The sequence below is a fragment of the Melanerpes formicivorus genome, unplaced genomic scaffold (genome assembly GCF_026170545.1).
Source record: "Melanerpes formicivorus ecotype bairdi unplaced genomic scaffold, bMelFor1.0.p_v2 SCAF_19, whole genome shotgun sequence".
Classification (NCBI taxonomy): domain Eukaryota; kingdom Metazoa; phylum Chordata; class Aves; order Piciformes; family Picidae; genus Melanerpes; species Melanerpes formicivorus.
This window is the reverse complement of record NW_027142371.1, coordinates 5293404-5579695: the sequence shown is the minus strand read 5'-3', so window position 1 is coordinate 5579695 and position 286292 is coordinate 5293404. Positions and strand designations below refer to the sequence as shown.

The 286292-nt window shown below is 46.9% G+C and overlaps 3 protein-coding genes across 4 annotated transcripts; 2 read left to right on the top strand and 1 right to left on the bottom strand.

The window, feature by feature from the left end:
* Positions 1 to 3943: 3943 nt before the first annotated feature.
* Positions 3944 to 36950, bottom strand: SLC9A8 (solute carrier family 9 member A8). The gene is made up of 16 exons (XM_068149894.1): positions 36752 to 36950; positions 35932 to 36110; positions 31880 to 31960; positions 26023 to 26081; positions 22555 to 22638; positions 21502 to 21603; positions 20761 to 20795; positions 19740 to 19883; positions 18877 to 19015; positions 15466 to 15571; positions 13068 to 13184; positions 11335 to 11417; positions 8793 to 8904; positions 8157 to 8377; positions 6746 to 6892; positions 3944 to 5505 (listed from the first exon to the last, which is right to left on the bottom strand). The coding sequence occupies exons 1-16, from the start codon at positions 36757 to 36759 to the stop codon at positions 5398 to 5400; spliced, it is 1725 nt and encodes a 574-aa protein (XP_068005995.1). The 5' UTR covers positions 36760 to 36950; the 3' UTR covers positions 3944 to 5397.
* A 4440-nt stretch (positions 36951 to 41390) lies between these two features.
* Positions 41391 to 95318, top strand: B4GALT5 (beta-1,4-galactosyltransferase 5). 2 transcript variants are annotated; one of them, XM_068149893.1, is made up of 9 exons: positions 41391 to 41408; positions 80977 to 81111; positions 85403 to 85516; positions 86370 to 86494; positions 87105 to 87221; positions 88629 to 88816; positions 89025 to 89147; positions 89644 to 89745; positions 92167 to 95318. In XM_068149893.1, exons 2-9 carry the CDS (start codon positions 80994 to 80996, stop codon positions 92312 to 92314), a joined length of 1035 nt encoding a protein of 344 aa, XP_068005994.1. In that variant the 5' UTR covers positions 41391 to 41408; positions 80977 to 80993; the 3' UTR covers positions 92315 to 95318. The 2 variants fall into 2 exon arrangements, with proteins under 2 accessions (XP_068005994.1, XP_068005993.1); XM_068149892.1 differs by lacking the exon at positions 41391 to 41408 and adding an exon at positions 56231 to 56418.
* Positions 95319 to 124506: 29188 nt separating this feature from the next.
* On the top strand, positions 124507 to 264302 carry KCNB1 (potassium voltage-gated channel subfamily B member 1). Its single transcript, XM_068149891.1, has 3 exons — positions 124507 to 124909; positions 125935 to 126600; positions 253486 to 264302. Exons 2-3 carry the CDS (start codon positions 126034 to 126036, stop codon positions 255505 to 255507), a joined length of 2589 nt encoding a protein of 862 aa, XP_068005992.1. The 5' UTR covers positions 124507 to 124909; positions 125935 to 126033; the 3' UTR covers positions 255508 to 264302.
* Positions 264303 to 286292: the final 21990 nt, after the last annotated feature.

The following is a 286292-nucleotide window of genomic DNA, read 5'->3' as shown; positions in this document are numbered from 1 at the left end:
TGAAACCAATTTCTACTAACTACCTGAGGATGAGAGCCACCTGCTCACTGCAAGGGCAGCTCCTGGGGTGGCTGCTGCTGGGGCAAGTGTGGGGCTGCAGGGAGGATGGCAGCTTAGGTGAGTTCTGTGCTGGGTGCTGTGGTTGGGCAGGGTTTGGGTAGGTCTGGGTGTGAGAGCTGATTTCTTTAGCTTTGGGTGCTGCTGCAGTCTGGTATCCAGCTCTGAGCTGGCTGAGAAGGGGGGTTGGGGGCTGTGTTGGGTGCTTGGTGAGGGCCTGGTCCTGGTGCAGGGAGCAAGCCAGGACTGTCTGGCTGTGGGTTTGGTGCCTGTCTGCTGTGCTGTGGTAGCTACATTTCCCAGTTGGAGGTGGCTGAGTGCCAGCACTTGTGCCTTTTCCCAGTGATTTGGAACTGTGGAGGTTAATATGTAGTTTGAGGGAAGACAAAGCCTTGACTCGACGTTGTGACAAGTGTAGTGGGCGCCTCCTGAAGTTTTAGTGAGGTTGCCCTTTAAATACACCCCCTCCAACACTCCCCAGACTTAATTGCTTCAGTGATTTCATGACTTCTGGCTGTGGTGGTGAATTGAATGTATCAAACCCTTCCAGCCACTGCCTCTTGGCTGTTGTGCTGCTGCCGGCCTCCCCACCAGCCGAACTGGCAGCAGGACCAGCCTCCCCAGCAGCTCTATCTTCTAGCAGGTGCCACACAAGTTCATTCAACGCCAGGACACATTCAAAATGGGAATCACTGATGGAGATCTCAACAGCTCACATCAGAGCTGCACTCAGCCTGCAGCACCATTCCAAGTAATGGCCAGGTACCCTTTGCAGGCAGGCCCCTGGTGCCTCCAACATCAAGGGTTGCACAAAGCTGGTGGTGCTTGTCCCTCTCTGGTGTCTGTGTCTTGGCTGCATTGTCTCCTATAGCCCATTCTTCTCAAAGATCGTGCAGTCTTCAGCTGTAGTCTGTGCCACTGACCTTTAAACACAGCCCCAAGGGTGGAAACCTCCCTCCTGGGGTGGGCGACCTCACCTCCAGACTGCAGTCTCTGGGAAAAGGCAGAGTGTTTAGCAAGCTAAGCTCAGAGCCCTGGTCTTTCATTCCAAAGGTTAAGCTCCTGAATGGCAGGTAATGAGTGTTGCTGTTGATCCTTTTGTGGCAGCCTGTAGATGAGGCTGCAGAAACAGCCTGTAGGTGCTTTAATGTTTAAAATAAATGAGTGTCTCTTGCTGTGGTTGAGTTAAAAATAGCATCTTCAGCATGATGCAACCAAGGCAGGGAAAGCTGGAGGTGTTTGCTTGCATTCAGCTGGTGAATCACATGCAGGCTGGTGCTGGGGTCTGGCTCCTGGGCACCCAGGGCAGAGGTGAGGCTCAGAGGCAGTGCAAGCTGTGTGTAAATCAGGCCCTATGGTAACAATCACTTCATCTGTGACTGTCACACAGCTGTCTCAGGATGCAGGGCACACCCAGACATGGATGGCGTTCTGTGGGGTCCAGGAGTGATGGTGGTGTGCCTGCAAGAAGGACATGCTAGAGCCCTATCACATGCTCCATCATGTTTTATGGGTGAGACCTGGGAGCTTTCCCTGGCTGGTGGCCTGTGGCAGGGTGGGGGTGGCTGGCTTCTGTCCTAAGCCTGCTGGCATGGCCATACTTGGTGCAGCCATCCCAATGGGGGTGCAAGGGAGGGGGGCAGGCAGGGGCATCCCCTCCCTGCCTGCCTGGCACAGGGGTTCTGTCAGACTGGTCAGTCTGGCTGTAGCATTAGCATTGGCCACAAGAATCAAGCAGCTCTGAGGGGCCTTTGCAAGGGGGATTTTGACTAGTGGAGTGACTGAGGAGCAGAGCCAGCGGTGGTGATGAAGTGGAGTGTGTTTGCTGTTCCCTTGAGCAGCAGGATGAAGTCTGGTGAAAGCCCCTGCTGTCCTGGGGAGGAAGCTCTGCAGGGTGTCCTGGCTCCTGGCTCACAGCAGTGGGAGCTTCTGGGTGCCATTGCTGCTCCCACTGTGGATGATGCATTTTGCCATCAGCACTGAAGGCATCTTGTCACAAGCTAATACAGGGCTGTAGGACGGGCTGGAAGAGGGAAAAACAACTTCTGGGAGGCTCTGAGCTGCCAAAAGCTGTGCTCTGGGCTTCCCCTGCCTCTCCTTTGCATGGCTCCTGATGTCATCAGGAGAAACAGCCACTGGGTTTGCCGTCTGGAAGAATTTCGAGGCTATGTAATTAGGAACATCAGAATGGTACTTCCTGGTGGTTCCATGTTTAAGAGAGCAGGAAAAAGGGTAATCAAGTTTACAATTGCACATGTTTGCAGATGACACCACATTAGGATGGGACTGTTAGTGCTTGTGGAAACAGGATCAGAACTTAATACTGGTTTGATAAACCAGGAAATGATTGAAAGCAACTGCAGGGCAAGCCAAAAAGAAGTCAGGTTTTTCTTTGCTAAGACATAACTTTCAGTGAAGAAATCCAAACTAGGAAGTGACTGTCACAGAGAACCCAATACATTGATAAATGAATATGAAAATTGGCCATTGAAATATGGGTAAAAACTTGATCTACTAGTTCCACAAGAAGGAAGTTAGTGCTTATTTGGGGAGAGAACAGAGCTGTCTTCCTTTAAAGTGTTAACAAATGCACTATTTCCCCGAGTTCTAGAATGGTCCCTTTTAAATTAAACCCTCCCCATTCTCCTCACTTTAATTACTGCAAAGTGATTTCATTAGCTCTAGCTGTATCAGTTAATTGCTTCCATTTCATTTGTGAAATGACTGCCAGCAAGGCCCTCAGCAGGCATGGGCGCGCTCTCCCCAGCTGCCAGAAGAGGGCAGGAAACGACCGACGCACCTTGGAAGGAGGCTCTCAAAGGGCTGCTCCGTGTACGAGTAGGTCGCAGGTGCACTGATTGTAGAAATCAGAGGCCATTTTGTATTTGGCACGACCATGAAATAACACTAAGCCCCGCGTAACAGCATCTCTGTACACCTTCCAGTGACAGGAGAAACTCCCACAGCTTCTTCAGGGTTCGGAGCACAAGCCCTATGAGGTGAGGCTGAGGGAGCTGGGGTTGCTTAGCCTGGAGAAGGCTCAGGGGAGACAAGCTGAGAGAGCTGGGGTTGCTTAGCCTGGAGAAGGCTCAGGGGAGACAGACTGAGGGAGCTGGGGTTGCTTAGCCTGGAGAAGGCTCAGGGGAGACAGGCTGAGAGAGCTGGGGTTGCTTAGCCTGGAGAAGGCTCAGGGGAGACAGACTGAGGGAGCTGGGGTTGCTTAGCCTGGAGAAGGCTCAGGGGAGACCTTATTCTCTCTACAACTACCTGAAGGGAGGCTGTAGACAGGTGGGGGCTGGTCTCCACCAGAACAAGAGGACACAGTCCCAAGCTGTGCCAGGAGAGGTTTAGGCTGGATGTTAGGAAGAAGCTCTTCATGGAAAGTGACTGGCCATTGGAATGGGCTGCCCAGGGAGGTGGTGGAGTCACCATCACTGGAGGTGTTTAGGAAGATGGGGTGCTTGGTGCCACGGTTTAGTTGATTAGATGGTGTTGGGTGACAGGTTGAACTTGATGATCTCAAAGGTCTTTTCCAACCTGGTCTCTTCTCTCTCTTCCCTCTTCCCTCCTACCTCCTGGGCTTAAATGTTCAAGTTGGAGAAATCAAGTAAGGCTGATGGGTAATGAAGTTTAAGTAAGTTCACTGTTGTCTAGAAGGGTGAAGAAAGCCTGGTTTTTACACAGATGCTCTCCTCAGGATAAACCAAGCACTAACTGTGTTCCAGTCAACACCAGAAGTTGAGTTTCACACCCCACTCCAACTTCAACCAGTGTGTTTCAGCTCTGGAAGTAGCAGAGAGAAGATCCTTGAACTAGCAGGGAGGGGAACAAGGAATGCTGTAGCAGGATGTGTTGTTTTGGAAAAAAAGACTGCTCAGACAACAGATTGAGGATTCCATATACATTCTTCAACTTTTATTCCTCCCAGCAGGTAAGCAGCTGATCAAAAACCTTAGTAGCTAAACCAGACCAAAACAATGTAAGCCTTACACCTTCAGAAGCAAGCATGTGGGTTTATTGTCAGATTTACGTGCAGAACTAAAAGTCACATTGCCACAGTGAATATGCAACTGACTAGGGAGGAATTTGGGTTGGCAGCCACAGCAAAGTGCTGCCTGAGTAACCACGGCAAAGGTGCAACAAACACTGCAAGTCTGTTTAAGTGAATGCAAACTGAGCTCGTGGACAGGGCCATGTGGAAGTGAAATGAAACTGCTGATTTTTCAACCAGGGTAGGCAGAAGAGAAAAATCACATTAGCAAACAGGACAGCTTAATGAAAGCTGTTTGGCACATCCCAACTGAGACTGCTTCAGCAATGTGCAACGTTAACCTTTCTGCACATGGGTCAGACTGTGTGGGCTCTTCTTCCTCCTGTACACACTGCTTTTGCTTCCACTAGAACTTGAAAATTCTACTAGTGAATTCTGGAGAGTTAAGGGCACTTCATCAATTAGGCAAACCAAAAGCTGCTGTTTTCTAAGATTTGAAGCCAAAGTGTCAGCAAGGAGCAACACAAACCCAGCTGCAACTGGCTTTAGCCGAAGGAAAACCCACGTTAAAAATGACAATTTCAGATGCGGTCCTGTACTGTGTCATACAAGTCCCCCACTCCCCCAACCCATAATATAATCAGTACTGTGGGTGAAATACCTCAGTATAAAAATAAAATAATCCCATAAAATAGAAATCAAGGCTTTTTTCAAATGACAAAACCAGCAGTTCTCAGAGGTGCTTCCTTGTATGTGCAGCATCTGCTTTTTCTCAAGGTAGGCATCTTCTCTGGGCTCGTCACGTGCAACTCCCATAAACCATAGATTGATTCCAGTCAGATTCCCTTACTAGTGCTGAAACAAATTCACAGTATCAACTGTCAAGAGTCTCCATGCTGTGAATCTATCTAGCTACAAAACAATAATCATTAAAAAAAAAAAAGAAAAGAGTAAAGTGCAATTCCTTCTGTTTTGCAGAGTCACAGAGTGGCTCTGTACTCAACATATGTTTACAGCAGATTTCATAATAGGAAGAAGACCTCCCCCCTTTAAATATTGTCATCATTTCATGGCAGATGTTTCTGCTTTTCAACAGGCTGGATGAAGTTTGCTGTGTTGTGAAATCTGCATGGAAGGGTCTGCATTCAGTCCAGTGTCTGACACTCCAGGGTTTCCATCGCTGACCAGTAACACCAAGCACAGCAGATCTGCAGTTTTATACCTAAACATGTAGCAGACTTGTCTGAAATCAAAGTACATTCTTAGCTTTCCAGCTTTTGTGCAGTCTCACTCGTGATACTTAAATCCTCTTTCCACTGACAACTTCATTGCACTCCTGCCCTGGTCTGCTATAGCAGCTCTTGCTCATCATCTTCGGATCCCGAGGGTCCTTGCCGTACCTCCTCGTACCATTTGTTTGTGAGGGTTTTCATCTGTATGCGCCCATTATGCAAGTCCTAGGGCAAAAGCAAACCAGAACAGTTTGTTACTTCTCTGCCTCACCACTTGTGTGTTAAAGACTCATTCAGCATACTCCTTGGGAAATAATCTACTCCTGGCCTCTAAGCACGCAAAGTGATCCTGTTTTCCGCCAGAAAAGGTTCAGCCAGTAATTACTTCCACAGAGAGTGTTTTTGGTGCAGGTATTTTTACCTGTTCTCTAGACAGTCCTGCTCTGTGGCTTTCAGCAATCTCAATGCTGTCTGGAGGGCCTGGCTTTGAATCTCACTCTTCCCTACGCGTTCCCAGGGACAGTGGGGAAACTTGTGGCCCGCTCTGGTGATTCACATGCTTATTTTTCCAGCCTCTGGTTGCAATCTGGATGGCAGCCTGTGCTTTTGGCTACCAACTACAAATCAGATGCTTACTCTGGCTTCTTGGTTCCTTTTTGGGTTTGCAAAAAAAAAAAGAATGCCTTTGGCTCTTGTGGGTAAGTGTTGAAAACATTCTTCTGACAAGAAACAAAACAAAATGAGGAAAAATAGTATGTTTGAGCAGGCCAGGAAGATGGAATGTGCAGGCTTTACACAAAACTATCAATTCCACAGCAGGAATGCTTAGTTCTGTGGCAAACTGGAAAACCAGCAAATTGTGTAGCTAAGGAGTCTCAGGTTTCTGAGGCATGGGAGTGCAAATGGCATAGTATTTACACCTCCCTGAGCCACTCGGTGTTAAGTGACACGTTCAGTCAGGTGTCATTTTGCATTTACAGCTTCAGAGTCCTGGTCTCCCAGTGAAGAAGTTTCAGAAGTGAAGGCTGCAATGCTGGTATTGTGTTGCCAAGGTAAAAACTGCACTCTGCAGAAGAAAGGCAGCTCCTGAATTCACAGGGCCATGTACAGTAGAAAGCAGGAACTTTGTGTGATAGCACTTTGAACAAACTCTGTGTGAGTGGCAGCAGCTTTTCCAGCAACAGCAATCACTCCTGATACTTAAAAGATTAAAGGTCAGTTCAATAAATCTATGCTCTTTTTAAAGTTGTGGCAGCCCTGAGAGATGCTCACTTATTCCAACCTGCGATTTCACAGTGCAGCTTTTCATTGCAGCTGCTCTGCATATGAACGAGTAAACCATTAGCTGGCTCACTGCTCTTAATGTAGAAGCTGCATGGCTACACTAGGAGCCCTGAATGGGACAGAGTGAAGTGGTAATACTCTACAACAGTTTCTTTCCTTCAAGAAAACAAGAAAGTCTTACTTCTTGTGTGAGTCTCCTGGTGAAGAAAGGATTCAAATACTTGGCATCAAACCACATAAAACCTTTGAGGTCTTGGCGTTTTATGTACTGGGCTTCATACTCCTCCTCTGTGAGCTCTGACAAATGTTCAGATTCTATGGTATTTCCCTAGAAAGATCACAAGCAGCAGAGTAACCTGAGAAATGTGGCAGCCACCCCTCCAGCTTGCTTCAGTGCTTCGCTCTGTGCTCTCACTCCTCACAACCAATTCCCATGCTGGAACGACACGGAAATTATCACCACAGCCTACCAGGCTGTATCAATCTGTCCAGCTGTTGACTCCCAGAGCTACACTTAGCTTCCCTCTTCGTGCTGAAAGGTGAAAGACCTCCACATTTTGTACTGTTACTATTGCTGAGATCAGCTTTCTGGTGTGCAGGCTTTCTCTTGTGAGCTGGGTGATGATTTTATCCAGCTAGCAACACCAATGTCAGAACAGTGCCCTGTGTCAAAACACACCCTACCCCTCTGCCCTTCCTGTACACATCTCCCTACCTGGACAGAGTAACATAAATCTCAATCCTGCAAGCTTTTGGAAACCTCACACCAAAAGGAGCTGCTCTTCAGACCCTAGAGAATACCCTGCAGGTGTTCCTTGAGGGGAAGCAGGTAAACGCCTTGTGATCGTTTCTGTACTCCAGCTTTTGCACACAAGGGTTCAGAGTAGCTGTCACATTTTCTTCAGTACTCTTGCTTAGCTTTAAAATAAAACCCAGTCAGAGGGGTGCTGCTGTTACCACCTTCTCATGGCTTTTGCTTTGACTTTTTCAAAATAATTCCCATCTGCCTTTTATGATTAATTCATGACTCACACTGCACTAGCTGCTTTCCCTCTGTATATGACTCAATCCTGTATCATCTGCTTTATGCTTTTGCAGGGGTTACTTCCATTTGTATGGATCAATTTATAATTAGACTGAGTTAAGAGACTGTTTCTCCTCCCTTTGTCCAAACAATTATTTTGTGTAAACATTAACTAAGCTCTGCCTTTGGGATACCTGAAAATTATATGCCTTGGCTCTTCCCTTCCACCTGGCTTTTCCCTTCCACCTTGGCTTTTCCCTTCCACCTTGGCTCTTCCCTTCCACCTTGGCTCTTCCCTCCCACCTTGGCTCTTCCCTCCCACCTTGGCTCTTCCCTCCCACCTTGGCTCTTCCCTCCCACCTTGGCTCTTCCCTCCCACCTTGGCTCTTCCCTCCCACCTTGGCTCTTCCCTCCCACCTTGGCTCTTCCCTCCCACCTTGGCTTTTCCCACAGCTTTCACTTCACTTTTTAGTCAAAAATAATATACTAATCTTGGAAAATGTCAAAAGTACAAAGAAAAAAACCCCAAACCCAACAGTGATCCCCTGAACAAAAACCCCAAACCAACCATCTTCTCTGTCTTGCTGAGATTAATGTCCTTCTTGTTTCTCTTGCGTGCTTTGGAGTCCTCAATATCAATCAGTCTGATGAGGGGCATGGTTCCTCCTCCCAGCAGCAGAATTGTGAACAGCACTATGATGATTGTTGTTGTCCCAATGAGCTGTCGCTTCTCGATTGGTTCCAAGCCCAAGTGGAGGCTGAGGGCGTAGGGAATTGCGCCACGCAAACCTTATCAGGGAGAACAGTAAACCAAAGATTGACTCAGCAGCTACAATGGTCCTCAGCACCCTGATAACTCAGGAGGAATTCCCTATCTTTAAAAAGATTTTTACAATCCCATACTATGTCCCTTTATCTTAAGTGCACCTGAGCTCTCCAGATAACTGTTGTTCAAACTGCAAACTGTTAGACCTGGAAAGAAAAGCAGACCCTGCGGAACAGCTTCAGAGGGCATCACCGCTGCGTAGGCCTCTAGCCAAAGGGGAAAGAGAACAGACCTGTTGCACTTGGGTTTAGAGAACAGTGCAAATGGTCAGCTGAGTTTTGCTCAACAGATGGAAACCAAATTCTTCCCAGAGCAGCTTACACAATGAAAAAGAGAAAACCTTTTCCCAGTTCTTCCCTCCTTTGAGCTTCAACTTACCACTAAACCACATGATAAACATCATCTTGGGGGTGATTTTGTGATCACGGAAGAAGTTGAGTAGGTAGGAGAGTGGGAAAATATTCACTGCTCTACCAAACAGAACAAGTACCTGAAAAACAGAAACAAAAGCAAGAGACCGGTGATGTGTTGGGTTCTCACAGGACCCAGCTGCATCTGCTCTGTACAGGGCAAGGTGAATATGCTCTTTTCACTCCTGAGTTTTGCAAGAAGGCTCTGCTGCTAAACTCACCTGAAGAAATCTCTCTCCAGAGGAAAATGTAAGATGTAACTTTTTAAACATTTTGTCTGCTTAGCTGAAACTACACCAGACTTGTCAATGACAGGGAGCAGACACTACTTATAGTAAATAAATTAAACCCAAGAGGCATTCCAGGGAGACCCAGAATTGCTTTGGGTAAAAGTTCTCCTCAGTTCAGCTCCTTTAATCATTCCCTTGGCACAGCAGCTAAGAGGCAGTAAGATATTTCTATTGTCTCCCCATGGACTAGTTCCTCAGAGAAAAAGGCCAGAAGCCAAATACACAGCATGTAATCCAGTTCCCCACTTCCCTGGGTATGGTTATGAAACACACCACACACTGAAGCAACACTTTGAGAGGAAAATATAAAGGGAAAAAAAAAAAGCACAATTGATTTAATGGCAAACAATGAACAAACACAGGGAAAACTCTGAGAAAAGCAAAGGTTTTCACAATGCCATTGCTTTTAAGCTCTACCATAAACAGACCTTGATAAGGTAAATATCCTAGAATTAGCAGGATCCTTGAAGGGCTGTGCTGTTTTTCTTTATGAATCACCCTCAAATTACACAATTTACATTATGCCTGTGAGGGGAATGCTACCCAGAAGGAAGTGTCACACCTTAGATATATACTAGATAAGGAAGTTGGGTGTAATGCAGTGAGAGCAGTTCCCCATGCTGATAGCACTATCTGTAAATTGCAGGTAATTCTTCCCTTGAACCACAGACTAAACTGTGCTAGGATACCTTTATTTAGAATAAACCAAACCAGGTTGGAAGAGACCTTCAAGATCATCGTGTCCAACCCATCAACCAACCCAACCCACCCAAACAGCTAACCCATGGCACCAAGCACCCCATCAAGTCTCCTCCTGAACACCCCCAATGACGGCGACTCCACCACCTCCCCAGGCAGCCCATTCCAATGGGCAATCACTCTCTCTATATAGAACTTCTTCCTAATATCCAACCTGAACCTCCCCTGGCGCAGCCTGAGACTGTGTCCTCTTGTTCTGGTACTGGCTGCCTGGGAGAAGAGACCATCATCCGCCTGTCTACAACCTCCCTTCAGGTAGTTGTAGAGAGTGATAAAGTCACCCCTGAGTCTTCTCTTCTCCAGGCTGAGCAACCCCAGCTCCCTCAGTCTTTCCTCATAGGGCTTGATATATGACTGTGTGCAACTGGAAACAGGATTCACAGTGCTCTCTCTTGACTCTCATGGCTTGGATAGTTACAACAGCAGCAGATGTAGGTAACCTCCACCTGAAACACACTTCCAAAGGCCACTACACACAGCTACACTGAAATAAAGAACCAAAGAATAGGAAGAACTAAGAGTGGAGTCAATGAACAAATACCCATTGAAGAGGGTCTGAATAAGGACTTTGAAGGTGAGCTCAGAGTGAAAAAGCAATGTATGGGCTCAGTTGTTTCATGTAAACAAACAACAATGACACAGGAGACAGCCTCAAAAGCTGTAATCCTGAAGAGGTGGAGCAGAGTTTGATACTGCTTTGCTCTGAAGCTTCTTGAAGGGAGGTTGTAGCCAGGTGGGGGTTGGTCTCTTCTCCTGGGCGGCCAGCACCAGAACAAGAGGACACAGTCTCAAGCTGCACCAGGGGAGGTTTAGGCTGGAGGTTAGGAAGAAGTTCTTCACAGAAAGAGAGATTGGCCACTGGAATGGGCTGCCCAGGGAGGTGGTGGAGTCACCATCACTGGAGGTGTTTAGGAAGAGACTAGATAGGGCACTTGGTGCCATGGTTTAGTTGATTAGATAGTGTTGGATGACAGGTTGGACTTGATGATCTCAAAGGTCTTTTCCAACCTGGTCAATTCAATTCAATTCAATTCAGTTCAGTTCTATTCTCTGAGCTGCCCATTCTCACATACATAAAAACTCAGGACTGTTTCCTGGTAAAATAACTTCTGGAAGTGGCATGTACAACCTCAACATCTTATGAGATTTATTTTAATAAATCTAACAGGGTAAACACAAGCAAGAATCCTCTCCTTGCTTTTAATAATCTTAGGATGGTTCTAAAGTAACAGCAAGCTGGAATTCCTAAAAGAAGGCTGATGTATTTGTACACCAAAGTGCTGAGAGCAAGATCAGTAATTCCATGCTAACAGAGAGAACCTAACTTTGTGCAATGTAAAAAAGTGTTTTCCCAACCTGTGAAATAGAACTATCCTAAAACATTTGAACTGTAAGGTGATTCCCCTCCTCCCCAGCACCAAACCCACATCCCAACAAGTACAGAAGAAAGCAGATACCTACTATGCACCAGATGACAAAGGACATTTCAAACTTGTGAGGGAAACTAAAAATGGACAGGCCAAGAAATGCAAAAACACAGGTTTCTGAAAAAGAGAAATCACATCTTAGAGATACAGTTCTGTAAAGCCTCTTCTGATCCTATTGTAAGTCACTACACAAGGACATGAAATGGTATTTCCTGACTTCTGAAAGCACAAAATAGGCATAAAAGGCCGGATTCCTACACTCTTGCTGTCAGTGAAGAGCACCTTGGTCTGTGTGTAGGCTTTTTTCAGCTGTAAATTAGTGATGGCTGTGAAAGAAGCTGGCAAATCCTGGTTCTAGATGGAGGAATTTTTTTACTTGAGGAATATAGGACAAGCTGCAGAACACAACCTACAGGAGTGACTGCTAACGATTTCCATAGCTCTGAATCAGGTTCCCCATGAAACTGAAATGTCAGGCACAATCTCACATATTGCAACTTGAATGCTATTATAAAGCATTCAGCTCATTCCATTTTCAGAAATGGCAGCAGTTCATGGCTTGAATTGTAATGAACTACTGCACTGTATGGTCCAACATCCCTTGTGTATTCTAATAACCTCTAGAAGTGATGTTTGCAAAGCTGCAACAGAACCACCACTGCACAATGGCTACAGCAATCCAAACATTCTATTTCCACAGAACAAACCCATTGGCAGCAGAGATCTGCTGAGTCAAGGTGTTGCATCAGGCCACTGCTGTTCTAGCAAGGTAGGTTCCTTATCATAAAGGCAGTTAAAAACAGGCCAGTTTTGGACAGACAGCAGCAATGCTTAAGTTAGTGCAGTGGAAGATGCCATTGGGTCATGCTTTGGCTACTTACATTTGCATGTTCAAAACCTGCTGCAAATGTGTATGAATTTGGGCAGCATCTTAAATAACTTTACAATGACCTGAATGAACACATGGGGGCAGGGGGGGAGGTGGGTAGCATTCGTAATAGATTTAAGGCCAAACCCTGATGAGCTACTGGTGTTTGGGTAATGAGTGGGAGGTGGTGGAGTCACCATCCCTGGAGGTGTTCAAGAAGGGATTGGACATGGCACTTGGTGCCATGGTTTAGTCATGAGGTCTGTGGTGACAGTTTGGACTTGATGATTTTTGAGGTCTCTTCCAACCCTGGTGATTCTGTGATTCTATTTAGTGTGCAGCAAGGCCACTGCACAGCCATGATCCAAATGCATCTTCCTGCAGTACAGAACTTATGCATGCCATCTCCTAAAAACAAGGGATATATTTCTAATACAGAAGCATGTCATTTCTTTGAAAGTTTGGCATGTAAAAGGACATAGGCTACTGGACTACTCCCAAAACCTTCTCTATTTGTGAAGCTCTTGGTTTTTGCAAGTAGCTTTCTAGATACAAAATACTGATAAAAATCTATCTCTTAAAGCTAAAAATAGACCACAGAGGAATGCAGGAGTCAAAAATATCTATTCAGTTATCAGTCTTGTGGCAAATCTTAGTAGAAGCCTGCAGGAGGGGAGAGAGAGATTTGCTGCATGTTTTATCCAGCATGGCAGGAAAGGTGACTTTCAACTGCCTGCCAGCCTCCACTATAAGGAATTCTTCTTTTAGAGACATGTACCACTGACATACAAATAGCTTGAAGAGAATTCACACCTCTGCTGCTCCCATCAGAATCTCCATTTCAGGCAAACACAATTTTGAACTATTAGTATCAGATATTAATAGTAGGTAGCACCTACCACACATAAAAGCAACAGTTCTCAGTGTCTGCTGCATTAGAATCTGTGTGACTGGGGACAAGTTGTGGTGTGTGTAGTGAGACATCACGATGCCAGAGAAGAGGATTGCCATGATACCTGCAGATAAAAATGAGGCAGTCAACAGAAGAACAACAGCTTGAACTCTACAAGTATTTGTTTACAGCCCTAGAAACACCAAAGCTTATGAAGCACTAAGTGTGGTTTCTAGTGCCATTGTTACTCATACTGGTCTAGTTCCACTGGTCCACAAAGGGTCTGCAAAGAATGCTACTGTGCAGAATGCCTCTAGCGTCCAGCAGAAAGGGTCACTCACCAGCTGTTGCTACAGAGACTAATCTCAACTATCAGCTACAGGAAAAGCCACCACATCTTCCACTATAGAGTTTAGTTGCTCTAGCAACATCCACAGCTTAAGCAGAGGTACAGCAATTGCTAACCAAGGCCACTGTATTGCACAAAGATCTGATTTGTGTAAGGTTTTTTTTCCCCCCCATCTACCTTTCTTCTCAGCCCTTGGTCATTTGTGAGAAGAATCAGAATTTCAACCTATTTTGCTGATTGCTCAAGACATATCACAAATACTGTCAATTCACTGTTCCTAAGGAGCTGGGTATCTTAAAGGAAGTTCTAAGCACTTGCATGGATACTGCATAGACCTATACCTGTGCAGGATGTCACTTGAGATGATGGTTAAGACTGTAGAAACATTTAGCAGTCCACTTGAGGAACAACTACAGTACTCCTTGTGAGGAAGCAGCTCACCAAAACTGACAACATATACTGACAACTGACAGAAGAAATCAATTGCAATGCAGAGCTGAAGGACAGGATGACATGTGGGAGTATGCCTGCTTTGCCCCAAACAAGGGAAGTTTAAAAGACTAGAAGTATTTGCAGCGACATGCCCAGGAGTGGCCCTGATGGGCACAACTGGAAGGATTAGTATAGCTGAGGTAAAGTCAATCCTTTGTTTGAAACACAGGTAACCTGACTAAGGTCAGTCAAAGTTTGTATTTCTGGAGAAGTCATTCTTGAAGGCACTTGAGCAAAACAGAGAAGCTGTCTTTACAAATAAACCAACAAAGAATCTCAATCAGCCTGAGAGCAGCTAACCAGGAGTCTTACTGTAAATTCTCTTTCACTGCATAGCAACACACAGATGTGTTGGTTATACAATGCAATGGCACTGGCATTCTGTAATATTTTCTTGTGATTTTATATCAATAACCAATAGAAATTAGAAACAGAGAAGCCCAAGTGCTCAGACCCTCCAGAGCAATCTCATCACGAGGCAAACCTTGGTTTTACAGCAATACAAATATTTTAACATATCAAATTGCTTGCTGAGGTCTCATATAATTTAATTCCCCTACATATGTGTTGGCCTATACAAACACAAGAGTAGTTCTGGATGCAAGTGAGCAGAATGGAATGTTTACATTAGGATTACACATCCTGACTGTGAAACTGCCATGATTAAAGGGCCACATCTTCATACATATAAAAAAATACAACCCCACTGCCATCAGTGAAGCTATACTGATAGGAGCTGCTGCAGATCCATTCCAAAATATTTTCATTAGCTCACAGGTGTATTTTCAGAAAGTCTGATTTCATACCTGTAGCTCATTTACAAGCAATCTACTCCTCACAACCTTGTAATGTTCTTATGCAGTCCCAACTGTAGAGCACATCTATCTTTTAATGCACTTAATAAACAAACCAAACAACAAACAACCCAAGAAAAAAAGTAAAACCAGAACCAAGGACTTTCTCCAGCTATTTGCATTATACTAATTGCTGAATTCCTTCCTGCTTTGAGAAATGAGACAAGAAACTGACAGCCTTTAAAACACCTCACTTAAATTAGCAAAGGTCAGAGACATTGGGCAGCCAACAGGACTGGACCCTGTATTTGTACTTGATTCTGTAGAATGATGGAATAAGTAGACCTATGAGTCTCTTTTTGTGGTCCTCAGCAAAACTTCTGTCAAGTATTCAGATGTACACAAGACTCAGCAGTCTCTCCTGAGCTGCCCAGTGGAACTGAAGGACAGGCAGGGAAATGGCTGCAGGGTAGTAAGCTGAACATTTCAGCCTGCAGCTGAAACTTTAATTCTGTGTTAGCCAGAGGTAACTGGGGAGAATGTAAGTATTTATGTTGGTTAAGGAATGCTTATGAAAAGTGTAATTACCTTTATTGTACTATTAGAACATGAAGTAGAGAATAAGGATTTCTTAGAAGTAAGTCAAAGCTAAAAGTAAAGGCCCAGGTTAAACAAGAAAAAGTGAAAAACCAGGGGCCCTCTTAGACACAAATAATGCCTACTCTGTAAATTTATCAAAGAAACCAGCACATGCTTAGTTTGCTACTCACCTGAGAGTGAGATGCCTTCTGCAAGTCCATAAGGAAGGTAAGCAAAGATAATCATCATCCCAAACTCGAGGGAGGGTGTCTTCCTTAAATCAATGTGCTTCAGCACGTACACATGAAAATGTTAGGGAAAAAAGTAAATTAAAATATGAGAGAAAAATTTACACCTGTGTCTTTGCTTGTGATTACTTATTGCTTGTGATTACTTATCTGCTAAATGAATTCTACATACTGGCCTTTGACTCGAGCGTGGAAAGATCAGTGCTTTCATGCAGAATGGCGTAAGTTGGAAGGGACCTTCATCAGCTTTCATCAAGAGATCATCAACTAGATCAGCTTGGAGATCTCTCAACTACACTCAGCTGCTCAAGACCTCATCCAGCTTGGCCTTAAACACCCCTAGGGAGGAGGCACCCACAACCTCCTTGAGCAACCTCTTCCAGTCTCACCACCCTTGTACTGCAGAACTTTTTCCTAAGATCCAGTCTAAAGCTGCTCTCCCTCAGCTTAAAACCATTTTTCCTTCTCCTATTAGAGTATCACAGTATCACTTAGGTTGGAAAGGACCTCGAGGATCATTGAGTCCAACCTATCAACACAGACCCCATGACTAGACCATGGCACCAAGTGCCACGTCCAATCTCCCCTTGAACGCCTCCAGGGTCGATGACTCAACCACCTCCCTGGGCAACCCGTTCCAATGCCGAATGACTCGCTCGGTGAAGAACTTCCTCCTCACCTCGAGTCTAAACCTCCCCTGGCGCAGCTTGAGACTGTGTCCCCTTGTTCTGGTGCTGGTTGCCTGGGAGAAGAGGCCAATCCCTTCCTGGCTACAACCACCTTTCAGGTAGTTGTAGAGGGCAATGAGGTCACCCCTGAGCCTCCTCTTCTCCAGGCTAAACAATCCCAGCTCAGCTAGATACCCTTATGAAAAGTGCCTTTACATTCTTCCTGTTGGATCCCTTCAGGTATTGGAAAGCAGATCAAAGGTTCCTTATTTTATAAGGAGTGTTTCTTTTAGGAGTCACTACTGGTAGAAGTTTATCAGAAGGGACAGACCTACTGAATGTAAAGATCTGTGGCTGAAGTATCTACACAGTGCTGCTAACAACAGGCCAAACTGATGGTGTGGGTCTAGAAGGACATTCAGTCTTGGAAATCTCTGCTCCAAAGCTACTGCAGAAAATCCACAGAGAATCATTAAATAGTAAAGGCTTTTCTAAAACCAGACAAGAGCTATGAAACAGCACATTAAAAGTAAAATAGCCCTCATTTATGTTTTAACAAAAATAATGTCCTTATAAGATATTTAAAACTTACTTTATATTTGTAGTCATAAATACAGACATTTGTCAAGGACTGCAAGCTCTGCTTTGCATGTCATGCAGGGTTCTGCAGCACAGCTGCCATGTAGAAGCAGATTTTGCCTCAGACACCAGTATTTGCCACTCTAAGTGTGCAAGTAAACTCCTCTGTTCAGTCCTAGGCTTAAAGTTACTTTCAAACAGATATAGCAGATTTTCAGTAACATTAACAGTAAGAATGTCACACATCCTTGCCTTAATACTTAAAACACCCTACCTACCATCTTTGTCAAAATTCAGAGGATTGGATGCCTGTGATGTGGAGATTCACATTCCTCCAGCAACAACCTTCAGCGATATTTTCCTGCTGGCAATTACTAAGAGATGCCCTTTGCTGCACTGAAATGTTGCATGCTTAGTTAGGGTAAATCAAAGACTTTGAGGCACAGATATCTGTACTAGGGAAAATAAACTGCTTTTCTGTGTTTTATTATCATAGAATCACAGAATCATTAAGGTTGGAAGAGACCTTTAAGATCATCAAGTCCAACCATAACCCAACTACCATGACTACTAAACTGTATCATTTAGGTAGCAGTGAGAAATGTTGAACACGTGCCTCCCTCTTTTGTTATGATGTTTGGAATCATTTAAAAGATCATGGAATCAGGTTAATGAATCAAGCAAAGAATTATGTCTCTATTTAATCAAACACTCTGCTCTTGTTATTTACAAACAAAGTGCCTAACAGTATGTCTCAGATGCCATGAATAATTGCTGTGCAAGCCTAGCACAAAAGGTTACCTGCAGTGAAGTCAGTGTTAACGTTAAACAAGCTCTGAAAAGTAGCAAAGGCTTACAACAAACATCCTTCCTTATCTCAGCAGAGAAGATTCTGGGTTGTTTAGCAACCAATTCATGCAAGTGTAAGAGGCAAAATATAACTCAACATAAATCCAAACAGGACAGGATCTGTATTCAGCTGCCTGAATGTGATACAGAGGGACAAATGAGCTGGTCTGACTCAAAAGCCCTCAGGAAAAGCAGCTTTTTCTTTCTCTTTTTAATTAAGTGGTTTATGTATGTGAAAAATGAGCCATGTGCTTTTAAAAATGGATCAGTATTGAAATGGAATGAATCTATTTGGAATTTACAGAACAATTACCATACATTCTACCACTCCAATGCACATAATGTAAGCTACTATACCGCGTTTCAGACCTTCATTATGTTCATCAAAATCTGATGTAACCATTTAAATGAGCACGAACATAAAACCAAAATGAGCCGGAGAAAATCCTCAGCCAACCAAATGATGTCTAATAAGAAATGTTCCCTAAGAAATGCTGGAGAAGATGAGAAAGAAAAATACTATTAGAATGTTGAAGTTCATCAGTTTATACAGGAAGGAGGTTGACTTGCTGGAGCGTGTCCAGAGAAGGGCAAGGAAGTTGGTGAGGAGTTTGGAACACAAGCCCTGTGAGGAGAGGCTGAGGGAGCTGGGGTTGCTTAGCCTGGAAAAGAGGAGACTCAGGGGTGGCCTTATTGCTCTCTACAACTACCTTAAGGGAGGTTGTAGACAGGCAGAGGTTGGTCCCTTCTCCCAGGCAACCAGCACCAGAACAAGAGGACACAGTCTCAGGAGGTTTAGGCTGGAGGTTAGGAAGACACTCTACACAGAGAGAGTGATTGCCCGTTGGAATGGGCTGCCCGAGGAGGTGGTGGAGTCACCACCCCTGGAGGTGTTCAGGAGGAGACTTGACAGGGTGCTTGGTTGCATGGTTTAGTTGATTAGGTGGTGTTGGATGATAGGTTGGACTCAATGATCTTGAAGGTCTATCCCATCCCATCCTATCCTATCCTATCCTATCCTATCCTATCCTATCCTATCCTATCCTATCCTATCCTATCCTATCCTATCCTATCCTATCCTATCCTATGCTATGCTATCCTATCCTATTCTATGCTATGCTATCCTATCCTATCCTATCCTAATTCTATCCTATCCTAAATCTATCCTATCCTAAATCTATCCTATCCTAAATCTATCCTATCCTAATTCTATCCTATCCTAATTCTATTCTAATTCTATGCTATACCAAAAGGATATCACAGCAGAAATAAGACCAGTAAGTGTGCCAAGTGCTGCAGAGCCAAAGAACATCTTCAAAAAGTATCCCAGTGCCTGGAGAAAGGTTTGCCATCCGCTTACATCTGACATATTTTCTCTTGTCAAACCTTCTGCTGTGCTAGATAGAATGAAAAGAAAAAAGAAATGGTTATAAATTCTAAGCCTGGATCCAAAAATACCAACATCTTTTGAGAATGACAACAAAGACGACTTCCATTTCTTTGTTGCTACCGCTCTTAAAAGGCTTTTACTCTGATATATATAACAAGAGGAATGTCAAAAGATGTTAAATCAAGTCCTAGTGGAATCCCCAAAGGGAAACCTAATTCTGCTAAAAATCTGGAAATTCAGCATTGCTCTTCTGAAGAATCCCCAGAATGGCATAAATAGGCTAAGGTAATGCCAAGCACTACAAAACAATTCTCAAACTTTGAAAAGGTTAGAAAAAATACCCCAAAACACCACAAACCCCCCTCATTTTGCAGTGACAAAAACTCAGGGCATGAAAAAGAAAAGAGATGGATCATGTGATCCTCAGGGAACAACAAATGAACAGGAAGAGCTCTCATCAAATATTTAGGTGTGGATGAGAGACAAGAAGGTCACTGAAAAAAGACCCCAAAGGAGCTCTTGGAAGGAAAGGGGAGAAATCTCTGTGAATTTCAGGAATGTATTTCATAGAATTCCATGCCAAGAAGACATGGATTCTAATTAGTGTTCCTTTTGACACCAGAAACACATGATTTGCTCCAAATGGAGATGGAAGAATGATTGCATATCTGAAGAATCCATTAACAGAACATAAGGTGGTTGCTGTTTCCGAGGAGTTCAAATGCACTTACTTGGTCAAGACAATAGAGACTGCATCATTGAGAATGCTTTCTCCAAAAACCAACATGTTTAGTACAGGATCCACATTGAGGGCATTGAAAATGGCAATAGTAGCCACAGGGTCAACTGCAGATATTAAAGAGCCGAAGGCAAAACTGAGAGAACACAAAACAAAAAGGAAAACTGGATGAAAAACAAATGGCCCCCAGCAAACCTGTATCAGCAGCTGGCAAGAAAGACATCATTTGTTACAGCTCCTACCCAGTGAAAAGTAATGTTCTCTTCCCATTCACAAGTGACAAAAGGGATGTTTTTTGTTTTCATTCACTGATACACCACAGAGAAAAGTTGTTGTTCAGCTGGAAGAGATGTTGGGGAAATACCTACCTCCCAGCTCAAACAACTGTGTCAGTGTCTTACTCCAACTAGATACAAAAATTCAGAGGAAAGGGAAACCAGTCATCTTTACAGACACAGCCCAAGCCATCTTTCTTGCTTGCCACCCTATTTATTTCTGGATTTTAACACAAAATGTCTCCATTTGCCATACAATAAACAAACACAAATCCCAAATAAACCAGGAATGAGCTTCATTTAATGCCATGCTGGTGTACTCCTGAAAAACTGAGTGGGTCCTTTGCCAAGTTTGTGAAAAATCAACATTATTGATACTGAAAACCACATTCTTTCTTTTCAGGGGAGATTTAGGCAAGGAAACTATGCCCTTATCATACATATGAATAATAGCAACTAATCAAAGTTCAAATATTTTTAGTGTAAAGCTTGATTAAACTACTCAGTTATCTTTCCTGTCTAGGAAAATTCACTGAGCACATAACACTGTTCAGAAACAAGGGTGTAACAAACAAGAGTTCAGAAGTGTTCAATCTATCTTTTAGTGTCACACACCACACTGAATGTAAACAATCTAACCAATAATCAGAAGAGCTGGCCAACTACAGCGCATTCCTCATACATTTATCCTGCTTAACGCTTCATTTCACACACTACACCACTTCCCCAGGAGCTTACCTGTCTGTCATGTTGAGCTTATAAATTACATCAGCCTGAAAGAATAGGTAAAACATTAAAAAAAAAAAAAAAAGAAATCAAAATCAACTGTGCTTTTTCTGCTGTTTTTCACAAATGAAATGATTCATCAAATCCTAAGTTTGTAATCATGAGACAAATCATGGTAGTGATGCTACCCAGTCTTAACACTGCCCTCCACAAGCGGTCTACCTCTACGATCCTGATTGCTCAAAATCAGGGAAGACCAGGTGCAGACACAATCAAGTAGAGTAACTCTGGCATTCAAAGGAATGGAAATCTGAGAGGCAAGAGAGAATAGTAGGGATTGTTTGGCCTACCAGAATGAAGTCTGAGAGAAAATGTAATTATCTACATCTCTAGCTAATCAATGGGGAAACACTGAAGCGGAGAAGTGGGAAAAAAAATGATGGAAAACCAAATGAATTTAATACTGAAGATTAGAAAGTGGCTCTAGAGAATACTGGGTCTAGAACAGCCTTCTGACAGGAAGATTAAATGAAAAACCATTACAACTCAGCTGAGGTCTTAATTGCTCTTAACATGGAGCATGCTGAATCTAGGGAAGGGGTTATCTAACATCACCTCTGTGATAGCAGATAGCAGAGAACTGGACACTGTGACTCAGGAATTCACTTTCACTACTGTTTGTCTGCTCCTGAAAAATGGACATTCAAAGGGCAAGACAGATAAACTTAAGTGCTCCAAAGCAGTTGTTCTTACCTGGCCCAGGAAATAAATTCCTCCACCTACAATGAAAGCTGATATTGCAGTGCCAAAAACCGAAAACAGAGTGATGGAACCAATGTTCTGAAAAAAATTACCCTGGAACACAGGAACAAAGTTAAGTAAATTACTGAAAATCACCTCAGAGAAAACTCATGTCTAGGTTTGCATCTCAATTAGATTCTGATTCACAACTGACTTTCTGATAATAAACCTTCCTTAGTTTGGTTCCAGGACCCCAGGGCATATACCCACACTGACTGCTTGAAGAGCCTGCTCTTGAGGCCAGCAGCAAGTGCTCCTGACACCCAGGACAGGATGTCAGTCCAGTAGCCTAACAACAAACCACACCTCCAAGAAACAGCTGGAATTCACTAGCACTTTGGGCACATTTTCCCCCTTGAGAGACCTCTGAATTAATCCATCTGTTGTACACCAGGCAGGTGAAAAAGGCTTGGAGGCTTCCCAGTTGCTGCTCCATTTTTAGGTTGTGATTCTGCATGAAAACCTCTTCAGTGTTTGTACCAATTCACAATATTGCTGCTGCCCATCACTCACTCCCTCTCCTGCGGCTCAGTTCAAGTAGAAAGGCAGCACACAGAGAGGTCCAGAATCACTTCAACCAGGACTGGTGCTGTAAGGAACATTCACAGAAATGCAGAGTCCCAGGCAAAAGCTTCCCGATCCCTTGTAAACACCTTCTTCTTCTCTAGCTATGGAACGACTCCACCTTTCCCACTTCTCATCCCACTCCTTCCCCTTTTGCATCCTTCAAATCAGTTCTTGTACAGCTCTGATAAGAAACCTCTCCAACCAAGGAAAACAACCTCTGCACAGGATCTAAAGCCTTGCCAACACTCAGTTAACAGTGTCAAGCTACATTCCCCAAATTCTGGGTTGAAGAGTCTTACATTTTCCATTCTCAATTACCTGATGATTAATATGATGGGATTTAATGTAACTATCCTAAACTTCATGAAAATAACCTAAAGCAGAGTATGTTCCAAACAAAACCTCAACATGTAAAATGAGTGTCTGGCAGGGACTGACCTTGTGCAGTGAATATCCAGATTCAAATATAATAGGTGGAAGCAAAAGCAGAAAAAACATATTTGGACGAAACATTTCTTCTTCCTGCCAAACAGAAATGCAGTGTTAGCTTCAAGGGCATCATAATGATTGAAATAACATCAAATCTTCCAAAAGGGAAAAACCTCAACATGCTGGAGAATGAAAATGGCATTATTCTTTCCCCCTTCTTATCACAAAATAAACGACTGAAGAATAGTCAGCTACTACAGGGCTGCTATTTCTGTAGGGTTTCTCATCCAGTGACAGAGATCTAGGGGTTACTGATTTGAAATTACTGCCTCCAAATAAGCTGTACAGAGAACAGGTTATTTATGGCAGAGGAAAAGTGTGCTTCCACAGAAAGTATTCCGATGTTATCTCACAGTCTCAAAATCTGTAAAGACTGCCAAGGAATGGTGACCTCTTGGCCAATGGTTTGACTATAATCTTGGTTAACTGTGACCAAATACAGTTTCACTACAAGACTCATCAGATGACAAGAAAAACTCAGACCATCATCATCTTAGTACGCTTGCAAGTGAACAGGCTCAAGATATATTCAGGGCTGAGACTTGATTCTTCTTGGCAAATGTAATTTAAGCCTGTAATTTAATGGTACTATTCTGATGGTTCCTTCTTACCATCACAGTCTGCCAATGAAACCTGCCATGAAGCAAGATGTTATTTTGTGGTGACCTTACCCTTTGTCGCCCACCTCGTCACTTGGCTACCACAGCTTTATGGAGTTGCACCCCCAAACTGGCACCCTGATTTTTTTTGTTCTGCTGGCAAATCAATCACAGCTGAATGTGCCTCTCTCTCTCCTGGTCCCCACAGTTCTGAGAACAGCAAAACTTGGCCCTTTTGTAAGCAATGATTACAACGATTACGAATTTGTTTAAATCCAGGGTAAACAGCTGATTTACTGCTCTGCCAAAACACCAGCTTCCAAAAAAGAAGTACTCATCCCTTTAAAGTCTCATTCTGCTCTGTACCAGTGATAATCATCTTAAAGGATTTGGGGGACTTAGAAAACAAAACTCATCCTTTAGACTGCAACGCTCCAGCCTCTTGCTCTGCAGGCGCAACTGCGCGCGCTGATGGCTGACACTACCTAGACGCTGTCAATCCTTTAGCGGTGCTGGAATAAAATCCAGAATCACAGAATGGCAGGGGGTGGAAGGGACCTCTGGAGATCATCTAACACCTCATACCTAGTTAATTACACTGTTTAAAGGCCCCTGAAAGCATAGCTGGACAAGGAGGCAGGAAATAATGAAAAGGAAGGACTGCATTTGTGCTGCAGTGAAGCAGAGCCCAGGGAAGTAAAACCTCAGGACTGTAGTCACCAGCAAGCAGAAAATCCACGGAAGCCTTGGTATGGCACGAGTGTTAGGGCAGGAGTATGACCCAAGATTTCCTTTGTACATGGATAGAGCCTGCAGTTAAACATTCTATTCTTTTTTCCATATCAGATACACACAAATTCTCTGGCAAATTTGAAACTGGTTTAAATCATTTAATAGAGTAAACAAAAATTATTGATTAGAACATTTCACATCTAAACTATGACAGCCTATGCTAAAACCCAAGCTTTAATAGGGTGAAAGTAAATTAGGTAAGTGAATAATAATTATAACAATGTGGTTATCTGTGACTCTTTACTTTAGCTGATAAGAGGAGCAACTAGACACACCACTCCCAGTACCTCTCCATGGTATGACCAGAAATAAGCTAAGTCATTCACTAGCTGTGATCACTGTTTGCTGTGTTTCCAGAATCAATGCTCCAAATCAGAGCATACTTCACATGTGACCTCCTCCCAATTATTTTTAACAAGTAAGAAGCTATTTGAAATTGATGATTTTGTAGCTGTTTAACTGACTTCCAATTTTCAGTTAAACCCAGTTGACACATCTCAGCAATGAAAACACACCAACTAGTGCACCACCCACTGTTTCTAATAAGTAGATATGTAAAAGTGAAATATTACAGCCTGACTCTTGAGCTCTGCAGTTGCTCAAATGAATACACCACAGAATTAGTGTAGTTAGTTGACAAAAAAAAGAAGTCTACTATGTAATTAAAAAGCTGTATCTGATTGAAAATCTGTGCATTGTGATGTATGTCAGCCACAGAGAAACAGAATAATCTTCCTTTAGGGAAATAGCTGCAAGCTAGGATTAAAATCCACTACTCAGACCCAAGCTTTTCAGCTTGCTAATATAAATCCTGTTTAAAACTGGTGATTCAAATCACTGATTTCAATCAGTTCACTGATCTAATCCTAATAAACTGCTTGATCCTATGAAAATAAATCACAATTTAAATACTTCAGAAGGACTAGTGAAGAGTTGATTGCTTTGATGGAACTGTAGGAGGCAAACCCCTTGCTTCACTGTAGATGCCAACTCCTGGAGACATTTCTGCCAGGATTCTCTCACCCTGAGAAAGCCTAGCTCCATATAACCACAGGTAAGGCCTGACAACATCACACACTAACTCAGTTGGAGGGGACCTCTGGAAATATGCCTCCTGCTTAAAGAAGGGACAAGTGAGAGCAACTTCAGCTGCTCAAGGCTTTATCTTGACAAGTTTTGAATATCTTTGTGGATGACCCACAGTCTCTCTGGTCACATATTCTCCTGTTTGGCTGCCATCACCAACACCCATTAGGTTTCTTTCTAATTCTGTAAGGCACTGGACAAGGACAACCTTCTGCACAGAAGCTTTGCCTGCATATACTGCTGGAAATAAAGCTCAGGTGACGTTTCCATTGTCCCAGCCAGCTGCTGCTTCAGGCACACTGTTTTTGACAGTCTTTCCACAAGAAGCAATGGAATACCCAAGAAACACACCATGCTGAATGGATTGCTTTGTGAACTGTCTGCTGTTAGCACCATGGCTTGTTGCAGCTTTAAGCAGAAGGAAGCAAGTAAGTACACCATGACTTTTAGCACTTTTCTGAAGAAGTGCTCCTTTTTTACCTCTGTGAAATCTATGTTAACATCTTCAAGCAAAACATGTGACTTTACAAGCTACCAAATCACATTTGTTTTCTGTGAAAAACACCTACAAAATTAACTCCAAAAGGAGAAAGAAGCCTAAATACAGTCAAAAAGTATGTAAGACAAATAAGTGGATTGCTCCATTTTTTCCTGCAACTGATCCCAAAGATGCCCAATGTATTATTCTGCCATGTATCTAAGAAGAACAGATTTGGTACCACAAAAAAAAGTTTACTTAGGGATAAAAAAAGGTATTTTGTAGAAAATGTTCAGCAGGATCAGAACCTGAAATTGGTTGTGTTAATACTAAAAGAACCCCAAACTTTGGCATCAAGCATAAGGTGCATAAGTTTCTGGAAATTATGTCTTAAAGGAATGAATGTAACAGTCTTATTTTAACTCATGGCCTACAATCAAAACTCAGTTGATTCAAAGATACCTTCCAGTTGGCCAGCTTTTGAGCCTCTATGATTTTTATAAAAGCTCCCATAAGGATACCTAGGAGAGAAGGAGAAAACATTCTGAAATAGCCACAAAACACCTCACTGTTTCCATTAACTGTTTCATTGACATGCAGTCATCAATGTTTTAAAAGCAAAACCAAGGCAAGTTCTTTCATTCCCACATCACAAAAACACAAAGTGGTTTTGGGTCCCATATATGACAGTTTCCAATAGATGACCCAGATGGCCCAGGTGGCCAAGAGGGCCAACGGCATCCTGGCCTGCATTAGCAATAGCATGGCCAGCAGGAGCAGGGAAGTCATTGTGCCCCTGGACTCTGCATTGGTTAGGCCACATCTTGAGTCCTGTGTCCAGTTCTGGGCACCTCAGTTTAAGAAGGACATCAAGACACTTGAATGTGTCCAGAGAAGGGCAACAAGGCTGGGGAGAGGCCTTGAGCACAGCCCTATGAGGAGAGGGTGAGGGAGCTGGGATTGTTTAGCCTGGAGAAGAGGAGGCTCAGGGGTGACCTCATTGCCCTCTACAACTACCCCAGGCAACCAGCACCAGAACAAGGCACCACAGTCTCAGGCTGTGCCAGGGGAAGTTTAGGCTCGAGGGGAGGAGAAAGTTCTTCACGGAGAGAGTCATTCATCATTGGAATGTGCTGCCCAGGGAGGTGGTGGACTCACCGTCCCTGGAGGTATTCAAGAGGGGATTGGACGTGGCACTTGGTGCCATGGTCTAGTCATGAGGTCCGTGGTGACAGGTTGGACTCGATGATCCTCAAGGTCTCTTCCAACCTTAGCGATACTGTGATACCTAACTGCAGAGCTTCCTACACCAATAATGACACTTGAGGCATCCAAATACTGAAGATGCATACTGAGAGTGCTGTGCTCCTTGGTTCCTAAAGGTCACATATTTAACTACACAGAAAATGCTTCTCATCCAAGCTGCATTTAAATAAATTTCTACCTTCCTTGGTAGAGAATTAGGGTGTTAGGAGTTGGATATCTGTGTGATGGTACAATAAACCTTCCTGTCACTCCAGTGCTATTTGTAGTGCTGACACAGCCTAAGTGAAATCAGTCTTCTCCACAGAAGTGAATTTTGTCTCCATGAAATCATAGCTCTTACTGGCAATGAAGTAGGCAACAACATCTCATCAGGGTGGAGACACTGTCAGAGCCATTTCCCAACTGCATTACACATCTTTTAAGTCATGCAGAAATATTAATTTGAGTATAAATGAACTTTATCAAGGGTGCTGCAACCTCAACAGTCAAAGATTATCATGCTCTTTCCTTCTCTACATCTTCAAAGAGATTAAGAGAGAAAATTCCACACTAACAAGATTTCTTCTGAAAGTCATGAAGATAATTAGCAACTGACATTAATTGCTTTCAAAGAATTAGGAGGAAACAGTCTTTAGACTTCAGGTCTGCTTCTGCATAGTTTATTTAACTATTTGCAGAATGGAGACTCAATAGTCACCCATTGGAGAAATGAAATACACTGCATGAAAGGTAAAATGTGGCTGAGAAGCTTAAAGTCTTCCTGTAACTCGTGTGTTTTTATCCTCTCATGCTGCAGCTATCAAAAGAGTCTTAAAAATAGCATCACATGCATTACTCCTGATGGATGTGTCATACACACAAAGCCATGAGGCTTAAGCCTTCTTTATAAAAAAATATGTGAAGGCATTGGTCCCAGAGGGTAGAAATAGTTGTTCCACTAAATGGTTTACATGGAAAGGAAGAACAGAAGACTAATGAAGGAACATCAAAGGTCTGCTGTTCTTTGAAGGAGGACAGAATGCAGATACAGCCATTCGTATGGTGTATAATCACAGTTCTCTGTACTACCAGTCATGCTTTCCAGTCTGGGATGGAGGCAGTGTCAGAAGCCCAGGACTAGAACATTCTAGCTCTCGCACAGCAGCAACACTGTCAGTCCAGGCAGGACTTAGATCACTTAACAGATGTTTATGAGGGGAAAAACCAAAACAGAACAACCAGAGCTATAGATCTGAAGGCACAAACGTCAGTAAGTGCACTTCCTAAACAAAATTCCAGTACTTTATGAACCAGAACTGAGAGCCCTCAGTTCTAATTTAGAGGGGATTTAAAAGAAAAGAGAATCCCTAAACTCATTTCTGAAGTGAAAGGGCTCCAGCATGACTGTGAAACAGAACCCCTGTGAGTGGGCCAGACACGGCCTGTGGGCTACAAGTTGGACACCCCTATCCTATGAGCTCAATCAAGAGGCTTAAGTAAGAGGCCCATCTCTTTTTTTAGAGGAAGAGCTAGTCAAAAACTATCCTTAACAGTGTCATGGAGGGATGAGGTGCTTTCATGGTATCAAAAGTTAAATGAACAATACTACAAATGTAAAGCAACAGCAGAGGTTAAGGGAAAAGGAAGAGTCTGAATCATACAGCTTACAACTTCATACAGCACAAATTACATCTAGCTGCATATTTGCACACTACAGAACCACTAAACCAAGACTATGCTAAGCCAATTACAAAAAACAGTTGCACAAAATAATGCATCCCCCAAGAGGGTTTAACAGCAGCAGAATCAGTTTTGATGCTGGTCTTCAAAATCTGTCCCACACATCTTCACAACTGCTCTTTCTTGGCTACTAGATTAATGAACACAGGTTTTGTTCAGCTGCTTCCATCTATTAAATCAGGTAGGGTCCCTTTTGTCAAGGGGCTCACTGGAAAGGAATTTTCATGTTACAACCAACCTTTACTTTTCCTGAGAACATGTTAATACTCAGTAACAAACCAAAGAGAAAAACTTTTATGGCAACTATTTTTACCAATAAAATGCCGGTAACTTTTAAGGACAAAGGACAAAATCCAGTCTCAGAGAGTGAGAATGCACTCCTGCCCTGCCTGCCAGGAGAGTAACATTCCCTAGAAATTGTAAAACAGAGGCTTCTGAGCCAGCTTAAACAATAGCAGGAAAAACAGCTGTGAAAATTGTGCTTATCTTCTCTGCTGCCATTTTTATTAGCCTTCAGTAACTTCCTGAGGACATCTGCTTAATTTACAAATCAAAATAGGACACACCTCACTTCTGGCACTGCTAGCAAAACTGGATACTTGAAACTCAACACTGTGCTCTTGCAGCTGTGTAGATCATTACCAGTAACAGAGGTTCACTGACCAGCAATTAGGTGACAATTCCATGATTATACAGACGTCACATCCAGTCCACCGAGCTGACAGTTTAAATACGACTGAGTCAATAAACTAAATAAAGAAGGTTTCAGTGACACAGGACATCTGTTACCTGCATTGCTGCTAGGTATAACACCCTCTCAACTTGGTGAAATTGCATTTGCTGGTGTCATCTTATGTTGCTGAGGTGACAGACTACACTGTGCTTCACACCAAAATCTCAACTGTGCAAGTTTGCTGCGTGGCTACAAGAGCTGCGTTGCTCCTCCTTCTTACGCATCTTGAGTACGGTTGACAGCCCCAGCAAGAAAACTTAACAGTTTCATCAACAAGCTTTTGTTGGGACTGACAGTAGCACAGATCATACCAGCACAGCTAAAAACCTTGTCCTGCTGCTGAGATGCCAAGAACAAGAAACAGAAAGAGAAGTATGTCTGTGCCTCTACTGCTCTCTGCAAAGCCCAGCAGAGACACAAGCTTGCTTAACAGCTTAGCATTGCCCAGTAGTTGGCTGGGGCAGAACATAAGGGATGAGAGTAAAGAAAATCCAAGCCTAGGTCAGCAAGAGCACTCAGTATACTGCTGCATTTAAAATTGCAGATTGTGCTTAAGTTTAGACTCACTGTTTAATAACAATGGTTACTAACCTGATTACAAGACAGATTAAGACCTTTCACCTGGATTTTTGTGCACAAAGAGGAAGGATACTAAGGGGATAGCAATGTGCTTTTGGAACCTGTCATGACACTGGATGAGGTACTACACAGGACATCTCACCTGTCCAGAGCAGTAATGCAAGAAGGGAAGGAAAGAGAAGTGTTTCAGTCGTGAATAAAACACTGCATGGTTTCTAAGGAGATGACAGTAAGTCAGGATAATCTGCAGCAGCTTTGGTCTCTCTGTCACACTATAGCAGACTGAAGGATAAACACACAAAGTCTTATGGATGGTGCTGCTATGAAGGTGAGTGGTGCATGCAACACCTGTCCACACCAGCACTATGACAGACTGCTTACAGGTCTGTCTGCTTTTCAGCTGCACAGGAATCTCAAAACTCAAACAGGGCCTTGCATATGAACATCTCCTTAAGATTCACTACCTTCTGCTAGGCTAATGATGTCATGTGGTCTGCAACACACAGAGCTACCTAAAAATTCAGGGAGTCACAGCTGCAGGAAAACATTTTTCTTTCTGCTAAGTAACAGCTCTAACATTTTGTCAATCTAGCAGCCAAGATGAAAGAAGATCCCTGCTTTCCAGAAAACATAAGCACCTTTCTCCTTTGGGAAACAGTGTGAAAATACAGTTCAAAATATGGGAGAAGAATGCACCAGAAAAGCCCAGGAGAAAGACCAAATTCTACCTGCTCAACAAGTAGCACTCCTCCATGCTAAGATCATAGCTAAGTATCTTTCCCTTTTTGTTGTCTTTTTAGAAGAGCTGTCAGTGAAAGCGTCACTAGGAACAGAAGCAAAAGGATCACAGATTCTTGTAAAGAAGTTACAAAGACAGCTGAAACACTGTTGCTGGGATTAGTTAGACTAGGTTCTTCAAATATTGCTACACCCTGTGTAGAGACAATAATGTGTATTAGCCTGATTTCCTCTTCATTTACACATTTACATCAGGAGTAACAGTGTACAAATAAACTACCCTAACATAACACCACAGGCTTAGCAATACTCCCCATTTAATTCAAATTAAGCAAGCACTTGATCTTTATTAATGGTGGCATTCAAGTCACAGGAAGAGCCCTTGTGGCATTACAGGGATGTATCTGGCAGTCCAGACAAGTTTTCAGGATACAATCACAGTCTCCAGCTAGATTAAAATCACATATGCAGGCATAATTCTACCAACGTGCACCACTTCAAAGGGCAGGCCAGAGTCTCACTGCCAAGAAGTGCTGCAGTATCTTGTGCTACAGTGCAGATGCAAAAAAGAGGAAGCTGCCAAAGTACTTAGGGAGTGACATGCCTATAGTGCCTCTACCTGTCACAGACTGGCCCTGTCTCTGCACATACTCTCATTTCTTGACTGCTTTCATGAATTGAATTCTATTAATTGATTGTTTTCATGGGATGGGATGGGATGGGATGGCATGGGATAGAATGGGATGGGATAGAATGGGATGGGCTAGAATAGAATAAACCAGGTTGGAAAAGACCTTCAAGATCATCAAGTCAAGCCTATTATCCAACACTTTCTAATCAACTAAACCATAGCACCAAGCACCCCATCCAGTCTCTTCTTAAACACCTCCAGTGACGGTGACTCCACCACCTCCCTGAGCAGCCAATTCCAATGGCCAATCTCTCTTTCTGTGAAGAATTTCTTCCTAACATCCAGCCTAAACCTCCCCTAGTGCAGCTTGAGACTGTGTCCTCTTGTTATGGTGCTGGGTGCCTGGGAGAAGAGACCAACCCGCACCTGACTACAACCTCCCTTCAGGTCGTTGTAGAGAGCAATAAGGTCTCCCCTGAGCCTCCTCTTCTCCAGGCTAAGCAACCCTAGCTCCCTCAGCCTTCTTCACTGAATCCAGTTTGCTACTTTTTTCTAGTGATGGTTAACACACAACACAGCACCATTTCAAGCAGATGCTACTAAGAGTCTCTGAACTAACACGAATTCAATATCAAAATGTCACGGTTACTCACCTAAAGAAACAACAGCCACACTCTCTGGTAAAAAATGAAGTCTGTATTTTATCAGTAAATGCACCAATATGATGCAGATAGCTGTGAAGAAAAACAAAAAGAAATGGTAGGTTTACAAAAGAATAAAGTAGGCTTCTAAACAGCATTTCTAAAATACATGCAGCAAAACCTCTAATGATTTAGTAGAAATCCACTAATGCAAGCAATCAGATTTTGGTTCAAACATAATTTTCACTGAAGCAAGTAAAGGGATCTACAGAAAATAAATAAGGCAAACATTTGGACTTAAAATAATCTCCTACAATGACCAGTATTACTGCTTTTAGAGCCTGATTCAGGTTACAAGAAAACATTTCCTTAGCAGTACCCCTAAAAAATGTCAGTTATACAGAATTCAGTTTTCAGGAAGGTTTTGGTAAGCATTTTGCATTTTCCACATAGAACATAGATGTACACATGGCCTGAATTGCAGTTGTAACACTACAGGCACACACATCTGAGTCCCTCTGAGCTGATGGACTTTACCCACATGGAAAACCACAGAATCAAAACAATTACACTGGAAGGGATCTCTTGAGGTCATCACCATGTTTTCCCTGCTGCAAGTTGTGACTGGTGCTGCTTGTTCTCTTGTGCACCTCAGAAAAAAAACCCTCAGTTTTGTACTCTAATGTATAATGAACTTCACCCAGTGGGAGAAAGGTTGTGTTTCACCACAAAAATGGAGGTTACAGTAATATGAAAATCCCATCACAGCCTATATGCCAATGGTTAAGGCAAACTAGAAAGGATCTATAGCCTGTCTAGGCACCATCCACAGTTGGAAGATGCCACTTGACTCTCAGAAGTACTGCAGACAGGAAACCTACCTACAAGAATTAAATAATTCTGGATTATTCATGCCTAACAATTTGTTCTAAATACTGCCTACCCTGAAAGTACCAAAATTCTTCTCCCATTTTAATGGTTAAGGGTCAAAGAAACATCATCTGGCCAGCCTGTCAGTACTTCCTGTATTTTGCTCTATTTGCTGAGAAATCTCTCTGCAGTGCTCATTACAGCTCATGTTCTGACAGAAAGCAACTGAAGTTCAGGCACAGTCAGCAGCATTCTATCTACTGGAGTAAAACAGTGGCCTCTTAATTGCAGCAGAGACTGTTTTAAATGGTGTATTTGGCAAACCTTGTCGTAACATCAACGGGAATCCTCATTCTCCTTACTGGTTTTGTGTCTGTCAGCCTATTTCAAGTAGGTAACACAGTGCCAGGCCACACAACAGTACCTATTTTGAACTCAGGAATGAAAGAGTTTCTCAAAACTGCTCTTAGTGCTTTAACAGCTCCTTCTTAGTTAGCTAAAACCTAAACAGTGGTTCAGAAGAGTGCTTTCAATTTACAGCCCCAAAAGGGTGAGAAACAGTTCACAGGAAATTCTAGGCACTGATACGGTTTGCTGGGTTAGACCACATGTGAACTCCTGGGGTCTACAACACAATCTACACTTCCTATAGTGTCACAAGAAATACAAACCTCAATACTACAAACAGCACTTTTCATCATCCTACTCTCTAGAAGGGTGCTAAGGAATGGGTGTCACACTGATGCCTGCGTTCTTCTTGTTCCCTTGTCCATCCAGTCCACACACAACATGGTGAGCACTTCACTGGTGGGCACATGAATAGATGGATGGTCTTAGGAACTGAGCAAGGACTCATGGAAAACAGAAACAGCTGCTCAGTTACTGGTATGTAATTTGTTCAGGGACAAAGCTGTGGGCTCACTGATGAGCAGGCATGGCTCCCACCCACAAAGACTGGCAGAGCTCCCTTCCCCACATATTTACCACACTTTCATCTTTATGACATTGGTCAATCACTTCTCAAAACACCTGAGTTGAAAACACCTGAATGCCAACTCAACCCAGCATTTACTTTAAAATCCTGCAGTTCAGAAGCTGATTAACAAGGAACTCAGACATCTGGCTGTCAACTGGCAAACACCATGGAAGCAACAACTTCATCATGCATCCCAAGCAATCTTTCTTCACCTGTCAATGAGTATTAGTGAGTTCTGTATCAAATTCCTGCCTGTTAAACATGAAAATAGGCATCCAGTAAAGCCATCTAGGATTACTGCATTAGAAGTATTCTATATTGGTCTTTGGGATAGGTCCATAATGGCATCTGGATGTCAGAGATATCCAGCAAACTCCAATGTAAGTCCAAACACACTTTCTATTTAGAGATCTAATCACCAATTCCTTTCTACCTGCTTTTCACTACTTTGCTTTGGCAATAAAATAAAAAGCAACCATAGTGTAAGAAGTGACTCCCACCCCCATGCATTATGGAAGCCTGGTATATTCTTTAGCTGTTGGTCAGCCATTCTTTGTGAGACTGTTTGGTTTGTGTCTGGCAGCATATCAACTGCTCCAGGCACTTGCACATAGCAGGAGTATAACAATCAGGCAAAGAGGCTAGGAAAAGCAGTGCTCTGGACAGGCTAAAGAATATTTGAATGTCCCCTTAAGGAAGATCACAGTAAAAGCATGTAATGTAACAGAAGGGAATTCACAGATCACATGAACATGGCAGAACAGAGGTACGATTTGAAACTGCAGTGGTGCTTGAGCAAGATAACTAAGCCACAGAAAAATGGGGTCAGAGACTAACAGGCTACTACAGGAACCTTAAATTCAGGGCTTGGCTTTGACACCAAACAGCTCAGATCTGCTTCTGCATCCATTCTGGTTTAGAACATTTAGAAGACCATTTTACAGCTCACAACATCCAGACTGAAGAGTATGGTGCACACATTCCTTTCGCCCATCCTACACTTTCAAATCAAAGATGAATGGCAATAACACTAAGCTTTTATACTGGATTTACTTTGTTCAGGGAACTCCTCTGTCCTGAGGGTGATGCTTCTAAGATCCATTAAGTTATCAGACTGGCATAAATAGGCTGGAACACAGCCAAAAAATAAAAGTAAAAACCATAGCTCTGTTCTTAAGACCTAGGAATGCAATTTTACCATGAATGGCCCTTTTAACATCCATGAGACAGGCATTCAGAAGTTTTATTTTAATCCTGGAAGTCTTCTATCTACTGCATTTTGCTTTTGTCTCTGTTCAAATTCTAACACGCTTCTGACCTCTGGGAAAACACTAACCACCTTTGGAGGCAAATAAATACCCTAGAAATCAGTACAAGCCTTCCACATTTTGCTGCACTTGATTATTTGCATAAGTTTCTGCACTGCTGTCAACTTCAGACCTATTCTTCTTTCCATTTGGTACTGCCAGAGAATACTGGGTTCACAGGAAAGTCAGTGTAGCTTACTTTAGAGGAATCAAGCACACAAACACCCAAGGGAAAGCAGACAATCTCTTAACTCACCATGAAAATGTTATTGTTAACAGTTTTGACTGCAGCACTGTTCTAAGCTGATGGTGAGAGCTAACTATATTCTATTAAAGAATGAGAACAGCCCAGACTCACAGAAAAGCTGGAAGTGCATCTGCCACTCAAAACACCCATAAATGTAGTATTATGACAACTTGTAAGTTATTATCATCCTGTAGGAATGAAATAAAGTAAGGAGAGGCAGAAAAAGAGATACTGAACTTCAGTGCTTATGCATAAAAATCTGACAGCTTTCTATTGGCTCATATAACAAATTATCTGAGGGCTGTCCAGAAGTTAGGGAATTAGTCCTCAAAGACAGCTGCAAGCACCATGGGGCATTCTGACAGTGTCTTTTTCATACAGGAGGATGTGCCATGTGCTTGGTAAAGAAGGTGAAGGCAATTGAACATGTTGTTTGCATTTTAAGACCACAGTGAAAGGGTTTGCAACAGTCTTCAGCTTTCCACAGAGTTGGACAGTTCAGACAATTATATATGCAACTTCCTAACTCCCTGTGTCTGTACAAGATTCCACTTCCCACAGAGAGAACTAGAGGAGAAATAAAATGCTGCAGTTCTGAAAGCTGGCCTATCATCCTCAGATACAGAGTGCAGATAACAGAGATTAAAAGACTTTCATCATTCACCTAAAACAAGAAGACTAAAAAATATTGTCATGCCACTAGATTGCTCCTCTTGCTGTGCTTGGACTCCGGTCTGAACTGGAAGGATAGGTTTAGCAGGTGTAGGTACCACCAGTTTGGTAGTAGCAGCCAGCGTAGTATGGAGGGTGACATTGATGACTTCATGGGTGGCATTTGCAAACCTGTCAGGATAATATAACGCACGATTATACTGGGTGGGAAAAGCGTGATAAAGACTCAGTCTGCTAAAGACATGCACACATGAAGCAAGCACCAAATCATATTGAATTTGTACTAGCGACCCACACGTTCAAGTTGCTTTTTGAAAGTGGTTTCTGATCACTGAGAAATACTGGGAGGTAATATTCATGGAGCTGATGATAGCGGCTTTCCTTCGTGAACTGCTGCCACCAAACACGCTGCACTGCAGCTCGGGATGCAGGTGAAAGCCTGACGCAGAGAGCCAACTAGCCCAGTTAGGCTGTCGAGTGTAACAAACCCGCTGTGTCAGACCAACGGCACCCGCAGGGACTGCGGGACTGTCCTTGCCAGTCCCCACCGCCTTCCCTGCCGCGCAGGGCCGATTCAGAGCCGGCCTCCCCGCACTGCCCTCCAGCTCGCAGCTGCCGTACTGAGTGGAGGCGCCAGCATCCAGGAGCCGGGGACACCGCTCCCCACAAAGGCCCTGATGAGGAGAGGGGCACGGGGCACACGGCAGCCAGGGATGTCCCGGAGGCGACGATCTCCCACCAGGAGGGCCCGGGGAAAGCTGACTGACCCTTCCCGCCCTCGCCGCCCGCGGCCCGCCCGCCACCACACTCACTCCGCCATCTTGCCGGCCACCGGCTTAAACCTCCCACCGCGCTCCTGTGGGGCCGCCCCGCACGCAGCCGCTTCCGGGCGCCGCTCTGGGGAGCGCGCCCGCTGTCTCTATGGTAGGAGGGGTGAGGGTCGCGGGGGCGAGAGCGCGCATGCGCTCATGCGGCTGCGTGCACCGGCGTCCGTCCAGCGAGCGCGTGATCGGGCGGGGGTTCTGTCACGTGAGAATGGGGGCGGCTGCGCGGTCTCGTGGCGATGCCGTGACGTCATGGCCTGGTGCCGTGGTGTGATGTCAGGCTGCCTGCGGAGCTCGTTCACAGCGCTTGTCCCTCAGCCATCGCTGCCTGGTGCCATATCCCTTACTGTTGTCTTTGCCTCAGTGGCTCCTTGTCCCTCACCCATCTCTGCCTGGTGCCGTGTCCCTTGGATCTGCCATTGCCCAGTGGCACCTCATCCCTCAGCCACCATTGCTTGGCAACTCTATGTTTGCCACCTGCACTCAGTGGCTTCTTGTTACCTAACAGCTCTTCCTCGACAGCATTGCTTGACTCCTTTTTCCCCTAAGCTGCCATTGCTTAGCAGCTCCTTGTCCCTCAGCTGTCATTGTCTGGTGGCTCCTAGTGCTGAAACAGAGAGTGAGGTCATGGTGATACAAGGTTATTGTTTCAGGGGATGCACTGCATTGCATCAAAATACTCTGTGATGCCTAAAAGCAGGAAATGGATCCTGACTTTCAGATAAGACATGTTCAACCTGCAGCTGCCCTAACCCTGTCCTGCTAGCTGAGCAGACCTGGGGGTAATGACCTATGGTCATCTTTCACTGTTCAGCCACAGAGTGAGAACCTCATTTTATAGGAAAAAACCCAAAGTGTCAAATTTGTGTTTATCCAGTCACCATCAAACTAAGGCAGAAAGCCACTGCTTCAAAATCAGTGTCAAAATGCTCTTGGATTAAAATGTCGTCAAGTTGTCAACCCCTTCTGGTGTGTTTTAAATGCTTTCCTCTGGCACAGGCTGCTGCTGTGACTTGGGTCTCTAAGCTCTCCCACATACACTGGAAAATGGGGCTAACTAGCACCTCCCAGCTTACAAAGCCCATCATGGACATGTATGCATGCAGTCTGTGCAAGGCTGAGATGCTGGGGTGAGTGGCACTGTGGAAACAAATAATGTAACAGCATCACATCCATTTCGGTTCATTTCTGATTTGACTTCCTCAGGAAAACCAAACCAACCAAAAAAAATCCAACCCCCAAAAACAAACCCCAAACCCACAAAACCTCCACAACAAACAGGGTTTGCTCATATAGACATACTGGTGTGCACATTTCAGATAGTTTTGAAGGCCCTTTAGGATATCAGCTATGCAAGTTAAGCAAAGTGAAATCGTAGCTTCATGGCACAGAGACACTGACACTCTCACAATCCTTTACCAGAAAGTGAATGCCATTCAAACAGGGGGGGGGGAAAGTGTGACAATCCTAGGCAATCCCAGGCACAAATACAGGCTGGGCAGTGACTGGCTGGAAAACAGCCCTGAGGAGAGAGACTTGGGGGTGCTGGTGGATGAGAAGCTCAACAGGAGCTCTCAGTGTGCACTTGCAGCCCACAAAGCCAATCAGATCCTGGGCTGCATCAGGAGAAGTGTGGTCAGCAGGTCAAGGGAGGTGAGTCTCCTCCTCTGCTCAGCTCTGGTGAGACCCCACCTGGAGTACTGCCTCCAGTTCTGGAGCCCCTATGACAAGAGGGATATGGAGGTGCTGGAAGGTGTCCAGAGAAGGGCCACGAGGATGAGCAGAGGGCTGGAGCACCTCTCCTATGAGGACAGACTGAAGGAGTTGGGGCTGTTCAGTCTGCAGAAGAGGAGGCTCTGAGGTGACCTAATTATGGCCTTCCGGTATCTGAAGGGGGCCTACAAGAAGGCTGGGGAGGGACTTCTCAGGATTTCAAGTAGTGATAGGACTAAGGGGAATGGAATGAAGCTGGAGGTGGGGAGATTCAGGATGGACGTGAGAGTGGTGAAGCCCTGGAATGGGTTGTCCAGGGAGGTGGTTGGGGTGCCGTCCCTGAAGGTGTTTAAGACCAGGCTGGATGAGGCTCTGGCCAGGCTGATCTAGTGTGGGGTGTCCCTGCCCATGGCAGGGGGGTTGGAACTAGATGATCCCTGTGGTCCCTTCCAACCCTGACTGATTCTATGATACTATGACTTTCAAAAAAAACAGGGAGATTTGCTTAGCAGCTGTTTTCTTTTTGTGTCAGTGGTGGGAAAGCACTGAAGAACCTTGGTTTCCTGTAAGGAGGCTGAACCCACACTTTCATCTTTTTCTTGCATCTTCTGATGTGGTTAGTCTTACTACAGTTAGAAATGAATTTGTTTTTATCAGTATTTTTTGTTTCACATTGGCTAATTTCCAACCATCTGCAGTTCACTCATCTTCATCTGCTTTAACTCATTGTCTCCATTCCATTTGTGGCTGGGACGGCTTAGAGTGAGTGACTTCAGATTAGGCACATGTGATGTGGTACACTGAAAGCTCACTGGTGTCAGAAAAGAATGAAAATAGCACTTTGCAAGGTGGTACAAGTTAGTGGCCGGAGATGATGTGCACATCTTACTCCACTGGGAAACTGGAGGCGGGGGGGGACTATGGGCCTCCAACATTTCAGAAGCTCAGGTACTTCTGCTCTTTGTTCTCAGTTTTCACTGTGCTCTGGAGTGGAGGTGATGAACAGCGCTTCATCCATAAGTAATGAAGCATGATCCAGGGCGTGTTACACTTAAGCTGACCACAGGAAATTTCCTTGTGAATGCTTGCTTTCTTTTTGTGCAAAAAATTAAAATTCTAAGTTTGCCAAGCCTTGGTGGATTTCAGTGTTTGTGAAGGGCTCCAAATGTGCACAGGAAGGAAGGTCACTTCAGTACAAGCAGACTGTTGCAGGTCACTCTAGTTAGCTGGAAGTAACTGGTCTCTAATAGGTAATATCTCTAAAAACACAGTGATCTGCAAATGTGCATGTTTTTAGCTCACAACAACTTTTTGGGGTATTTCTTTGGCTTTTCTGCTACCTCTAATCAAAAACACAAGAAGCTAAACTGAAAAGGATGGAGGAAGAACAGGTGGGAATGTGACAGAGGATGGTGGGGTCATGTGCGTCTGGCCTCTGAGCAGTATGGCTCATGCTGTGGGTCACAAACAGGAAGAAGCTCTCTTGCTGTGCATCACAGTCCTCCCTTCCTTATCCTGTCTACATAGAAATCAAATTTAAAAAGAAGAAAAAAAAAAAAATCATTAAAAGGCTCTTCTGGAGAGCTCCAGTCCAACCTCTTGTCAAAGCAAGGCCAGCTTCCAAGTTAGAGGAAGTTACTGAGGGCTTTGTAGCAAGAAAGGAAATTTCCCTGTAGTGAAATTTTGGAAATCTCTAAGAATGAAGAGCCCCCAGCTACTCTGGGAGACCTGTCCCTGTGCTGCACCACTCTCAGGGTGAACTGTTTCCCTGCTGTGCAGCTTGGAGCCCCCTTGTTGACCTTCATAACTGGTGCCTGTTCTGTTGTGAGCTCTAGCACGAGTCTGCTTCTCTTCCCTGCAAACCTCCTTCCTCCATATCTTGCAGCTGTGCCTGTGCTGCTAAGGAGCAGCTGTATCCATCTGCAAGGGCAAAGTTTTCTTAGAAGCAAATCAGCAGATGACTCAGATGTAGAGCCATTGCAGCAGTGTCAGTCAGGGAAAAAGGCATGGCTAAAGTGATCTTCACCTGTAGCAATGGGCTCTTGCAGTTGTCACCAGTTCAGTTCTGTATCAGGCTGGTGCAGAATAAAGAAAATCTTAAAAGTTCCTTTCCTAATCACTTGAGTTTTGCTTGGCATGAAACTAGGTCATCTGGCCTAGAAACAAAGGCCAGAAATTTTAGCTGTTTCCCTTTTTCTTTGCTTTTGTTTTGGTTTTGGCCTTGATCTTGGTTTTTTTTTTTGGTTGTCTTTAAATCTTTCAGATGGTGTGATCAGGAAACTCCACAGTTGTTTTGTTTCACTGGCCTTGTAACTGTCATGTGCTTTTACTCATGAGAGACTGATGTAGAAAAAGGATGTAACTCTTCAGGATGTGAACTGACCTTCTACTTGCTGTGCCTGCTGGCCCTGGACAAAGGGGAATCCCAGATCAATGTTTGGGGCCATGAGAAGGGTTCAGGATGGGATGTGGAAGGAAGCAGAAGTAACCCAGGAGAAAAAAGTCTGGGAGCCTAGAGAAACACAAAACCAGGACTGAGCATCACACAAAAATCCAGGATCTGAATGGGGGGTAATCCAGGAAACCTCAAAAAAAGTAAAAGGAGGACAAAGATCCCGAGCACCTCTGTAGGAGAGGGGATTATAAAACCAACTGGTGGGAACAAGCGCTGCTGAATCAAGTGACTGTGTGAGAACAGGATACCACAGGTACCAGAAGGCGCAGTTGGTCAGCCAAGTGAATTGTCACATTTCCACCAAAACGAAGTATCTCCCTCAGAGCAGCACACTTTCAGTGAAGTAACCACAGATGATACCAAATTACAGCGTCTGAAATGTTCCGAATGAAGAGACGGTGGTTTTCATGTCTCGTCTCTGACTCACCAGCAGGAAATACCACTGCTTTCTTGACCTGCTGCTGCCACTGAGAAGAGGTAAGTTGGATTTATCACCACAGATATCTCCTGAACCAAACACCAGTCTAGTATCACTGTACAGATGGTTTTCCAAGGACTTGGTTGCAGCACAAAGTAATCATTCTGCCAGGAGCCCTTTCACCCTGCTTTTTGCTTGTGGTTTTCAGAAGCGCAGCTACTGAACACCTGTTGATTAGTGTGTGTGTTGAATGTTGCTTTTAATAGATCCCAGTAATTTCACACTTGTTTAAGCTCATCTAAGATGATGTGGCTGTAGGTAACATAGTGTTTAGTTTTCATTCTTAAATTATACAGAGTAGCCTAAATAGATAGCTATGTGGAACACTGAGGGCAGACACAGATGAGTAAATGACCAGCTGTAACCTTGTGCTGGGAATGTAGGGGAAGGTGCTAATCTGCTGGCACAGGACTTTGTTCTCTCTCTTGCTCTAAACAGCAAGCACATACCAGGTTTACTCCAGAAAGTAGGTTTAGAAATTACGGCAGTCTTTGGCCTTGGAGAGATCTGGGCTGACTGCCTAGATTATCTATAACTGCTGTGACCTCAGGTGGGTTGAACAGCCACTCCTGGCTGAAGTCCATGTGGAATAGGGAGCACTGAACTTGCTCCTGTAGCACTGACTACAGAAAGTGGGAGGAGGCTGCCAGATGTAGGGAAGGTGGATGTGCTTCACCTGGATTTGATGTGGTATATAGATATTTCAACCACCTTCATAGCTTGGCTTTATAGTGAAAATAAAATATTTATCAGAGTGTGGAGAGGGATTCAGCTCTAATTTCACCTAAACCCAGGTTCTGACTTGGGCATGGAATACAACAAGATGAGCCTGGGATTTCAAACACATCAGGCAAAATCAGCAATATCAACAATACCAAAATCAGCAGTGGCCTTAGAGTGGCATCAGAGGCACAACAGGGCATGCACTTCTTAAGAAAGACCTGGTTTTTAGGGGCTTCATCACCTGCCAGGATCAGCTCCTCCACAACCCCTGAAAATGCTGTCAGGCTGGGATCAATGCTGGGGAGCTGCTCTGGTCTGGAAACAACCCCTGTGCAAAAAGATCATCTCCGCCCTACCGCCTTCTCTCTATTTTCCTGCACTCCAGTACAAGACTAAGAGAGAGAGAACTGATTGTACTATAAGCATAAGAATGAATGATCTTTGTATTCAAGCTCAGGACATTTATTTCTTACACAGGCAAAGGTTAAAGGTGATGTTAAGGCAGCTGGGAAAGGGTCAGATGTGTAATTTGCTTGCTTTATTGCTTTTGGGCTGGTGAGAAGGATTCTTTTAGGCTGGCTGATGAAATGCTGAAAATTGATTTAAATCCTTCACTATACAGATTTGGCTTTATGTCTTCTTAATGTGTCTTAATATAGGTAGTGTCTCATTCTCTCCTTCTCTAGGTATGTGCAGTAGGCATATGCCTGTGTGCATACATATCCACACGTTTCTGTCTATAAATATAAACAAATATATGTAGAGGCAAATTCCAGGCACAAGTTCTCAGCAGATAATGCCTCTCCTGTTGCTTTGGTGTTTGTTGTTTGAAGCTGTTGGATGCTTGGTTTGTTTGCTCTTTATTTCAGGTTTTGTCTGGTTTTGACATGCTAAATCTGGAGTTCATCCAGGAGAAGGCAGTGACAGGGGGAAGCCCATTGCACGGCTGTAGTTAGTCACCAAAGGTTGTGATTCATATGCAATGTAACAAACGGAATCAGCCCTTGGAAATGAGGACCCAAGGAACAGTTGAGGGGAATGTTCCTAAGGACAGTGTCATGTCACCTGCTTGCACTGCTAGTCAAGTAGCTGAGTACATGGCTGGGGAGACTGAGCTCCTCCCTTGCCCTGTGCATGGGGATGAGGTGAGAAATGCCTTGTTGAAAAGCAATGGTTGACTTCTCCAACCCTGCTTGCCCTTCAGAGAAATGCAGCCCTCCTAACCCCAACTTCATTTCCAGCACTGGATGTTCATTCATGCTGGTTTGTGCTCTGCCAAGCCCCAACAACTGCTCTGCCAGGTTGGCAGACACAGAGGACTGTTTTCATCCACAGAGCTTGCTGGCCTCCCAACAGACAGGCTTTGCTGGGTAAATGGCTCAACCCCCGCATGGGGCCAGGAGCTGCTGCCCCAGGGACATAGGGGAGTTGTCTTCCCTCAGTTTTGCTGTTAAACAGTTGACTGGTTTGGACTGAAATCTCAGGCATTTCAGGGATTGTAGAGCTGGTGCTCTGCTTGTTCTGCTGTGACTCATCTGAGTGGCTCTGGCAGCAGTGTGTGATGTGCCTTCTGCCTGAAGACGTGACTCTCCCACCATGAATGGGCTATGCTTAGTGACAGGCTTCGGCAGGAGGCAGTTGCTGTTTCACAAATGTCTAAACTGAGGCACAGAGAGGCTGGGGTAACAGCTCTGAAATGGGTGAGTTGGGAAGCCAGGCCCTCTGACTGGTGTTTTGTCTTGAGATCCCCAAAGACAGGGAAAATCTGCTCCTATTTTTTTCACTCTAATCCTCCAGTAAAGAGGTTTCTGTTGGTTTACAGAAACACAGAAGCACAGACTGCACTCTCTAACACCACTTGCTTATCTGGCCTTTCTGGCTGCTGCAGGCAATCAGCCACATGGGTTGACTGCACCACAAACTGGAGCCCAGCATGATGCAGCTCCACAGTTGTGTCTTCTGTCAGGGCCAGGGATGCAGCCACACAGCACTAGGCCAGCAGGTGCTGCAGGCTCTGGGTCTTCCTTCCAGCAGTGGCCCCCAAAGGCTTTTGCACAGTCAGAAAATGAGATGAGAAAAGGCAGCAATGACCAAGTACTGTGCTTTTCCATTTCTTCCTGAATGAAGTCAATCTAGTTTCTTCTTTAAAGGGTTGGGTAATGCTTAATTTCAAAGCAGCATTGCAAGTTCAAGCCTCCTGCACCCTGCAACAGGTGTAATTTCTGGAGTGCATCAATATATTTGGTGTATGTGTATCCATCCCAGACTTTAATGGCACTTTGCATGTGTGCATGCATAGGGGGAATGACAGTGGAAACACCATATGTAAATTAAGAAAAACAAAGTAAGTAACCAAGAATGGGAAAATCAATTATGGTTAGGCTAGAATTAGAATTTTACTAATCAAACCCTCCCCCTTCCCCTACAAAAAGCCAGCAGAGGCTGTGAGCATCTAGAGAGACAAAGAGCAGGACAAGCAGATGCAGTCCTGCTCCTGAGAGCCTCTCCAGCTACTCTTCAGTATATTGAAATCATGGAAACTTAGAGGGTCTTCAGGCTGCTTTGGCAGCCTGTTTGCAGGCTCTGTTTGAATCAATGCATCAATACACCCTGTTTGCATCAATGAGCTGTGAGCAGAACCACCTTCTTTTCTGTTCTGTACCTGTCTGCCACCAGCTTCCATGGATGCAGACCCATGCACTGGTAGGGGACAATGAGTGTTGTGTTGACCTTTGCCCATGGTGGCCAGGCGACCTGGGAGGTGAAACCCGAATAGCAGCTGCAGGAAGCTTGGCCTTGCCTGTCCCCTGCTTTCCTTCCTTCCCAAAGCAGTCCTTCACTGCCTTCCCCTCCCCAGGGAGTTGTTTTTAATGCTGAATACCTTTTTGTTGAGTGCAGTGTTTAGGTATTCTCTGAATTATGTTCGCGTTGGCATATAAATTAAAGGTTCTTGCTACTTCCTTATTACAGACTATCCTGAAAGTCCTCTGTCAGTGGGACTTAAGAAATCTTTGTGACAACTTTGATAGGGTGTTTTGTTAGCTGGATTACGGTTACTGGTACCAGCCCCAAATATCCGTTGTACTGGTGAGAAGCATCTGCTGTGACATGTCTACAAACAAATGGCAATGGGGAAAGAGAACAACTGTACAAACAACTGCATTTCTCATTCACAGAGGTAGCCTGGAGCTGCTGGGCACTCCCAGGGCTTGTCACCTCATGCTTCCATGAGCAGCCTGCTCTTGAGCTGCTTGCTCTCAAGCTGCCTCTGAAACCTGTCAGCCCTTGCAGGAGGTGGTGCAGGGCCCTTCCAAGGATGCCAGTGTTCTTTCTTCTTGGCCAGTAGTGAGCTGGCATGGCAAATGCAGCTGGGACATGGGGAGGCTTCTGGGGTGGGCTCTACAAAGTGTGATTTACTGACAGTTTGCACACAGATTTCCCACCATCTGTGTCTTTCCAGCCTCCAGACTGCTTCTGTTCAGTAGCCCTGATGCAGAGGGAAAGATCAAGATCTCTGCCCAGTGCTGTTTAGCAGATCATTGTGAATCCAAGTGGTAGGACCTAAGTATTTTGGTAGGCTCTGTAACCCTGGACATGGTCCGCCTGCCAGGAGAGAGGAGTGTCACAGCTGAAATGATGCATGCATGCAGTTCAGTATCCAGCAAAGTGATAGCAGAGAGGAAAGTAATAATCTGAATGTGCTGACTGCTGCTGTGACTAGTAGGCCATGATTCCTCTCACGTCTTCTTTCCTTCAGGGGCAGCTGGTGGTGTTTTTTTATGGGCGTTCCTCTGAAGTGTCTTCCTAGAAGTATGTTCTGCTGCTTCTGCTATCTCTGTAATCCCTCATCAGGACAACAATTGCTTTGTTGATAAAACATAGTTCCTGTTCACACCTACTCCACAAATCACTTTTGACACACAACATACTGGTCCCATATCACAGAGAGGGGTGTTCCTTCCCATGGCCATATGGCCTGTCTTTCCCTGACTAGAGCAAGAGTGCTCCTGCAGCCTGGAGCAGAAATAATGGGAGAAATACATATTTAAGAGAGGTAAAGTGAAAAAGCAACAAGGACAAAGATTTAATGCTGGCAAGAATGGAAACTATCTTGTGAGAAAGAAGTGATATATAACAAAAGAAGCACAAAGGGTGAATGGGAGGAAACCTATCTAGCTGTGGTGGGCTGATAAACATCCACTCAGTCACTTGCTCCCTTCCAGTGGGGTGGGGAAGAGAATCAGAAGCAGAAAAGTGAGAGAAAACTAGTGGTTTAAGATAAAGACAGTTTAATAAGTGAAGCAAAGCAAAGATTAAGAATTGTTGTGGATAAGGAATTAATTCATCACTGCCCATCAGCAGGTGGGTATTTGGCTGTTTCAAGGGAAGCACATGGGAGTTATTGTGGAAGACAGATGCCATAACACAAACATCCCCCCTTCCTCCTCCTGTCCATGAGCTTGAATTGCTGAGCATGACATCCTATGGAATCATCTCTTTGGTCACTGAGCTGTCCTGGATGTGTGTTTTCCTGAGCTTCTCACACTGCCACCCCCACCTCCCTCCGCCTCTTCCCCAACTCCTTGCTGTGGGGGCAGAGTGGGAAAAAGAAAAGGCATTGATGCTGTGCCAGTCCTGCTCAGCAGCAGATAGAACACCAGGGTGTTATCAACACTGGTTTAGTCACAAATCCAAAACATTGCACCCAACCAGTGCCTCTGAAGAAACTCCACTCTGCCCCAGCCAGACCCAGTCTGGAGGAGGAGAGTCTGGTGAAAAAGAGCAAGAGCCAAGGGTTAGACCTCCTGCTGATACTTCAGTTCATTCCAAGGGACACTGCCAGAAAAATGGTTGTGTCAGAGTTTTGACTGGGATGTAGAACATCTCATCCCTGCATCCCAGCAAAGCAGAACTGGCTCAAAGTGATCAGTGCTATTCTAAACCTAGAAATCTGCAGCGCCAGTGAAAATGCTAACACAAAGCTGTTTGTTTAGTTTAAAATACCCTTACAAACTAAACAGTTTAAATCCAGGTTGTGTACAATGAACTGCACACTATAAAAAAACAACTTCTTCTTGGTTTCTCTAATAAAAATATGTCCATGGCAAAGCCAAGGCTGGTTTGTTGTTGTAACTAGGCACTGTTCTGAGCAAACTGGCCTGCTAGCCGCAGTCAGCTGTTGTGAATAGTTAATGGAGGTTGCATAAGATGAGAAACTGTGAACCTGGCTGAAACCAGCTGTCGTGCTGGTAGTGCAGGGAGCACCTTTCTTCTCCGTGAATCATGAGGTGGTGATTGTCTGGGGACAAAGAGCAGTTAGAGACAGCAGACCCATTAGGTCATCATGGCTCGCCGCCTCTGTATCACAGGGCACATAGTATCATCTGTAAAGCCCTGTAATGAACCCCACAGCTTGTGTTTCAGGAGGGTAGGATGTACGGCTGAGACATAAATTCCTGAGAATTACACTTCCCTAGCTGGGTGACAGCAAGAATGGGAGCAACCACAACTTCCACTTTTGCTCTTAGAAAATTCAGCCTGACTTTTAATTGGAACATTTCTGGCTGCGGCTATGTCATGTAGTCAGGCAAGTTGTTCATAACAAGCCTTGGTGTCTTCATTAAACTGTCTTCAGTTCAGGTGATTGTATTCTGCTTTGCTACAGTTTCCACCATTTCTGTCCTAGCTGGTGGTGCTTTGCCTTTCCTGCCCTGCCTCGTGTTCTGGCATTCTGCTCTGGCAGCTGCAGAGCCTAGCCATGGGCTTGGATCTTGAGCTCCCCAGAGGAATTGTCAGAGCAGGCTCAGCCTGATGGTGGATCACAGCCCATGGTCCTGTTGTTCAGATGGATACATGGCACACAGAGCAAAACCCAAAGCAACCCCAATTTTTGCAGGCAGCACAAATGGTGCCATGTCATAGTATCCAGTTCAGCACAAACAGCCCTGTCACACCAGAAATATGGTATCCATCAGGAAACTCTCTGCCTCTTTTGAGGTCCACCCTGGCATGCCTGCTGTCCTTCTCTGTGAGCAAACAGGACTGCTGCCTTCCTGTGCATGGGACCAGGGCTGGTGTCCTTCTTTGTGGCTTTCCTGGCCAGATGGTTTGTACATGCTCAGCAAATCCATCGTGCTCAAAAGGTGCTGATCTATCACACACATGTACTCAGCTGCACAGCACCTCCACAACAAATCTGATGCTTCCAGAAGGTGTTGATCTTGCGGCACATTCACTGTGACACGCAGAAAAATGCTGTAGTTCTCCTCCCTGATTTTTGCTGCATGTGGCAGCACTGCTAGGGCTGCTATACTGCACTACCAACCAGCCTGCAAATCCTAGACTGCTGTAAATAAGTCTTCTCTTCTCTCCAGGTACAACATCTGGGATGAAAAAGAGCATGTATTTGGGGAAATGCAGGCAGGCAGCAAGCTCACCTAGGGGCATGGCTGCAGTTCAAAAATAAGTCACTTCCAAGTGCCTTTGCGCCGAGGGCATTAAAGCAAATGCCTATAGGCAGGGTCCTGCTTACGTCAACAGCTGATACTGCAAAGCATTAAGTAATTACAAAAATGAACTGCCCTGTAGAGTGAGATGTGTGGTGGAGTAAGGACCTATTTAGACTAGATTGTTGTGACTGATGCTGTGCAAACCTCTGACACCACTTTGCCCTTGAGTTCTGTGGAGAAAGAAGGACAAGGGATTTGTGCATGGCCATCTCCTGGCCCTGCATGAAGGTCATCAGAGGGATGACTCCGATGAGCATGTCCCAGAATCAGTCCTGTGAAGACAGTGTGTGAGTGGCAGTGTGGGTGCTGCATTGTGCAGGTGTGTGCCCTGCCCTTGGTGGCACCTCAGCTCTTTGACACTGGCCCTAGACTGTTGAAATCACTCGCTCACTGACTTTCTTTTGCTCAGCAAGTCAAGCCAATGCCCTGGGAACAGGCAGTGCCAAGCACTTGCCCTCACTTCACCTTGGACTTCTGCAGTCTGTGTTGTCTGAATGCTGCGGGACTAGGGAGGTCTATGTTTATAGCTTGCACCCCAATATGCAGAGTGCTTCTGGTTTAGCTGTTACAAATAATCCTCCTTTCAAACTATCTCACCCTGTGTTCCACTTTCTGCTCCCTGCTGAGGAATTTTTGGTTGTTAATTTTTCAGAGGCACTCAGCGAAGCTGAGTAATGCAGGGAAGGAGACTCAGACTGCCTGAGCGTGGAGGAAGTTACACAGTTGGCATTCAAGAAACCACATGCAAATAGCTTTTCCAAGGCATTCTCATCCCATCCACATTGAAAGCAATTAAACCTCCCTCAGAGTGACACTTTGAAGCAAAAAACATTATCTAGCATGTCGCCAAACTCCAATACAACCAAATAAATCATTGGAGGCAATGATTCTGGGTGCTGAACTGAGGTTCTCCAGATGAGGTATAAATCAGTTAAAGCAACAAGAGCAGCAGCAGCTGTTTTTAGAGCTGGTAAAGGTCTCTTTAGCTTGACTTTACCTTTTCTGCTCTCAGTTGTGCTTGCTCTGCAAAGACTTCAGAGTCAGATATTTATAGACTGACAGCAGGGTTCCACTGCAAACAGGGACAAAATCAAGCATGAAAGCAAATCATTAGGATTTCCTCAGGATAAAATAAATATAGTAGAGGTGCAAATGCTCCTTCGGGGAAAAATAAAAGCATACAGCACAAATGGTGCCAGTGCCAAAAGCAGGCAGTAATTAAGCCAAGAGGAGAGGGAACCTGAAAGGGAGGCGTTGATGGTTCTAGCAGATCACTCTCACAGGCTGAGCTGCTTCCTAAGCCTTGAATCAGCAAATGCCTAAGCCCTGCTGAAGTCAATGACTTCCATGCAGGTATTTGAGTGCGATGTTGAATTGCAGGTTTCAAGGAGGGAGCAGGGAGCATGGCTGCAATGGGTGCCTTTCTCACCTGGCATCAGCACCAATGTGCAGCCTGACATGCAGTGTGTTGATGTTGCCCAGCTCATGTCAGCACTGTATCACTGCTCTACACAAGAGGAAAACATCCAGAGAATGGTCCTGCCTGGTGGAGCTGTGCAGAGGCCATGACTGAGAGCTCTTCCCATGGTTACATTACAGCTCAGCATAGCAAACACATAGCCAGGCAGCTGCTGCTTGGGGATTGCTGTGGGAGCCAGCAGCATGCTGGCAAGCATGGGGCAGCAGGGCCAGCTTTCCAGCTCTATGGTTTTCATGGGGACATGAGTGACATGGGGAGATGGAAAAGAAATGCTCAAGCTCCTGCTAGTTGCAAAGGACAAAGCAAGCCTCCCCTCATCAGACCAAGATGAGCAGGAATCACTGTGCAGTTTTCACTGTACTGCTTCCGAGTGACAAAGCCCAAAACAGAGCCCAACCTTGCTACAATTTTAAGACAAATGAAAAGCTGCACATGTAAGAAAGTCCTACAAGCCCTTTCCTTGTACATCAAAAGGCAGTGACTACAGAGGCGATGCCTGGATGGTCAAGAGGTTCAGCTCTTTGCCTTTCTAATTAAATATCTATTGTAGTTAGTCAGAATCCAAGCTGGTAAAAAGGTTAAGAGGGCTGGAAACCTTTCTACTTTACTCCAGCAAAATATCCAGATATATTCACAGAATTAATTAGTATTCAGCTTTGTGGTTGGAAGTACAAGGAGGTGTCCAGAATGAAGCCATTTTGTAGTGCCACTTGGGTAGTTTGTCACTGGTCAGTGACCGAGTGGAAGTGATTAAAATCCCCTTGATTGTAGCTGTTGAAGGCAATGGACATTTTTTGCTATGCAGCAGAAGAATTTATATGCTGTGTTTGAAACACCATATTAGATGTAGCTTGTGGAAGGTTCGTGTTCACCACACAACTGTCTTCCCCACTTGGGAATCCAATTAAGCTGTTGGCCTTTGCAAGTTAATTCTGCATTATGTAATTATGAGTTAATAGAAAGCAATTTCCTCTGAAATGTTCCTGTGTTCCTGGTTGTCCTTGTCCCTGGATTTCTGGGAGGCAGTCACATTCCTACCTGGTGTGAAGTCCTGAAGTCTTTTTCACAGGTGGCTTCAATAAAGGCAGAATTCTATCCCATTTTCTTGTCTCTACTGTTAGTTCTGAAATCCAGCTGTGGCTGAGTAGTCCAAGTGTTTCTTTTCCATCCCAGGAGTTGGGCCAGGTTTTCACCTCTGCCTGCACTGCTCTTTCATCTGCTTTTAGCTGATGTCCTTGCAATCCCTTGCAGACCAGGGAAGAGCAAGGCTGGCCCCAATGGAGAATTTTCTGGCATCCCCATCTTGACCTCCTGGTGTGCTGAAAATAGCCTGTTTATTTTCTCTCAGGCAGTTTGTGCTGTTTGACAGCATTTCAGCCCAGCCATCACCACAGCCTTCTGAGAGGGACTTTGTTAAGTGGCATTTTAAAATCTGGATAAATCACAGGGACTTTTACACAAAGATTTTATCTCTTGTGTGCTGAAGTTTCCTTCCTTGGAAAATTTTGGAAAGCACAGCCTGATGTATTTCCCCGACAGGAGATTTAGAGCTCAAAGGCATTTTATGAGTGTTTGCGCAAGTCCATTTGGACTGGGATAGATCATCAGCCTTCAGAGGTGGGCTGACGCAAACAGAGGCAATGAAATCAACTGAATGTCTGCAGAGTGCCATGACAGGCTTAATATTTTGGCTCATTTTTCTGATGACAGCCACCTTTCTAGTGAACGTGGAGCTCTGCAAATCACTCCTGTTGATATTGCCTCCTTTTGGGAGCTATGACACATCTGTTGACTGTGGCAGAATGAGCCATCCCTATGGTTAGGCACACGTACAGGTGCTAGTAAGATCAGAGCCCTAATAGCCTTGTTAGAAAGTGTAGTGGGTGGCATAATCTTGAGAACTGGTCTACAGCAATCCTGCTTGCAGGGAGCACCTTGCAGCATTCGGTGGAGTTTCTCCATCTCAATAAACAAATATCTGCCTTTGGTTTCCTTTCTGGTGCTGCCGACACATCGGTGTGAGATAAAGCAGCAGTGCCTGTGGGTGGTCGAAAATGCCAGGGCCACTTAGGTGTGCTCTCATTGCCAAATTAAGTACACACCCTGTTGTGTCTTTCTGAAAACCTGCTGCATCAATAATTATGCCTATGATCTGGCACACAGTGAATGATATGTGGAGTGAGTTTTTATTGCATATGCTCTCTCTGTGGGTGTGCATGTAGAAAATACTGAAATTCCTGCTATGCATGCACCCTCTGTGTCCTGCTCCTGCTCAAAGCTGGTCATGACACTGTGTTGGCTTTAAATGGAGCTGGAGCAAGCCCCATATTGCAAGGAAACTTTTAGTAAGGAAGAGAGGGAACACATTGCTTTTGCAAATCTGAGAGCTGGTCAACATCCAGTCCGCCCCAAGTGTCTGAGCAACACAGCTCAGGTTCCCATTTTGCTCACAATCTGTCTGTCAGCAGAAACTCCAGAGAAGATCCAAAGCAAACAGCACTGCTGAGCAGCTAGAGGAATGACAAGGTGTGATGCTGACTGTCCTCACCTTTATAAATGGAGGCATTTTCCTAATCACAGGATTGAGTCTGTTCTGGAAAGTCTCTACCATTGGGGCTGAAAGTGCCATAAACTCTAAAGACCATGAAACATTAGTGAGAGCTGTGACATCCTTGCACAAATCCATCCTTCACTGAAGTGGCAGAACAATTATTATCCTCCCAGATTAGACAGTCCAGGTTGAGCCTCTGTGTAAAGTGATGATCAGTGATGTGCAGTCAGAGTGAAGCTGACCATTTCAAACTCCCAAAATGAGGATTATGTTCCCCACAGCAATTCTTTTTACCTGGCTGCCTGCTCCTGTGTGAGGCTCTGCTGCCAACCCCTCTGGGCAGCACTCCCCAACCCTGTCTACTCCCCACTGGCCTCTGGAATATGTGGCACTACCTGTCAGAGATCTGAGACCTTGGGGTGCTTCCTGGGCAGCTGGGTTTGCTCCTTGCAGGGTGTGAGGCAACTTCTCGTCATCCTCTCCCACGGCTCACAGCACTCTGATGGCTGGGTTCAGGGTCCAAAATGCCAGACATTTGCCCAGCCTGACTGTGCCAGCATTCATCAGGAGCAAGCAATGACAGCTGCCAGGTTGGTCTCCCATTCACAGCACTTGAGCAACTGGGTTGTTGCCACTGTCAATATGCAGCGCCAACCTCTCCAGACAGCATGTGGTGCAACAGTATCCATGACCTCCCTCTGAGCACTGCACTCGCACTGGGGCACCCCTAAGCCATCAAAACAGAGCTGTCCCTCCAGTGATGCAGAATGCCTTTTTATGCAGAGACATGCTCTAAGGGTGCAGCTACATCTTCTTGTGAGTGTAGGTGCACTGGCAGGACCTGTCCCACCATTCCTGTTCATGGCCACGCACCAACAGACCTTATCTTCCCCTTCAGGCTGCTGGCAAAGCTGCTCACACAAGCACCACTGGTACACTAAACTCTGCAGAAAGTAGGACTTTGCTTATCTGCCCCATACTGAGAGGGCTGGAATAGGTGGTGCAGGTTGGAGCACAGCAGGTGCCAGGACTCCTTGGGCATGAGCCACCCACATGCTTTCTGCAACAGCCCAGCTTGGAAGTGGTCCCACCCTCAAGTCCTAACCTGGCCCTATGGAATCATCCAAGACTTTTAAATCTTTCTTCCTGATTTTGTTTTTGTTTTTTAATTGGAGGGAGAGTGGGTTTGGCTAGTGTCTCTAATCCCTTACCTGGGTTGCAGCAGAGAGTCAGAGCAGGGAGAAGAGGGGAAGATAGTAAGCATAAAAGAAGGGGGAAAGTGAAGTGGGGTGACTGTGGCTGAGCTGAGCCCTGGGACAGAGAGAGAGAGAGAGAAGAAAGGTGAGTCAGAGACAGGGCAGAGGGACAGGCATGTCCCAGCCTGGCTTCAGGGCTTCCCTGACTTCACTCCTCCATGACAGTCCCCATTGGCATGGCCAGGCCTGGGAGGGAGTTTCTGGGTGGCTCCTCCAGCAATGTCATTGCTAATTAAATATGTTCAAAAGGTTAGATTACTGGTTGCGACAATGCCTCTCACCTTTGACCATGTCTGCATCAAACAAATCACAAACCATGCAAGAGATATTCTTGAGTTTCCTTGCCCAAGGCATCCTTTTAGGAGTTGGATAAAAGTTATTTTGCCAACAGCAAATCCAGCCACCACTTGGCCATGCAATTCTGCTGGAATAATGTGGGCTCCCAGAAGTTAAAAGGGCTCAGGTGGCAGTGGAGTGGCAACCCTGGAAAACAAGAACTAGTACCAGTTTCCTTGTTCCTGAAGCTGATGCAGCACATGAAGTCTCCCCAAGGAAATCCCTGCTTTCCTCCTCAACCTCCTGGCTCTTGAGGATCCCCTGCCATCAAGATCCTTCTGTGCCATGGCACATTAAGAAAATTAGTACCTTACCTTTTAAAGAGAGATTTCCATGTTTCTGCTGATCTCTGCTCTTTTTTCACTTTATCTTCATTTCTAACAAGAGTATGTTTCTTGCCCATTTGTTGAATGTGGGCATTGTTTTCTTTATTAGCTCTTACTGCATCCAGGATGGAAAGGGAGCTAATCTTTCCTGAGATTACGGTGATACAGAGCTGTACCTGGAGAGCCCTTTATCCCATTGTCTGGCCTTGGGCTGATGTGGGACTGGTGCTGGGCACCCCCAGCCAGGCTGGGTCAGAAGTTTGAGTTGAGCAATGACTCTTTCCCTGCCAGGGAGAGGCTCACCCCTGGGATGTGGAGACAGTCAGGGACACAGCGGACACTTCCTGGCAGATGGTCTGTCACCACCTTCCACCCATTGACCGCGGGGATGCCGCTGCCTTTGTTGCCCACTTCAGGTGGAGGCAACTGGCCTCTGCCCCACACCTGGCGCAAAGCCCCACTTCCCACCGTGGTCCTGAGACCTGGACTTGGTTTGTTCAGCTCTATCTGTTGGTGAAACAAGGAATGACCTCTCCTTTTGTCCTCCCTTGAACAAAGTCTGAGTTGCACAGCTTGCAGAATCATAAATGAGGCCAAAAAAAAAAAAAATAAAGCAGCTTTGTGGGCTGGATTCTATGGGCTGCTCTGCAGCTACTTCTTCTGGCTCCACTGATGGGGATGGCTTTTCTCCTCTCCCATTTTTTTCATTTCCAGGCATCTCCATTTCTCCTTCCAACTCCTCCCACACATGACAGAGGGACTGCCCACAAACATGTGCAAAAATACTTAATTACTCTTTAAACGACTGGGCTGCTGGCTGCTGCCAGTGCTGATTATTGTGCCGACCGTGCTGACTTCGCCCCCTCTTCACTTCCACCCATCTGTGCCCATCACCTACTCCCAGGCTGTGCCTCTTCCCGTGCAATGTTTGGGGGGCACCCAGCACTTGTCCAAACAGAACCCTGCTGTCTGGTGGGCTGGGAGCTGGAGTGGGTTCAGCCCTTGTTCTCCTTATGCTGGGTGTCCCAGGTTCATTACCAGGTGTCTAAGGACCATGGCTGGGTGTCCAAGGACCTTTGCCTGATATCCCGAGGCCATCAGTGGTACCCCAGATCCATGGCTGGATGCCCTTATGTATTTGCTGGGTGCTCTAGGACCATGGTCGGGTGTCCTGAGGCCACTGCCAGGTGTGCCGGGGCCATCAGTGTAGTCCAAATCCATGGTTGGTTGCCCCTGGGTCATTGTCCAGTGTCCCACGGATGTCAGTGGTGCCCCACATCAGTGCCTGGGTGCCCTAATGTCATTGCTGGGGTGTTCCAGGACCATTGCTGGCCGTCCCAGAAGCACGACCGAGTGTCCCGAGGTCACAGCCCATCACGGCAGCAGCAGTGCTCAGGCCCATGACCGGTGATCCTGAGTCAGTGCCCGGTGTGCTGGGACCTACAGCGGTGCCCAGGTCAACGGCCGGGCGCACCCGGGCCACCGGGAGCGGGTCAGTCTCTGCTAGGAGTGCCTCAGCAGCGGCAGCACTTTCCAGCCGGTCCCCGCGACGCCCCGCCCCGCGCCTCCCGCCCCGCCCCGCCCATTCATGCGGCGGCACTGGGCGCGGGCGGCGGCTCGGAGCGGCCCCGGCGCGGCGCCTTCCGCCGGGCCTCGGCGCATGTGAGCGGCGGCAGCAGCGGCGGCGGCGGCGGATCGGCCATGCGGTGGCCCCGCGGCCCCCGCGGCGCCTGGCGGCTGCTGCCCCGGCGCTCGCTGCTGGCCGCGCTTTTCCTCTTCTCGCTCTCCTCCTCCTTTCTCTACTTCGTCTATGTGGCGCCGGGCATCGGTAAGCGGCGGGCCGAGGCCCGGGGCGCGGGGCGGGAGCACGCTGTTCTTGCACTAGAAACGCTGAGTAATCTGCTCCCGGCCGCATCGGGGGACCGCGGCATCCCCGGGGGACCGCGGCATCCCCGGCGGCCGCTGACTGGAGAGGGGCAGCCAGGGCCCGGCGCCCCTGGGCTGCGGCTTCGCGGTGCGCCGGGGCTCGGGACTGGGCAGCTCTACCTCGCCTCCCACCGGCACCGGGGAGAGCCCACAGCCGGGGTAGAGAGGCTTCCCCCGCAGGGTGTGTGGTGCCCGCTTGTGCCGCTCGGGGTGGACACACGGCGGGGTGGCGGTCCTCGCTGCGCGGAGGGGCCGCGGGAGGTAGCGGCCGCGCTGCCCGCGGTGCTGCCCCGGGCTGCTGGAGCCCGAGCGGTGCGGAGCCGAGCAGGGGGACAGCGAGCCTGCCGCCGGAGAGTTTGTTTTGAAGCCGTGGAGTGTTGTCCAAATGCTTGTGGTCTAAACTAGCTCTCTGGCGAAAATCCTGCTCTTTTTGTCAAGTGATGAGGAGTGCGTGCTTTAGGAAGAGAGCGGACACGTTCCCATCTCTTCCGAGGTGTGCTTCGCAGGGGGCTTGGAGGAGCCGCGTACCCAAGCGGCTGGCACCTATTGCTGGTGCCAGTGGGACTGTGCGCCCACCTTCTGTGAGATGCAGGCAGACTCGTGCCTCGGAAAGCAGCTGTTGTCTTCACAGGGTGTATCTCATTTCTGCAAGGAGCAGAAATGGTGCCAAAAATGTTCTGTTCGGAGAACCAGCCCAGCCTTTCCGCAAGCCTTGGCTCAGTCTGGCCTTTAGCTGAACTTCGGCAACTGTTTATTTCTGTTAAAAAAGCATTTCCAAAGAAATCTTGTAAATGAGTTTCTCCTTGAAATGTCATTGGTATTGCTCATGCCATTCCTGGTTTGGACATCCCAAGGAGACCTTTCTGTGCTTTTCAAGGTGACTTCTCTGGGTTTTCATTTACAGATGATGTCCAATGGCTGACACTGGTCTTTGGGAGCCTTTTCTGGGGCTAAGTAGGGGTTGACTGGTGTGTGAAGCCCTGCTCATGTCCTGGCCACAGCCCAAGTGAGGCTGCACATCCTAGGCCTCCTGGGCCAGGGTCCTGGTGTTCCAGGGCTTTGTTGTTGTGATGGGCAAGCCACTGAGCTCCTGGGCATGCTGCTGTCTTGCATCTGTTGGAGGCCAGTTTCACACTGGTGCCAATGGGTGGCATAGCCACTGCCTGCTCCCTCCATAAACAAAGCTCCTGACTTGTCTCATTCCTGTACTGCCATGGGGCCGGCAATCATTTGATCTGATGCATCTTGCAGCCCTTTGCAGGGCTGGCATGAAGGAAGCCTTCTCCAAGAGCTGTGGCCTGGCTGTGGACAGGCTTTCTCAGGCCCAGGGGAATGCACAGTATAAGAAAGAAACTCAAGGATGGTTTTGTGCCTTTATTGGAATAGTCTAATTAATTTTATGGTGCTTTTCTATGATCACCAGCCTAGAGGTGCTGGAGATGCTGCTGTAGGGTATAAATTGCTCTTCAAGACCAACACTTTGCCCAGGGGCCTTTTCTTATATGGACCTCTGCTAACACAGTCGTGTCCTACCCAAAGTTCTTGCTATCTGCCAAGATAGCAAGAGAAGGTAGAGAGGTGAAGGTGGTCTCTGTCCCCACCCACCCATGGATGTCAGTGATGTTCTGAGTCATCTCCCCATCAGGTGACAGAAGATTTGCTTCCCCTTCTTCTTCTTTTGGCTTTTTTTTTTAACTCCCTTTTTCAGCCAAAAAACCCAGCCCAGCATTCCCAGGGCAGTTGGTCTCATCCAGCTTGGAGGGAGTGTGTTTTCAGACCAGAGTGGTAAGGAGAAGCTTGGAAGAGAAGTGAGTGAGACAGGAGATGAGCAGAGCTGGGAATTAACAAATCAACCATGTGCTGTGTGGTGAAGAGATGCTGTCAGCCGGGTGTTCTTGGAGCCTTCAGCCTGCCCAGCACCGCCTTGTGTGGTGTGGTTGGGCTGGGCTGGTTTTCTCTAGCTGCTAAAGGGCCTGAAGAAGCCCCTGCCCTAAAACTGTCCCTTGCAGGATGTGTTGAAGAAACAGCTAAAGGAGGACTTGTATCTCATTAGCTAAACCACAGGCAGAAGAGTGATTAATCTATTCCTTGATTGCACCCTAATTTAAAAACATCCAAAGAAAAGATACCTGAAGCTGCAAGCAAGCTTGAGCTAGCAGGAGCCTGGGCCTGGAAGGATTTTCATCTGCTTGGTGCTGCAGGGAAGGGGTTCCTACAGCAAATCTCTGCTTGTGGGGGTCAGCAGCCAGTAGTGCCAGGGCTGGAGCCAGCCTGCCCTGCCTGGGCAGTGTCAGCCCCTCGGGGTTGGGAACAGCCCCACTGTGGGATGTCAGTGAAGATCTGAGCATCTCCATGGCAGTGTACTGTCACTGATGGAGGGCAGAGCTAGGCTGAGCCTGTCTTCAAGACCCTCTTTGGAGGTGGGAGATGGTGAGGGGAAAAATTTCATTGGTGTTGCCAAGGCTTGTTGTATTTGAGCAGTTGTGTGCTAGTATTAGAAGAAAACTGGGACAGTTGCACTTCTGGGTGCTGTCTCAGCACATTGGTGTGGAGCTGGTGTGCTTGCTGGCTAGGAAACTGCTCCTGGTGCCCTTTGGAGACAGAGGAGGAGAGCCCAGCCCAGCCCAGGCTCTGGGTTGCCTGGCCCAGTGCTGGCTGGTTGCGTAGCTGGCTATTGTGTTGGCTCTTTGCAGCTTAGGTCATGCCAGCGTGCCCTTGGTCTGCTGGAGACGGAAATGCAGGAAGAAATTCATGTTTACTGTCAGCAAATTGCCACGCTTGGTACCCACTGAGAGCCCAGAGCCTTTGGGGCTTATGTTTGCGTTCTGCCCTGGTTTATGCGATGCCTGAGGTAGCTCCTCACTTCTGTCCTTCACCAAGGTTTCCTCCAATGAAACTGACATTTTCTTCTGTCCCCAAGTTTGTGCAGAGTGAGCCAATGTAAACAGCCAGTGCCACCTCATTCCCAGCACTCGCATCCAGAACCCATGTGTCCTCCTAACACACCACTCAAACAGTTTATATCCTTGGGCTCCCAAAGCCACCTTGGAAAGTAAATTGCCAGAGACAGAGCTGATGGCACAAATACAGAAAGCTCTCATTTTATTTGCTGTTGTTCCCTGGCGTCTGCTCGCTTTTGTCCCTGCGGTGGCTGGGGTGATGATGTGGGTCTGTCTCATGTAGCCATTGTGTGCTGGATGAGGCAGCCGATTGTTCTGCTTGGCGGTGAGCTGGGGCCGGGGCACGGCGGGGCTGGTGGAGAGGCAGTGGCTGGAAACTCCAGGAGTTGCCCTCGTATCTGCGCGGGTCCCCGCTGCCTGTCAGGGAAGCCCTGCGAGGCAGCAGGTACAGGGGCTATGCTTGCACAGGTCGGGACGTTGCCTTTGCTTGTTGCCTTGCTTGGAGATCTTGCGAGCAGTGGCAGAGTAGAGGATTGTGGGGCAGGCTGTGCTTTCGTTATGTGCAATTGCACTGACCTGGTCTTTGGAATAAGCAGAGTTTGGCAGGGGTTGAACTATTTTGTCCTGATCTGGAATCTTTTCACAAGGCACACTCCTGGCACTGAAGCTTTTGCCATCCCAGGACAACTGCTCTGTGAGCCCCTCACTTCTCCAGAGGGGCTGTGTAGAAAAGGGCTTGTCAGAGTTATCCTGTCAGTACCTGGACCCTGGTGTTGGTGCAAGGGTCCTCCTAGGAGCTAAGCTACAGTCTCTGAAAATGTCTTGTCTTGCTGGTTTTGTGCTCTGTTAACAGAGCCTGGGAAATCAAGGGAATTCCTTTCCTCAGCTGAAAACAGTAATGCTTTCACAAGCTGCTTGCACTGCAAGTTGCTATTTCATCTTGATAATTCTTGCTGCAATAGTAGGAATTTCTTAGACCTTGGACTTGGTCCTTGTGGAGAGGGTGGCTGCTGTGTGGCTGGGAGGAGGGGGACCAAAAGCCTCCCCTAATGCTTGGGTAGCTGCTCTTGGCTTTTTCCTTGGTGTCTCTCCAGATGTTGGAGCCTTGTTATTTTATTGTATTTTTTTAAGCTTAGACTTGCACAGGAGTCTTACTTGGTCAGATCTGATGTAGAAAAATAATGCAGGGAATGTAAATTACTGGGTGAGAGATTGTTACCTTTGTGAGAGCTGCAATTCACTTAGGCTTTACTTCCTCAAAACTTATCAGGAATTGCTCCTGACCGGTTGTACAGGACATGAGGTAGCAGTGTTAGCCCTGAATTAGATTTGTGGCACAAGAACTTGATTTTGATCAGGCAGGAGTGCTTTGAAATGCTGTTCCTTCATGCTGTGAGGATGGCAGAAGGGACGAGATGCCATCCCTGTCAGGATACTGGTGGCTAGCTCGTTTGAGGAGTAGAGTGGTGGGCTGTGTGGCCTTGGCTTGGGCAGGCAGAGTTTGGGTGCAGATGCCCTTTTGGGCTGGCAATTTTCTGAGAGGCTGGGCACTGCCTGAGCAGGGACAGAAGGTGAAGGTGCAGCTTGGAATTACAGAATGACTTTTGTGCTGTTGTGGTTCTGGATTTCATCTTCTAGGTCTTCCCTCTGCAGTGCAAGGGAGTGTGGTATTTTGCTATGAAACACTGTCACTGCTGCCCTCCTTCACTCTTCTCTCCTTGAAAGATCTGCCAAGCAGCATTTCACATCCTAAGGAAGGAAGAGCCCAGTTCCTCAGCATATCCCATTGCAGTTATTGGAACTGACAGTGACTAGGGATAGAAATCCTCAAGTGAGTGTTCCTCCATACAAGAACTTGAGTTCAGGATGTCCTGTGCCATGTGTGGAAGGAGACTGGTGGTGGTTGTGGGAAATAGCTCCTGTGGTAGTACCACTTTCCTCCAGCACTGAATCCCTAAAGGGCATGTGCAAGCAGTAGAATGGCTGAAGCTGTGCCTGCAAGAGTTGCTTCTGTGCAAACAAGGTGCTGGTGATGCCAAGGCCTTGGTTGGAGACCACCTTTTGATCAAGGCTAACGAATCACAAGGTTTCTTTGGGGACAGTTGCATTAGTAAGTTTTCTTCACCTGTAAGCACCCATGTTGTCTGTCAGGCACATCTGGTTTGGGTTATTTTGCTGGTGGCTTGCTGAGTGTTGCAACTGCAGAGAACGTGTGAAGAGTTCAGGTTTCATCTGTCTGTCTCGGAAAGGTCTGGCTTGTGGAAGCTGAGCAGGTCCCCAAAGCTTCGAGGTACCAGTTCATTCCTGCAAATTAAATACTTCAAAACCTCAGTGGTCTGCAATGGACCAAAACTCAAAGCAAAACCGTTGATGATGAGAGCCCCGACCTCTGGGACACCTGATCTTCATGGGCCTGGGAGGCCATGGAAAGCCAGGGCTTCAGGAGGTGCTTGGGCACATCATGTGGCTGCTGTTTCTGGTGGAGATAAGGGCTCTGACATTGCTGCTTTGTTTCTTGGGCTGATCATCTGCCCCTTTTCCAGGTGGACTCATTAATTGCATTAACTCGGGCAGCATCTGCTCTGCAGGGTATGATGAACACCCTAGGGGAATGGAGATGAGCAGTGTGGGGAGCTCTATGTTTACACTTGTTCTTATTTGAATGCTGTTACTCTTGGTGGATTTTAATATGGAAACAGTGCATAGAGTGCTTAGTTTTATTGGGACTTCTGGGGAGCCTCACACAGGTGACACCGGTGGTGCTGGCTGATGCGTTGTTGGCTGGGTAAGGCTCTGCAGAGCCCTCTGATCTCCCTGTGCCAGCACTGAGGGATGCACAGCCTTGAAGAGAAACTGATGGGGAGCTCTACAGAGCCAGAAAATCTTTCCCTGAACAGCTTTATTTTTAAAGCATCATTGTTACAATATAATGTGTGCTTCCTTTGACAAAACCTTTGCTGGGTTATTTTAGTAATGTTTCTTTTCATACTGTCTTTTTCTCTTCCTTCTTTGCATTTGGAGTATTGTTCTGACCATGATTTGTCTGACAGCATTTTGAACACTGGTGCATTAGGATGGTTGGTGTGCATTTGGTTGGCTTTTTTGGCACCTGCTGTAAGTACTGTGGGTATTAGTCCTGTCCTGAGAGAGGGAGCAGAAAATGTCTGGTGGACTGTGCTGTCGACATGCAAAAAAACCCCCAGCCCAACTCAGACATTTTTGAGAGATGTTTGTGGGTGTGGGTTTAGGGTTTTTTTGGAGAGTGTGAAATGGAGAGTGTTAAAAAGGCCAGGGCTCTTAGCCTTAATCCAGAACTGCTATTATTTTGAAAGGCAAGGTGGAAGGAAAAGCTGAGGGGTGATGTCAGTGCCTGGCAGGAAAACCTCTCTTGGCCATCCTCATCTGCTGCTTGGAAGGGTCCCAGGGGTGACAGAGGGACAGCAAGTGTGACCTCCATCCTGGTGAGAAGCATCCTTGTGGATGCAGCAGTGCTGTGGAGCGTGGTGGTGCCCTTTTCCCATTGCAAAAATAGTTTTCTGGGACTTGCTGATCTTGTCCAAAGAAAGTGAAGGAGCTGTGTCTGGGAGGCAGCTTTGGAGGGGTCCCTTGTGCTCTCTGGTCGCTGCAGCTGTTTTGTATGAAGCCACAAGCTTTAGTACATCTTGAGACTTTGTTTTTCTAAGGCATATAATTATTACGTCAGGGAGCAAGAAGCTCAGTTTGAGCTCCTGCCTCATTCCTGGTTACATGGGGCTGATGAGGAGGTTTGTTTGAATGCTTGTGACTACACTGTGTGAGACTTACTTATTTCTAGATTTTTGGTTTTGAGGTACAAAGCCAATGGGCTCATCCCTTTACAAGCCTGTTGTGTGTTGCATCCCCTGGATGACACAAATCCCTCCAAAGTACTCATCCTGGGGCCCCTCTGAAGATGCTGTGGGGGTGCTGCCCAGTGCCCCTTGCATCTGAGAGAACCCTGGCCCCCTGGCACTTGCTGCAGGGATGTGGCTGCCTCCAGGGGATGTGAGTTCAAATAGGACTGTGGTTGTGCCTCAGTTTCTGAGCTCTGTGGTAGCTTGCTGTGTTAGAAAGTTGCTGCTCTTCTGCCTGATGAGCAGGTACCTGTCTGTGTGATGCTTGCCTGAGCTGTGTGCTCCCAGCCCGTGCCTGCAAAGCTGTTCCCTCCCTGTGCCTTTCTGATTTGAAAGGTAAAGCTTGGGAATCTTTCCTCTATGGAGGATGCCACTGCACGTGTAATGGAAGAAAACAAATCCAGGCAAAACACCACCCTGCACAGCTGTGAGTTGGACTATGGCATAAGCAGTCTTCCGCCAGTGTTTGCATATCTAGGGAGTTTTATGGCACAATAATGGATCTGGTTTACTTGAATGCTGTTGCCATACAAACAATCAAAGGAACCTCTCGAATCCTGGCGCTGCATTCACCACCTCCTTTGCTTTGGAGAAGCTGGGGACCAAGCTGTGCTGAAACTTTAAATATGCTGACATGCTGCCAAAAGGCTCCTGCACCAGGATCAGAGGGTTACCCTGTAATGAGGAGGACAAGCTGGCAAAGGTCTGTGTGGTGCTTGCAACAGAGGAGCACACGCTCGTCACTCCTGGTGTCTCCCCTCAGCCAGCAGGCTGGGAGAGGCTGCCTCTTGAACAAGGATTTTGGATGCAAAGTGGTGAAGATGGCTGCACGAATTCTCTCCTATATAAAGTGCCTCTAAACCCCATACCGAATAGGAGAGGAAAGCAAACACTGCAGTGCACCAGGCAGTTTAGTGCTACCTGATATATTTTGATTTTCCTCACCTAGTTGGCAGGAAAAGGAAAGCCATTCAGTGCAGTTCCTGCTTTTTGTGCCCTCTGTCTGCGTCAGCGCTGGCAGGAGGCTGCAGGCTGTGGCACCTTGTGCAATGGCTGCTCTTGCTTAAAACACCCAGCCAGGTGGCTGGGGGCTGTGTGGCATGGGAAGCAAAGTGGGGAAGCTGCTGGGAGCTGGGAATTGATGCATGGACCAGCCAGTAGATAAAGCAGCTGAGATGGCTGTGTTCCACGGCAGGAAAGCCCAGAGCTGTCATAGCTTGAAACAAGTGTGGGCCACGCTCAAGGCGTGCAGTGTTTTCTGCACTAGGGCTGCAGCAACCTGCATTCAGGGAGAAAATGGTGGAGGTTTAAATTCCTGTGGCAAAAGTGGGGTTCCTTGGAGCAGGAGGGCTACAGGGTGGCACCTGTCTGCAGCAGCCCTGCAAGCGCAGCCGAGCCGGCTCCCGCGGGAGCGTGAAACGCTTCCACACATGCAGCTCACTCTTACTCCGCAGTCATATTTTTTTTCCCCCTCAGTGTTTTTCCAACTCATGTCTTGCTGCCAGAGTCCATATTAATAATGCATGACTTTTTTTTTTCTTTCTTTCTTTCTTTTTTTTTTTTTTTTTTAATGGTGTTTCCTTCCCAGCATCCCTTTCAGCTGCTGAGTCAGAGAAGATTGTTATAGCAGCAACCTCTGAAGTGGTGAAATGCCCCTGCAATGCTCAACTGCTGTCATTTATCATCCTGGCTCCTCTGCGGGCAGCCCTTTCCCTTGCCCAGCGCTGGGTGAGGATACTAATGCCAAAAGCCTGATTCCTGCTGCACCGGCTGGTGACTGGCGAGATCTGCTCCACTGAGCCTTCCTGGGTAGTGTTTGACTAAAGCAGATACCGCCTTTGCTGGGTTTTGGGTTTGAAATCCTGTGAAGTTGGTTTTTTTTTTTCCCCCCCCTGAGACTGCTTTGGGATTGTGGCCAAGATTTGTTTTTTCTTCCCTCCCCCCCCCCCCCCATTCTCCTTACTAATTCTTGAATCAATTCCTTTCCTCCTTCCCTGCACTCCTCCCGAGATCTGTGCCTGGGCTTTTTAAGGTAATTGATATGACAGAAGCCACATAACGTGTTAACATGGTTAAATTAACTTAAAATCCTTCCAGTGGCTGTTGAAACGTGCCTGGCTGCTATGGGAAGCCTAGAAGCTGCTTAATGCAGCGTGGAACAGGGATTTGCAGGGCTCCTGCCTTTGGGTTGGGATCAAGCCCTGGAGAGTCACCTCCCTGCAGAGTTGGGTCTGAAACCTGGAGGGAAATAAGGAGCAATAGTGCTTTTCAGGGAATTTGTCTTCTAGTGACTCAAATAATAAATATGCCAGAATCTGAGGGAGCAGATCTCTCTTGTCCTACATATGAGTGTGACTTTTTTTGTTTGGGTGGAAGTGGCTGCAGGGAGAATCACTGGTGGGGAGCAGGGTCACAGAGCCTCAAACTGGTAAGGAGGATCCTTGGGCCTGGGAAACAGCATCCCCATAGTCTTCTGCCACAGTGTATTTTAAAAGACTCTCCTGCAAATTTATAGAGTTGCCCAAGAGCCAAGCAGGAGAGGAGCAGGGCTCACCTGGAGAAGAAAGTTGTTTCCTTTTTTTTCTCAAACTGCCTCATTCCCATGTCCTGCTGTTGGGGTGGCACAGCATGTGTGCACTTGGGCTGGCGTCTCTGCTGGGAAGTGCAGACGATGGAGAGAGGCAGCCTGGGACCTGGGAGGGCAGTGGTGGTGTCCTTCCTTGTCACAGCTGGTTAGAGCTGCTGACCAGATGGTGGTCTCACCCTTGGGAGCGGAGTGTGCATGTGAGGCTGATCCTGGCTGCCCACCTCCATCTTGGCCAAAGCCAGTCTGACCCTGGCTGCCCACCTCCACCTCACCCAATGCCAGGCTGTTGCCTGTCCAGCAGAGGGAATATCTGTCTTTGGCATGGCATGCTTCCCTCTCAGCACACAGGCCTTTCTGCTAAGGCTCTACAAACACTGTGCTACTGATTCATTCCTCCTGAGGAAGGGGAGCCATGGCCAATATGTTATGAAATTCCCCCAAAGCTGCAGTGTATCCTCCTTCCACCCTGCAGCCTGGCTCCTTTGCTCAGGGTCAGTGATTTCTCTCGCTGTGGATTGATTTAGGGCTTTGCTGTTTCTCAGGTGCTCACTGCCCTGGCCACAGGGCCAGCCTGGAAGTACCATCTCTGTGCCCTCTGGGCAAGCTTTCTGTGGATGGCTTTTGCCTGTTACAGGATGAAGCTTTGCAGAAGGATCTCCTGGAGCTCTGTGCCTTGAATCCATACAGGCTTGCCAGAGTGGTGGTGGCAAGAAGTTGCCTTCTTGCTGCAACAGGCAGCTGCCCCAGTGCTTCTGCCTGCACTCAAGGGGCACCTTCACACTGTAGGCACCCTGCTTGCCTGGCAGCAAAACACCACCACCACCCACAACAGCGAGACGAGCGACTTGCTTCTCGGCTAACAAGATTTAGGTGGATTATGCTCTGTATTTAATCAAGGGCTAAGCTCATTGCCTTATTTGAAATGGATCAAAGCCCTTGGAAATGCCAGCCTGGAGACCAGCTACAGAGTGAGAATATTACTCAGCTTATGTGTGGTGAGGCTTGCTTTCGAAGAAGCTTGGTAGTTTAGCAGGCATGCATTTGGACCTGAACAGGGACAAGGTGGAAGTCTGAAGCTGTGAGGAGCTAGAAGCATGCAAATGTTCATTCAGCATCCCAGAGGATTTGGGGGCAAAAAGGCTTCCTTCTCTAGCTTTCTTTGCAACAGTCTTTCCTTGCTGGCAGGTAGGGGAGGTGCTCTGGCCTTTGGCAGTCAGGCTTTCACCTCCTAGAAAAGCAGATGTGTCGTCTTCTCTGTGGGCATAGGTGGCTCTGCAGCAGGGACCAGATTCTCCAGTGCCTTCACAAGGAGCCCCACATACCCTTTCAGTGGCCATCAGCAGTGCTGGAATTCATAAGGATCTCATCTCACTTTTTCCTCTTCCCCACAGCAGTGTTGCACTGGCACCCTGTGGAATTTGGCTGTGACAATAAAGAAGCCCATGCTTGGTTGCAGAGGAATAAAGCAGATGATGAGCTTGCTGCTCTTCTTCCCTAGAGAAGATAGCTCCTTTCTCTGGTGCTTGCTGTGGGTAGGAGCCCAAGTCTTGCAGCAAGAACAGCTCTCCTATTTCACAGGGTAGCAGGTTGTCAGCTGTGGGACTCCAGCTTGACTTGGTAGCAGCAGGCACAGCCTTGCCTGCAGCTCGTCCTGCTGTGGGGCGAGGAGGGGTCTGGCACTCTGCCTGCACCCTGACCTGGCCCCAGAAGCGAAGCATGGGGTGAGAGGGGACCGGGGGTAGATGTGCAGCAGACCACCTGTGTGCCCAGGCAGGTGGAAGGAGCCGTTGCCGTAAGCAGATACTGAGGCAAGTTCAAATGACTTTCCACTTAAGAGCTGAGCATGCACAATGGGTAACTCAGCCCAATGTCCACCTGGGGATGTGCTTTGCCAGGGTCTGCCTGCAGTGATAGGGCAAGGGTGTCCAGGGTGCACAGCTGTCTCCTTCCTTCAAGTTCAGGGGCATTTTGCTGTGAGAGGTGTTGGTGCTTGTGGGTGCCCTGTCCCCATGTCTGCGGTCAGCATGTTGTGAGCATGCTCTGTGCTACTTCACTGCTGTGTGACAAGCTGTCCCAGCTGAGCAGGACAAGCTGTTAAAATACACCAGCTATCCAAACCACCTTTTCTCTTCCTCAAGAAGTGAAGTTTATTCCAGTAACTGCCTTCCATCTCACCACCATTTGACATAAAGAGGGCAGCTGCAGCTGCTCCATGGACATGACTGTTGGCACTGCCTGCAGAACAGAAAATACCCTGACCAAATGGCTTGTCTGGAGGAGTCTGCTGGAGGACAGATAATGGTGACTTCTGCTTTGAGGTGAACCAACCTGTGCAGTTATCAGGCCATGGGTTGCTGCTCCTTCCCCTTCACTTAAAGCAGTGATGCTGGAGCTTTGCAAACATCTCTCCCCTTGGATTCTCAGACCTTCTGGTGGTTTTGCCTCACTGTGTGCTGCTGCAGAGAGAACCTTGGAGTAAATGCAGGGAGATAAATTCAGCTGTGTCCTTCCCACCTGTGCCGCAGGCATGAGTCTCCCTGGCTGCCCCATTTCTCTTGCCTGTGGCATGAGCCTTTGTGTGGTACTGGCCCAGCTTCTTGTGACAGCTGCATGCAAAGTGTCCCCATGTTTAATTTATTGCTTATCAAACCAGCAGATGAGACTTTGCCTTGGTTCTCCTCCAGCCCACGCCCATTATGTGTCCTCCTGCCCTAACTTGCATTTGTAATTACAGACATGGATTGGTCAAGCTTCTTTTTGTGTTCCAGAGGCCTCAGCAGACTTGCTAGCTTGCAATCATCCTTCAGTGCTGGCTTTCTGGTATCTTGGGTCATATCAAATGGTCTTACAGTTCCTAGGCTGCAGCACTGGGATGTCTGCTGGTACTTGGCCCTGCTGAACAGCTCCAGGTTGCTAGTTCTGTGCATTGGGTTGGGAAGGTCCAGAGGGCCGGAGCAGATGGAGAGCTGTGCTGGGGGGATGGGGAGGGTGCACTGTCCTGCTTCAGGGCACTCGAATTTAACCCTGCTGTCACCCAGTTCCAAAAGAGAAAACACCAGTCACCACAGGCATTGTACACAGGAATTGTCAGCTTTGCTGCTGCACTGCAGAAAGCTGGGAGCAAAGCAGGGCTCGTGGTGAGTGCTGACTCCAAACCTTTCCCCCTCCCCGTGCTGCTCCCCCCAGCTGCCTCCCCCTCTGTGTGTGAGGCACTGAATCTCTGTCTGGAAATCCCCCCAGTTGCAGGATGTTGCTGAACAGCAACAGTGTCTTCATAGGGCTGTGTCTGCAGAGCACTGCCAAGGGCTCGACTGCACAGAGGGTGAGGGAGCAGAGGAGGGTGGTGGTTAGCTGTAATACCCTGGAAAAGCAAACACAACCTGGATAAATTGGGTAACTTGAGTGGATAAATCAGTGTCATCTAAAATATTGTTATCTGGTGTGGAGGGAAGGGCTGCTGCCTTGGCCAGGAGGAGGAGGGGGAGGGATGGGCTGTTGCATTGTTGTGGGCTGGTACCATGCTCAGTGGGTTGGAGGGGCTGTTGTGGACAGGGTCCATGGGATGCTTGTTTGGCTCCTTCCCCACAGCCCCTTGGGCTGCTCTGGCCCACAGGGAGTCCTGCCCTTGCCACCTACTTAGTTCCTCCCAGGTGCTCCCAAACCTGGGGGTGTCTGCAATAGCCAGCCCTGCCTGTTTGAAGTGAAAGGATGTTTTCAGAGGGAGAGGAGAAGGTTATTAAGCCTCTGCTGAAGCTGCATTTGCTTCTAGCTGTCCTGTATAGAGCTCTCCTAGTACTTGGCAAGGCAGCACCATGCTGCCCAAACCCACCCTGGCCCCAAACCCACTGGGGAGCTTCTCTGGTGCATCTTCATGAGATGCATGTTGAGACATATGGTGGTTTGGTGTGGTATTTTTAGGATGCAAAGGAGATGAGGCATCCTCAAGACCTAAAAACACTCTTGATGCACTTGTGAGTTTAGCTTCCCACTAGCTACATGGGGGATGGAAGCCAAGGAGACCTTAAATGAGAGCTGGGTGTGAGAGGGGACAGAAATCAGAAGCTGATACCTCTGAACTCTGTGTACAATCCTGGGGAGTTGCTTGGGGAAGGGCAGGGAAGCTCATGCCAGTATCACAAAGACTTCTCTGTTTCTGAAAGCCCAGGACAGGGAGATGCCACAGGGACTGGCACTGCCCTGGTGCAGGAGGTGGCCAATGTTTGCTTCTTGCAGTCATTTTTCTGAGCCATCCCACCCTCCCTGTTTGCAAGCTGAGCATCCCTGTGGTCTGCAGTGTCTCACTCTGCCTCTCCCTGGGGTTTGGTTGTGCAGGAGGGTGCCAGTGTGCTCCCAGCTGTCCCAGAGCTCACCCTTGTGCTGTAGTGGCAAAGCACCAAGCTACTTCCTGGTTCTGGCTCTCGTTCTGCCTTGCTTGTGCCTCCCCAGGTCCTACTTGCAGGCCAGGTCCTACTTGCAGGCTTTGGTAGAGGCTAGAACAGGCTTTGGGTGCTGTACCTGTGCTAGCCACCATCCCCAACCCCCCCCACCTCCTGAAGGATTTCTGGAGCTGCTGTATCTAAACCCTGCTCCTGATCCCAAACCAAGGGATGTGCCTGCCTGTTGGCAAGTGAGGAGGAGAATTATTTCTAAGTGCAGCTGCTCTATCCTAAGAAATTTGTGCAGTGGGCAAGCTGGGCATGGCAGGGGTCCTGCATGGCATCTGCACAGGACTGCAGCGGACTGCTCAAGCTGGCCAGTGCTGGCTTCTCCTTCCCAGCATGTTTATCTTTTCCAAGGTAGCTGAATGTCTGCCTCTTGTTTGCAGAGCTTGTCTGCTGGGCGCAGGCAGGCTGGAATTGATCAGTTTATTTTTTTGCTCCTATCGGTGCTCAAGATCCCTCAGTCAACACACAGCTCCTTAAGAAACTTCATCTGCTGCTGTGTGTGAGAGACTTAAAGGTGTTTCTGTGGGGGAGTGGAATGAAGGGGCTCCCTGATGTGCCTCCCATGTGTGCTTGTCCATCTCCAGGGCTTGTGAGGTGGGGTGATACGGCAGAATTTCAGCTGGGATGTCCCCAGGAGATTGCAGAGCCACCACAAAGACTGGGCTGCTGCCCAGCGGCAGAAGGCAGCAGTGATGGTTGCCTCCTGCCTATGGTGGGACAGGCAGGGCACTGTGTGCTGCTGGGAGGCTGTGGGCAGCCAGGCTCAGCACTCCACCCCCACAGCCTGCCCATGGACAGCCTGCTCTGCTGAACTTGCATTGGGTTTTCCCCGTTTGTATAAACCAAACAAAACCTGGTGAGCAGAGAGTCTCAAGCTGCGCCACAGTCTCAAGCTGCGCTGGGGAAGGTTTAGACTCGAGGTGAGGAGAAAGTTCTTCACCGAGTTGTTCGTCATTGGAATGTGCTGCCCAGGGAGGTGGTGGAGTCACCATCCCTGGAGGTGTTCAAGAGGAGATTGGACGTGGCACCTGGTGCCATGGTCTAGTCATGAGGTCTGTGTTGACAGGTTGGACTCGATGATCCTCGAGGTCTCTTCCAACCTTAGTGATACTGTGATACTGTGAGTCTGGTAGCTGCAGGCTTCCTGTTCCCACTGGTGATGTCCCCATTGCCCTGTGCTGGATCCTGACCTCTGGTTACAGCATGGGGCTGTGGATGCTCTTATCCCTTGCTGAGCTCACTCACTCAACAGCCTTGTTTCTGCTTATCTGGGATTAATGTATAACTTACTGGTGGTGTATTAGAGAAGCAAAGCTCTGCCAGCATGCTGCTTGTGGTGAAGGGCAGTGTGAGTCTGGTTTCTGATACCAGGGCACTTTGTCTCCTTCCTGTGATAAGGTTTAGGGGTTTTGTACAGCCAGTGCCAGGGTGGCAGTGCTGTTAATCAGTGTTTGCCATGGTTGGGCAGGAGGGACAAATCAACAGAGGAAGGAGAGAAGGGTGATCCTGGGGGTGCATGGCAAGCCCCAGGGTCTGGTACCAAAGTCCATGGCAGAGATCTGTGGTGAGGAATGAGGAAGGAAAAGCTTTTCCCTTGCTCCCTATTCAGGGCATCCCAACCAGACTCTCATACCGTTGCTTTTCTGCTGACGCACAGGAAGGCATCCCACAGGCTGTGATGTGATTTGTAGTCTCTTAGTTAAGTGCTAAGTAAGTTCATAGAGGGATGAATTATTCCCAATGAAGTTATTCCCTGCTCTGATAATGGAATTGGTTAACTTGCAGCAGCTGTATTACACTTGTTTGGCAGGTGGGGGAGAGCCATATTTAAAATGTTAGGTATTCCAAAGCTACATAGCTTACAGCAAAGCTAATAAATGTCTGAGGGCATCAGAGTTCTTACAAAACCCTGTAGGTAATGGTCTGTGTGTTGGAACGTTAAAGTTGCAGCCTTTATCTGATAGCTGTTTTTTTGGTGTGTGTTCTAGAAAAACACAGCAACTGCACTGACTGTTTGCAGCTCAGTCTTTAATTATTGCAGACAAAACCAACTGTAATCTTGCTGCAGAGGCCAAGCTGCTGTGGATCTTAATGGCACTGTACGGTGGAAGTACCCTTGGCAGGGAGCTCCAAGCTGCTGCCTTCTGAAGTCTTGGACAACAATAACCCCATGTGATTGAAGAATTTCAGCTTGGAGAATTTTTTTGGAGTTGAAAGGGCTGACGAGAGCTCTCCAGCAGAGGAGCCAAGCTGTTTGGTAGTGTGGAGGTGGGGCTGTGGCAATGCTCCTGCCCTGGCTGCTGAAGCAGCTGGTTTCCCAGGAGCTGGAAATACATGGAAAAGAAACCACGCAATGGGGACAGTCCTGGGGTATTTGCTACAGAGGGGTCTCGCTTTTCAGGTGCAGTCTACATGGTAAAATCAGGCATGCTGCAAAGCAGCCCTGATCCTTTCAGCACTGAAGCAGTTACAGGACACTGTTTTCAGTAGCAGGTCCTGCCTGCACTAGTGCAGTGCATGCTCTGAGCTTCTTAGCCCCAGTGTCTGGCCAGATGACAGCCTGCAGCTTCTAATGATGGACATTGCCCTGCTCATAGTAGTCAAGTAGTCATTGTGGTGCTTGAGTATTAACAGGGTAAACACTCTTGTGTGGGCTGAGAGTTGCAGTCTACAACCTGCCCTGTGGGGGTGATTCATGGATGTCCCCAACAGCACATCCTGCCCTTTTTGAGGTCAGAGGCATGAAGCAGCCAGCAGCTCGGCATGGCCTACCTGCCTTGGGTTTCACCATTCTGAGGCAAGAAGTGAGTCCTGTGGCATGTGTGCCTCACAGGCAAGCTAAGCAGGAAGCAGGACTTCCCTTTGGTAAGTTCTGTTTTTTTTTCTGAGACAAAGAAGATGCAAATAGGAGCTGCACCATGCCTTAGCCATAAATGGCTGTGGAAGATGTGGCATGGGTCATGTTGAATTGAGTGAAGAACAAATGCCATCCTGCATGCTGTAACCAGAAATCCTGTGACCACATTTAAGCATGACAGCTGGAAGAGTGTATTGTTCCACGTGTGTTAACTGGGATGGTCCAGCCTGGTGTAAGAGGCAAACCACTGACCAGAAACATCTCTCACACACACATACACACACACCCCCTGCCTTTGGAACAGGTCAGTTGCAGCGAGCATGAGGCTGTCCATGTGATAACCCTTTTTGTTAAGCCATACTGACCTTGTAAAACATGCTTGAAAAATCAGGTCTTTGGGTGGTGTTGTGTTTGGGGCTTTTTGAGTATCCTAAACAACAGCTCTGTTGTGTTTTCCTCCATTGAACCTGCGTTGTTAAAGCTTCGGACCATGGAGCTTGTTCTCTGTGAACTGAGGCAGTAAATCTGTGACTCTTAAGTCATTTTTATCTTGACTATTTTATACTCCCCAATGGGTATAGTTAATCTCCTAATTTGGAAGACTAACAAACCAGTGATTTCAAAATCTACTTAAACAGTGCACGTTGTGTGCAGAAGTTTAAAATCCAAATGCAGCCTGGCTTCTCTGCTGTGGTGTGGCTGTATTCGACATTGCTTCAACTGGTGCCAGACTGCTCTGATGAAAACTCGCTGTTGAATGCATTTCTTTGGGCAGTACCCACCCCACATCCCCCTTTTCCTGGACATCCTGAGCTCCTTATTTGAGTAGGATGCCCAGGTTGGTGCAGGGGGGTGTCTGCAGCAGAGGATTTCCTTTCTCTCCTGCAGCCCTGCCAATTCCCATGACCCAGGAGATAAGGAGTTGTCCTGAGCAGCTCACATCCTTCTCTGCCCTCTTGCTTCAGGGGCAGCACTGGAAAGTATCTGCCTGCTCTTTCTTTATCTTGCTTGCCCAACTATTCACTTAATTCTTATTTTCATGCGCCTTTTTTTTCTTTCTCCCAACCAAAACTCTCCCCCTGTGTCCTCTTCTCACTCCTACGTGAGCATCAGGATTCTTGCCACTTCAAGACAGTGTCCAGGATGCAGGAATTTCTACCATTTGTCTTTTAAGGAGCAAACACTGAGCTGTAAATGTTTGCTGTTGGTGGCCAGCAGCAGCCTGCCAGTGCTGCCAGCCCGAGAGGTTAGCAACCATTTCACTTTGCCTGCTGAAGAGCCTTTTATTGTGCATTTAACTGTGCAGTGCCCACAAGTGCCCAGCCAGTGCTGTGCTTTTATGCTCTGAATGCAGAGAAATCTGCTGGCAGCTGATGCTCTTTTTTCTCCTTGGAAGCATTTGTGCTGACCCTGGCAAAGGGAGCGCGATGGGGAGGGCAGGCTGGCTGGGGATGGAGAGAGCTGCCCATCGCTGCTAAGGAGGGATGGAAAATAAACAGGAGATGCAGTCATGTGCAATTGCATCTCCTGAACAGCAATTAGAGTAGGAGAGCCCAAATCTTGCTAGGAAGGGTAATATTTAACTTGGGCAAATGCTTGTTATGCTCTATGCTCCAGCCTGCACATGTCGCTACGCCCTTCCCTGCAAGGAGGAATTGCAGCAGAGCCCGGGAGTTGAGCTGCTCTTGGGATTTGCAAAGCCTTGTCTGATCTTCCAGCCATCCTTGCCATTATTGCCCTGCTGCATGGATAAACTCTGTCCCTTGCTTTCCCCACCCCCAGCATCCTGTTGGAGGAGCTGGGTACTGTGTGTGCCAGCCCTGGGCTGCTCTCTGTCCTGGTGGGTGTGTCTGCGCCTGGGTGAACGGGTTTAATCCCACATCAACCCGAACTGCTGTTGGGGTGCAGGCCTCTTTCCAGGTGCTTTGATGCTGCAAACACTCCGTGAGGTCCCTTGGCCTTCTGAGTTTTCCCATGTGTGCAAAGGGTGTTGTACTCCTCTTGCTGGTTATCCTAAAATCTGTTGCAGTGTCCTTCAGTGTGTGTTGCAGAAGCAGCTCGGCTCAGCCAGCTGTGGGATTGCAACTGAAAGTTGCCATCTTAAATGTGTACATTTAAAAATGTAGGGACTATTAGAATAATCTGAATGTCCTTCTCCCTTGCTGAAACTTCCTCTGGGTCATTTTTCTGTAAGAGTTCAGATGCAAACTCCCCATACTCTGGTTTTGGTCTTCCCTTCTTACTTCATGCACGTGCAGGCTGTGAACTTGCCAAGTTTGGGGATGGGTGGTTTGTAATTACCAGCTCAGTGCTGCTGTTGCTGCACTGCTAATTCTTAGACCACTTAACGTATCAAATTATTCTTTCCTGCGCTATTTAGAGGTGAAAGGCTAGAATGATGATATTAATATTAAAATCTCTGAAACTAACAGGAACCTCTTATTTAATTGTTCTCACACTCTGTACATCTGGGGAGTATGGTGCCACTGGAAGGCTAATGGACGCAGAGTTCTCGTGGTGTGTTAGCGATGGGATGCTGCTAAATTTCCTTGTTAGGTTGTTTATGACTATGGTAGCTGTCTGTCTGTTCCTTGGAGTCTTAGTCTACCCTGAGCTTGACTCAACCCCTTTGTATTGCTAATGCTAATAGAGCCAAATTGGTGCTGGGGATCCGCTGGGAGAGCTTAACAAAAGGCTTTAGACAGGCATGACTCTGCTGGTTTTGCTGTCTCTGGGCCCCATGGGAGGTGTTTGCAGCAGTCAGGATCTCCCAGCCCTGGCAGGGTGCTGGCTGTGACCTGAGCACCAATCCCTGCTGCCTGCAGGACTTTCACTCCTTCCAAGCCTCTGTTGCATCTCCCTCATGCAGGTTTCCTGCAAGCTCTGCTGAGTGCTTCATACCTGCTGAAAAAGCCACTTTGCCAGGCATTGCAGCAGCAGTTCCCCTGGCAGGATGTTGGTTTATGGATGTGGTAGTTGAGATGTGTACTCCCGGGGAAGGGGCTTGTAGTGGCTGCCCACCCTTCCTAGGATAGGGCCCAGCTGCTCCAGAGCCCCAGGTGCTGGAAGGAGAAGGCTGCATGTTCCAGTGAGCTCATAATGAAGTCACAAACAGCCTCTCTATGCTTTTGCAGCGCTGATGGACTAATGAACCAAGAAAAATGCTGAATGTGACAGAAAACCCTAAATCTCAAAGAAGAGGAAGAACTGTGCTTTCCTCAGGAAAGCCTGGCCACCATGCTGGGCACTGATACTGCTGCAGACATGCAGGGCTGCTGTAAACCGCCTGACCTCTCTTCCTGCCCCCAGACCCAATGATTGTCTCTCTCAGCATGGGGCTTGGGGTGCTTGCTCTGTCCCCTGTGCTGGGGGATACAGGAGGAAGATCCTTTCCACAGGCAGCGGAAGCGTGTTGGAGTCAGGAGCAAGACGTGTTGTCTGTCCCCTTCCTGTGTTGGTAACTGGCATGGATCAGACCTCTTCTGAATCAACTGTCAGGCTGCAAATTACCCTGCTGCCTCATCTGGTACATATCATCATGGTGAAATTAATTTTCCATGAGAGAGTCAGCTGTTTCTTGATTAGAAGTGCTCCGAAAATACCAACAGAGAAATGATTACAGGAAGGCTTCAGTGCTCGTTTATATAATTGGACACTACCTCCGTGGCTGAAGTTGTTGCATCTGCTCCTGGCTTGGATGAACACTTGCCCTCCCTGTTGCTTGTGAGCATGAAAGCTGGGCTGTGCTGGCCTCGGGGCTCAGCATCCTGCGGGGTGTGCTGGCCCTGGGGTGTAGCCGTGTGCCTCTGCTCCGGCTGTTGGCATGTGCAGGTCTGGTATCATGGTTTCCACGCGTTTGAATCCCAGCGGGGCGGACTTGTTTGGCGTACAAACAAGAATATCTGAAGGCAGCATTTGGGCAAATGGATTCTTAAGTCTTGCTCTTTTTCTGTATGGGCAGTGGGGGTCTGTTGGGAATGTGTAGGAAAAGGGGTATTTTCCCTCCAACCCTGACAGCAGCTGAAGTTCCTCCCTTGTCCTGCTGCTCAGCAGGGGTAGCTGGGCTGTTATCACTGTGTGTGTTCTCAAGTGCTGCGTGCTCAACTGGAACAAAGGCAGAAGGCCAATGTAATTTTCGAGATCATCCTATGTGATTAGATTAGCAATATCTCACAACACGCGGAATTGCTTTCTGGCTGAACCCTGGTTCAGGCCGAGCACGCGTTCCTCCCTGGCAGAGGGCAGTGGCAGGAACGCGCGGCGGGAAGGCACAGCCAGATGCTCATCATCTCCTTCCTCTGCTCGGAATGGCTCTGCTGCTGCGGCTCGGGGAAATGCCACCTCTCAGGTGCAGGGGCCCTGGGCTCTGTGGAGTCTGCCAGGTCAGGCTTCATCAATTTAAAAGGTGGCTAATTTGCTCATCAAAAGGAAAGTAAAACCAGGAGCAAGGTTTGGGTTCATCAATTCCCAAATGTTGGTCCAAACCCAGCTCTGGCCATCGCAGCCCCACGGAGCTAATTGCAGCACCATGCAGGTTTTTAAAGTGGAGCGTTTCAATGGTGTGTTTTAAATCCGATTTTCTGAGCTGAATGTTTTGCGTGTTCTGGATAAGTGTGGGCTTTGTGAAGCTTATCTCGTGGTGATAGGTCATTGTGGGGGCAGAAGCAGGGGCTTTCATCCCTGGGCTGGGGTCAGTACGGTTGTGGGGGGGTTCTTGGTGTGGGTGTGTGGCTTGTTGATGGCACAGCTCGTCCATGGCCAGGTATGTCCTTGATCGTCAGAGTAAAGGGGTTAATATCAGAAAAGGCAACTGCTGCCTTAAACAAAGCTGGTGTTGTTTGTGCTGGCGCTCCCCTGGGATGGTGGCTGCTGTAACAGTCTGTTCAGGATTCCCACTGCAGCTCCGTGCGACTCCGACCCAGCGAGCCGTGTCATGTGGCTGTGGCGAGGCCCTGCTCCGTCTGCCTGCCGAGGCAGTGTGAACAAACAGCGCTTTCACTGCCCCAGCAAACCTCCCTCAGCCTGAAATTAAGCAGGGCTTGGATGCTGATTTGGCTCTCCTGTTCTTTCATGCTTCACCAAACCTGATCTGCTTTATCCAGTCAGTAGAAGGCATACAAAGTAGGAATCTGAATCAGTTGTTCAGCCTCAGTGAATTGTGCCTTGCTGCTGACTCAAACTCCACATGCAAGCTTGCTGCCTCCCCTTCCCTTATCAACAGCCTGGTCCTGCTAAACATCTCAGCTCCAGTGGCCTCAGCTACCTTTTGCTATGTGCAGAGGGGCTCAGAAAAGGATCTGGGCGGTCTCTAACCCTCACTATCTGCTCAGAGCCGAAGTGTACAGTGCTGCTCTCCCTTTTGAGTCCATGCTCGCTGTGCTTGGCTTTGGAGGATGCTGTTCCTGTCACTGGATGTGTTGGTTTGTGCTGCTTCCTGGTAGAGCCTTGCAGTCCTGCTTGCAGCTTGGTGTGGATACAGTCATAGGAGCATGGTGTTAGGTAATAGGAGCTTTATTCCCCAGGCATAGACCCCTAATATGTCACCTTTGCAACTGAGATGAATCTGGGATATGGGCTGGTGAGCTGAAGGGGAAGTTGCCCAACCTCCATATCTTCTTTTGGTCATCTGGGAGGCCTGCCTGCTTCCTGGCCTGCATGGGCAACTTGGGCCAGAGCTGCCCTGTGAATCCTGCCCTAGATCCCAAAGCCAGGCCAGCCTGACTGCACCATTTGCTTATTCACCACTAACCCTCAATAGCCCATCTCCAAGAACATTTTTTTCCCCAGGGACTCCCATTTCCTTAAATTCTGGTTGGCAGCTGCCTGCCCAAGCTGGGGCTGTGACAGGGAGGGAGGATTTCTGGGGCTGGACTGCGAGTGCTGGGAGGTGTTGTGGTTTAGTGCTGAGCTCTGAGCTGGTGATGGGTACACGTGTGGGCGTATGAAGGTTTTGGGCTGAGTGTGAAGCTTTGCATGTTTCAGCCACGTTTGTTCCTGGCCTGTGGTGCCACATCAAATGCCAGGTTTTCCATGAGCCTTACCCCCTGGGGATCTGCTAGAGCAAATTCCCTGCCTTTCAGAGCAGGAGCAGCCCTTGCTGCCTCTTGCTGTCTTTGCATCACAAGTATCTCGCCAGGAAACCGCATCAGAGCACAGGTTTTGTAGCCATCACACTGACCTAGTGCTTGCTCTGGTTTGCAGAGCTGGACCAAAAGAGGTGGGTGAGGCTTGGATGCAGTTTTGGCTGGGGCAGCTCCTGTTTGTTGCTGGTGTAACTGTTGGCTTTAAGGTGCCATTGCTGGTTCTACCACATAGAGTACACACATGGGAAGGGAGAGGCTGGAAATAAGCATTTAAATTTCATTTTAAGCCATTTAGTTGCCAAGAATTAATGCAGCTGACCCTCTTCTTGCTGCAAATCTGGTGATTCCCCATGGCTCAGAGCACAGGCAGCAGCTGGGTGTGGCATGGGGGCTCTGGGCATGGTGTGGGGTCTTCAGCATCCTTCCAAATATTTCCTTAGCTCTGTGAAAACACAACTTAGCTGGGAGTGGGAAGTGCTTCTGTGTGTGGGTGTAAGAGGAGAAGGCAGGGCAGGGAGATTTGGGCCAGCACATCAGTATGAGCAGTGTCTGGGGGGACCCTTGCTCCCTGATAGTGATGCCACCTCTGTGCCATATTTAGTCTGTGTTGCTGATAACTGCAGTGCTGACTGTACCTTCCTGGCACTGGCAGCCACTGGTTTCAGGCTATTACAGCTTGTGCTATGCCTGCTGTAGAAATGCCCTGTCTGTTACGGATGTTTCCTGGTGACATTTTATCAGTTGCTGCCTCCCTCTAGGCAGTCTCTGTTGTTTCCTTGGCCTGGAGCCCTCTCCATTCCTCCTGGAGTGTCTTCTGACCTGTTTATTTAATGACTGTTGCAGAATTTGCCTTCTAGAGCTCCCTTCCTCCCTATTTTCAAATCAAGGTTGTTTATTTTTCCCTTCATTGTTAAGCCTAGAATTTCACTGCAGTAGGGTTGTAGCTGGCACTGCAATGCAGAGGGGTGCTGTGGTGTCCATGGTGGTGGTCCTGCCACCTCCATAAGTGGCCCTCCTGCTGTCCCATGGGTGTTGCTGGTGACACCAGGCTGTGCCTGTCAGTGCTGAGTGTCAGCTGAAACTGAAACCTAAGCAGCCTCAGCACAAATGGTGCCAGGGCACAGGGTCAGTGGGAAAAGAGGAAGGGAAGAAACCTGCCTGGGGCATGCTGGCCCTGGGATCCCAAGGGGCTTTTGATGCAAAGTGTTACCTGCTCAGGAGCACACAGGTTGCTGGTGGCTCTGGGGAGTATTTCGTGGTGCCCCCACTGAGGTACCTCTGCCTTGCCAGTGTCTCAATCCTTATTGCTGCAGTCTAGGAACGAATGCCCTCTCCAGGTGTGCAGCTTAGCTTCCTGTTATAATGATATTTCCTAATTAAAGTCCCCTGCTTAGGCAGCAAAAGATAGTGGTGTTTAAGCTGTGATGCTGTGTCACAGTCTGCACTATCAGGCCTAGCTGGGTGCACTCCCCTTATTAACCAGCTGGGTTTCCAAATGTGCCTTACGCCTCCGCTTCCTGACTCCCTGCCCTTCCCAGCTCCCATCAGGCAACCCAGGCACGTGCGACCTGGGGATGCTCCTGGCAGGAGGGAGCTGAAACCAGGCAGAAGGCTGGGAATGGTTCCAAAAGACTCTTATTTCTTTCCTACAAAAGCTGGTCCTCATGGAAATACCTTTATTTTTTTCTCTCTCTCTTTTTTTTTTCTCCCCTGCAGTGAACACCTACCTCTTCATGATGCAAGCCCAAGGCATCATGATCCGCGAAAACATGCGAACAATAGGAGCTCAGGTGTACGAGCAGGTGGTCCGCAGTGCCTATGCCAAGAGGAACAGCAGCCTGAATGACTCAGGTATTTTCTTGAGTAATTTTAATCGAAGGTTCCATTTCCATTGGAAATCAAGTTGATCTGCACCATTCTCAAAGGAATGAGTTTATGCTGGTAAATGTAGGGCGGGAACTTGGATTTCTTAAGGGCTTTATTTATGCATATGTATATAAATGTATATTATATAAGACATAAAAATGCAGCTGATACAAAGAGTTACTGCCTGTGTTTACATTCTAGGTAAATTATAGTCATTTCTTTATGTTAAAAAAAAATAAATTCAAATGCTTCTGAGTTGTCCAAGAGGTGAAAAAGTCTTGAAAGGTCTCAAATGATGGGGATCTTGAGCTGAAAAAACTCTTTGCTTTCCAGGAATCGAACTGGTTAGCTTCAACCAGTCTGAGGGTAAACACGTTCAAATTGAGGGCAGGGATCAGATTTCATGTTTAAAAAATAACTTCCCAGGAGCATGTGTGCAGTGCCCTGCCCCCGAGCACGTGGAGGAGCCTGTGCTCATATGCTTCACTCTTCCCATGCAAGGATGAGCTGAGATGACTTGGCTGGAGATCTGCCACAAATAATACATTGAACTTTGTGCAGAATGCGGGGAGCAGAGTCGCAGGCTCCCACTCCCAGGCTGCTCATCATCTGTAATGCAAAGCTGATAACAGGGTTACAAGTTTTGGTGTAAGTGTGGTACAGTGGTTGTGTGTAAGCTGGGGTGAGGCAATGCCTTTGGGCTGGTGTTGGCACCAAGTGTGTACCTTCCCTGCTGACATGCCTCATGCTGCTGTGGTTGGCATCAGGCTGCTGTGGTGCTGGGGAGCTCAGCTCGGCTCACAGTGAGGTTTCATCAGCAGGAGCTGATAGTGTTACAAGGCAAGATGACTTCCTTATCAATAAAAAAACCAAGCCATGTCCTGGCTGCCCAGCCTGCTGCAGAGCAGGTGCTGTGGCCACCAGTTTAGCTATACTCTGACCAGGGATGGGTGAGGGAGGGGATTTATCAACTTGTGCAAGAGATTGACACCCTGGGTTGTCTTCTCTGCCTGCTGAAGCTGCCAGCCTGGGCTATTTTTAAGACTGGAAACATCAAGTAAAGCAGATGCAGGGTGAGGAAGTGGCTGATCCCCAAGGGGAGCAGGGTTAGGAGCTCCACTGCTGCTGCTTGCAGTGATGAGAGCCTCTGTCCCACTGCAGTCGTGGTCCTCAGGCTCTAAGCCCTCCAAAAGCTTGCTGTGTGCTCCTGCTGCCTGAAGCAGACAGGATAATGGTTACTGTGTTAGTGTCAGTGATGCCAGTACTGCTGCTACTGAAATAAGGCTTTGCTTGGGCCTCATGTCCATCCCAGCTCCATAGGCATGGGCTGATACTCTCCTGCTCTGAGGACATTTTTGACATACACAAGTGCTGTGCACTGTCCTTGGGCGACCTTTGCTGGCAGGCAGGTCGGAGCAGACATGTGATGGATGGCAGTGACATCTGGAAGGCACATGGCAGTGTCACCACAAGGATTCTATTAACAGGATCAGTATCTTCCCTCCCCAACTCTGTTTTCAGGTGCCTTGGTGGGACCTGGGCGGTGACACTACCTGGTTAGTGCATCCTCCCCACACCATAGTGGAAGTGTGAAATCTGAGAGAGCCAACCCACCTGGTATGACTGCAGGGAAGGACCCAGCAAAGGGACTTGACTGTTCTCATGGTGACTCAGAGTTGCTGGCTGCAGCTCCCAGACTCTCCTGACCCTGTCCTACCCTGCAGGCAGCAGTGGGAGTCACCTGCCCATCCCTGCATCTCTTTCCTTCTTGGGAGAGGTGTGTGGAACAGGGGTAGGCATGCTGCTGCCTGGGGTGAGCTGGCACAGGTCGCAAGCCAGTTTTGGCAGTAGAAGACCCTGTGGTCCCTCTCTGGTTGGCCCTGCTCCAGCCTCACAGGAGTACTGGGAAGCAGGAGGCTGGTGACGTTTTCAGAGCTGCAACCTAACCTCTTCTTTGCACCATGCTTGTCCCAACAAGAGGCTGGACAAGGAGCAGTTCTTAGTGCAGTGCTGCCTTGTGTGTGTGTCCTTCTGGGATCTGGGGCTTGACCTTCCCACCCTTGAATGGAAAGGTGACCAAGGACAGTGTGATCTGCTGCAAGCAGTGTGCTGGTCCCCATCCACCTGCATTTTTTCTTTGCCCTTTGCTTTTTTTGGTCTTATATTAAAATGAGGAAGTAATTTATAACTTCTTCAGCATTTGCTAATAGATGCAACAATAGGTTCCCTGTTCAGTGAGCCAAGAGGGGTCCCTTCTGTGCTTCCACAAGCAAAAAAGGCAACCCTTTGTGCCAAAGAGGGGAGTTGAGCTTCACCATGTGCTCTCAGCTAGACTAAGTATTGAGAGTATGCCTCAAATTGAGGGAGTTTAAGGGGAATCTCATTATTAAGATTTAGAGCACTAACAAGTCTCCAGAATAATATCTGTCATACTTTAAAAGCCCTTAGGTTCTGTTTACAAGTCCATCTTGAGTCTGAAATTGCTTGGGTACTGCTTATTAGAGTGGTTAAACAGCTCTAATGATGTGGTGGTAAGTACTAACACACGAAAGCAAGCCGAAGTATCCAGCCAGTGATGACTTGTCCCAGTTGATTTAAATGAAAGCTTTTGACCTTGTAGGTGAAAGTAACTTTCCCTGCTTTGCTTCAAAAGTTTAAATTGTTACTAGATTCTTTTTCCTTGATATGCCATTAATCTGGTTACTTGATGCAGTGTTTCTGGTATGAAAAATTACACTCTGCTTCTGCAATTATCTAATATGTTCTTAAATATGACTTAGATTCTTAGCTCTGTGCTGATTCACTCACTTCACTACATGGTAATTCTGGGTTTATTATATTTCTCTCAGGGTAAAAGGTGTGAAACCTTTTTGCTGTCAAGGTGGTCTTGAAACTACACGTGTGCTTCATTTGAAAGGTTCAGGCTGCTGGCTGAGAATAATCTGAAGTTCACACTGGATTCAGTAAAATAATTTAAAAATCTGGCTTCCTACTCTAAATGGAGTGTGTGCTGATGGATCACTTGCAACCCTTGTGTCCAGAGCTGCTTAGATAGCTCTTGGAGGGTGCAAGTGGGACAGCAGACTTTCTTTTGTCTTCGGGTGCCTGAACACCAGCTAGTTTGTATTGTGCACATGAGAAACCCAGGGCTGCTCTTGCTTTGAATCAGCATGGTGGATGTCAGCCCTGTGGTGTGCTTCTGCAGCTGGCTGCTTCAGGATTGCCCATTCATGAGAAGGTAACTGGAAAGGATGAGGCTTTCCCATCCTGGCGGGTCCAAGGGCTGCCTGTGATGGGACTATGTGGCTCAGCCTAAAGGATAACTTTTCAGGTCTTCTGTGGGGTGTAAGCTTGGTGCTGGTGTCTTGAGTGCTGTTGAATCTAAAGCCAACCCTCTGCCAAGCATCTGATGCTCACAGATGTGTAGAGGCAGCATCCTCCTGTAGCAGCTGATGCCTTAACTGCAGGCAGGGATCTTTTGCTAGTGTCTAAAATAAAGGTCATGCTTGGCTGAAGATGCCTTATGCAAAGATGGTGACTTAACCGTGAACTTCTGCTTTCTATAGTAATGTGAAAATCTCCTTAAAACATCTGCAGGTGTAACAGGCTGGAGGGGTTTTGCCCGGAAGGTAAAAGGATGCAGGGGAATGGGGGGGGGGGGCTGGAGAAACATCCTGTGATTGGCACTGCTGTGACTGCTGAGGCACAAGGGCTCCTCTGCTCCTGCATGACTTGAACGGGCAGAAAGGCTGCGTGTAATATGATAGTTCTTATTGATCCTTTCAGGAGGATACAAGGCAGGATTTCCCTGTGCAAGCTGCTGTACTGACAGTCCTTGCTGGCTTTGGGACCTGCCTGGGGACTTCCCTCCCTGACCCCATTAGGAAGGGACCTGCTGGAGGAGCATGTCCTGCCTCACTGTGCTGTGGTGCTTCAGGGATAAGGTGCTGAGTAGGTTTTCCTTTCAAGTGCCATGTGCTCCTTTGCTTTCAGCTGTTGTGATACCTAAAGGAGATACTCAAAATTCTTCCTTTGACCAGTGGTTTGTCTAATGCAACCAGGGCTTCTGCAGCCACCTGCCCCAGGATAGGGGTGAACACCCAGCTGGGTTGCACATCTAGAGCTCATGCCATGTGTGGACACTGCTATGCCATTGAGGGCATCTTACAGCCATGGATGGCTTTGGAGTCTTTTCACAGTGCACAGCAAGGTGGCTGGAAATGGCAAAGACCTGCAGCTCATGTCTAAATTCTTCTCTTTTCTTTCCATTCCCTAGATTATCCTTTTGATCTCAACCACAATGACACCTTTCTGCAAGCCACAACGTTTCTTCCTGAAGACTTTACCTACTTCCCCAACCACACCTGTCCTGAAAGGCTCCCTTCTATGAGTGAGTAGCATCCTGATATCCTAATAACTCCCTGCCCCTCTCCTGCTCTCTCTGGCTCTGAAGACATGTGATGGCATTCTCTGGGTTGCTGGTGTTGCACCTTTCCCTTCTGGGCACCTGGGGATGAATGGAAGCACTGTCTGGAGCCGGCTCCCTCCCTGGGAAATCATTGTTTGCCTACTCACAGGAATTAATCCCTGCTATGTCAGAGCCTCACCTCCCTGCTGAAGCAGGAGCACATCACTTGGCTAGTGCAAACAAAAGAGGGATTGTGTACTGGGAGCTGGTGAAAAGGCTCAGCCAACCCTTTTCCGGGGCAGTGGCAGTGGGATGGCTCTCTCGCCCCTTGGCAGCGCTGCTGATCCCAGTCCCGAGCTGTACTGGGTACAGCTGGGCAGGGGCTGGTGAGAGAGACAGGCTGGATTCCCCCCAGAAGAGCCACAGCTGGGAGAAATGCTTCCACAGAAGTGATACTGCAGTGGAAAACGGGGCTTTTGGGGCTAAATGTTTCCTGAAAGGGGGAAAGTGCTCTCTGCTGAGGTATGGGGTTTTGTGTCTTCTGGAAACCTGTATGGAGGAGTCGAATGGTGTCCTGGCTGGTGTGGGTCTCTGATGGAGGGCTGCATCAAACCTGAATGGAGTCCAGCTGCTAAGGAGATGGAGGTGTCACAAGTCATGCTAGCAGTGTTTCCTAATTGTTTTTGTTGGGGCAAAGAAGAGGCTGCCTGTGTGTGTAGTGCTGGGGGTGAAGTGCAGGGATGCAGCAGAGCACTGCCCTGAGTAGGCACCCAGCTGCCTCAGGACAACAGCAGTTCCTGACCCTCTCCTCTGCTTCTGCTTGCTGTCTCCACAGAGGGCCCCATTGATGTAAATATGAGTGAGATCACAATGGAGGATATCCACCAGTTCTTCTCAAAAGACTCTTCCATCAAGCTGGGAGGCCACTGGAAGCCAAGCGACTGCCTGCCTCGCTGGAAGGTAACCAGGAACGTCTTTGATGTGCTGCAGCTCCAGAGGAATGAGTATAATGATCTCTGAAGTGTGGGGCCGCAGTGGCTGGAGGAGAAATGCTGAGCTTGAGGGCTGCTTTAGTGATACACCAATCAGCTCTGAGCTTCTGCATGGATTGCTAAGGCAGAGAGCTTCCCAACTGCTGAGCCTACCAATTCTCCCACTGCCCTCTGTGGGGTAGGATAGAACCTGGAAAGGGAAGGTGACACTGCTGGGGACTCCCATTCCCAGAAGGAAGTGGCTTAGAGCAACATGGTAGCATTTTCCTGGCCCCAGTCCTGCTGATCTGAGCACTGGGCAGAAGCAGTGAAAGGGGAGGGCTGTAGGTCCTTCTCCCACCTGAGATTGCACTGAATTTCCCCACAGCAACAATTCCCCAAAAAGCAAATATGCAATAGGTGATGTGGGGGCTGCAGGGGTTTCAAACTGCTCAGCCCTACAGATAGGAGCTGATACACCACATTTAGTGCTGTTCCCCTTCCCATCCCACTAGTCAGTCCCTCTTCCCATCCTGGGGCAGGTCTGTGGCAGGAGCTGTTGGTGTGGTCCAGTAAGAGCCATGTCCTCTCCCTGCCAGGTAGCGATCCTGATCCCATTCCGCAATCGGTATGAGCATCTTCCTGTCCTCTTCAGACACCTTATTCCCATGCTGCAGCGACAACGTTTACAGTTTGCCTTCTACGTCGTGGAACAAGTGAGTGAGCCCTGAGGGCGGCAATGGTTGGGGCAGAGACCTGCTGTGCTAGGGACGTGTCTGCCAAAGCTGCAAGTGCAGCTCTGCCCTCTGTCCTGAGGACTTCCCCTGCCACGTCACATCATTAACCTTCGGCAGGTTTTGGGTTCATAGATAGATAGAATAAACCAGGTTGGAAGAGACCTTCGAGATTATCGTGTCCAACCTATTATCCAACACCACCTAATCAACTAAAGCAATGCAACCAAGCACCCCATCAAGTCTCCTCCTAAACCCCTCCAGTGATGGTGACTCCACCACCTCTCCGGGCAGCACATTCCAATGGGCAATCACTCTCTCTCTGTAGAATTTCTTCCTAACATCCAGCCTAAACTTCCCCTGGCACAGCTTGAGACTGTGTCTTCTTGTTCTGGTGCTTGTTGCCTGGGAGAAGAGACCAACCCCTGCCTGTCTACAATCTCCCTTCAGGTCGTTGTAGAGAGCAATAACGTCTCCTCTGAGCCTCTTCTTCTCCAGGCTAAGCTACCCCAGCTCCCTCAGTCTCTCCTCATAGGGCTTGTGTTCCAAGCCCCTCACCAACTTTGTTGCCCTTCTCTGGACTCGTTCCAGCAAGTCAACCTCCTTCCTAAACTGAGGGACCCAGAACTAGACACAAAACTCATGTGTGGCCTAACCAGTGCTGTGTACATATTGCAATGTGTAAATTGTCCCATTCTGCCTGAAAGTGACCCAGCTAAGAGGTGTGCCCCAAAACACTTGGTTTTATCTGTGAAAGAAGTAGAGATTCAGGGGGCTTTTTGGGTGCCTTTTGTTTTGTTGGGTGGCTGCTTTTTAATTTAAATCCTGTATTGGAGGAGATACTTTAGACAAAAAAAAGACAAGAAAACTTTGAAGCAGGTATTTGCAGTTTAAATAATGCTGCATTACTTGTGTCTATCTCTGTAGCAGTTCTGGGCAACATCCCCTAGGTAGAGGAGTGGCCTGACCAGTTATGTGTTTCTTGTTCTGGCACTATCTGGACAATTGTCATGAATATAGAACATAAGACTGTGTCGTTTGATGTACCCATGAATCTGTCATTTTAGCTGTCTGACTTCATCCACCTAGCTAATACCACTCTGTATTTAGCTCTGTCTCAAAAGATTGATCAAAATTTGTTGTGGTTTTTTTTTTCCTTTTTTTCCCCTCAAGTGTCTGAGTAATAAGACTTCAGCATTTTTATTTTCACTCCTGCACAGTAAAATGCATATTTAAGTCTTGGATGATGTCACCAGTCTGTCTGTTCAAATACGTCATTTCCCTGTGTGGCACCAATGTGGGAGCTGGTTGCCCTCTGCAGTTCTCTATGCATGTGTGGAGCTCAGATTGCACAGGGCTGCCCTTGAGAAGGTGCTTTCTCTCTCCTAGGCTGGAAACCAACCCTTCAACCGTGCCATGCTCTTCAATGTTGGCTTTCGGGAAGCAATGAAGGACTTGGACTGGGACTGCCTCATCTTTCACGACGTGGACCACATACCAGAAAATGACCGTAACTATTACGGGTGTGGGCAGATGCCGAGGCACTTTGCAGCCAAGCTGGATAAGTACATGTATCTGTAAGCACTGTTCTTCTTCCACACTGCCTTAATAGCTAAGCAGTCAGTGTCAGGTTTTGCTGCTTTTAAAAGGGGGGGGAGATGAATCTTGGTTTGCTTCTCAGGCTTTGTGCAAAGTGAGTGTTAGAGGGGACTTGGCAAAAGCATCCTCACAGCTCAGAACTGCAGTACTGACAGGCTCTGCCCTAACCCCTTCTTTTTCACTTAGGCTTCCTTACAATGAGTTCTTTGGTGGAGTGAGTGGTCTGACTGTTGAGCAGTTTCAGAAGATCAATGGTTTTCCTAACGCCTTCTGGGGCTGGGGTGGTGAAGACGATGACCTCTGGAACAGGTATGGGCTCAGCTGGCCTCCCTGAACTCCGTTCTGATGGTGGTTCTGTAAGCCAAGCTTTGTCCATGCTGTGGAGAGAAGCCGGGGTCACCTCTGCAGCCAGCACTGGGTGTGCTGTGCCCAATTCACCCAGGCTGCCAGCCTGGCAGCGGTGGCTCTGTGGGAACGGAGACCACTCCAGCCTGCCTGCACAGGAAACAAACAAAGAAGTGCTGGTTGGGAAATTGCTGGCTGTGTGCGCAATATCCCATGCTGCTGAGGTCAGACTGATCTTGGCTGGGGTGCAGCCTTGAGGTGCCAAGTGCTGTGTGACTTGCCCAGAGCCCAGGCTGGAGAGGAGAGGTTTGCAGAGCTTATCTGCTGGCTGCAAAGGCAAAGCTGCGGTCACAGCCCCAAGCACACTGCCTGCTGTCCTGGCAAGTGATGAGGGCACAGCAAATGTGATGATTTGGTTTTCACGTGGTTGTTGATTTTGTTTCTCTTCTAACTGACACAGGGTGCAGTATGCAGGCTACTCAGTGACTCGACCAGAAGGAGACACAGGGAAATACAAATCAATTCCTCACCACCATCGGGGAGAAGTGCAGTTCCTGGGAAGGCAAGTTCATTCTGTTTAAGAATCCCATTGCCCTTCTCACGGAGTCTGCCATGTACCAAGGCTCCCTGCAGCTGTTTGAAGGCAGTAGCAGTCTTAACTCTTGAAGGAAACCAGTGCTCTGCCTCTGCTGGTACCCGGATCCCTCCATCCCTACATTCTATAGCTGTCATCTCTGCGGTGAGGTTTGTGGTTGTAGCTGCTTGGATGCTCTTCAAAAGAGAGAGTTGTCAGCATGGCAGGCTGAGGACCTGTCCTGTTTCTCCAGGAGGATGTAGCTAAAGCGGTGGCTAATGACAGCTGTCCGAGAAGTTTCTGTGTTTCTAGATGAGCCTGGTCCAAGTGTTAGAGGAGGCATTGCTCAGCCTGCAGAGAGCAGGGACTCTGATGTTGTGTGGTTGCTAAAGCATCATCTGTCCCCGGGAACACTAACCAAGTCCAGCGACAGCACCCTGGCTTTGCACTACAAAGGCAGATGCTATTGCAGAAGCAATGACCCCTGCAGTGGTACTCTTTGGTAGTGGACAGAGTTCAGGGTTTCTAGTTAAGAGGGTGACACTCACTAGTTTCATCCCATGCTGGTGCATGCTAACAGAGAAAGGGCAGCAACTCTAAGTACACTTTCAGCACAGTGCTGAGACTGAGCAACTCATTCCTCTCCATTCTTCTGTCCCTGCCTCTTGACCCCAAGTGGGTTGGGTATACAGAGCTTTGCTGGTTTTTATGAGACTTCAGGCATCCATCAGGAGCAGTGACTGTCCCCTGTACCTAAGGAGCAAAAGTACTGTGTGAATTGTGTTGTCTTTTTTCTCAAAAAGCTAAATCCTCCCTGGAGGTTTCCAGGAGAGCTGTGACCTTTCTGTCAAGGAGCCAGGGTTGCTCCTGACAGCACAGGGTTTGTTTGAATGACTGCTTTTGCCTAGGGACCTTGGTGGGATTTGAGTCTTCTGAAAACTATGCAATAGAAAACCAGAGAAATGCCTTTTTCATACTGCTGCAGGAATTAGCACTTGTAGCTGACAGCTGCTGGGCAGCCCAAGCTCTGTTCTGGCTGCTGCTGGCAGAAGAGGCAGCCAAGAGGGTTTGTGTTGTAGCTAACATTTGAGCTATCTGCTGATCTCTTGTTACAGCAGACCAGTTTCTGGAGGACTTTCCATTTGAGGTTTTATCATCTTTAGCCCTAGTTTTCATTTCTCTGTTGGTAAGACAGAAAGGCAGTAAGAGGTGCCTCTCTAGTTTCACTCTTGAAAAATGAGAGGTTGGCTTTGGCTTGAGAAGCCATATTTAGTCACACTGAAAATGTGAAAGGCCAGCAGTGCAGTGCTGCTCTTCCTGACTTTTCCCTGGTCTCCTCCTGGGCCTAGCAAGGAGCCCTAGTTCAGGGTCCACAGGGGCTGTGGGTCAGTGATGTGAGAGGAGGGGATCTGTGGTGAGGATGGGCAAGGCAGTTGTCCCTGACTGCCAGCCTAGGTGAGGTTTAGCAGTGACATCCTCTACAGTCTCTGCTTCTCTCTGCTCTGCACCTACCTGCAGGCAAGTACAAGCTGCAGGCATCTGTAAGCCCTGCTGCTTCTCCCACCTGACCAGGGGGACCCTACACTTCTCACTAGACAAGGAAAATATTGATCAATACACTAAGTGTCCTGCCGGTGTCTGATGCTGTACCTGCTTTGAAACCAACTTTGGTTCTTTATTCTCACCTAGCATCTTTCTCTTCCTCCTGACACATCTCTTCCCTGATGCTTTTTCTGTCCCCATGTCTCAGCCTAGCTCTTAACTCCTGGGTGCTGCCAGGCTCCCAAGACTGCAGTGTAGAAAGTCAGTGTCCTGTCATGCTGAGATGTTTCTGCTTATTTTTACTCTCCCCCCCGCCCCTTAGCCCTTATATCTCATCATGCTGGGCCTAAATTCAGTTGAGGCTGGTTTTGTGTACCCACGCCAGTTTCCTTCCCCCATCATTATTCTAGTTTTACTTCCTTGTTGCCCATCCCTCAGAGTCAACCCATTTAGTTCTGCTCTTGTTTGTGGTCCAGTTTCTTAGAAATGGAAAGGACCACATCAACACCCAGCTGCTTTTCTCTTGGATGCTTTGACTGGTGAGGCCATTAGCAGGGACCCCTGAGCTCAGCCTCCTCCTGGGAGTGGGACCTGAAGGCCCTGGGCAGCAGTTTCAGGTTGTTTGAACAGCTGAGTGCTTGCTGGTGGCACAGAGCATTTTGCTCAAGTGCTGGACTGGGATTTCTCTAAAGTTAATGTAGAATACAGGAAGTGCAACAATTGTTGAGGACTCAGAAATGTGTTGGTTTATGGCTGCTGCTGGGACTTGCTGCTTTAAGGGTGTTTTGGTAGCATGGGCTGAGGGGGTGCAGTTCAGGACTCTGGACTACATAGAAGTGACTCTGGCCTCTGGTTCTCCTTGCACAGGTACGCCTTGCTGAGGAAGTCAAAAGAAAGGCAAGCCCTGGATGGCCTCAATAACTTGAACTACTTTCCAAACGTCACGTATGACGCCTTGTATAAGAACATCACTGTTAACCTGACACCGGAGCTGGCTCTGGTGACCGAATATTAAGTGGAGAAAATAACTTTGCTCTGCCCTTCACCAAGAAAGCACCACACTAGACTTTCTTTCCCAAGGGTTATCGAGGACAAGCAACACTTTGTCTAATGAAGGATCACAGTATTTTGGAGAATAAGGCTGAAAGTGCACGCACAAATTGCCCTAGCTGTACCAATCCAGCCCGACGCTCGTGTGGCGAGCTCAGCAGTCTCTTTCTTTTTTTCTGCCACCTGCTTTCTGGGTTTCAGGACGACAGTTCAACCTGCTGCTCTCATCTCCACATTCCTCCTCCAGCAGTCTTCGGCACTGGGACTCGCCTTGGGTGCGCTTTCTCCTCCAGGAAGCAGCTCAGCTGAGGGACTCCGGCTTCTCGGCGGCGATCGTCGGGAGCGATTCAGCCGGCAACTGCCCTGGTGGGAGAGGAGAGGACTTCTGATGCCCTTCTTCTACGTCTGTGCGGTTTTTTAAATGACCTGCTTGAAGTCTATACAACAGAATCGCTTCTTAAAGAAGTGTAAGTGTAAATAGGCTGTGTAAAGCGCCCCTTTTTATTTGTTCTCCTATGGCTCAAATCCAAGCTAGAGGTTTACATATGGTCACTCATTTTAGTCCTGAATTCTGTAAACACTTGTGTGTGCATCACTGTACTTGTGCAAGGTGTTCCCTTTTAAGCCAGTGAGACTGCTTGCATGATATAGCTGTGCATATGCAGAAATGTTTGTGGGACAGGGCCCTAGGCTTTGCAGTGTAGCAGATGAGCAATACAGCCATGTCACTGCTCGTTCCAGAAACCACAGGGGTGACTTTTTCCAGGGGGAGTGAGGAAATGGGAGTTTTTTCGTAAGTACTCCCCTTTCTGTCACTTTTGCAGCATGATGTGCAAATGAATCCAAAAGCCATAGGGAATAAAATCCCTTGCCTGCTGCTGTCTGTCCCGCTGATGGCAAGCATGAGCGTGGCACTTGCTAAAGAGCTTGCACCCATGTTGCTGCTGGGGCCACAGCCCCCAGGATGGCTGCTCCTGCACATGAGCTGCCCTTTGGAAGGGACAGCTGGCCCCATCAAGGCCACCTGGGACCAACCATGCCCTGCTGTCACCCCTGTAACAGGACAATATAGTGTAGGAGGTGATTATTAGTTTGTGTTGAGGGTGTAAATCCAGCAGCTGAAGTGCTGTGGGAACCAGACACTGCACTTGGTTATCTCTGTTGGCACCTGGCAGTGTTTGCATGGGCACAGCTGGTGGGGCAGGGTGTTGTAGGCCAGTGGATGAGGGACATGAAGAACAGGTGAATCAAGCTCATGAAAACGTGAACCAGAGAGCTTGGTCTGACACTCCCTTCAGCCATCCCTCCCTTCTCCCAGCTGCCATCCCCTAGTTCCCACAGCCCCTGTGGGCAGGCTGGGCTCTGGGCTCTCCTCCCATGGACACTCAATCCAGTCCTGACACAGCACTGACACAGGCACTTTTACTGGACCTCTCTGACTTAAAAGTAAATACGCTGGGGTTTCCTCTTTCGTTTGTATTGATACATAACAACTGTGGGTACTTAACCTCCAGAGTACTTTAACTTTCTTTTTATTGCGTTGTTTGCCTTCGGTTTCCTTAACTTCTCATGGTTTACATTGTTCTCTCAGTTCCATGGACGTATGATCCCCATACGCATCTGTTGTGGGTGTGACTGCCCAGGGCATTCCTAACCTGTATCCAGAAAATGTTAGTTTGTAAAACACGAATTCTTGTGGATCTTACCAGCTGGTATGAGAGGACAGCGAGCCTGCCCTGGAAAAGCGCTGGTAACTTTGTCACTTAGGTTTAAAGTCTTTGAACTTACATGTGCTTCAAACTTGCTTCCCAAGGGGATTCAACCTGGTTATTTATAGGCAGAGGTGAGGATTTGCTTTTTATGGCACATATAGCAATAAAGACTTTCGCTTCTGAATCTTGATCTCTAATCCACGTGGACCCTTTCCAGATGCTGAACCCACATTGTCCTGCCCCTTTCTTCTTTCATCTTGAGACCTTGCTAGAAATCTGTCTTTGCTTAATGGTGCTTCAAACAAGGAATGTATTTCTACTAGTCCAAGTTCACTACCCCAGGAGTCATGCATGTGTGTGTGAGTAGGTGTTTAAACTACCTTAGTCGGGATCCTCAGCCTTCGATGTGTACCTGACACCCATCGCACCTTGTGTTGAACAAAAAGCTGTTACCTCTGCTCAGAAATGCACTCAGCGGTTGGCGCAGAAAGGGTCCATCCCCCTCTCAGCAACATCCCTCTTCATAGTTCCTTTGTTCTAATCATGTTGAATTGTTTGGGTTTGGTTTTGCTTTGGGGTTTTTTGGTTTGGTTTTGTTTTGTTTTCCCTTTTTTGAGATGTGGATTACCTGAAAATGTGCACTGTTAATCTTCTCAGCTATGTCAAATACTGTATAGTAAATGTAACTGTTAAAAACATACTGTCAAGCGCATGTGCTGTTATGGTGTAAACTCTCTCGTGTTAAGGAGAACTTGTACATACGTTGGCAGCTGAAGTTCAACCAGGCCACTTGTTTGCCACCTTGCCTGTCAACACTGTCGCTCAGCCCTGCTGGAGGGCAGGTCCTGTTCCATGCTGATCTCTCTCTCTCTCTCTCTCTCTCTTTTTTTTGGTTTTAAATGAACCATGTGGGTTTTATTTGCAGAACTATTTATTGACAGCTGATTACCTGTAAAGCTCTGCTTCTCTAAGGGAGGTACCATCTGAGCAACAGCCACGTGCTCCGGGTCGCTCATCATCAGAAGTGGCTTGAAACTCTGAAGTAGCTTTCCATCATCATGGCTTGTGAGCTTACTGTTATGTTTTTAAGAGGTGCCAGGGGGACGTTTTTGCACTGAAGACTAGTGTTTTAAAACACACACACACTTCTCAGCAAAGCAATCCTTTGTGTCATTACATTTATTTACCCATGTGTTTGTACATTTTTGTATTTGTTAATTTATGAATGATTTTTTCAGTAAAAAATACATATTCAAGAACAAAGATTGCAGTGGTTGCTTTCTTACAGGAGGTTGGGGGCTGCCTTTGTTTCGTGGGGTTTGTTTGCATGTTTGTTTTGTTTAGCAGGAGGTGAGATGTGTAAGCCCAGAGGGGTAAGTGCTTGTGAGAGTTTAAGGGATGAAGGGTGAGCCCAGGATGCTAAAAGCTGTTTAGAAATTTCTCATTAGGGATGGCCACAAGTAGAATAATATAATAGAATAACCAGGTTGGAAGAGACCTTCAAGATCATCGTGTCCAACCTATCATCCAACACCACCCAACCGACTAAACCACGCAACCAAGCACCCTGTCAAGTCTCCTCCTGAACACCTCCAGTGATGGTGACTCCAGCACCTCCCCAGGCAGCCCATTCCAATGGGCAATCACTCTCTCTGTGTAAAACTTCCTCCTAACCTCCAGCCTAAACCTCCCCTGGTGCAGCCTGAGATTGTGTCCTCTTCTGGTACTGGCTGCCTGGGAGAAGAGACCAACCTCTGCCTGTCTACAACCCCCCCTTCAGGTAGTTGTAGACAGAGTATAGGGTTGGGGGATGCTCCTCGAGCTCTTACAGCTGTGTGTGTGCTAAAGTCTTTCTTTTCAAGCATCTGCTTCAGAGTAATACTGATAGAGGGGCTGGCTGCTTTGGGGTGGTGGGTTTGGGAAGATACTTGGCTGAAGGTGGTAGGGGGTTGGAGATGTTGGTGGGGAGGGTTGGTATCACATTAAAAGATAAAGTAATTTGGCAGAAAATAAAGCCCTTTGTGTTCTAGTTTGTCCTCAGTGGAGCTGGGGGGGTTGGCTTAGATTGAGCAACGCCCAGTTCAGAACTGTGAATACATTGAGCTGTAATGATTCTGGGTGTGCTGGTGGCACACTGCACCTGCGGACGAGTCACATCTCAGGAACTTGCACAGCCAGGCTTAAGGAGTTTGGCTACATTCAGTGAGCAACTTTTATCACTCTTCATGCAAATGCAGTTCATTGAAGCGACAGGAGAACAGGTTCTTAGGGGCTGCTGGTGGCAAATACACTGTCTGCAAAGCACCTGCAGGTGTTAAAAATATGAATAACACAGCCTGGCTCCAAATGTGCAAAGTCAAGGAACAACTCCAGAGAGCTCTGAGTTTCCCTGAGGTGGCACTCAGTATAACTTGGAGTCTGAGTCTTACCCAAAGGTCTCCCTATGGAGGAAGAGAGTCTTAGCCCAAAGACCAATTCCAGAATCATAGAATCATAGAATCAACAAGGTTGGAAAAGACCTCAAAGATCATCAAGTCCAACCTGTCACCCAAGACCTCATGACTACTAGACCATGGCATCAAGTGCCACGTCCAATCCCCTCTTGAGCACCTCAAGGGACAGTGACTCCACCACCTCCTTGGGCAGCACATTCCAATGGCTAACAACTCTCTCTCTGAAGAACTTTCTCCTTGCCTCCAGCCAGAAGTTGCAGGTGCTCTGCAATGGTGTCCCTGCTGGTACCATCCCTCGCCTTTCCCTTCTCTTGACTTTTCCATATGATTTTTACCTTTCAGATGACTCTTGCATGACACTACTTACACATGCCTTACATGTCTTTTATTATGATTGGTGTAAAAATTCTCTTGACTTTGCTTTTAAAGGTTTGTGCTAAGAATGACTCACAGTGGAAGCTCAGTGAGGGATGGCCACACCTTGGAAGCAGGTAGCTTTAGGGATGGAGGTGTGTTTTGGGATTAGATTATAACGAGCAAAGTTCACACAGAGTGCAGCATTTTGTCAAAAAAAATAGTAAAAAGACAGTCTCTTGGCCAGGGTAGCAGATATGCAGCTTATAATTTCCAAAGTAACACCAGGTTCCCATCCCTGTGGTGCTATCACAGAGCCTGGCTGCAGTGTCCACTCTGCTCCACCCTCTGTGCTGTTTGCAGGCTATGTTGCTCAGGGAACCACCGTGGAATGGATTCCTCGCATTCCAGCTGCACTCTGCCCTGGAAGCTTCTTCAGGATTATACTGCTCCTTAATGTGAACAATGCTATACCTTTAATACAACTAATTTCCAAGACACCCCCAGTCATTATTCTGCAGTTGGTAATTAGATTTCTGATCAACAGACGCAGGCAGACAGACAAGCTTACTTTGCAGCAGCTTTAGAATAGCTTTCTTTTGCTCGGCAGCGTACAGGCACGCTAGAATAAATAGCTGGCAGCCCTGGGTTGTTCCAGGCCTTGCCTTTATTTAGCTCTTCATCTTCTGGGAAGCTTCCTCCCACCCACAGCGCTTGGCTGGAGCCAACAGGGTGGCAAGCTCCTTCCAGCCACTGCCAGCCGCCTGGGGGTGACGGCCTGGCCACCTCCTCTCCTTGCAGCAGTGAGGGTGGGAGCCTGTCTCGCTCCTGGCTGTGCTGTAGTGGGAGTGCCCAACCTCAGTCTGGGGGGATCCCCAGGACCATGTCTCTCCATGGATACCCTGGCTGTGGGTGTTTCACTGCCTGCATCACTGCTGCAGCAGGTGGGCTGGGCAGGGATTGGAGGCGATGGATGGATGGATGCACATGTGGAAATTTGGGGTTGACCCATACAGGAAAAACTAGAAGGGCAGGAAAGCCTCCAAGCCACATCCCAGGGGTGTGTGTTGGGGGGAACCCCCTTCACCCCAGCCAGCTACAAAAGAAGATCTGGGAGCAAACCCCTTTCTGTTTGGGCTGTGTCAGGAGGGTGCTGAAGAGAGGAGCCTTATGAGGGACTGGCATGGCAGCTCCAGCATGGTGCAAAGCAGCAACCACAGAGTGAGGCTTCCCTCTCCAGCAGCCCACGCCTGCGGGGGAGAGCGTTCCCTGCTCAGGCTGGAATATCACTCAGCCTTCTGCACTGCAAAAGCCTCCAGCTTTTCTGCACTGCATAAAAAAACCTCAACTACCAAAGCAGGGTGGTTTCTCCCACTTCTTTTCCCCCTTCATCTCCATGTGCCACAATGAATCTGTCCAGCATGGCCTGAGCTGGCAGCTGGAGCACGTGTCCTGAGGCACCCTGCCTGCCCAGGACAGCCTGGAGACCCTGGTGGGTGGAAAGGCTGAGCAGGAGCTTGGGGCTGAGGTTTCAGGCCACTTCATGGGTATTTTCATGGCAAGCCCCAGCAGGCTGAAGGCGTGAGCATGGGCTGAGGAGAAGCAGGGTGCTGCTCCCTGCACTGCAATGACCACAAAATGGAAGTGCAAAGCTGATGATGCTCTTCGTCTACTCATTACCCTGTGCAGCACCTGCTCTGCACTCAGGCTTTTTCTGAATATCTGATAAGCACCACAAAAAAAACCAACCCTGTAATAATATTTCCCCCACAAAGATTTGTGCAGTGCAGCCTTTTCCTGCTCTTTATAGGCACCAGACCAGGGGTGGCTGTGCCCATTTACCTAAACAGGACCCGGTAAATGATGTAGCCTCTCTTGTCAAGCAGATGGATGTGAGTTACTCCATCTGTACTGGTGAGTGCTGACAGCATCTGCCCCAGCAGGATGGGGCCAGGCTGTCTGCCCAGTGGCCAGTGGCACAACCTTGCTGCTGGCATGTGGCATTGGTGCATTCTCTGGTATTAGCCAGGCTCCTATGTGAGATAATTGCCCTGGGAAAACTCCAGTATGGTTTTAGAGGCTCCTCCACCCCTAGGAAGCCATTTTTAGTTAAAAGTTTCTAGTTGCAGCAATTTTCTTCCCCTTTTGTATTACTAATTTCCTCCCCTTGTTGCAAGGCAGTGCCACGGTCACCAGCTGAGCCACACCTTAGTGCTGGTGTGCATGGTTCCTGGCTTGATCTCTGTGCACCCACAGAGGCACAAGTCTCTCTAGCCCCCCCAGGCCTGCAGGTTTGCTGCTCCAGATGCCCTTCCCACGGGAAGGGCAGTGTGTCCTGGATGTTTATTCTTCCCTTGGGCAAGCAGTAGGACAATATTGACTGTTACTTAAGCAGGGCTCTTGGTAGTCGGGGGTGAAGGGAGAAGTGAACAGGAGCGGCAGGGTCATGGAGGATTAAATGCAACTCTCAGGCATCTGCCCTTAATAAATCCTCCTGGGGAGGGCTTCCCAAAAAAAAACCTTTCCTTTGACAGACCCTCCCAGGTACACAGCCAAGGCCTGCCAGCAGTCCCCCACCCCCCTCCCACAGTTAGTACCAATAGCTCAGCCCCACAGCAAAGGCTGCTGCCCTGCTGCCTTTCAGTTAGCATCTCCTCTCCCATCACCTTGGGTGCCCTCTTCGTGGACTGGCACTCTGCCCATGCCCACCCAATGCCCTGCTGAGCCCCCAGCAATGCCCACTAGAGCAAGGAACCTCAGTGATGTTCCTCCAGGGATTTTGGGCACCTCCTGTGCTCCTTTGGGAGAGAAGAGAGCACCCAGGCATGGGCACTGCCCTCCTGGGCAGCAGCTTGGCTGCCACCGGGAGTCAAACCAGGGCTCAGTAACACTGATCTGGCCTTGTAGGCTGCACTGTCTGGGGAGTAAGGAGCAGGGCCATGGGCACCAGTTTGTGTCATGGCTCCCAGGCTCTCTGGCACTGCATACCTGCAAAATTGCTTTTGGCTATGAAAACAGAAAAAAAAAAAGGGAAAACAAATAGCTCATTTGATACCACCTGGGTGAAGCAAGAGCAAACAATCCCCTGTGAGTGGTTTGGGCTCAGGCTGGTCCTTTATCCCCATTGACACAGGAGATCCACCACCCCTGGCACTGGCAGGGATGCAAGATGAGTGGGTGAGTAGGTATGCTGTGGTGGCTGTGCCAAACAAGCAGAGCTGGTCATCCAGGGAGAACTGCAGGCTGCTTGAACACCCCATTAAGAAATCAGCTCCTTCTGCACTGTCTGGAGCCTCAGGGACTGCAGGCAGCAGGGCAGTCTCTGGAGGCCATGAGTGCAGTGGCACATTCAGGACTCTCTTGCACAACCTCCTGTGTTGCCAGGACATGCAGTTGAGCGGAGTGCTGGGTTCCCAGCGACAGGAATGCCACCTTGGCCATAAACCCACCAGTCATTGTGCCATAAGTGCCTCGCTGCAGAGCCAGTGGCAGCCCTGCCTGAGCCTTATGACCTGCTCTGGGACCAGGTGATACTCCCTCCCCTGCTTTGCCTTGGGAGGTGTTGTGGAGGTGTTGAGGACAGGTAGTGGCTCCCTGGGGGTGTCTGAGTAAAACCAACAGCCTTCCAACAGTCACATCTTGGCCCTGCAGCAGTTCATATTCACCCAAGGGCCAATGCAGCCAGCCTTGGAGTCACTCCAAGTATCCAGGCTCCTGCCTCCCCACTCTCACTCTAACACTGCTCCCCCTCTGATTGCATTAAAGCAGCTGATGTTGTTATGAGGGCCATGGCCCAGGATACTTGTGTGCCAGGGGCTTTGGTATCAATAACTGTCTCCACCACATGGCTGAGACCTAATCCCTGAGCCTGAGCTGAGACCTTCGTCTGACAAAGAAAATTCATTCATAATTCAGAGCTGCTTCTGGAGCTGGAAACTTTTCACAGGTGACTGAGTGACCTGGAGGTGCCACAGCCTCAGCAGCCAGCTCAGGGCAGGAGAGGGGACAGGATTCACTGTCTTCAACAAAGCTTGTTCCTGATGGGGTTTGGAGCCCATGTAGGGAGGATTGAAATGAGCCAGAGACAGGGTTTACAACAGCTCAGTGGTCAGAAGTTCTGTCTGGCAGTAGGCATGAGTGGAGTTTGGACAGCTTGGACCTCTCTGCTTGGGGGAGCAGAATGGTTATCTGAACACAGGTTAGGGTTTGCCCAAGTGAGTACCTGACAAACTGCTCTCTCTGCTTGGCTCCTCTGCAGAAGAGGAGTGCACCCCAGCTAGGGAGCAAGTACAGGGTGGCTGCAACTCCTACCCTCCTACCCAGACCCCTGTCAGTCAGACCACCTGGTACCCTGGGAGAGGGTAAAAAGAAAAAGCTGCAGGGATGCAGCTTCAGCCCCAAACCAGGCTGTGGGGAAGGTGAGGACAGCAGCCCCCACGTCCTACACCCAGCAGCAGCCCTTACTCCAGCAGGCTGTGAACCCAGCCCTGTGGAGCTGGGGAGAACAATTAGTGGCTGCACCGTGATGAGCAGCTGTGCCCACAGGTCCCATCCCGCCCAGAGGGGAAGTAGATGATGAGGCAGGCCTCCACCAGAGTCTGACCTTGTTCCCTTGCCCTGCATCACCTGCTCTGGTGGGATGCTGATTGGGCTCTGGACGTCGAGGTAGGCAGGACTTGGGGCAGAGGGGCCGAGCTTCCCCGGGAAGCCCAGAGGCTCTCAGAGAAGGGATCAGGATACGCTCTGCCAAGAGCTGAGCCCATGGAGCTGGGGAGCCCAGCGTGGTGTAGGCCGTGCCTCTGTGAAGGACAGGGGGATGCTCCCGCCGGGCGAGGGGGGCTGGGTCCCCGGTGCAGGTCCCGTCGGTGGCGGTGCGCGGTCCCAAAGCCCCACCTTGCGGCGGGCGGCGGCAGGGAGCCAGCCCGGTCCCGAGGCTGGGGACACCCCAAGCCCACGCGTTTCCCCACCGACACGAAGGGCAAAAGTCCGCTGTCCTCCCTGTGCTTGGGTTGCAGGGTCCCTTTCCATGCAGCCCCAGGAGCAAGGACGGCTTCAGGACCACCTGGTTCATTCGCAGCAGCATTGCCCAGCCGTGCCCGGAGCCAGCCCCGTGGGGCGTGCTCGTACCGAGGCATTGCCGGTCCCGGTGACACCGGGCTGGAGTTGCATTGTGCGAAACAATGAGCTTGAAAGGAAGAAAGCTGAGAGAGCCCGTGGAGAAAGGACTTCAGAGGTGTGAGGGGATGAGGCTGGGGGCCGCCCGAGGAAGGGGAAAGGGTGGGAAAGGCAGGCGTTGTGGGAGCAAACATTTTCAGCCCGACATTTGCTTCTCAGGGCAATGATGCCAGGTGGACAAAATGAAAAATAGCTTGGGGAAAAACTGGCTCCAGTTCGTGCAGGAGGGGGAGAGATCCCAGGTTTGCAGGGATATTTGATAACGCAGAAGGAAAACCAAGAGCAAGTCTCAAAGCACCAGAGGGAGCTGCCAGTTGGTGAGCAGCTGTTGACTCTGGCTTCCCTGGTGTGAGATAAGAGTCTATCCTTGAAGGTGCTCCTGGACATCCTTGTGACACTTTCCCAATTTCTCTGGCCGAGTTCTTCCTGCTCTTGCAGCTGCCACTACCAAGAATAAACAATTTTATCTGGTTTTCAGTTGCTTAATTGCTCTCTTATACATAACGCCCAGCCACAGGCATCACCAGTGCAGACCTCCCTTTCCATTGCCCCTCTGCTGAGCAGGACTGGTGGACTTTCTTGTCCCATAACCAAAACCAGGGAAAGTCCTCAGATGAGGAGAAACCTTTGTCCTCAAACTCAGATATGATGTTTCATGTTCATGCTATTTCCAATTTCTGTTTAATCCTTGTCTCTATTGGAATTTACCAATGTAACATTTCCTCCTTTTCAAACAATAGCAAAGTTTTCCTTTGAAGAAAAAAAACGGAGTAGAACGTGGATTTTTTTAAAGTTTGGATGGGTTTCAGCTCCCCCTTTCCTCCTTCCCTGCCTCTTTCAGCTCAAAGTACAACCTGATTTTGAAACATATTATTGTCTGAAAACATCAGCTTAAATGTGTCCGACTGGGATGCTGTCAGCCTCCTGAAATGGAAAGTTGCAAGGTCCTCCTTCTGTCAGGAAATGGGCACAGGGAGGTGAAGCTGCTTCTCCTTCTCAGGGATGAGCTTAGAAACCCAAGTGCTCTCTCAGCTGCTTTTGCAGTAAAGCACCTCTCCTGGCATCCTGATTCTGTTGCTGGGCTTCATCAAGGCTAGGTCATCCTGCCCTGCTCATCACACCAGCCTTGCACAGCTGTGTGTCACTTTCTTTGCCACCAGCACAGGAGTGCTCCTTCCGCTGAGTTTTGGGGGAGTGCAGCATTCTCCCACATGCCTTCAGGAACTGCCCTGGCACTCTTGGGCTTCAGACCCACAGCAGGTATCTGGCCAAGCCTAGAAGGGAGCCAAAGATCCCCATGCTCTGACTTTCTTTGGATAAATGGTTTGGCTTTTGGAGAGAGAACGTGGGGAGCTGGGTCCTCCATGTCTGTAGGGTCTCTGCTGATGGTGTGAGCAGATTTGTGGCAGTCTGACTGTCACAGGAGAAGCTTGGGCTGTAAGCAGGGACAATTTGGGAGGGCATTTGGAAAGGGAGGCAGATGCTTTCTGCACATCCCAAGAGTCTGTCTTGAGAGGTGTTTTTTCCCCTGGGGAAAGTTTTCAGGGAACAAAATGTCTCTTGGAAAAGTAAGATGTCTCAAAGGCTTAACTCACACACTCCTGCTCCCAAGCCTTGTGCAAGCCAATGACAGCAGCCACTTCCCTGGAGACATCTCCTGCCCCAGCTCCAGGAGCACTGGGTCCTGCTAGGTGCTGTTAGGGATGTGGTGAATTTTTAAACCAAAGGCTGGAGTCCTTTCAAGTCCTGTCTCCCCCTGAGCTGCTGCAGCTGATGTTTTTCTTAAGTATACAGGAATATTGCAAAGTCTGACAGTGGTTTACGTTGGCAGACTCCTGCTGCCCTCATGTATCTATCTTGTGTAAGTTAGATGATGTGAATCAGTTCTTTGGGTTTTTCATGTTCTTATTTGGTAAACTTAGGTTAATGTTTTGGGAAACTTACCCCAGCACTCTAGCACAGTCTGTGGGTATAAATTTACTTGGAATTAATGATTGCTGCCAACGTTTTTCAAACCAGATATTGAATGAGAGAAGGTTTTAGTTAATATAAACCAGAGTCAGTTTATGCTGACAAAATGTTTCTAGATGTGTCAGGGAAAAGACAATCTGCTGAAATGTTTGACTAAAGTCAAGTTACAAACTGGAATGTTGTCCTTTGTTTGAGCCCAGCTCCAGCAGCAGGGTGGGGAGGTCACTCATTGCCAGCTGCCTCTGCCAGCTCCTGGTTATGTTTCGGGATGTGTTCTAACAGCCTTTGGCAGTGAGTGACAGGTAAGCCCCTTCTGAAACTCAGCTGGTCTGTTTCAATTGTATTTTTTCTGGTTTTCTTTCCCCCCCCTTCTTTAAGATACCTTGAGTGCACAACATGGTTATGGATATTTTGCTTGGGAATCTAGAAGTGCAGAGCCCTAAGCATGGTGCTGCACTTCGGTTAGCACCTTCACACTGAGTGCTGCAACTCGGATGAGCTATGACAACTGATTAAAAGTGATTTTCTTGGGCTCTTTCCAATGACCCAAGAACAACTGTTTCTCCTGTTGGGACTTGATGGAGTTGGATTTGATGATCCTTATGGGCCCCTTTCAAAGTAAGATATTTTATGACTGCAGCACCCAGGCGAGAACATCTTCATGGTCTGCAGTACTCATCAGCAAATGACTTAGCTGCTGAATATTCTCTTCCCTGATACATGGTGGTTGAACTCACCAAGGCATTTTGCAGCCTGAAGGTCTGATGTCCCAGCTGTGGCTCAGAAACACCTGGGTCCAGGCCTCTACTCCACAGTGACTGTTCATATCCCATCACTGTGTGGCTCAGCCACTGACACTGGGAAGGCAGCTTGTGCTCTACAAAAGTGTCTCCTAATAGTGACACCCTGTTCACATAGGGGTATTTGATTTAATAAGTTTTCAGCTCCAAATAACTTTAGCTAGAATGGGAACACAGGGAAATGGACAGCAAAGGGGTCCTGTGGTCCTTGCTCTCCTCACCCTTGCTCAAGGAGTTACTCTGTGAGAGCTGTGACAGCCTTGTTAGCCAACAGCATATGGTGTCTTCCTCTCTCCTTCCCTAGAGCCTGGTTTTCCTCCACTCTCTGCCTGAGGCAGTCATGAGTCTATGTGCATGGAGCAGGGAGAGTTTTATTTGTCTGGGTAGGATATAACAAGAAATCAGCATTACCAATGGTCTTCCTTTATTGCCAAATCAGCATACAGCTAAAACCCTGATTCTGGCACCGGTGTGCCAGGCCTCGCACCCTGGCTTTGCACCTTTCCAGGTGGGAGATGTGTACAAGCAAGGGCAGAGCCAAGCTGTGGCCCAAGGAGGGTGAAGAAACCGCTGATCCCAAGCTCTGATGAGGAACACAGCTTTCAGGTATCCCTGTTTGTGGGATTAGTGTGGTCTGACATGCAGGTATTGTAAACATTATCATTTTTGTTCCAAGGTGGAGCTGACATTTCTCCCCTCTGATGGAAATTTACCTTTTCTCTCTTTTCCCTTTCTAGAGCTGGCCCTCTGCAAAGGAGCAGAGTGGCAATAGATGGCACTGCTGGGACAGGCTGGAGCCTCTGCCCACTGTACCATGGCCTGAAGGCCACTGCTTTGCTGGGGTTCAGCAGGGCTGGGTCTCAGGGACGGCTCCTGGCATGCATGGCCGCATTAGTTCAGACTTGATGTTTGAGCTGCAGATACATAAATTGGGCACATCTGGTGTAAAGGGTCTGCAGCAAGACTCTGCATTTCTAGTCGAATTTCTGCTGCACCAAGACTTTATGCTAGCACCTGTCTTTCTTCTTCTGTTTCCATGCAGTGCAGAAGGCAGCAGTCAGCATCAAACAGCATCTCTGGAAACTTCTGTATGTGAAAAGCCAGAGCAGAAAAGCAGCCAGGAGCTGCCTGGAGAAACTGGGAGCAGGATGGGAGCTGTGGGGCAGAGCTGCAACTCTGGTCCATGCAAGTAGATATGATCAGCTGGGCAGAGGTCCTCCCCTGCTGCTTGGTTCAACCAGGTTCAGCTGCAGCCTCTCCCCAGGCAGCTCTCAGTCGTCAGTGCAGAATCTCAGCTGCAGACCCCTCCTTTGCTTTCACCTCCCAATGGGCTGCAGATTCCCAGCAGAGCAGTTTATGGGCAGATGGCTGTTTTCACCTCAATATTCCTTTCTTAATTTTTACTGAAATACTATAATTTATGTGCTCTGAGGCAGGCTTAAATCACTTGGGGTATACAAAACCCATGGAATTGATCCTTTGCTGCTGCAAGCCATTGGAGCAGGTTGGGGCAGAGCAGCCCAGGATCCATGCACAGACAGACCCATGTCTCACAACACACTGTGCAGGGAAGTGCTGGCTTCATGGTACCAGGCTCTCAAGACTCATCAGTTTACAATAAAGATCCAAGGGTTTCAAAATGAGTGTCAAATGGTTTTTATTTCCTTCCTGAGCAGTAGAGCTTTGTTTGGGGCTGTAATGTGTTTTGTGGAAATTACTGCTCAGGGCAGGGCTGAGATTCCCACAGTGCTGCCCTTCTCTAAGGCCAGATGCAGACCCTACAAACGAGCTGAGAAGCTTCTGTGGAGACAGAGATCCGGGGAAGAGCGCTGTTGCCTGCAGTGTCATTAGGAAGAGAGCAATTAAATCCTTTGAAATCAGCTGCACTCTGGTTATTTGCCTTTGTAATATCCCTAATTGCTGGGGAGAACCCACTTTAAGACAGGCATGGAGGCAGATTGATTCTGCACGGCGTTGGCTCTCCAGCACTTTGTTCTTTTTTTCTGTTTGGCCTCAGCAAGTGCAGCTTCCCAGTCGACTTTGTGCTGTGCAGGGGACCAAACTGCACTCTCATCACAAGGCAAGCTGCCTCAGCCCAGCCCAGCCCCAGCAGTTTGTTGGGTGTGAGCTACAGAAAGATGAAAGCCGCTGTATGCTTTCTAATGCATGACCAAGTCAGCTGGCTTCAAACATGAATGATTCAAGGCCCACGTGCACTTCTAAATGCCTGCTTTTTAATTAAAAAGCACTCCCCTCCCTGAAAATTTAGGCAGCTAAAGTGGCATTGTTCTTACCACAACAGAATGAATTATTTACATGCTATGCTCTGCTCTTTAAATTGCTTGGGTTTAATGTGCTGCATAGGCACTCATATTGATAGCAGTGCTGGTTTGCTTCCACTTAATCATCACCATTTCATTCATTTATTTATTTATTAACAAGAACTAAAACACCCAACACTGGCCCATCTGATCCTTCACTGTGCCACTGATGGGCTGTGTTCCCTCCCAGGCTTATGTCATAATAATTGTGGTTTTGCTGTAAAGAGGCTGTTTCATAGCCTGCTGTGGAACTGGGTGAGCAGGGAGGTCATAGTGCCCCTGTACTCTGCTTTGGTTAGGCCGCACCTTGAGTACTGTGTCCAGTTCTGGGCCCCTCAGTTTAAGAAGGACATCGAAACACTTGAATGTGTCCAGAGAAGGGCAACAAGGCTGGGGAGAGGCCTTGAACACAAGCCCTATGAGGAGAGGCTGAGGGAGCTGGGATTGTTTAGCCTGGAGAAGAGGAGGCTCAGGGGTGACCTCATTGCCCTCTACAACTACCTGAAGGGTGGTTGTAGCCAGGAAGGGGTTGGCCTCTTCTCCCAGGCAACCAGCACCAGAACAAGAGGACGCAGTCTCAAGCTGCGCCAGGGGAGGTTTAGACTCGAGGTGAGGAGGAAGTTCTTCACCGAGCGAGTCATTCGTCATTGGAACGGGTTGCCCAGGGAGGTGGTTGAGTCATCGACCCTGGAGGAGTTCAAGGGGAGATTGGACGTGGCACTTGGTGCCATGGTCTAGTCATGGGGTCTGTGTTGATAGGTTGGACTCGATGATCCTCGAGGTCCTTTCCAACCTAAGTGACACTGTGATACTGTGATACTGTGACATTTGTGAACCAGGAAAGTGGTGTGTGTCACCACAGTGGCATTTGCCACCACGATCTTGCTGACACTGACACTGATTCATGTCTATGCTTTAGGGGGCTCTGCTGGTTCCAGTTCATCTACTCACTGTTTTAATAACATTTAGAATTATAAAATAAGAAGAATGAAATTGTTAGGGTAACATGGTTTTCTGACTTCTCCTATTTCTCCTAAAGCATCCTGCAGCTGTGGCACCAGTTCAAGGTGACTTGGAAGAAGTAGCTATAAGCAGAGGACAAGTTGCAAAGCTTATGTGTGGATGTATCCAGGAGATGCTGGGTGACATGGCTCTTCTGGGCTGGTGCATGTTTCAGTTGCTGATAACTCTGAGCTTTACTTGCCTAGAATAGAATTTACCAGAAAGAGAACTTTTGGACAACTCATGAGACTGCTGAAGGGAACTAGGTGCTGTCCTGTGCCCGAGGTTTGCAGCCACTGCACAGTTTGCACAGCAGTGTCACTGCACACGGAACTGCTGCGGGGTACCAGGTGTAGAGGTTTGCACAACAGTTCTCATGGGATGAAGTCAGAGCTCAGAGACAGCTGTGGGAGCATCAGCTCCATTTTCCCTGCAGCAGCTGTGGAGATCTGTCAGGTGCAACTTGCCCCTTTCCTGGCTGATCTAACCCATAAATTGTCCTTTCCAGTACAGAGCCCTCCTGCACTCGCTGCACACTCTCCTGGCATCACTGCACAGATTTAATGAACAGTGTTTGCTGGAGGCTTGCCTGGAGGAGGGGCAGCACTGGGGATGTTGAGCTGCTATCTCCCCATCTGGGTCACAGACCAAGAAGCCATGGCTGCATGTTAAGGGCTATTTGGATCTGATTTTGATACAGAGCAGAAGGTTTTTGATGGAGCTGGGCAGAAGCAAACTTTAGGGCTTTGATATAATTTAATCTTCCTTTAATTCCATTTGGAAGTAATCTGCAAAGTTACCAGAGTTCTTCCAGACAAGGTCACGAACAACTTTCTTGTGATAATTTAAAAATATTTCGTTTCCATCTCCATTCTCCCCTTCATCTTCTCTCTGTTTCCACTATCAGTTGGATTTTTTTTGCATTTGCAATTCAAATCAGTTGGGATTGAAGCTGCCCTCTTCCTCAAGCAGCAGCCCCATTGGGATTGCTGTGTGGGTGTTAATGTGGTACCACACCCCACCAGGAATCACACAGGGATGCTGAGTGCAATCTCCTGACTGCTTTTTCCGTGCTCACTTAGAAAGCAAAGAAGTTCTGACTCTTGGTAAGGTGCAATGAGCTCCTGCTAATTCTGGAGCAGGCAAGACTGTTCAGCAGAAGCAGCTTAGAAAACCAGGAATTGATGGGCTGCAGGAAAGGTGCTAACACACTGCAGCCGTTTCTCAGGGCCGTGTTTGATAGATTAGTAACAGGCTTTTGCTGGTAAAATGACACTGGGGAGAGGAAACAGAGCAGAGAGACCTTCAAATGCTGGGGACACTGAGCTTCTGGGATGGAGTGGCCATGAAAAGACAAGCTGAATATTGCTGAGTGGTTTTAGAGGCGACACTGAAAGCTTTAGCTGCCTTCTGATACACCAGACCTAATTCCAGTCACCACAACCAAGACGACTCTGGTAGCTGTAGAAGGCTGCTGAAGGGTGTGTAAGATCAGTGTGGAATTGCAATGTACAGGTGAGTCTCTCATAGCAAATCACTGCTGTGTGTGGCAAGAGGGGACATGAAGATGCTCACTAATCCATCCTCCTGTACCAAACCAAGATCAATATGTCTAGACCGTCCCTGGGAGATGTTTATGCACCTTTTTCCTTTTTCTTTTTCAACTCTTAAAGGTATCTCCCCCCTCCAGTCTCCTTGAGCAGTCTGCCAGGGCTTTGCTGCACTTCAGCTTTGAAAGTTTTTCCCAACAGCCATCTTGATTCTCCCATTCTATTATTTTTTTGTGTGTCTGACTCTCAGCAGATATGGAAAGCAGGTCATTGCTCTCTTCAACAGAAACACTTTATGAAAACTGTTATCCCACTTCTGCTCTGCCTTCCATTTTCATGCATTCGTTGACCCATGCCCCTCCTTTTCTCCTTAGGGCTGTTTTCCACATCTCTGGTCACTCCCATTGCTGTCCTCTGGCCTCTTGCCAGCTGGGGCCTGTCTTTCTTGATGAGTAGTGCCCAAACTTGGAGCAGGACTCCAACTGAGTCTTTAGTAATGGGGAGGGGAAGGTTTACTTCATGTGTCTCTCATAAGCTTTTCTGTTGATGAATTCCAGCATGATAGCTGAAGGGGAAGAAAAAGGCAAACAACATCCTCGTGGCCCTTGAGATTTGGGCATGGTGGAGATGAGGACCATATAAGTACACAGATAGATGCATGGATTAAATGCAGGCTTTAACCAGACAGTCAAAAGGAACTGAGCTTGGGAAAGTGGCCTCCCCAAGGGCAGACTGCTGCTAGCATATGTGCAAGCTTCAGGTCTGCCCTGGTGAGGACCAGAGATGAGTGTGAAAGAAGGGCTTCATTCTCATCCCAATGGTGGGCATCCCATAAGAAACTCATCCACATCAGGAGCTGTGTGGTTGTCCCTCCTGGACATGTACCAGGTAGATTTTGTCATGCTGATGGGTCCCAGCCCCTCTAGGCTCCATGAGAGGGTCTGAGCCTTTCTGCTGCCAGACTTGGCTTTCAGTGCTGGTGTCTGTAGGCACATTTATTTAAGCTGCTCTTCCCATTTGCTTTCCACTTCTGGAGGAAAAAGCTTTCTGAGAAAAGATGAATTGCACATTTTTTGCCTCCCCTTCAGCCCAAGTGTTAGGCAGGAGGCTGGTGAGTGATGCAAAGTTGGGCTCTGCAGAGGATGGTGGGGAGGCGTTCGGAGGAGTCCACAGTGGTGGCTGGAATTCCTGTTGCTATAACAACCTGATCAGGCAGAACTGGTTTTACCCCATAGCCCCCCTCTGTCCTTTCTTCTGTAACACAGGAGCTTCCTTCTTGCTGCAACCTGTTAGAGTCAGAGATATCAGAAATGAGGCCGACCCTGTGACAGTGCAAACCCTGGTAAGTGCAGTGTGTAAGACCAAGAGACCCACTGAGAACAAGTTTGACAGTTCTGCTCCATTCAGACATTTGGGGGGGGGGGGGTGGTCCAAGAACTGGTGTAGCTCAGTGAAAATCCTTGGACAGGCTGGAATGAAGGAAAAAAATTCCTGTAACAAGAGTGAAAAATGAACTGCTGGAGCAGCTTCTTCCCTGCTGCAGCTTTGGTCATGGTGGGTGTGAGTGGACCAGTGCTGCTTTGGGGCTGGGCGAGGATAGGGACAAACCACACCAGAGCATCACATCAAGCTTGCCCTGTCAGGGGCTTCACTGAAGGAGCTGCCCTGGTTATGTGAGCTACCTTGGTATTTTTATCTTAGCAAATGCTGTCCAGAGAACTGTCACCTGCATGTCTTCCTCCCTGTGACCCCAGCTGCTATCCCATTCCCATGACCATCAGGGGACCGCAAAGTTTCAGTGGGCATGCACCACATGTCAAGCATGAACTGGTTGCATTAGGAACAGATCCAGCAGCTCAGATGTGGCATTATTATCTCTGAGGAACTGACATCCATCCAGCAGATTCCCCAATGCAGACAACACCAAGAAAGATTTCTGAGGGAAGGCTCAGTGCTGCAGTGTGCTGTGGGGAGCAGCAGTGAGCAGGGGTGTTGGATAGCCACAGGCAGTGAGTAGCATCAAGCAGTGACCTTGCAGTGAGTATGCAGAACACAGCTCTCCTCCGCAGCACGCTCTGGGTGATGGTGATGATAGCAAATCCATCTGAAATTCCTTAGCTTGGGACAAAGATCATCACATAGAACATTCCCTGGATGCCTTTGGTATCTCCAGAGCATGATTACACAGCAAAACCATCTGTTAAATTAGGGGTTGTTCCTCAGCAAACTGTAGAGTTGCTTTTAGAACTCCATAGTTATCTTTTTAATTAAATATTGGACTTTATAGGATAGATCAGGAAGAGTCCCAAACTGTGGGAATTACTTACTGGTGCAATACAGTGGGAGAGCTCCCAGGATTCTGACTCCACTATAGTGCTGATGTCATTCTGTTAATGCAATTTCATTCTCTTAATTTGTTAGAAGGCTACTTGGATTGCAAATTCAAATAGCTGATTAATGTGAAATCCTAAAGTTAAGGTTTTCCCCCTAAACCCCAATTCCTCTCCCATGTTGAGCTACAGAGAGTTGCAACCTGCAAATATCAGAGGAATCTTTCCCCCCTCCCCCCCTTCTCATAGCAATCTCATCCCTGTTAATGCAGTGTAATTTCCCCTTATCTGGTTGTTGAGAACAGCTAATTTTCCTGAAATGCCCTTTGATTCCTACTAGAGACCACCAAATGGTGTGGAAATTTCCATCCTGAGCAGTTTTAGTGTTGGCAAAGTTACAAGTAACTGAATACAGAATAATTCTGGTGGGTCAAGCAGGTATCTTCCAAATGCAGCAGTAGGAGGCAGCTCTTCTCAATCGACTGGTTTAGCATTTTAGATGTATTTTCCTCCTGTTAGCCTCTTCTACAATGGAGTTGAACAACATCAGGTCACAAGTCCCAGGGTTTAAAATAAAAGGTGCTGCTTTGGGGTGTCACAGCCAGAAAAAGACATCAGGGCTCAATATAAATGGACAAATAAAAAGAGTAAAGCAGCAAGGGCTTGCCTTCCATCCATCAGGTGGTCATCTTCTTCCACTTCTCTGTAAGTCTGTTGAGAATTGTAACTGTGCTGCTTATTAGCACAGCTAGTGTTAATAAGTTAACACTTCACTAGTCCATTGGGTTAAAGAACTTGTAGGGAATAAAAGAATGCACTGGCAAAATACCACTGCTGCACATTGGCTTTGTGGCTGTGAGACTGCAGCTTTGATGCTGAGTGTCTGAGGGTGCTTGAGGGGTTCCAGTATGCTGTACAGTCGCTTTGAGTAACTCAAAGACTTACTGAGATACACTCAGAGAGAACTGCATCCTCAAGGCACATTTCAAGGAAAACCTAACTGTCAGAATCTATAGGATGTAACTTGCAATTAAGTTTGCACATTCATCCATTTTCTTGCAAATCCTTGGGTAGATGGGAACTAAATATAGCTAATGGACTCATGAGCTCAAGTACACACAACGCTGTGCTTTTATTTCTACAGCCAGCCGCAGGGTCCAGGTAGAGGGTTGATGTTCCTTGACAGCAACATAACAAGTAAGAACCGGAGGGATGATGCTCTGGAGTGACTCAGCACCATGCCTGTATGTATAAAGTGCAATATTTAACAGCTGGGGAAAAAAGCCCTGCTTGAGTTTATGTTCTCAGCCCAAGCAAGGGTGGCTCAGAAGACCTTCACACAGCAGGACTGTACAGAAGATGCTCAGATGGGAGTTTGGAAGTTTTAGCTGTGTTGGTGTTCCCCAAGGGCTGGAGCTGCTCAGCACAACCTGCCTGGCTCAGAGCTGCTGTAGTGTTTTCTCACAACACCAGGGAGCTGCTGCCCCATGCACCTTTCCCCCAGACACCAGTTATGTTTGAAGCAAGGAATATGAGGTGACAGCTGATTTTATGACCCTTTATCCCAAACCTGGGGTGATCTACTTCTCTCTGAGGGCCAAGCAGGACCTTCCAGTGCCTTTGGTAAACCTGGTGGTAGCTAGCAGAAAAGCACTGAAGGACTAGGGCTTACTTTGCCTGTGATTATTGTGTATACGTGCCTTCCTGCCAGGCATTGCTGTACATTTCCCAGGCTGCAGCTTTCCAGCTGCTCAGTGCTGAGACAGTCTCCTGCTGTCTTTTGGAGGTGCCCCTTCAGTGTCTGGAAAGACTGCAATTAAACCTGCAAACTGTGAGCAGGCCAAAGGATTTGTTTCCATTTACAAAGTCACCTCCCCCTAAAATGTGCTTCAGTCCATATTAGGGCTGGAGCATCATATTTCTCCTGATCAAGCAAACTGTTGGGAGATCAGGTCTCAGATTGCACTGCAAAGAATTGTAAAGCAAACCACTGAAGTTCCTGAGATGGTTCCCCAGACATTGCTGCTTGTTTGTGCTTGTTCCTATACTAATCAACTTTTTTTTCCACAGGGGAAACTTGGTTTAGTCAATTTCTTGCAAAATTGAGCTGGTCTTTCTTGGTTTAGTCAATTAAAATCAATGAAGATGGATGCTTAACTTAAAGGCCCCACTGGTGGGTGGCCAATGTCATCTCAGCAGCCATAGAAGCGAGGTGGAGAAGAGCTGCTAGCACCCAGTGCTGGGGAAATAGAAGAGCTGAGCTATCCTCAAGCTTCAAGCAAATCTAGTTTTTAGTAGAGAATAAAATCCTTACATTTCTTACACAGAAGGAACGATGCAACTCAAAAATTGTGCTTGTTGCAATGCCTCTTTATTGAATTCCCTTGTTTGTGGCATTCCTGGGGGCTATTAGTTGCTTTAACTGGAAAAGCAGCTGCTGGGCCCCTGAGCATTTGCTCTCAGAGGCAGCATGTTCCCCTGCAGCCTCCAGCCCTTGGGATTCACTCAGCTCCTATCAGTCTCCAAACTGCTGTCAGCCATCTTCCATCCTACTTTCATTTGAAAATGGGGTGCAGAAGAGCAAAGACCAGAGCAGGAAGGGTTTGTGCAGCCACATGTGGCACCCTAAAAGTTGGTTCACATCTTACCAGGACTGTTTTCTGCAGAAAAAAAACATTCAGGTAGGACAAAGAGCTTTGGGCAAGGAATAAATTGTAGCTTCTTTGTGGAGTTTAAGATCTACTGAAATACTTTTGTTGCCCTTGGTAAGCAGAAGAGCTGAACTGCTGCTTGGCTTGACCAAATCCTTCCTGCACAACACTTCCCATATCAAAGGGATTGGTCAGGGCAAGGCAGGCAAAGATCACCTGCACTCACAATGAGCTTGAGGAGGAGGCTTTGATGTGCTGCTGAGCAGAGGTATTTAATTAACCTCCTCTATTGATTTTGATGGAGAACCACCTTCACTTTTTATGTGCAAGGACAAAAAAGACTGTCTAAAGAGCAGCCATCTGTAAGACAGCCAAGCGAGTGATGGGATAGGCTTGGTTCATTCACCTCTGATTTTCCAGTGGTGAGATTGTGGTTGACCTTTATGAGCATGCCAGAAAACAGAGAATGGGTGAGGAAGCCGAAGAAAACTAGAGAAGGTCCTCAAATTCCCTATGTTTCCCTGGCACTCAGGGTGATACAGGAGGTGTATGAGGGGTGCAGAAACACCCTGCTCCATCCAGCAAGTGAGCAATGTCCTCTGAGCAGATGGAGATTGGACAGAAAGGTTGAGGTCCCCTCACATCAGCTGCCAGGGCAGAGGATGTCAGTGCTTCCTCCTGTGGTGATCCTCAATGTGGAGGTATGAGGGGGTCAACCTTCAGCACTGCCCCAAGGGCCAGTAGATGCCTGTGAGGTCTACCTTGCTCCACAACCCATCAGGAGTGAGGAAGTAGGTTGAAAACACAGGTCAAATGGCTAAGCTTGAGCTTGAAAGGTCATCAAAGGATTTTGGAGAACAATTGTGAAACACTGAAACATCTGCTTGCTCTTCAAACATAATGGTGGGTGAGAAGTTCAGGAGTTTGCTGGGATTTCCTGATTACTGGAGTGTAACTGCTTGAATTGAGAGCCTTTTAAATTTTGCATTACATTGGCTGGGGTTTTAATATTTAATGTATGGAAAAAGACAAAGGCAGGTAACTGACAACTCTCTCAAAATAAAAGTCTCTAGTATGATAATCCTGAGGAATCTCTGCCATTGTTATTGCTTTGGGTACTGGAACATCAGAATCTAAATGCTGGGAGCAGGGAGGGAAGTCCCTTGTGAATGTTTGGGGTAAGGTTAGAAGCAGCCTGAATGACAGGCAGGATGTGGCTATGGGAGTTTGTTGCCAGGTAGTGAAGGCTGTGGCTGGGTCAAATCTTCATGTATCATCACTGTTCTTAAACCAGTTCTCCATGATGTGACTCTGGGCTGAAGACTCACATTCCTGGGCTGGATGCCCCTGCCCCATGGGTCCAACATCCTCTGCAGGGCACCTGTGACCGCTGTGCCACTGCATGGAGCAAGGCTTTCCACGGTTGGGGTAATGCTGCTGCTTTTGCCCTGGGGCTTTTTCTTCCCTTTGCATCCTTGCCTTTCCCAGCCATCAGAGATATGAGGAGCACGTGGGTGGGACCACTCAAGGAGTGCTGCTCTCTGGAGGCACTTACCACATGCACAGCTGCATGAGTTTATCCAGACCATCTCTTTTCATCTGCTTCAAACCAGGTGACAATGATTTCTGTCTTCCACAGTGGATCTGAGTTTTGCTGAACACCTCTGGACAGAGCACAGACAGGGATGTCAAAAGCCTTCTTGCCAAATCATCTGTCCTTTGTGCAAAAGCACCCTGATGTGCCTTGCAGAAAGGCTGCATTGCAACTGCTTTTTGCAGGAAAGAAGTATTCACTGGAAGTCTTAATTCTGTGTTATCAGGAGGAGTTTGGACAGCAAAAGGGGTTTGAGAGCACTCCTGTGCTAGGAGTTCAGAGATGATAGAGATTTCTAAGCTGGTGACCTTTTTAGATGTTTAGTCATGCTGGAAAAGAATCTCAACAGGGCAAGGATGGTTGGGTCAGATGTTGGGGTAAAGGTTTTGCTGCAAGGCTGGTTGGAGTTTTGGCACTTCAAGCTAAAGCACTTAGGGCAGTTTGAGCCTCGTTGTGCTGAAGGATTTGAGCTCTGCTCTCTGGACAAGTGCTCATTGCCAGGGCATTTCTAAGAAATTGAAAATCTGCTTTGCTTCCACTTTTCCCAGCTGCATCTTTGAAAAATAAAGTGATCAGTAAGCAGCATGCTGAAAGATGCAGCAGACAAAACTCCTTCAGTCTCAGGCTGAACATCCTATAGGGAAGGAGAAATGTTCCTGGCACCTTCAGAGAGGCGCCACACAAGTATCAAAAACTGTGATCTTAAGATGGCTCCATACTCTGGTTTTCCTCCTGCTCAGCTCCAGATAACTCCTGGCTCCATTACTGACTCTTTCCAATCCTGGTTTGCCACTCTCCCCCATGGGCAGTGTGCATTAGCCTGGTCTCCAAATCCAGACCCACAGCACCCTCAGAGCTGGGCACTGCAGCAATGCCCACTCTGTTCTCAGCATCCTATGCTCCTACTGAGATTCAGGAGCAGAGCTGCACTTTCAGTAGGTTGCTGCAGTGTTTTCAGTTTGTACAATTACATCCAATTTGTTCTTTTTGGTTAGCTGGTGCTGGGTATTATTCCCCTGCAGAAATCGTGTGTACAGGAGAAAGGGCATGTTTAGAAGAGGTCATTAAAATTCATGGGGAGTAATGCTGTCCCATGTGAAGAAGTTTAATCTGAGGCAGCCTTCAAGAATGGCTTATTGCAGCCTTCTGCATCACCCACAAGTGCTTTGGGGAAAAACAGGGAAGGAGAACAGAGTGTTAGATAAGCTGCCTTAAAACGATCTTCATAATCCTGCAAATTAAAATGTATTTGATTAAAGACAAGACACAGAAGCAAAATAACCCAAGAAAGGCTGGAAGAGACCCTTCCCAGAGAGAATTTATGCTGTTGCTGTAGCTGTGAATGGATGTCACTGAAATCAAAGCTCTGCCCCCGGCAAGAAGCCAGTCCCTTCAGTGGCACAAGATGCCCAGTCTTTTCTTCAGGGCTCATCCTCAGGGAAGCTAGGCTCCTTAGTATTAGAAATAAGAGGAGGCTCAGGGGAGACCTTATTGCTGTCTACAGCTGCCTGAAAGGTGGTTGTAGAAAGGTGGTTGTAGCCAGGAGGGGGTTGGTCTCTTCTCCCAGGCAACCAGCACCAGAACAAGAGGACACAGTCTCAAGCTGCACCAGGGGAAGTTTAGGCTTGAGGCGAGGAGAAAGTTCTTCACAGAAAGAGTTGTTAGCCATTGGAATGTGCTGCCCAGGGAGGTGGTGGAGTCACCATCCCTGGAGGTGTTCAAGAGGGGACTGGATGTGGCACTTGGTGCCATGATTTAATAGTTATGAGGTGTTGGGTGACAGGTTGGACTTGATGATCTTTGAGGTCTTTTCCAACCTTACTGATTCTATGATTCTATGAATAACATGAAGTAGTTGCTTGAAATTAGATTTGACCACCCCCATGTCACTTCACAGCTATTGGCATGAAGCTTCCTGACTCCAAAGCATCTTCACTTTTGACTGTTGAATGGCATAAAGGAGGGGGAGGAGGAAGAGTTGCAGTTAAAGTCTGGGGCAAATGAGAACAGGGAATGGCCAAGAAGGGTTGGGCTCATGTAAGTTTTTCCAAACCTGCCTATTTTCTGCCAGTTCCTCATAAAAGATGAGCAATAAAAACCCTAAACTGTTGAGTGTCCCCATCAGCCTTGTTCTCATGGAGACACGCAACTCTTGTAGAAATTTCTGCCCTCAATGGAGAAACCTCTGACAGATGTGCTCCCTGTTAGCTGCAATAACAGGGACAAGGCAAAGAGTCTTGGGAGGAATCACTAAAGGATATCTCCTAAGTACATTTAGCTGCTCACTCACCCCCCACCCCATGTGGCTTTTGGCAGGTCACTTCCTTTTCTGTCTTAATTTCCCTCAGTCTGAAAGAGGATATTATGGTACTTTCCTGGCAGGAACTTTCTGAAATTGCTCTGTGACTGCGGAGTCCTTTTAGGATCTGCATATGCAAGAACGGAACAGCTCTTGCTCTCATTAGCCTGAGAACTCACCATGCTTCAGGACATTCAAGTGATGGCGTTTTTCCAGCATTAGGCCCTGAAGAGGATTTCATCTGTTGGCTGAGTTACATGTTTGCTTTGCCTCTAAGGCTGAACCCTCAGCCTGTGTTTGTTAAAGAGAAGCTGCGGGAGAGAAACCAGGTTGGGAACTGGTCAGCGGTGGGGCAGGAGTGAATCCTAGCAGGAACATGTTCAAGTCATGACTACCTGGTGCCACCTCCCCAGGTGTTTCTCAGGAAATTGTGTCTCCAGGCTTAGGTGGAAGCTGTTTGGGGAAGAGGCCTGATTTCTTCTCCTCTGCTGCAAGGACATTTTGAGCCTGGATTGCCCTTCCTGGAGTCCCCTTCAGAGCCTCAGTTGCTTTGAGGTGTCATTTGTGTTTGCTCCAATTGCATGGGAAAGCTGGTGCCAGGAAAGGGGACTTCTTTAGCAAACCTGACTGCTAGCTCTACTCCTTGGAGTCCTATTGCCAAAAGCCTTGTTGTCAAGCCAGCATATTCCTTATGAGGGGAAGGTGGACTTGTCATTCCCCTGCTGCTCTTTCTCAGCACTCCTGCTCTTTGTAGCAGGAGAGGGCTCCCCACCGCCTGTTGTGCCATGCTTTGAGCAGCCTGGTTCTCCAAATGCTGGTTAAAGCAGTCAGGCTTCCTCCAACCCAGGGAGAGAAACAGTACCCACTGCCTCTGAATCAGAGATTTTTGTTTCTATCACACAGGGTTGGTTACAAACACGCCAGGGTCAATTTTATTGATCTAGTTCCTGTTACATCCCTATTTATGTCTTCTGTTCAGCGTTGGAGCTTCACCTTCCTACCTTCATCAGCAGCTGTCCTATGGCATCTGCAGCTCCTTGCCAGGATGTGCAAGGGAGTTTCCCCACATGCCAGCTTCCCCCATGGCTGGGATCCCGGCTAGGCTGCCTCCCCCAGCTTCCACAGGGCTTTCAACCATTGGGGGAGCTTAGGGAGTGCAGACACCACCTGCTGCCCGTGAATTCCTGGCAATGATAAACTTTATTAGAATAAACTTTATTAGAATAAACTTTATTAGAATAAACCAAACCAGGTTGGAAGAGACCTTCAAGATCATCGTGTCCAACCCATCAACCAATCCAACCCACCCAAACAGCTAACCCATGGCACCAAGCACCCCATCAAGTCTCTTTCCCTGACTCTCCAAAAGACTGCCCAGTTTGCAGGCAGTCAGCATGGAGCTGGTGTGCCACAGTCCCTGAAGAGTGTGAACAGCTGCAGGGCCATTTGCAGTCCTCAGCAGCTGGGCAGAAAGTGTCCTGGATAGACTGGCACTTGGTCACCCCTGCAAGAGAGAGGTTACATCTCTGTCTGACCCTTCTAGCTCAGCTGCCCTCTCTCCTGACTGGTGCCAAGGTGACTAATGTTAGATTCCAGCTCTTCACAGGAGCTCATAAACTCACAGTTGCTAAATAACAACAAGTTGAGCTGCTTTGCAGGGCTCAGTGCTTAGAGAGGAGTGCTAGATAACTAGGTGCTAGAGAGAAATGCTACTATTATGGGCTGCTGGCTTTGCCTTTCCTGCTCAACCCTGCCTGAGCAGCACAGACCAGGAGAATGAAACATCTTCTTGGGGTGCAGGGGCTGGTGAAATCCTGATCTTACCAGTCCTTCCTGTGCAGGATGAGGACCTGGGGCCCCAAGGATTCGGCCTACAGTATTGAGAGGTAGGACAAAATAAATTTCTCAGCTCATTTTGTAAATTCCTCAGCAGATGGGTAACAGGGACAAAGTACTCCACTGGGGGCTTTTCATACCTCAGCCAGCAGAAATGTTTGTGCATTTTTCCTCCCTGAATCTGTATTTAGTTTCAGACCTGATTTGAACAAGACAGATGCATCCCATGGATGATGTTTTACACACCCAGCCACCTTAGGGAACAGGTTGGTGCTTCATTAGCTTTCGGTCAGTCTCCCAGACTCATCCTTATCAAGAGGAGAGGCAAGGTGGGTCTGATGGAGCCATTCTTGGGAAGAGGGTGTGTGCTTGTGGTCAGTGAGAGCAGAGAGGAGACTTAATAGATATGGGAAAGGAAATGCACATCCTGGAAAGGGTAGAAAGCTGGAGCCAAGGGGAATGGCTCTGAGCGCTTTTTGTGGGAACCTGAACCAGAAGCTTCTCTGATAACCGGTTGGCACTGGTGTATTTCCTGCCCTCTTCCCAAAGGCTAAAGGAGCCCAAGGCTGACTAAGTACCAGGAGCCATTTGCAGTTCCAGGAAAGTGGTGATGCAGCTCTGGCCTGACCCTCCTTGAGGTGGCGGAAAGGAGAGAAGCTTCCTGTAATGGAGAGAACTTGGGGCACTCTGGAGACTTCAATATGCATCTGAAAACTTTAGGTAAGCTGAAAATGTCAACTCTTTACAGGACAGGGTCATCATGAGGCTGCTGTCCTCCCAAACATGAGAAAGGGCTGCCCTCACCTGTCTTCTCTCTTCCATAGCTGAAACAGTCTGCAGAGACTTTGCCCTCTACCAAGGGGCATTTACTCTCTTGCTCTCGGATGAGACCTCTCTGCTCTTCCTCTCTTCATCTCCTGCTTTTACAGATTTCTAGTCCAGTGGCTTAGCCCTCCTAGATACTTTGGTGCACCCAGAGAGTGTGGCAGAGGTCAGGTTCTGCTTTCTGGACTAGCAAGCTGGTTTTGACTTAAAAGTAAAGATAAACAGTTTTGGAAAGGCCTTCTTTTACCATGGTGATAGGAGGTGCTGGCACAGGGCTGGAATGAGTGGTAGAGCCTGCTGGGGTGACAGGCCAGGGGCCAGGAAAGCTGTGGCTACCAAGGCTTCCCCCTCGTCCACAGAGCTGCTACCCTGTGGCGGCACAGGTTGGCAGTTACAGCTGCCCTCCAAAGGGGCTTTCAGCAAGGGAGAGCATGATGATGAAGCCCAGCTGCTGCTGACATCACCATCCAAGCTCTGCCTGGGTTTTTCAAGGAGAGCCTCACCTCTTTGTGTTTCATTTTTGTATTGTATTTTGCTCTCTGCCTCCAGTATTTTCTCCTGTCATTCCAGTATTTCCATGCTCCTGGGCTCTCAGTAGCACAAGGCACTCCACTCCATATGTCTCAGCCCTTTGTGACTTCTGAATGAGTGTTACAGATCTCTGCTAAGAAACCTGATACTTCTTCTCCCCATTTAAGGAAAAGGATTTTTGACTCTAAAAGAAAATTTCCATTGTACCTAAAGTGTTTCTGGTCTGGAAAGAAAATCCCTGGAAACTAAGGGAATCCTTAAAGGGAGATAATAGGAAACACGCTGTAATAGACAGCCTATTGTGTGTGACTGCCTTTCCCACTCATGAGGACAAGTACAAGGCCCTTGGGCTGCAAGAACAATGCAGGTTATTGTTACATCTTATAGCTCATTTTAGAATATGAAACCCAGCATCCCCTCAGCATCAAGAACCAGCCAAAACTCGTGGGCCACCAAAGCTGCTGTGCCCATCTCTGCTGGAAACCTATTGTTACACATTCCACACAGCATTGCTGTTTGAGGATGGGCTCTGGTTTAAGGGTGAGGAGCCTTCCCTTTCTCGCAGCCCTTTGTTTTCCCATGACCAGTAAAATGATGCAAATCAGCTTCCTCTCTTGCTTCACAGGATGGACAGGAAGATGCCAGACTGTTGTATAGGCGTGGGTGTTCGTGAAGACGTGACACTTTTCCCTGTGCAGGCAGAGGAGTCCCTGCAGAGCAGAAGAGGGATATTTCCACATTTTGGCTCAGCCTATTTCCTTGTCATGCTCAGTGAACACTGTCTTACAGTTCTTTCCTGCATGGCAAGTAAGATGCAGATACGTGCATACCACTGACTGCCAGCTCAGGAAAACATGTATTTGCCATACTCTGCACGTTTCCTCGGAAGCACTTGAGGTTTAAGGTGTTTCCTTGTCAATAACTGCTGCAACACCTGGAAAGGAACACAGTTTGCCACAGACTGCATTCAAATATTTGCCTGGTTCCATAGGCTGTGGAAATAACAAACCATAAACTAAGTTTGCAGAAGCTCAGGGCACAGAAATATCCACTGGAAGGAATATCCAAACCAAGAGTGGGTCAGGTAACCTTGGGGGAGAGTGTGCAGGCTGCACATTTCTGCATCCTCAGGCCTGCACTGCCCCTTGCTGACAAACTTTCTTTCATGGGACAAGAAATGCTGCAGGGAGCATTATGTGCAGGGTGCAGAGATGTTCTCTGCTCTTCCCAGAGTCCTGCACCTCCCCATGCACAGCCAGCTGGAGGGTCTGCCCTGGGCAGAGCTCCCTCTCACAGCTTCCACCTGAGACTCCGGTGTGATTTTTCAGTGCTGGACAGAAGGTGTGTGTGGAAGGGTGAGCATGCAGCAGCAGAGGAGTCTGTGCTTCCATGCTGCTCCTTCATGTGCCCTCCTCTAAGGCTGGTTCTCTACTAGGTGAATGACATTGGCAGAGTAGCAAGAGTGATGAAGAAAGATACAAGTGACCTGCTAATAAAGCCAAGCTGCTTCTCTCCCATTGTTTGAACTGTGTTGAATCTCCCTGCATTAAGCTCCTTATTCTCCTGTCAGCTGGAAGTTTCAAAGCACTTTGCAATCATTAACAGTTTTGACTACCTAGGCCTGAGCAGGGGGTTTCATCTCTGCTGTAAGAGGAGTAAAGTAGGGCCTGCAGGTGAAATGATGAGATAGCACAAGGAGAACTGAAGTGCTCTGGATACTGCCTGTAGGTTTTCATTGGGTAGGGAGAGCTACTTCAGTGAAGGAGAACTAGAATAGGATCTAGGTGGTCAACAGGTTTTATTCTCATTTCTTCCTTCCACCTCCCTTCAAGGTGATCTTGCTCTCCTCTTTTAATTTCCTCTTTGCAAAAGAAAGGTAGTGACCCACTTTTTGTCAGAAATCATGAAATGTACAGCAGATACACCATTGTGAGAGGTACTGGAAAGAAACAAACACTGCTTGGGATTTCAGAAAGCTATCTCTAAGAAAGGTGCAGACATTCAAGCACCAAACATAATAGCATTACAGGATAATAGGGGTTGGAAGGGACCTTTGGAGGTCATCTAGTCCAAACTCCCTGCCAAAGCAGGTTTACCTTGAACAGGTTGGCCATAGCACTGACATTACGTGCACTGGGCAATGGGAGCCAGGTGGGAGCTAGGGAAGGAAATGTAGAAAGTGCAGGAAAGCAGCACTGAGCCTCTTTTTCCCTAGACAGTCACATAAAGTCAGAGACAAACAAAAAATGGAAAAATCTCTTGCTATTCCTTCTATCTGAATCTGCAAGCATATGCAACTATCCTGAGAAAGGGCCCTTTCCTTTGATGTGGGCTGATGACGAGGGCCAGCTTCACTCCTCACACGGAGTGTTGAGCAGCCTTATTGAGCTCAGCTGCTCCTGGCTCAGCAAGTCAGGCCTGGGAGGCAGCAGGGGCCCTGCTGAGCTTATTCTCATTCTCTGCTCATCATTTCTTTTCTGGCACAAATCTCTGCTCCTCTTTTCACGGGTGGTACCAGCAGAAGCTGAAGAATGGTGGGAATAGCCCCATTCCTCCTAAGGAGGGATGCTGCCGCTCTCCCCCAGGTGTTAGGTCTGTTCCAGGCGCCTCCCCCACTGTAAATCAGCCCTGGGAAGACGGGGCCCGGCTAGGAAAGCGTTAACCTGCCCTGCAATGCTGCATCCCAGCTCACGGTGGAGCTGCCTTCCTCTCTTCCACCCCCAACTTCCAATTCACTCCAAACAACTCCGGGACAGAATTGCAGGGAAAAGCTGGAAGCTCAGACTAGACTTGTTGATCTCCGTTCCGAGGCAGCAGAAGGAAGTACCGGAGCTTTCCTTTGTGTCTGCCCGGAGAGAGGGCTGGGGGGGCGGGGGCAGCTGCGGCTTCGGCGTTGACTGTAGGCAGGAGCAAGGAGCTGCCGCTGAGCGAAGGCCTTGGAAAGCTTCCTGCCGAGGGATCCGATTTACCTCGTTTCCCTTCCCCTCCCCCTGAGCTCCGTGGACAGCCGGGAGCGCCGCCGCCATCCCTCCGCCTTGAGGCTGTCCGCGAGGGGATGCGAGCGGGGCCGCCCCTGCTGCCCGCCCCGCCGCAGGATGTAGCCGCCCTCGGCCCCGCACAGCCCCGCACCGCCTCGCTGGGATCCCGCAGGAGGAGGTAGGTGCGGGCCGGGTTTGGGCCGAGGGAGGGGAGCCTTTCCCCGTGTGCGGCGGCGGCCCGGAGGCAGTGTGGGTGTTTCAGTTTGGGGGCTGGGGGGAACCTGAATTGGCAGGGAGAGGGGCCGAGCTCCCGGAGCTGTGCCGGTTGGGCATGGAGAAGCCGTTCCTTTCCGTGCCGGGGTTTCTCTTCGTGCCATCTTGTGTAAGCAACAGTGCTCAGGGCTGTCACAAGCCACCCGGCTCTGCAAGAAAGGCTCTGGGCTTTGCCTAATTTCGATTTTCGATGATTTCCCCGTTCATGCAGTGGTCGGCGTGGGGTGTGTGGAGAGGCGTCCCTGGGCAGCCAGGAAGAGCGTATCGTAGGAGTGACTGGAAATGCCCCCTCTTCCCTTCCCCACCTCTTTCCTCGGGGAAATTTGCAGTACAGGAGTTAGAGAAAGCCTCCGCCTCCCCCTGCAGCCTCCACGGCTGGGCAGGGCGAGAGGCACCGCCGGCTCCGAGGAGCAGAGGTTGCCCCATCTGGGTCGTAGGGATACTCCGGGGTCAGCGGTCCGGCAGGGTTCCTCATTGCGGCCGGACGCCCAGGGGACGGCGGTGGCGGGGCCAGTGCGCCCCGGGGTTGGAGACAACGTGCTCTCCCGCCACTGCCTAGCAGCCCGGGTGTGAGCGGCGGTCGGGGTATCTCTGTATTCTCCTCTGTCAATCAGCACTTCCTAGCCCTTTGCTAGCAGAGGCCTCAGCCTCCCAGCTCCCCGGGCCGGGGCGTGCAAGGGATCCTGCCGGGGCAGAGCAGGGGGACACCCGGCCGCCGCCCGGGGGAGCTCGGCGGCAGCGCGGGGCCGGCACGTGGGAGCGGGAGGCCTTCAGCACCGCGGACAGCGAGCGCCGAGGCGCCGTTCAGCACCGCCAGGCGGACGGCGCCGCCGCCCCCTGAGCCGATTAGTGGGGCCGGGAGCGGATCAGGCCGTGGGGCGCGGGGCGCCGGCCGGGTGCAGCGGGACCCATGGTTGGCCTCTTTTACAGCTCTGGGGCATGGAGGGCAAGGAGAGGTGAGCAGAGCCGGCCCCCCAGTGCCCTGCCCCACGCCGTACCTTGGAGCGTCCAGACGGAGGGGGACCAGCGATGCCTCTGGGGATGAATAAGCATGGATCTCGCTCTACTACCTCTTTGCCTCCGGACCCCACAGAGATTGTCAGGAGCAAGGCCTGCTCCCGAAGGGTCAAGCTCAACGTGGGGGGGCTGGCCCACGAGGTTCTCTGGCGGACCTTGGACAGGTTGCCACGGACCAGGCTGGGTAAGCTCAGAGACTGCAACACACACGACTCCCTTATGGAGATCTGTGATGACTACAACCTGGAGGAGAACGAGTACTTCTTTGATAGGCATCCCGGGGCATTCACCTCAATCTTGAACTTCTACCGTACTGGCAAGCTGCACATGATGGAGGAGATGTGCGCCTTGTCCTTCAGCCAGGAGCTAGACTACTGGGGGGTGGACGAGATCTACCTGGAGTCCTGCTGCCAGGCCCGCTACCATCAGAAGAAGGAGCAGATGAATGAGGAGCTGAAGAGAGAAGCTGAGACACTGAGGGAAAGGGAAGGGGAGGAATTTGATAACACTTGCTGTGCTGAAAAAAGGAAAAAGCTCTGGGACCTCCTGGAGAAACCCAACTCCTCCGTAGCGGCCAAGGTAAGATCCCTACATTTCTTCTCAAGTCTTGTCTATGTCAGCTTGTGACTGGTGACATTTATAGGAGGTGTTGCCCTGCTGTACTTGATTTAGTGTTTAGGCACTTGTGGCTGGCTGGATGCTGTGAATGAAGTGTAGAAAACCTGGGATGCAAGCAAGTTTTAGTGTATCTTTTGTCAGTAGTTTGATAGGGATCTGGTTTGAGCTTCCCTGTGGCAGCCAAGGATGCTCAGTGTGGGTCAGCACACACTGATTCGCGTGGCTGGAGGTTGTAAACTTGTTATCCAGTGGTATGTCTTGGTGCATTTTGTAACACTTTTTTTTTTGCTTTACAATGTGTGTCTCCTATTGCTTAGCCACACTGGCTTTTAAGAAGTGGAAATCTACTCGAACTCTTAGACCTAGGATCAGTCAGCAAAAAATGCCTTCCCTTCCAGGGCTTAATTTAAAATTTTATGCCATCTCCTAGTTGTTTGTATTGTGCAGTCCTAGGCTGTGGGTTTGCTGAAGCTGGTGTTGGAGTTTAATCCTTTACCTGATTCCAGCCTATATTGAGTCTTCCCATGCATTACTACTGCAGCTCTGTCAATAGTTGAAGTGCTGCTTACTCTTAAGTTGGTGCCAGTGCAACAGTTCTATTTGGAGACATTTGGAAGATAAGATCCATGTTAGGAGAAACCAGTGTCAGAGTTGGCTCTGATAATTTAGCTGTCTCATGTTAGTCACATTCTTTAGTGAGGAAAATCTCGATGAACACAGTGATTCAGTAACCATGGGGACAAAAGTGAAGGGGAAGAGGTTGAAACTGTGGGATGAATAACTGAAAAGCATTAGAGACTGAGCAGGAGGAACCAAAACTTGCATTTTCTATGCACTGGTGTTCTCATTGTATGGCAAAGAAGTAGAACAAGACCCCAGCTATTTCAAATATCACATCCCTGTTGTACACACATTTGCCTTATCTCCATCCCATTGGAAGTCTGGCTTCGGTGGGCTACTTGTGAAAGCAGGCTACTTCTTTCCCACTCTTTTCTCTTGCAAAAATGTTGCACTTCATGAACCAAAAGCATGCCTGAAAGTTTGGGGAAGAGATTTTTATGAAGTGTGGAGCTAAATGGCTCATTTTGGCAGGGGAAGGGAGAGGCATGGTCAGCTGCTGAACCGATTATCAGTTCTTTAATGACAAATGGAGCCCCAGAATGTCTTTTTCTCTCCAATGGCACAGATGACAGTGTGCTGTACGCATTAATCATTTATAAGGCTCCTTTGGCACGGTCTTGGAATCCTGAAACACAGGCCCTGGGCTTTGCTGTCTGTGGCACTGACTCAAAATCCATTAGAGACTGTTGATGTTCATGATTTATTGTATATGAGCAGGGGTCATTCTTGCCAAATAAGTGTCTTTTGTGATTTATAAATGAAACATGCTCCAGCTTCATTTTCTGGGAAAATTCTCAGAGTAAGTGCATTCAGCATTGTGGGCTCTGGATTAATTGAAAGTAAAAGGTAATGTGTTGTTATCCTTCCCATTTAAAGCTACCATTCTGTGACTTTGTTACGGTAATGAAAATGGGACTGTGTGTTTTCAGACCTCAAATATTCCAGCAGTTCCCAAACACAGATTGCTACTCATTGCAAGTGTAGCAAGGAAAAGGGGCATGATGAACAATTAGCTTACCAGGCAGGGACAGAAGAGCTGCTAAGCCTATTTTTTATCCCATTTTCTCCCTGCTGGTGGATAGCTTTTCTCTCATGCTGGAGTATGCCCTTTGCTCTGATCACCTTCACGAGAATTTATTGCATATATTGGATAGGCTGGACACAGTCTTCAACTTTTGATGGAAGGACATGGGAGAAGGACTTGGCAGCCTGACCTGTTATCTGACCTACCCAGCTGTGCCCAGACTTTGTTTCAGGCTGCATTTTCTAAATCTGAGTCTCTGCCCGATAGCTCCTGGCCAGCTTTCCTCAGCTGTCTGCTCAGCAGAGCACTTTCACTGAGGCCATGAGCCTCCAGGAACTACTGTCACCTTTCCTAAAGCCAGACTCTATCTGCCTTGCCAGGTCTGGGAGCTCAAACTGTTCCTCTAGAAAGGGAACAAAGTAAACTATTCTGAGGTTTAATGACTGTCTCTGAAGGACCTGAAATCACTGCTGGGAAAATCTGTACTACTTTTGTTTATTCTTTTTCTTCAGGCTCGTGCCACTCAGTGTAAAGCTTTTTTCCATTCAAATGTAACAAACACATTCTCCTTTCATGTTTTCTTTAAGAAGTCTGGGAAATGGCCACAAGTGCAGGTTCTCACCCAAACTCATCACAGTCCCTCTGTAAACCATGCCCTGTCATCTAACTTCTGCTCCAGTGTGGTGTCCTTCCTGCTATTCCTGTTTGTAATTCAACATCTTTGCACAACACCTGACCTGACCCTTCCATAACAGCTTACTGTAGAACTTCTCACGGCTATACTGGGACCAGTTGAATCCTGAGAGCAATTTGTTTTCTCTTTGTGGTTGGTATTTGAAAGAAAACAAAAATAACTAAAGAAATTGTATGTGATGCACCTCAGCGTGGAGAGCAACATTCAAACGAGAGACAAACAATCTCTTAGACCTTAATTTTTGTTGTTCTTTTTATCTTTTGGCAATTTACCCATATCTCTTGACTGATTTGTCTGAGTTTTAAACTAACCACCTCATGGCAAGTAGTGTCTCCTTTATGTGTGGTGCCTCGCCCTGTGTGTGACTGGAAAGAACACAGATTTTCTCATACCCACTCTCTGAGAGCTTCCAGATTTCTGCAGTGAGAAACAAGAGGACACAGTCTCAGGCTGCACCAGGGGAAGTTTAGGCTCAAGGTGAAGAGAAGGTTCTTCACTGAGAGAGTCAGCAGCCATTGGAATGGGCTGCCCAGGGAGGTGGTAGAGTCACCATGCCTGGAGGTGTTCAAGAGGGGATTGGATGTGGCACTTGGTGCCATGGTTTAGTCATGAGGTCTGTGGTGACAGGTAGGACTTGAGGATCTTTGAGGTCTCTTGCAGCCTTGGCGATTCAGTGATTCTGTGTGATTAGACAACTCTTGATGCCCCTGCTTGCTGCCTTGTTGGTCCCCAGCACCAGAGAGGGGTGTGTGTTCCTTTCCTATGATGCTGCAGTCCATTGCAGCCATAACCAGAGCTGCACCATCCTTGTGCAAAGTGCCATGAAGGTGTGGGGCAGCATCCCAGCCCTTCCCCATGGCCAGACTGTGCAACAGGCACCCAAACAATTTTGCCTACTAGTCCATTGAAGTCAGAGTCACTTGCTTGTGTCATACTCCTCTGTGTTCATGTTGCCCAATGGGAAAACCCCTATGCACAGAACTGAGGACTGAGAGACTGACTCTCACAAATGGGAAAAGAAAGCCAAAAACCCTAACAGGCAATTATTTCATAAAGCTCTTCATTCCTCTCTCTCCAGCCTCACAAGAGACTTTAAAGGCTCAGTTTCTCCTGCTTCCTGTGACTTTATATGCCTGAATATCCCTGAGAAATACTCACTGCAGTCTTTGTGGATGCTTCCTCCTCTTCCTTCAGTCACTGCTTTTGCATATTCCTGCTTATTTTTATCATTCTCCCAGTCTCCCTTAGCAGTTTGGTGGTTGGGTTTTGTGTGGTGGTTTTTTTAAATAGCTTTCCTCCTGTACTTTGGTGTACTCACAACATCCATTTTTAACCATAGATGACTCTGGTGCTCGCTTCTGTCTGGGTTTACCTTGGACGAAGACGAGGTGCAGGTATTTTCTGGAGCAGCTATTACATTTTATTGGGTGGTAGTTTTCCTCATAAGAGTAAAGCAGCTCTCCAGAAGCCAAGAGGAACTGCTGTTTTTCTTTTGGGACTTAGTGTCCATGTCAGGGCAGTAGTGACTAGCAGTTCTCCAGCACTTGAGTTTGGGCTTTTAATCTTAATTACTCTTTCCTTGGCCAGTGCTAAGTCTGGGCAGCTGGGTTCTGTCACCCACAGCCCAGCTAGCAGCCCTGGGTTTACAAAGCCCATGGTTTGCTTGTATCTGCGACTCATTTTTCTGATGCAGCTACTTGGCTTTTCTGCTCTGTGTAAGGGTCTTTGCCCTTCATCCAAAGAAACCCTTTGGAGAGTCTCAAAAGCAGAGCCTGTAGTGGGTTTTTTCTAGAGCCATGTGGATCTACCTGCCTGATGAGATGTTCCTACCCCTTGGGAGAGCCAGCCTAGCAGGAAATCCAACTAGGCTTCGTGGCATCCTGAAAAATCACAGACTGCAGTTGTTCCGTGCTGTCCAGAATAAACAAATAATTAGACCAACTCAACATCTTAATTAACTTCTATGGTCTTGGAAATCTTCTGATCACCTGGGCCTTTACAGCAACTCTGCAAGGCCATTGCCCTTTTTGCCTCTTAGGAGGAAAAGAAATCCTTTCCTTTTTTAGCCCTTACAAATTATTTCCCTGATCAATATTTGAGCAATTAGTGTTGCATGGGGGGAGGGGGGAAGTCTGCTTGTCTTACAGACTCCTCTGCATGTGCTGGTTTCATCTATTTTTCTCTTGCTGTCCTGAAGGCTGAGAAAAACACGATGACATCACCCACTTTGCAAAAAGCTTCTCTGCATATCTGCATGTCAAATAGGATGTGCACTTCCTCTCCTCCTCTCTGCCTCCACTTCCCACTTGTCCCTGTCCTGTTGGGAGCTCAGCTGCAGCAGTCCCTCTGTTCTGGCAGGCTATTTCTCATCCTTTCCCCTGTTCCTACTATGTCTTTGCCAGTGCAATAATATCTCTTTTATCCTTGAAAACATGCATCTCCAATTCGGTAATCTTATTATGCATGCCTCTACATTTGTTGAACAGCTTTTCCCGAGCTGCCCACTGCTCTCTGCTGCTAATCTCTGGATGCATTGCTCAGGGATTGGGGAGGTTGCTCTGTAAGCTTTTTTCCTTATTATTGTTGATAGTAGTGACAAAATAAGAATGATAAAGCCTCTTGGAGATGCATTCGCTACATCTAGAGCGTTCTTCCCCCACATGGGCTTTCTATTCCTGGCCCTCCCTTATGGCATGCAGTTTTCATTCATCTCTAAACCTGCCTGAATTTAGCATTCAGCAGAGGAAACCTCGCTCCCTAACTGAAGGGCTCACATCTTAGCCATGTCTTGTCTGTCTCTGAGACCTCTATCACAGGACAAATGTTGACTTTGTCTGTAAAGTCAGATTGCCCATATTTTACTTGCATTTGTGAGTCTCCTTTTTCTGATGCAGCTCCTGCTTTGGCTTTTCTGCTGTATATAGGTAGGAGTCTCTTTCACTTCATCCAAAGTAAAAGCTTGCCTTTGGAGAGTCTCAAAAGTAGAGCCTCATTCCAAAGTCTTTCCCCTGGGTTCAGGGATTTGCCACTTTGATCTATAGCTTATTGCTGGGTTTCTATCACGGCACTGTCTTGTGGACCCATAAACAATTGTGGTTCTGTATCAGTCTTTTTGCAGCTCCTTTCTGGGTGTTAGTCCTTCCAGTAGATTTCTTAAATATTTTGTTTGGGAAGCCCTAATTCCTATGCTTACTTCCCTGCAATGTGTCCTCTGCCTCCCACTGATGACCTTTCCACAATGTATTCCTGTGCTGCCAGTTCCCAAAACTCCTCTGCATTACAGCCTCTCTCAGTTTAAGAGGGAGAGGGAAAATACTCCTAGTAATATTGCCAGGCTGGTAATTAGGTCTGGTGATTCTTTCCTGGATTCTAAAGAATGTTACTGGGAGTCCCTGCAACACAGGAGACATCCTGGCCATGACTTTGGCTTGTTAATCTCTTAGTGCAACATTGCATGTTATTTCTTGGGTGGGAAGCATCTGCCAAGAAGAAGCTTGTGCTAACCTCACCAGATTAAATCCTCACCCTTCAAAGGTGATTCTTTCTCCAGACCTGTTACTGCAGCCCTGAGCAGCTCTTGGATCCAGGCAGGCAGCTGCCTGCCGTTTCCTACCTGAAAATGGTTTGGGTTCTACAGTTTGCAGTCCAAGCCTGCAGGTCTGCAGTCTCTAAATGATTTTATAAAAAAGGAAAGTTAAAGTTGCTATCTTAAGTAGTTATTCTGATGTACTCACCATACAGTCCATGAAGTATAATGAGCATGAACACTTACATGTAGGCACAACTCTGGATTTTTCACTTTCCTGTTACTTTCTGCTAGGAGAGCCTGAAGCAGGTTTGTGGCCCTCCCTGAGCCTAAACATCTATATCTATGTGAGACTACCTGCCTGCCTCAGGAGGGGAGTGACAAGCTTACATGCTCAGCCTGAATTCCTTAGAGGATCTGTGCTATAGAAGTATAGTTGATGCTATTTTTAAAGCCCCAGCTCTCATTTGTACCTTTGAAAAAAAATCTCTCAGACAAATTAATTCCCCTTGCTGCTCAGTGCTCTCCCATCCTGCTCAGCATGGTTTAAGGTGCCAACATCTCCAGTCAGAAAGGCAGGAACTCTCACAAGAATGGAAAGTCTGTGTTTTGCTCAGCTGTGAATACAGAGGTTTAGCAATAATGAGATTTATAAGCAGTGTGCTGGGCCTGTTCCTCCCAGGAAACGCCAGCATGGTGTAACGCTCACAAAGTGTGGGTGCAGCTTTGGCTGGTACCTGTGCAAAGCACTCACTCGCTTCCGAGCCAAGCTCGTTGTGCCCAACGGGTGAGCTCTGGCTGCAGTGGTGCTCAGAGCTGGCTGTGCAGAGCCACTCCTAAGCTGGGTGGAAAAAAATCAATTCACTCAATCTATTTTTTTTTTTTTTAGATGTTTTCTTCTTCTAACTCTTCTTACAGAGTGGGATAAATAGCTTCACCATCACATTCCTGCTTCTGCCTGCTCCTCTTGATCCTGAAGATCACAATTTTCTCCTGATTTCCCTTGACGTAAATGCCCTCACGGAGAGGAACAATCCAGTGTTACTTTTACAACATGAATGCTGCTATTTATCATTGCTAATGGCAAAATATTTATGTCAAAGAAAGTTCACAGCTGATCACTTAGTTCTTATAATAAACACACTCAATATGATTTACTCCATGGCAATGTCTGGCAACAACAGACGAGGCACAATGTGGCCAATGAATGTGAGCAAGTCATTAATAGTAGCCTTCTCTGAAGCAGCTATACATGGAAGATATATGTTGTCACTGCTTCTACTACATTAGGGCAGATGAGGATCAGACCCTTACTGTTATGTTGGTTTCCCAGTTTCTTTTCAAGATATAGAGGCTCAGTACCATCACAGGCTGGGTTGGCTTCCCAGGCGTTGTGATAAGACTGGGAGCACCAGAGTTCACGTTCGGAGGTCGCTGTCCTTGTGGGGCAAAACTGCTTCAAGGGCTGAGTGAGTAAATCGGCTCTGCATTGCTCTGTGCCATGGACCAATGAGCTGGCAACAGCTCAGGTAGCCCTGCCCCACACCTCATCACTTAACTGTCATGCCTGAGCTGCTTTAACGTTGCCACTCTTTATCCTTAAGATGACCTTGCCCTAAGTTTAGTGCCTGGGGCAGTAGCTACATATTCACCTCCTGGTGTTCCCAATACAGCAAAAGTAAACCTTGTAGGAAGATTCCCCTGTGCGTTTGCCTGCTCTTTGTTGTTTCTCTGCTGTCCTAGCTTTTCTTGGCCTCCCCTTTCTGCTTTACAGCCTGACACTAGCTGAATATGTTCACCAGTAGCACTCAGGGAGATCTCTTTCTCATTTTTAATGAAAAAATTCTACTCCTTGTTCCAGAGCAAGTCTGGAAAAGTGTTGAGCGTCCCTAGGCAAGCACCATGCCTTTGTACCTGCTATAACCCCTCCCAAAACATTATCATTTAAATGTCTCAAGTACCTTTATTTTCTGGGTCCCCCAGTAACAGCAGCAGCCCCATCCTGTTTCTGTTGAGGATAAAAATCCCGTTGAGGGTAAGGGGAACAGGTGAGTATTACAATGTCAGTGCTCATCAAGCAAAGCTCTCAAAGTGCTTTGAAAAGATGGATTAGATAAGGCCAGAACAAACCTCTGATATATGTATTATCTGCATCTTAAAGTGGTGATGATTGCCCAAGGTCAGTGAGGAAGGATAGGGCTGGCCTATGGGGAGATCCTAGCTTCCCCCTGTCCCATGTTGCCAGTACACTTTAATGGTCTAGATGAGCTTCCAGCAACCCTTGCCAGCTGCCTACAGTGAGGTATTTCACAGGGAAAGGTGCTGGCAACGCTCTGACAGATTTTTCTAAGAAGAAAGAGTGAGAAATGGAGCTTCTCCTTGTTACAGCACGGGCATTCCTATATAAGTGAGGGTAACTTGCATGGGAGTGTCCCAGAAAACTTCGTCATGTTTGAGGAATGAGTGGGTACAGGAAAACTGCAAGGTTTCTTCTGGTAAGTGTAAAAGTAGAAGGTCTGTGCTGGGGCATTTTCAGTGCTCTCTGGTGCAGTTCTGGCTTTAGAGAGGGGGCATCTTGAAATGTTTTGAATAGCACAAGTACAGATGTTAGACTGTGTGCAAAAATCTGTACTGTCAAATGTTAAATCCCAATACATAGCCCATGTAGTCTGTATTGATGTGCATGCACATACACTGCATTAAACTTGCCCCTCCATGTGGGAATTCCTTTGCACCAAAATGAACCTCTGCAAGGAAGATATTTATTCTCAGTTAAGAACTAATCTTAGCAATCAGCTCCTCTTTGGGCACAGCAAACATAATGAACAACTTGAACATTACTCAACAGGAGAAGTACCTCCTCAAAGCAATTGCCATCTTTGATGATAACATTATCTGTGTGAATGCCAGGATCAGAGTAGGAGCTTCTTGGTAGTTTGGAGGTTCCCTTCAGCCTGCCCTTGAAGATGTATTGAGAGTTTCAGGAACATTGCCCTTTGCCCATTCATAATTCTCTCACAGAACTGTTGTAATTCCTGTGAGTGCTTTTGGTGAAGTTTGCAGCTATTCTGGTCCTGTGATGTGGACTGTTGGTCCAAGGGCTGTGAATGCTTAGTGAATCATACCCTGAGATGCTGGCACTGCAGTGTGGGGAAGGTGGCCTTAACTCCCCACTCTGCTTCTTGCTCATGTGTCTGAAACCTGGGTTTGGATAAGAGAAATTGATAGCCAAGCAAAACCTGAAGACCTTATTGCTCTCTACAACTACCTGAGGGGAGGTTGTAGACAGGTGGATGTTGGCCTCTACTCCCAGGCAGCCAGCACCAGAACAAGAGGACACAGTCTCAGGCTGTGACAGGGGAGGTTTAGTTTGGATGTTAGGAAGAAGTTCTATACAGAGAGAGTGATTGCCCATTGGAATGGGCTGCCCGGAGAGGTGGTGGAGTCACCATCATTGGAGGTGTTCAGGAGGAGACTTGATGGGGTGCTTGGTGCCATGGGTTAGTTGTTTAGGTGGGTTGGATTGGTTGATGGGTTGGACACGGTGATCTTGAAAGTCTCTTCCAACCTGGTTTATTATTCTATTCTATTCTATTCTATTCTATTCTATTCTATTCTATTCTATTCTATTCTATTCTATTCTATTCTATTCTATTCTATTCTATTCTATTCTATTCTATTCTATTCTATTCTATTCTATTCCTTGTGGTACCTGCATCTCACCTTGACAGCCTCTATCAGGCATCCATCTCATGCTAAGAAAAACCTGCTATCAGTATCACGAGCTGGGTGAACAGTCAAAACAAATGGGAAGAGCAATTAATTTTAAAGTTCAGGTTTTCTGCAGTACATAATCAGTGGCAGTTATTATGAGCTGACCTTATCCAGTGCTGTTTGGACTAGGATTCATGCAGTCCCCAGCCAAAAGCACAGATTAGTTTTGTTTTATTTAAGTCCATTTGCTCTTGCTCATTTTTGAACAAATTGGAGCTGTAAATCTCATTGAAGTGCATAAACAGCATAAATACCAGAAATGCTCTCTCATTGGTACTGATGGACAAGGCATTTCTAAAACATGATTACACTTAAATTCTGTTTTATACCTAAGATTCCTTGTGAGTATCTTTTTAAAAGGCTCAAAAAGAATAAATTGAAGACGTAAGCAAAGAGGTCTGTCTCAGTCTCACTACTTAAAATCTTTTGTAGGGTGAGGAAGTGTGGTAGGCACCTTTCCCATGATAAAAGAAATCTCTTCCATGTGCCAGGCATGCTTTGCTTGGCTGATATCAATGGTATCTGATAGTAATGTAACCTGGGAAGGGAAAAATCATAGAATCAATAAGGTTGGAAGTGACCTCAAAGATCATCAAGTCCAACATGTCACCACAGACCTCATGACTACTAAACCATGGCACCAAGTGCCATGTCCAATCCCCTCTTGAGCACCTTGAGGGATGGTGACTCCACCACCTCCCTGGGCAGCACATTCCAATGGCTAACAACTCTCTCTGGGAAGAACTCTCTCCTCACCTTGAGCCTAAACTTCCCCTGGCACAGCTTGAGACTGTGTCCTCTTGTTCTGGTGCTGGTTGCCTGGGAGAGAGACCAACCCCCTCTGGCTACAACCACCTTTCAGGTAGTTGTAGAGAGCCATAGGGTCTCCCCTGAGCCTCCTCTTCTCCAGGCTAAGCAACCCCTGCTCCCTCAGCCTCCTCTCATAGGGAGGCTCAAGGCCTCTCCCCAGCCTCGTTGCCCTTCTCTGGACACATTCAAGTGTCTCAACGCCCTTCTTAAATTGAGGGGTCCAGACCTGGACGCAGAAATGATGTGGCACAAAGCACCTAGCACAACTCCTAGGTTCAAATGACCCTTTATATGACTGTGTCCAGTCTTAACCTTTCCTGCAGCAATTGAGCATCTGGTTGTCCCTGGCTTTCTCTAGCCTGGCATTGAGTGCATTGTAACATATTTGTCCTCCCAGCTGTCTTGAGAAGGACAACAGTGCAACTATGCCGATGTACTTGGAGAAGTTACAATGGGATTAACTGGAGAGGTTACAATGGGACTAACTGGCTTCTCAGAGTCTGTGACGGAGCAAGGAATAGAGTTATAATCCACCCCTAATCCCTGGGCCACTTTTTCTCTGGCGCAGCTGGGTTCTAGCCAGAAGTATTCAAGAGGCAGCTGTAACGCACGAGAGTTTCATGCTTCTGTGAAACTGCCTAGGAATCCATCTCACATTGGGTTTCCTCATCTTTCTGGGAAGCTTGTTTGCATCTGGCACATTCTTAGCTCTGAACAAAACTTCACACAGGTTGCTGTACTCGTGCTGCTTTTCAACATGTCCATTTCTTGCTCTGCACAGCTTACTTTGTGTTGCAGGCTTTTATAACCCATCGTGATCACACATTAAACACAACTGCTGTGTTTAACCACTTCCACTATTAGTAACTACAGGCTGGGGTCAGAGTGGCTGGAGGATGGCCAGGTAGAAAGGGACTTGGGGGTACTGAACATGGGCCAGCAGTGTGCCAGCAGGCCAATGGCATCCTGGCCTGTATCAGGAACAGTGTGGCCAGCAGGAGCAGGGAGGTCATTCTGCCCCTGTACACCACACTGGTTAGGCCACACCTTGAGTACTGTGTCCAGTTCTGGGCCCCTCAGTTTAAGAAGGAGGTCGAGTTGCTGGAATGTGTCCAGAGAAGGGCAACAAAGCTGGGGAGGGGTTTGGAGCACAAGCCCTATGAGGAGAGGCTGAGGGAGCTGGGGGTGCTTAGCCTGGAGAGGAAGAAGCTCAGGGGTGACCTTATTGCTCTCTACAACTACCTGAAGGGAGGTTGTAGACAGGCAGGGGCTGGTCTCTTCTCCCAGGCAACCAGCACCAGAACAAGAGGACACAGTCTCAAGCTGTGCCAGGGGAAGTTTAGGCTGGATGTTAGGAAGAAATTCTTCCTCGGGAGAGTGATTGCCTATTGGAATGTGCTGCCCGGGGAGGTGGTGGAGTCACCATCCCTGGAGGTGTTTAGGAGGAGACTGGATGGGGTGCTTGGTGCCATGGGTTAGTTGATTGGATGGTGTTGAAAGATGGTTTGGATGTGATGATCTCGAAAGTCTCTTCCAACCTGGTTTATGCTGTTCTAAATTCTGTTCTGTTCTGTTCTAACTGCTGTAACATCCCTGGGCTTCTCCACACCTGGCCATTTCAAAAAGCTAGAGTTCCTCAGGTGTCTGCAGAGACAAGGAACATAACTCACTTTCTGAGGCAATGTTTGCTGTCTGCTATCAGAAGAGCCCAGCCTCAGTGGTGGAACAGGAAGCTTTCACTCCTTGTTTACTTATTTGTGTATTTTTGGTAAATCTGTCTTTCACAACACAAAAGTTAAGTCTTTGCAGAGTATAAAAGGGGAAAAAAAGAGAGAAAAGTGGCGTCTCCTCTCCTGTCAATATGCCAGAAGTTTATTAATAATACATAATAATTATACATTGCATTTCTTAGCTCCTTTCATCTGAAGATCTTCAAGTGCTTCACAAACATTAATTAAGTAATCCTTGTGACTGCCTCGTGCAGTAACTATTATTATCGATCCACACCGAAATGTGGCAGTGCAGAAGAAATAGTAAATAAGAAAATCCTCCAGATACAGGCAAGAGCAAACCTGGTCTAGGAAGCTCTGCTAAGCTGGAGCAGATGTCAGCATCTTGTAGCTGTCTTTTGTAAGTGAATCCACCCGCCTGCCTGTCATTGTACCTGTGCTGTTGCATCTGAAGCTGACTGGTGCTGGACACAGGCTGAAGACAGCAGTTAGGAGACTTTTTCAGACCAACACCATATCACCTCTGCTGGCAAGGGGAGAGTTGCAATTGGCAGCAGAACTAGTGTCCCTGGTTGAAAACAGGGCAGCTGGTGGCAGAGGGCTCTCTGTAAAGCAGCCTCAGCAGTGGGGTTTATGAATCCTTGCTACAGGAGAGCTTTTGTTTGTTATCCTTTGTAGGAGGGGCCCCTTAGAAGCAGCCCATCAAGTGTGTGTATGTAGTGTCCTATTGGTGACACTATGAAGGGTTTCTTTAACCCTCAGCAGACCCAGCTAACCACCAAGTCTGTCATAGCAATGAGGTCTCTTCCAGTGCCTGTAGTTTGCATCCATCTGGTGTCAGCACAGCCAGTTCTGCCAAGGGGTCACCATGTAGGATGTGGTGATCTGCACACTTTTGATCTGACTATTCTCCTGCCTTCTCCCATTCCACAGGGGGCCACTGCAGAGATGCTCCCAGTCTGTGTGTTTTGGCAAGGGAAGGAGCTAATGTAGCTCTCACCTTTCCATGCATAAAGCTTCAGGAAGTCCTGCACAGGGTGGACTGCAGAGCTCACCTTAGGTCTTTTACCTCAGCCCTTGGACTAAGTTTCAGGAGCATCTATTACCTTGACTGGTGTCACTTAGGATTGGGTTTGGTCTCAGCATAGCTTTTGCTAGGGTAGGACAGAGATCAAAACCAAATAAATAGCAATGTTCTGGCAGCAGATGCCCACTCGCTTTACAGCTTATTGCCAGTGAGCTGAATTAAAGTTTAGTTGACACGTGGTTATTCTTAGCCTCTAATCTTCCCCAGGTAACAATGTGATTGATCTCAGCAGGTTTTGCAGCATTTAGCTGAGAAAAGCCATGCCCCTTAAATGCATAACCTGTTACTACAGGGAAGGCAGGCTCATGCAGCAGCAGTTTTGGGTTACAGTGTTCAAAACCTGCCAGCTTTTGTGCTGTATTGAACAGGTTCTGTCACTGTTGGCAGGGAGGGACTATAAGAAGGTGGTTTAGCCCCAGTTTCCCAGGAGTGTTGAAGACCCTCTGGTACCATAAGAGCTCTCATATGTCAACCTCTAGTTTTGCCTTCTGGAGGAGATGCAGAATGTCCTGACTGATGTTTGCTTGTGCCTTATTTTGACAAAGTGTTGGGCTTATAGCTGACTCTAGGTGTACTGGGTTCTGCTTAGTGTTATTTTGAACCCTCAAGGTAAATTTGAAGCAGATGAGATGTGGTGTGCATGAAATTTGATTGATCTGGAGTCTACTAGCTCTGTCTTGACAGAAGCAGATCTTATCAGAGGGAGCTTTTCAGGAGCAAGAACCTCACATCCTTTACAGCATCCAAGGTAGTGACACAGCCAACAGTCACTGTATGTGTTTTATCTCCTTCCTGACCCCAAGTTCCTGTATGCAGCTCAGCAGGATAGGACAGGACAGTTTTGGGCTGTCCTAGTAAAGAGATATTTCCACCAAACACAAGATGTGCTGCATTGTAGATCATGTCAGATATCAGACTTCGCTTTGTTAATTGATGTGTTTGTGCTCTCTGTCTGTGTTTACACACAGTGTTATTCTATAGGAGTAACTTTAGACTTCCAGCAATCCCAGGAAAGGTCTCATCTAACACCTGCAACCCTGGCCAAGGCCAGTATTCACATATGCCACCTACCTACTGAAACATGAGACTTTCATCATGGTGGGAAAGCACATCAGGCCCCACTAGGGTGAGATCTGGTCTCTCTTTCCTCCCTGAACACTGTGGCAGGTGCAATCTCATTATTTTTTCATGTCCATTAAGCTAAAGGAATTTGATAAAGTTTATGGCTATGAATGAGTGGCCATGAATAAAACCCACTTGTCTTAATAGTTATTTTAAAGATGCTCTTAAGAGCTCCTTGTAAAGTGACTGTGAAATAGTTCAGTTTGCCCTGCCTCCTGGAAAACTTGCTGCATGGTCCAGGGAACTTGGGCATGGGGATGCCACTTCCAGGACTTATAGATGTTCTTTATTTAATTCATAAACTCTTTGTAGGAAGTTCCACCTCTTGGTTTGGTGTTTATCTAGCACTAAGTGTGACACTATCCTGACTCACAGCTTATGTATGCTACCTCAAAACAAGCAATAAAGACGTTCTACAGAGAAAACAAAAACTGCTGTAGAAAGGTATGGGGTTAGTTTCTGTCGTTATTAAGCCCACAACCAAACTGTCCTGCTCCCTGAAGAGGAGTGGCAGAAGGATGGCAAGCTCCTCAACAGTACAGCTCCCCTCACCGCCGCTTGTTCACTTAAACTGAGATCCCACTTTTCAGCAGGACTCTGAGCTGTGCAAAGCAGTGTGAGATTAAAGGATCTGTTTGGTCATCCTCCTCTCGCACAGGAACAGTGATCCCCAAAACACTGAGTGGGGCAGCTGTAGAGAGAAAGCTATTGCTTGGGCTGTCCCTGCTGAATTCACCCACACTGGCTGCATCACAGATTTTTGTTGCTATAAACTAACCTTAAAGCAGCTGGGAAGCCTTCCCTCAGGAACTCCATGCCAGTTGCAGTGCATCAGTGCCTTGCTGATGCTTTCCACCCAGATGTAATCTGTGGTCTTGAGTGGAGCAGACCTTGGCAGGCACGTGAGTGCTAAGGCAGGCCGAAGAGCTAGACGGTACAGGCAGTTGCTGTGATTTCGCATGCAAATCAGGTAGCTGGGATACGCAAATGTGTCTTGCAGTTTATGGAAGCAATTACTTAATCTGTGTGTGGAAAAACAGGGTAATTGTGTGCAACTTAGACGTATCACTGCATACTGTGCAGTTCTGTCAGCAAATGGTCAGCAAATCAGGTCCTTTTCATCAGTAATTAATGACTCTCTATCCAAAGGGAAACTAAACACCAAGTCTCTGCCTAATTTTATTCTTTCTTCTTTATCCTTTTCTACCAGGTCCTCAATCAGTTCAAACCTCTGCTATCAGAATAGAATAGAATAGAACAGAACAGAATAGAATATAGAATATAGAATATAGAATAGAATTAACCAGATTGGAAAAGACCTTTGAGATCATCAAGTCCAACCCACCACCCAACACCATCTAATCAACTAAACCACAGCACCAAGCGCCCCATCCAGTCTTCTCTTAAACACTTCCAGTGATGGTGACTCCCTTGTTTGATACTTGATCTCCATCTTGCTGGAATATTTCTTTTCCTTGGCATTTTTTTTTGGGGGGGGAATTAACCATAAAGCTGGTAAAAGGCTCCCTCTTCCTGCCCATGACCTTCTACATTGCAACCCCCTCTTTTAAAGCCTGTTTCTTTCAGTAAAAGTCCTTTACCTCTGACCTCTTAACTGCAGTCCTTCTCAAAGTGTTTCTGGTGTGTCCAGTGAGTCAGATGCCTGATGCCCTTGAATGGAATGTATGATCCCATGGTGTCATACTATCCTACTTTGTTTTCCCTCCATGCAGGTGAGATTAAACTCCAAACTGAGATGATGGTCTCTTGGGCAGTGGCATGGCTGATACTGGCAGATCAGGGGTCATGATGACTTGGCTGGGAGTTTTCTGCACAGACTCCAAAAGGGGATTTTTCTCTCTTGTGCCTCTGACCAATGTCTGCAAAAGATGCAAAACCTCTCTTTGCTTTTCCCAGTCTTATCTTGGTAGGACATAAATCCTTTGGACATCACTTCTTTGCCTTGTACTTGTACATTCAAGGGGCAAAATAAACACAGTCTGTCTTTTCACTGCCCTGCTGGTACAGCATCCTTTCTGCTTGTGTTCTTCAGAAGGAACAGAGATAAAGCTGAGTTTGGCCAGCTGTCACCTTTTTGATTTAGTATCTGAGGTGGTCAACAGCTAATGATTAATCTTAAATGTCACCTCTTTTCCCTTCAGACTGACTCTTTAAACTATTGGGCTGTTTCAGTACATTTTAAGTAAAGCAACGATGCCCTGTGCCAACGAACAGAGAGCAAGTATGGCAGCTCTCCAGCCTCTGCACCTGTTCTGGTTTGCTTTTTGTGTGAAGTGCTGTCTAATTGTCATCTTCATTAGCAGCCCACTGAATTCTAGTGTGTGAGGGATTAAAAACTCTAATGAATATGGATTATTTCAAATATTTCCCTTTGGGACTCAGTACATAATGGAGATTTTTGGAGCTATATGTTCACATAATAACAAGGAATGGAGAATGTCTTCCCCTGCCCTTGTTTTAAGGTCTCTCCTAAGAGTGAGCATCAGAACAGATTCTCTCACGCTGCGTAGGGCATAGGTGATGCTCAAATCCAGATGACCCTCTGATTGGATCTGGGCAGAAGTGAAATGAAAACCTTGCTAAGAGTGAGAAAACAGCACATACATAACTTTCAGCATGTGAGTAGTCTCCTTGAAGTCAACATGTCTTAAGCATCTGCTCAGTGTTAAGCACATAGCAGAGAGGGAGCAAGTTGTGGTGCAATTAAAGGACCATTTTGTTGAGGAGGGCAGCAGTGTGTGCTGGCTAAGTTTTTATGATAATAAGGACATTTTCCTCCTCCAATTAAAATCCTTCAGTGCTTGAGGTTAATGTGGCATCTGCAATATCCACGAGGCCTGGAGAGATTGTTTCTGTGGAACAGATGTTCAACAATCTGCATTTTGCATTTTTTTTTACCTCTTGTCATTTTGGATGCTTTCTTGCTTCTGCTTGCAGAAATTGGATCCTTCCTATCTCCAGGGGATGCTGTTCTCTGCCCTGGTCAGTTTCTGTGGTGCTTGCCCTGAGGAGATCCCAGAGCACTCTGCAGGAGTCTGCCTAAGCCCACTTCGCAGGCAGGGAAACTGAGGCATGCTGAGACACTGGTAGTTTTCCTAACTCCCAGGTCAGGTTTGAGCCACAGGCAAGTGTTTCCCACACCAAAGCTCCCATGCAGGCAGTGCCAAAGCACCCAGCCAGGCTGGTGTCCATCTGATGTGTGCTGTCCACTTGCTCAGGGCTCAGAGCAGGTGAAAGGTGGCTACCTCCCTCACCTGGCATCCTAACCTGGTAAGCCACAGTGCATCACCTCGTGAGCCTGAGCCCTAGCATCCTCTGTGACCATTAAAGTCTCATTTGCTTTTTGTGGCTCTAATTGAGACAGTGCTGGGCCCAGGAGCTGTGAGCTGTGGCTGTAGCGGGCAAGGGAATCTGTATTTTCTCTGATTCAGCCATCTGTCTTCATTCCACACTCAGATCAAGTCCTTTCCTCTCCCTTGTGAACACAGCACTTGGATTCTCTCTCCTGGCAGCACTGCAGAACCAGTCTTGCAGGAAAGGAGTGGGATGGAGCAGGGAGAACCTCTTTTTGGAAATATCCTCCCCAGCTGTATAGCAAAAGCCCTCTCAAAGCAGAAATCCATGTAACAGCAGCTCTGCAATGGGCCAGGCTTCTTACCAGGGTGAAGGAGTAGGATGCCCTTGCAGGAGCTCAGTTAGATCAATAGGCTGCTAGAGGTAGGGCAGCTTAAACTCTTCTGTTATTCTGTAGCTTTTAATTTTTTTCCCCAGAAAAAGAAAGGGATCCAAATTTTACAGGAACTTTCAAGCAGCTCCTGAGCAGGATCCTGCTGTTGGGGCAGCAGCTGAGCAGTGCCCCCAGGGAAAGCCCCCAGCCCCAGGAGCACTGCAGCCAGCACACACAGATGCTCTCCAGCCTGTGGAGAACATTGAGGTCTCTTTCTCTGGCTAATAAATCTCAATCCTTAACTGGCTGTACAGGGATACTATTCCTCTCCAGGTGAAGAATCACATGCCCATAAAATTTTGTAATATAAACAAGGCAGATGCAGTCAGAATCCTATTTGGACAGATTTATAGCTTGACTGTGGAGCAGCAACCTTGCCTGGGCTCCATGCCACCAGGAATTAATATGTATCCTAGGGTCTGTTTTCCTTCTGGACAGTGTCCTCTTGTGTGCTTGTGTTTTAGACCGTAAGCATGAAAGTCTGCTGTCTTCTGAGAAAGAGGCTTTCCTGAGGAGGCTGTGCTGGACAGCTATTGCCCTGCAGATTGCATGGAAGTGAAAGACAGTGAATGGCCAAATTTGGGAGAGCATCACCTCCCCAGCACGCCTAAAGCCTCTCTAGGTAGCTGGCACCGAGTCTTTGTGCAGTGATTATCATAAAGGGAGTCAATGTTTGCCATGGTTTCAGCCTACACTGAGATGAAGAGGTTGCTGGAGAAACCACACTGTCTGTTGACATTGGACAGTGGACTCCTACTCTCTGCCCATCTGTGAGAGATTTATGGGAAACAACAGTAGTGTCTAGGTGCAAATACCCACACCAGATCTTTGTATACAATTTCTCTGCTGCTAATTTATTCCAGTCCGATTCAGCGAAGCATGTACATGTAGGATTCACTCTCAGTGTGTGCTTTCATAACATGTGTACATCCCACCAAAGCTGACTAAAAGTGTGCTCATGCTCTCTCTGAAGCAGAGCAGTGCCACAGAAGAGCTGGATGTCTAGATTGAGGCAATCTAGAGCACTGTGGTAACACAGAAAGGCAAGAACGTCAAGGAGAGATTTATCACCAGCAAACTCTCCTAGCAACAGAAATGGCAGCAAGGCCTGGTTTGGCTTATGAAAAGGCAGGAGAGTAGATGAAGATAAATTCTATTGCCCCATTATGTATCTCCTGTCCTCAAATGCTGAGTGAAGCCACCATTTTATTCTCTCTTCTTGATGTCTTTTCTTGGACTGACATCGGTATCCTCTGTTGTCCTCCTCTTCCAGATGTTCATATCCAGAGGTGGCTGCAGGAGTTACCACCCCTCCAAGCTGCCCAAATTTGCCATTTCTCATCACTCACCCTCTGGTCATCTCTTAGGCATTCCTTTGCAACTCTGCACTTCAAAAACCTTTGAAATATAATGAAGGAATTAAAGAAAAGGGCAGGAAAGGGAGAGAAAATGGTCTCATGTTATTCCGGGGGCCATCATTCCAGCACTGGGTTTGGGCATAGATTTTCCACTTGGGCAGTCCTACACGTACAAAACCCCTGCTCAGCATCATTCAGCTCTATAGCCAGAAACCACTCACAATAAAGCAATTTGCCTTCTTCTCACACAACAGCTGTTCCCTCCTCAGTATCCTTCCCGTTTTCTGTAGGCATTCAGTGTGAGCGCTCATGTACAGAGGAGTTTTGGCACTGCAAGCTGTCTCCCCCCCTTTGCTGGGAGAGGTACAGGAGAACAGATGCATCTAGTGGCCAGTGACCCATTGCCACTCAAAACTGTTCATCACCAGGCAGGAGGCTAGGTGTTGACTTTGGAACAAACACTGTTGCATTGCTGGGCCATTTGTTTAATCATTAATGAGATCTTTCTGCATTTCTGCCTCTGTACAGTTTGGAAAACACATCTTGGTAGACCAGCATTCCTAGAAACATGGGCCTTAACAACAAAATCAATATGGTTTCATTAGACTTAATGCCTGGTGTGCAATTATGTTATTTTCTCAACAGCAAGTGGCAGGGAGAAGGGCTTAGCTGGGAGCTTGCTGAGGCTTGCCTGGGTGTGGAAATTGGGCTGCAGGAAGCCAGGGCTTGGGTTTACCATACAGCAGCTCTGCACTAACTCCCCAGTGCGCTGTGTTTGTGTGCACTCTGTGGAAGACAGTTTACTCAACTGTGCATTTGACGCCATGGAGACTGGGGACAGCAAAGGCTACCTTGTGTTTGTGATTGAAAGCTTAATAGAAGCACTCTGCAGCGAATGATTCCATCACAGGTGCTCTTGGGACCTTGCTGCACATTAACTCAAAATAACATGGCCACGTGGCACTTCTGCAGCAGATATATGGGCCAGATGACTTCTTTGTAAAGAAGTAAGTTAGGTAAAGGGATCTGGTTTTCTGATGAATGACTTAAGCTGTATTGATCGACACAACTGCTCTGCAAGGCTGATTGCCACTTACTCAAAGTGAAGCTCGACAGGGCTCGGGGCAACCTGATCTAGTTGAGGATGCCCCTGCTTACTGTGGAGGGGGTTGGACTAGATGACCAGTCCTCGCATGATCTCTCCAATAAAAGAAAGGTTTTTTGGGTTCAGAAATCAATGCCATACCAGAATTAACACTAAGACATGTGGTTTGGTCTTGTTTGTATTTCTCCTGCCATTTACAGAGATCTCTGGTGGTTTATGGCATCTCATGTGACAATATAAGAAGCAAGCATGTGCTGGGCTGGTCCAGAGCTCTGGGCTGATAAACAGCATTTCACATGCTGGCAAAGGCCTGAGGAAACTCTACATTGATGGCTATCTTCATCTCTTCATCCCCACAGAGCCTCTTCCCAGCACTGCTAGCAGTTTTGGCAGCATTTGAGCAAAGCCTTTAATTTGAGGTTTGTATTACAGGAAAAACAACCAAAGCAAGCTCTCTCCTTTACCCCTGGCAGAAGGTATGAGCTTCTGCCCAGGCTGAGCCCACAATTGGTGTCCACACCAGGCTCTTCAAAGCAGCAGAGGTTCATTGCGTGGTACAGCACAGGCAGCCAGCCTGCATGCGTACTTGGAAGCTGTTGGAAAGGTGCACACAGTGTGGGTGGAGCGGCAGGTTATTTGTTACTCGAGGTGAATAACACACCAAAATGACCTAACTGCTCTAATTATAGCACTGACAGCTGGGTGATAATTGAGACTTCCAAGTGAATGCTTCCCCCACAGCTGGGGGAAGGGAACAGAAGTGCAGATACTACCAAATCTGCTCCTTTTACATTTGTTCAATGATACAAGATGATGTCTATGGAGTAAGGTGTTTGCATCAGCAGAACTAAGAAGGGTGAAGGTCAAAGGTAACCTGGAGACATTAATTAATGTTGACTGGCAAACTTATAAATCTCTTCCCACTGTCCTCATGTCCCCTTCCAGTAATTAATATTCAGGGAAGTTCCAGGAAAAGGAGTATCCTTAAAACTTCATGCTCTTATATAGGTGCAAATAATTTCCTGGGGTTTGCACTATTAAAAAGATATTTGCAGCCATCAAGGTGATGGATGATAAAGGCTCCTGAGCTTTTCTGAGGAGAGCTACTCATTGACTGCAGAATGAGAGGGTATGCAGGAGGATTAGCGCTGAAGAAATCCATCACAGGAGTAGCAAGATATTATCACTTGGGTTTGGAATATCCCAAAATAGCTTCACACCCTGGCAATTTTGAATCCTTTATAATACTTCCAGCTGGGTAAGATGGCTTTCTAGAAATGAATTGGATAAACAGAGCTTTTTTTAAAAGGGGGAGGGGGGGCTGTCTTTATTATTGTATTATTGATGTATTTGTTAGCTTTGCATTCCAGGAGAAATAACAATTTTCCCCAGAGGCACTGCTCAGTCGCATGTTCAAAACAGCCCCAAATGCACTGTCAGTCATAATCAATGTTGTCTTAATTAACAACCTCAGAGAGCCCCACATCAGGCAGGTAAATACTATCACCACTGTAAAACATTTAGAACCAGATGCATCTATTTACTAAAAGCTTCCAGAAAGCCAGCAGAGCTGTTTGGTTTCCCAGCACATCCTGCACTTGCTTCTCTTTCTCTTGATGGAGTGATCTGTGAGATGGTGAAAATATACAGCTTGACCAACAGAGCTGCAAACCAGTGCTGAGCAGCAACCCCAGGAAATCTTCCTAGCTTACAGCTGTGTCTTGTGCGAGGCAGGAAAGGTTCTAGAACAAGATTTTATTTGAGGGGAATGTGCTGGGCAGTGTTGCACAGAAGGTTGGATGCATCTCAGCAGAGAGGGCATCAGCCTCGTGTGGAGCCAGGTGGGAGCTACAGAGGTAGCTCCTATTGGAAACTCACTGCTGTGGGATGGGAGTAGTGAGAGCTGTCCTTTGAGATGAACTGAGCTTTCACAGAAACCAGTGAGGAAATGCAGTTCATATTTTCCCTTCTGCAGTAATATGCAGAGCAGGAAGCTGGAAATAGAGCAAGAGGTGGTCAAGCCCAGGAACAGTTCTTTACGTTGGTTTCACAAGGTGTTGGTCACCAATGTCCACAAGAGGCAGGCAGAGGAAACCACTCAGCTGAAAGCAGGTGACTGGCAGGGAGGATCAGATTGAATTGTGTGGAGGACAGGCTGCAGAGAGGTTGTGAGGCATAAACCACATTGACTGTGGATCTGGGGAGCCATCTGGGCTGGATGGAGGTTTCACAGACTGTAACCTGCAGATTTTTAGATTCAGTGACATAGTCTGTTATGAATAAAACTGCAACTGGCTTTGAAGAGGTGGCATTCACCGGTTCAGACCCAGAGACTGTGGGGGGAAAAAAGAACAGGCATGTCAAAATGCAGAGTTTAGTTGCTGACCTTTCCAAAACCCCATGAAAATCCTTTTACCCAAGTGCCTACTGCCTCATGCTTGGCTCTGGAGGCCTGGGAAGCATGTGGGACCCAGCACAGCTGCTGCTGGTGCTACTGGGAGCTGGGCATGAGAACTGGGCCCTAGAGCATGAGCTTGTGCATAATTCATTGGCATGCTTTCCAAAGAGGCATCTGCTCTGTCTTGTGTCAGCTGCGTGCTTCTGAGTCCACTGAACCGCTGCTTCTTCCCCTTGAGCTCTGCCTTTCTTCAGAGCAAGGATTTCTAGTAGTTTATTTTTGATTACTAACAGCCTGGTAGAAAGTTACAGAGGAAGATGTTCTCTTTCTGGTGATGCAGAATTCCACGGCGGTGGGGGGGTTTCGGGCTGTCCATCAGACAGATGAAACAGGCTTCTTTTTCCTCCACTGTCAGATTTTTCAAGGCTCTTTCAAAGCAGGTGCATAAATTATAATAAAAGTGAAGTCAGAGGAAAACTCTTAAGTCGACACCCTGCTGAGAAAGGATTATGGGGAGTGGAAAGTATGAGTCATGACGCGGCTACTTCTTTTAGACAGAGTTAATACGGCTCCAGGCAGAGCAAGGGGAGAGTCCTCCAGAGGGGCAGCCTGTCCTCACCTCTTTAAAACACAACTCCACTCCTGCAGTTCTTAGCAGGGTTGCAGGAAAACCCCCCAAACCGACAAGCAAACAAGTCAGTGAGATGCCCTTATCCTTTGATCTGTCCCTAAAGTCTAGTTTCTTGGCTTGGTTTCCAAGTATTTCAGTACTAAGAACGTGGCAGTGTTTAACTCTGGTTTGGCAGTTCAGTCACTGTGCCCTGGGATTTGTTCTGGCTGCTCTCTGTCTCTGCAGACACACTTGCGTGCAGGGCCTGAATTAAATCATAGAATTAACAAGGTTGGAAAAGACCTCAGAGATCATCAAGTCCAACCTGTCACCCAACACCTCATGACTAAATAAACCATGTCTTCAAATGCCACATCCAAGCCTTTTTTGAACACCTCTAGGGATGGTGACTCCACCACCTCCCTGGGCAGCACATTCCAATGGCCAACAACTCTTTATGTGAAGAACTTTCTCCTCACCTCCAGCCTAAACTTCCCCTGGCACAGCTTGAGACTGTGTCCTCTTGTTGTGGTGCTGGTTGCCTGGGAGAAGAGACCAATCCCCACCTGGCAACAACCTCCCTTCAGGGAGTTGGAGAGAGCAAAAAGGTCTCCCCTGAGCCTCCTCTTTTCCAGGCTAAACAACCCCAGCTCACTTAGCCTCTCCTCGTAGGGCTTGTGCTTGAGGCCTCTCCCCAGCCTCGTTGCCCTTCTCTGGACATGTTCGAGTGTCTCAATGTCCTTCTTAAATTGAGGAGCCCAGAACTGGATACAAGACTCAAGGTGTGGCCTAACTAATGCCTAACACTTTGCCTCTGATTCTCTCATTTTCTGTGTAGTATCAAGTGCCCCACTGCAGCTGGGAAGGTGGCCAATGCCTAGCCTTGAGTAAGATCTGCTCTTCTGGACCACCCTCCTCTGGACTTTCTGCTAAATATTCCTCCTCTCTCACAGCACTGCACAAGAATTGAGCTTTATAAATATTAGCTGAGAGGCTGGAGGAGCCATGAGGCTGGAAGTCAGCTCCCATAAAGCCCCCATAATACCGAACTGCTGAGTTCAGGTTCGCATTTGCCTCCCTCAGCCAAGGAAGTGCAAGGGAGTTCTGACACTTCATGCACAGGCACACACACCTCACAAAGGGTTTGGCTGCAACCATGAATCTGGAAACATTTGCTGTGAAATTGTCCTCTTTCTGTTTTTCTGCCCTGCAGTTCTGTTCTTCAGTCTTTGTCAGTCAATGGGCTGTTTTCCCCCTGGCAACCTGTGGGATCCTGACATCACAGCCTTGGATTTCATAGCTTCTTGTTAGCAGGAAAGGGAGAGGGTGACAATATCCATTCAAAACCACAGGCAAAGGAGTTTGCTTCTCTACCAGCTCAGGCTGACTTTAAACCTGGTTCCTCACAGAGGTTTGATTGCCTGTGTGCACTGACCAGTAGAGCCTAGGGAACCCAGAATCAGTTTGTTAGAAAACAGCTGAAACATTTTGGCAAAAGCATTCACTTTGGGCTACATAATTTTTGGATGTTTTAGTTGGAAATGAGCACAGTTATGAATAGGACAGCCTTGTTCAGCAAGCATGTGAGTTCTGGTTTCAGAAGGGCTGTCTATAGATTTGGTTTTACCACATCTTAGTCTTCTTCCTATGCATCTTGGACTTCATTTGGCTTTTTCTTTAAGGCATAAATGGTGCTTTCAGCAGACACAGATACATGTAGCATCAGATAGATGTCAGCACAATCACTGTGTCCCAGAGTCCTCTCAAAGTTGGAGGGAGGAACTTAACTCTCCAGTCCTCAGAAACAGCATCAGAGTTGGGGTCAACCTTGTATTATCCTTGTTAAAAAAATCAGGATCTGCAAACCAAGTGCATTGGTCACTGCATGGTAAGGGAACTTCAGATGAGGGGGCACTTGTGGCACTACCAGCTTGCTGGCATCAGTTTGGGCCTTTCATCCCTCCCAAGAGATCTCTTTGAAGAGGCAGAGAAGAAAACAAGTGTGGACAGTCTGTCCTTCTGAAAATGTCTGAGGGACCAAGGTTATCAAGGGCTGCCTTAGTCACAACTCTCATAAAAGCAGGTTACATGGTAATGAGAAAATAAAGCTTGTGGGGTTTGTATTTCTACCCCAGGCAAGCACAGGAGATAAATTAAACTGAGGAATGCCTCGCTCTTCAGTTTATTACAGTATCACAGTGTCACCAAGGTTGGAAGAGGCCTCAAAGATCATCGAGTCCAACCTGTCACCACAGACCTCATGACTAGACCATTATTCTCAACATATATATCCAGAGGGATACAGTTTTTCTGTTAAGTTTACTACACTGTCTGTGTCATATTCATTTCTGGTGTTTCAGTTGTCACAATAAGAACCTCTCAGCTGAGAAACAAATCACCATGGCTCCTCTGCTGCTCTTTGCCCTGCTGCTTGCTAGATTGCCTGGCACTGAGATGCCCAGCAGAAGTGTTTGTGATGACACTGCAACATGCAGTGTAACCTGGGCAATGGTGCTGATGTGTGTGGGGAGTGGATGTCCCTGCCACCTGTGACCCCCAGGAATCCACTTAAAGCATGCTTGGAGTCCAGCTCTGTGGTGAGGAGCAAGCTTGATGCTGTTGTCCACCCCCTCCATCATGCTGGTGGCAGCGAGGGGGGATTGCCTTTACAGGAGAGACTCTCTGTGCACCAAAAGTACTTTTGGCTTAAAGAACTAAAGATGTAGATTTAAAGAAATATAAATATTGTCATACCAGAGTCCAAGGGATATTCTGATGCTGGCTAGGAGCAGATGTTTTGAGGAAAGCTGCCCTGCAAACATTGACTGCTTCCCAAATCCTCACTGTCTAAGCATGGCAGCAGGAGGGAGTGATGGCAGGATCTGTCAGGGAACTTCAGATTTATGCTAATGGCCCTTGCTGATAAATCCACAATCACTGGCACGATGCACTTATCATTAATATTCCCATGGCCTTAAGGACAGCCTTACAGAGGGGGGGTTGGGGCAGTGCTCCAGTGCTCTGTGGGCTTGCATCTGTATGAGCAGAGACTGGCCCTGCATCCCAAATAACCCTGGTACTTCCACCATGGTCAGGGAGAAGAGCTCTCTCAGTGCTTCTGATGCCCAGTTTGCTGCCTGTATTCCTACTCCATGGCTTGTAGGTTTTGAGCTGCTGGCACCACTCTGTTCAGACTCTTCCTGGAGAGACCTCTGGTGTCATCCCAATCCATTATAAACCATTCTAACTCCTCTTGAGCCACCACTAACTGATTACCTAGGGATTACAGTGTTTATGGGGTAATATTATAGTTGCTAACAGCAATATGTAACATGTTATCCATAATTTTAACCCAAAACTGTAGGCTACTGTGAAAGAAAAAGACTACCTTGGCACTTATTATTGTTTAATCCTTTCTCCCCCCCCCCATTTTACTCTTTACCTGTTGTGCAGCTTCTCAGCTGGTGGGAGTGGTTCCAGTCCTGTGGTGCATGGTGGGTTTATGCTGGTTGGTGCCAGCTCAGGATGTGGCACGGCATGCTGACACTCAGGTAGCTGGCAAGAAAAATGTTCTTTGGTATCATTTTTTCAATGGGAAGGCCAAATGGTTTGAGATTATGATGAGAACAGTTTTCTGCCAACACTTAAATCAGCTCTGCTGAATTCACACCTCGGAGCAATTGTGATGATTTCCTTCACGCTGACTAATACGATCACCCAGACCACGGCTGGTTCCACCTCTTTGGGGCTTTACTCACCATCTTTGTTCAGAGGATCAGTTGCCAAGGTCAGTGTTAGGCTGTGTGGAAAATTTATTTGTATAAGGGCAGGTTTTAAGGTAGTCCTGGGCTAGGAGCCCACTTCATGAGGTGCTGCTCAGGCACCCTGGCCCAAGGCTTTACTGTTGCTTTTAGGAGAAAAGAGAAGGAAAGGCAGGGGTCACCTCCATGAAGACTGGGTAACACTGTCTTCTTGCCAAGTCTTTGCAGGAGGTGCTGGGAATGAGAGAAGGATTTTACTTTCCTAAATAGGGGAGAGGAGTGCACCACTGTGCTGCAGAGAAAATGTTTTCTCTCTCAACTGGTGCTAAAACCAGTCACTAGAATAGGATGAGCACAGGGATTTGGTTTTTACTGGACTAGAGTGAAGTTTTCACAGCAAAACTTCTATTGTGAAGAAAAGATAAATGCCCCCAGCACTCAGAAATTAGTGCCTTGTCCCCTAGATTAGTTAGTGTAAAGTGAAATAGCCATGCACTGCATAAGAGAACCTTCTTTCTGGGGACCTGGGGGTACTGGTTGACAGCCAGCTGAACATGAGCCAGCAGTGTGCCCAGATGGCCAAGAAGGCCAATGGCATCCTGGCCTGGATCAGGAATAGTATGGCCAGCAGGAGCAGGGAATTCATTCTGCCCTGTGCTCAGCACTGGTTAGGCCACACCTTGAGTCCTGTGTCCAGTTCTGGGCTCCTCAATTTAAGAAGGACATTGAGACACTTGAACATGTCCAGAGAAGGGCAATGAGGCTGGGGAAGGGTCTGGAGCACAGCCCTATGAGGAGAGGCTGAGGGAGTTGGGATTGTTTAGCCTGGAAAAGAGGAGGCTCAGGGGAGACCTTTTTGCTCTCTACAACTACCCGAAGGCAGGTTGTAGCCAGGTGGGGGTTGGTCTCTTCTCTCAGGCAAGCAGCACCAGAACAAGGGGACACAGTCTCAAGATGTGCCAGGGGAAGTTTAGGCTGCAGGTGAGGAGAAAGTTCTTCCCAGAAAGAGTAATTAGCTATTGGAATGTGCTGCCCAGGGAGGTGGTGGAGTCACCATCCCTGGAGGTGTTCAAGAAAGGCTTGGATGTGGCACTTGAAGCCATGGTTTAGTTGTCATGAGGTGTTGAGTGACAGGTTGGACTTGATGATCTCTGAGGTCTTTTCTAACCTTATTGATTCTATGATTCTATGATTCTATGATTCTATGATTCTATTCAAAGCCTCACTAGAAATCCTTGGTGGATACTGAGCTCAGAGGCCTGACTGGACACAGTGGGAAGGACAAAGCCATGCAGGGGGGTGTGTGTGTAAATAACCACGTTTTCCTCCGTGCTAATTTGGAGCTGAAGAGAAAGGGAACCCAGCAGCTTCCTCACATGGAGAGCAGCTCCGCTGCGGGACAGATCCACACCCGCAGTGTGGGAAGAGCCTGCTCGCGCAGGGAATCACCACGCTTTGCTCCCACTGCTGACACTCTTTTTTACACATGTCATTTCAGTGGCATCTCCGTAGAATTCTCTGTGCTTGCAGGCAGCTCCTTGTTTTTCCCTTAGTAGCAGTGAGAGCTTACTTTCTAACCAGTCAACTGACCCAACCACCACTGACCTGGCAGCTGCGTACCACCAACACGCTCCAAGGCTGCCCAGCAGCGCAGTGCTGAGTGATCAACCTCTTCACATGAAAAACTGTGTGGAAAAGTCAAAACTTGTCACATGAGCAAGACCACCGAGTTCAACAGTGTCACAGCAGGGATGAGTTTGGCTCTGGGCAGTTTTGTCTGCAGCTCTCCCAGCTCTCTGCAAAAAAACATCAGTTGGATAACTGACAGGTTTGGGTGTCTGCTGCTGCCTTGTTTGCTTTTGCCTTCCATGCCTGATTGTGGCTTTGAAATGCTAATTGCAAACTTTATGTGGTCTGTCAAAGGGTGTTTGAGGCATTTTGATGTATTTTTGATGTGCTCTGGAGCTTCACAATGAAACTTTGAGGTTTACTTCGGAAGGTAAGAACCACTTCCTGTCAAAGATGACAGCTGGGGGCAGAGGAGGAAAAGGGGCTGAGAGAATTTGCACTAAGGGCTAAAAGCTGAAGAGTCTGCACGTGGAGCTTCAGGGCTCACCGGGAGGCTTTAGCAGGGGGGTTGGACTAGATCTCCAGAGGTCCCTTCCAACCCCTGCTGCTCTGTGAGGTTCAGGCATTAGCATGTGGAGGCTGGGGAGGTGTCACACTGGCAACCCTCTGCTCTGCTGGTTTTTGTATGGGGTGCCTGGAGTCAGGATCCCAAGATTGCATAGGAGGGAGCTGACTTTTACTCCTTCCTTCACTGGTGCTCCACTAGAGCATCATTGCCCCTTTTGCCTTCACATCCCCCTGCATGCTGATCTATTTAAATCTCAGACTGCTGTGGGCAGAGCTGGCCGTGTGTCTGGTGGGGAGCACAGAGCCAGCCCTGGGGCTCTGGGGAGTATTTTAGGCACTGGTGTAAGACAAATGCAAAGTGCCGTTCCGTCAGTGGGATACAGAAACTGGGTTGTATTGAAAAGAAATGTTATATAAGGGACTAAAATTAGCAGGACGGAAAAAGAAGTCTGCTAAATACTCCCGTCTCTCTGTTGACACAAGCAGACTTCCACCAGAAGGGGAGGGCTCCTTAATTATACTTTTCTGACGTATTCCGGAAGCCAGGGATTGAGAGAGTCTGTGTGCTCGAGTTGCCCACCTCAAGAGGGTCCTTGTGCAGGGTGATGGGATGGCCCTGGCCCGCGGTCCCCTCGCCTCACAGGGTCTGACTCGGCATGTCACAGCACAGCGGAGAGGGAACAGAACCTGCCCCGTCCTCTGTGGGAAGGAGGCTCTGCCACTGGTATGGTCAGGCACATGGAGCCAGTGTCAGTGGAGGTGGATTTTTGGAGGTAGCAGGATGGGAGCCATTAGTGTCCAGACAGGTTAATCACAGATGAACAGCCCTGAGAGGAACCTGCCACCCATTTCCCTCACCTAGGCACCCAAACAAACGGATTTTTTCATTTTTTTAGGACCCTCTTGTTGAATTTGAGGCTGCTGTGAGGTACAGCTAAGGTTCTTTCTCCCTGCTCTGGGCTCTGCCCAGCCTGCCAGCAGACTGGCTTATTTGCTTTTTGTGGTTTATCCCCTAAGCCTTAACCTTAGAGACTTTTCTTGCCTTGTAAATACCAGTTGTGGTTTGCTCTTTATCCAGAGCAATGGTGCAGGGCTGTGTGATGTGGGGCCAGGTGGGTGCTGAGGAGACATTGCTATTTGCACTGTGCTCCCTAGGGCCAGGCAGCTGCGGGCTGCTACACAAGCTCCTGCCCTGCCAAGCCCCTGCCCTGCCCCTGCCCCGACCCTGCCCTGCCTCTGCCAACAAGACCAGAGGGGCACGGCATGAATTGGGTCATTTCATTAAGCTGAGAACGCAACTTCAGCGTTTCGGGGGGAAGCAGGGGGACAGAGCAGCGGCAGGCCAGGGGAAAGCAAATCCTTTCCCAAGGGATCTCCCGGCGGCACAGCAGCAGGAGCAGCTCCACCGTCGCGGCGCTGCCACGCTGCGGGAAGCAGACGCTCACCCCGGTACTGTCATCCCTGACAGAAAACATCCATTTCACTGACACCCACACGCTCGGCATCACAGGAAACCGGAGGCTTTATATAGAGGTGGGAACCACACTCCCCAGCCACCCCAGCGCAGAGGGGTTGCCTCGCACATGGGCTCCCAGAACCTTCCGAGGAGGAGGAGGGACGCCGGGTTCCTCGCTCAGGCTCACAGAGAGCCCTGTCAAATGAACCCTGAGCCTAAAGGAGAGCAGGACCCGCAGCTGGGAGCTTCTCCACACGGCACAGAGGGCTTTTACCTATGGTTCCCTCCGGCTGGCAGCAGAGCAGCTCATCAGCTATTCCGGTGCCGTCCTTTCCCAGGGCCCCTGGAAGCATCACCGGCTCCCTAGCTACAGCTGCAAAGCCATTTTCCAACTAAAAACTGCATTTCAGTAAAAAGCAGAATGCTTTGGTGGGTGTGGGTTGCTTTGTTGTTTAGTTGCATTTTGGTTTGGGGTTTTTTGGTTGGTTTGGGAGGTTTGAAATTATTTGGAAATGCTTGTGCAGGGGTTCACAGGAGCTGTAGCTCAGTGCTTTGTATCCTTATTCTTGCTGCTGCTCTGAGCTGCTAGGACAGGATATAGTTTCTGTGATGCACCTCATAGATTTATGAACAGAGGAAACCATATAGTAAGTTAAGTTTGTTCAGAAGCTGTGGTCCAGAAAAGAAGGTCCAGTTAGGAGGCGTGTGCACCAAACTCAGCAGTAGCTGGAGTTAGACACCCTGTGCTGCAAGTTAGTACAGCCTGAACAAAAAATTGTTCATGTTTCTGGAGGGAGTCTGTGGCAGTCTTGGTGTCTGGGAGGTCCACAGCATTCACAGTGCCACATCAGAGCAGAGTTGGACATAATGTCAAGGTGTCTAAATGTTCACAAGTGTGTTTGCCAGTAACCACTGGCTTTGATTCCTCTTTCAACCATTGCTTTGCTGGGATGCTGCTAAGAGCAAAACTAGAAGTTTGCTGGGGAGAATGGGCTGAGCTATTTTTAGCAGAGGCTAATAAATCACCTAATATCTAAAGTTTTTGTTTTGAATGTTAAATTCACACAATGGAAAATAGGGCTCCCAGATCAAATAAACATTCTCTTTCTATTGATGGAAAAATAAACACGAGCTGCTTAAATATCTGCAGAGCATAATTTATTAATCACATGAGGATGAAAAGCACAAGCCCACTGTGATCCCAAGGAAAGTATGAGTCTCAGGAGTGTATGAAGGGCTGGGAGAGGTCAAAGCTGTTAGAGCTGGAAAATGAAGCAGTTGTTGTTTCCAGGCTAGAATGTGCCATGAACACATTTTTGATATCTCCAGACAGCACTGGATATGATAGAACAGAGATGCAAACCACACTCGTGTCATCTGCAAGGTTTTCTAATTCCCCCTCATGCACCAAAATGGAAGACTGTGGCTGAGGCTGTGCTGGCAGCCTTGGGGGCAGCCCTGGTCTGCAGCTGTCTGGAGGTGGCAGGGCAGGATCTTGGCACCCTATGACTGGCACCAGCAACGGTCCGGGGCCCCAGCCTCCTCCACAAAGGCACAGTCAGGGATGAGCTGTGCTCCTGGGCCTGTGGGTAGCATGCAGTGTTGTGCCAAGTGTGTGTCAGGATGAGTAAGATGCTCTGGCTGGGAGTGGGTGGTCCTTCAATGACCATGGTGATGTGTGTCCTCTTGACATACCTGACAACAAAGGTCCCTCCCCATTAGACCCTGCCACCCTGAGGCTTCAGAGTACAAAGCATCATCAACTCAGAAGAAAATGTTTGTGCATTCCCTTTTGTGCAATTCTACCATCCTTAAGTTTCAAGTCATTTGAATTTGGGTTCTCTTGGTCATCTTCTAAGCATTTTAGAAAGGGAAATGTTTTGTGGTGGTGCCTAATGTCATAACCACATAGTGCATATATGGGTTTGAGTGTATGGTTTTGGTGTCACATACTTGCTGACCAGTTCCTAGCATATGGGCTCTCTTCATAAACTAGATCTGCCTAGTAACTATAGACTGTTCCTACTGTGCCTGCATAGAGCTGTTTGGAGCTGTAAGCACAGATTTATATGGATATGGGTATTTGACCAGTCATAGCCAAAAGCCAGCTCCAAAATCACAAATGCTTTTTGGCAAGAGAATACAGCACTATTTCTAGTCTGGAGTCATTCAACAAACATATGCAACACCTCTGAGAGACTGCATTGCTCCATAATTTTTAATTATCACTCTCAATTATCATCCAACAACTGGGGACCTGTCACAGAATGGTTCTTTTCTGCCTTTGACTGACATGCTTGAAGTAGCAGCCCTGTGCTGGGAGGACTGGTCATGTCCTTCCCAATGAAAATCAACACAGGTTGTACAATCAGATCTGCACACTCGAAAAAAGCAGAGCCAAGCACAGCCAGTGTGTGTGTTCCCAGAGGCATATCCTTGGGCTCAGCAGGCTGCTGTGGGATTGGGAGGCACCATGGGCAGCCTGTGCATGGAGGTGCCCAAGGGGAGTTAGGGATCTCATCTGCTCACTGCATCAGGCTGCTTGAGAAGGCTCCGAGGTGACCTAATTGTGGCCTTCCAGTATCTGAAGGGGGCCTACAGGAAGGCTGGGGAAGGACTTCTCAGGATATCAGGTAGTGATAGGACTAGGGGGAATGGAATGAAGCTGGAGGTGGGGAGATTCAGGCTAGATGTGAGGAGGAGGTTCTTCACCATAAGAGTGGTGAAGCCCTGGAATGGGTTGTCCAGGGAGGTGGTCGAGGCCCCGTCCCTGGAGGTGTTTAAGACCAGGCTGGATGAGGCTCTGGCCAGCCTGATCTAGTGTGGGGTGTCCCTGCCCATGGCAGGGGGGCTGGAACTAGATGATCCTTGTGGTCCCTTCCAACCCTGAATGATACTATGATACTATGATACTATGGTTTGTGCCAGTTTTTTCAAGAGTTGCTTTCTGCATCATGGAAAGGCTGTATTGAAAAGGTATTTAATCTGCAAAGAAGGCTCTGAGAAATTACTAAGTCATGGGTCTGTTGAGCACATGACCAGAAGCATGCAAATGCATGAAGGAAAGAACAATGGAAGAGTATAAGTTAACCTCTACAAGCCTGGTTCTTCTATTTCCCATGGCATTGGTTTCAGTCAATTTCTGTTGTACCAGACTAGGCAAAAAAAAAAATACTAGTCACATAATCCCTGAGAAAACAAAAGCAAAATTGCATTCCAAGTCCTGTGCTTTTCTTCTTCAGCAAAGTCTCTGCAGGGAGAGCTTTCTTTTGACTTTGGAGATAATCAATTTAGAAAATAGTTGGGAGGTGGTTTCCAGTAGCCATAAATCCAAAGAGCTTTGACAGATTTGCCTTTTCAATTACAACACGAGAATTCACTCTGCTTGTGCTAACAATCAACTTCTGAATTTCAAAGCTCTCTCCAAGCACCTTCTCATTCCAATGCTTCAGGCAGAGTCTCTTCCAATAAAAAGGCTCAGACTTTCTTTTTGCCTCATGACTTCTTCAACGTTTCTCCCTCCTGCCACGGAGGTGCCAGCTTTGTAGATGTGGGACTTTTACAGACCTTCAAAAGCCTCTCTTGTCAAACTAGATGTGGGACCCAGTTGGAGCTGTCAGCACAAACGGCTTGGCAGAGCTGTGTTCAGTGCCAGGGCAGGTAGGGGTGGGAGGAACACTCTGCATCTTCCAAAAGAGCATCAAATAGTGGAGATCAGTGGAGCAGCTTGTGCAAAGAATCTACCTGAGTATTCATGTCCTAAATGCAAATGGGCAAAACATGAGCTCACAAGAACAATGTGTTCCTGGCTGCTCAGAAATTCTTCTGAGGACTGTAGTGCATTCCTTCCTCACCCTGGCCATGTCCAGCCCTGGCAGCAAAGGCAGTGCCCAGCCACCTGCCACTGTGAGGATCGTGGGACATACACTGTTGGGAGTGAGGAAAACCCAGCCTTTAAATCCTCCTTACTCAAAAGGTAGAGATAGAATTTTCCCCCAAACTAGAAGAGACTGTGAAATCCTCTGGCTGCCTCTGAGGTTTGCTCTTGCTGGGAGGGAGGGCTGACCTTTCTGTGCTACCCGAATCTGTGCTCTTTCACAGAAAGCTTCTGCTTTTCTTCAGACCCCAGCCCTCCTTGGCCCTCCCACTATCAGCAGGAGCCACGTGCACATACCATCCTGCTTCATTTTTTGAGCAACTTCAGATGCAAAATCCTGAAGGGGAAGAAAAATATTAGTCCTCTCAAGCTGGACATCTCTGTGACCTTGAATTACTTTGAATAAACAATTGTCTTTTAAGGTCTTATCAACAGTGGAAACTTGTCTTTCCTTCAGACAGTGCCATTCTTATTACTGATGGTTTCAGTTCCAAAACCTGACAAGCAGAAAAACAAGCTCTCTCCTCCTCTCCTGTTTCCCCCTCACAAAGCTCAGAAAGTTATAGGATGGCTGATAGCCACCCCCTGCCATTTCCAAAGTAAAGGGAGCAGAGACAACCTGGGATGTTGGTTGGAGATCCTGGCTTTAGAGAAAGATCTCAAGATCTTGACAGTAGATGGGAATGGTCCACATGTGGCCCAGACGAGCTCCAGCACAGCCAACTGTACATGCTAAGCAGGTTCTTCCTTTACAAAGGCTGTGATTTCCATCCAAACTGGAGCAAAATGAGGCTTTGCCATGCCGTTGTTTTGGAGATGGCAGAAATATGATTCAAAGGGAAGAAGTGACTCACCCCAGACTAGTGGGATCTGCAGGGTCAGTAGGATCTGACCTCTTGATTTTCTGCCTCTAAAATCTGCTCCTCATCTTCTTGCTTCATCTGGTAGTGCTTGAGGAAAGGACCTCCAGGCAGCTGTTTGATGATTTTTTATCAGTCTGGGCAAGAAGAGAATAAAGGCTGGAGAAACAGAGTCAGGAAGGGGAAGAAAACTGGAGAGGCATCCTGGGGTTGCTTACCCCAGAAAAGTTTAAAAGGAGCAGTTAGCAGGATTAAATCTTGGCTGACATGTGCCTGGAGTTAAAAGAAAGGGAACTTCACTCCTGTTTCTTTTCAGGGAGCCAGGGCTGTTGATTCTGCATAAACAAGTAGGAATTTCATCAGAGAAATGCCCAAACCCTTTGAAAAGTTTTCCTATTAATTGTGTGATCTAGTGGGGCCCCAACCTCCAATCCAAATCAAATGGGGATAGAAGTGGCTATCAGAAGCAGGAGCCAGTTTCAAAGGAAGAAGCTGTGAGCTGGTATCACTGCTGAATCTGAAGGAGCAAATAACCAAACCATGCACAGAACCCAGGACTGTAGGGCAGGAGACTTAAAGTGAAGGCTTAGAGCAAGAGTTGGAGATCTTGCAAAAGGAATTAAAGTCGGCACAAAGCAGCTAGAGACTTTGCAAAAGGAATTAAAATAAGATTAGAGCAAATTCTAATAAAAAGACAAAGTACTAAAAGGAAAAACAAAAAGAAAAAGAGTTAAAGGAGCATCTGGAGGATTCACAGAGAGGCTGAAAGATGTCTTGCAGGCAGAGATGAAGTTTGTGCTGGGGAGAGGAGTACAAAGCTTCCTGGCGGTGCCTAAGCAGAGGCAGTTGTGGCAGACTTCCCTCCAGAACTGGAGAGTCAAGAGACCTTTGGCCATTTAGAGCTTGCTAATCAAGAGGAGCTACAGTGTGAAGTGAAGGAACTAAAAAGGCACCTACAAAAGAGAAAGAAAATAGACAGAAATCAGTCCCTGGCTGAAATTGAGTCTGGAAGAAGTCTAACTTCAGGCAATGAATTTGTTGCAATTTTCTTTACTGCCAACACATAGAGGCCTTAAGGAGAGAGGTCAAACTCTGTCCATTCAAGCAATCCTTGTGAGGAAAAAGGATAAATTCCTGAGGGGCCTTATTTACTCAGTTCAAGATCAGTGAGCACATTGCTGGCTGGAAGGTGAATGTTGAAGCCATTTACAGCCATGGGTGAAGGTGACCCAGGTCTGCTGGTCATGCAGTGCTGGGATCACAACTGATTAAACACAAAGATTTGAAGGTTAGGAAAAGGCAGAAAAGCAAGCCCACCCAAATTCCTGGTATTTCTAGGTGCCCACAAGGGCTTCCCAAATGGCTTCTCACTTGACACGCCCTGAAGATGATTGGTAGGTTTGGCTTGCAAGTTGAGAGGACAAAGTAAGCCAGGAGCATGTGGGATCTGATCAGAGCAGGGGTGCCCCTCTCCTGACAGCAAGAGGAGCTAAGCCCCGAGGCAGCCTTCAGCTCTTCAGCAGCCATGGAGACAGAGAGGGAGGGTACTGCAGCCTACTGCATGGAAAAATCTGCAGGGGAAAGGATAGAAACCTAAGAAAACATATGAATGGGCTCTGCTCTGAGAGACAGAGAGCTTTTGGGTGGAGTGTTGGCTGTGGGAGGTGGGATGGGAGATGCTGCTAATTGCTTTTCTCAGGTACAGAAAGGGAAACGATTCCTTGTAGCTGAGCAGATTTCCAGGACATGCAAACTTGGGCCATGCTGTGATGATTAGGCAAAATGCCAGGGAGCACTAGGGCAAACCTGGGCACTAAGACTTGGTTATTCTGTGTGTCAGTGATATCAGTCAGACATGTTGTACTGTGTTTTGATAAAGATAGTAGCAGCTTCTTGATTTTTCCTGGTAATTAGATGCCAATCTTATTCCAGGTTTCTCTTTCTGTATAGCAAAATTTCATGTTGTTATCTTGCAACAAGGAACCATCCCTGACTGACAGCACAAGACTTTTGCAGCAACAAAACCTGGTAGGATCTTGGCAATTAAAGCATATAAATGGCATCTCCCTTGGATGCTGGACAATTTCAGTGATTAAAGACAGATTAACCAAGCACAACAAGTGAACAAAGCAGTGGATGACAAGGTGTACCCCAAGCTGATGAGTTAATGCTGCAGGATTCCTTCTTCCTCCAGTATCTGAAGGGGGCCTACAAGAAGGCTGGGGAGGGACTGCTCAGGATCTCAGGTAGTGATAGGACTAGGGAGAATGGAATGAAGCTGGAGGTGGGGAGATTCAGGCTGGATGTGAGGAGGAAGTTCTTCACCATGAGAGTGGTGAAGCCCTGGAATGTGTTGTCCAGGGAGGTGGTTGAGGCCCCATCCCTGGAGGTGTTTAAGACCAGACTGGATGAAGCTCTGGCCAGCCTGATCTAGAGTGAGGTGTCCCTGCCCATGGCAGAGGGGTTGGAACTGGATGATCCTTGTGGTCCCTTCCAACCCTGACTGATTCTATGATTCTGATGGTCAGGGTTGAACTTCTGTTTGAGCACAGATGTGAGCTCCCTTGGTGTGGTGAGATGAAGGTAAATGGAGAACACTTATGTGGCCCTGTAGCTAAATGCTAAAATCCAAATTGGTCACCTATCCTCAAAACATGAAATCTGGTCCTCTCCTTTCCAGCCCTCTCATCTTTGCCTGCAATGTGCTCTGGCAACACTCATGCGTTGTTTAGTCAAAATAATTTCTAGCTGGCTTGCGCAATCCTCCCTCCTCTCATCAAGGAAGCAGGCAAGTCAAATGACCTGAATATCAAGTAGAAGAAACCTCAAGCTAAGCCATGCAGTGAATGACTCGCAGGGTATTTTTGTAGCCATTGCTCCTTTCCCACCTATGCCCTGGGTTTTGCTGTCTGGGCACGCCTTGGACATGGCACACTGTCTTCTGGGAGAGTTCTACAGCTCTGGAGGCCTTGTTCCCAGAGGCTGGTACTGTTTATTAATCTTTAAGCTGTCTGATAACTCTTGTGGCAAGAATTGCATTTAGTTGCTATCAGTCTGTCAAAATTTTCCTTGATGGCTGTTTCAGTTAACTTGCACAGACCTTATCTGCTCTTCTTCCTTCATGCCCCTGCAAAACTTGTTAAACCCACAAAGAAGCTGTGACATTCAGTCAGGGTGGCTAGTGTGAGAGCGTGGTTCTGGCAGCAAAGATTCCATCAGGAGGTTCTTCCAGGCTTGAAGGGAAGGTTTGGGTGTTTGCATTTCGGACTCCCTTTCCCACACCTTGAGGGAACTTTTTTGTATGCCTAGAGCAGGAGATGGGAAGCCAGGATGGCACCTCTGTTGTTGGCAAGCTGAGGCCCTAGCCCTGGGACAGATTCTGAAAAGCTTCTGGGTACCAAAAGGTATGCACTTGGTGACTTTCCCTAGGACCTCAAGCAGATTAAGCATTTACTGATTTTTCTGAAGTGATGTTCATGGGCCAGTAGATGTCAAGCTGCATCATTAACGCGAGCATTTTCAGCAAGACTAGGTAGCATGTTGGGTTTCTCTTGCCCTTGTGTTTCAGGGTGCTCCCCAAACTCTTTCAAGCCCATGCTGTCACCAGCAGCAAGGAAGCTTTAGGCTTTGAGAGCTCCTGCCTCCCACTGCTTTGCTCTGCACTTTCTGAGCACAATCTCATGCCTCCCTTTGCCCATTGGCCTCATTCGGCTGAGCAACTGGTGACTTACTGACAGTGCTTTGTGATGCCCTAATGAGAGGTGTGGGTGGGAGATTATTTGAGCCGTGGTCTAACTGCAAAGAGATGGAAACGTTGCTTTTGTCCTTGCAAGACTCATAGCGCCAGGAAATACCTTTGTGGCAGCAGATGTCATTGAAGGAAATTCGTTAGCCCAGGACAACGCTGAAACACAGTGGCATATCTCTGGATTTCATTGAATTTCTGGCTTATGATCCTTCTGTGCCCAGCCTCATTTGCAGTGAATTTGCTCACAACAGGTTTCCAAACTATTTATCTTTCCATTGCAGGAGCACAGAGGATCCCACAAGGGAGAGCAGGGGTAATTTCAGAGTTGTGTGTCTTGGGGAGGGAAGGCTCTTCAGCTGTGTGTTAGGCAGCACTGGTAGAAAAGGGCATTTGCAAGGTTTCCATGGCAGCTGATTCCCTCTGCTGGAGCTGCAAGCTGTGACTGGGGACACTTTAAAAGCACAAGAAGGAAAATCCAGACACCTCGCTCATTTAGAGCCTACAAAACCTGCAGGGCAGTTAGTGGACCCTATTTTGTTTGTGGCTATCCGCCAGCTTCAGTTTTCAGAGCTATCAGCAGGCAGGGGCTGGGATGGGCTGGGGACACAGCTGTCACACTGAGCTATGTGAGGCCATCGCTCCCTTTGGAGAGGAGTTGGGCTGGACCCCATGGCTGGGAAAGCCCCAGTCTGCGTGGTGGTGGAAGGGGCTGTGAGCATCCCTCCCCTCCAGCAGCTCTGAATGATCCCCTCTATTGCAGAGGCAGCCCACACATCACGTGTGCTTTGCACGGAAGGCAAAGCAGTGTGACAGTGCCACTGGCACCCAGCGCCGGCAGAGATTACCATGAAAAGAGGAAGCGCTGAGCATGGAACAGATTTACTGGGGTTGCTGCAGCCCTTTTATCCCCTCATTATTCATTAAACCGGGCCCTCCAGTAAATATTTTTCCACCCACAGTGAGTAAACTTGAGATTTTTGCCTGAGGGCTGGTACAGGGGAAAGCTCAGCCCCTCCTCAGGCAGAGGAGACCTGCAGCTCTTCAAAAATTGCCAGCTGGGAGGCAGAAAAACCCTCTTGAGTCCTTTTGCAGAGAACGGGCCACACTGTTTATTACTGGAGCAACATTGCAGGGACTCCCTTCTGTCAATACACACAGTGCTGTTGGACCAAACAAAAGGGATCCTGCTTCTCCAGCACATCCCTGCTCCCTCATGGAGAGCGTTTGTGCAAGCCCCGTGGTGTGCAGGGCTGTATTTACAAGCTGGTGTGAGTAGCAGCAAGGGAATGTATTTAGTGGCATTGCATAAGCATGGTATTTGCAGACGCAGGCGAGTTCTTGTGCTGATGTCAAAGAGCAAAGCTCAGCTGGAGTCAATGCAAATCTCCACCTACTAAGGATCAGCCTGTGGTGCCAAAACTCTGGAGTGTTTTGTTTTCAGGGCACCAGGAGAATATTTCAGCTTTTTGTTTTGCTTTGTTTTTCTTGCAGTTGGAGAGCTGCAGTAAATACTGGCATAAAGCAGCTGTCTCAGTGCTAAGGGCTCTGCTGGACAGGCTTTTAGTCAACTAATGAAATCCTGAGGCATTTCAAGAGGGCAGGCTATTTCTCACTATGAGACATGGTCACAGGCCAGTTTTAAAGACTCAGGTTAAGACCTTTCTGATGCAAGACCAGGATCCTGTAAGCTCTTTACTGGTGGCACAGCCCTGCTGGACTGTGGAACCCTGGCAGGGGGCAGAGGACCTCCTGCCAAAGCTGCCCTCTAACCAAGGCTGCTAGGTGTCCCTGTCCTCCTGGCCCAGGAGGCAGAGTGCCCTGCATGTTGTAAACACTTCCTTGAACCCTGTTCAAGGGTAGTTTTGCCCAGCCTGCAGCATTCCTCAGTTTTAATGGATTGCTCAGTGCATGGATTTGCTTTGCAGTCATGAAGAAGTAGATATGGGGAATGAAGCTACCCTGACTCACTACAGGGATCTGTTTAATTGGGAAGGGAATTGGAATGGGCTTTGATGTTTTCCATCCTTTTCCTCTACCATAAGAGGTGCTTGTTTGGTGTGGATGGCTGGTCACAGTCTGGACATGGAGCAGTTGTCAGTGGATTTGACACGGGGTAGGGAGAAAGTGCACAGGGCTGTCAGGTCTGGTGAGATGACTCTGTCTACAGGAGTCTAGAGAAGTGAGTAAACAAGCAGACAGGGAGGATCTGATCGTATATAAGCATTGTCCTTAACACAGCAAAGACCAGCACTGGACTATTTTCTTTTCTGGTGACAGATCTTCACATCACCTCCTGTCTCCTATTGGTGCCCTGATTCACCAAGGGGGGCTGTGTCCACTGATCATGAGAACAGGCATCCTGACCTGAAAACGTGTCTCCTGCTTGCCTTCCCCCCCTGTTTTTGTGATTCCTCTGTTCAGTCTGGATGTGACAGATCCTGGGTTAAGAATTAGTGTCACGTCAGACACTGTTGCCTTCCATCTATGCAAGCAGCTGCTCTCATACCAAGCCAGTCTGGCTGGCAAGAGCAAAGATGTTACCAGGGATTTTGATACCAGACACACAATGGGAACTTTTCAGAGCATTGTTTTAGGGTTCCTGCTGTTGGACAAGAGCCTGTAGGTCCTGGTCAGAGTAAAATCAACCCAACTGGGACATGCTGAAGGAAGGCAGAGTCAGATGTGTTGCAATTATCTGTCATTCTAACACTGTTATGAGTTATGAAATGCAGTGCCAGCACCTCATTATCATCCTGTCCTGGTGCTGTGTGGCTGAGTCAGGATGCTCTGGAGTGAGAGCCCTGGGAGAGGGGATCTGTTTTGTGTGTTGGCATTTTCTGATGGGCATGGAGAGTTGTAAGGGGCCAAGGAGGACCAAGCTCATAGGGTTTAGAGCTGTTTAGGGAAGAGCATCAGCAGTCTTGGAAAGGGGGAATGTGTCTTGCAGAAGCTCAGAGCCTGAGAGTGCTTTTAAATGCCACTCTGAGAGTCAGCCATGTCATTACGTGTATGAGGAATGGTTATTTCCCTAAGTGAGTCTCTGCCTGTAATCTTCAGCCTCTTGGCAGGCAGCAGCAGTGGAGAAGCCAAGGACCAAGTGGATGGCAGCATCCAGGTGCATAATACATGTTGGATTGGGGCAAGAGGAATTCACTCTCTTTGGGCACTTTTCCAGCACACCACCCCTCTGGGCAGCCTGGACAGAGTACAGGAGACAGCTGGGTAGCAGCTCCTGTCCTGTCTTGGTGGTGCTGCTCTGCACAGGACCTTCCAGTCCACACTTTCACCTGGTTTTCTGTAAGAAGTGAACAGGTCAGGCAGTGCATTTCACACAGACTGTTGGCTTTCAGGAAAAGGTTGAGCAGGAGCAGGGCCCTTGCTGTCCAGCACCCATTGCAGAGAACAGGTGTACCACCAGCAGCTCATGGGGAGACCTGGCAGGGCCAAGCTCCTCCTTAGCAGCCATCCTGAGACAGTCACCAGGTATTCCAGGGTCCAGAACTCTCCATTAAAAACTACAGTGAGATCCTGCCTCATTAGTATTAAAAACATGTCCTGTCTCAGGGCTGCCACCAGATCTCTGCTTTCCTCTGCTTTGTCCTTGAAAGGGTGGGTAGTTGACAGCTTAGGAGAACCCCTCTGCTTTTGGGGGTGAGGGCAGCAGGGTGCCCTTGTGCCCTGCAGCCTGGGGGTGCCCATCAGCCCCTGCCTGCCCATGCCCCAGCCAGCCAAGCACGGTGCTGCTGGCAGCAGCCAGCGCTCTGTCCTCTTGACCAAATTCAAAAAAGGAATTATTTATGTCTCCTGCATATTTCTGGCCTTGACTGCCAAAAATGGCAAGCAGCACTGGGGCACACTGGTAGTGCAGTGGCTAGAGGAGCAGCCCTGAGGTGTGGGGACAGGCAAATAGACACCCACTAGCTGTCCCCCCCCTTCTCCCTGCTAATGGTGGTAGGGGGCAGGCAAGGGGAAGGAGCTAGGGGGTGTTGAGCATTTGTGGGGGATGAACTGCTCAGGAATTACTGAGGGTTTCAGTGCAGAGTTTTGTTTTCCCTGAAGTACTTCTTAAGAAAAAAAAATAATAAAATCTTTTTTTAGCCCTGTGTAATGGATAAAAATAGCTAATATGTTATAAGAGAGACTGAGGCGTGTCTGCCCAAAGAATCACTGTCCTGCTTTGTGTCCTGTGATGTTTGCAGCAGCTCTGTCAGATCTCTGCTGAGGGGAAGAAGAGGTGGCATTTAAAAGGAGGGTTTCAAAACACCAAAGTCATTAGTGATGCTGGTCCCTGGAGAAGAGAGTGAAAAAAAAACAGAAAGATTCTTGAGACAACTTGGATGATGTTTGCTTTAAAATGGTGGTTTGCTACATGCTTTCAAGTCAGCAGGAGGCTGCAGGGCAGCAAAGCAGGAGCAGGAACTGTGCTCCGCTGGCTGGGAACAGCCCCGGGCTTCAGAGCTGTTCGGATCTTGTCCAGGGTTTTGTTAGCGTGGGGCTGTGCCCCTGGAGAGATGGTTTTACTGTTGAAGCCGTGTAACTTTGGCTGTAAACTTTGGGCTTGTTCAGAAATCTGCTAGCAGAGCCACAACATTTCAGTCATGTTGAAATTAAGATGCTTTGTGGGCCATGTTAATTTTGTCTGAATTCCCCCCTGGAATAGCCCAAATGAACTGATGGTCTTGTTTGGTTTAATGTTAAATACAGATGTTATATTTAACTATAATTTCCTTATTAGAGTTAATATTCATATCATATGGATCAATCTTGTTTAAGCACAGTGTTTCAGTGAGTCAGCTTTCTCTTGAACTTCATTCCATAGGAACTCTCAAGAAGCCAGGCTTTTTTTTTTCCCTTTTCTTGCAAGGCAGAAGGATTTTATTATCTAAACCTATAATAATCAGGATTTCCTGCAGCTGGCAATTCTGGTTCCTGCCCACATGGCTCTGTCAGTCCCCAGCTGCACTCATGCCCCTGTTGCTTTTCAGGGGCTGTTTGGGCAGCTGCAGTGTTGTGCTGGTGCTGCTGGCACTGCCAACTGGGACAGAGTGGGGTGGGCAGGACTGAGTCCTGCTGAGCTCAGGGGACATACTCCACCACGGAGACACATGCACTTCTCTGCAGTCAGAGGTGTTGCTGCTGGGGCTCAGTGCCTTCACATCACTCAAGTTGCACCAGAGGAAGTTTAGGTTGGAAATTAGAAGAAACCACTGAAAGGGTTCTCAACTACTGGAAGAGACTCCACAGGGAGGGAGGAAGTTGAAGCCCCATCCCTGGAGGTGTTTAGAAGACACAGAGATGTGGTGCTGAGGGACATGGTTTAGCACCAGACTTGGTAGTTCAATAATGGTTGAACTCTGGTCTTGAAGGTCTTTTCCAGCCAAGGCAATTCTGTGATTCAGGAAGGAAAACCCTGGTGTGCTGCATGCCAGTGCTGTGTAGCAGCAGTCACTGACAGCTAGAGGTATGTGTGTGTGATTCCACCCCTCACCTCTATACATCCACCCCCAAAACCAGAGGCATACCTGTTGATGAAGTCATGCCATCGTGAAACCTTGATTCAAGCACCACATGAGAAACGCAGACATGAACCCTCCCCTGCCCTGACCACAGGTTGCATTTGTGCTCTTTATCTTGTGATCCTTATCTTTCCCCTTTTCCTATAAACAAGAGTAGAAAATGCCATCCCCTGAAATACTGCTGAGTGTCAGGATGCAGCAGGCAGTACAGCCCTGCGAGTGGAATTACTAATAACCTCCTAATGAGGGAAAATGACATTAGACAGTCTTTGGCTGGTGCTTCCTTTGGATAATACAATCCAAGCATGCAGGCTGTCAGCCTGCAGCCTAACCCCACTGCCACAAACAGAGAGATTCATTGGATATATTGGCATTTATCTCATAATAAAATTTGTTGGCATCTAGAGTTTCTAAGGGCTTGTGCTGCAGGAGCCTCAGTGCTGAAACCTGCTGAAGCAGAAGCATTCATCCACAGCAGGGTGCAAGGCACAGCTCCAATCCTGCACCCAGGCAGGGAGCAGTCCCAACAGAGACACTTGCTGCCTTTGCTCTGCTTCCATTCAGAGATTAAAAATCCCATAAATTTCCACAGAAGGTGCCATCTTTGCTTGGTTGACAGTAATAACAATGAGGAAGTTCTCCAAGTAGGTTAAAAAGCAAACACAACCAGAGCAACCTTCAGCAGCTGAGGAAGGCAGGGCGGGGTGGCTCCTGATCCCTGTCCATGAGTGTGGTTACTGCCAGGTGTCTGTGATGGAACCTCTTTATCTGCAGAAATGCCACAATCCCACCTCAGGGTGGGGACTGGGCACCCAGTGACTGCTTTGCCAAGGCCACCTGAGGAGTCTGGCAGTGCACAGAAGGGCCAGGGGTACCCCAACACTGGGTCCTCCTCAGGGATGGTAAAGCAGTCATTTTCAAATGCAGAATACTCTTCCATCTGACAGCTTTGTGAGATTTTAGTGAGACATCATTTAAACTGATGTGTTTTGAACTTGTCTTTCTTCTCCACATAAGGATGAGTCCTTTCTGCTGTGTTTTCAGAGGCGAGGGGTGTGAACGTGCAGCGTGTGCATTCCCTTGGCTGCTCCAAGAGAGTGACACAAACTGCTTTGGCATTGCTCTAGCAAAACCTTTCTGCATTTTTGGTTTGTGGCAAACTTCAAAAATTTAATTTCCTCCTTTCTGTTTGGATCAGAAGTTCTGTTCTCCCTAATCTGCCTCTTTGCTCTGATGACTGAGTACACATCCAATTCCAGGGAGCCCATCAGTGTGGTGTCTTGGCTGAGAGATAGAGACCTCTCTTAGCAGCATACCACTGTAATTATTCTCCTTGCCTGGCACAGTTGGACAAAGGTACTTTCAGATTTTGGACCCAAGGGGCCCAGCAGGGCTCTGCTGGGGCTGAGCCTTACAGACCAGCCACCTGAGTTCCCTGGGCTTTTAGATGCGGAACAGGGATTTTCAGCTCAAGAAGCAAAGGGAGCACCCTATGAGCAGCCACATGGCATGGCAAAAATGTGGTCTACTCTGAGCAGAGGAAAGACAAGGGATCCCTGTTGTATCGCCTGCATCCTCTCTGCAGAAAGCAGGGCTTGTCCTGGCAGAGGGCAGCGCTGTCCATCCTCCTGGGGACATGGCATGACACCTTCTGTTCAGTCCAACACTGGGCCTGAGGCTCCCTTAGAGACTGTCCTGCTGGAGGTTTGTGTGAGCATCCCTGCACACCCCTGAGGGTATGGTTACTTCAAGGAAAGCAGAAGATCTCTAATCCATCAATACATGTACATACAATCAATCATGGTTTGAGCTGGAAGGCACCTTAAAAATCATCTAGTTTCAATGCCCCTTCTATGGACAGGGACACCTCTGACTAGACCAGGTTGCTCAAATCCTCACCCAGCCTGGTCATGAATACTTCCAGGGACGAGGTGTCCACAGCTTCTCTGGGCAACCTGCTCCAACTGTGCTTGTGAAGATGTGAACATGTCTGCACACAGGGTTTCCTACCCACGTGAGTGCACATATTCATGCCTACATACACAACCCTACGTGATCTTTGAGGTCTCTTCCAACCTTAGTGATATTGAATACTGAACATACAAACCAAACCCTTCACTAAGTAACTCTTCTGTTAGTTTTGCAAGGCAGTTTCTCTGGTTTTTTTAAGTCCTGTTTTGATAGTAGCAATTTGTCTGATGATCAATTTTAGCTTGCAGTCTGTTGCTTTGTATTGTGGATTTCTGCCACTTCTATTTACTGGGAAGATGTCTCCTGTTAACATGTTATTGTGAACCATCTTTCACTGTCAGGATTCAGTCCTGTTGCTGTTACCTTCAGAACAAAATCCTGCAGATTTGTCCTTCCTCACTCAAGTGGCTGAGAGCAGCCCCTTCTCTGTAAGTGACATGGGAGTGGTAGAATTGATTTGGAAAGTGCATTTGTTTGTTTAATTCTAGGGAGCCCGTATTTAACCATTACTTGAACTGTTCAATCTGGCACCTCTCCATCTGTGGCTTCTATTGCTCTGTTCCCAGAGACACATGCAATTGCACGGCCAGCATTCAGTGGAATGTGGCTGGGTTCTTCCCTTCTCCCATAAGCTGTTCAGAAGCATTTTGCTTGAAAATGAGATTCAAATATACCAGGATTTGCTGCTCCTTGATGAGGAGGGAGATGCAGAATGGGATCCTGCTCCTACAGCCAGGTCAGAATCAATTGCCAAATGCTCCAGCTGGGACCTTTTGCTCTTTGCTGAGGAATTCTACTCAGAACTGAGGCTGAGCAAAAGAACAGAGAGGTCTTGTCTGCCAGTGCAAGGGAAAGCATGGCCATTAGTCACTGCATGTCCCCAGCATAAACTGGGCATGACCAGCTGGAGCTGTTCACCAGCTTTTTGTGGATGGGACTGACTGAGCTGGCTTTTAGGCTGTTTCAACATCAGCTGCAGCACACAGATACTATCAAACCAGCCTTATGGGTAGGAGGCAAGAGATAATTCAGTAGTTTATGGTCTTGTGGTCTGAAAGCCAAGACATACCTCCATGTCAGAAAGACATTTCCTTAGTCACTCCTTGCTGAGACCAGCTTGGTTAGATGCACCTTTGAGAGCTGGCTGCTTCTGTGGTGCCCAGGTGTTCACAGGTACCTGGGTAAAATAAGCCAAGGGATTTAGTATCCTTCTAGGAGATTCCTAAACCTGATTGTGTCCTGGAGCACTTAGTTTCCATGCAATTCTTTTGGCTTGGCCAATCCCTGCCTATTCTCCACCAGGCTAGTTAAGACCAACATAGGGAAATGCTGAGCACAACCACATGCTTGATGCTGATAAAGGACCACTGAGAACTTGGTCCTGGATCTCTACTTAGATGGTTCAAAGTGTGCCTTATAGTGCTGCCACCTGAGGAGGCTCCAGCCAGCAGCTCCTGGAGTCCTGAGGCCTTCCCAAGACTCAGGCTTGGGAACTCAGCAAACAGGACGTAGATGTAAATAGGAAAGGCAGACAGAAACCCCATCAAAACATAACCATGACAGACAAGCTAGGAGCAGCAATGAGCCTTTATTTACATGCTAATCAAATCAGTCCTGCTTTGTCAGCCACGTTATCTGGATTGAAAGAGGCTATAAATACACAGGAGCAGAAAGACGCTCCAGAGAAGAACACATCTAATTCTGGTGCAGTTTTGCCTTAGCAGAAGGATATGCATTCTGCACAAGACCTGATGAAGAGCTTTTGCCTCTACAATGCACGAACAGCTATGCCTCCAAACCTCGGTCTGGACAGCTGTAAAGTGTCTCTTGTTATTTCTCTTCTCTGGCTGTTTGATATAGCATTCTTGTGACAACCTGTGTCATCTTCTGTCATCTTCTGTCAGATACTACAGCTTGTGTTCTGCTGCTTCTCGTTGTGTGAGTTAATCCCTTGCTGTAACATGGCCACAGCCTTGGTGCACGGGAGCACGTGGCTATGTGGGAATGGAGGGAATGGAAATGCATTTGCCCACTCTCCTGCCTTCCCCCTTTATACATGTCTGTCATCAATCAGAAAAAAAAACCCAAACCCTCAAAACTGCAGTGCTTCCATGGGAAAAGGGTTCTCTAGAAAACTTTGCTCACAACAAAAACTCAAATGGAATTGGGGGCATGTCAGGTAAGCAGCTCCAACCATGAAACAGGAGGTTTTTGCAAGGGACAAGGTTTGGATAGAATTTTTACTTCTTGGAGGATTTCAGTATTTGAAAAGGATATTTTCCACTGGGATGTATTTCTTGGAGCAAAATATTTCCCCTCCTCTCCTATTGCATCTGTTTCTATCACATTGGCAGAATGAGTCCAAAGGATGCAAGGCCTGTCTTTGAAGTGGGAATTTTTACCTTGACTTTAATGGGATTGCAACTTTGAGTTTGAGGAAAGCCAAGTTAGAAGGCAGCAGTGGATGCTGGTGCATAACACAGCAATTTTAAGGTACTTGACAAAAGTTCATTCAGATTCTATATTAGTTCAAGTAGCAGGGAAAAAAGGCACAAAATTTCTGCTTTCTTTGAGAACATACTGTGATTCACTCTGTAGATGTCCTTTAGAGACAGAACAGCCTGCGGTCGTTTAGGATCATAAAACTTATAAACTTGCATGGATGTCCCTGGCAGATAACTCCAGAACCTGTTTCAGCTTGCTTCTCTCTGCATAATTTCAGCAGCAAGTAGGTAGGTACTTTACAGCCAAGGAATAATCTATTGAACTGTGCCAAACAAACACTTTACACTAGAGTGGCTGTGTACAGATGGACCAAGTACTTCAGGGCAATCTGTCTGGTCCCTTGGTCATGCTCTCTTTACAGCCTCCCATGCGAAAGCTGGGAGTACATAGTGGTTTCAGCTTCATTTACAAGAAGAAAAGAGTCTTAGGTCCTGCATTCAGAAAAAAAAAAAATAGTCTAAAGTTGCAAAATCTGAAGGTTAAAAAAGCAGAAAGCAGATAAAGATCCTGAGAAAACTGTATTTGTAGCAGTCTCATGATCTGAGTGTTTAGTGGGTCCCTTGGGTTCTGATTCACCTAGATGGTGGCATGAAGGCAGCAGTCTCTAACACCCAGTGCACCTGCTGTCTTGTCATCCACTGACCTTCGTGTCATGTATGGAGGGTGCTGGCTGCAGGCAGATCTGCTCACTACCCCCCAGGAAAGCATCTCCTCACTGCCCTGAGTCCTCTCCTCACTGCGTGTAAGCCATCCCTGGGGAGTCTGGACATGTCATAGTAGCCTGTGCTTCACCAACAGCTTCCTGCCTTGCTCATCCAATGATTTTCATTGCATTTCCAGCCAAGGGTCCAGGCCCTCTCAGAAGCTTTTTGTGCCTGCTTTATGGGACTTGCAGACCCATGACATTGCCCTTTGCTTTATGGGCCCATGGGCTGGAGAGTTGGAAGCCACCCACTGAAATTTCAACAAATCAAAGCTGTGCACAGGACAACCTAATTCTTCCATGCAAACTCTACTCAGGTTCTTTTCATGCCATTGTTTGTGAAATTATATCTTCAGATCCTCCTTCTCTTTCTTCTGAAGTGAAGACTGTCTCCATCCCTGAGACACAGGCTAACCATCCTCCTCCTTTATCTCTTCTTCAATGGGCTCAGCTTCCTGTAGCTGTATTAGACATCCTCTGAGCCCCTCCTCCAGCTCATTTGCAGATAATTTTCCTCTGCTTGCTCTAAATAAAAATAGGTCAGTTGTAAGTAATTTATTATGCAATGATTTTACTATAGTTTGCCAGAAAGAAAAATCTTACAGTTGTAGCAATTTCTCGTTTTGGACAAGTAATGGTTTCACTCCAGCTGTTACAGCTCTTTGTGTAAGCTGCTCTTGAACATTTTTCAGAGCCCTCAAATATTGTTCTTCCTGCAATGAATGAGCAAGTCAGTGAAGTGTCTGGTTTGCTTTATAAGAACTGAAAACACTGAGAATAACAAAAGTATTAAGTGGCAGTAGAGATTAACATCCTCAAACTGTCTTCCAACTGAAAAACAATCTAACTTCCAATTTCCATTTGAGTCGGGTGAAGGTTAGGCTACTTTTAATGCCAGATTTTAAGTGCAGCAGATTTGAGATATGCCTTAAATACAGGGCTACAACTGGACACTGGCTCTGGCCAGCCTGATCTAGCATGGGGTGTCCCTGCCCATGGCAGGGGGGTTGGAACTAGATGATCCTTGTGGTCCCTTCCAACCCTGAATGATACTATGATACTATGACACTGAATTGGTGACTGACTGTGGCCTGCATTTGGGCTCTCCATCCTCACTCTCCCAAGGGTGGCGTTTGTCCTGCCTTGAGAAGCTCTGCTGTCATGCTGATGATCAGATACCACAGGAGGTAAAGCCTTCTTCTCATCCCTGTGCCTGTAGACATCACAAGCTCTGGCTCTCCAGGACCCAGTGTCTTGAGCCAGAATGAGGAACTGTGGTTACCCAGACCACAAGAGTCTGACTAAGCCTAGTTTTGGAGTGTGTAGGGAACCTAAGCAGTGCTCTTCTCTACCTTTTCCACATTTATAAATACAAGAATTTATATCAATTATTTTCCTACCCATTTCTCTCTGCTAGCCTCTAGACTGAAAAACATAGTCAATGCAGCTCGGAAAATCACATAGGCTCCATTAGAAATAAGAATCTGGCACAAGTGCCTGCTCTTTTATCTGATGGTGTCACATAGTAGGACACTTGAGGTAGTGTTTCCACTGTATTCTTTTGCATGGGTCTGAAGCACTGTCACTCACAGGCTCCATCCTCTGTTCTGAGTACAAGTTGTGCACTCTGTGAATAGGATCAGAGTTTCCTTTCTGGACCGATTAATGAGCATAGGCAGATGAGAGAGAGAGAGAGAGAGAGAGACTCCAATCCAGCCCTGGGAACCAAAATGTGTCCATCTTTTCTCTCCCTATCTCTTGCTTCACTTGCATGAACCACCTCCGCACCCAGAAACATATTTGCAAAATCTATTTTCAGCCTCCCCAGGCACCATGATACAGATCAGCTCACATTTGTCAACTGAAAAGATGTTGATTGGTTAGAAATTACAGACCTAACCTTCCTGGAAGTAAACTGTGAGAGCTCTGCAGCCATTCATTTGTACCAGCCACAGAGCTGATACTATTTTTACCACTAAATATTAAGATGTTCTTTAATGCATAGACTATGCTAATGTTCCTATGCAATTACTGGCAATGCACAGGCAAAGGCTATTCTGTTCTGCAACTGCAGCAAGAAAAGGTGGATGAATTAGGCACATTTTGTTGAAAGAGTGTTTGGAAAGCAAGTTCTTCACCTCTTTGTTAGTAAAAGCTCAGATGGCTTCTCAGGGCTGGACAAATCCAATTTTATGTGGGGCCTTAGGGGGCAAAGAAAGGTTGACTTGGGTTCTGCAGAATTCTGTTATCTTTCTCTGCCACCAAAGTTATCATTTGGAAACATGGTGAGAATCCCCTTACAGATGTTCTCCTGTCACCCTGTGGTTGTTACATACACAAGAGATTGATTTCCACCTTGCTTCACTGTCCTTGGAGGTGCTCAAGAGGGGATTGGATGTGGCATTTGGTGCCATGGTCTAGTCATGAGGTCAGTGGTGACAGGTTGGACTTGATGATCTTTGAGGTCTCTTCCAACCTTGGTGATACTGTGTGATAGTGTGATACAAGACTTGTGAGAAACAGTGTGGAGCCTGAGCTCTGTGTATGGTCAAAGGATGTCTTGGCTGGGAAGAGGGAGGAGAAAGAGAAGGGAAGGGAAGTAGCACTCCTGGCCTGCCAGGGGCTTTCTCAGGGTAGCAAGTGTGACTGTTTGCAGGTCTGCCATCCTACATGGCAGCCAGCAGCAGTGCAGAGCTAATGCTTTGTAGAGAATGCATCCTTTTTTACATGGAAAGTGAGATTTCTGTCCCCTCAGACAGGACACATTCAAGCAGCAGGTTGTCAGGTTGTTACATCAGACTGAAACAGCTCATTTATGTTGCCCAGTAAAGGTCCCTGGCAAGAGCGGCCATCGTCTGTGTTGGTCCAGCAGCAATTCTTTATTCTGTGTTAAATATTTTTGCTGCCTGAGCCTCTCTCTGGAGGACTTGGGTGCCTTCTGGATATCTGTTTGCTCACTGGAAAACAAAATTGCTCTTTTCATACAGAGGCAATAATGCTTCAGGGTATAAATTACAGTCAATAAAAAGATGGCTGTAAAATATGCATCATGCTCAGCCCGAGCCTGCAGAGCGCTGGTGTGTGCTTTAACCTCATGGACGAGATTGCTAAAATTACAGCTGCCTTTTTATCTCTTGCTCTTAGGCCTGTAGCATGCAGTCTTGTAATATAATCTGATTTTAATGTAACATTTTATGGTCAGTTGTTGTAGACAGTCCCACTGAGTTAAAATCTCTGGAGCACCAAAGATCAGCTGTGTTTTATTTCGCTGCGAATATTATTTCTTGCTTGGTTTTAATGTAACAAACAGAGTCCTGGGGACAATACAGCAAATACATCTCTGGTCATTGAGTAAGTCAAGCAGTATAAAGCAAGAGTCCATCTGCTCACTTTGCACAAGACAGGCTGGCCAGCTGTGTGGGGACATGGGCTGCAGAGAGATGTGTCAGACACCATTTGGGTTTAATGGGAGGGTAATGGAGCAGGAGAAATTAAGGCAGCTGTATCAGAGCCTTTACTTCAATGTGCTTCATGTCTGTGGTTTTGTGTGTGGTGATCGAGTCTATCCCATCCAACACTGAGAGCTGTGAAGTCAGAGGACAGTTGTGCCTCCCTGGGGACCCTGCTGCTTTTGGCTCTCTGCAGCTCTCAGTTCCCTTGTGCTCTTCTGGCCGTTGGCAGCAGTGGAAATATTTTCTGTCTGCCCTGGCCATTGGATTACCTGTTTGAATACACAGGGGCTTCTGGATGCATCTCTCTTGGTGGCTCAAATTTGAGTAAGCAAGGATAGTGGAGAGGCTACGTGAGGACAGGAAAAGCCAGGGAAGAAGATGTTGTCAGCCAAGGCATTGATCTAAGAGATTAAAGATCAGCTTCAACAAACTTCTTGTCATTCTGCACTAAACTGACTATATTGTTTTAAAAAGTAATCATTCTGGTCATCAGTTCCCACATTGCAGAACTCAGATACTGGCATGGTTAATGCCTAACCTGAAAGAGTGCCACTCAACAAGAGATTGAACGCTATCATGGCAAAAAGGTGAGAAGAGAACTGGCCTCTGTGTCTGCCTTGCATCCCTCCCAGAACAGCCTGAGGTATTTAAAGAAAAATGACCTTAGACTGTGCATGTTTTAGGAGGAAAAACAGAGCAGTGAAGCTGTTCAGACAGAGCAAAGTGTGCTCTGTGCACACTGTATTTTGGGAAGGACAACTGAGCTGTGCCGAGGAAGGTTCTGAGCTAGGAGTCAAGTTCTGGAAACTTTGCTGCTGTGAAGCATTTTAGTCCCACTTCCCACTTAAAATCCTGGTAGGTGCAAAGAGGCTCTCCTTCCCCAATGTATAGGGCTGAAAAGCACCACCACAGCTTCCCAACGTGCCCTGGCAAGAGCCTGTGGGCTTGTGCCTCCTCAGAAGGGAAGCTGCCCACAGAAATGCCTATTTTTGTTTTCTCAAGGCAACACAGGCAAACAAGAAGGGGTGCTTTTTTGGAGAAGCTCTCGGGCAGCAGACACTGTGAGAGGACTCCAAAGAAGAGACGCTTCTAGAGGAACACAAAAGTGGCGTTCACCTCCAAGAGCTTTGGGGCTGCTAATCAGATTTTCCCCTGCCAGTCTCTGAATCATTATGATAATAACATAGTAATAATAGTAATAGACTGTGATCATCTGCAGGGGAACATTAACCACTTATTCACTATCTTTATTAGTTCTTCTACAGATTCATCATCATGGCAAGAAAAGTCAAAAATATTCTCAGGTCATTAATTTCATGCTGAGATCATCATTCACCACTGTATTTGCTTTGAGGCCAGAGATTTTAGCCTCTAGTCATCTTGTGTGTGTGTGTGTGTGTGTTTTCCCATGAATTTTCAAAGTTGTTAGTGCCCAAGGGATAAGGCAGTGATGTGGAAAATAGCCAGCCGCCACGTGATTTGTTCTTGTGATGATGCCACAGGCTTTCTGCTTCATTAAGGAGAAAACAAAAACTTAAGTCCAGTTTCCAAAGGCTCTGAGGTTCCTAATTCAGATGCAAATGCCTAACAGCCCATATCTATTAGTCTAACTAGAAATTAAGTGTCTGGATATTTTGTTGCTTCTTGGCATGCGTGTTTGATCATGGTTCCCTGTGGAGTAGAGCAGAGATGGGCACCTTAATTCTGGGCAGAGACAGGAGCTCATGCATAACCTTTTCTTTCTATGGAAAACTTCCTAATCCTCTGAAAGACTAAAACATACTAGGCAGGATTGAGCTTTCTGACCTCCAGTTATTTCAGCTGCTGCCTCTGAGGATTAACCCCTGTATTTCACGTTGTGCTGAAGCTGCTGTGAAGAGCTGGAGCCTGGCTGAAGTCAGGAGCTGTTTGGAAAGAAGGTAGGGCTGCTGAGAGAGGGCATCCTCAGGCATTGGTTTACATCTCCTCTCCTCTGCCTTTTTTCTTCTGCCAGAGAAGAATGAGGTCAGAAGGACCCTAATGTTTTCATTTTCCAGCTGGCTAAGAGGTCATTGGCCTTTCCATGCAAAGAAGGCTATGGGAGTTGCTGGCACTGAGTTATTTTGTAAAGCTTTTGACTGAAAATAGAAAACTCAGACAGACCTGTTCTGACCCTGATCTTAGCATGCACACAAACCCACTCAGGTTTCCATTTGTGGCCCAGAAGGAGATGATGATGGTCTTTTTCTTTTCTTTGTCAAAATGCCCCTAGCTCAGACTTCCACTAGAACCTGTGCAAAACAAAATCACTGTTCTGAAGTCAAGAAATTTCTGTTTGAGTTTGGCTGGAGGACAGATCCAGGAACTGTGTTTTTAATTCTGAGCAGGCATTTCTGAGCTCAAGAGAGAAGCTCTAACTCCTAGGAATTAACTGCTATTTTTTTCTTTTAAGTGCCCTGTCATGGTCTTAATTTCAGTGTCATTGCTTAAAGAACTTGCAGTGGCTCAGAGAAGCCATTTGTGTTGCTGGGAAGACTTTGGAGGGGAAATTTTAGGTCTTAAATCCCAATCCTGTTGTTCATTGTGCATCATTATGGTGGCTGCTCCAGGGCTCCATGTGACACTATGGTTACATCACTTAGTGGCCATGATGCAGCTGTGGGTGGAGGGATGCAGCTCTCTCCAGTGCAGTCTGGAGATCCTGAATCTTCCGGAACAGATGGAAAGAAAAAAGAGTTTGTTTAATGCAAGACAGAAAAGGAAACTTCCAGCAGATAATTGCTGCTCCATTTGTATTGTTTGCTTTAGACAGTTAAAGCTTGTGAAACTCCCAGGGGAGGAATGTGATCAGTGACTTTGCCATCTTGTAACATTTAGGGTCCCCAAAGACACAAAAGAACAGAACTGCAAGCTAACAATGAGATCCCACCGCGTTCCCAAGCCATTCAATGTCCTTGTCTGCTGCCTTGGCAGAGAGCACACTGGGCTCTGCTGTTTTGGTGCTGCCTGGCTGCTCTGTGCTCCTCTTTCAGTTCTTCTGCCCATGACCTGGGTCTGAGTTCAGAAGCTTCCCTGTCCTGTAACTGCCAGGGCTCATAACCATGTATGGTGTAGATCTACTCTAACTGCATATTTCTGTGGCAGCTTGTGTATACAGTTTGTGGCATCTCGTGAGCACAACTGATTGTAGCTAGTCCCAAAAGTGACAGAGGGAAGAAGGAGCTGATGTCAGGGCAACCTTTGTGTTGAGAGAGAAAAAATATGGGACAATGGAGAAGGAAAATCTACTGCTTTCACTTTTAGAAGGGCATGCTAGAGGGACCATTTAGTTCCTTGGCTCACAAATATGGTAGATAGGAAGAGACCTCAGGGAATCAGGGGTTCCAGACACAGACACTGCCATGCCTGGAGAGGAAGCTCTCCATTTTTAAATGGACAGAACTGGCAAAAAGCTTCCAGTTCCATCTCTACTGGTGTTGAGCCCTATGATTTTTAGTTCCCATACTAGAGGACCTCCTGCAGAGCAGACAGCAAGTGGCAAATGTTTCCCAGCAGCACTGAGGCCACAGCACACTTGCTGGTCCTGCCTGTTGCTGAAGGTGGAGGCTTCCCATGAGAGAAAGCATTTGTCTGGGGAGTTTAGAACTGCCTTCCCACACAGCTGTGCTGGAGAGTAAGGACCCATGCAGGGAGCAACGAGACTGTGTGGTGGCATGTGTGGCTCCCTGGAAGTGGCTGTCACCTCCTGGCTGCAGCACCTTTCTCTTCAGTGAGTGATGGATCCTAGAGGACAGTGGCTGCTTTTCTCTGTTCCCATGGAAGAGAGTCCAACACCACAATTCCTAAAGAAGAGAAAGTAAAGGCTCCCACTGCTCAACATGAGCTCAGGGCTAGGTCACCACAGAGGGAAAGTGCTCATGGGGATGGCAGTCTCCTTTTCCTTTAAGAAAAATTGAGTTCATGGCCAAGAAAGACTTTGGGATTGATAACCCCTAAGTCTCCTATTTTAAGATCTGGGAACAATCTGATGCTGTAGAAATGCTGTTTGTGAACTTCCTGGCAAAATATTTACGTTAGAAGCTGACAGCAAAAGCTGCATACAGGAAAGTGTCAGTTTTCAGGGCTTTCTTCTTTGAAGCAAGTTTAAAACAGGAGTTTAAGAGAAGAACTCTGTGTGTGCAGGCCATTTGCACTAGGATTTTTGTTTGCTTTGTACTGGGAGCATTAGTAACTGCTAGAGCAAAGGATGCAAGTAGAACTACCTTGTTTGTCTGCATGTCTTATGGGTGAACTTCAGAGATGCTAAAAGACTGTCAAGGTCAAAGGCAGAACATTTTCTCCTTCTGAATACATTGCAGCAAGTCTGAAGGTGTCCTTAGGGAAATGATTCACCCCTGCTTGCAAGTACTTTGTCATCCCAAATACCAGCCTTGGAAGTGCCACCACTGGCCTTCAAGGACCAACACCAAGGAGACAATGTCTCTAAACAATCTCATTATGGCATAAGGTGGTACAAAAAGAGTAGGAGCTTGATGCAGACTTGAGGAGGTTTCCTGTTTTCCATCCCTTGTGGGAAAAGCAAGTAAAATCCCGTGACAGCCCCAGGCTACACCATCCTGGGGATGTGTCTTGCTGTAGGTTCATCTGCTCCCGGGGCTCAGGACCTTTGGAAGAGAGAGGGTGTTCATATACCTTGATTAATAATCAACCAAAGCTCTTTGGACCTGTTTCCATGGGGACCGCAGCATGGCTTAGGCTTCTCTTCAATGTAGTTAATGTGGATAATAAAGGCAATGAAGATACTGCAGAGCAGACTTCCAACCTGTGCCTCCGTGGGTGGGTGCACTGTGTTGGGGCTGTTTCCCTGCCTGCTGCTGCTGCTTATGCAAAGGGCAAGTCTGGAGAGGGATCCCTGGCAGCTTTCAGGTTGCATTTCAAAACCCAGGAAAACCAGCACAGTGGCAAACACTGCAAGGGTTATCATTCACATGATGCAACAAATAGGCAGCAATGCCAAAAGGTCACCTGGGAGACAAGTTTTTCATCTGCTGATGCTGTGCTGTGATTGCTTTCACAGATATGAACCAAGAGCCTCCAGGCTCTGTCTAAGCACTCTAGATGTTCTGAGCTCTACCAGCCTAGGTGTGTCAGGTTAGCCAGCGGACACAGGCTCAAGCTGTGCCAGGGGAGGTTTAGGCTGGCTGTTAGGAAGAAGTTCTTCATAGAAAGAGGGATTGGCTATTGGAATGTGCTGCCCAGGGAGGTGGTGGAGTCACCATCACTGGAGGTGTTTAAGAGGCTGGATGAGGCACTTCATGCCATGGTTTAGTTTATTAGATGGTATTGGGTGATGAGTTGGACTCAATGATCTCAAAGGTCTTTTCCAACCTGGTTAATTCTAGTCTAGTCTAGTCTATGTAAAATTTATGAAAACAGCAATATATTCAGGAGGTCTCATTTAAAACCTGTGCTAAAATCCTACTTAATGACTGGAATTGTGTTCTCACACGAAGAGCTCTGGTATGGCTGGAAAGCCATCAAATAAGCAAAAGTACTTCTTAATGGAGGTGAGAATGAATGAGCCCAGTAAAGAGCCATTGCTACAGACACCTTTGGTTGTGGTGTTAGATGGGTGTATTCCAGGTGTGCTTTGGTGAGCTGGATGAATACCATCTATGTGTTACCTTCCATCATTTCTAGGAACAATATAGGGTGTTAGACCTGGTTTATGACCTTATAGTAGCTCTTCTAATCAGAACACAGGAGAACTGATGCTGTCAAGCATTAATCCCCTTGTTTCTACCTCTGTCTGAAGTGAGGAGCTGATGCTACAGAAAAAAACCTCCTTGCTTGTCTAACTGATCTTGCCCTGTATCTATTAAATGTCCAGTTGACACAGCATGTGAACAGTGCTGTGTATGTGCCTGGGGGACTACCTCCAGGCATTCTGAAGTGAGATAAATAGTTGAGAAAGCAATAATTCTTGCGTTTCAGGCACATAAAAGGCAATCAGTATGATAAACACATGTGGAAAATGCATTAAGCAGCAGGTGTGAGAAGCTGCTCATGTTCTGCAAGAGAGCATCACTGCAGTAGAGAGAGGCAGGCAGACTGAAAGGATGCCAGCACTTCCTCTCCCTCTGTTGATAAATTTAATATCTCATCACTCAGTGCAAAAGCTGCAGGAGCTCTGGGAGCCTCCCAAACCAAATGTGTTCTGAATGTAACAGAGGGACAGTGCTGCATGCTGACCTGTCATATGGTCTGGTGGGTGGGTTTGGCACACCTGGATTGGGTTTGCTCAGACACCACACTCACCTTCCATCCCCAGTTCTGCAGAGCTTCTCATGCCACTTCAGCAGATTCACTCTTCCCAACAGTCACAAGTGATGGATCACATTGCCTGTGTGGCATGAACAGATACCATTGGCACTCTCAGAGTGACCCACAGCACAGTGTTCCTTTCAGTGGCAACCAGCTTGACCATGCCCTGTCACCCAGCAGCATGTTCAGTGAGGTTTCCAGGTAAGACATGAAATGCCAACCAATAGGGGCCATCCACTAGGTCTTCCAAGCCTGCAAGAAATAAAGCCCCATCTCCTGTCTCCTCAGGGTGCAGGCCCTCCAGGACTTCCCCTGCATTTCTCCAGAAGTTGTCTCTTCCTCCTACTCCAGCCAGTCTTCTTCTGAGCTCAGAGACTGTTTTCATGCAGCAAGGCTGAAGCTTAGCTCATCTCACAGCTTCCAGTTTCTAATCCTGTTATCCAGGACCCTGTTGTTTTGTGAACAGTTGTCATGCGTGAAGAGCAGGCAAAGCTTAGCAGATGAAAAAAAAACCCCACCCAACTTTGTGGAAAGGAACTTGCAGTGTGCTCTCCACTCCCCACATATTACATCCACCTCTCTCCTGCAAGGTGCAGGAAATATCGAGCTGTTGAATACAGCAGATATTGCACTGCAGATTTTTGGATAAGACACAAATCTTCTTTTAAAGAGGTAAAGCTCATCTCCTCACCTTCTGTCTGAGGGCGAGTTGATCATGCCAGCAGCTAACAAGATAATAAAAAGCATCCTATTTCAGACAGCCTGGCTCTTCATCATCTTTTCCAAGACCAACTCATTCCTCAAGGTCTGAGTAGCATCGTGCAATGTATTCATGCCCCCGGCTTCACAGGAGCTCCCACATAAGCAGAATAAACCAAAGAGAAAACAAAACAGGCTAGTCTTGAGTCAGGATGCTGCGAGGATTACACGTTGTACAGCTCTCAGCGCAAGTGGAGCACATATTTGGTTGAGGGGCTGGGGGAGTTATGGAAACAGATACAACATGACAGCAATAAATTTCCTCTTACATGCCCCAAGCTTACATCTCTACTGCTCCACTAGCTTCAGAAGAGCTATTCCTGCTTTCACCAGTGTATGAGAGGGGACCTAAAACTGGGAGAAACAATGTGTTTCCTTTGTGAGGGGATGCTAAGCAGCAAAAGCAGCTGGTTTTGGCAGTCAAGATAATAATAAGTTTGAGTGGTAGATTATTTACAGCATTTTGGCTCTAAAACAGTGAGGAATAGAATATGAACACTTGGGCTAGGCTCTGCTGAAGGACTGGCATGACTGCTGCTTGTTAGGAGAGGAGCATACAATGTGCAACATGTAAACAAGGAAAATCTCTATACTGCACAGGATAAAATGTTCTCATCCTACTCCAGGGATCCAAGCAAAATAAGTCTCTTTTTTTCTGCTCAGCATTAATGGCATTGTTTGGGCTAATTATTCTGGATATTTCCCTGTTCTTTTTTGTTTTAGCTTTCTCAAAGAAAGGAAAAGAATCTTTATCTTTGTGACATGTTTTCATTTGAATATTGGCTTTTTCAGATATTCATTTGCTACTCCCACACCCCCATACTTCATGTATCGTTAAATGAAGTACCAAAGCCAGCATGGCTTGTTACCTAACAATGATTTTTAGGGGCTGACTCTGACCTCAACCTCATACCCATTTGCTCTACCCTTTATCTGGTGACTGCAGTACAGTTGGCCCCATTTGGTCTCATGGAAATAAGAGAATCACTTCAGTCCTTATCCCAAGCTCTGTAGTGAATATGCTTTCAACTACCTTAAGTGGTCTGGAGCCAGGCTCTTAGCTCCAGCATTTAGCAGTTCTTTTTAGAAAGATGCCCAATGGATCATCACCTTTTTTTCCCTCTCTTTTAAACCTGTCTAAAATGGTCTCTTCAAATAGGGAATATCATTTTTTTCCCCCCACAAGGTTTCCAGTGTTCCCACTTTTCAATCACAGTACTGAAAAGCTTTGAGAACAACATGTGTAAGTATAGTGACTCAGTTCAGATCAGCCAGTTCTGCAGGACAAAGAGATTTGAAAAATAATGGTTGTAGGCATTGTCCCACTCCCTCCCCCTTGAACTTTTTCCAAACATCAGCACACTTTTGATTTAGTTAGAAGGGATTGGTTTATTGCCAAATTACTTGATCCATGGACAAGTAATATGAGACAGTGCCAAAGTCCCTAGGAATCAAGTTGTGAAAGTTGAGGTTTTTCCCTGTGTCCTAATTGCTGTGCAACTCCTGTGCTACAGGAGAGAATTCTCTTCCTGTCAAATTGAACTTCCCCTAGTCCCCTCTGCAGTATTTTGGGATTAGAAATGAGAAGTGCTACAGAAGTCATTAATCATAAGTAGGAGCACCACGGCAGCTTGTGGTTCTAATTCTGATTAATATGTTTGAGGGAGGGGGCTGAGGATCCTGAAGTGTTGCATCAGTCAGTGAGGGTTAGTCCTGCACATGCAGCCTTCAGGGAATCCCATCAGGCTTTCAGACAGGGCAGCTATCATCATTTTCTACAGATAGGAAAACTATGGGTATGAGGAGTTATGCTGGACCTCTGAAGACATTAAAAACCTGAGGCATGCTCTCTGAGAAAGGAAGAATCAGAAAAATCCCAATATAGTCAACTTGCTTAGCAGGAGAGTGGGTCTGATGGAAGAAGTCAATGTGTTGTGAAGGCCCTGGGCACACCAAACCCTGATAGTCTCTCAGACACCCACTGCAAAGTCAAGTCACAAATGTGATGCTTCCTTGAGCTGTTCAGCTGCAGGCATCCAAGGAAGGGCAGGTCTGACCCTGACCCCTCCCCCACCCCACACCCTGCTTCTCAGGGACAACTGGAGTAAGGAGACCCACAAGAGGGGATGAAGAAGGGCTTGAGCCTTTTCAGGTCCTTCCAAGGGCTGTTTTAGAGCCCAGAATAATGCTCTAAAGAAGGGATTAGATCCAGACGTGTTTAATATTTGCAGGCTCTTCCTCTCACTGTGTTTCTAGTTGTATAATCCAAGTCTGCCATGAGTTTATCCTGCAAAATGTTTGAAGTAAAAACTCAGATGAATCTGTCAGGCACAAAATGCTCTGCTTTCCTCAAAGCAGTAAATCTAGATAAATCCGAGTTGCAATGCATTGAGGCACCTGCAAACCCAGACAAACCTGAGGATCTCGGTGACTAAGCTGCACCTCTTGTTACAAGAGCTGGGAAGAAACTGCTAAGGTATAGATTAGGTCCTGGTGGCAGTAAAGAGGAATAAATAGCTATTTGCCCCCAGCAAACACTTGGCAGTGAGGAAACAATCAGAACAAACATGATAAAAATAAGTACACAGGAGGTACTAAGCTGAAGGTTGGTCATTTGGGTCTGAATGCTGAATAGATCCATGTCATAAATATTCCAGACTCTTGGGTCAGGTCTCCTTCCCACAGTCTATCAAATGGTGTTATATGGTGACTGTTGATGTGGTTTTGTCTCCCACTCAGCACTTTTAGTGAATTCAGATGATGCTACTCTGCAGAGAAGAGTCTGTCTCCTTCTACCCTTCAAACTTTGCTCTTGCTGCATCCAACATGAGGATGGTGGACAAGTTGTCTCTTCAGAAGGCTGATGGTAAAGCTTAGGAAATTCAGCATGGGTGGTTTGCCCTGTACCCCTCCAGCAGCTGAGCTTTTCCATGCACTAACCGTGCTTTCATTGGGAAACCATGGTCCTATTGTTCAAAAGTTTCCTTGTTTTCATAGAGGGCTTCTATTTTATTTTGAGGCATTGTTTTGTCACATGGTTTTATAGCTTCAGGTTAGCTTCTATTACAAGCTAATGTTAGCTCCTGAGATCACATTGTCTCATGTGTATCCTCAAACAAACAGTGTTGTAATATTGATGTGTCATTACCATGTCAAAGCAGTAGTCTGAAAGCTCTCTTTTCAAGTGAACAGTGAGACAGGTCCTTATTTAACCTTATCATGGCTGCTACTGACATGTCCAAGGTTTCATTAGACCTAGAAACTGCTGGAACAAGAGAAACCTGCTCCTGGCCCCTTCTCCACATCTGCCCTATGAAGCCCATGACACCTGAGCACAGGTCAGAACTATTTTGCCTGTTCACATCAGGAACTCGTCTTTGTGGAGGACTTTTCAGAGTTGACTCCTGTCTGGGTACAAAGCCCCACCTCAGCACAAACTTGCAGCTCTGCTTCGGGCAGAGGGAGGTTCCTCCAGCTATCTGAAGTGAGGTACCAGCATCTCTGGCCTCTCTGCAACAGACATAACCACCTCCATTGAGCAAGCACTCAGACCTTCCCTTCTCACACCATCACTGCTTCACTTCCTGTGCTGCTAGAGCTGCTGTCCTCTGCTCCTGACCCAGACAATGTCACCAGGCTCTCTGGTCTATTAGTTAAGGCTCTGTGGGCTTAGCCTGTTTAATTGCTATAAGGGCAGAGGGAATGAGAGCTTTGATAAACCAGGAACCTGCCAGATGAGTTTGCAAAGGCTGCATGCTCAAGTGGGTGACATTTTTGGGTCTCTCTGCTTCTATGTATGGAATGAGATGCAATTTTAATGCTGTATCCTGTCCAGGAGAAGAGGGAGATGGGGAGCTCCTGGTGTCTGTGAGGAGGAGAGCTGTGGCCTCCATTGCTTGGACTTGCTGTGCAGCAAGCAGCTGGCAGGAACAGAAAACAGACCTTGAACCCTGCTGTGTCCCACTGGGATGCAGAGGTTGTCACCGGCTGGCATTGTGATGTCCTCTGTCACTGCTGGTGTCCTCCAACACCTGAGCATGGCCAAGCTGGACCCTGGGGTGGCTCCAGACAGACACTGCAGGCTGTGTGAAAGGATTGTGATTAAACAGATTTTCCTCTCCTGTGGGTGAACTGGCTGGAAGGGACACAGCAAATTACTTTTGGCTGGGCTGTTTCTTTAGCAGCCAGATAGAGAAAAAGCCCCAGAGCAAGAGGGAGATTGTGTCAGGTTGCAAAGGTAGAGCAACAGTTTAATTGAGTCACAGATGATGTCTCTGTTTTGATATTTAAATAATTGGTTGGCTCAGACACTGCTCTGTAAACAGGTTGGTAAACACATATTCCCTGAAGTCCAACCACAAAACCCATGGTTTAAGATTTCTCCTCCTTAGAATACTTTTAGTATTTTCCACTTTGGACTTTATTCTCATGTTTTGTGATTTTTTTATTAAGGCAAGTCTCAAGTACTGAATGAATCAGATGGAATATGCATTTCTTGTGTCTTTTCTTAAGTCTCTCATAAGAAACCCTTGTAGGATTTTACAAAGGATAATGTTCTTTCTTAAACCAGGGTATGTGATGATATAGATGAAGGGTAATTCTGAGTTGAATCATATAAGTCACTGCATAAAGGTCTCTGTAAGCTTTCTATTAATGCCTGCAAGCTCTCCAGATGATGCCTGTAGCAATGGAAGTGATTATTCCCCACTTCATCCCTACAGGTATCTAAGAGACTCCTGTAGAGGGGTAGATGGGGCAGAGCATGAAAAGAAATGGGAAAGTGCCAAAAGACTGAAGGAGTTGGGGCTGTTCAGTCTGCAGAAGAGAAGGCTCCGAGGTGACCTAATTGTGGCCTTCCAGTATCTGAAGGGGGCTACAGGAAGGCTGGGGAGGGACTTCTCAGGATCTCAGGTAGTGATAGGACTAGGGGGAATGGAATGAAGCTGGAGGTGGGGAGATTCAGGCTAGATGTGAGGAGGAGGTTCTTCACCATGAGAGTGGTGGGGCCCTGGAATGGGTTGTCCAGGGAGGTGGTCGAGGCCCTGTCCCTGGAGGTGTTTAACACCAGGCTGGATGAGGCTCTGTCCAGCCTGATCTAGTGTGGGGTGTCCCTGCCCATGGCAGGGGGGTTGGAACTAGATGATCCTTGTGGTCCCTTCCAACCCTGAATGATACTATGATACTATGACACTTGAGTGCCTGTTTGTGCCAATAGAGAGAGCATAGATGTCCACAGAGACATCCTGCTCCTCAGTGGAGCTTGGACCAGCGTCATGCAAACCCCAACCTTCCAAACCCATGTGCTGCCTTCCCGATGGTAGTTCAGGTCTGTGGAATTCCTTGAGCTGCACTGGCCACATACCCTCCTCCTCTGCAAGGTCTTTGGGAGCTAAAGCACCCCTGAAGGAACGACAGACAGCCCTACATGACCTCCAGAATCAGTCCTGGCTGGCAAACCTGAGCCACTTTGCAGCATCGTAATGGTTTGCCAGCAAGCAGCTGCACCCAGGAGGGGAGCAGGAGGCAGCAGCTGGTACTGAAGAAATGGGGAAGTTGAAGCTGGGGTGGTGAGGGACTTCCCCAGGCCCTCCTCCTCCAATTAGAAATGTTTTGCAGGAGCACCTCAGTACTGACTAAGTGTTTCATGGGAAATGTCAAATCATTTTGACTTTCTTGTTTAGTTTCAATAACATCAAAGGTGTTTCTTTTTGCTAAGGCAAAAGTGTTTCCCTTTGATTTGATGATTTCAATTTGTGCCATTTTGGCTTCTGAGTTAGATGAAAATGCAAGCTACAAAAAGTGAGTGTAGAAGAGTATAAGGTACATCTGCTGTTGAGTCTTTAACAGTGGATTGCAGCTTTAGAACAAAGCATCAAACTGAAACAATTCAACATTATCAAGGCACATTATCTCACAGTCCCTTTTCTGTTGCTCCAAAGAAAACATAAACCCAGCAGCTCTCCAGACTCTCACAAGTTTCCATAAACCCGATTTGTTCTTATTGGCTTTGCTAAGGTAAAGACAAATGCAGCATCCTGCCTGTTGGGTTTGGAGACCTGAATGCTCTCTGTTGTGTATAAAAGTAGGGAGTATCCCAGTGGGAAGTGTGCAGATTTTCTCTGTTGTTGTTTGTCCCTCTTACCCCCATCAGAAGAGCCTTTGGGAGAAGCACTGGCAGGGCTTATCGGCACATACCTAGGTTGTGTTTCCTTTACTGTGCACAGAAACACTGAAGAATCTTGGAAATGGATTTTCAATGCTGCCACTGGCTGGCTCTTGGTTCAAGCTGAACTGCTATGTGCTATTATTTCCACTTCACATGCCCCACAAATCTCTGCTAATCACTTTTCCCAGCTGCTGTCTGCTCTGTACAGCTCCATTGCTTTGTGGAGGTTTCCAGTCCCCATCTGGATTGCTGTGGGACAGCCCAGCTCATGGGGTGCAGAGGCACTCCTGCAGTGACAGCTCCATCTGACTTTGTGTCCGCAGTCAGGAGAGAGGATAACAGCTCCTGCACTGTTTTCAAGCAGTTCATATAACACATTAAAGGGCTGAGTGTACAGCAACCTTATAACTGGCTTGGCTGTTCAAGGGAGATACAAGGCAGAGAGTGCTGCAGCTGGGGAGGAAAAGGGAGCGTTCACTTCCATGTTGGGTTTATTGCAGCTGAGTCTAGCCATGCCAGGCTGACTTTGCTCTCATGGCTTTCTCCACCACCCCACCAGACTCAGTTGCATGTATTCTGGGCAGGGAACAGGGATTTCACATCAAGAAAGTACCCTGTTGGAAGATGGCAGCTGCTCCTGGGGAGTCCTGCTGCTTTATGTCTGCAGGAGCTTTCAAACAAAAGTCTCCATAAATAATAAACCAAATTTTTGTCTTGTGCTGCCAGAGTGGGGCTGGGACTGCAGTGAGTTTCCCCTCAGTTTGTGCCCCACTGGGAGAAACAGGAGAGCTCCAAAGCTTTTCACACAAAGATGGGGTTTCCTGAAGGCTCCTGGCACATACAAACTTGAAGATGGACCTAGGGAGAACTTTCAGGACTGAGTGTAAATGATGCTGAGGGACTGTAGATCTCCATCTCTCAAACACTGTTAAGGAAGGCAGAGTAAATGTACTTGTTCATATGATGAACAATTAATAATTAAATACCCCTCCCAGCTGCAGCTGTGATGTAATCACGATGTGTGTTTACCATTTGATTTCGGCTCACTGAGAACTATGATTCTCAGGTTAATTCTCCCGTGTGCCAACCTTATCTCCTCTCTGAAGTAAATTATTAATAAATCCTCATCTATCTTGGGGAAGCCATGCCAGATTTGCATTTTTCCAGACTGTATGTTTTCTTTCATTCTCCCCTCAAGGCCCTTCAGCCCTTATCTAAACAAAACATCCCTGTTGTCGTACCAACCATGTAAATTTATGTTCACATTTCTTTCTGGTTTTCTGCTTTACCTTGTTTGTAACTCAACTCCTATCGCTTCCAAACATAAATCCCAACAAAACAGGACAATATTATCCTGCCACCTATCACAATCGTTCACTTCCTAAATTGGTTTTCAAGGAAATGGATAATTCTGTAGCTGCCAGACCTCTAGCAGAATGAGGATTTAGAAAAGTTGTGAGAGTTTTGGCTTTAGATGACGATGACAACGAGGGAGAGGATCCCCAGGTTGTATTCCTTCAGAGCATCCTCAGGCTCCGGTCAGCTGTTCCCAACTGGTCCATAGCAGAAACTAAGACTGATTGCAAAAGCCATCTTAAAAACTACACAAGAACATGCTGCTGCATACACAGTCCAGGAAAGAAATAAGGGGGGTTGTAGACAGGCAGAGGTTGGTCTCTTCTCCCAGGCAGCCAGTACCAGAACAAGAGGACACAGTCTCAGGCTGTGCCAGGGGAGGTTTAGGTTGGATGTTAGGAAGAAGTTCTATTCAGAGAGAGTGATTGCCCATTGGAATGAGCTGCCTGGGGAGGTGGTGTGGTCACCATCATTGGTGTTCAGGAGGAGACTTGATAGGGTGCTTGGTTGCATGGTTTAGTTGATTAGGTGGTGTTGGATGATAGGTTGGACACGATGATCTTGAAGGTCTCTTCCAGCCTGGTCTGGTCTGGTCTGGTCTATTCTATTCTATTCTATTCTATTCTAAATTCAGAGGGATTTTAAAGAAAAGTGAGCATTTGAGATTTATCCATGACTGTCTTTGGCAGCCATCAGTGCAGACCACTAAGGCAACACAGTAAGAGGATATTGTTGAGCTTTTCTGTTAGCTTGTGTCACATCTACTCTAATAGGAGGCTGAGGGCTTGACCAGGTGGCCAAGAATTGAGAGCATGAGGAGTCTGTTCTCAGCCAAGGTAAAAGTACAGATTTCATGGTATCTAGAAGAAAGCAGGCAATCAAGAGTAATGGATTATTTATTAATAGGATATTAATAAAGTAATTCAACTGCTGGAAGATAAAATGTCATGGATATAACTGGGGCAATGGTCAATTTTTCTTTGCCACAGATGCCACTTGGTGCTGCAAAATGCAAGCAATGAAAAGTAAGACCTGGACAATGGGTAGCAGCTTCCACAGGAAGAATCCCCTCTTGAAAAATCCTGCTATCAGAATTTCTCCAAAGAGGATGAAATTCAGTTTCCACTGTTTAGGGCTGTGTATTCAGAAAAAGTATTTTTAACCTCCCCTCTGTGGCTTGCCTGCTTGCATGCTACATATTCACTGATGGCATGGATAGGAGAAGAACGCACCACTGCAAATAGCATCTCAGGTCTCAATATTGCACTGTGATGTGCTTTGCTGAGTCTGCTTAAAATCAGTCAAATCTTATTTTATTGCTGATATCAGCTGTACTAGCCAGCCTAATGACAGGCTGGGGCCTCAGAAAGTACACATTTGTCTTGGCCTCTGAAAGAAGTCTCTGTTCATTCTACTGTGCATGGTAGAGATCCATTGATCTTACCCCTGTTAAGCACATGTGCATTGCAGTGTGAGGCATTTCCTGCCTCTTCAGGAAAGGGCTGCTGCTCTAGGGGAGGATGGGGAAGTTTTATTGCTCCATATGAGCTTAGGTGTCTGGGCCTGCATTATACATCAAGATTTATTTTTAATTCAAAGAAGTCTGAAATAGTTCTTGGCAGATGTAGGTAAGGAAAATAGGTCCTTTTGGACATGACGGACATTGTGCGTTCGCAGGATGCTAACTAGAGGCAGTGCTTTGCAGAGCCTGTTAATTAAGAGTGATTTCAGTGGATCTAGATGGTGGGCATTAGTATAACCAATCCCAGCTGGCAGACAAAGGCCAGCTCAGGCTGCAGTGGGCTTGCATGGAGATAATGTGGACAAAAACCAGGTAGAAATGAAACTAAGAACAGTGAGACACTTCTTTACGAGCCAAGCTTCTAGACACATCTGCCAAAGGGAGCAGCAAAGTTTTTATCAATAAAACATGGGCAACAGCAGAGAGATGCTGATACTCAGGTGTTACTGGGAGGGGGAACAGATGGGAACTGGCAGGCTGAAACATTTGGGAGGAAGAGGAGCACACAGCCTCACCCAGCATGAGGCAGGCAGCGGGTATGAAGGAACTTCTCCACAGCCTACCTAGAGGCTGCAGTTTCCTTGGCCAACATTCAGTTACAGGAGAGTGCAGAGATGTCATCTGTGTCCTATATGGAGTCACCATTCCTGGAGGTGTTCCAAAAACATGTAGACATGGAACTCTCTCCAACCACCTGAAAGGACATTGTGGAGAGGTTGGTGCTGGTCTCTTCTCACAGGTAATTAGTGAGAGAACAAGAAGGAGGAGCCTCCAGCTGCAATTGGGTAGGTTTAGACTGGACATTAGGAAAGGTTTTTTTCACATAATGAGTGGTCAGGCACTGGAATGAGCTGCCCAGGGAGGTGGTTGAGTCACCAGCCTTGGATGTGTTTAAAGGTCATTTAGATGTGGTGCTTGGGTATGTAGTTTAGGGGTGAACTTTGTAGAGTAAGGTTATAAGTTGGACTTGATAATCCCAAGGGTGTTTTCCAGCCTGAATGTTTCTGTGGTTCTGTGATTGGGTACATAGTTTAGTGTGAGTGGTGATGTTGGTTTGACTGTTGGACTCGATGATCTTAGACTTCTTTTCCAGCCTTAATGGTTCTATGACTCTATTATATGCTTCTGTGAAACAAGCATCACCCAGGTTAGTCTGAATACTTACAACCTCTCCCTTCTCTAGACAAACACTGCTAGTCCAGGCACTGCTGACAACTAACCAGTTCAGTAGGTGAGCTACCAGGGGCAGGCAGGTAGTTGAGGGGATAGATGGATCTGTGCTTCCCAATAAATCTCAGTGTCATTTCACATATTTCAGTTACAACCAACCTCTCTGTGGTACTGCAGGGTAATTAATCATCTCTGTACTCGAGTTGCAGCAGGAGTGTCAGTGACTGCCCATAGAAAGTGTTTCACACCTTTGAGTACCTGGACCCATTCAGCCCTCCTGACTCAGCAGGCTCCCATCACCATCAGCACTGTGACTTGTACATAACTGCATCCTAGTCAGTGTCTAAGCTCCCTACAAAACAATACAAAAATCAACTATTGATTTGCAATTAAGGTTGATCCAGCAGAAAATTAGATTTTGCTCACATTTGTTCTCTGAGGCTGTACTGTCTCATCCTGGCCAAGAGCAAGGTAGCGCTGCTGATGAGGTGAATGGGCTCACGAGCTCTGAGCCAAGACAAAATTCTTTGGGCTGGAAGTTAGTAAGAGGATTAATATGATAATGGATACATCCTTAAATTTACTTCCCTGAGCTGGGTTGGGTGTTTTTTGGGATATATCCCAGCATCATGGGAATTCTCCACATGGCAGAAAGACATTCTCCTGAGCAGTGCTTGTAGTTGAGTGGCTTGTGTCTGCTGAGTAGGCAGAGGTGGCCTCCAGGAGAGGGGCCAAGCATGGCAACTGGGCTGATCTAGGGACGTGCAGGATGGTGGAGTTCTGGAGAGATGAAACATGGAGAAAGGGATAAACATTTGCTTCTAATTCATTAGAAGACTGGAAAGTCTTAGGTGGCAGAAGCCAAATTCTTCCCCTTCCTACCCTTCCCTTACCCAATTTTCTCCCTTTCTTTTGTTTTGTCTCTGCCATTTTTCATCCTGTCATCCTTTCCCCCTTTGTTTTCTCCTTGTTTTTTATAGAGAAATTTCAGTGGAATTAGAAAACATATGAGGAACTGCATGTGCTCTATAGCCGTTATCATAAAGCACTATGGCTGCAGAGAGTGCTGGGGAGAAGGGAACGAGTGCCATTTCAGCATCTTCCTTAGCATGAGTCAGAGAGATTGATAGCTATCCTCTTGCAATTAGAATTTTTATTAGCACTGCTGGTGGCCTTTGGTGTGCAGTGAATGGATGCCATTTGCTTGGAGTGTTTAGTGTTTCATAATACTTTAGAGGAAAATAACGACAGGCTGGAGTCACTCACCATATAATAATACCGAGGGGGAAATCGGGTTTTGTGCTGCCTCAGGCTGGGTTTTCAGGCCTCAAACACCAGGCACAAAACCCACTAGGTATCCAGACTGAGCAAATCTCAGCAGAGTTCACATGTCCCCAGGGCTCCGGAACACCAGGAAGGGGCTGAGGCTTGGAAGGTGGGCTGAGTGTTCCAGGGAGGTGGTCTAGCCCTGCTGCTCTCCCCATTCCTGAGCAGTCCTGGTCTGAATTCAAAGAGAGGCACTTCCAACACAGTCCACTAACACCCAGAGATCTGCACCAGAGGGAGCTGGGGTTGCTTAGCCTGGTGAAGAGGAGGCTCAGAGGAGACCTTATTGCTGTCTACAACTCCCTGGAGGGTGATTGTAGCTAGGTGGGGGTCGATCTCTTCTCCCAGGCAACCAGCACCAGAACAAGAGGACACAGTCTCAAACTGCACCAGGGGAGGTTTAGGCTGGATGTTAGGAAGAAATTCTTCACAGAAAGAGAGATTGGCCATTGGAATGGGCTTCCCAGGGAGGTGGTGGAGTCACCATCACTGGAAGTGTTTAAGAAGAGACTGGATGGGGCACTTGGTGAGTGTGGAAAAGGCCTTGGCACCCCTTTGCAGGAAGCTATTTTTCACCAACTTCATTAAAATCCTGCTATCATATGGACCAGTTACACTTTTCCCCTTTCTGTGGGATTCATACTGAACCAGGAACAGCCTAACACCTGTGCTACACCCATAGAGCAAACTGGGATATATTTTTCCTTTGAGACTTCCCCAGCACTTTATGGTCTTCAAAATTCAACTGCTGAGCAATGCAAGAGGCTGCTTGTTATAACTTCACACTTGCATGGGGCATTTCTGTCTTGCCCTGATGCTTCTGGCAGGCAGGGACAGTGTTTTTTCATGAGCCACCCTCTTGGAGCTCACAGCAGTCTGGGGAACATGACAGGGCATTTGCTGAGCCTGCTGTGAAAAAGCATCCTGGGGATCAAATCCCCATGGTGATACAGGTGCTTCCTGCTCTCTTCCCAAATGCCTGAGGTTCCAGAGCACCCACTGGAAACAAGGCTCTGAATACATCTCATGCATTTCAGATGCTTTCAAATCACTAAGAGGCAGAAATGCTGCACCTGCGGTGGGATCTGCATTGCCTTCATCAATGCCCGCAGGGTGGGTTTAGTATCTGTTTGCCTGCTTGGCTGCCTGTAGCCTTATGAGTGTGTGCCCTGCGGTGCCTGTGCCTCTGCTGAGAGGAGGAGGCAGGCTGCTAAATCAGGAGCTGATTTCTGAGCATCACGCCTGGCTCACACGCCTGTGCCTGTCCCCGTGTGCCTGTGGCTGCTGCAGGCCCTGGGTCCAGCCCTTGGCCATTCAGCCATGCGTGTGAGGAGTTAGGGCTGCCAAGGAAGGAGCCCTGGCAGGGAAGGATGCTGCAGGGAGACGCTAAGTTAGCTCCTGGGGTAGCGGCACCCGCTGAAGGTCTCGCGACATGCCAACCAACCAAGCCTAAGCTGAGCATACAGACGAGCCACTTGTGATGCAAAGCAGGCCTGATTTTTCCTTTAAAAACTCATCAAATGCAGGTTTATTTTCTGCAACTCTTCCAGGCCGGTTACCCCAACTGTTGGCAAACTGCAAGGATGGGGTTGCTATGGATACGCTCCGCACTGATTCACATGAAATACATCATTGCATTATCCCCAGAGTGGTGAAAGCCTTTCACAGCTGATAATTTTTAAGAGAGTGATTCATCGTTAAATATATCATGGCAGCTCTGCATTGTTTGCTCTTCCTTGGAAGCATAATCTGGAAATAGGCAGCTCTTGGGATACTCCTGGAGTCGAGAGCAAGATCGTGAGCAAGATGCCTGCCGCAGAGCGCAGCGGCACTTGGGCTCTGCTCAGCCTGCTCCGAGAGCAGGACGGGGTCTTGGGGCATGGCTGCCCGCTTGCTCGGGGCTAGGTTTTGGGAAAGAAGCACCCCACTCTGAGTCACCTCTCCCCAAAACCCTCAGGAATTGCCCAGATGCTGCCTGGGATGGAGGGAGGGATCAGAATGCAGCCACATGACTACAAGGGCCCTGGGCTATAACTATTATTATGATTTTTAGTGTTCCCCTCTTAAGAGACTGCACTGTAGAGTTAGGGGAAAAGCAAAATCCACACTAGAGCCCAGTGCCTGAGAGGGGAGCATATCTCTCCCTCAGTGCTGTGCTGCATGTAGTTCCTCCTTGCCACATGTTAAAGGCTAGGAAACTGGAATGTCATCCATCAGAAACAGAGCTGGGATGAATCCATGGCTGTGCATGCCCAGCACCCCTCCCAGCTCTGTATTCCCCATCCTCATCACGCCACATTGCTCCACAGCCCTCCCAGTGCCACATTCAGCCCAACTGCCTGCCCTGCCAGGCACTGCAGGCAGCGGAAAAGACCTCATCTCCGGCCACATTCCCCAAATTATCCATGAACACAGTCAGCCAGACTGTGGGTTTGAGACACCAGCTGTGCTTTGGGCTCCCTGCAAGAGGAGGGAGGTTTAGAAGAGGCCAAAATTTTTCCTCCAGAAAAAGCTGGCATGAACCAAAAGGTCACCAAATGCCCTTTTTGTCACCTAGAGCAATGAGGAGGGAAGCCCAGAGCTGGCACACACACAGACTGACCTGAGTGATCTGGGGCAGACAGAAGTGCTGAGCCCTGTGCTGTGTCTTAGCCCTGCAAGAAGGGATAATGCCAGCTCTCTGAGGGAGAGACACATCTCAGAACTGCCATGGCATGTCAGGCACTGGCCTTCACAGGCACAGGGGTGAGCACAGATTTGGATTAGTGAGCAGTGTGTGGGAGAGATGAGTGCCACAGAGGAAAGAGTAAAGGGAGTATGAGGGGAGAGCAGACACATCCATCTCAGCTGGGTTTTGTGAGGACGACCAAAGGGAGAGGTAAAGCAGCCAGCATGGAGCTGGGAGAGCAGGAATGGGGATTAAGTTGGAATCTGAATCCATGTGTTTAGTGACTTTTTCCCCCATAATTTCCATATAACTAAGGGCAGAGGAAGAGCTTCGTGTCTCTGTGCTGGGTGGTGGGTATCTCTGAGGCAGCATCTCAGAGGCAGGTCTGATGCCCACTGGTTGGATGTGCAGAGTGAGGAGGGAAGTCAGCAGCATCTGAAATCAAGCTGTGAGTGCAGGAAACTGCTGTGTCCCCAGACAGACACCCTGCTCAGCTCAGCTCAAACAACAGCTCTGCAAATATATGCAAGTACTGGGGCAGGCTGTCAGTCAGGGCTTGCAGGTCAGTGCCGAGGGCACCCACACCAGCAGAAACTGAGAAGCAACATTTTCTAAGGTACTTATGTGATTTGCAACCTTTTCCCAAGCTCCTTAGCCAACTGTTTAAAAGCTACTTAGGTGTCTAGGAGTGTTGAAGGATTCACAGCTGGGATTTCAGGTGTAGAGGGGAGGAGTACAGCTAAGAAAGGGACTATGTGTTCACCTGAGACCTGCGAGGGGCAGCCCTGGGGCTGGGGAAACAGGCATTCCAGGGCTTGCTTTGGAAATGGTGCATTGAGAGGATTTGCCAGAACACAATAACTTTCTTTTCTGCAGGAAATGGGCCATCGTCGAACAGCTGCCTGCACTTAGAAAGTAACCCAAAACCAACCGAAATGAACAAAAACTGAGCTGTGTGTTCTTGACTCCAGGCCAAAATAATTCTCAGTTATTCCCAAGACAAAACTGTTTCCTCTGTCCCTAAAAGCCAAAGACGTACATTTCATGCATAATTAAAGTGAGATTTTAGTATACATCAGAGCCTAGGGTTGTGTGAGGCACAAATGGGACTTTCCAAACAAGGCTTTTGATTACCAGTCATTTTAAGTGCAGGGAATAATGGCACTTCTGAGTTCTCCAAGCCCTCAGAGAGGAATTTCTGCCATGACTGATGGTTCCTGGTGTATTGGGGCTCCAGTCAGTATAGCAGCTTCCCTGGGATGGATGGAAACACCAGGGAAACTGGAATCGCTGTTAGACCCTGAGCCCAGGGGATGGGATCCACTCCATGCTCCACCATTGCCCTACACTGACCACTCTCACCTAGCCTGCAGCAAACCAACATGCACCAGGAGTACTTTTGTAGCCCTAATGCCTGGTGAGTTTTCAATCCTTCAATCCCTGTTTCTGTGCTTCATTGAGAGCAGCCATTTATGAGTGAGGGGTGAGGATAACAGTTCCCATCTGTGCCCCACTAACAGTGCTGTAAACCTCTCTCTCTTTCTTGTGTTGGACTTTTCCCAGGAGCCTTTGAAAGAGCTACCTCTGTTTTGGCTGAGGTCTGTCACAACTACCAGTATTGCAGAGGTGGTAGACAAAATTCTGACCCTCTTGTGCTGGACAAAAACTTCATCCTAGTGCCTTCTCCTGACACCCCTGGTATAGTGTATCCAAGGCTCAGGGATAGGTTTGGTCCAGAATGGCTGGCACCCTGTGGAGTAACCTGTAAATTTCCCCTATCCCCACTCCCATCCACAGTGTTTGTAAGGAAAACACTTTGTCAATAGAGATGCCTTCCTGTCTTCCAGCACTCCTGCATTTCATGGGCTCTCCTGCAGAGTAGAGCATGCTATAATGTCCTCTGGCTTTGCTCTCTTTAGAGAATGGAGGGAGGCCATCTTTCTACCTAAAAAAGACTGAATTTTTACCTTTTCCCCAAAAACCTTAGAGCCAAGGGAACTCAAATATAAGACGACTAACAGTGGTGGGATGAAGTCTGTGGTGATGGCTTGGACTTGATGACCTTTGAGGTCTCTTCCAACCTTGGTGATTCTGTGAACTGAGGGTCCTGGCCAGGAGGGAAGGAAAGTGTCAGATGAGTGCTTCTACATCATGTTCTTGTCTTTGGGGTTTGAGTTCACTTGAATCCCTGACCCTGCTTGACCAAAGCAATATTTGTCATTATCAGCCAAGTAAATTACCCAGCCTTTTCTACAAGGTTAAGAGAGGGCAGCTAGCACTGTCTGCCCAGGCAGACACCAGCTGGCAGAGGCAGCCTGGCATGGCAGCAAGCACATGTGCCTGCTTTCTGGAACAGAGGATGATGGCCCATGTCAGCACTGCCTGGGGAGAGCTGAGCCCCCATCTCCAGCAGCCCACCACCTGCCACCAGCTTTTCACTGTATTGCAGGTAACCCTCCCTTCTATCCAGGCTCATCCCAATCCTTATTAAGGGTTTGTTTTAGATAAGAGCATTGAGAAAACATGATCTCCTTTCCCCTTTCTTGCTCCCTTTCAATGACAACCACCCCTTCCCATGAAGAATGAGCTGCCATGGGCTTTCCCTCCCCAAACCCAGGCATGGTGCTGACTATGGATGTCCAACGATCAACAGAAACAGGTCAGAAGAATTTGAGGCAGATGATGGTCTTTTAAGAGACACATGTGCAGAAAGGAGGAGTACAGTTGGGGAGAGCTGTGGCCCCTTCACCTCCCCCCCCATCTCTTCTGATTGAGAGTTGAAGCTATGTGATTTTAGGTGGATCTCCACTGGACATATATCCATACCACTAATGCTCCTACCTCTCTGTGATTCCCATCTCAACTCAGTGAGGCTGCAAATAGACAAAGTGTGTTAGGCCTGATCAGCATTAATAATTGATTTATGGCAGGAGATGTTGATATACACAACACTTAGAATAAAAGTCATCCTTGGGGCAAGGGAAGGGAAGAAGAAGAAAAGTGTTTCCTTCTCCTTCATGGAGCCTCTTAGCATCCTGGATTTCAAAGGCCTTGCAAAAACTTCCGTGAGTTGGTAACAAAAAAGTAGGTCACAATGAAGCTCTTGGCTTCAAAAGGAATCTGTTTGGAATGATACATGATGTGTGTACTGATACTGGGGACTGACTGAGCTGCAGAGATGTTCACTGTGAGAGACACCAAAGGTGTCCTGTGCCTTGCAAAGGCTGCATTGGCAGCTTGCATCCTGCTTCCAGATCCTGCTGACGGGAGCCGTGGGGATAAGCAGGGAGTTCAGACTGTCTGATCTGCTCAGTCCTTGTTGTTTGGCAACACCTACTCCCTGCAAAAGTGGCAGGCTAATGGGAAACAGTCAGAGCAAGTGGTATAAGGGCTTGTGTGAAATGGGTTGCAAAGAATCAGATGGAGACCTCACCTTCAACTCATAGAAAAAACCCATACCATTTCTTTCCTGTGGGCCATGGCCACTTTGGAAGATCACCTAGCCCATGTCCCTGAGGCAGAATCTGCTGATGGACCCAGCCGAGGAGGGCTTTTCTCTGTGGGAAGCTCAGCCAGCAAAGTCAATGGGACATCAGTATCTTAATGGCCAAATAAGATCTGGGCTTGACCTGCAGTTCTCTCTCAGGAACACAGGAAAGTTCATGTCTCAAGGGATTTTTGTCTTGTCAGGAAAAAGAAGCATCTTTGGAAGGGCAGAACTGTATCAGACTGTGCTTCTGGGAGTTAAGGGAGAACTATTCTGTCCTTCTGCTAATAAATAGCAGAAGAAATCTCAATATTCCACCAGGTTGCCACAAAACATTTTCCCCTGCCTGGCACTCTGCAGCTTGAACTCTCTGTAACTTGGCTGGCCCAGGGGACAGAGGGATTTCCAGGGCTCCACAGGACTGCATGAGTTCTTCCTAGGAACAGGTCAGCACCTTTGCCAGGGACAGCAGGTTAGCATGGGCTGGAGGGGAAGCTTCTTACACTGATAGTGCTGAGGTGGTCTTCTCTGGCACCATGTCTCTTAATATGTTTCTGCATTTCTTTCTCTGCATTGTCATCTCCTCCTTTGGATGTAGCAATGCATGTCTGGTAGTTCATTCACTGGCAAGTGAGGAGCACAAACATAGGGCCCTGAAATACTCCATCATGCTCCACTCTCTAAAGGAGAGATTTCCAGGCAGGAGAGATTTTGGGTTTCTGACCAGTGGAAACGTTATGTGTTGGCAGATCATGGCTCTGGTCTCACCAGCACACTCTCAGGCAGTACAAGGAAGGGCTCTATTGGAGGCATCTCTGTTGGGCTCCTACAGATGCTCACCAAGCTAGACTCTTCATAACCAAAATCTGCTGGGGATCAAGTGTTCAGTACTCCTGGTTCAGCCTTCATGCACACAGCAAGTGAGAAGTAGAGAAGGAAACTCTCCTTCTGTGCTTCTGGAGATGCAGCTTTTCCCATCAGTATCTGTTTGTGTATGATCTAGGGTACATTTTTAACTGGTTACATATTGAATAGGTGTTGCCTGGCTCGTAAACTGGGCTGTTCATTAAGTACCTGTATTGCTCTTTACACCGGCACTTGGCTGGATGTGGGGGTGCAGTGGATTTCAAGGGTCAGAACAGGTGTGTAGAGAGGAGCTCAATAGCTGCAGCCATTATAACCAAAACCACTTCTGTGGCTCTTCTACCTCAGTTAAAGGATGTGAGGGAATCCCTCAATTAGGACAATATTACCCCAGACTCTCCTTTTGAAACCCAAACCTTGACATTTCCAAGTGTCCAATCAGACCACAGGGGAGTTAGCCTTGCTTCAGCCCCAAGCTGCGTTATTGAATTCCTTAATATTGTGGTGGTTTTTTTTCCCCCCTGGGGAACGCAGTAAATGGCTTTATGACCTGTTTCTGATGCCTCTTGACTGCAGACTGGAAACCTCACCAGGTGGTAAAAGCACAGCTCTGAAGTACTCTCAAACCTGCAGCATTAACACCACACTCAAGCAGGGGAAATGCGGTAGTTAGTGGCTACTCTTTTTGGGGTGAACTCTGGAGAGCATGGAGGAGGGCATACTCCCTGCCCAGACCTTCTACTCCAGTGAACAGCTGAACATCAGCCTCTGCCCACCCTGTGGAGGCAAGTGAGAGGCCTCGAGTACAAGCCCTATGAGGAGAAGCTGAGGGAGCTGGGATTGTTTAGCCTGGAGAAGAGGAGGCTCAGGGGAGATCTTATTGCTGTCTACAACTACCTGAAGGGAGATTGTAGCCAGGAGGGGGTTGGTCTCTTCTCCCAGGCACCCAGCACCAGAACAAGAGGACAGTCTCAAGCTGCACCAGGGGAAGTCTAGGCTCGAGGTGAGGAGAAAGTTGTTCCCAGAGAGAGCTGTTACCATTGGAATGTGCTGCCCAGGGAGGTGGTGGAGTCACCATCCCTGGAGGTGTTCAAGAGGGGATTGGATGTGGCACTTGGTGCCATGATTTAGTAGTCATGAGGTCTTGGGTGACAGGTTGGACTTGATCTTTGAGGTCTCTTCCAACCTTATTGATTCTATGATTCTATGTGAAGAGCAAGGTTTGCACTGGTTTTGTGAAGTCTTGTGTTTCCATGCTTGGGGCATAGTTTGGGCTGATATAGCTCACAAAGAAGCAGGTCTCAGGTCTGTGCTAAGTCTGAGTCCATGGGGCTTTGCACCCACAACCTCTCAGTGCTGGGGTTGCCATATCTCACACCCAGAACAGCAGCCCCACAGAAGTCCATGAAGTGGGATTACAGGGGCACAAGGTGGGTTTAGTCACACTGGCAGCTACACACCAGGGAATCAGCAGTTCTTGCCACCTAAACTCTCCAAGCTGCCCAGGTCATTTCCACTGAAGCTTGTCATTTGCTAAAATTCTTGATAACTCTGGCATTTTGGGTCTGCAGTCACAGTCTGCTGACAGGGTGCTAGCCTAAACTGAGTTTGGCCAGCTCTGCTGGGAAGCAGAGGCTTGCTTGAGAGCCAGCCCATAGTGGGGGTCTGCTCCCTGCCTGAGCACTGAGTTACCTAGACAATGAGATGTTTAACCTGTCTGTTCTAGAGAGAGGATATCAGCAGAGATGTGTGTTGTAGCAGAAAACAATAAGAGAGGTACTGCATTTGGTGAAGTCGAGAGGATACAACTTTGAGTTTGGGAATTAATTTTCTTTCCAAGATCCATCTCATTTTCTGTCATGCAGGTAACGCAGTTGGTTTTAAGGCCATGAGTGGAACCAAAGTTTTCAGTTTCCCCACAATGTTTTTATTGATCTGGAAACTGTTACATTCTCAGAAAAATTAGAATAGAATAGAATAGAATAGAATAGAATAGAATAGAATAGAATAGAATAGGCCAGGCCAGGTTGGAAGAGACCTTCAAGGTCACAGTATCACAGTATAAACTAGGGTTGGAAGCAGACCTCGAGGATCATTGAGTCCAACCTATCACCACAGACCTCATGACTAGTGTCACATCCAATCCCCTCTTGAACACCTCCAGGGACAGTGACTCCACTACCTCCCTGGGCAGCACATTCCAATGACGAATGACTCGCTCAGTGAAGAACTTTCTCCTCACCTGGAGTCTAAACCTCCCCTGGCGCAGCTTGAGACTGTGTCCCCTTGTTCTGGTGCTGGTTGCCTGGGAGAAGAAACCACCCCCCACCTGGCTACAACCTGCTTTCAGGTACTTGTAGAGAGCAATAAGGTCTCCCCTGAGCCTCCTCTTCTCCAGGCTAAACAATCCCAGCTCCCTCAGCCTCTCCTCATAGGGCTTGAGCTCAAGGCCTCTCCCCAGCCTTGTTGCCCTTCTCTAGACAAGTTCAAGTGTCTCAATGTCCTTCTTAAACTGAGGGGCCCACAACTGGACACAGTAAAGATCATCATGTCCAACCCATCATCCAACACCATCTGTGCAGCCAGTGTCAGAATGTCCATAGTTCCTATGGGAAACAAAATTTATACCTCTTAGCATCTCTAGTCTTAGTGTGGAGCTGCTCAGTTAATGGCAAAGACTTGAAGCTGCTTACTGGAAACCTTTATCTCACTTCATTGCACACCAGAAAATTGTATAGAATTACATAGAGCTACTGTATGGAGTGACCCTTAGTCATATTGTTTAAGCTGCTTATCTCAGCAGAAATAAGATGTATATAGTAATCTTCTTATACTTACTGAGAAACCTAAACAAGGCCAGTACTGCAGTGGGTCACTTATCTCTGGCTATAATAAGGTTACTATATAAGGAGATATTGATGTTGGAAAAAACACTCTGGAGATTTCATGATTAAGTCAGTGCAATTATTTCTGTCTCAAATAGGTGAACATAGAAAGTTTCCTTAGTAGTTTATGAGTGAGGATCCACCCTCCAGAAAGGAAAAGGAATGAGCAGAACATCTCCATGGGATGGATAAGTCAGAGTGCCTTGTTCAGGCAGAGTGATACACTCTGTCTTCTCTAGGAAGATTTGCAGAGCCCATCATTCACTGTAGCATTAAAAAATCATTCTGTCTGACAGAGAGTTGTGGGGGGTTATGTCTTGGGGGTTATGTCTTGGGGGTATGTCTCAGTGTTGTTGGAGTAATGGTAAGAGAGGATTGTCAGTAAAATTAAATGTAAAGATACAAGCCGGGAATCACAGATGGACAACACATCCAGATCCTCTTTCCTTTCATCAGAGGCCTCAGCACACTCCTGTTCCTTCACCAGGCTCTTTACAGGGGCTCCCTCTTTCACATCTCCCCAGACTTCATCCAGCACTGAACCTGTGGGTCGGGCAGGACCCTGGGTATGGTAAGGGGTGGCCGGGAGACACATCCACATCCTGGCTGTTGAGGCACACTGTGACTCTGAATCAGTGATTCTGAATCCAGAAGGTTTTAGGCCAAGGGGTAACTTTCTTTCAGAATGTGGGTTTTAAAGAGAGAGTTGAAAAAATAAAGAGAGCCAAGGAAGAGTTAATGGCTTAAAAGAAAGATTTTCACTTTGTGTTTGAAACTTCAGCAGCAAAGCAGTTTTATGTAAGGAGAAAAAAATGTTTTAGCAAAAAAGCCTCTGTTTTTTCCCTGGGGATATATCCTAGTTACACTAGGAACTCCCAAAGTGGGATCTACAGAGGGTCTGTGGAACATTTTTGGAGTTGTTCCTTGGAGGGCAGAAGCAGGCAGTGAGGGAACTTTTCTTTCACAGTACTCTAAATGGAAAAATTGGAGTCATCAGTTCACATCAGAGGGGTCACTTTCAGGGCTCAGCTTACACGGAGGCTCCCCTCCCACAAAGGATTTTTTGAGACACAGTGAAGTGAGCACAGGAAGGGGCTGGGGTAGATCTGGGACAGGAATGACCTATTCACCTCTCTCCTCTATCTGGCACCAGCAGAGATTTGCATTGGCACCAGTGACCATGCAGAGCTAAATGCTTTTTAAAAGTAAATTTGGAAGCAGGCACTGGCCCAGTTCACCAGTACTGGACATGATGGGCATAGAAAGAGTCACAAGAACAGGGAGCAGGGGCACAGGGAAGGCATGTCACAAAGATCTCCTTAATAGAGAAATAATTTTCCAGAAGCACAAACCTGAGGTTGAGCAATACATTGCTGGGATAAAACCAAAGCCATTAATCTCAGTTGTACTGAGTACTTGCATCTCCTCCTCGAAAAATACTTCAGAGAAAAAGTCCCTGAAACAATACTTAAAAGATGAAGGGGAGCCTCTGCTGTGCTCTGTCCTTGCTTTTTTACTTATTATTTATGAGAAAAGAGGTCTCCCAGGTTTTGGTTGATACCAGACCTATTGCTGCCAACGTGGAATAGGGGATCAGGTTTCTTGAAGCATTCACCTGGGACATTAAGCTTATTAGGCATGTGTCTGAAGACAGGGGCTGTGTATGGAAGACAAAGGAAACCTGACCCCAGAGTAGTTTGGGTGCTGAATTGTCACCTGAGCTGACAGAGGACCTCCACTTGCTGGAAGTGCCTAATCCAAAATCGTTGCTGATTAGACTTTAAAAACACAGGCTCACCTGTGCAAAGCAAGCACCTCAGGACTCAGCAAGGCTGTGCACCAGGCAGAGACGCATTTCTGAGTGCTCTTGGTTCTTGAAGGTTTAGGATTTGATAAAGCACACAGACATACACACAAAACCTAGCTCCAACTCCCACCTTGCAATTCTCTTAAAGATGAATATTCTGCAAAAAGCCAGTTCTTCCACCCCTGTTTTCTCACAGCACTTCCCTTTTTCTCCTTCCACGGGATCTTGAAAAGCAAGAGGCAGCTAACTGCAAACAAAAGGAAGAAATTTAAAGGCCTCATCTGTTTCTGATTTTTCTAAAAGAGGATCATGATTTAGACCACTGGGATGATCCATTGTGTAACCCATCTCTGTTGGTATGGGCCAAACTTGACCCCCCTCTCCCCAGGTCTGTGCTTACAGCTTGGCTCTCAGTGTGTGGGTGAGTCACCATTCACTGTTCATTCATGAAAGTCAAAAATGGCACTTGGGAAATGTGCCAAATCTTTCAGGAATATTAGCTCCTCGATTGCTGACCAGCTCTACAGCAGCCACGGAGACAGGACACGACAGGCACTGCAGTGAGCTGCAGACAGTCAAAGCACTGTGATGGATGGCACCGTGCTGCATCTGCTCTGTCACTGCTGCGTGCACCCTGCCTGCTCCACAGCCGAGCCTGCGCCTCCGAGGCTGGTTTCTTTCCAAAGGCAGAGTGATGAAACATGTATTGTGCTCAGAAATCTCTTTTAAAAAGAAAACACATCTGTCCAGCCCCTTGCCCTTTGGCAGATGACTTGAGCTCTTCTTCACCTGGTTAACCCAGAACATTTATTTTGTGAGCGGCATGTTAGCTCTCATTTACCTACAAGCTCCCAATACTCTCAATGCTTGCAGATACTGGTGCTGCCATGGCAACAAGGTTATTTATGCATAATAGATACCTACTTTGCTTGCTGGCTTTTTTTTTTTTTATTCCCTCCTGATGTTGCTAAGTGGAGATAGGGTCAGAGAGGCCATAAAATGAAGTGGAAAACTCCCAGCCCCACACACATGTTAATAAGTCCTCCAGACCTCCTTCCTCTTCTCTGGCACCCAGCTCACCTGGTTCAAATTGCTGTCACTGCCCTAGTCCAGCCTTTCATCTGGCAGGAACAAGTGACAGCAGAAGGGCTGGTGGGGATGTAACCAGAAGACACTGACACCCCTTTAAGCACAGGCTGAGACGCATTGATTTCCACACAGAGCGGATACTGTCATGGATCAAAGTGCCATTTGCCAGGCTGCCTTCTTTCACCTGACCCATCGCTAAAGTTGATTTGTAACCTATGCTTTATCAATACCACTGTTCAACTATTTAATAGCCAGGCCACCAAAGAACCAAGCTGATGAACAAGGTTCTATGGCTACAATTTCTAGTTAGTTAAGTTCTCCTTTAAATTCTTTCTCGGTTTCATCTGCCCATTTTCCATGGCAACCAACAAGGACCAGAGGTCAGAGAGAGAAAAAGAGGGAGTCATTTCATTTAAATTAGATGAAGCTCTCTTAGCCACCAGAGCTCTATGAAAAGGGTCCCTTGCTCAAGGAGAGACAGTATGTGTCCTGACAAACCTTCCCCTGCAGAGCTTTGTTCTGTTCCTTTGCTGAGGAACTTCTCAGGACCTAAATCAATTCTGTTTACATATAACATTGAGCCTAAAGAGTGGAAAAACCCTCCACAGAAAAGAGTAAGTAGCTGCCCAGAATTCGTTGTCAGATAATGATCCAATCTTCTGACAAGTACAAAGCTTCTCTTCACTGCTCACATATGCACCTCCCTTGGCCTCACAGCTGCTTGCAGCTGCTTGCTCCAGTAAAGCCTTTGCTGGGGTTCAAGCATCCCAGATATTGCAACACTGGGCAGTCATGATGCACTGTCACCTGCCCACACATACTCTGATACTGGGCTCTTCTCTGGGGTATCCTTAAGCCCCCACCAGGTGCTGGGTGCCTTTGCTGGTGCAGCCTCTGGTGCTGCTTGCAACCCCTCCACACCACCAGATTCTTAGCGCATATCTGAGCACCTCAGCCCTTGGCTGTCTTTCTTCCCAGGGGATGAACAGCCCCTGTACCTGCCCGAGGCTGGGAATCACAGAACTCCACAAGCTCAGTTCACTGCCGTTTAAAACCAGTGCTCAGAGCAGCTCAGCATCTGTTGTGTCAACTTGTCAGAGCAGGGAAGCATGGGGAATTTCCCTGTCCTGGGTATCCAGGTGAGAGGGTGCAAAGGCAGAGGGTAGGGGGAGAGAAGCACTTTGAACTCAAGTGAATCCTCCTTCCCCATCAGCATCTGGGACTGTTCCTGCAGCACAGATCCCTCCCTGTGCCCGGGAGCAGCAGAAGTTAAAATAGCTGCCTACGCCTGCAGTCGCTGAGCAGGCGGGAGCCAGGAGCACTGTCCCAGGAAAAGGAGGGCACGTGAAGGAATAACAATACTTCCCTCTTATGTAACCCTTGCCTAAAATACTTCAAAGTGGGCTCCTAGATAAATAATTGAAGATAATGCAGAATTAGCTGTCATTTTCTATGTCAGAAAGTAAAATTCTCCATTGCTCCTGTGCTGGTTAGGTACAAAAATCACCCCATTTACAGGCTGAAAGTAACCACATCTCTCCAGAAGCTGGGCCAAGAGAGCACAAAGTGTGCTCACACACGTTGCAGCTACTCAGTGTTTAGGGCAAAAACTATTTACTGAGGAAAATTTGCAAGTAATTCTGAATAATGAATAACTGAGAAATTTCTGATTGACTCACAGGCAGGTTGCAAGGATGGAGTGAAGGGAGAGGGTGTCCAGAGAAGGGCAACAAAGTTGGTGAGGGGTTTGGAACACAAGCCCTGTGAGGAGAGACTGAGGGAGCTGGGGTTGCTTAGTCTGGAGAAGAAGAGGCTCAGGGGAGACCTTATTGCTCTCTACAACTACCTGAAGGGAGGTTGTAGACAGGGGAGGTTGGTGTCTTCTCCCAGGCAACCAGCACCAGAACAAGAGGACACAGTTTCATGTTGCACCAGGGCAGGTTCTGGCTGGAGGTTAGGAAGAAATTCTATACAGAGAGAGTGATTGCCCATTGGAATGTGCTGCCCAGGGAGGTGGTGGAGTCACCATCATTGGAGGTGTTCAGGAGGAGACTTGATAGGGTGCTTGGTTGCATGGTTTAGTTGATTAGATGGTGTTGGATGCAATGATCTTGAAGGTCTCTTCCAACCTGGTCTGGTCTGGTCTGGTCTATTCTATTCTATTCTAGTCAGGTAAATTATTTGTGAATTCATCAGTCTGATGTTCTCTGAAGCCCATAGGGCACTTGCATAAATATGACTATTCACAGAGAAGACTAAGTCTTTAGTGATACTCTGAGCATGGTAAATTCCTTAGCTAAAGCACTGATTATGAATCAAAGGAATAGGGAGGGGAGAAAATCAAGTCATAATTAGTCACTTAAATTGCATCAAGTAGCAAGAAACTGATTTTAAACAAGTCCAAACAAAGGGGAAATTATTCGTTCTGATTAGGTCTGTCTCTCTTGCCCTTTTAAAGATTTATGAAGTAATGTCAATAAATGATGGCTCTTGGGACTCAACCTATAAAAACTGCTTAGAAACACATTAGAATACAAGAGAAAAGTGGGTTAGACACAATGGAATGAAAATTAAATACATATTTATTAAGGAGGTATCTAATGAGTCTCAAGTCACCCAAATATTGACCAGCTGTCTCTCGCCTAAACTCTCTTCTTCACTCCTGTTGTTGCCACTTCTCTCTGTGGCTGCTCATCCAATGCTGAAGTCAGACCTTATTTGATTGCTGTTCAGCTTAATTACCCTGTTGAAGGAGTTCTTGTGAAACTAAGTGATCCAGGTTAATTATGGTGCTGGTGAATTGTATAGCATACACACAAAACCACATTTGGAGCTTCCCCTCTGTCCCACTGAGCACAGGATCTGGATTTCCTACAACACAGTTTTCAGCTGCTGTCAAAACGATGCTGCAGGGACAGGGCAGCTCTGTGGTTCAGGGGTCTCTTTCTACAAGGCAAGGTGTGGAAGTGAGAGTAGAGAAGAAGCCAAAATGAGGCATTTGCTGCAAAACCATTTGCTGTAAATCCAGACACGCAGGTTCTGGTGCCAGGGTGGTAGTGGTGGGTGCCACTGTTGCTATTGTTATTATCTTTATTGCTATTAAGGAAGCATCACTAATGAACTCAGTGCTCTCTCTAATGGACATTTTTATTCAAGTTATATCATGGAGGGTTCCTAAATGAGACAGAAATAAGACACAGTGGTAGACTCAGGGAAGGACAAACTATATTTAAACCAGAAAGTACTGAACCTCTTCTGGGTTTGATCCAGAGCTAGCAGAGCTAATATTGCCTCACAGTAAGACCAACTCTTATCCAGGATTTCCCAGCACTTTGCATTAAGGAAGAAATGTTCTCATATGTGTCTGGGTACGGGGAGTGGCTCAGCTCAATTCAGCAAAGCACTTGGAACAGATGCTTCAGCTTGGGTCCACAGAAGTCCCACTGAAATCTGTGAGACTTAAACACACGCTCTAGCTATTTGTCAGAGACTGATGGGACTGCTAACGTGCAGCATGTGTGCAGGGGTTTCCTTCAGCTGGCAACCCCACTGCTGGAAACTGAGCATTAAAACTGGGGAAGGTTTGCAAGCAGCCAGCAGCACCCTGGTGCTAGCAAACGGGGAGCAGCCCTTCTGCAGAGACCTGGCTGCCAGGTCAGTCAGGCTTGTGATTGTGTTTGTGAGGACACAACACATGCTGAGAGCCAGCTAGACTTTCCTCCACCCATCAGACAGCACTGGAGAGGACTGGCAGGCTGGACTGGCACCTGCCTTCCGGACAGAGAAGGCTCTGCTTCACTGAACTTCTCCAGCCACCCAGTCCTGCCTTGCTCTATTTTTGGTACCAATAAATCTCCTGTAGACATCCCCTTTGTCACAGCCTGTTCCCAAGCCCCTAACTCTGTAGGCTCTTCTCTGTTCCAAATGTAATTGCTCTTCAGCCTTTTTTTCTTTCTTTTTTTCCTCTTTTTCCTCCTGTCTGGAGCCATAGCTCATCATTCTACACTTCTCATTATCTTAATTAAACCAGGGCAAATCAAGGGCCAGCTTTATAACCTGATATTACCCTATACAATTTTTTAGCTCAAAATTTTTTAGCTGAGATATCTCCTTGGAGGAATTTGGCACCTTGGTTCCCTTGGCTTTCAGTTTTGTGGTTATCTGAAGAGGGTTGAGGAACAAACTGAGCTGAGTGCTCTGTCCAGAGAAGGGCAAGGAGGCTGGTGAGAGGTCTCAAGCATAAGCCCTATGAGGAGAGGCTGAGGGAGCTGGGGTTGTTTAGCCTGGAGAAGAGGAGGCTCAGGGGAGACCTTATTGCTCTCTACAAGTACCTGAAAGCAGGTTGCAGACAGGTGGGGGTTGGTCTCTTCTCCCAGGCAACCGGCAACAGACCACGAGGACACAGTCTCAAGTTTAGGCTTGAGGTGAGGAGAAAGTTCTTCACATAAAGAGTTGTTGGCCATTGGAATGTGCTGCCCAGGGAGGTGGTGGAGTCACTGTCCCTGGAGGTGTTCAAAAAAGGATTGGACATGACACTTGAAGCCATGGTTTAGTGAGTCATGAAGTGTTAGGCATTAGATAATAGGTTGGAGTTGATGATCTCTGAAGTCTTTTCCAACCTTATTGATTCTATGATTCTGTGATCACACCAGGTAAAATGGTCTTTTCCATACAGCCCAGTCCTTTTCCACTGTCTCTGGTCCTCCTGTAGAGCAGTTTTGGGTAATTGTCTTACAAACCACTCGATCTACCTCTAGTCTAGTCTAGCCTAGTCTAAATTGATTCACTGCTCATGGTACTGGCTGACGGTCGTTTTGTTTGGTTTAGCTGCATTTCTACTTCCCAAAGCAACTGCAGCACCCAGGAGTTTGGTGAGAGAGCTGAGAGCAACACCAGCAAGAGGTGGTAGATGGGATGGTTTGTGGTGGCTTTTACTCCAGCCTTTGCAAGAACATTATCTGTGCGTCATGCTCCAGGCACAGCTCATGCTCCACTCCAAGCCATGGGCAAAGCAAGGTCCAAGCTGCTGAAGTGCATCACAGGGAGACTAATTGGTCCCACTTGCAGGTCCTAAGCAATGTCCCTTGAACTGATTAATCCTCCTCCCTATTCCCCTCTGAGCAAAATACTCTTTTATGTGATGTGGCATCTGAGGGCCATTATGGAGAAGAGGACTGGCATGCTCCTGGTCCACACAGGCTCATGTTTTCAGTACTGATTTGCTGCTGACCTGGTAATGTTATTATCTGGATAAAAGTGGTTTAGCTTTTCTGTACTGGAGCTAGATATTTCCTCACACTAGTTCTTTCCAGAGTCTTGGTTCTGAGAGGATCAGAAGGAAAAAAGGAGAGAAAATAATTCAAGCCAACGTTTTTTTCCAGGTTGTTTGGGGGCCATGGCTCTCCTGTTCCTTCATACCACTTCGAGTAGGAGCATTTGCATCTCCTTACTCAGGTGTCTCATCTTGTCATGCAGGAAGTCCTTGGGTAATGCTCCCAATTCCAGAAGGGGGAACATTAAATGAAGGGGATGTAAGGGTGCAGGTGGCCAGGAGAGGGTGCTGGGAGCCAGGTGCCATCCCCACCATCCCTAGGGTTGGGCACCAGTAGGGGCACACACAACCTGGTGCAAAGGCGGGCCAGTCATCCCATCCTCATTCTGCGTGTGTAAATGTTGATGAGAATGGTGCTGTTCAGCCCTTTCAGGAGAATTATCTGCTGTTTAATTAAGCAATGTTTGTACAATATCTAGGAAAGGCTCTGTGGTAAACATATGGTGTGCAGCTCGGCGTGCATCGGTGGGGAAGCTGCTGTTTACTTCTACAGCAGTAACTGATTTGAGGCCATGCTTTGCCTGCAAGCATCTTGAGATGGGCTGTGCAAGGGAGGTAGTACCCTTAGCACATCTGTTTGTCAGAAGAGCCCCTGAAGGTCACCCCAAGAAGGTGGTTTGTATCTCTTGCAACCTCAACCATTAAGTCAATTCTCTGATTAATGGATAGTGATGTTTTATGATATTGGAATGTGCCTTGAGATAACAGAGACTCCAGAACAGATTACTCAAGGAGTTTACAGCTTTCCTTTCCTCATCTTGATGTTTTTTATCTCCGGTTTCAGGTCTTATTTAGGAGCTCTCTGGCTGACCTACTAGCACAAGTCTTGCTCTGGGCAGTATGAGGTCTGTAGACCAAAAGGGTCTGCCTGGGAGAGGCATTGGGAATTGTACCTGAGGGTTTGGAGAAACATTAACACAGTATTAGACATGAGTCACCAAACACCTTTCCCTAATGAGCTTCGAAAGTGGAGCACCATCTGGCCTCACCTTCAGCACCTCAATTATACCAACATCCTGCAACCTGGAGTCCAGGCGCAGCAGGCAGGCTGCCTTGTATAAGAGGCTTAGACCTCCCCCGGGGTGGGGACTTCACCTTCCTTGGGTCTGCCCCTTTGGTAAGAGCAACCAAGAGAGCAGGCGCATCGATGCCTGCTGGGAGAGCCCCGGTAGATGAGTGGCGAGGAAGAAGGTGCTCACAGGCTGCAGTCAAAGTGCTTGTACCTGTGTCACAGCAGAGCCGGTGGGAAGCAGGAGGGGAACAAGGGCTGAGTAAGGAGGCTTTCTTGCAATTAAATGACACCCTCAACATCTCCTATCAAGGAGATGTTAGTTCCAAGGACAAACAACTGACTGCTCCGATTTTATAGGGAAACAGGAGATTTGGATGGTATCAAACATTCTTTCAAAACACTGCCAGAAGATTTTCTGGTTTTATCCTGAAGTGAAAATACATTTTTAAGACGTGTCTTCCCCCCTGCTGTCTGCCCACTGCAAGACATTCAGCAATATTAGCAAAGCTGAGGGCTGCTAAATGGCCTTCTTTCGAACAGTAATGAGCTGCATTTAATAATGAATTAAACATCATTAACTGGGGAAGTTTTTGGTGAATGCTTCTTTAATATCATTGTGCAGCAATTATCACTGGCGCGAATAGCTCAGCCGTGTCCAGCTGCACCATTCGTCATTATTTGGAGGAGCAGTAAAACCACTCTGGTCCAGGAGGACTAATAACATTAAGTGACACCGAGTAAAGTTTAACAAGTGTTTGTGTTCATCATGCAGACCAGAATAACACAGATCCTCGATCCTGCTCCACCTTTCTTCTGTAGCTGAATGACCCAGCTGGCCTGGCTGTGTTTCTGCAATCAGTGAAAGTCCCTCTCAGTGTGGCCTAATTCATAACCACATGAAGTTTCTTTATTAAAAATTGATACACACAATTAAACAATGATAGAAGATGATAATGAGAGTAATGAAGCTCTCTGGTATTTGCAGCCTTTATTATACAGAGCCATTCCGTAGTAATGAGACCTTCCAGACTTGCTGCTTGTGTCTAGTTGCAGGGTCACATTCAGGGAAACATGTTTGGTACTTTTCCAAAATTTCCTCTTGAAATAATGGACTCTGAAAGGAAAACAAACAAGCAAACAAATGAACCCAAACAAACCAAACAACAACAGGGACTCTTGAACATGTCCAGAGAAGGGCAACGGGGCTGGGGAGAGACCTTGAGCATAAGCCCTACGAGAAGAGGCTGAGGGAGCTGGGGCTGTTTAGCCTGGAGAAGAGGAGGCTCAGGGGAGATCTTATTGCTGTCTACAATTACCTGAGGGAGATTGTAGCCAGGAAGGGGTTGGTCTCTTCTCCCAGGCAACCAGCACCAGAACAAGAGGACACAGTCTCAAGCTGCACCAGGGGAAGTTTAGACTAGAGGTGAGGAGAAAGTTCTTCACTGAAAGAGTTGTTAGCCATAGGAATGTGCTACCCAGGGAGGTGGTGGAGTCACCATCTCTAGAGGTGTTCAAAAAAGGCTTGCATGTGGCACTTGGTGCCATGGTTTATTTAGTCATGAGGTGTTGGGTGACAGGTTGGACTTGATGATCTCTGAGGTCTTTCCCAACCTTATTAATTCTATGATTCTATGAAAAACCCCCACACTCTTTACCAGTATTTCATTGGTGTTTCCTTGCTGCTGTGGCTGAGCAAAGTATTTTGTAGCAAGTAATGTAGTTGCCAAAATATTCCTTCTCAGGAGGTGAGGGGACATTGCACAACTTGCAGCCATGGGGAACAGTTCAGGCTGCATCAAGGAGGAGTGTGATTCAGGGATGGGTAAATGTTTTATTTGGGCTGTTCTGAGAGGAACTCATTTGTTGTAACATACTCTAAATTAAATGGTTCCCCTCTTTTTGCTGCAATAGTGACAGGATAACTTTTCTAAGTACAAGTCTTTTAAAGAGTCTTAATTTTGGTAACCCAGAGCAAACCACATTTTTTTTTTATTTTGAGCAGAGAAAAAAAAAAATAGAAGAAGAAGAAAAGAGATTTTGGGTCAAGACAAAATTGTGGTTTTCAGACTTCCAGCTCATTCACAGCTGAACGATCCATTATTGGCTCATTGCATCCACACCTCCCTACTGGAACAAGGGCTTCTCTGCCCTACCTAAGGTTTGCTGGAGTTGGACAAGACAGGCAGCAGACAAAAGACACAGCCCTTGCTCTGACCTGAAAAAGCAGAAATAACTGGTTTGGGGGTTTTGTTAAATTAAGGAGCACTGGAAAAGCAGAGGCTGCAGTACAGTAGCACCCCTGGGCTGCGTAAGTGCCTGAGATTCACGTCTCCTCACTGCAGGAAAGCTTTCCATCCCTCTCTGCCCAGCTCCTCAGGAAAGGAGAAGCACATCAGCAGTGGATAGGCTGGCCCCAGGCCTGTGCTGCTAATAACCAGAGTTGGTGCAGCTGAGGGGAGGTTGCAGCCATAATAGCAGCCTTCCAGTACCTGAGGGGGGCCTACAAGAAGGCTGGTAAGGGATTGTTTGTACAAAGACCTGTAGTGACAGGATGAGGGGCAATGGTTTTAAATTACAGAAGAGGAGATTTAGGCTGGACACTAGGAGGAAGGGTAGTGGAACACTGGAACAGGTTGTCCAGGGAAGTGGTTGAAGCCCCATCCTTGGAGATATTCAAGGCAAGGTTCAACAGGGCTCTGATCTAATAGAAGATATCCCTGCTTACTGCACAGGGGTTGGACTAGATGACCTTTGGAGGTCATTTTCAACCCAATACATTCTATGATTCTATGTGTCTTCCTAAACCTTGTGGTGGACAAAGCAGGAGCAGAGCAAGCCCCTCACTGCATTACAGCAGAAGGAGCTGTAGGGTAGTCCTCACTTCATCAGGGCCCAGCTTAGCTTCCCAAGACATTGTTTTACTTTGAAAGGGTGAAATACAAAGACAAACTTCTAATGTGAATGTCTTTCACCAGGGTCTGTCTTCTCTCAAACTCTGCAGTGTCATTTCTGTGGGACAAGGATAAGCACAAAATGACAACACGTGTTTTAAACAACAGCAGCTTCTTGGGTTTGTATCTTTTGTGTACCCTTTAGCAGAGATCACACTGCAACAAGCAGATCCAATTGTAAAGTAGCTGTAGCAACACTACTGCACAGTAAACAGATGTGGACATAAATGGAATGCATAGGATTTAACTGAGTTCTAGACATTCCAGACAACTGCCATTCCAGGCTGGACAGAACCATGTGTGTAAAACATCATGAGACAGTCAAATCATTGTATGAATCACTTGCCAGACTTTGGCTGGTCTCCAGGAGGAGAGGTGATGTGTTGCTGGTCCCATTCAAGGGACTTGTTGGAAACTGGATGCTGTGGTGGGCCACGTGGTCTTCCCCAGGGCACTAGGAGTCCTCAGTTCCCAGGTTGTGCTCAGTGTTCCATTTAGTGCAGTCATTTGCAGGACTGACTGAACTGTTGCAGCACAGTTAAAGCCCAGGAGGAATGTCTCCATCTCTCCCCCATGTGCCCATCAGCAATAGCACAGCCTCGCAGCACAGGGCACCAGCCTGGACAGAGGGTCACAGGCTCGTTACTCACTGTTGGCTCCACCAGCCTGAGGATGCTCCTGCCAAGGCTGCGATTGCTGAGCCACTTGGGGCTCTGTGAAAACAGCCATTAACTCCCCGCTGGTGCTGGGTGTGAGCACAGGCTGATCAGCTCCTTCTTCTTCCTGTTCAATGATCAAAATATTTACAGCACAGTGAGTGGGGCTGGCAGCAACCCCAAAACTTTGCTCTTGATAGTAAATGTCACATTTAATATTGATGATGTGGGCTACTCAAGTCACACTTGGATGAGTTATTAACCATTGGGAATGACATCTATAAGAGGAAAATTCCTAACATGTGAGCTGCTTTGTAACAGCACATAGCTTCTTTTTTATAAAAGATATAGAAATCTAAGCAATTCACTAAAAAGATATGGATGCTGTTCATTGTTATGTGGCCAGGAGAACCCATCTGTTCTCCAGGCTGGTTTATTAGTCACCTTAGCAGTGCATAAAACTATGGCCTCCAGGGACACAGAGCGGTTATTTCATCACACTCAGCAAACAGAGCACAGAGAACACTGCACTGTGTCACTGGAGACAGATCCCCTGCTGCTGTCAGACCCTACCAGAACAGCTCCCTTGCAGCTGGGTCCCACTTCTCTGTATAGTGAGAGCAAGGGTGCCAGAGGCTGATGACTCTGTGCCACAACAGCATTAGGGCTCGTGGACTTTTATTGAGCACTGAAATGAAAGTAAGCAACTGCACAGAGATTCAGGTCAGCACTAGCACACTGTGAATGAGTTGGGCTCTGCATTTTCACACTACCAAGAAATAGCAGGGGAAGTAGTGCAGTGAATTTGTTGTTAGTGTTCTGCTGGGACTTACTATGAAAAGGACTCTGTACATTGCCGGTGTTCCGGGAGACAAGAGGTGAATACAAAGTTGCACAGGATGTCAGCAGTTATAGCTTGTCATAAAAGAGTTTCTTATTATTGGAAGATAAATTCTCATCTCTGGCATGCTGGTGAAAATGCTGAGTGTTCATAGAAATACAGTAATGTGTTCAATTCATTCCTCAACTGCAAGTCACTGGATTGTGTATCAGTATTCCACATGCCACTGCATGACTTCTGTGTTACTGAGATGAGCAGTTTCTCTGGGCTGGGGTACAGTAAAAATGGGCTCATGGATCTCACAAATCCATTTCAGGTACTGGTTTTCCAAGACAGGAAGGCTCTCTAGGGAGCTGTGGTGCTCAGACTAGAAAGGAGAGTTGTACGTTGGGAATGACAGCTTCAGGAGAAAAAGGGATTGAAATGTGATCAGCCCCAAACTGCTGCATTTGGTGGGTGCCTGCATTGCCCTCAGCCATGTAGCAAGATTCCAAGGCAAGTTTCTACGATGCATTCTAGGCAGGTTGGGAAAAACCTGAAAGAATTACAATATTGTGCCTCCTGCTTGGCTTCCAACATAGCAGTATGGATTTCAAGATGAGGGATGGAAGTGCAGGTAGCCAGGGGAAGCTGCAGCTTCTCACCCACAGTGCAAGATGCAGCTGTTCCTCAACCTGTGCTCCTAAAGCTGTCAGAACTCATTGTGCTCCACCTCACATTGCTCCTCTGTGAAACAAAACTCCAGACCCACAGCAGGGCTAACTGGTCTACACTCACACCCTGTGTGACCCAGAGACATACCCCTGGCAGCTCCTGCTGCTCCCAGTGTGGGCAGCTCCCCCAGTCAGCTTTGCACCATTGAAGGAGCTGTGGTTAACAGCAAGCTCAGGTAAAAGCAATAGTCATTGTCTGCACTTTTTACCTGGGTGGTGTCTCTTAGCACATCACAGGCTTGCTGTGAGTCGAAGACTGCCCTGACTCATACCTTCTCTCAAGCCAAGAAAAGCCAACCTTTTTGAGCAAAAGCTATTAACCTTCTTTTACAGATGGGGAAACTGTGCACAAAGAGAATAAATTATTTACCCAAGGTCACAGAACAAATCCAAAGTGCCATAATTAGGAAGAGGGCCCAGACTGCCTGATTCCCCTTCTTGTGCTTTACCAGCAAGTGTCATTTTTCCCTCCTGGCTGTGATTTGATCCCCCTTGGGCACGCCACCATCGACGCCCCCCTTTCCCTGATCCCTCTCCCATTTGGTACCTATCCTACATCTTCAGTTCTGACTCAGCAGTATCTGGTACACGCTGAACTAGTCAGTCTGGATGTAGCACCATGTCTGGCCAAGTAAGAGTTGCATCTGACTCTTTTGCAGTCTAAGTGCAAATTAAACAGTTGTGTCAAGGCACCAATTCATACTAATTTGTGCCCTATTTTCTTTGATAAGAGCCACTTGAGAGACTACAGCTTAAAAAAAAATTATTGAAAAACCTTTAATAATTACAGGGTTTAAAAATCTTGTTCTGTAAAGTAGTGGAACTGATGATTTCATCAACCTAAATTGTGGCTGAGATAAGTTCCGTCTATTGACACACTAAAGACTTTTGGTTTCCAGTCTCTCAATCAATGTAATGAAAACTCTGATTATCCTGGTGCCTTGCAAAGGGCCCTTTTGCCTGTCATCAAGTTTGAAAGTGTCAAGAGCAGGTACTCCTTCAACAGGATCAGCAGCAGTATCTGAGTTCATTTCAACTCCTTGGCGTTTCTTAACAGGGTTTGCAAGTGAACATATCACATTCACTGGAGGTGCTCAGGAGGAGACTTGATGGGGCACTTGGTGCCATGGTTTAGTTGATTAGATGGTGTTGGATGATGGGTTGGATGCAATGATCTTGAAGGTCTCTTCCAACCCGGCTTATTCTATTCTATTCTATTCTATTCTATTCTATTCTATTCTATTCTATTCTATTCTATTCTATTCTATTCTATTCCATTCCATTCCATTCCATTCCATTCCATTCCATGCCATTCCATTCCATTCCATTCCCTTGAATAGTGTGCCCAGGCAGCCAAGAGAGCCAATGGCATCCTGGCCTGCATCAAGAACAGTGTGGCCAGCAGGAGCAGGGAGGTCATTCTGCCCCTGTACACTGCACTGGTTAGGCCACACCTCGAGTACTGTGTCCAGTTCTGGGCTCCTCAGTTTAGGAAGGAGGTTGACTTGCTGGAACGAGTCCAGAGAAGGGCAGCAAAGCTGGGGAGGGGTTTGGAACACAAGCCCCATGAGGAGAGGCTGAGGGAGCTGGGGCTGCTTAGCCTGGAGAGGAGGAGACTCAGGGGTGACCTGATTGCTCTCTACAACTACCTGAAGGGAGGCTGTAGACAGGCGGGGGTTGGTCTCTTCTCCCAGGCAGCCAGTACCAGAATAGGAGGACACAGTCTCAGGCTGTGCCAGGGGAGGTTTGGGTTGGGTGTTAGGAAGAAGTTCCATACAGAGAGAGTGATTGCCCATTGGAATGTGCTGCCTGGGGAGGTGGTGGAGTCACCATCATTGGAGGTGTTCAGGAGGAGGCTTGATGGGGTGCTTGGTGCCATGGGTTAGTTGTTTGGGTGGGTTGGATTGGTTGATGGGTTGGACACAATGATCTTGAAGGTCTCTTCCAACCTGCTCGCATCTATTCTATTCTATTCTATTCTATTCTATTCTATTCTATTCTATTCTATTCTATTCTATTCTATTCTATTCTTGAAGCATCATCAATCAAGAAAAAACAAATACATTAACAAACCACAAAAAGCTCTCCAGCAATTGTTTTTTTGCAGAAGCAAATCAGAAGTTAATTTAGTGTGCAGGAAAGGGAACACCTAGACTACAACCTGCATATCTTGAGAACCACAATGGTCCATCCCATATCAGATAAAAGGAGTGAGTGACCAAGAAGCTTAGCAGCTAATTTCCTGCAGAGGAAAGCAAAATTGAATAAAAGTATCAGAAAGAGAAACTGTAAAAGGCAATCATCTTGACCTAGGTATGCTATGAGTGAGGTCTTCTGTCCAGGATCAGCCCAAGGACAGGGAGCTGTATTTCCAGCATCACAGTTAACAGCTTTGTCTCACCAATTCAAAAGCTTCTAGTGAGAAGCTTTAACATGATAAAAATAATAGTATTTTTTAAATGATCTTTCACCTTATCTGTGTATCTTGCATTCAATGAGAGGAGCTTCCTCACCTGCAGACTCCTCACACTCCTAGGCACAGCAAAGTGAGGGGATTTTCCTTTAGCAAACACAACAGAGTGCTCAAGGCAACATGAACCCTCCCGGGAGGCTGCCCAAGTGCCTGGCTGCCATTCCTTGGGCTTCCGAGAGCCATCTCAAGATATCTTGGGAATGACAATGACACCCTAAGAGCTGCCAAAAAGAAACACAAGGAACAGCTGGCAAAAATGCTCCAACCTCCCAGTGCCCTTAATATACCATAAACAAATCTGCCTCATTTAAACCACACGCAAGGTGGTTCAGAGCCTCGCTCCGAGATTTATGGGCTTTAATCGTTGCTATTGCCATTCCCAAACATAAGAAATAGGAAGCACTTTAGGAACAAAAACCCCTGAGAAGGACATATTTAAAGTCTTCTCAGGCTGTTGCTAATGTTTCAAAAAGAACCAAGAGCTTTTCTAGAGTGCCATGAAGAAAGATGTGCCACAAAATGGCTTTTGTTCCTGCTTCTGGCCAGTCAGGGCAGCAGGACTACATGTGGTCAGCGTGTTGTCACACCCTGGAGCTGCTGCTCTAGCAGAGGAATGAAATATTCACACCTTTTGGCTGGAGTTTTTATTAAGGTTTCAGGTGCCTACCTTCTGCCATCCACTCCATTTAAGTAATGATGACCGAAGCAGAGCTCATTTTTCAAAACTTAACAGCTTGCTGGGAATATTTAATTGTCTGGAAGCAGAACTGAAAGATCCTGCAGCAAGTCCCTCACTTGCAGGAAGCCCCTGAGGCCAGGACTGATGCTGTCATTTATAGGATTAAAAACCCAGTGTGTCCCAGTGCAGAGGTGGCTAAATTCCAGTGGGAAAAAGGTGGTTCAAAGCCAAGGACACATGGCCTTGACAGCAGGATGGAAACTGTCTGGCTTAAAGTTGCTATGAAATCATCATGAGTTATTATTATGGGATCCTGACAGCTCTTAGTGAAGCAGCACTAAATTATTTTGCACTTCTGGGTTTTTTAAGTTCATAAGCACCTATTGAGAGTGTTCCAGGGACACAGGGGTCTTGGAGAAAGTCGAGCCCTTGGCTGGTGGCTTTGCATTGGTGTTGCAGCTCAGTGTGCAAGTGTGTGTGCCGATGTGGTAGGGGAGCACTTAACTGCAAATAAGGTAACATTGGCTTCTGTACATGTGAAAGACCACACTCAAGTCCCTCTGCATTATCTTCATGCAAATTTGTCCTGTGTTCAGGGCACTAAGGTTAGCAGCAGGAACCTCTTGCATCTGCATCCTTGTCCCTCTCGCTCTCACATATGGATTCTCTAGTGCCTTAAGTGGTCACTTAAAAAAAATCACTGGCACATGTTTTTTTCTGAAGAGCCACTCTGCTCCTGGAAGCTTCCTGTGCCCCAAGGCTAAAGCTCAGCAGCACCATCAGAGTGTTTCCCTCCTGCAAGGCTTGCTCCAGCCCAGCAGAATATAGGTTTTAGCTTGAACTAGCTCCTCTGTCCCACAGCAGTATCTCCTCTTTCTTACGTTTTTCCTACGGGAAACGACTGCCCTGCTGTAGGTGTCCATCTCCTGAAAGTTCCCATTTGCCTTTTACGGTGTTGTGTAGCTCTGCCCCAGCCCAGGGTAGCTTTTGCTCTTTTAGGCTGACCTCTAGTCAGGTCTGTGATCCTATTTCTCAGGCATTTAACTCCTTGCTTATAGAATGCAGGATATGTACAGGCCAGCGCTGAGGTTTCTGCGAGCCCAGCCACAATGCTGAGCTCAGGGTCCCTTGGGGGATTAAGCCACATCTGGGAGCCGTGGACTTCACCAAGAGGTAGGTGCCAAGGCAGAAGTCCGAGCACAACTACCTTTGCAGAGCTGGCCCTCTGCCACTTTGCTGCACCTCTTTAATTCGAGTGGTGACTCACAACCTGGAACTATTAGGTGGATGGCACAAGCAGTTAATGAGTGGTGTTTCTCCCTGCTCATTTTACTTATTATATTATATTTTGATTTATAATTATATATACCATGCATTCCTCTCCTGGGCTCCAGGCATCCCTGCCAAAATTAAAAAGTACAGTTAGCAAAAAGAAAGCCAGCAGATGCTCAGAGCTCTTGGTCAAAAATAACCAGCTAGAGTGACTGTTTTTCCACCAGTTCTTCATATATTTTCTCTTCTCCCTGCACTTCCCTTCCCATGGATCTCAGGACAAGAAGAGCAGCCTGTGAACCATTGCAGCCCATAGCTGCAACGCAGAGAACAACAAACCAGCTCCAACTCATTCCTCAAATCAGAAGTATTTGCTGTTATTCCCATCTTGCAAATTCATTTACTTTGTATTCTTGGGAGATTTTAATGCTGGGATAAGTGTCTGTGTAATCATGAGGGCTTGTGAGAGGGGATTCAGTGAAGCAACAACTTCTCAGTCTCTGGGAGCCTTTCTTGTTCATGGAAATTCAGTCTGGTGTGGAGAGGACTGAGGGCCCTGGGGTGGGATATCTGGGAAGATGAGGAGCAGGTTGTTTACAGGGTGTCTTACACTGATGTATTTCTACAAACAACACAAGTCATACTAACTCCAGAATCACTGGGCTTTCCTCTTCCAAGCAATATCTGGGGTCAGTGCTACCATAAGAGATAAAGGTGGTAACTCAAAAGCTGTCTTTATAACCATCTGTACAAGAGTCAGCTCACAGGGCTTTGCTGGCAAGGGCTGTGCAGCCCACACCAACAAATCATCCCCTAAAAATTCCTTTGTGAGATTTGTAGACAAGGTGAGTTAATATTTATGGATCTGCCTGTGCAAAGTGTAACTGACAGCTGGCAGGATGGCATCTAAAGGGCCAGTCAGAGAGTTGTTAAACCTGCCAGCAAAAAAAAACCACAACCAATTTAATAATTATTTTTTGATTCCCTTGGAGATCAAAGAGCAAAGCTAATACAGACCTGGAAGGGAATTGTCTAGATTTAGTGTGAGGCAAGAAGAGGCTAATGCTGCGATTACTGCTGGAAATAACTGGTGGGGGAACACCTATGGAGCCAGAAGCTGATTAAGAGAAAAAAGCCTTGTCTTTTCCTATTACTGAAGGAAAAATGAGACACCATCTGGCCAGGACAGTGGGCTTCCATGAAAATGCTACAGCAGGGATGAGGATGGAGCTCTAGCAAAAACCCAGCAGGTCTGTCACAGTGTGGTGTCACACATCTGGGTATAAGGCTGCAGAGTTTGAAGGGGGAGATGCTAATTTGTGTGAAACTTAGAAGTTTCACTGAAATTCTTTCCTGTCCCTGAAGGCTGCTTGTAAATATGTGACTTTTCATCAGCAAATGCAGTAAGAAAAGCTGATATGTGCTGGGTGTCATCCCAGAAGCTGCATCTCTAGATACATTAATGATTGTGTCTTGTCCCTTTAGAAAGGATATCAAACCACCCAGCAGAGGAGTTCCAAGTAGGGAATGAGCCAGACCTCCTTAAGGCACAGGTAGTAGAGTGGGGAGGTGCAGGAAATAGTTTTCTTATCTGAAATAGTTCTTAATACTTTGAAATTTTTCTTGCCCCAACTCCTACATTTTGTGCCTGAGTATTCATGATACTTTATCTCAGTAATTTCAGACCAGGATAGTTCAAAATCGCCCCTATTTTGTTTAAAATTAATTAACCAGCCTAGGGAAAGGAGGCATTTTGAGCTCAAAAGAGAGCATTTCATCAACTGTTGTTGAAAGGGAACACTCTGCACATGCAAAAATATGCAGGTACTTTTTAAGACAGCCCATAGGAACCCAGCTCTTGTTCCCAGAGTGTTTCTGTTTTGATAAATGATCACATTGTCACAAATGTGGATGTAATATTTCTGACCTGGTCAGGTTCAGAGCAATCACACTGATTGAAAGCATCTGGGTTTTGTGTGGCAGGGAAGGATGGTGGGAATCAGTCTTAAAAATTAGACAGGAGCTAAAGGCTGAGCTGAAAATACAAAGCATTGTGCAGCTCTGGGTGAAAAATCACAGAGGTTTCAGGGTATGATGTATTCTCAAAGTTAATCACTCTTGATTGTGTGCAAATAGCTATTCCCTTCTACCATGTGTCTCGGTGCTCAGAGCCTCTAGGGATAAATTCCTGCCACTGGATATGCACATTGGACTCTTCTGGATGGTGAAAGTCTGAGCAGGGATGAGATGGTGGAGCAGACACCCTTTGGTTGGGTCTGGGTGCTTTCCTCAGTGAAATGCAGAGTGCACAGTGCCATCCGTGTGTGGACGGGCAGGCACTGCTACTCAGAACAACACCACGCTGGGGCAAGTGGTGGCACTAAGATCAGACTGCTCCTGCCTCTTTTCTGCTCATCATCAACATATTAGACCAGTATAACCCAAAGGACTAGCAACATCCCAACATGTTCAACACACTCAGAGAAAGCTGCTGTCTTTCACTGGGGTTTGTACTCTGGGAATGTTTACACTGAAGCTGGCTGCTGGAGGTCAGTGCACGGGCCAGACAACAACCAGCAATGCTCAGGATTGTGCTTCAGCCACACTTTCTCTTCTCACCAGCATACTGGTGGTTACTGGGAAGTCAGACCTGCCATGGGTTCGGGGTAGCATTCCTGTGCTTGATCCTAGGGAGAGTTTTACTTTCTCTGGGCCAGATTTCAACTCTTGTTTATCAAGCACAACTGTAGCTGAAGTTCTGGTGTGTTGAAGAAGCTTCCAGATGGCTGCTTATGTTTCCTGAAGGCAAAGAGAAACTCAGCAGCTGGTAGTATCAAAATCCAACAGAGAACAATACCTCTGGCTCCAGGACCACCTGGTTCCTGGAGCTCTGCTTTTACTAGCTCACTTTTTTAAAAAATAGATGTTGCCTTCATTGTGATACCATGGCTTAAGAATTTATCCATGTAGCAACTGAGAGAGGAATGTAAGGGGATTAAGACAATTTCTTTGGGCCTGTGTGGGAGGAAGTCATCTCTGCTTTGGTTAGCTCACTGTTAACTGGGCTCTTCAGCAGGCAGCAGTTGCATTCCTGGTGCAGGTGGCTGGGACAAGCAGTGATCTGTATGATCTGTGTGGTACATTGATAAGCCATGACAGCTAAGGGAATTCAGGGAGACATTTGCTGCAATGTTGCACTGCCCTGGTAGTTCCCAAGCTCTTTCCATCCCTTCCCTGATGCTGACAGGGCTGGCCTGAAGCAGGCATCTTTGGAAAACCAGGGTCCTTCCATCCTCTCTTTTTCCAACAGCACTTAACTCTGGTTCTGGGTAATATGGCAAACAGGTGGACACTGTTAGGCTGGGTTGGTGGCCAAGATTTTTACTGGTCTGTGTGACTCAGGAGGAGCTGCCCCCCTTTCCCCACACTGTGCAGACCACTCACCGGGCATTTGCCCACCTTGGCCATGTGCTTGCCACAGGCTCTGCCTGGCCTCATGGTCCTGAGGAGTCAGCCTTCCTTCATCTAGCTATTTTACTGCTAGTGTCAACATGAATAAACCATATTCCTTTTAAGCTACCTACAACTTTTGACAGCTACAGTGCTGTAAATAAAGCAGCTAACGCAGATGCTAATATTAATTCACATGACCCAGTTGTGCTTCACTAATAGTATCTGGGTTACCAGCTGGGCAAGACAAGAACACAAAATATTTAGCCTATCTCAGTCTGTTGCACCAAAAAAGCAAGCATGTGAAGATATTAATTTCTAGAGCTAAACCTCAGAGGTGCCCTCCCCACTAGGTAAAGGCATGAGGAAGGTCTGAGAAGGTCACAGGAATATGTGTTTAGTGGCCACACCAGCCATGCTCTGGGTGATACCAGCACTTGTGAGGTGCTGTGATGTGCTGTGACATCCTCGGGTCAGGCCTTGTCCTGTCTAAGGCTGGGCAGGCATTGCACAGACAGAATGCTCTGGCGGTCAGAGACATGCTGTGTTCTGGGTTGTGAGTGGTGTTGTGGCTTTTTAAAGCAATATTTAAGATACTATTTAGCAATATTAAGATTTCAGGATTACCACTCATACAGCCCTTTTCCAGCTGCAGCTCTTGCTCATCTTTGGTTTCTGCCCAGGAGCTTCATTGGCATTCAGCTTTTCCTGAAGCAATTCAAAGACTGTCAAGTGTGAACAGAGTGAAAAAGTGTTAGGGGAGAAACATGAATGTTGTCATCCAACCTCATACAGCTGAAACACAAAGGCTAGGCCATCCAAACCTGCCTTAACACCCATGGCACAGCCTGTTCAGCTGTCCAGTCCGTGTGGGTGCTCTGAAGGCTCATGATGATGATCAGCAAAAATGGTCCACTGGGGCTGCTGCAACCCTTTTCTCTAGCTGTAGGTGTAATATTGCTTCATTAGAGACCTGCAAAGTCCCTCTAGAAAGGCCAGGCTCAGGGCCTGGCTTATCAGGACCATTTTTGTTTATCCTCACAGCTGTGCAATGAAAACACAGAAGTGTATGAGCAAGCAGCCTTCAGCCTCAGCACAGCTATTTGCAGGAGCAGAGTTATCGCCGTATGTACATGGTCATGGATTTGGGCTCTCAGTGATAAAGAGTTAGTAGGACAACTCTTCCTACAAAGAACTTGCCTTGAATTTACTGAGAACAAGCTGAATGGAGATGGGAAGGTGCCTTTGGGGGGTGTGTGTGTGGTACAGGTGTAGTGTTTGTGTTTTCTGTGATAACAGGGCCATGTGGCTGCAGAGTGGCAGAGCTGTGCTGCTCGCAGCAGGCTTGGAGGCTTAATTAAGCTTCCAGTGTTCTGTAAAGTTCATTTCACTGCTCGGTGGAGGACAGTTTAGGATAAGCATAATAGGATTGCTGCTGCTATATACAGCCATGTAAGCCAGGAAGTCCTCGTAATGGGCCTTTACCCGGCAGGAAAATCTTTTCAGAGGATGCTTTTTATAACCTGCCAGTTCCACACGCGAGGAAGGTTTGGGGAAAGGTCTCCTTCTTCGCGCGGCTTTGCTGGGACCAGCCCAGGAAAACACTTTGCAGCAGCACGTGTTTCGCTGTGCCAGGAGCACTGTGCTTTGCCACTAATGGAGTGATCATGCATTTGCAACCCTTGCTTCCCTTCTTAGTGCTCATCCTGATGCTAATCCTGGGACTAAAGCCCAGGTGCCTTCAGCCAGGTATGCCCTGCTGAGCCTCGCCTGCTCACGTGGCACCGTGGAGCGCGGCTGCCCGGCGGTGCTGGGATGGCTGCTGTCCTGTGGGATGTCCAGCAAGTCACACACGGAGAGCAGGGCTGTGCTCTTGTGTGAATGGCTAATTCCTCAGCAGGTCTTGTCAGGAGCAGAGACAAGACTCCTGGGCTACTGCCTAAGAGAGCCAGAGCCCCACTGGTCCTTCAGGAGTGATGCCACGCTGAGTCTGACTCTCTGTCACTGATCAGGAACAGAACAAACCCTGGTGGTTATCTATGGCACATGGAGGAGCAGTCTGCACTGAGACAAGATGGATTTTAAGAGCTCCCAGTCCTGACCTCTCACTCAGGCTGTTCAAATTACTCTTAAAAGATCTGTCAGTCAGGAAACCCATCTGCCTGGTCGTGCAGATGGCAGCCCCAGCAGCTGGATGAGCCACAGCATGTGGGCAAGCTGGGCTCTGGTGGCCAAGAGCCTCCCCTGGCTCTGCAGCCCTCATCCTTCTTTGGAGTTGCTGTGCCCATGGAGCTGAAGACATAGAGAGGGCTATCCCCCTGCACTCAAACACCCCAGCAGCACCAACCTGAAGCAGACATGCCAACAGCACCCCTAGCTCCCACTGTAAGCAAACAGCTTCTTCCCTCAGGCTCTGTCACTGCAGCAGTTTAGCTCAGTGTTTTTTAAAGGCATTAGTGTAATGTGGAGGTGACCAGTGCTTCAGCGAGGGCTTAGAGGAGGAGGCAGGCAGCAGAAATGTTTGGGACACTTTGATCGCCAGGAGACATCAGCTGGCTGGGTGACACGGGGTGTGACAGGACAGGAAACAAGGCTCCTGGATAGCAGTGTGTCTGCAGGGTTGATGCAAGGAGCTGGGAGCACTGGGGGAACACAGCCTAGCCCCGGCCACAGCCCAGGCACATCCCAAGAGCAATGACCTGAGAGGCACAGTGCTGAGCATGGAGAGAAATGCCAGCTAGTGTAAGGCAACATGTATTCCTCTGGCTTCCCTGGCTCTGGAGAGCAGCAACCCTCTGTGATACTGTCACATCACCCTGAGAAGCAGAGGCAGAAGTCAGCTGCAAATAATCCCACTATTGCTGTTCCCACAAGGCCAATTCAGGCTGGTTTCCTTATCTTTGCCTTTTCTGCACAGCAGCAGGTAATTCACAGATAGAACAATCAGTGCTTATACATACACACAGACACTTAGGAGCTATTCCTAAGCTTTTCAAATCCCTTAATATACCTTATGTATACAGTTTGAAACTTGTAGATTTGGCATGATAGATTGATTTGACACACTATCTCAATGGAAAATGACATTAATAACTAAATTCTCGGTAGGGGTAGCCCTGCTATGCTACTACAGAGCACTGAGCTGTGGTAAATCTGTCCAGGGCATGGCAGCAATGCAATCAGACCAAGTTCTTTGACTGTGTCTGGGGTTACTGCCTGGATTATATAAAGCCCAACTTGGGGTACAGGCACAGAAGAATTTGGCCAAATAACTGCAGTTTGAGTATATGTTATAACCACACAGCCACAATGATTGTATTTATTTTTCACAACTCCCCCAAAATGGAGAAAATTGATGAGAATTGAGTGGGTCCCACAGATTGACAGGGGAAGCTGCTATGACAGTTTGAAACAGATGACTCAGTCTTTTTGCTTCATGAATTTCTGCATGTACCACCAGGAATTTCCAAGAGGTTTCTCCAGTAAGAGCAGGCAGACGAAAATGCAGACTTTCCTCATTAGCCATTCCAGAGTGAAACTAGGCACACATGCTCATGTCCCTGAGCTGCCCTCTCATCCCCAGCACTGGTGCTCTCACCTGGAGCAGCTAGTGTTTTGAAGAAGCACATGGAGTGCTCACGTTTGGAACACACCATATGTTTAGCAGCCCCAGGAGCTGTGTCACTTGACTCTCACCAAGTGGTACCCAGCCTGGCTCAGGAAGCAGATGTCTCATCCCAGTCTTGGGACAGGTGTGGTGCCTGGAAGCATCACCCATCACCCACTTCTTCATACAACCCTAACTCCACCATGGTGTGAGTTGGGAGCTTTTCTGCACACAGGTATGTCCCACGTGCCAGCCAGAGCTGTGAATTAGGGGCACCCTCTGCTTTGCACAGATAGCTCAAGTGGGGCTTCAATTTGCAGAGGAACTTGAATTTGCTTTCAGAGCTACCTTGCAAGAAGTGGCCAGCACGAACAACGCAGACTGGCTCCTGTGCACCCAGCCTGCTGCTTCAGTGCCAGCAGCCACGCTGAGATGTCTAAGAAATTGTCTGCCCTCACTTTCCCTTGTGTGGACAGCGATTCTGGCTTATCTCACAGAGCCCTGGGAAACTTGTTGTGTAAGTGCTCACGAGACAGCCTGACACAACAGCTGCAGGGGCCAGGCGTGCTGGGGTACAGGCGTTCTGCATCCTCAGTCACGATGCTGACTGTACTACCAAGCGCAGAGCCTTCTATGCTTTTTGCCTTTGCCTTGAGAGGAAAAAAGTTTCCACTGCGTAATTGAAGCTATGGCCAGCCCAGGCTATTGTTTTGTCTATGTTTTTATGTCCCTTTCAATACACATGTCAGCTCTGCCACGTCCTGCCTGTTAGCAAATGCCTGAGTTTACTCATTAGCTCATTACTCTTACTGTCTATCCAGCATTTTTTCCATCCTACAGTCTCCTCACTCCTTTTACATCACTGTGATTAAATCATTTGTTTAGGCCATTAGTAGCAAGGCTTAGTGGTTTTGTACTCCTGGCTCTGTAGGAGATGATGTGGGAGAGGGATGAGGGGGGGATATGTTGACTTTTATGTCGCAAGCCGCAGATGTCAGAAGAGAGCAGCACAAAGAACGTATATTTTACGGTGCCGCTGTCGCAAAGCAACAGAGCAGAGTGGTGGCTTTGTGTCAGGAAACACTGTGCAGAGCAGTTTCTATGTTTATTTTTTGAAGCAGCCTGAACTAGGAAGAGAAAAAGCCCAGAAGCCTCCCTCAGCAAGCACAGGCACTTGGCTATTCTGAAGCCGTTTCCCTTGAAAACGTGGTTCAGGGCTTGCAGCCTGCACCAGCAGAACAGCTCTGAAGCAGGACAGTCACAAGGCAGGCAGGATTAAGCAGGGGGCTTAAAGCACGGGTTTTCCCAGTCTTGATTGTAGTGCTGCCATATTGCCCACTTGGGCTGCCATAATTAAGGTTCTGTCAGCTTCTAGCAGCCGCCTTTGCATGCTGGGATTTTCCTAGGGGTATAATTTAACCCCAAGCTCTTGCCTGGCAGCAAGTTATTTTACAGGGTTACTTAAAAATATGTTTAAACTGTTTCAAATTATAGATTGCCCCCCCAAAAAAAAAGCTTTCTCAACCGAGGGTCACCCTTTTAAATATAGGCATCAAAACTTGGCTGGTAAATTATCTGGGTACCTGTTGAGTGTAGGGTTTTCAAGGGGCAATTACAGAGCTCTGGGAAGCGAAGCGTGGAACAGCACCAGTCCTCGCTGTGCCAGCAGGTAACTAATCAATGCTTCAAAGAAAGTGATCAGGAGGGAGGGGATCTACCTGGCTCCTTGTCAGGATATTACCAGGTGATCCCAAGAACAGCTTGTTGAAGCTAGGTTGGTTCACAGCCTGTGCTTGGGATAGTCACATCTGCTGCTGAGGTCTCTTTACACCAAGCACATCTGTTCACCCAGAGCAGCAGTGCATGTGGAGGCTGGGGAAAGTCTCACCAACCCTGGGCACATGCACACAGTGACCTGTAGGGAGAGTTTTAACCTTGGCAATATAATAAAAGGTGTATTTTTTTAATGACATCCAAATCTCATGCCACAGACACTCTTGAAGGTAGGGGTGGGGTAAACCAGGGCCAGCTGGGATGTGCATTTAGGTGCCTTTACATGTGCACCCCTTTTCCTTGGCCCCAGCACCGCATCCAGGCTGCACAAATCATTTAGCAGGATTTGACCACAGGCCTGGAGATCAGCACCAGTGCTTAATGCATGGATGCACCCTGAGAGCCCATCAAACTCCTGTTCTGTGGGAGGGAAATCCCTGTGACATTGAACCTGGCTAGGGGAAGGAAGGGACTCATGCATTGAGCCACTGTGCCACCTGGAGTCCATCCACTCAGTGCTCATGCAGCCATTTCCCTGCCAAAAAAACCAAACACTAATAGACATTTTATTCAGAATAATAAAACAGAGGAATATCAACAAAGCCAAGAACATTAAGATGGTGATAGCAAGAATCTGGTTTAAACTCCCCAAAATAACATCAGCTAGATCCTGGTTTCAAAGCAGCAGACATCGTGCTGCAAACACAAAGTTAGTGATTGTTGTTTTTTCCTTCTATAGAACTTTCTTCAATGGGAGTGCTTGGTATTTTTCTTTGAGTAACTGTATAGTTCCCTCCACATTTCTTATTTCTTCCGTGTTTTCCACCACCTTCACATAGAGGGAGCCTGGCTGCAACTGCTTCTTGCAAACAGCAACTTTGGAGAAGGATATAGAGTCCAACCTGGACTCCTTTGAGCATCCAAATCTGGAGGGAAAAGTCTTGGAAGGAGCACTTGAGCCCTGGAACAGACACTGTAGACCCCTCCTTCCAGGCAGACCCCTCCTTCTTGGCTGCCTTTCATAGGGACTGAGCGTGGTCCCACACCAGAGTCGAGCTTGTTTCTTTGGGAATTATGTTTCGGTGCAGAGAGGAGGGCTTGCAAAAGACTGAACTAAGTGATAGAGGTCCATGACATCACGTTACCATCTCTGAAAATCCTCTGTTTAAGTGACTTTTTCTGAGGCTGTGATAGTAGCACACTCAGTGTATGAGCAAGGCTGATGATTTTCTGTTCATAGGAGTAGGATGGTGGGGAGAAAGAGAAGGGGTTGGGGGGAGTGTCCCACACTCTGCACTCAGGTCTGCTCAGAGTAAAACCCTTCAGCACAGCTGTCAGAGGCTGCTGCTGGCAGTGTGTGGAGATTCAGCCACTGCTGTCACTATGATGCAGTGACCCTGCTGCTATGTTGTGTTTGTGCTAATAATATTTTAGCAATTTTCAAGAGCTGTTTTGTTTGAGAGATTTGAAAGGTAAACTGTTGGCATTGCAGAGCTCCCCCATGGAGCTCTGACACAATCCAGGAGCATGGCCTTGCCAGCTAATTTTCTTCCTTTTGTATCTTCATTACCTCTCTCTTTGGTAACTGGGATCCTTGTTAGCTGAGTGGCTTGACTGGATTTTGGGACAAAAGTGAGAGGTGTAGAAGGTGCTGGGCTTGATTAGAACATTTTTAAATGGGAGCCATCTGCCTCCTGCCCTGCTGACAAAGTATTCATGGGGGTTTTATTTAGCTTTCAATAGTGCCACCTCTTAGTGCAGCTTTAATACACACTTCCAGGAGCAAGATTTCAGCCAGAATGCCCAATTTTTGTCTGTTTTGGTATCCAACTTGCCCAAAGCCAGAATTTAAATGAGAAGCTTTCAAGCCTCCCTTCACAGGGCTGGCAAGAAGAGCACAGCAGCAAGGCGGGCAGGCAGCAGCTGCCTCACCAGTGGGCAAATGCAGGATCCAGTGTTTGCATCCCTCTTAGTAGGAAGATGACTTCATATTGTATTTTGGCAAATAGCATGGAAGGTGTAGCAGTGTCCTACTGAAACAAGGGATTTCTGCCACTGACCGCAGCAGCAGGATCTTGTAACTGCCTTTCTCCTCCAGACATGTCTCTGTGCATGGAGATGAATAGGTGATGTGTGGGGGCTCACTACACAAACACTGTAAAGCACACAGAAGCTGCTCGAGGTCTCTTCCAACCTTAGTGATGCTGTGATATAGAAGGGTGGGAAACAAAGCTACTTTTTCATTCTTTTCTTCTTTCCACTGCATTCTCATTTTAAATGTTAATTATTTCTACCAAGACTTTGCCTTTCAATCTCTTTAACCCTGAACTTTTTTATTTCTTTATTTTATATCTTAAACTTACCTTAAAATACCTTTTAAAAAGGAGGAAGTTTCAAATTCTTCACTGAAAAAGTTCATCAATGAGACTGACTGAAGAAGTCAGCTCTTCCTCAGAACACCATCTCATACAGCTGTCCCTGCCTGTGTCCCACAAGAGAACAGCCTCTCTCTGTGCTTTCTAGTTTCTGCTCAGTGTTTTTCCTGAGTTGGCCTCTGTAATTGCTGGTCCTAAACGAGGGAGGCTGACGCTTAAGTCCAGCTCTCCACAGAGTGCGTCTCTCACCTATGTCTTCCATGGGGCTGCAGACACAGTCAACACAGCCTGGTTTGTCTGGGGCTCCCATTAAGAGCTTCTGGCTGGGAGCCTGTGCTGGCACATTTACAGCAGCACAGGATGAGACCATCCAGAACTGAGCATTATTTATTTCTTCTGCAAAGGTACAAAGCCTTAGAGGAAATGAGCTAACCCACTCACAGACCCAAGTCACACATCTTCAGTCAAGCTTAGCCACAGCAGTAGCAGCTCCAAGTTTGACTTATTCACCCCAGAAACAAGGAGAACCTCTGTCCAGCTTCCTGCCTGCCCATGGCAAGTGGCTGCTCCTTACCTTGCTGATCTTATACTCTAAGTATCCATTTCCAAAACAAGCCCACCAACTATTTAATAGCCTCACAAAGATGTTACTGCCCAGAAGACACTAAAAATCTCACAGCAAATATTTTAATCTCATGAGACTTTGTTAGCAAACCTCTGCAGAGAACAAGCTTATTCTCTGGAATATTGCAGGAAGGCAAATCCAAGGGGTGAAATGAAGAAAATTATTGTTTTCTGTAAAGCATTTTTGCCACTGCACTTTCCTCCCCATGGCTACCCAGCTGGGCAGGGCAAAGTTGAACAGCATGGTACAGAAGCTCAGGATTCACCACTTTTTCCCCTTGTGCTTTCAGTGGCCACTCACTGAAAGTTACCATTTGGGTAATTTCCAGTCCAGGTCTTTGGGAACAGCCTGTAGTTTTCATGCAAATTATACAACTGCCTCTTGAAACCCATGAATTCATCCATAGCTGTGACCAGTGCACAATAGCTGCTCCTTTGCAGAACTGAAGCAAGTTTTTGGTGTGTGTTGGGATGCCAGGATGCTGCCAGAGCCCCCCAGCTCAGCAGTGAGCAGGACACTGCCGAGTCACTGTGGTTCTTTAAACCTGGCTGCAAATGGTTTAGTTCCAGTTTATTTCTACCTACCACTGAAATAATCATCTCTTGCCATTGGATTCTATCTTTTTTTAAAGTTGTGTCTGAGTGATCAAAGGGTCTTTTCCTGTGATGGGGTGAGCAAAGGAAGCTCTCAAGGTCAAACCCAAAATGGCCTAATGACTGTGGGACTCAGATCTGGCCTCCAGAAGCAGAAAGAAGCCAGAAGATGAACAGTTCAGGAATGAGCAAATGAAGCTTTTGAAGCCAATAATAACCTCTGGCTGTGAGCAATCAATTGACAGAGAAATGAGAGAGAAAAGGGGAAAAAAAAGGACAGGCCGTTCAGGCAGGCTGCAGGAAGGGCAGCACCATAAAACAGGACTGTCTCATCAATAGAGCAGCACCTTTATTCCTTCCTCTTTCCCAGAGGAGAGTGGCCATGGGAACAGACACGCTTTGTGCCCTCAGAAGGAGATACAGGACAGAGCAGATTGACCCCTAACTGCAGCAGGTTAATTGGGACACACAGCTCCAGTATTGCTACCCTCAGGATGCCTTCTCCTCTCTAAGAAATGAAGGAAAACAATAACCCAATCTGAGCTCCTCTGATGAGCCTGGCCACTAGGAACTGCCTTGGGAATTGCCAGCTCATTCCACAGAGTGCACATAGAGCCCTCAGCTGCCAGAGACTCTCATTCACATCTGTGCTACATTTCAACCACTGAAAGGTTATTCCTAGAGCCCTTGGTAATTCCTATAAACTTATGGCCCTGGCATGCTGAGAGGTTTTTACCTTAGTATTTTGCCTTTTTAAGTGACTCCCGGCTTAGGGTGGACTTTTTTTTGCCCACTCTGCATTGGCCTTCTCCTTGTGCTGGATTTCCCCTGTGTCTCCTTCCCAACTGTGTTGAGCAATTTCTTACCAAATCAGGTCCAGCAGCTTGCAACAGACAGAAGATGGTTGCCACAAGTGTTGTCACTGAGAGATGCTGGATATTGCACGCATTGAAAAGTCGTGTTTTGGTATCTAGGAAGGGCCTGGGATCTTCTGCAAATCTTAACTCTCTTGGGGATTTTTGGCATTTTGTGCTACACTCATGATAAGGCCAAAAGGCAGCACAGGAAGAGGTGCCCATTTCTGCAGACATGCAGAGCTCCAGCAACCATAGGAAAAGGTTAAATCCCCCAGCTCGGCGATCAGCATTTTGCAGTACCGCGATCAATGTGTATGCGGTGTTCAGGTCCCAGTTAACATCTGTGCTTCCCCACAGGGAAGCGAGTAAATGAGGAAAGGGTTAAGCCCTGCCCTCAGGAAGGTGGGTCTTACCAGTTTGTCTTGATGGAAGAGCAGAGAGCTGAAGCGGCTGCCAGAGTTCGTTAGGGATAATGCAGCCTGATGGGAGACAGCGGCTAAAGGAACCCACGGGGTGGCTTCCGTCTGACCTTGCACTGCATTGCACGGACTGTTCGCGGGGCACGGCCTCTGCAGACCCGCTCTCTCGTTCCAAAGAAAGTCCTTGCAGATGGAAGGGAGGAATGTCTCTGCTGCAGGGACCGTCAGACGTGTCACAGCCAGGATGTCTTTAGAGGGACAGGTTCTGCTGGCCAAGCAGAGCCTTAACTGACGCGTCCAAACCAGAGCTGTTTCCTCGCTGCACCTCGGGAACTACAGCAGGGTGAGTGGAGCCGAGCCACGCTCTGCGAGCAAACCAGCGAGCCCAGATGAGATCTGCTGAACTGCAATGACATTTCAGAGCAGAGACACACAAAAACAAAGCGGCTTGGCTGCGGTCCGCTGGCGGTGTGTGTTTTGCAAACCCCAAAGCTGCTCTCACAGCCTGCTCCACGTGCGAGATAGCAGCCCCACGTGCCTCGCAGAAAACCCCGAGTTCCCCAGCACATCACATTCTATCTTTGGCAAACAAAACTCAGGCTCTTTAATATCCTTCTCCCCCAACGCACCACGTTAACGTGTGTTTCTTTAGCAAACAGTTACTAGGAGGCCTCGGTAGGATTAAAAAAAAAAGAAGAAAAAGAAAGGGAAAAAAAAAAAGGATGCAGGGTATTATTATTCATGGATGGAGGTGGGGAGGAGAAAGAAAAACAGTTAATGCAGCCAACAAGTTCAAGTAAGGTTCAACTTTGCTATTCCAAAATCTGCTGGTATGATAATGAGGCAGTCAAATCAGCTCAAATTAAGAGCTCAGGAAGGCTCAGCCTCTCAAAGAACTACATCGTGATGAGATTAATTTCTGCCAGCCAGTATATAGCATAGTATCATCCTACATTAATGCAGAAACCCCAAATCAGAAGAAAAGGTAACTCAGAAATGAGCTAAAGCCCGTCGTTTCCCCTAATTTTCAGTGCTGGTCATTGCTGTTCTTCGTATGGATTAATGCATGATGTACCACTTGGCACCATTCAGCTGCCATTTACAGGGACGCTTGCTTCCTCCCCTCTTCTCTCCTCAATAAACATTCACTAAAAGGCAGCACGCCTGCATTTTCCAATCAGTTTCAGCTGACTTTCATTAGGGTAAAAGGCAAAAGCAATCAGGCAAACAATAAAACTAACCTAGCAGTCAAAACTCATCAAGAAACAGTACAAAACACAGATCTGCTCCCTGTTGAAATGGCTCGAGTGGCTTTATTTGTATTCCCCCCTTTTCTTTTCAGTTGGTGATTTTTTTGGTGTGTTTTATGTTGGTGGTGGTGGGTTTGGTTTTGTTTTTCACTTTATGCTTTTTTTGCTGCAAGTGTGCTTCTCAGGTACTACAACATAAATGAGTCGCTGCTGCTTGTGACCACCCAAGGAGGAGTGACAGTAGTGGGGTGATCTCAGAGGTCTGTGCTGAGGAGAGGATGAGAGAAGGAAGCAGCTTCAGTGTGTGATGTGTATCTCATTGGTGTCCTGCCTGGGCAGTGTCTGCCGGGAGCATGCTGGGGTGCAGTGACATAGGAAAGGCTATCAGAAGGAATTTCAAAGCTGTCAGAAAGCCAAGGGCTATCTGGAACAGGCATTTGTTTCTTGTGGTTTGGAAAGGTTTATGGCTGTGTCAACGTCCAGAAGTCAGTGAGCATGGGAGTGAGTGTTCCCAGATTGCAAGCCCACACTTCAAAGAGCTTGAGCTTTTTCTGAGCTCAATAGAGTTTAAAAATAAACAAAACCAAAACACAACCAGGGAAAAAAAAAAGACCCAAACCCTAACAAAGAAGCGAACACACATCTCCACACTTGAGTTTCATCCTCTGTATTTATAGTCAAAATTGTCTTACTGAGCTGAGATCAAACTGTCTTGTTGAAATGCTGATGTACAGCTGCCTTTTCTTTTGTGTTCAAACAGATTCACCCTCCGCTGTCTCTGCTTAGTGCTTACTGTGGCCTCATATGAATGATTAATTGCCAAGGATTAGCTTTTAGCTGCTTTTGTACACAGTTTGTATACAGTTGTTGCTATTTATTAAATATGTGATATCTAATCCAGTGTTTAGTGCTTACAAAGGGAAGAACCATCTGTGCTTGAGATTAAAACACTTCATTCACTTTGTGCCAAAGCCCTCAGCAAGGGCTCTGTGCCCTGCTGTAGTTAGAGAAAAGCCTTGGGAACCCAGGCATCAGAAGGGTGGACCCACGTGTGGACATGTCCCTGCATCAAAGCCCTTCTGTCTGATACCAGGTCTGCCTGCCCTAGCACAAAGGCAAGTGTGGGTGTGATGAAAAGCAGAGAAGCTGATCAGAAAAGTAAGAAGTTCTAGCAAGAATAAAGGACTAAAAACTGGGAAGGTGCTGAGAGCTTGAAGGGATCTTGCAGAGATTTTTTCCTGCAGGCTTCATGTGTCACTTGTAATAAGAAGGGTGCTGGTATTAAATTTCTTTGCAGGCTACTTGCAAGGAATAAAAAATTAACAGCTGTAATCCCTTGTGTGAGCCCAGGGCTTTCTCAGCAGTGCAACACATGACAGCAAAGCTCCTCTTACAGGCAGTAAGGGTATGGGCAAACTCTGGGGCTGTGCAGCCCAGACAAAGGCTGCACTCATGGAACAGGAGGATTTGTCTCCCTAACGGAGTACATCACCCCCAGCTTGTGAGGCAGCAGAAATGCGTCAGCACAAAATCTGTGCCGTTGTTCCAAGTTCCAAGCATGAATGGAACAAAAATCCCTCTGAAACACATTAGAGTAACCTCCTGTAACCTGCAGAAGGACGCAGGTGCAACAGTCACAGTAAGTTAGAGTCAGCCCAAAGAAACAGCCTCTTGAAATGCCTAGACACTCAGGTAAGGACCATGCTAGCAGCAAACACGTTAGCAGGTAGAGGATACTGCCACTGCCTCTCTATCTACAGGGATTTACTGTTCCTGTAGGCTTCCCTGTCCCTTCATAATGCCATTAGTGTGGCTGATGCTGGTAACTGGACTTGCCACTTCTCCCACTTCTCTTTCTGGAAGAAATGTCAAGCAGGTCACCAGTTTTGCAGACAACAACATCACTTGAGCTCTCTTCTGCTTTCCTCACTATGTGGCAGCCTGGTATGGTATCAATGACTAGGTAAATCTCCCTGCAGCAAAATTGAGCTTACCTTCTGGTGAGAAAGCAGCAGTGGAACTGGTTTAGTCTTCCAAAAAATTCCACACTATAATATGCAGGACTAATGTGCCTCAGATTTGAAAAGAATTAATATCAATTATTTTGTGCATATTCATGAGAGAAAGGCTGGTTTAGCAATCAAGCTAATAGTTTCTGCTTAATTACATTTAGTTGATTTCATGCTATCTTGGCACATTCCTGATTGAATTTAACCATTACAGAAAACCCCTCCCACAACTACTTCAGCAGACAGCAACACTTTAAGCTCAGCATCCCCTGTAAATAGTGTCTGAGGCAGAGCAGACTGCTTGAGGCACTGGGAATTGATCACAAGCGTTTCCTTCCCTGGTAGAGTGTAAAATCACAAAAGCATCTTGCAGAGCAGTTCCCAGGTGTTCCCCAGTGCTGAGGGTGAAGAGGCATTCCCCCACCCCCCTTTTGTTTTTCTTTTCCTTTCTGAATCCAAACCATTGTTTACTCAAAAGCAAAGCAGATAGCAGGAATGGGACAGGTACCTGAAAGGGGAGCAGCGAGCTGATGGGAAGGTTTTGTCAGTGTAGGTGGTCTGGAGCCTGACTTGGTAACAGCTAATGACTTGCTGTAGTGCAGAGGGTTGAGGAGCAAGTGGGATGTTCTGTGTGTTGTGTGGGAGGTACACCATTGGCATCTAACTCTTTAGTTGTCAGCCAGGGAAAGACCAGGCTGTTGAGTGCAGCACTGCCATTCCAGCTTCTGTGCTCCACGACCAGCATTTGCACCACACTAAAGGTAGGAATGTGCAAGCAAGATGAAGATGTTGTGGGTCAGGAAACACGGGAAGGATGATGGGAGGAGTGCTCACAAGGAAGACCAGAATAGCAGGGAGCTGGGGAGAGCAGGTGCTAGGATGGCTGGAGCCTTGCTTGGGAGCACAGATCACCTTCTGACATGTGAAGCCTGAGCGGAGCATGCTGCCACAGCGTGAGGACAGCAGTATGGTTTCTCTGCACAGCCAAACAGGGAGGACAAGCAAACAGTTTGTGTCTGTCTGGTGCTGACAGGGCTGAATAGCTCACAGTAGTGCTGCTTGCTGGGGCAGCAGCCTCCCTGGGCAGAAGGCCAGGGCAGGGGGAAAATGGGAATCTTGAGCTTCCATGTGCCATGTGTTTGTTTTCTTTTTTGATTTCCCCCATGCTAGCAGCAGCAGAAATAGGACAGATGCTCCCCTCTTGTCTTCTCTTGAGCACTCTCACTGTGCTGACGTCTGAAGGCAGTGTGTGCCTTTGAAGTTTGCCTTTTCAGTATTTTCATTCATTTAGAATTTTCTTTTCCAGCACACCATTTGCATCTGGGCTTTGCTCAGAAGGAAGACTGACACCCTTTATCATTTAATGCAGACTGATAGCTCTCTGACAACCAAACATCTTCTGAACAGCATTAAGGAATTCACAGGCAGCCATGCCTGAAGGCTACTTTTCTGCCCACTTCAGCTTAGTCAGCAGCAGTTGTAGCTGCAGCTATCTGGGTGCCTGTAGGCAAACTAAGCACTGACAGATAATCAGCAGAAGTATTGTATCCCCTTTTAAGCCAAATAGACTTATTCTCTCAACAGATACAATTATTGCAGCTATAACTGAAATCAAATAATTAACCATCACTCCATCTGGGCTTTTCCAGGATATGTCAAAATTATGATCTCACGTATTTCCAAAGCAAAACATAAATGTTTTCATCTTTATTTTGGTTTTGTGGATTTTATACCATGCAGTGCTCTTACAAAGAGCACAGGAGTTTACATTCTCACAGGCTATGGACACAGTCACTGGGGACATCACAGGGGTGTGAGCGAGCTGGTCTGTGCAGGGTTCTACCCCTCCAGAGCACAGATCTCCTGGTGCAAACAAGTCTGGAGCACCCCCTTGGACAGGATGCAGAAGTGCCAGACCATGAAGAACTCTTGAGCATAGTTCTGTAATTCATAGGAATCAGTGGGACTTAGGAGGTTCAAGGTCTTACATTTTATCTTAGCATCCTTCCACATAAAAAAAGTAGATTAAAGGTTCTCTGTATTTTCCTTGCAACCCTATCCCCACGATTGTCCTTAGTATTTTGTTACCTTTCATTATAGCCTCAACATTTTCTACAAGAAGCAGCCTGCAAGCCAAAAGGTCAGAACCATGTGAGAAGTGACCACGTTCTGCAAGCCCTTTCAGAGGATGAATAAATAGACATTTTCTAGTGAAGTTTCCTAAAACAGGTCCCTGTCAATAAATACCACAGACATGTATAGCTGCCATAAGCAGGAGATGTTATTCCCGTGCAGAATGAAATGGGGAGGAGATTAAGGAACTCTCCATCTGTTTCTGCACCATGCAGCACGTGGGATACAGCTCAAAATACACTGGGCTCTCTGCTTCTCAGAGCCTGGGGAGACAGAGGCTGGCATAGGCATGGCAGGGTGGAGCTGGACAGTCTGACTCAAAGTATATTGTTTGCTGGGGGAAGTAGGGGGGGCTGCAGGAAAAATCCCTTAGTAAATGGAGCATATGAATGAAACCTAGTCCTGATGCCAAGTTTATTTTGCAGGCCTTGATGGAGCTAAAAAAGCACATTAGACAAAACCATTATTGAACTTCTTGATTACATAACAATTTCCTCATCGTATTTCCAAGAATATTGAATCTATATTCAAACACCCTCCTACTCTCTCCCACACACCACCCCTTCTCCTTGCTATATCAGCTTCATTACTGAGCATGAAGACAGAAAAAGTATAGGGCATGTTGCCATGAGCAGATAGATCTCAGATGCTTACCCTGAGACTTTAGAGCCATCTATGGGATTTGGACAGCCAGTCCTCATTACTTTTAGCAGCCTCTGGCCTTATGCCTTGACCTTAGTCAGGGTCTTTAGCAGTGCAAGGAACAGATAATCAAGCAATAAATATCACCAAACTTAAATCACAGAATCACAAAATGTTAGGGATTGGAAGGGACCTCCCAGAGATCATTGAGTCCAACCCTCCCGCCGGAGCAGGATCACCTAGGGCAGGCTGCACAGGAACACATCCAGGCGGGTTTTGAAAGTCTCCAGAGAAAGAGACTCCACAACCTCCCTGGGCAGCCTGTTCCAGAGCTCCATCACCCTCACTTTAAAGAGATGTCTCCTGTGTTGAGGTGGAACCTCCTGTATCCTAGCTTGTACTTGTTGTTCCTTGTCCTATCACTGGGCACAACCGAAAAGAGCCTGGCAGCTTTCATCCTGACACCCACCCCTCAGATATTTATAGCCATTGATAAGATCTCCTCTCAGCCGCCTTCTCTCCAGACTAAACAGCCCCAGTTCGCTCAGTCTTTCTTCAAAGGAAAGATGTTCAAGTCCCACAGACATCCCTGTGGCTCTCCATTGGACTTTCTCCAGCAGATCCCTGTCTCTCTTGAAGAGCCCCAAACTGGTCACAGTACTTCAGGTGTGGTCTCACCAGGGCAGAGTAGAGGAGAAGGAGAACCTCCCCAGACCTGCTGGACACACTTTTCTTAATGTGTCCCAGGATGCTGTTGGCCCTCTTCGTCAAAAGGGCACATTGCTGTCCCATGGAGACCTTGCTGTCTTCTAGGACTCCAAGGTCTTTCTCTGTGGGGCTGCTTTTCAGCAAGATGACCCCCAGTCTGTACTGGAGCCTGGTTTTGTTCCTTCCCAGATGCAGGACTCTTCACTTGTCCTTATAGTCCCTGCTGTCTAAAACTTCATGGTGTCTAGAGGGTGGCATGCACATTTTTGAGGTCACAAACTGCTGCTACCACAAGCTCAGGAGAGAGACAGGAGAATTCCAAACAGACCAACCCCTTTTAGAGCCCTCTTCCTCACAAGGATGAATACAGACTTTGTTAAGACAAAGGATGAACCCCTGGGGCCACTCTCACCCAGTGAGCAGATTCAGGCCAAGTGCAGGTGGATATCTCCTGAAAAGTAGAGGTGGACTGCCTACTTTTTGGTGTAGGAAGTGGGGATTAATGGCTTGCAAGCGTGGTACATTCATCCTGCCTCAGAAAGCAGCAGTTGCACACAAACTGGCTACACTTACTCACATAATCAGGTTGCTTGTCTCATTTGCATGTATAATAACCAGCACATAAGTACAATCATGCTAATCACTGCTTTAAATTCATTCAAACCTTGCCCTGCCTGTCCTTGGGTTATGTAGCTTCCACAAATGAAGCAGAGCAGCAATCCAGAGATTCACTCAATAAAAATCTTTGTGAAACAGTCCATTTAGTGGAGGAGAAGTATTTTCTGGAATCCTGCCCATACATACTGAGACTTGCACTACAAGCCAGTGCTGCCATTAGGAGCCCATCCAATACCCTCTGCAAGACACCTGGGCTCGTGGGCAATGTCACAATTTATGGTGTGTTTCTACAGGTGAAATGTAAGTGTAAATACAAAAGCAAAAAGGAAGAGAACTATAGGGCATCTCACATGCAAGCTCTTGGTAGAAGTGGTCTGAATGTTGTGCCAGGAAAACCTACTCTTAGACCGTGTCAGCTTCATGACTAGTTTAAGAAGGGTCTGTGATGCTCTGTTGTGAAAACCTGCCCAATAAGACCTAACCTTCTGGGGGTCCTGTTATTAGTTCTGATGGACCACACGTAAGGACAGTGGAGACCAGCTGTCATGGATGTGGCACCAGAAGGACATAGGTTCCTTCACCTATCTCTGTCACCAATGAGGTCTGTCCTCAGGCCAGGTGTGGTGCGTTAACGCCTTTTTCTGAAAACAAAAGAAGCAAGCAGGGTGGAGGGCTTGAGGGTACTTTACCCTCCCTGAAGGGTGTTTCCCCCTGGGAAAGCTGAGTCTGTTCCATTCCCCCCTCCCTGCCCAGCTAGGGTATAAAAAGCAGGACATCATAGCTGTTTGATCTCCTTTTTGGCTCCTGCCTCTGCTGGATGAGAGCTACTGCAGCTGCCTTCCTGCTCCTCAGCCACGTGGCCGGACCTGATCCTTTTCCCTGCTGCCTCTGCACCTCCTCAGAGAAAGACTGGTTTTGTATTATTCTTTTCTGTCCCACTTCCATCCATTTTTGCTCCTTACCCCTTTTTGTTTCCCTCTCCCTGTTTGGAGCGAGGCGGGGGTGGGGGGGGATTGGAGTGGGGAAGAGATTCTCAGCCTTTTCCCCATTTGAGCTTTTAACTCTCAGTTAAGGCTCAAACCACTACACCAGGCATTTCATCTTTTCGCTCCACCAAATCTTTTCCTGTGCCTCCAAAATTTAGGCAACAAGTTTGTCCATTGTTTTAGCTGTCTGTTTATAGGACCTACTGCAGCTGGAACCTCATTCTCTGCAAAGGGAGTTCTTGCTCAAGTCTGAACTTGTCCCATTGGCTTTTCTTGTTAAAGAGAGGTGAGCCTTCAAGAAGAAAGGAAGATGAAATGGGCAAAAATCAAATGAAAAGACTGCCTGCCACACAGAACATCTTTAGAGGCTTTCTTTCCTTCATCTTTCTGTCTCTTATTAATGACAGTGGAAAATATGAAAGCTGCCAAGCTTAGATGTTCCATAAGGCCAAGACAGGAAACCTCAGTAGACAGACAGAGAGTGATTTCTATAATCTGAGATCCCAGACTGTAAATACTTTGGGACAGAGTCTTGTGCTACTGGATGCAGTGCTAATGCCTGACAGCAGCAGCTGGATCCAGGTTTCTGTGGACAACCATTCCTTGATTGTTTCCTGATAGATGGTGGATGCTACCAGGACAAGGTACACTTTAGAGATATTTCAGCTCCCAGTTATTTGTACTTTCCTACTGAAAAGTGCTTTGAATACCTGAGGACAGTCAACTCACATTCAGACATTTTTCTTAGCCTGACAAGATTGCCAAAGATGTATGATTGCAGCAGGTCAATAAAGGGAAAAATCTGTATCTCAGGAGCACAGGTGACGTCTTGCTGCAACTTGCAGGAGAAATGATAAATGTCTCTCTCTGTTTATTGCTTAGCTCCATGGCTAAAATCTCCCAAACCAAAACCAAATTCTACCCTCAGATCTCCTAGTTTTAAAATTTATGCTCATCTGGCATTGCCTTGATCTTCAAAGCAGGAAGGTATATCAAAGGAAACAGAAGGTTTGACACCAATTACTGCTGCTGGATGCCATCCACTGAATAAAGATGGAGTGTTAATATTTACACTGAAAGTGAAGGAGATAAAACACACGAGGTACATCTAAGCCCTTCTGTGTATAGTGGGCAGAGATAAAACTAAGAAGAAAAAAAGAATAATTGAAATTACCATTGAAAGCATCCTAAACACCTTCAGAAATGTTGGGTTGTAAACAAAGAAATTATAGCAAAACCACCAAAATAGCTTTCTAGGAAAGGAAATCAGGCTCCATGCTTCTCATGGGTATTACGTGGTCTTCAGAGATGGTCTTTTGAAACAATCAAGCAGGCAGAAGCAGTTAACTTCAGAATTTCTCCCCACTTCACAGTGAGACATTTGACTTCTGTTTTATTCTTTTAAGTTTGAAGCCACCAGTTCAAGCACTTTTTGTTGCAACCCTCTCTGCTTCTCTTCATCCCATGGTTCTTCCTACACTTTGGCACCCCCCAAGTCCTTCCCACAGCTTCTTTGGCTCATTGACCTGAGAAGTCTCTCAATGAGTCGAATTCCCCATTGCACAAGTTGTTGCGGGGTTGTTCATATTTCAGCAGCAAATTTATGGAAGAGGAAGGTAATAAGGAGGAGGTGAAAAGTTCTCTAGTGCTCTAAGGGTGTACAGCACAACACAGAAAACAACAATCTCCTTTTTTTTCAGGCAACCTGTTTGAAAAGGAAAAGGAATCTTCCCAACAATTTTCCTAGAAAGAATTTAGTAACTGGAAGTGAGGCTATTCCAAAATTGCTGGCACTAGAGCACTGCCCTGGATGCTATTTACACCTTGCACTTCTTCCATTTAATCCAATTTAGAAGATGAAACCAGAATGTTCAATGGAGATATCTTTTGTTACCAGTCAAATCTCAGTCTTCAGATTAATTTGCTAGGTCTGCAGTGCCACGTACAAATCAAAGGTACATAGTATCTTTTGGTGAGTTAAAGGGTAAATGATTTTTATTCCACTGATTTGGGATTTCCTTAACAGCAAGTGGATTTTAAAACACTTGTTGCAATCAAAATTTCAAGATTGAAACTTTTGCCTTACATTCAGGTTGTTTTGAAGGTGTATGGGCTTTTCTCCCCAAGCCATAGCTGAAGCTTGCTGTGCAGATTTACTTTCAAGTGATGCTTCTAGCCTTTGTAGACTATTTCTGCCTTTTAGCTTTTGAGAAGAGGTGAGGCTGTTTTTGAGAAGAGGTGAGGCTGTTCTTGAGATGACCACAGTGTTTCTGAACCATATTGGATCTGCATGTTTCTTCTACAGCAGCAAGGCTTGTTCCACAGTGACTGTCTGTGTAGGGATAAATGTCCAGAAGTCTGATATTTCTTGACCGGTAGGATATCTGTGCTGGGCTTGGCTGAAGAGAAATCCTGCAGGAATTTATTTCTCCAGGAGCCCACACAATAACTGTGGATATTCTGGTACTGTGAGGCTGGCTGAGAAAGGTCACTGTGAGGAAATCTAAAATCTAGTTGTAGGGGCAAGGAGGGAGCATGTCAGATTTGCAGTTCATGATGCCGAACTCTTGTCATACGTTTGATAATTCAATGTTTGATATTGTGTATCTACTCATCATGCACATACATTGCAATTGATTTCATGCTGCTTTTCTATCAAGCAGGAAAAAAGCAAGCAGAAGGGACCAGCTCACACTGAAATGAATACATAAAATATTAGTCACATGTACGCCTGTTTTGAAATCAGTGCTGTGTTTTGGCAGTAGCCTAAGAGACTAGATATAATCCCACCCAATTAATACACTAGGGAAAGAATTCACTAGCAGGAAAAAACCCAACCACTCCTCTAATTGTCTGTCAGCTCTAAAAAACCCCTAACGTGACTTTAAAGGAGGATGTAATTAGGGAAAGCTGGAAAGAGTAGCACGAATGTCTATATAAAACAGGTATGGAAGGACAGCCTGCCTACGCCATCTGAAAGCTGCAAACACACTGATCGGGACTGTCACGCTTTCTAGCTCTGCATGAAGTCGGTGGCCCAGGGTCTGATGAGATTTATGTGAGTTTTCAGAGAGGCTGCTCACTGCAGACATGTCTGCTGTCATTGCACTCTTTAGCCCAAGCGCTGGTTTCGGGTGATGGATGAGGTCTCCAGTGGTTGGACGTGCCTGCTGTGACTGTCTTAGTGTTGTGCAGTCTGATTTGTCTGGATGAGTTTGCTCTTTCCCTGTGAGGAGGAGCTAGGATGGTCAGTTGGTCATATACAGATTAGCTCAGAGCTCAAAACATTTTAGAAGATTTGGTAAAGTTCTCATGTGCTTCACAGCTGCCAAGTTTCAAATTAGAGATGAGTCATTAAAAAAGAGCATATTACTTGTAGGCTTACATGTAGTAGAATTACACACACGTCTCTGTAATTAGCCATAGACACCCAAAATTACAAATGTAACTGTGCATTAAATGGAGGACATCACTCTGATCGAATCTTGCATTCACAATTGCATTCCCTCCTGCTTAGATTTCAGAGCCTGCTGTCCAGATGGGCTTTGCCGGGCACCTAATTAGTAGTTAATCAAAAGCTCCCGCTGTGAACTGCTTCACAGCCTTCCTGCCATCCTAGCTGCTTGGTACACGTTCCTTGACTACACAGAGATGAAGGCACAGGAGTTGAAGTAGATGCTTCATCTCTGCATCTGTCATAAATAAAGCAGCTTCCAAAATAAAATCACCTCAGGATGCACTGTTTATCTGGCTCCTGTGTGCTAGGAGCAGAATTTGTTGTGAAGCGTGGAAGTGGAAGCACAGCCATGCGTGAATGGCGATGATAGATGGTGGAATATATGCTGAGACAAACTCACTGTTTTCTCTTTCCTTTCCAGATTTTGGCAATCATTTCCATCATGTTTATTGTACTATCTACAATTGCCTTGTCCCTTAACACACTTCCTGAACTACAAGGCGTGGATGAATTCGGGCAGACCACAGATAACCCCCAACTTGCCCACGTGGAAGCGGTGTGCATTGCATGGTTTACAATGGAATACCTCTTGCGGTTCCTATCCTCTCCTAAGAAATGGAAGTTTTTCAAAGGCCCGCTGAATGCTATTGATTTGCTCGCTATCTTACCATACTATGTCACTATCTTCCTCACAGAATCCAATAAAAGTGTACTTCAGTTCCAAAATGTACGACGAGTGGTCCAAATCTTTCGGATTATGAGGATACTCCGGATTCTAAAGCTTGCCCGGCACTCAACGGGTTTACAGTCCTTGGGGTTTACACTGAGGAGGAGTTACAATGAGCTTGGATTACTCATCCTGTTTTTGGCCATGGGCATTATGATCTTTTCCAGTTTAGTGTTTTTTGCAGAAAAGGATGAGGACGATACAAAATTCAAGAGCATCCCAGCCTCTTTCTGGTGGGCAACGATCACCATGACAACTGTAGGCTATGGAGACATCTACCCCAAAACACTTTTAGGTAAAATAGTAGGAGGACTGTGCTGCATTGCTGGAGTGCTGGTGATTGCTCTTCCCATCCCAATTATTGTCAATAACTTCTCTGAGTTCTACAAGGAGCAGAAAAGGCAAGAGAAAGCCATTAAGCGCAGGGAAGCTCTGGAAAGAGCAAAACGAAATGGCAGCATTGTTTCCATGAACATGAAGGACGCGTTTGCCCGTAGTATAGAGCTCATGGACATTGTGGTTGAGAAGAATGGAGAAAGCATAGCCAAAAAGGATAAAGTTCAGGACAATCATTTATCTCCCAGCAAATGGAAATGGACCAAGAGAACGCTTTCTGAAACTAGCTCTAGTAAATCTTTTGAAACTAAGGAGCAAGGATCTCCAGAAAAAGCTAGGTCATCCTCAAGTCCCCAGCACCTGAATGTCCAACAGCTAGAGGACATGTATAACAAAATGGCAAAGACTCAGTCGCAGCCAAACCTTAATACTAAAGAATCAAGTCAATCTGGAAAGCAAAAGGAAGAGCTAGAAATGGAAACTCTTCCTGGCCCTATGGTGCCCTTGCTGACAACTCACACGGATGGGATCATAGACATGAGGAGCATGTCCAGCATTGACAGCTTCATAAGCTGTGCAGCAGAGTTCCCTGACTCTGGGAGGTTTTCCCACAGCCCGCTCTCTACCCTTCCCTGCAAAAGTGGCATTAATGTGATTCAAGAGCAGAGCAGGCCAGAGGGAAGCGGTGCCAGGTTTGTGGAAATGAACCCAAGCTCCGAAGGCAGCCACCGCTCTGCTTTTTTCATAGATAGTCCCAAAAGCTCCATAAAGGCCAGTAACCCTTTAAAACTAAGATCTCTGAAAGTCAACTTCATGGAAGAGGACACCAGCACGTTAGGACCAGCCTCAAATGTACTGAGACTATATTCAGACCCTCTCAAGAGCAGAGGAGCTGCTGCTGCTGCCACAGATACTTCCTTACTCTCTGACAGATCTCTCATGAGCCCAGAAACCTCCATCTACACAACTGCGAGTGCGAGAACGCCCCCAAAGTCACCAGAGACGCAGACAGCCATAGCTTTCAACTTCCATGATGCTGGTATACACAAATACATAGATGCTGACACTGACGATGAAGGTCAGCTGGTTTATGATTCAAGTCCGCCTGGAAATTTGAGTCCCAAGTACAATGTTACAAGCAGTGGCTATCTAAAGCAAAAGGACAATGTTTATAGAACAGAGAAGAACCATCTAGAAGCTGCTGCTTTACCCACCTCCCCTAAGCTGATAGGACAAAACTGCATTTACTCTATGGAAGGTATCACTGGAAGAACCCAGGGCAATCAGGAGACTGTCAGACTAGAAAATCACATTTCCCCAGAAGTCCATGTATTACCAGGCAGTGGAGGACATGCTAACACACATGATCAAAGCATCTGAGATGGGCTCCAAAAGAACTTAATGAAAGTTTAAAGGAATGTCTTTACAGTCAACACAAATGAAAAAACATGAAAAAAAAAACAAAACACAAAAAAGAGCTTCTGCATGGCATGAACTTGGCTGAAATAAGCCACCTGTTTCTAAAAGTCTGGGGGAGGTCCAGTGTGGGTTTGTGAAAATGTCCTTCTCTGAAACAACTCTTAAGACATTGCCCACATCAGTCAAAAATTAAGGATTGCAAATCATGATCACACATTGATCTCCTTTCATGTTGTCCAGTGAAGCCAATGTGACCAAATATCCATCCATTCCCCTTGAACGCTAGAGCTCCTTTTGGAAATATTAACATCTGATTTGCATTAGTTCCATAAAGGATGCCAAGGCAGCCAGATTTGAACTCTGGAATAAATTGCTGGGGTTGGTGTAAAGCTATCTAAAACACAATGCTTACTGCTTCAGGGCAGCTGTTCCCCATCTACAGCTCTCTCTGATGGATATTATGGCTAAAGGTAACAGGGAACACTTGCTTTATTGGAAAACCCAAGCAAAAACCATTTAAAACAGTCTAGGGAAACCAATTAGGAAAATGCTCTGTGTGTGTTTAACAATGCGATATCCCGTAGGACCTGACGTTTTCTTTTGAAATAGCAGGGTGAGTTGCACCACTTGTATCTAAATCCTGACATCCCCTAGGACATAGTGAAACTTGCACTTACCCTCTGCTAAGAATCGATACCTGCCCCAGGGCCAGTGCGTGGACCCTCAGGGGATCCACAGCCCATGCTGGGAAGGTGTGAAGGAGCCATGCAGAAGCAGGACCCTCCGGAAGCATCGCAGCCAGACCCCCTTGCCAGTACCAGGGAGCGCAGGGCTGGAAGGAGAGCTTGGCTCTCGCCCTACCCTTCTGCAGAAGGGCAATGCTCACTGCCCTGCCCTATGGGGACAGCCCAACGTGGCAGTGCTGCGGCTGGCCCCTGAGGCGTGCGCCAGCAGTACGGGGATGGCTCCCAGGGCCTCCCCTTCCTGCCTGCACACCGGTTCCTGGTGTCGGCCAAAGTCTTACCCTTGGTGTAGGAGAGGAACCGGGTGGTCTGAAGCTTTTTGTGCCCGCGTGGGGCGGTGAAAGATATGCAAGTGTTACATAAATATGCAAAAAGAGGGAATCGTTAGTGACCCGGCCCCGGCCTGGCCTTGCTCTCTGCGCCAGGAGGTCGGGCAGGAGTGGCTCCTGCAGAGTGCTGCGAGAGGCAGGAGAAGCAGGCCTGATGTTTTAGTAACATCCATTCATTTTTAAAGGAAACAAGAAAAGTAAAAAAAAAAAAAAAAAAGGAAAAAAAAAGGAAAAAAAAATAAAATTTAAAAAAAAAAAAAAGAGAAAGAAAAAGAAAAATAAATAAAAAGAAAAAAAGAGATCTGACCATTTTAAATGACCAGAACTAGCAGCCACCAGCCTAGGTTTTTAAAATATTCTTGTTTCAATAAAGTTATGTCAAATTGTGTAGGAAATGATTTGTCTTTGGTTTTTAATCTCGGAGCGGGGGAAAAGCACTTTACGTTGACGTTTTGTTGTTGTTGTTGTTGCGATGCTGGAGTAGGATAGCAGAGTGTAACAATCAAGCACTTTAACCAAGCACTATTTTAAGTTGTGCCTCCTGTCGTGACCGTGATTTGCTACACGCCTGTAGCAAGTCACAACCTGTCCTGTGCTACCTGTGCTGATGATCCTTTATGTCAGTCTCTGTTTCTACTGTAAAACTCCATTGTAAATAACTCTGTCAACGAGCATTTCCTGGCCGATTTCTGAGCACCTGCTGGGGCATGTAACGATGTGCAGGCAGCGGGTCTGGGGATGTGTTGAGACACGGGACGCGGGAGTGGAGGAGCACAGGTGGGAGGAGGACCCCAAGCCGCTCGAGTCCGCTGCGTTTTGTTCCTTCCTGTGGTAAAAAACCAAGCCGGTGGTTAGTCCTGAATGTAAATGTCTGTCCGTCCGAGCTGTGCAGTACTTCTGTCTGTAATCCCTAATAGTGAATGCAGCAGCATGTACGGACAAAAGCAATAAGCACATATATGTTTTAGGAACTATTATGGGTTACAATGATAGCTTTGTTAGGTCTGTCCTTGGCACAAAACTGTACACGCGTTGGAGTTTGCTCTGCTCAGCCGACCCTATCCCCGTCGGTGGGACATAGCCCCAGGTACCCGCTCAGAAGTGGTCCTTGCACCCCAGCAAGGCCAGACCCTGGGAAAGGTGTGAGTAAGACCTGAGCCACCACCTCATGAATTAGCCCACCGGCAAAGAAAGAGACCTCGTGCCATGCAAAGAGTGACGTGGGAGGGACTCAAAACAAGTCCAAGGCACCTCTGCATGCAGATGATACCCTCCGGAGTATTTACGTAGGGCCAATTCCTGAGGTTCGTTAGCTTTGACTCTGCCTTCACTCAGCTAAAACCACCCTTCCTCTGAGTGGGATCTCTGCCTGGTGAAGGACTTTAGGATTTGGCCATAGTAAATACAAGTGTACTTACAGGAACCGATGTGTTGCTGAGATACTAGTTAAGATTGAATCATCACAGAAAAAAAGTGAAGTGGCTTTCCATCAGACAAGCTTTAAATACTGACTCCGCCTGTGGCTTTCTGATGCCATAAAGCAGCAACGAGAAATCTCAAAGAAAAGAGTCTTACCATAATCTCTGTGTTTCAGTGATCATTCATGTTTGCCATCAGCACAAGTGTAAAAAGAAGAAAAGAAAAAAAAAAAAAAAAAGAGGAAAAAATCAGGGAAAATTTTTTTTGATAAAGTAAAGTAATAGTGATTTCCAAGTTAAATATTTTTAGAGCTGATGCTATCACGTGGAAAAAAAAGTCATATTTTACATAGCGCGAAAGTGAACGCATTTAAATATAGCCATATAGTGTAGTACTTAACACAGTCTCATCCAAATTGATGTATTTGGTTTATAGATGGCACTGACAAAAATGTATAGCTCAACAACTCTTCTTTTTTTTTGTTAACTGATAATCAACTGGTGCAACTCTCCTTGTAACCAAAGGCCCTCTGTCTGCCTTGTGTGATCACTCATGACACATGCTTTATACCATCGATTTAGTCCTACCTTCCAAGTAGCATTTTATTGAGTCACTTTTGAAAGCCAAATTCAAAAGTATCATTAAAAAAAAAACAAACAAAAGAATCTACCTTCCGAGTCTGAATAGCCAAAGTCCTATAGATTTCTTATAGAAAGCAAATAACTTAAAGCTAAGCATATAATATGCTTGAAGAGCATTTCTTTCTTATTTGTGTATGAAGATGTAGCTCTCATTTCGTGCCCAGTTACAAAGGAAGTATGTTTAATTTATTTTACTGAAATAAAGTCTCACTATGAAGTATGTACCTATATATGTGTGTGTGTGCATAATACACATATATATAATGTAAGCACTGGGAAATCTACTCTAACCTAACACTATGGTAGACTAAATCTGTACTCATTACAAAAGGAAAGGCAGTGCTTTGAAAACATAATGCTCACCAAATCCTACAGACACTAGAAGGGCAATTTCATTTTCTAGTTTGTTTGATACATGTTTCCCAAAGTTCATAACAGCTGGGGAAAATATGCAATATCTCTCGCATCAACTTCCAGCCTGCAGCTTCATCACCGTTACTTGGCATTCAGAGCTGCGCATTTACTGTGCATCATGCATCAAGCAAGCTGCCAGCTTCACCTGCTGCTGCAGAAGACATCATCCCTCAAAGGACATGTGATGTCTGTGCTTGCTTGTACCTTATGTCATCAACATCATTTTTAATACATATATATAGATAGATAAATAAATATCTAGAGAGAACATAGATATATGCGGAAGGAATGGGTGCAGTATTCTTAAGCAGGAGGCAAAAGATCACCCTTGAACAGAGGAAAGCAGCAGTCACATTGCAGTAGATTTCTCAGTGCCTTTTCTTAGAAACTTCACCTAAGCACACTTACAGAAAAACAAACAAAACCAAACAAAATGAAACAAAACAGTCTCCTGTGAAATCCGTATTTTTTTGAAAGATTTGAAAGTCAATAAAGGTAGAAGAAGGAGGGGAGGGGGTGGGGGGGAAATAAAAGAGGGAAAGAAAACCCATGGAACGCACATTCACTTCCTGAACATGCTGTGTGTCAATGCCAGGGAATATCTGTCTGTACAATTCATGCAGAAACACATCCGAGGTGGTTGGTTTCTTTGGCAACTATGGCTGTGATAAACTGTAGCCTTTTCTTCCCTTGCAGCTAATAAGATACACATTTCTGAGGAAAAACATATTCTCTTCTGTAAAATTGTAATGTATTGTTAATATTTGTACCTATTGTATATTCATGTCTTGACTGAATTATGACTGGTACAGTTTATAGCAAATAATGAGGGTATTTAAAACTCATCACCAAGTTTCTAAAGCCAAGTTCTCTCTCTGTTGGTAAGCTCCACATAACGTGATCTCCAATATTTGTTGACACCTCATTTTAAAGCAAATAGCAGAATCAAGTAGCGAAGTGATGGAGACCGGGCGGCACCAATGCCCTCCTGTGCGGCTGAGCGGGGAGCAAGATGGGAGGTGGGCTGCCCCAGCGACTCCAAATTAACTCCAGCTTCTTCAGATTTGGTCAGTCACTTCTGCTTACAGGGATGGGACTGAACAAGCGTTATCTTAGGTTGCTTTAGGATCACCTACTTGGGGAGAATATGGCTTTAAACAGTTCTTGAATAACGTACAGATGTTCTAATTACCTCTGTACCTCCTGTTTGCCATTGTGTTGGCTTTATAAGTATCTGATGTATGGAAAAGTCATGTGACTTTCATGCATTCCAGAGTAGTCTATTTTTCTGTTGAGATTAAAAATAAAAATAACAATTAAAAAAAAAAAAAAAGTTATAAATATATATATATATAAAAATATAAATATATATCTGTATTTTTAGCAAATTTATAATAGGGCAATCAAGTCAGATTTCTTCTTTTTGTATTACAGAATAATATATTAGATGCTTTCTGGCGTTCATTTACACAGCCAATCCCCTGACCTTTCTGTTGTCTGTATTTTGTTCCGAAACAAAAAGAAACGTCCCTGCAACATCCCTCCTGAAAGCGTGTCTGCAAATGGTCACTCGGTTTGTCTGTTGTTGTCATGTTGTCATATTTGCCTCTGTGTGGGACTTGGAAATAATCAAGGACTGGCTATGGGAACTAAGAGGCCAGTCTCTGTCCTCAGAGCCTGGTGAATGCCTCTGGCTTCGGTGTTAGCCACAGCCTGGACTTCAGTGTTTTTTTTCCAGACTTACATCAATTAAGCTGACAGCATAAACAAGAGATGGGATTTGAGTCTGACTGTCCTAATCATTATGATGGAGTTGGGTCAAGCACCAAAATTCAGGCCCTTATTTTAGGGCAGTGACCTGGCAGTGCTCAGGCAAAACTCCCGACTATGGGGGAGTTTTTCCTGGGTTAAAACAGAAAGGTCAAGACTTTTGTTTCCCACCAGGTTTTGGAATCTCTCTTCAGTTTCAGGCAAAATCAGGAAATGATTCAAAATTACAGGGAATGAAAAAACTGAATGTACATGGTCAGAAAAGGACCATATTTGGATTTGGTTATGGTAAAGTATATCCATGTACCTGCTTGCTTAATGATCTTCCTTGTTCTTTTATAGCTGTATCATCACATAAATTGAATAAAAAGTCCATGAGATAAATGTGCATCCTGAAGCTATCTCATGGCCTGTTGAAATTAAGCACGACAAAGAGCTTCGGACCAGCTCCGTAGCTCTGCACAAACATTTCCTTCTGAATCTGCCCAGCTGCCTGGTCAGTGGCCATGTTTCTTTCCAAAGATGGAGTTTTGGTCCCATTTCCTTTTGTTTGCTTGTGTGATTTTCTTATATGCCCACCACACTAACCAACAAACCAGGAACAGAATTGATTTGGGAAAACATGTGTTTTAGAAAGTCCAGCTACCACCCAAATGAACAACCAACCAACACAGCTCTGTGTGTGATCATGTATCAGCAAGAATTTACACATGAAGGTATTAAAGCTGGCTGGGATATTTTTTTTTGGGGGGGGGAGCAGTTCATGCGCTAGCCTGCCATAGCTGTCCTCAAAAGACACCTTCTGTGTTAGTAAATTTGAGCATAGTCAACAAAACCACAGACAGCTTCTAGTCAGAGTAGTATTAAATTTGCACCTGCAGGTAAATTCACCTCCCACACCACAAGAGAAATGACCCAAATACCAACTAGCCCTTCAAAAAAAGAGAGGTTTGTTTTCCAGCATGGGTTTCCCACCCCGTGCTGACCAGATTTAGGCTCTTGCACTGAAACTTTGTCTAAGCTGGACAAAGGAAACCGTAGGAAAACCAGAAGTCTGCATTCAGGGTGTGTATTCCCTTTGTTGCTGGTGTTACCTCAGCCACAAATAAGTGTCCTTTGACACCAATGGTAGAGTGCCACAAGTGTTTGTATCTGTAAATACTACTCAGAATTTTGCTTTGCTCGATTGTGGCTTCATCGCACAAGAAGTTTTCAGTCTAGAGGCTTAGAAGAGAAAGCTTCATTTTTCTTTTTAACTAGAAATAATACTATTGATACTCTGTAGGACTGAACAAGGATTAACCTTTGACATTTTAAAGGGGTTTCTTCAAGACTGTAGTGACACCAACTCCGAAATATAATGATCAGGCTGGGCTTAGTACAAAGACCCACCCAAACTAGAGCTGGGGTGCCAAATTTGCATGAAAAGCCCAAGTCTTTGCTGCTGCAATTAAAAGCCCATTGAGGTCAATGGAGCTGGTCCCATTTAGCCCAATAAAGTATTTGGACCTATATCTCTAAATGCTGATGGAAAACTAAAGGCTCTGTATGACCTCAGGGATGGAGGTGTCTGTCCACAGCACCTAAAGGAAAACAGTGGGGTGAGGGGATGGGAACTGGACAGGCCACTGAAAGCCTGTGAAAGGAGAGAATCCTTCCAGGCCAGAGGATGATAACCACATCATTTCAATCTTGACCAAGCACCCCTCTGCAGCCCCCTTCTTGGGCTTGATGCTGCAAACAGTGTCCCAGATTTAGATGACTGTCCCTATGGTAGGACTACAAGCTCAGCCACACAGTTCAACACCCTCAGCCCTCGGTACAGGTACTTACTGATGCTGGGAGGACACCACCAGCAGATGGGCCATTGATGGTGTCACAACCTCTGGTCTTGTCAGTAATCCACATCTAAGACCCTTTTAGGCTTCATCAGTTCCTCTTTCTGTATTTCATTCAGGAGCTCTTCCCTTTATGCCTCTCCTTCCTGCTGTGTTTCACATCCTCCAAGTACCATTAGCGACATGTTGGCTCATGCAACCACTGAAATTCATTTTGGTCTTATCAGTTTTGTTGGCTTGTGGCAAAGACAAAGAACATTAATTTTTTTCCCCCATTCTTTCTGTCTTTTTGGTGGTGGGTGAGAAAATTGCATTTGCATTGAAACATTCCCCACAGATGTGTTTGGGTTGGGGGTGGGGGGAGGAAGGCAGAGAGAAGCATCTCCATAGTACTTTGAAGCCATGATTCTGCAATCAGAAAGGCCAGTCACAGCTACCAACTAAGCTCACACTCCAACTAGAATAGCATTAATAAAACACACCCCAACTTCCTGCAGCAGGATCCTGCTTTTTCATCAAGCCAGGGAAGCAGTTCCTGAATGGGGACAAAATGCTTACTGAGGCACTGTCACAAGCGCTGTGCAATGATGACTCCATGCCCGTGGAAGGATGCTGGGGTGGTCTGTCTCTGTGCTGCACATCATGGTTGCTCAGTGTTTCACAGGGCCGGGGAACAGCCTTAGGTCTTCCTTCTGCAAAAGCACAGAACAGCTGCTGGACTGGCAGAGCTCTGCCAGCTGCTGGCCCTGCAGAGCAGCCCATGAGCCCCAGGCAAGGGCTTCCCAGTGACATCACCAAAGAGCAGCAGTGAGCATCCATAGTCACTGAAGTATAAGTAAGCTATGGGGTTCCCTTTAAAAGAAAAATATGATATTTAACAACAACCAAAAAAAAAGTGGGAAAATGTATATTTCCTGTGGCTATGCTAGGGCATGCAGATCAAATTCCTTTTCTATCTGGAAACTGAAACCAACTGTGACACAGCTTGAGAAAGGGCAGAATGTGGCTGGTCTCTCCATTGCCTTGCACTTCAGTTATTTTTTTAATCTGTGGAGTGGGGAAGGAGTGGGGAAGCAATGGGGAAGCAGTGGGGCATCCAGGCCAGCATGCCTATAATGAAAGGCAGTGCTTCACATCTCTGCCCAAGAGCCCAGCAGACCCTGCACGTCTTGCACAATCTTCATTGGGTTGTATTGGAGCGACCCGAGGAGCAATGCCTCAGCAGATGTTTTCTCCCCTTCTAAGCAATGTTTCAATGCCCTGGCACTTTGGGGGTGATTACAGCAACATTAGCCATATACTAGTGTACTTAGAGTCTTAACACTTTTTTTTTTGTAACTTTGATTTAGTCATCCTTTGTTGAAGTTTATTGACCTCTCCAGTTGTTTCCGTGAACAGACTATTAAAAACAAACAAAATAATATCAGTGTCTTTATATGCATGTAGTAGTATGAAACTGTGATCAATGTGTGACATTCAGAAGCTGTACTGTCTTGTAAAATATGTCCAAATGTCTAAGGGTTTTAAAGCAATGGTCCCTTACTACAGACTACAGAAATAAATAAAAAGGTATGGATAAACCCCGCAGCCTTTATTTGCTCTGTTTCATGGTCATAGATGCTGGCCAAAAATATAACCACCATCAGCTGGCACAGAGTTTCAGCTTGCAGTTGACAGCAGGTTTAGACATATGTTATTTGCTCACGGATGAGAACGTGATTCAGGAAAGAAGTGCCAAGCTTGACACCTCCTGCTTTAGGTCTGACAGATCCAGTGCATAAACCTGTGGGCTTCAGTCCTCACCCTGCATGGACAAAATCTTCTCCCCTAGCCACAGCTGGGCCTGGGGACTGGGGCATCTCTCAGCTTCACTGTGCCTGGATGTGGGGCACATGGGGACATCCCTGTCACACGCGGTGCCTGGAAATCTGCATCTTGATCGTGTGGTTGTGCAGATGCAGAACCAGACACAGATGGAAGAAGAGCCAAGGTTTGGAAATGAAGAGCTTTGGCTGTGAAAACTAGACAAAGAGGCTGCTTGTGCTGCTGCTTGTGGCTGAAACTTGGCCTTTCTGCTAGAGCCACTGTGGTTTTCTTCTCCATTAGATGAAGCAGTGTGTTGGGTAAATTATGGGAGTCACCAGAGCAAAGTCAAGCTCAGGACTTTGAGTTGATTAAATCAATTTTTTTTTTCCTTTTTTTTTTTTTAATACTGGCATGCAGTTTCTCTAAGAGCCTTCAGAGCTCTAATCTGAGCCTCCTGATTTATGGGGATGTTAATTTATGGCCATTTAAAAACGCAAAAAGAACAAATGAGCCCACGTTGCTGTCCAGACCGCTGGCTTGTTTGTGCAGCCCTGCACCCCCTCACGTGTTCCTGCACGTGCAAATCCAGTGAGAAAGGCTAAGTGCACAGCTCTGCAGCCTATTCTACACAGCCACCATGCTTGCACATGGAAACCACAAAGTTAAATGCACCAGGGGGCAAAGCTCACAGAAGCCCATGCATAGCATTTTGGTGGCATGTTTCTGCATTTCCTTCTGCTCCTTTTCAGTTCAGCACTGTCCTTTTAAGAAAAATCTAAACCATCAATTGAGTGCTTCATAACAAGCAGTGACAATGACATCTAATAAGATTAAGGCACTGAAGTTGAAGGGAAGTTTACAAATGAGGAACTAGAAAGTGGAGACATTCCTATAACATATGTCTTCCTCTTCCACTTTCTGCTAATGATGTTTCTTGTTATTTGCCTGCCAGCCTGAGCATGCACACTCCTGAGTTATAATCTACTATCTGTAATTAGACTGTCCAAGGAGGTTTTCTCTATGAATTGATTTACTTTCTCAAGTCAATTAAAATAATGCCTATCTCCTGAGGCCCTGTGGTTCATTATCATCTGCCAAACCTAGAGACAGGAAATATTTTTGCCCTAGTTAACATAAACTATAGAAGCTTTCTTCTTATAGACCCTCCACTCCACATCCTCTCAGCCCTGTGCCTGTGTTTCATGCCAAGCCAATGCAATAACTAGCAGGTTAAAGTTTACCACAAGGCTGAAGGACCAGGATCTGTCCCAGCCCAAGTCACCGGTGGCAACTCACTGGCCATAGAGCCACTGACTTCTCAGCCTCAGCATTACTTCAGGCACTAGCTGCCAAACATTACCAGGGCCAACAGTGGTAGATTTATCTGCCTACCAACAGCATAAAGCATTCTCCAGGCTTTGTACAGATTAATGAAGTGCAGGAGCCTTTTTCACTTTTCTAGTCTCCTTCATCTCCTCCAGCCCACATTCTCAAACAATCTCTCCTCTCTGAGCAATAGCCTCAGTATCTCTTCTTCCTACCTGCCTGAATTTTCCCATGGTTGTTCTCATTTGGGCTGAACAAGGCACCTTTGTGTTTCTTTCTTTGTTACACAGCGTCCTCTAAACCACCTACAACCCCCCCATATCTGTTTTCCAAACACCCAGAGCAAGCCAAGCCAGGCGACAGCCAATAATCCCAAATGTTAATCAAATAAAACCATCTGGCGAGGGGGTGTGCACCCTGAGTCAGGGCACAAGAGCCCCAGCCACCCCCCTGAGCACTGGTGGGGCTCGTCCAGCTCTTCCTCACCACTCCATAGGGAGGAAGGACCAAAGAAGCTCACCATGGCTATGGGGACACACTTCAGAGAAGCACAGGCAACCTTTGCTGGTGCCTGGATGCTCCTTGCTGGGTCTGCACCAGCTGCCTCCATGGGCTGATGTCACAGCCCTGAGCACTGCTGTGCAGCAGACAGTTAAACACCAGAGTTAAACATGTACTAGGGAGTGACCTGGCAAGTGCATGCCATGCTTTGCTTGGCCATGGGCATGTGATTTCTTACTTTTAGTTCTCTCTTTAATAAGGCCAGCAGACTTATTCCAGTGTTTAACTTGGCAGGCAGTGCTGGAAGTTGGGCTGTTGGATGGTGCAGCACGGCCCTCACTCCTGCCTTCCCCAGAGACATTTCTGCTCCTATGTAACATTATATTGTGGCACCAAAACCAAGGAGGATCTTTAGGCATTTCAGCACAGGTGAACACAGGGAAAGGTTCAGCTTTTCAATAGATTTTGATCATTCAGGAGAGTTACTAACAATTTAAATAATTCACCTTTGGGGGGTGGGGGTTGGAAACATCTCTGTTTATAAAATATGGATTAGAACCTTCCTTACTGTCTCTTTCTACTTACATACCTTCTTTCCTACTTTCTGCAAGGAAACGGAACTACTAAGAGATGTGACATCATTGTCATTCAGCAAGCAAGAGCATTTAGAGGTAACTTTGCCCCAGAGTATCATCTGCAACCATCCAGGCAGAAGCTGAGACTAATGTGTCACAGCAATGAAAGTTTGTGGTTTCTGGTTGGAAACACAAGCACTGAGCATTAACCTGAGCTTCGGAGAAATGAGAGCAAATTTGCACGACCTCGCATCGTGCAATGTAATCAATGTATAATTAAACAATGAACCCACACCTCTAATCTAAAGGCAGGTTTATGTTTTGCTGTACCCAGTGCCATCTTTAAAATGTTGGCAGACAAGTGCTTTACATTAATTGGAAGCAAAATGAATTAGTCTGTGTGCTGAACAGGGTGGGGGGAAAAAAAGAATGCATAATGTAAAATGCTGTTTTCCTGCCTTGATGATGATTAGACTTAAAATTAACTGCACAGAGAGGCAGCTTCTAGCACTCTCCTGATCAGTGGAGAGGCAAATATTAGGGGACAGTGAGATGAAGAATGACCCAGGCATTAAAAAAGTGTAAATTCTAATTATTTAACAAAAATGACTTGCCATAGATGTTTGTGGCCTAGCTTTACTTTCCTTTACAGGTGGATTTAATCAGCCAGTGAGACAATAAATTGGAGACATCATTTTCTCAGTCGTGAAAGTTTGGCAAAGCCAAAAAAGCCTTAAAAATGGAGTCCCCAAAGTGCAGGAATCTGAGACAGAGCTTGTCAAACACTGACAATGCCAGATGAGGGTGTGCCTCCTTTCCAAGCTCCTGGTAACGCTTAGTGCACTTCTGTGCAGAGAGCAACACCTTTACTTCTGTGATCCTGCCACAGTGTGGATGAGAATATAATAGAATAGAATAGAATAGAATAGAATAGAATAGAATAGAATAGAATAGAATAGAATAGAATAGAATAGAATAGAATAGAATAGAATAGAATAGAATAGAATAGGAACAGGAACAGGAACAGGCATAGGCATAGGAATAGGCATAGGAATAGAATAAACCAGGTTGGAAGAGACCTTCAAGATCATCACATCCAACCCATCATCCAACACCACCTAATCAACTAAACCATGGCACCAAGCACCCTATCAAGTCTTCTCCTAAACACCTCCAATGATGGTGACTCCACCACCTCCCTGGGCAGCACATTCCAATGGGCAATCACTCTCTCTGTGAAGAATTTCTTCCTAACATCCAGTCTGAACCTCCCCTGCTGCAGCTTGAGACTGTGTCCTCTTGTTCTGGCGCTGGTTGCCTGGGAGAAGAGACCAACCTCTGCCTGTCTACAACCTCCCTTCAGGTAGTTGTAGAGAGCAATAAGGTCTCTCCTGTGTCTCCTTTTCTCCAGGCTAAGCAACCCCAGCTCCCTCAGCCTCTCCTCATAGGGTTTGTGTTCCAAACCCCTCACCAACTTTGTTGTCCTTCTCTGGACACATTCCAGCAGGTCAACATCCTTCCTAAACTGAGCGGCCCAGGTGTGTAGCTGAGCCATAGAGGAAGGTAACCTCCTAGTCACAACAGATAGGATCAGAGGAAATGGCTTCAAGTTGTTCTGGAAGAAACTTCTTCACTGGAAGGGAACAGACTTTTCAGGGAGGTGGTTGAATCTCCACCCCAGGAGGCATTTAAAAATCATGGAGATGTGGTGCTGAAGAATAGGGTTCAGCACCAGACTTGGTAGAGCTAGGACCTGAGGACCTTAAAGGTCTTTTCCAACCAAAACAATTCTATGATTCCATGTAACTGAAGCCATGGCAAGGGGGAGAGCAGATCACAGGGGTTACCACTCCACCCAGGAACCTGCCCCCTCCCAGCACCATGCCTCAGGCAGCATTATGCTGGAAACAAATCCCAGAAATCTCTCTCTCACAAGGTTTAGTTAAAGCATGGGAAGCTGACCTCTCCTCTCAGCTTCCTGGCTAATGTCCAATCTTGTACAATACTAATGAGGGGCTGGAAAAGACACACAGCTCCTGCTGTGGCCAGGTCACTCATTTGCATCGTTATGCAAATATGCAATCTGCTAGTTGTTAGGACCCAAGCACCACCCTGGGCCATCTACTTGGCTCCATTCTACCTTCAAGATACAATGGCCTCTCCAATCTCAGACCAGCTGGGCTGCAGCCTACCCACTAATGAAAGTCTGCATCTCCCAAGAGCTCCAAGTACCTAAAAAGCCCTAAATGACAACTAACTGGAAAAAAACCCACACTCCAAGCCAACCAAGCAAGCAGAAGGTATATAAACCCAGTGGCTAATGGTACAAAGCAAAAGTGATTCATTTTCTTCTCAGTTCAGGGGTTGTCCTCTGAAGCTTTTCTTGCAGATCTTCTGCAAGCAGTCAGCACTGACCAGCTGGGCTGTGTAAGGGGAAGAATCAGTCTGATAGTTCTAGAACCACATCCAAACTCTCCAATGCAAGCTAGGTGACCACAGTCTACCTGTGGTTTGTTCTGTTTGGAGGGGGTTTTATGCTTAGTCATTAAAAGCCACGAGGCTGTTGGAAGACAGCTAGTAAGTACTATTTAATAGCATACACGAAATGTGACCACTTTATGAAGGTCTAATTGACCAGAACAGCCTGTGGTTTTCTCTATTTATTTGTTTTTCACATCAGCAATATTGGTTTCCACTAACATTTTCTAGCAAGCAAATATTTTTGAGGCACTTCAGAATGGAATAGGATGGCTGCACAGGAAAAGCAGACCACCAGCTGCTCCACTGGGAATCCAGCAAAAAGGAACAGTTGATTTCCTATTAACACAAATGGGCTTGTTAGCCGGGCTGACTTCAGACTGAGTTCAGCAGTTCAGAGCCTCTATTCCAGGAAATATAGCATTTATGTGACAAAAATCAAGAGAAAGTGAAGGAAGGATTTTGCAAGCACTTGTTTCCCAACTAAATGCTTTTGGTATTCTGGTGTCAGGGTGGATGAATGGAAGCTGAGAAGGGAGACTCTGCTACCCAGACCATGCCCAGTGCTGTAAGAAGATTTTCTAGACATACTGGGGTACTTAGAGAGGATTTTCAGGACACCATACTGTGTTGCAGTTTTCTGCCTACATCAGGAAGAGTTTGTGCAAAACGATATCCTCGTAGAGTTCCAGAATAAACTCACCAAACAGCATTTCTTGGGCCTCTTGTTGCTGTTTAAAGCAAAAAGCTTCAAGGATGGGCAGTCGTTTCCACTGCTGTTGCTGTTAAGAGCTTCTAGGATGACTTGATGGCTTCAGCATAATGGTGAGGCTTGAGAATGCCTGAGCTCTGGTCCTATATTTATCTTTGACCCTTTGTTCCTGAGCACCCTTCAGTGGGGAGAAAGCACATATTTCACAAAGGTCATTTATTAGCATTGGTTAGTGATCTGAGAACTATAGGAAGTATTCAGTAAGGCAGTTAAGAGTGCAGTACGAGGCAGGAATAGAGTTTCATGGGGAAAAAAACCAAACAATGCTCAAAGTGAGAAGGAATAAACAGAAATGCATTCATTCTGCCATAACTCATGCTATTCCAGAACTATTGTTATGGTTTTATTCCCCAGCCCTTTTGTTAGGGAATAAAATCAGAACTCTCTTGCTCTTTCTTGCTCAATCACCCTGCCTCATCCTGCTCCCAGAACATCTACCTCGCTCCTTCAGCAGAGACCTTGCCCTCCTATAAATAGCACACTCCAGTACACACTGTGCAGCTCACCTGCAAAGCAACACCACTGCCGCCCGCAGAGCTGTGTGGGGAGGCTCTGACAGCAAACCAAGCCTGAGCAAGCCGGAAAGCAGCGGCACAGCAGCGGTGCCTTCGTCTGTTCTTCAGGGGGCTGGGGCAGGCTGGGGCAGGAGCACAGAGATGGCAACGCAAGAACTGCAGAGGAAGATACAGCTCAGGTATTTCATGAAATGCAAGGGTTGTGCTTTGCATGTTAAATAACACCCAGATGCACAAATGGGTAGGGATGGGATGGGTGTTTTCCCCTTTCTGGACACACAAAGCTGCCCATGCAGAACAATTTCCTTTCCACTGTCACTGTCCCAGCTGGTTTCGAGACCAGCATCCCCTAAGTGCTTGCTGAGAGCAGGAACTGTGCTTTCTTTAGCCTTTTTGTGGTCTCTGGACTCTGACAGACTGTACATTTGCTTTGCCACCTTGCAAGGAGGAGCATTACCCCATGTGCTAGCAACACCCCAAGGTCTTCCCACATCAGGCATTCTTGGCACCTCATGCTTGGCTCTCCTTACCCCAGCCCATAGCAGAGGCCATGAAACACTATAACAACCTGCTGGCATGCCCACTGTTCCCAGCTGGTGCCCTGTAAACGGTGCAAAGATACAGACTCTGTTTCACAGATGAGGAATTTGACAGCAACTGAAGCTGAGGGGAGCTGGCTGCCCAACTTCAGCTCATGCTAATGTTCACTGCTTGTGAAAACTAACCTCTAAATGGTCAGGATTGTGAGTGACCCCAAAGACACTGGGTGCCTATGCCAGGAGGGACTGGGGATATTCTCAGGAGTTTGATTACAGACCTCTGACTCCCAGACTGCTGTCTTAAATATTAAGCATTCTTCCAGGATGGAGGAACCTTAAAAAAACCACTTGCACAGGAATAATGAACCTGCATTCTGCACACATAAAGCCCATTTCCCATTTTCTTCCTTACTTGCTCTCCCTTCAGAGAAGAATGTCTCAAAAGCTTTGCAGAAGCTTTTTCAATATCATTCTCTGCCTGAAACAAGAATTTTCTCCACCATGGGTGAAAAAGCTGGATGCTTCTCTTTTCCTGGCTGTTACTCAAGGTATAAGATCCATATCCCTACCACAAACCATGCTGGGACTTCTAATTGGGTTTTCCTCCCACTGTAACTCCCTCTACCATCTGTTTCTCTTTTTCTCTCGGATGACACATCCCTCAGTCACTGAGCAGTGCCACTGGGATGCCAACCCAAGCCTGGAGACTCAGCCAGAGCAGCGCCTTCCCTCCTCCCCATGCCCTGATGGCCACCAGCCTCAGCTACAGGTGGGACTTCAGATCACCACCTTCCCATCTGGGGACAAGGAGGAGATCAGTGGATTGCTGTGCTCCTGTCCACAGCCCTGGCTGGGGTTTTTCTTCAGCTTGGCCATAGGATTTCTTTTAAAAAGAGACAGACTCCCCCAATGTCTCTGAAGTGCAGAGCAAAACTTGCACTGCTCTCAGCAGGGCTGAGGTCCCATCCTGCATTTTTAAATAGCAGCAGAGCCGTTTAACCTATGGCAGAACTGTTTATCACTGCTCAGCTTGAAACCAGCACTGTGCTTGCAGCAGCCAGAAACTCTCCATGTCCCCAGTGCTAACCAAGGGCTCTGGAGCCTCTCTGTGGAGATAATCAGTTGACCCAGGTTTCAATGGGATTCAGCCAGTGCTTTCCACTGCTGCATCTAAGGAGATTACTAAACTGTTGGAAACATGGCTCCTTCCAGCCTCTTCCCAGACCCCCAGTCATGTTAGAGTTGAGCTACTGCAAATGAAAATAGATCAGAATTTTAAATCAGTGCATAAGTGGTGCTTGCTCATTGGGAAACTTGAAGTTAATGTTGCCTGCAGCTATTACTAGTGTTTTCAGAATAATTCATTAGCTGCAAACATCTTTCATGTCTCAGGAGAGGAAGCAAACAAACAAAAAAATAGCTATTTTACTTTTCTTGTTAATTCCTTTGTTCAGTCTCCTTCAGCCCCTCCCCTTCCCAAGCTGCTAAGTTGATACATGAAGTCTTAAAGACAGAGACCATGGAGGCACATTTCAGACAAGCCCTAGGCCAGGTATCATAAGATGCCTTTCACTGGTTCCCCTAATAATGCTTTGCTCATATATAGGCTATTCTGAGCAGGGTTTATGAATTGTCAGTCCCCAGCTGTGTCCAGTTCTGGGCCCCTCAGTTTAGGAAGGAGGTTGACTTGCTGGAACGAGTCCAGAGAAGAGCAACAAAGTTGGTGAGGGGTTTGGAACACAAGCCCCATGAGGAGAGGCTGAGGGAGCTGGGGCTGCTTAGCCTGGAGAAGAGGAGACTCAGGGGTGACCTTATCACTCTCTACAACTACCTGAAGGGAGGTTGTAGACAGGCTGATGATGGTCTCTTCTCCCAGGCAGCCAGTACCAGAACAAGAGGACACAGTCTCAGGCTGCGCCAGGGGAGGTTCAGGTTGGATGTTAGGAAGAAGTTCTATACAGAAAGAGTGATTGCCCATTGGAATGGGCTGCCCGGGGAGGTGGTGGAGTCGCCATCATTGAAGGTGTTCAGGAGGAGACTTGATGGGGTGCTTGGTGCCATGGGTTAGCTGTTTGGGTGGGTTGGATTGGTTGATGGGTTGGACACGATGATCTTGAAGGTCTCTTCCAACCTGGTTTGGTTTATTCTAATAAAGGTTTATTCAGCTAACATGGGAACAGGTGACAGTTTTCAGAGGTGGCCTCTGCCTGTCAGAGCCATGCTCACCACACCTCAGCAGCTGATTACAAAAGGGCTGGTTGGATCAGCCAATCTATTCTGCTAGAGCCGAAGCAGAGTGACCCTGACACATAGCCTAGCGCTAAGGCACCAGGACTGAGGGAGAGGGACTTCTGGTACCTGCAGTACTTCTGGTAACTCCATCTTTTACTGGGTGAAGGAGACCCAAGAAGATTATTTTCTCTCTTTGCTTCAGCTCCTCTGCTTTTGACCTCAGAAAAAAAGCAGGACACATAAATGGATGATAGAGAGAGAGTGCTTTGTAGGTTATTATTTCTTTCCCAAAGAAAATACACCAATGGCTGAAGCCCAGCTAATCACCTATTGCTTACTCCACCACAAATGTTTTGTTTAACTTCATCATGCCTGAGGACTGTGAAACTAAATTTCTGGCAGTTCCAGTGCTGTGAAGAATTAAAGGTCTTTCTGAAAGTCCTGAGAAGCACCAAATTGCTCTGTGCTGGGCAAACTTTGCACCTGCCCAGCAAGCCTGGATGATCCTCCCTCTTTCTGCATGGAAGGGACACAGCTGTCTGAAGTCATCCCTGGTCAAGCAAGAAAGGGAAACAGCCACACTGAGTCTAACACAGGGTGCCTGTTTCGACCCAGCTGTCTCTCTCCCATAAGCATCTTAGCTTTGCTGACAAATTCAAGGAACATCCTTTTTCCCAGGACATGGAGTTGCTTTAACATCTAAGCAAAGCAAGACAAAGCTGTGGTTTGCCTATTGTCCTGAGGAACACTTGGCTGAACTTCTCATCTCCAGCAAACATAATACACTCGATGCCATCTGCAGACTGCATTGTGTGCTGCTTTGTGTACCCATCACACCTCCATCTCAGGGCAGGGCAGCACTGGGGGGAACTGCTCTGGCAAAGACAAACACCCTCTGCTCTTCTTTAGGGGGTGCCCAACAACATGCTCAAGCACTGCTGCATTCAGGCTGCCTGTCCCACCCAGTCCCATCTGAGCTCTCTGCTGTGCTTCATATTCCTGTTTCTCCCTCCAGACACACCATCTCTATCAGGTGGCATCTGGAAGGGAACTCATTTTTCTCCTTAGTGATTTGACACCAAAATTAGATTGGGTTCAATTGCTGGGACATTACCACCTGTGCTAATAGCCAGAATTGCTTTCAAAGATAGACCACAGTGTTCTGAATTTGGAGAAAGACTGCTGTCCCTTTTAATTACATTTTCTGTCCATAATGAGACAATTATAAGCCTTTCAATAGCTCCAAGTCATCAGCCTTCCACTGTACGAGTGCAGGAGAAAAAGGCAGCCCCACCTCCCTCTTCTTTCCCCTCCCACCCACTAATTTCTTTGAGCAATTCACAAGTGTGTCATGTATATTCATCTCAGCTCTGGCAGAGATCCTAGCAGCACTTAGATTGCCCAAACCATGCCCATGTAGCCATTACACTACTCCAGCTGTTGCACTTGAGGATGAAACTCCCCATTCAGGGACCTTTGGAAGGCAGCACATGAGGAAAAACAGCCACACCCCACCTACCCCCTCCTCTTTTTCACTTAAAGGATATGTACTTACCAATCAGGAGTGCTGAAATCAGAGATTTCATTTTTATGTGCACAGAGAGAGAGAAGTAAAACAGCACAGCAATACAGGAGCTGGCACGCCAGACCAATGCTGGGCCATCAGCTCCAGTGGTCTTCAACCAAAGGTCAACAGTTTCAGTGCCAGGAATGTTATTAGAAAGTAAACTGTTAGCTGAGGTCTGTGCCATATGGTATCTGAGCTCTGGAGGGATGATTGCTTCTACTAGAAATCCTTTCAGCTCTTGAAACCTGAAACTTCTTTTCATCTGGAGCAGCATCCAATGTTATGATTGTGAGATTGCAAAGGCAAATAAATCCTGCCTTTACCATACCAGGGTACTGGAGAACAAAGCTCTGCTCAAGAATGAAAGGTTAGTTCAGGCAATATAAAAATGTTACCATTAACTCAGGGCTCCTGTACCCTACAAGCCAGAGTGCTGGAGAGCAGCCATTGTAAGCAGGAATCATTTAAAGGCCTCCCCACACACAGACTGCCATGGTATCTCTTTGGAGAGTGACAGGCCATCTTAAATGAAGAATGAAGGCATTTCTACTTCCCATGGCTCTTCCTCAAGGATCCTAGATAATCAGGCCCCTCTGAACTCTTGGTGGGTGCATGTGTTTTCCATATATATTCACAAAGCCTTTGCAGAAACTCAATGGAGGAGGAGAGTTTCAAGTGCAGATCTGTAACAAGAAGCATTATTTCTGCAAAGAGACATCAGAACCTTAAGGAGCAAGAGCTGACCAGGATGCTCCCTGTGTAAGCCCAAAGGCTGAGCCCCTCTCCTCAGCCCCAAGGTTTACACAGACCAAACAAGACCCTGAGACATCTTAAGATAACCCTGACACATCCCCAGCCGTCCCAGGACCTTATCACATCTTCCTAATGGAGGGGCCAGCAGCCCAAGTGTACAAAGGAACAATAAGCATCGGCTGGCTGGATGCTACCAGCTGGTTGGGAGCTGGAATAGATCGAAATATCAAGGACTGCAGCTGCCTGGTTACAGCAGATTGAATGGCCCTGTGTTGGTTGCATGGAGGAGGAAGAAATGCTCTTAGGAAAGCAGCTACATGGAGCAATGGGACATTCAAAGAAATGCAAGACTTGTTTACATGTGGCATACATCAATACATTTATGTGTGTACCATGGTATGTGCAGCCACAAGGCCTGATGTTAGAGGAGCACAGAGTTGGGAAAGCAGGAGAAAGTGAGACCTAGACTCATCATTAAGCTTGGCAGTGGGAGCAAAAAGCAAGTCAGACTACCTGGGATGCTTGCACAGCCCCATGGCACTCTGCCCTTGGTATCTTCTTGCCCTTGGTACCTTCTTGCCCTGCACACCACAGGGGAGAAGCACAGTTCATGCACCTGCAGACATTATCTGCACTTGGGGTTTCTCTACTGAGGTACCCTTGGGACCAGCATGCCTGGCTTTGTGATGCCAAGAGACTGAAGAGACTCCTAGAAACATTGAATTGAGCTGAAGGGCTCAACTGATTATCCAACCAAAATCACCTCCCTTACATTTCTTTTTCATTTCTTTCTTTAGTTCTTTGGTTTGGTTTGAGGTTTTTTGGGGGGACACCTTTTTGTTTGATTTTTTGTGTGTGGTTTTTGTTTCTTTGGGGGTTTTGCTGTGTTTGCTTGGAGTTTGGTTTGGGGTTTTTGTTTGTTTAGTTGCTGGGGGGGGGCTTTGTTTTGGTTCTTTGGTACAGCTTCTAGAAAACAAGTCTGAAAAGATTAGCTAGGGCTCAGAGCTCCCCAGCTACAGCCCTGACATGATGACAGAAGCTCCATATTAAATGGTTTCCCTCAAAAATCCCAAGGGGGGGGGCTCAGACAGTTGTGCAAACCTCTTAACAGCACCCTGTCCTTGGGGAAACCTCACTGTGAGCCAGCTAGTTCTAGACTTACCATTCTACCCAGCTAAACATGAATCACTGTTGTCTGATGAAAGATGATCTTCCCAGTACTTTTCAGTCTCAACCATGCTGTTTTGACATCCTAGTTCAAGAGCTGTCACCTTAATTATGAGAGCGAGTGGTGATGCAGAAAACCAGCAGTAGTAGCAACAAAACCAAAAGAATTACCAATCTCCAACTCATAAACCCAGAGTTTTAATGAGACTAGGTGAGAGGGCTGGAGGAGGGTGCACACTGTACAGACAGGCAGAAGAAATGAGCACGCCGCTTGCACCCAGAGGATCTTTCTAAGGGACTTGGAGCCCTTTACAAAAGTGTGCAGGTTTACAGCACCAGAACAAGAGGACACAGTCTCAAGCTGCACCAGGGGAGGTTTAGGCTGGAGGTTAGGAAGAAGTTCTACACAGAGAGAGTGATTGCCCATTGGAATGTGCTGCCCGGGGAGGTGGTGGAGTCACCATCGCTGGAGGTGTTTAGGAGGAGACTTGATAGGGTGGTTAGTTGCATGGTTTAGTTGATTAGGTGGTGTTGGATGATAGGTTGGACACAATGATCTTGAAGGTCTCTTCCAACCTTGTTTATTCTATTCTATTCTATTCTATTCTATTCTATTCTATTCTATTCTATTCTATTCTATTCTATTCTATTCGTCCCCTAAGTGAAGGGAGCAGGGGGGGTAAAACAACAGAGGTCCTCCCAGCAGGGATTTTGTGATGCCAGGGCTCAGTGACAGGGGTTTGAAACCCTCTGCAACTTTGGGATGACTTCCAAGGCTATTTATAATCCAGAGCTCATATTCTCCCAATCCTATTTACTAAAGCAATAAGAAATTGCGCTTCCCATGGCACCCTGGGCATATTATTATGCTATGTAATTTCCTTCTGCAAAAAGCCAATTAACTGTACATGTCTGTACCCATTCTGCCAACTATATCATTTTATAATTTCAGAACAGCAGCACAAACTGCCTGGGAGTTATCAGAGAGAACTGTTCTGCAATAATTAATAGATGCAAAGATTAAAAAAAAAGGCAGCAAAATAGGCCCACAAATTAACATGGTCAATTACAAGGCAGCTATCTGCAGGCCCAGGATCTTGGGTAAAATGAATTTCCTTATTAAGCTCTACAATCTCCCCCTCTATGCCAGAGGTCAAAGAAGAGAAGCACCATGAGCTGATTTGAGGGCTGGGTTTGGTTTTCCTCTGTTTGTGCTCCATTACAGAGGTGTGAGAGCAAGCAGGTGTGGTGGTAGTTTGGGGTCTTAAATCATCCCTGACCCCTCTTTGATCAATAGGTGATGGAGCCATGCTGACAAAAACCTTTCATTCTTATCCTAGGCACCCCAAGCCTTTTGTGGGTCTGGCCATTTTATACCCTTCCAGACCTCTCGTGAGGCCAGGGTAGACCCTACTGACACCAGAGGGAAGTCTTCTGTGGCCCCCTTGGATACCACTGGCTTGCATTAGACTCCTGCCTGCCCAATTTTGGCTTCTCAAATCATGTCAACTGCAGTCAAATATTCAGCTTTACTTCACCTGCCTTAGAGCCTTGGGAAAATCCTTTCCCACTCCACCTTGTGCAAAGCCTCTGGTCTAAGCAACCAAGGTTCTTCTGATAATGGCAGAATTTGGTGTAAGATGGGAACATAAAGTAGAACACAGAATCATAGAGCTGGTGGAGTCACCGTCATTGGAGGTGTTTAGGAGGAGACTTGATGGGGTGCTTGGTTGCATGGTTTAGTTGATTAGATGGTGTTGGATGTGATGATCTTGAAGGTCTCTTCCAACCTTGTTTATTCTATTCTATAGAATCAATAAGGTTGGAAAAGACCTCAAATATCATCAAGTCCACCCTGCCACATAGATTATTAAAGAAGAAATCCTGCCCCACTCTAGAACCCCCTGCAACCAATAAGGCGTTTGAACATCTGCTTGTCTCACTGATTTCACATAAGAGCTTTTTTTCCCCAGTGTCAAGTAAAAGGCCAGTTCTCCTAATCATCTCAAGCTCCTCTCTGAGTCCCCAAACACACTGAAGTGGTGGGCTTTATAATCAAGCCCTGCACACAGCAAGTGAGAAAACAGCCCTAGAGACAGACAAAGGAGGGACTCCTTCACATGCACTCTTTCAGTTTGGCCCAAGGCTGCGCATTTCTGGAGAGGATTTAAAGGATTTGCCTGGTTTTAAAAGCCATGTCAGCCTGCCACACACTCTTCCATGAAAGTGAGGTTGCTTTCCAGACCAAAGAGACTCAAAACTGCTTTTGCATGGCCGTGAGGGAAACTTTGTACTTATGCTGCGTTTACCCACTCCTTACCAACAGCGCACAGGACTGAACAATCCATTGCAGCCATACAGGATGTATAAAAACCAGGATGCTCATAGTCCTGGAAAATGCATTTGCTTAATTGCATGGCTTCCCCATTTCCCAATAAATGGCTTCAGTACAGTCATTAAGCCATTTTTACTGAAATGTTCTATCATAAAGCAAACATATTGCCATTGCATTTGTACAATTACAGCTGTTTAATAAACCATTCTCAATATGTAAATGCAGCAACCATTTCAGTGAAAGCCATTTCTGGGTGCTGGAAATGCCAGGCAGAAGCACATTTGGAGTTATATAACATTACAGAACACTTCTCTTGCTGTCTATTAGCAGAGGGTTGCTCTTCCTGCTCCTGTCCATCCCTGATTTCTTGTTCCAGCCAGGCATCTTCCTCCTCTCCACCCAGCAGGCAGAGCACACTGCCCATCACTCCCGTTGACACTTATGACTTACTGAATGAGTTTATGCCTATGACTACTTATGACTCACTGCTGCTCAGTGAAGCTCATGGCTCATAGGGTAGCTGTGTAGTGAGGAATCCTTCAATGTACTTATTCTTTCAGGTTATCCCAGACACCAGGCCATCAGGAGAAGTGCTCACTTCTCCTTCGAGGATGCACACCGCAGTGGCACTGCTTGCCTTAAACTCCCAGTCAGGGCAGACGAATGCACTCTGACATAGAACCTCAGAATTGATTGGAAAAGACCTTTGAGATCACTGAGTCCAACCATTATAGAATCATTGAATCAACAAGGCTGGAAAAGACCTCAAAGATCATAAAGTCCAACCTGTCACCCAAGACCTCATGCCTACTAGACCATGGCACCGAGTGCCACATCCAGTCCCCTCTTGAACACCTCCAGGGACTGACTCCACCACCTCCCTGGGCAGCACATTCTAACTACTAAATCTGCTGCTAACCCAAGTCCCTTAGCACCACACATCTATGCCTTTCAAACAGCTCCTATGTCTTTATTAGTGACACCTATTACTGATTCCAGCTATGGTACACACTCCTCTCTCTCTCTCTCTGACACCCACCATCACATCATTCCTATTGCACTTTGGTTTTTTAATTGTCATCTTCCTTTCCAGGAAACCTCTGTTAAGCCCCATTAGTACTGCAATTCTAAATGTTCAAAACCAAACAAAAACTATTTCTTAATGGAGCTGAATGAATTCTCAACCCCAACACTCCCATCTGCCATCAGTCTGACTGTGTTTTGACACCGACATTAAGCCACACAGCTGCTATGCTGGAGATAGCTCCACCTGTGTCCTGCGCTGAGCCTGTGCTAGGTGGTTAGGTGTTCATGATTTCACACAGGCAGGGCCATCATTCACAACGATCAGTGTCAACCCTAGGGATCATTTGCATTTGAAGGAAAAGCCTGTCCACATTAAACCTAAAGCACAGCTGTTCATGAGCTGCTGGTACTGTCACAGGAGCCACAAGAGATGCAAACACAACTGCAGAGCCAGGCAGGGACAGACCCAGGGGATGCCCTGAACTACCAGCCCGCTGTCCAGGCTCATATACAGCTTTTGCTCCCCCACAGTCAGCATCTCAAACAGCTTGGTTTATCTGCTGGATCCTTCTTCTGCTGGGTTCACTACTGACCTTCAGGCCAGCTGCTCCATACACGTGAGAAGCACACAGCACATTCTAGCCACTACTTCATCCATTAGGAGTAATACAAATTTTGAAGTAGCCTGGCAAATAGAGTCCACTTATTCAAGATTTATGTCTCATCCCTGGAAGGCCTGGTTGGATGGGGCTTTGAGCAACCTGGTCTAGTGGAAGGTGCCCTTGTCTGGGGGGTGGGGTGGGGGGTGGAACCAGATGATCTTTAAAGGTTACCATATTTTCAAAGGAAATTCTCATATAAGGAAGCAGCATTAGTGGGGAAAGCAGATACAGTGACATAGGCAGGGGCACTGCTGGGGCTGCCTGGGCTATCACACATACCTCTTCTGATCTTTGCTGTTTGATGGCAAAATCTTGAACAGTTCTGGGAAGCTGAGATGTTTATGCTCACCAGGTCCTGCAGGTTGCACTCCACTCTTCTGTGGCAGAAGGTAGAAATTCTGCAGATTCCTTTCCATTACTTTCATTTTTTCCCCTGCCTTTTTCTTCTCAACCACATCTCATGGGGTGGTAGCTTGCCAGGGAAGTTTTATCTGGCCTGTCAATAACACCCTGCCCCTGTCAGGGCATAGGGCCAGTTTCTCTCAGCAGCCAGGCAGCTATGAAGACAACAAGAGGAAAAAACTGTGTCTTACAACAGAAGTGTTAATATTTCATAGACACATGCTGGCAGCAGGCTTATGGCTATAAAGGGTCATTTTGTGCAGAGAAGACTGCAGCTCATTTTGGCATCCTCTCAGATGATCATAATTTTGTTTTTAGGGGAACCTACTCTTGCATAAAGCCCTGATATTCCCCTCACAGCCAGAGTGCTCTCCCTCTCACACAATGCAGCTAGCTGCTTCCCCATTTGGAGGCACCAAGAGGCAGCCCTGCACTGAGTCCATCTGCCCCACACAGCAGTGTGCTGCCCTGGGTGGTGGCTGTGCTCCGGGGGCTTGAGTGCTTATGTCTTTTGGGTTTGGCTGCCAGTCCTCAGAATGGGCTGCAGCTAAGCCTTCCCAGCCTCACCAGCATAACAGTGGTGCTTTTCTTGGGAGTATTTAAGCTTTTTCCCTGCTGCAGAAAGAGGAATGACTTACCACTTTGTTCCTAAACTGGGCACATGACATCAACATTGAGAGTGCAGCTTGCAGAGCAGCTCAGCACATGAACCCATGTACCTGTCAGGATTCACCCTAAACAGACACACTGAGAAGGGGGAAAGCCAGGCAGAACACAAGCTGTGGGATTTCATAACTACATGTGATCTGCTCTTCCCGTCCGTGTTGGAGGCTGCTGTGCCCAAAGGATGCAGTCAATGCCCCCAGCAGGTTACTGAGGGGAGAGGTGGGTGAGATATCTCCCTCTGTGCTTGAGTATGGTTTGTGAAACTGCTCACTCAATTATCCCCTTAAATTAAAATCCATCCTTAAGCCACTGTGCTTGTTAAAGCATTTCACAGATCTGCTTCAATATTGGACCCAGCTGCTAAACAGAGTTAAAGCAGAGAGAGGAAACAGCAGCATCCTCTTCTCACATAGGACAAACTCAGTTTCTCCAACTAGTGTCCTTCTAATACAACCAGCAACTCTTTTCCTCAAGGTACTCTCCTAAATTCCACCATTTGTCCCAGCAGTGAGGATGCTGAATTGGGCCATGGGTGCTGCTTCAGGAAACCCACCATAGGCTCTCTGTACACTCTCACTGGGAGGGGGAAGATGTCCAACTGCACTTTGTGCATTCAGACAGGAGCTCCAAGTGCTCACAGATCAACCTTAGCTTGTGGATAAATAGAAAGGCACAGGATTAGGCAAGGCAGAGCAACACTAGCTGTCACCACTGAGCTGAGCAACTACCATTTGTCAGACAGCTTTTGCTCCACCTGTTAGCAGCTGAAACAGGGTGCAGGAATGTATCAAGAACTGGTTAGTTGGTTTGAGGACAGTTATGAATGTGGAGGAAGATGAAAGCCCATAGATGCTGGCACTGACCTGCACCACCCTTCCACTAATTCAAAAGCACACAAGGAGCAGTATGGAAAGGGCACAACGGAGTTCAAGTAAAATCAGCCCTGAGCACAGCAAGTAACAGCAAGAGCAGCTGAGCAATGTTGACCTCCACACATCTCCCAGCACAGGATCAGCTCTTTGTCCCTGAGGACTAGGGAATGGTGATAAAAACAAACCTTGCACCTTCTTTCCAGCATGGACCAGGGTGTGGAATTCCTGGGTGAGCATGGGGTGACACAATGTGCCTGAACTCACAAAAAGACCCAGGAGAATATTGTGATATTTATCTGCAGACATGGACAAACAGCACCATGATTCCACCTTCCTCCACTTCCAGTATCTATTTAAGATGTTTACAAGAGGCAGCCAAGCACATCTTGTGCTGAACACAAGTCTAGGTCCCACTAGTATCACAGTGAGCTCTGTGTGTGTATGATGGGACAAGAGCAACTGGAAACCCTGCTTACTTCTGTGGATTAAAAAAAAAGGGTGGGGATCTGCAGAATAGTCTTTTAAAGTAAAGGTTATTTCACCCAGCATGGGAATAGGAGAGCCAGTGCTTAAGAAAGAATAATAAAAAGAAGCAGCATCTATCTAATATTTGGGTTTGTAGTTTCATTCTGCAGAAGACATATTTACAGAACAGAATAATCTCTGTTGCTGCAGACTCTCCTCTCCTTTCTCACCTCTACTCCTCCACTTGCAGTATCATGACTATCACCAAGCAACTAATGTTATAACTGGAAAGGATTTAAAAAGAATCAATGTTCCTTGTTGGTTTTTTTTTCTTTTTTGGTGAGGAAGGAGGGGAAACAAAAAGAAGAAAAAGGAAGGAGGAGGGGAAACAAAAAGAAGAAAAAGGAAGGAGAAGGGGAAACAAAAAGAAGAAAAAGGAAGGAGAAGGGGAAACAAAAAGAAGAAAAAGGAAGGAGGAGGGGAAACAAAAAGAAGAAAAAGGAAGGAGGAGAGGAAACAAAAAGAAGAAAAAGGAAGGAGGAGGGGAAACAAAAATAAGAAAAAGGAAGGAGGAGGGGAAACAAAAAGAAGAAAAAGGAAGGAGGAGGGGAAACAAAAAGAAGAAAAAGGAAGGAGGAGGGAAAAAAAAAAGAACAAAAAGGAAGGAGGGGAAAAAAAAGAAAGACAGTAAATGATCTTTATATATAAAGACTAAAAATATTCAAAATGAAGGCTACAAAAAAATAGGTTTGAAAAGCTAAAGATAACAGAATAGTCTCATTTATGGAGCATTGCTAACTCCTCTCATTCAAGCAGAATGTGCTCAGCTCCTCTGGCCACTGAGCAAAAGAAAAAGATGATTTGTCCTCAGAGCAACAAGGCCATTCAAGAAAACTTTTGGTTTGGTTCTTCTTCAGTTTCTTTTTTTGCTCTTTTTCTTTATCTTTGGCTCCTGATATTTCTGGGCATATATTTATCTCTTGTTTTCAAATGCACAAGGGCTTTCTCCTTAAGAAAGGAAGCAGATCCTCATACATTCATGTGACCGCATTTCACATGTCATGCCACTCAAGGAGCTGCTGGGCCTAATGAAGATCCAAAAGTAAAAGATGGTCTTTTATCACCTTCTGTTGCAAATGGAGAAGCAAACTGCTGAATCCCAGATGGACACTACAGGGTTAGAGTGAAGAAAAGCAGGATTTTCCTAGGTCCTCCCTCTCTCTCCATCCCATGACGATGAAGGATTACAACAGAGCAAATTACATGGCTTCTTCAGCAGTTTATCAAATAGCTGGGACTTTTTGCTTGGCTTTTCATCATTAAAAATTGAGATCCTCAGCTGGAGAGCAGAGGGAAGTATAAGAACATCAGTCGAGCTTAATTTTCCTTTTACATAAATCCAGCTCACTGGTGCTTTGGCTTTATTTGCTCTTCCTTTCATCTGGAGCCAGGCTGGTGCCTAGAAGGTGGGGCTGCATGTGCACAACTGGCAGCTCCTCATTATCAGTGCCCAACAGGATGACTTATGGAAGATGAGGACTAAGCTCCTGGCTTCATGTACTTGCCGTGGGAGATGTCCTCCTGTGGATACCCAATGGTGAAAGGCTTTTAGTGTTGTCATGGGAACAGCTTCGGTGAACAGCCTCTCCTCAATGTGAGGCTGCCTTGCTTGTTAACTATACAAAGCCCTTTTTCAGGAGAATTTTGCCTTGGATATCCAACAGTCTTACCTTTCCCAAAACTCAGGCAGTAGAAATCATGGAGATTGTGATGATAGATGGGGATAAAATCCCTTGAAGGAAACAGGGAGGATCTGCAATCTGTCTACACCATGAGATAATCTGCATTTTCAGGGAAAGTGATCTGGCACTTTCATTACCTTCTTCTACCTAAAAGGCTCATCTTGCTCTCTCTTACACACACACTTGCATCTCCCCCTCCTTCCCCCAGGAATTTACAAGCAGGATTTCTTTGTACAGTCACCCAAGGTGTGGAGGTGAAGCCAGGCTTTTTAGGATGTGCTGATGCACTGAGACATTTCTGATGTCTTGCTTCATCAAGTGACAGACTGTGCAGGAATACAGCTGCGAGAAGGGTCCCTCAGGGGGACATTCCTTCATATTCCTGCATCCTGAAGCTATGGTGACAGGACCAAAAGCCTGGAAGCTCTACCATGCCAGCACCAGCAGCTCTTTGTTAGGAGCTCATGTTACCAGCTCTCAGGGATGAGACTGCTGCAAAGAAAACCCTGACCCTGGCCATAGGAACAGACTCTTTTGTGCTTACCAATTTAGTGTTACAGCAGTCTCACAAACAGGACCCAAATAGGAACACTACTGATAAATAAATCCTTTTGGTAGCTTCAAAGTGAGGGGGGGTTTGCTCCAATATTTCCTTTGAAACAGAAACTTGAAAACAATGAGGGGGCTGAATGAAATATTGTTTGACTCAGATTGTTGCGAGCTTGAAATACAATTCCAAAATCAAAAATCAAAACACTTCACTTGGAAGCTATGAAAACATTTCACAACTTCTAAATCCCCCTCCCTCTCTCTTCTTCTGAGGACTACTCATCATACGTGGCATGAATTCAGTTAACCTAAAAAGGATTGTAGCAAACTTACTGTGAGCCTTCAATAACCAAGCCCAGATTCTGTAGTGATCTGTCCCACAATACTATTTCTGAGCAGCCTGTTCTCAAACATCTCAACTCTCCACAGCTACCTTCACTCACCTAAGAGACTGATTCAGAAAACTTCCTGCATGTCAAATTTCTATTGAAACCAGCTAGAGTTTCCTACTGGTTTTGCTAGAAAAGGAGAAAGTGCTGTGAAAAGAACCTCTCTTTACATTTATTCTCAGCACACTGAAGCAGGAGAATGGTCATCTAATCTGAAAGGTTCACAACCAAATGGATTAATGTCAGGACAAAG

What these genes read in the sequence shown, in the direction of transcription:
- SLC9A8 (XM_068149894.1), bottom strand. An exon ending in GTTTATCATGTGGTTTAGTG is followed by an intron (nt 8,378 to 8,792) that starts GTAAGTTGAAGC and finishes CTCCCTGATAAG; the next exon opens with GTTTGCGTGGCGCAATTCCC. An exon ending in CCAGGAGACTCACACAAGAA is followed by an intron (nt 5,506 to 6,745) that starts GTAAGACTTTCT and finishes CTTTTGCCCTAG; the next exon opens with GACTTGCATAATGGGCGCAT.
- B4GALT5 (XM_068149892.1), top strand. Translation starts at nt 56,292, where the DNA reads ATGCGGTGGCCCCGCGGCCCCCGCGGCGCCTGGCGGCTGCTGCCCCGG. An exon ending in CTATGTGGCGCCGGGCATCG is followed by an intron (nt 56,419 to 80,976) that starts GTAAGCGGCGGG and finishes TCTCCCCTGCAG; the next exon opens with TGAACACCTACCTCTTCATG. An exon ending in TGAAAGGCTCCCTTCTATGA is followed by an intron (nt 85,517 to 86,369) that starts GTGAGTAGCATC and finishes CTGTCTCCACAG; the next exon opens with AGGGCCCCATTGATGTAAAT.
- KCNB1 (XM_068149891.1), top strand. Translation starts at nt 126,034, where the DNA reads ATGCCTCTGGGGATGAATAAGCATGGATCTCGCTCTACTACCTCTTTG. An exon ending in ACTCCTCCGTAGCGGCCAAG is followed by an intron (nt 126,601 to 253,485) that starts GTAAGATCCCTA and finishes TTTCCTTTCCAG; the next exon opens with ATTTTGGCAATCATTTCCAT.